At 39.4% G+C, this 288,358-nt stretch overlaps 5 protein-coding genes and 1 long non-coding RNA gene across 7 annotated transcripts in view; 3 read left to right on the forward strand and 3 right to left on the reverse strand.

Annotated features, from left to right (window-relative positions):
• The first annotated feature begins 1,476 nt into the window (after window positions 1-1,476).
• Window positions 1,477-2,560, forward strand: LOC146313544 (uncharacterized). Its single transcript, XR_014772114.1, has 2 exons — window positions 1,477-1,830; window positions 1,894-2,560. It is a non-coding gene; the product is annotated as an uncharacterized LOC146313544 (long non-coding RNA).
• A 26,734-nt stretch (window positions 2,561-29,294) lies between these two features.
• On the reverse strand, window positions 29,295-33,735 carry tnfrsf11b (tumor necrosis factor receptor superfamily, member 11b). The gene is made up of 3 exons (XM_084739523.1): window positions 33,186-33,735; window positions 30,983-31,165; window positions 29,295-29,924 (listed from the first exon to the last, which is right to left on the reverse strand). Exons 1-3 carry the CDS (start codon window positions 33,616-33,618, stop codon window positions 29,590-29,592), a joined length of 951 nt encoding a protein of 316 aa, XP_084595649.1. The 5' UTR covers window positions 33,619-33,735; the 3' UTR covers window positions 29,295-29,589.
• A 21,278-nt stretch (window positions 33,736-55,013) lies between these two features.
• LOC146313546 (venom phosphodiesterase CdcPDE) lies at window positions 55,014-114,684 on the reverse strand. The gene is made up of 25 exons (XM_084738493.1): window positions 114,541-114,684; window positions 110,129-110,198; window positions 105,040-105,180; window positions 104,153-104,278; window positions 103,061-103,121; window positions 102,358-102,455; window positions 101,377-101,456; window positions 99,223-99,342; window positions 98,312-98,421; window positions 95,274-95,339; window positions 95,037-95,109; window positions 83,206-83,314; window positions 79,789-79,911; window positions 75,343-75,374; window positions 75,115-75,242; window positions 73,455-73,524; window positions 72,976-73,063; window positions 69,398-69,570; window positions 65,568-65,613; window positions 64,667-64,821; window positions 62,971-63,106; window positions 58,757-58,834; window positions 58,533-58,665; window positions 56,531-56,687; window positions 55,014-55,505 (listed from the first exon to the last, which is right to left on the reverse strand). The coding sequence occupies exons 1-25, from the start codon at window positions 114,577-114,579 to the stop codon at window positions 55,332-55,334; spliced, it is 2,586 nt and encodes an 861-aa protein (XP_084594619.1). The 5' UTR covers window positions 114,580-114,684; the 3' UTR covers window positions 55,014-55,331.
• Window positions 114,685-121,838: 7,154 nt separating this feature from the next.
• On the reverse strand, window positions 121,839-177,157 carry enpp2l (ectonucleotide pyrophosphatase/phosphodiesterase 2-like). The gene is made up of 25 exons (XM_084739994.1): window positions 176,878-177,157; window positions 171,429-171,534; window positions 170,635-170,784; window positions 168,072-168,197; window positions 167,917-167,977; window positions 167,436-167,533; window positions 167,176-167,255; window positions 166,898-167,017; window positions 166,480-166,535; window positions 165,486-165,551; window positions 164,259-164,331; window positions 164,049-164,157; window positions 162,770-162,895; window positions 162,596-162,627; window positions 162,343-162,470; window positions 161,691-161,769; window positions 161,173-161,260; window positions 160,066-160,238; window positions 159,899-159,959; window positions 159,315-159,454; window positions 157,904-158,039; window positions 156,936-157,013; window positions 149,358-149,490; window positions 148,388-148,541; window positions 121,839-122,251 (listed from the first exon to the last, which is right to left on the reverse strand). Exons 1-25 carry the CDS (start codon window positions 176,893-176,895, stop codon window positions 122,081-122,083), a joined length of 2,562 nt encoding a protein of 853 aa, XP_084596120.1. The 5' UTR covers window positions 176,896-177,157; the 3' UTR covers window positions 121,839-122,080.
• A 14,242-nt stretch (window positions 177,158-191,399) lies between these two features.
• LOC146313548 (DEP domain-containing mTOR-interacting protein-like) lies at window positions 191,400-198,365 on the forward strand. Its single transcript, XM_084739073.1, has 5 exons — window positions 191,400-191,602; window positions 195,587-195,757; window positions 196,869-196,939; window positions 197,619-197,723; window positions 198,063-198,365. Exons 1-5 carry the CDS (start codon window positions 191,584-191,586, stop codon window positions 198,189-198,191), a joined length of 495 nt encoding a protein of 164 aa, XP_084595199.1. The 5' UTR covers window positions 191,400-191,583; the 3' UTR covers window positions 198,192-198,365.
• Window positions 198,366-214,427: 16,062 nt separating this feature from the next.
• Window positions 214,428-288,358, forward strand: part of col14a1b (collagen, type XIV, alpha 1b) — a 197,349-nt gene continuing 123,418 nt past the window's right edge. For both annotated transcript variants that reach the window (XM_084738506.1, XM_084738507.1), the window contains exons 1-12: window positions 214,428-214,538; window positions 221,637-221,753; window positions 233,344-233,487; window positions 236,903-236,986; window positions 274,455-274,613; window positions 275,247-275,366; window positions 276,779-276,943; window positions 278,209-278,370; window positions 279,243-279,412; window positions 281,158-281,284; window positions 283,388-283,533; window positions 287,597-287,726. In XM_084738506.1, the coding sequence (XP_084594632.1) occupies window positions 214,457-214,538; window positions 221,637-221,753; window positions 233,344-233,487; window positions 236,903-236,986; window positions 274,455-274,613; window positions 275,247-275,366; window positions 276,779-276,943; window positions 278,209-278,370; window positions 279,243-279,412; window positions 281,158-281,284; window positions 283,388-283,533; window positions 287,597-287,726 (1,606 nt within the window). In that variant the 5' untranslated portion in view covers window positions 214,428-214,456. The remainder of the gene's footprint in view (window positions 214,539-221,636; window positions 221,754-233,343; window positions 233,488-236,902; window positions 236,987-274,454; window positions 274,614-275,246; window positions 275,367-276,778; window positions 276,944-278,208; window positions 278,371-279,242; window positions 279,413-281,157; window positions 281,285-283,387; window positions 283,534-287,596; window positions 287,727-288,358) is intronic.

The raw sequence follows: 288,358 nt of genomic DNA on the forward strand, positions 1-288,358 counted from the left end.
GACAGTCTTGTCAGTGTAGCTTTGCTGTCAATGCCCAGTTCCATAGAAACACAGACTACTGACCTGCTTGTTGAGGAAACTCAGAAAAATAAGTTTTTACTTGTTAAGTGTACTTGATAAGTTTGTACTATTGTTAATTCAAACAAGCACTACAGTTTTCTGTAAGCTGCTCACTGTACATTATCTTGCATATTCCATGGCTTCTTACTAGAGAAAAACAAACATAATATTTTGCTAAAAAAAAAGATTTAGAAATGATTTTATTGCTTCTCCAGAGTCTATGATTGGAACTGTCTCCATAGCAACGGTCTGTTCTTCATAGCAACCATTCGTTATACAGGAATAACACCCCTTAGAATGTTGTAACTGACCAATCAGAGTGGAGTATTTAACAAAGCCATGTAATAAATTATCTAATTATTTAATATTAAATTTACATGATGAGGTGCCGTGTGTGCTTTGTTGCTCTTGTGTGTTACCAGCTGAGTCTTTTCAGGAAGCACATGGCGCGTGTGTAACGTGTGTGTGTGTGTGTGTGTGTGGCGCTGTTGGAGGAAGTGAGTCTGGTGTGACAGGGGTAGCACCACACAGCCACAGAGAAGTGCTTTATGCTGTTTGGGGTGGTTAAGTTCCTTTAGTCAACTGTAAAATAAGCTCAGGCTGCAGCGTATCAGTAACTGAAGGACTGTGTGTGTGCTGTGTTCAGTTAACAGAGATTAATCAGCCATCATTCTGTATAACATGCAGATTTCATCTCTTTGCTGGTCACTTGCACTTTTGACCCTTCATGACAAATCTGACTGCCCCGCTCTGAATTAAACTGAATGTTTTCACCAGACTTTGTCATTTATTCTGTCTCTGTGGGATCAAATGTTTTTGAGTTGATTATTTTGGGGTCCTACTGTGAATGCCAGAGTCAGTCTGGATTTTATGGTCTGTCTGGAGGACCGGACCAAATTATTTTCCCTGTGTGGGATAATAAAGTTTATCTTAATCTGAACCCAATCCATTAATGATTAACAATCTTTATACCATGGTCTGTTTAATGCACACGTGCATCACCGTTTGAAATTCATTCCCTAGCAAACTTGTAACCATAGCAACATTAAAGAACACATCTGTCAAAGCTTACTTGTTCATCTGCAGTGAGTGAGCCGAGTTATATTTGTGCCACAATCCTGAGTGAGCAATTGTAGATTTTGAGCACAGGAAGATATTTTGTGAGCGCAGAAAAACATGTTGTGAGCACAGGAAAATATTTTGTGAGCACAGGAAGATATTTTGTGAGCACAGGAAGATATTTTGTGAGCGCAGAAAAACATGTTGTGAGCACAGGAAAATATTTTGTGAGCACAGGAAGATATTTTGTGAGCACAGAAAAAAAATTGTGCAAGCACACAAATCAACTTTTGAGGACAAATTAAATGTGTGTCTTCTCACAAACTCGGTGCGCGAGCAGTCCAAATGATACTCGCTCAAGATGTATCTCTCTCTCCCTCTCGACCTGCCCTCGCTGTGCGCTCAACTTTCCCTGCTGTGCTCGCTCAAGTTGTCCTCCGGCGTTACAAATGTGCCACAATTATCAACCAATCAGAAAACTTGCGGGGGCAGGTAAACTCTGATTGGCTGCTTCGGCTGCAATGACCCAGACGTTTGCTATTCAGCTGGCACCACCAGAACTGAGAGTTGGTGGAGACGGGGAGAGGCTACCTCATGTCAGTCACGACTGGTCTTCAGGTAAGCTCACTTTAAGCAAATATACATAAAAATAGCTATTTTGTAAATATTGCATGCAGGGTTAGCAACATTAGTCGGGGTTTAGCAACATAAGTTGCTAAGCCCCGACCGGGTGTGCTAGCACAAGTGAAGAGCCCAGATTCCTACTCCTAACAGGCTAGCTAGCTAGCTTAGCAAACATTAGCTGCTTATAAGTCACAGACCCGAGCAGCAAACATATCAGCTAGCTAATATAATTTAGCCATTGCTAGGTAGCCATAAGTCTTTCCAGCACATGAACAATCTCAGTCTGGACAACAAATCAGTGTTGAATTCGGGAAACGTTAGTTAGCCTCAGCTGTTAGTAGCTGGTGGGCTTCTGCGTTTTTACAGCTGCGGAGCTAACTAACGGTTAACTGGCAGCTAATGAAGGGAAGCTCTGGCTCTGCTCCATTTGTAAACGTGGCTTGGCATAACAATTTCTCACAGTTCGGTACTGGTTATGGGCTGTTGTTGGTGTGTTTGCACTGAAAGTGAAGTTAATATCCACTTCACGTAGATGTGTCTGAGTTCAGTGCAGCGTCTCTGGAAAACACAACAGACTCCAGTTGTTTCTGTCATGTCCCTCCAGTGTGGTATAGTATTGTATAATATAAGTCAATTGAACAACCTGGGCTCATGTGTTTTGTCTTTTTTTCTCCCTCTTGCAGGCTCATAAGTCTGCCAGCAGTCCAGAACGTGCTGTCCATGTGCGTCTCCCGACCGGCCACCTGTATGTTTTTATCTGTTCTGTCTTGTTTATCTTTTGTTATGACTATGCAATAAATAAATGTATGATCATTAACTTGAATCGTACGTGTCTCTTTATTTTATTCACACACAAAATTAGGAAGCTATTTTGATGGTCAAGCATGTTGTTTTTTGTCATATTGTCATATTCCTGTCGCATTTTAAGTAAAAACATGTTAATTTCGACCATAGATAGTGAGATATTTGCTGAGGCCGTGATGTTTGATTCATCGTCCAAACATCCTCTGGAGAGCATTTTTGACCAAATGCCGATGTCTCGGGCATATCTTCCCAATGACCAAACGCTCTCCATATGATGTCTCACTGATGCAACTTTATTCATTGTGCCAACGTCGGCAAGACGTGTGTGTGTTATCTGGGGAGGTTGCTGCATCCCTTTGGCATTGTTGCTACCCACCAAAGGTCAAAAGGTAGGAAAATTTGACTGGATGAAAACACATTTTTGGTCACCTCCATGTATTTTCCTCAAAAGCTGATTTGTGTGCTTGCACAAATTTTTTTTCTGTGCTCACAAAATATTTTCCTGTGTTCACAACAAATTTTTATGTGCTCAAAATATTTCGCTGTGCTCACAAAATATTTTTCTGTGGTCACAAAATATTTTTCTGTGGTCACAAAATATTTTCCTGTGCTCAAAATCTACAATTGCTCACTCAGGATTGTGGCACAAATATAACTCCGTAAGTTATAACAATAAATTATGCTGTGTGCTGCAGAGAACTTGCAACTCGTAAATTTCCTGCAAGGACCTACCAGAAACACTTCAGTGGAACATCATTTGAAGACAGAGTTTATAGTTTTTAACTCTGCAACTTCATGAATAAGACATCATCTGGCGTCACACAAGAACAGCAGCACCTATTGAAGCCTAAAATAATAATATCATATGGTAAAACCTGTTCTGCGTGTAAATTGTTGTCTTAATCACCAGTGCTCTTAAGTGCTACAAAATAAAAAGACACTGCACAACGTCCTGACAGAAAGACGAGCATGTCTGATTATTTTTTAAACTTCTCATGGCTTCTATGATGTTGACCAATAAGAGCTCAGCTGACAGCGCTCTGCAGGAAGAGATGAATGTAAACATGGTGAAGGGAAAGAGGAGTGATGTTGGTGTCGCTAGGTGGAACTGTGGAACAGGAAAGGTTCCTTGAGCTGTGACTGTTAGCCAGTATTATCCACATGTTCACCGGGGGCGCCTCTCTTCTGGTGACACCTCCCATGTTATGATAAACTTTGCTCATGGAGCAACATGGAGTCTGTCATGTCTCTCGGCCATGACACAGCAAGACTTCATGACTCCATAATTCCCTAATCTGACATTGTGACCACTTTAAAAGACAAAAATATCTTGTAGTCTGACCTCAGCCTTACACACTGTGGACCTGGAAGATTTTGAAATTTCAAACTTTAAACGGAACTTTAGCAACAGGAAGGAAAACACACAGACTTGAACTTTTCTTTGCATCTGCCGCAGCAGAGGTGAGAGAAATGAAGAAGAAAAGTAAAAAAAAAAAACCCTGATAAATGGCTCAAGGAACCGACATCTGAGAAGCTTAAACCGATAGAAGAAGAGCAGGATGAAATTAATACCAAAAAGATACCAGAACCGCTTAATACACTGAAAGACCTTTTAAACAAAAAACAAAAGAAAACATTTGGAAACTTAAGCTGTGGTCACGGTGAGCACAGAAAGGCAAGTTTAATGAGCATTAAAGCCACTTAATGACAACAGTAAGCTCTTTGATTTTGAGCCAAAAAAAAAAAAAAAAAAAAAGACGCCGGTGTGTGTCTCGCCAAACTTTTATTGCTTCCTTTTTGCATAACATCTTCCTTCCTGTTGTGGTCCTTGAGCCACTAATGATACTAAATAAACAGCTGATAAATAAACAGCATTATCCAAAGTAAGCTTCGTTTTACAAAGTTTATTCCTTCAACCTCTTCCTTTAGGGTCTCACCCAAACACTGTGCTTCTTTTCTTCCATATGACCTTTGGGTTCAAACTGTGGTGCGTATAAGTTGATGATTCATGTCTGTGCTTGTTTTGATACAAGGCCATGTGATGGTTGGATTTCTCTTGGAATTTGCAAGAGCCAGATATCAGTGGGTCCAAGTCAGCTGCTAAATGACTTAGTATTCATGTGACATTTTGTCAGGGAAAAGAGTGTAAAATGAACAGAATGGTAGGAAGATGGTAAAATCTCCCCTGTAGTTGCAGCATGACTGAAATTATAAATGTGTTCTACCTCCGAAGGTCTTGTGATGGACTCATGACCTGTCAAGAAAACATCTTGACTCTCAACCTTTGTGCACTAGACAGGGCCTGGCAGATACAGCGGGAAAGTCTGTCATCATAGTGAACTTTCATACTTTCAATATGGATAATTATCGATCATGAAGGTCGTGACTGACGACATGTTGTGTTCTCCAGATGGTGGTAGCGGCTAAAAGCTGATAAAATAAGTTTGTTGTATTCCCGGTCTTGGTTGGGAAGGTATTCCTGCACAGTTTACACACAGTGGTGTTCTGATAGTTGTCTGTCCATTAATTTTCAGCTGGGTCGCAGTGGCAGTTGGCTGAGCAGGCGTCCCTCTCTTCAGCAACACTGTCCACTGTTATCTGACTTGTCCTTTTTCTATCAGAACTCATTTTGTGAGTGCAGATAAAATGCTGTTTCTATTGTTCTAATGTTTTTACACATTAACATGGTGACACAACACTTACAGCTATTTGAGGAAGTCTGACCTTTTCTACATGATACATTTCTTCCTGGTGGTTTCTCATCCAGCCACTTCACAGAAATCTGTGTGTGTGTGTGTGTGTGTGTGTGTGTGTGTGTGTGTGTGTGTGTGTGTGTGTGTGTGCATGTAATACAAACCTTTTCTTGGTATTAACATAATGCAGACAGTAATGCCAGGGTCTCTGTATTTGACTTTCCTGTCATGAATCATAAATAAAAAAAAAAAAATCACCTTTCTGGTTTTAGTTTATACCAGTAAATTTACCTCTAACCAAAAACAGGAAGAAAAAAAATAGAAGAAAGTTTACTTTTTCATTGATTGGATGGCAAACGTGTTCTGGGTATTTCTCATGAACTCACTGTCAGGATACAAGTGTTTCTGTGAAGGTTCATGACACTGTGATCATCCTAGAGGTCACTACAGGTCATCTCGTACAGAGAGGTTCAAAGTTTCAAATGATTCCACTATAATGAAATGACTGGAACTAAGATCACATCACATGAATGCAGCTGGGTTCATTGACTCCACAAGAGTCTCAGCTTTACAGACACAGTTCCAACACAGTTTATGGATCCTAGTATGCACTCAAATTTTTTAGGATAAGATATTTATTGTCATTATTATGATTATGAGAAGTCAAGGGATCCCTTTGAAAATGGCCAGATTAATTCTCACCAAAACTTCACTTAACTTTGAAGCATTATTTCACATGACAAGCTGGCACGACACAGCCAACAGATTCCTGTCTTATTTTTGTGTGTTTTACTTTTTCAAATTATTTAATTTATAGCTCCTTTTATGTTGAGCATTTGATATGACTTGTGCTGTATAGACTTTTTTAATCTTTGGGCTCAAGTCCGAGTGAAGTCCAACACAAGTTTTGAAAGTCCAAAAATTTGTGACACACACATGTGAGTCCACACCTCTGGCTGTAAGTATGGTGGGACAAACGCAGGAAATTGGTCTGTAAAGTGTGTTTGATATGCACAAAAAGTTTGTCTGCCTTCATATTTCTCTTTCAAATAAATTTTCAGTAATCAGGGAATTTGTTTACAACCTCCATGATCGTCTTATTGCAGGTTTTTGTTGCCCTGTTGAACACATCAGTGGAATATGAAGCAGATAAACCTTCTGTAAAAAAAATAATAATGATGATAATAACGATGAAAATAAATCTCACATTAGATTAGTTGTCACTACATTTGGGTTTGAACACAGATAATGAACACTTTTACTTTTGATACTCAGCAACTCCCTGTAAATACGTCTCTGTTCCTTCACCTCAGGTTTAAAGAAATGCTCGGCTGGACAGAAGACAGCGACAGCACAGCTGACAGCTATAATTTGGTGGAGCAGCTAAATCATTATGTGTACAGTGTGTATTTACAGCATGGGTGGATGACTTGGCAGTTGCTAATGGATATTTTTTCAGGTTGAGCAGCTTCAGCATGTTCAGCATGTCCCAGTCATTCTTGACACTCCAGTGTTTCTGGTAACTGTCAGTCAGTGCACTTGTGGACATTACTCCACTGGAAACCACGTTCCTGTAAGTGGCTGCTGGGTTGACAAGAACAGCTTCCTGTGATGTTGTGTCGACACGACACAAATTCAGGATTCGAAAGTTGAATAAATTGCATAAATAAAGGTAAGAAAAGGATGTCCGTGTCCAGCTTCATAAAACAAAACATAACGAGTTCTATGTATGTAATATATTCTATATGTGTGCACATTAAAATAAAATAAAATATGAATTGACACATTTATTTTACATTATTATTAAAGATTTTGTCAAAATCTTGTTGCTTTTTGGGAAATGAGGGACGTAAACATCTTGACATTGACATCTGATCTGATCACTTGTTTTAATGTAGCAGCCGCAGTAAACATGTTGGATTTGAGTATTTAATCAGAACGTAGAGGATTGTGTCTTTGGGTTTACAGCTGTGGAGTTAAAGACTTTTCTTCTGTTACAAGAACAAACACAAAAAGCCAAATATAACAAATAAATGGTCAAACAATATGGTCATATTGCACATACACCAGTTCACAAAAGAAAACAAACTTCTAAATTGGATATTTTGTTTTAATTTTTGTCATTCTCATCAGAACAAATTTCCTTTTGATTTTTTTAATGAATTTTGAGTTTTTTAGAAAAGCTGCTTTGAAATCAGGTATTTTAGGTCGTGCAACAATTCCCAAAAAAAGCTTGTAAATTTTGTCACCGGTACTTAAAAGGTTTGTCATTGTTATTGATATTTATCGATGTCCTGTGCACTTTTATGTTGCGTAATTTTGTGCTCGCTCTTTTGATTGAAGAAAAAAAAAAAATGCTGCTTATGCATTTCTGTATTTACAAATAAAGCATATTTCGTGAGAATTTTTTGTAATCCTGAGTCTGTTTGATAAGGTTACTTGGAACACTGCCAACAAACTGCCTATGACTTATAATGAATTTTAACCCCTCAATTTGACCCTATTTGTTTCTGCAATTTATTTGCAAAAATGCCTAAAACATTGCAACATACATCACTTTTTTTTTTTTTTTTAGAAAAGCTGCCTTAAAGTTTTAGGTCACAAAAATCCCCCAAAAGCTCGTATATAAGTATCCAGGCTGTTTAAGTTGTAATACACGTGACAGAAGACAGATGCGGAAGCTAATTCAGCCCAAAAACAACTTCAGCAGCCACTTCTTTCTGGAGGTGGTCCTGATAAAACAGGCCACTGTATATATGAATGATGTCCTACAGTCTCTGGTCTTCAAACTGCACAAAATATAAAAACCTGACATCAGTGCATCCGTGGCACGTTTCTTCATGCTCTCCCTGAAACAGAACTGGGTTGCGACTTCACAGTGCCAACCTACAGTAAGAAAAGGAAAGCCATTCCTATTCTTGGTCCTGCTGTGTTTATTTTATTTTGCAGCTCTGTACAAGTTTTATTCTGCTGCGTCTGCGGCCCTGCAGAGGCTAAACAATGTCAAGAGGAACGAGTAAAATATCAGCATCAGTTTAAGCGTACGTTGTATTTAGAATATTTTTACTCTTTGCCCTGCTGTCAGACAGACTTTTCTGACAGCAAACCGCTGTTAGAAACTGGGTCGCTGGTCTGACCTGCCTCAGTTGGTTTGTTCGTTTATGTTACTCTGTGACTTTGGTGTTTGTGCTGTTTTGTACATAAAGATTTTGCTTCTTTGTGGGATACCATCCAAGTGCACTTCTTCATTTGCAAAAAAAAAAAAAAAAAAAAAAACATCTAAATGAAGCATACATTTAAACTGATATAGGTTTTTCTTTGTCAGTGGATCCCATCCCAAGAGGAAAATCTGAGTTTATCAGATTTATCAGGAAGCTTGAAAGCAGCCACTCCTGGTATGGGAAGGGATCATGATGCTGACTTGAGTAAGGCAGTTTTAACCCATGTTGCTCAAGTGGGTTTTCACAATTATTATTATCTCCAAGGTGAATCTGTCTGGGTGTAAGAGGGTGTGTCAGAGTATCACTGGGCCTTCTGCTGTATCTCTGAAAAATATTAAAGCAGTTACTCTGTGGAAACAATCAAACAATTCATCATGAAGTCCTGTGACATCAACCAGTCAAAGACCTGATGGTCAAGCCCGTTTTATTTAGGTGGATGCTGTTAGCCAGTGTGGTTATTTACCTGTACAGCACAAGACAAACAGCCAGGTGTCCACAGGGTGACCAGATGGAAACAAATCTAATATGGGAGAAATGTCTGCTTGTGTGGGATGATGTGGGACTAAAATTCTAATTTCTATTCTGCCCCAGCCACATACTTTAAAAACAAAAAAAAAGTTGAACACAAAATTTCAAGGCAACTTACCTCAACTCCCCAACCCCAGGTTCACAGCTGTCCAATTTCTGAAATACAATTATGTCTGAATTTACAAAAACTCAGAGATCTAAAGGAGAAAAGTCTCCACTAAAGTTTGCAAACTTTTTTGTTGTTTGCTTGTTTCAAGAGTTTGAGTTGGGCTCAAAACTCAGAAATCTATTGCAGGAAGTTGCCTTTGCAGTTTTTTTTTTTTTGCAGCTGTATTTCCAGCACTGCAGCTGCATTTCCTTTTCTTTGTGACAGTTTTGCCTAAATCTGTACAGATGGTGACTTTGCAGTGACTCATAATGGTGACTCATAATTTTCTTGTAACACGTAACATGTAAATCATTGGGCTTGATTTATTACTTCAGATTATTTTTTCAATCCTAAATATTTTCTGGTCATTTCAAACTTATAAAACTGATACTTTTTATCTATTTATTTTTCATGACCTCTTTTTATCTATTTATTTTTCATGACCTCTTTTATACACACATATATATGATCTAGAGTTGGTTTTGCCTGGATATTTCAAAATGTGACCCATACATGATGAAATCTCTGTTTGATATATATTTTAACAGATCTTAACTCCAGTCTGGGAATACCTTAATACTTTGAAACTGTCACATATATTATGATTTATAGCCTTATGCAAGGGTGGAAGTAACTAATTACAAATACTCAAGTTACTGTAATTAAGTCGTTTTTTGGGGGTAGAAGTCTATACTTTTATTTGTACTTATTTATTGCACCTTGTAATTCAGTTACTTACTTTCAAAATTATATTGAGCATTGAGTACAACTTGAATTAATATCCAAATCTTCCATCTGGATTTTTGCAGCCAATGGGGTGATCTCGATCCCAAACAGGCCAAGCAAAACTAGGACGAAAAAACTAGACACTGCAGCAGGTTTGGAGTAAAGTAAAGATAGTGTTTATGATTAATCATTAATCAATTCATTCATTATTCATCAAAAATTTAACCAATTAAAATATTTAATCTATAGTCTAAAAATGGCTTTAATTGTTTTGTCCAGTGGAGCCATTTGTTGAATAAGAAAACTGAAATGTAAAATGAGAAACCAGTTAAGGAAAACCAAACATTTGTGACCCCAGTTTGTCGAGGTGAGTGTGACCACTGAGCAGAACAGAGAGGATGCTGGGAGGAATAATCGGATGTCTGTATTAAACATCAACGGTTTAAAAGTAACTACTACTCTGAGTAGTTTTTGAGATAATAATACTGTGAATGCAACACACGTAACATTTCTTTTGTAAACATATACTTAAAATTCGAAAAATTATTAACATATTAAATGTTAACTTCCATAAAGTGTAATACAGAATAAAACTTCATGACTAATAAGCATATGCAAGATTGGTCTTTGTGATATTATTTATAGAGAACCAACAATTACCACAATGAGCAAACACTTCCTTTAAAGCGACACCTCGAGCTTCAGGCAGCCAGCTGCCTCAGCCAGAGGATAACCTGTTTCAAAATATTTCCAAACACTCAACTCGAGACACAGAAATTAAGCAAGTCGCACACATGATGAGAAACTGCGGTTTAATATGGCTCGTATCCTTGAGATCTGAATGGGTTTTTTTTATTTAAACTCTTGACTGTTAAACCTTTTTACAGGCCGACCTCCTGGGTAAATGTAGACGTCAGCTCCGTTAGATGGAAAATCTGACATCTTATGGAGTCGATGTTCAGTTTTTTTCATTTCACAGCATCGTAGCCATGTTTTTTTTTTTTGTTTTTTTTTTTAAAGTATCTCAGAGTTCTCTTAATGTTAACCATAATTCTTATTTAGCTTTGATTCAGAACGGCTGCAGAGTTGACATGTTATGGTTGAGACACATCTGACAGCAATATTATTTAATGAATTTGTCTAAAAAAAAATTTTAACCAGTGACCCATGTTATCAGTAGGTATTATTAGTTTTAGATTATGATGGTTTAAAAAACTTTTTCAGGTGTTTGAAGTTGTGAATTTTTGTCTGAGACAGGGGTGTTCTCTGGCACGGAGCAAGATTAGAAATTAAAAGCAAACCAAAACATTTCACAAGTAGGATATATTTCACAGACATAAATACTTAAAAAGTTTTATTAATATGCCATAATTTATCCTAGTTCTCATTAATTCTATACTACCACTATATTTAGGTCTGACAGTTCTGTAATTTCTGTTTTTAGTACTGGCTCTATATTAACCCCCCTTATTTACATGCAAAACAATAAACAAAATAAAACAAAACATAGTGTGTGATATTATTGTCAGATACAGTCTGAGGCTGTAAGATTTTTTTCCATCATGACAAGTCAAATTTCCTTACATCATGTTGTCTAATGGATTCAAATGCCCACTTTCTGACAGTAAATGGAAACGCCCTCCATTACGTGGAACCTGTTTAATGTGCCAAAGAAAATCCCAAACTAACACTGGTGTCTGGGTGTTAACACTCGCATTGCAAAAGACGCATATCTGCCAACAGTTCAGTTTCAAAACAAAAGATCAGGGGAGCGGCTGGTGGGTGGATAGTAAAGTTAAAACATTCAAACCCTTTTGTGAGGCTGTTGGTTCGTTTCGTTTTTCCTCACAGATTCTGTAAAAGGCAGGGCCTCGATCCTGGTGACTGGCAGAGATAAACGGACAATTTAAAGTTGCAGGCATAGTTAACATTACAGTAATTTAGCTGCCCGCACACGCACTTGAATGGAGGTGTGGGTTGCCAGGATGGATAGAAGCTGTATGTGGATTGTGTGGGTAGACTGTGTGTCACAGACAAATGACAACTGGGGTGAGGTCAGACAAACTGAGCCTGTGGATCAGAGTGTGATGATTATTCATAATGAAGTTTCAGGGTCATACAAATGATGGGAAAACAACAGATCTTACAAAATGCATGACACACTCTCCTCAAAACTCCTGTCAGAAACAGAAATTCTTCTTAGGAGGCCTGGTTTGGTGTAGTAGACTTTTAGTGTTTAATGCTTATACAGCTGTACAGTGTCAGAACCAGGTTGTGATACTGAAAAAAGCTTGAAAATATGTCAGAAATGAGGAGAAATACAGCGGTGCTGTGACTCCAGGAGGAAACAGGGAGAGGGCAATGAAAAACACAAGTCTCCTGGAAAAATCGGTCCTGTGGTGAAAAGTAAAATGCACTGTCCCTAAATCAAAATGGGTCATGATTTGTCCTACATTTTTTGCACAGTCAAAGTCATACTCTACATGAGAAATAATGAGTAAGTGTATGAATAGGATAAAATAACAAAACAGGTATCATGAGACAGCAGAAACTTCTTAAATCTGAATGTCAGAGAGAATGACTGGCTGTTACACAAAGTCATACTTCCAGTGACTCAGATGTAGATTCATGCTCATGTTTTTCTGTCCTCCAGCTCAAATCTACCTGTAAAAGGTGGAGGGAGTGAGGACGGTAAAGTGCAAACTGATCTTTTTTAAAAGTTTTCCCAAATGTGGACTGTTGGACCTGAAGGAACATTCAGCACAAAGGCAGAAAAAATTAGAGCTGAGTTACTGTGACAGACACCTGTCTGTGTTTTTAATACAAAATATAATTAATCTAACTGTGCTTCACTCTTATTGACTCTTTATTCCCTTTATAGTCCTGTTGAGAGCAGAAATTGCTGCATAAAAAGTTCAAATTGGTGCTTACAAATTTTAAAAAGAATGCAGGAAAGTTTTTGACTCTCAAAGACTCATGGAAGGGGACGCCCAGACCCCCTGTTTGATTTGTGTCCTTGGCAGAGTGTCCCTTATTTTTCCACACTGAAGGATGACTCATCGATCTGCTCTCAGTTAAAAACAAGAGCTAAAACTTGTTTACCAGCCATTTGTTTCAGCTTCTGTCATCAGTAAACCACGGGCCAACACCATGCTGTCATGAAGATTTTTTTCATGCACCAGCTAATATGAAAATTTAATCGTGATTCCCCTCAATGTTCACCATGTGCATTTTTGTAAGTTTCCACCTCTCTGATCATGTTACTGTAATGCACACTGAATGCTGGAAGAAATGATTTGAATCTTTGACTCTCAGGGGACAGACCGCAAACGTACGTATGCTTAACATACATAAGATGAGGATATTGTTGCAGTATTTTCACTTCAATATTCAGTCTGACACTGAGTTCAGGGTAATTTTATCCTAAAAAAAAATCAGAGGACAGTGACACATTCGTCTCATCTGTGTAATTTTTAGTCGACGCAGAAGATGCAGGAGCAGTTACCGTACTGTTTCTGATGCTGCTTAAAGAAGAAACTCGCCATTTTCACCATTAATGCATTGCATTAATGCATGTAGTTTAGTGTTTCCTCTAGGAATTTCCACTTGAAAAACCTGGAAACAAACGCAGATGGAATCGCCCTTTAACTGAAAAAAACTGAAGAAAAAAGGACATACTGGCAGTGACTCAGAGTTTTGTACCCAGGCAGTGGAATAGCACGTCTGTTACAGAGATTGTTAAGGAAGATTTTACGGGCATTTTGGCCTCACTATACTTTTTTTATAATTCCATTGTAACGGGCAGCTCTATTTTTTGAGGTTTTTATATCATTCTGTAGCTTCTCAGTAGTTTTCTGTGTGAAAAACATTCAAATTTTGGTCAAGGTTCGTATATTTTTGAATATAAATGCCCCCCCCCCCCAAGCCCACATCAGTGCTCTACACAGCAATGACTCAGAGGTTTGAAACCAGGCTTTAGCTTCCCAGTAGGTCTTTATGCATTTAAATTTTGGTCAATATGTATTTTACATATTGAAAATGCTTTAACCTTTGTCACTGTGATTTGCTAATGGCTGGGAGTTTCCACTTGACAAACCAAGAAAAGGTCACAGATGGAGTCGCCCTTTAATCGAATTTCTTATAAAAGCATGCACTTATTTTGCAAGGACTGGAAGACTTAAAGGACATTTTGACCTCACTGTACTTTTTATAATTCCATTTTTGTGGGTTTTCATATCATTCTGTAGATTCCCAGGAGTTTTCTTTATGCAAAGAAGTTCTTCTTAAAACATTTTCCCTCCCTCACTGTTTTTCATCTTGTTACGTCTTTTATGTTGCTTTTCTTCTCGTCACATCTTTTTCGTCTTGTTGCTTTTTTCATCTTGTTTTGTAATTTTCACCTTGTTACGTCAATAATAATAATAATAACAATAATTATAATAATTCCACTTAAAATGTGGAAAATGTAAGGAGCAGAAAGATATTTGTTGGGAGTGAAAGTAAAAGTTGTCAGAAAAATTAATATACAGTAAAATACAGATACCTGAAAAATCTACTTAAGTACAGTGACAAAGCATTTGTACTTAGTTACATCCCACCTCTGTCTACGTCACTACTTTTTGCTGACAGCACCAGGAAAAGAACACAGACAGAGTCGCCCTTTGAAGACGGGATGTGTGCCGTAACTCAGAGGCGTGAAACGTGCGTGGAATGTTTTAACCCACAACAGTTTTTTTCTTTTGTGTGACTGTGTGAGTCATCTCTGGCTCATTGCCATGCAGGTTACTAATAATAGAGTTTGTTTACACTGTGCTTTTTATCAAAGAAAGGCTTCACTCAGTTGGGTAAATCTGTGCCCACTCCAGTCATGATGACCCAGATGTTTTCAAACATTTCCTGAAATCTGATCCTTCCTTGAGGATGAGCTGCGAGGCAGTGACACCGTACGCTCGCAGCATGACTCACCCGAACAGCAAAAACCGCTTACTCGCTGAGAAACCAGTTATTGTATTATATAATTTCTACACTTTTTTGCAAGCTCCCTACCACTTCCTGCCTGTCATCCGTGGTAATGAGAAACAGGAAGGGGGTAGTAATGGAGGATTCCCTCTCACCAAATAAGACAGGAAGCTGTTGTGTTTCGCAGGGGAAAAAAAGCAGATTTCGCTAAGCTCAGGGGTTCTTTCAGTAGTGTTGCAGAAAACCTCTTGGATTGTTTCCATAATGGACAAAATAGACAACAATTTTTCCTTTAAAGTTACACTGACAATAACACTGGTGTTACAGGAAGAAGACCACCACTAAAAGACTATTATTATAGTCTTCACTATTATATAAGTTGTGTAACAACATGCATATACTTCATATACTTCTGTATTTACACTTCCTGTTTTAAGTGCGTTCACACTGACATTTATGGCAAATCAAAATGCACTGCGAGAACTTGGATGTTGTACTAAAGATGCCCAAAAAGTTAAAACCAGCTCCACTTCGGTCTACAACTCTGCTGCTCAGAGATGACAATGAATCATCAGTATTAGTACGAAAACTGGGTTAAAAATAACCAAATCAATCTTTTAACCAGTTTGGGTGGTACAGTCTGCAGTGTAACCCTGCTAGTCCCACCTGACCCGCCTTTGGCGCGAGATCTCACTGATCTGCTGCAAGGTGGTGGGAGGAGGTTGACTCCAGTCAGAGAACAGAGTCATCAGTCGTATTTCAGCTCTTTACTGCAGATCTGTGACTTGTTGCTGAGAGGAACACTGACTAAAACATTTTAGGACTGTATGTTCACAGTAATACAGGGCAAAGGGCTAATCAGTTAGCTCATTGTTTGGCAAAACAAATTTCCATAGGCTTATTACTGAAGCAAGTCTTTACAGACATTAAACCAGTCCAATAAATACACTTAACATCAACTACCCCATGGGGAGTCCGGGACCCCCTTAGGGGTGCACCAGAAGTCACAGGGGGTCCCCAAGACTACAATCAAAGTTTCAGTGTTTGTACACCTGTTTTCAAGTATTTGCGAGGTACATTTTCAAGCTTTTCCAGCAACTTACAGCTGTGGTAAATGCTCTTCATCATTCTTGAGTGTGGAACACTGGAGACTTCTCGCCCTCAACGGTCGCCATCTTGTCTAAGCAGCTGAAGAGGTGGGGCTGCCAAACTTGGTGAATCATACAGATATAAACCATGCATGTATTTATAGTTGTACCACTATACTGCTGTTGGATTGAAGCCACCAATATGTTTATTTGGCTCAGATTGTGAAGATTTGGTCAACATTAAGGTGCGTTTTAATCGCCAATGGAGATTCTGGCGTAGTTTTTAACCTCCTGAGAAACAGAGGGCAAGCAGAAGCAAACAAAATTAAAAGAACATCCATGCTGAATGAGAAGAAATTGAACACAAATGAATGAATGAATGAGCCAGTGGATGTTTTGGTGGGTGGCTGCAAAGCTCTGCCCAGCTTCAGTTTACTAAGAACAGTCATCTGTGATCAGTATTCCTGGTAAGGACACAATGGCCGTTCTTGATTTGAGAGAAAAATACCCTGCTGAAACTCAATTACTGTGTGCAACGTGACCTACGTGACAGTATATCCAAACTGAGACACAGCAACAGACTGGCTCACTTGCAGGCTATTGGTATCTGTCCCTTAAGGCATTCCTGGAAAATGGAGCAACAGAATTCAGTAGTTCAGTTCAGGGCCAACACAGAGAAAATAGTTTTCCTCACAACTGGTAGGAGGCACACTGTCACCCTGAATAAAATACACATTTTGACCATTGTTCAACAAACTGAGTACACAACTCAGTGCTGAATATTATAGCTCATTGGTTGTTTTCTACATATAAATCTATTATTGGCCTGGTTCCTTTTTATTTGTCTACATAAATCTGTAGAAACCAAAATCAATCCGGTCCTGAGAGTGAGAACAGAACTCAGCACAAAGTCTTTTAAAAATGCCGCTCCTTTGTCCTGGAATAATTTACAGCAGGATCTGAAACAGGCAGAGCTGATCTCTGAGGGGGGATTCAAGTTGATTTAAAGGAAATAGCTGCCTTGGTTGACTTCACCTGCAATATGGTTGTTTTGTCCTCGACTGTGGTTTCACTCTTTTGTTTTGTGACAGTTGTGTATGTCTGTTTGTATTGTTGTAACTTGTAATAATGTTTTATGCTGGCCTCTTGGCCTGGTCACTCCTGAAAAAGATTTTTATTCTCACTGAGGCTCTTACTTTGTTAAATAAAGGATACAACTGTAGTGACTTCTTATATCTACTTATCTCTGCATAAAACCACATTTGTGTGGACGACATGAGAGTGTTCTACGGGTCGAGCCGGCTCAGTGGCAACGTTGATGGTAAGCCATCACTCCTTTATACACTCAAGAGAACCTTTCACAATAAAATTCCACTTCCTGTTCATTTATTACAGGTCAACAGAAACTGCACAGGATGACAAAAGGAAGCTCAGAGGTAAAAAATAAGCAGGAATAAAGTCATACAAACTATTCAACAATATTCCCTGACCTTGTATTTAAATATTCTTTCACTCTGCTCAACAAGTAACACAATTTAATGATAAAAGTAGTGAGAAACGGTGCACACAGCAACCTTAAAGTTGTCCTTCAAACTTAGTTTCACTCTTTGTTCCTCCCTGCTGAGGGCTTCACACTTCCCAGTTTAGAAACCGCTGCTTCAGCCTCAGTGGTTTCGTGGAACCAGTCATAGCTTCTTCATCCCTCACTCCTCCACCAAGGGAGTTGTTTTCTTCCTCCACATTTTTTAGTTGGTCACTGCTGATGTTGTTTTCTGAAAAACTGCACTCTGCGGCTTTGTTTTGCTCCTGGTCAAACGCTGTGTGGGTCTCAAATCAGATTCACCGATAAGAATCTATATACACACATCTGTTTTCAGCTAAAAACGATCTGGAGGTAAAATAGTTTCTCTGCAGTCCCAAGCCTCATAGTTTAAAAAAAAAAAAATGAGAGAGAACAGTGGGTCAATGCACTTCAGTTTGAAAAATCAGCTTGATTTAGGTGGAACAGATAAGAAGAAAATGTGAAACTACAAGCTAAGGATCTCTCTGTGCTGCAAAACAGCAGGAGTTCCAGGAATCATTCTGTGAAATGCTTCCTCCCCGACCGATTTGTTTGCGTCTGTAGTAATACAGGTTGAAGTTTCCTCTTTCCTAGAAGACCATTTGATAACCCCTCAGAGAAACAGTGTGAGGACTGACCAGAATGTTGTCTATTTCCTCCTTCCTACAGTTTTCTCCTTAAATGATCCCTTTTGAAAGTCTGAATGTCCTTTTATGTGTCATTTCAGGCCATTTAGTCTGCACTGACTTACAAAGTGAAGAGATGCTGTGTCATTTTTTTGTTCCAAATATTCTTATTGTGAAGAGTCGCATCATCATAAATGGCAACCAGAAAAACATATTTTCTCTTCCTTTTTATAACAAAACATTGTGAGCAACAACAGTGAGAAGTCCATGAGAGGCATTGCTGAGCTACCTGCAGTCTCCGGTCATTAGTACCGGGTCTGGTTCTAACCCCACCCCCAGCATCGAGAGAACGTTCTAAGTATCCCTGACAAAAAGTTATGTAGACTGGGAAATAAGGCATAGCTGTGTAATAAATTTGCATCTGGTGAGCCACATTTATCACACTGAGATGAAATGTCAGTAAATATTTTGTCTAATTTTGTCTTTCAATAATGCAATCTATGCAATACTTTGAATTGTATTAAACGATGTCGTGCATTAACCGAGCTGAGTGTATTCCAGGCTTTTATCCACCTGTTCGCCCAATTCTGCTTCCCATTCTGCTTTAATTGCGTTAGTTGCTGTTGGAGCTATACTCTGAAGTGTATTGTACAGGTAGGAAATTATTTTTTGAGACCCAGTAGAACATTTTGAACAGCTATCCAATTTGTCCGGCCCTGCACCCTCAAAGTTGTGAAGATGTGTTCTCACATAACTCCTAACCTTCTTTCTGGGTGTGATTGGATTCTCTCAGCAAGGGGCTTTATCACCAGCGCAAACAGTAAAGGGCTTAAAGTACAGCCCTGCCTAGTTACCCGGCACAACTTGAAATTAGGAGAAACTGTATGATTGGTCAAAATTTTGGCACAGGGGTTATTATATAATAGTTTTATCCATGAAATAAACCTATTGCCAGTTTCAAATTTATTAAGGACTACAAATAAGTCGGGCACTGTGTCATTTTTTTGTAATGTACATAGCCTTCGGTCATTGGTGAGGGACAGAACGGTTATTTCTCTGTTTTATAAGAAATATTTAATTGTTTAAGATACCAAATGTTCTACAATTGTCATGTAATACTGTTGCAAAATCAATTCCAAACTCAATTACAAGTAAAAGTATTTGTGTTAGAAAACTACTTAAGTAAAAGTACAAGGTTCTCGTCTTAAAAAAAATACTCAGAGTACTAGTTACTTTTTAACCACTGATACTAAAACATTATCAAAATTCAATCAAAGATGTTTCTGTTTCTTTGAATCTTCAGTCTAAATTTCTCCCAGCATCCTCTCTGTTCTGCTCAGTGGTCACACTCACTGCTCCAAAACAGGGTCACAAATGTTTGGTTTGTCACATTTAAGATGATTTATTGGCAGAAATAATGTAATTTTGTAATTTAATACTTAGCAGTATGTTTTCATTAGTGTATAATCACCTTAAAATAAGAATCTTTGTGTTCTTGTTATTTGGGAATGAGCTGCTACTGACTAATTAAGAAATTATTTGTATTTTAAAGTTGGGAAATTGAAAATCAAGACCACTTACCAAGTTTTATTGACAGAGACAATGATAGTTGCAAAGCAGCCAAGATGCATCTCCAGCTGCGCAAAAAGTACCGATATAACACTGGCAATTTCCATGAAGTCAATTTGACACCTGAGGCTGAAATGATTACATTTTCTTTGCCTTTTGTGCAATTTATATGTTTTAAAAAAAAACATTTAAATGAAAATACATTGTATTTTTTAATTCAACAAAGTTTGAAAATGGTCAGAATGATCTCCTTCTTGAGCTAAGATCCAAAAACATTTGGTTGGGGTTGGGAAATGACCAGGACGATAACTCTCATGAGATCTTTTGCAGGTCTGGTGTTACCTTCTGGACATGAACAGTGTGTTCAGGTCAGCGATGATGAATTCACAAAGTCCAGTTAGACTTGAGGTGACGGCTGCAGTTTGGTTAGGGAGCAAAACAATGTGGTTAAGTTTAAGTAAATAAGTGATTTGGGTTAAGATAACTACTTTCTAAAAATAACATTCAGTGTTGGTTATTGGTTTCACACAGCAAATAAAGTTATGTTTCACCCAGATCTTCTACCGACGCTGACTTTGTCCCTCGCACATCAACCTTAGTTTTACAGCCGTACTGCGTGTCACAAAAAAAATGAAAATCTGCGTGCTGGGCTGATAGTATACATGAACTGTGGTGGAAGTTTTTCCACAAGTCACCTATACCATACATCTATATTTCATCCGAGGATGAGGAACTAAGTGACTGTTGAGCCTCAAAGGTCACACAGGGTTTATAGTAGAGATCAAATACTCCCACGACTCTTTAGACATTACAGAGAAGTAGAGGACAATGGTTTTCGAACTAAGCAGTTAAAATACTGAAGTATTTTTCCTCAGTTTTATTGAGTGGACAACAGTTTTTAAAGGCCATTGAGACTGTTAGGGGACAATAAAGGTCTCCTGTGAAATGAGACACCATACCAGAAAAAAAAGGAAAAAAAAAAAACAACTTGTTTCAACCGACGTCTACATTTAGAGTCACAGGACGTGACATGATGTGATTGTTGTTCTATTAAAAGATAAGTGTGTACTTTCCAGTTTCAGATTTATGGGACTCAGAGAATTTATAGGCAGACAAAACAATCCTGTGTTTACTTTCTCACTGTACTGTGGGCTCACCCACATTTGAGTCCGTGAGATAACACTGAACATTCAGCCTGGGATGAATAATCGGTTTCTGTCTGTCTGAAAGTGATGTTTCCTCTTCATCTCACTGTGACACATTCTTTTGTCTATGTCAAAAAAAACAACCTCAAGTTAATCATTATGGTTAGAAAATAGCTATGTGGTTAATGTTGGGGGGGGCACTGCATTCATGGGTAAAAGAAAATATTTGTATTGTGAGGAGACAGGAGACGAACTGACTCATCCAGCAGCATCACAGATGCCCTCCTCAGCTGAGTCGTAGCTCCAACTCCGACCACAACTGCATGACTCTGCCTCCAAATGAAATCTATCTACAGCCTCACCGACTACACGAAGTCCAAACCACGATCTTCTCCTAAACCTACCCAAGTACTAAAATGATAAATGTAACTAAACTGTGATGATTTCGGGGGTACGTCCACATGATCTATTACAGGTGGGGCATGTAATCTTTGTTTGGGCTGCAGTGACCAGCTTCCTCCTTTGATGCCACCTTTCCTTCGCCTCAGTTCTCTTTTTATCAAAGCCCTGGAGTCCATCTTGGCACAGATCTCAAACTTTGTGTTGTGACTTTGCCCTGTTGGCCTCCTGCAGACTTTCAGCCATGGTGTAGTTGACCGTACAGAAGTTGCTGTGGAAGCCAGTCTTCTAGGTAGGTGGAGGAAATGTGGCCTCTATGCTCTTACTACCAGTTCTTGCCAGTTTGGCTGCATGCGGCACTGGATCCGGCCAGGTTAGCCCTTCTTGATCCATATCAAGAATATTTAACCTGCAACACACCCATCTGCAGGCTGTCAAAGCTGCTAAACTGACAGGAAAAAAAAAAAAAAGATGCATCATGCGCTAATCACAACAGGGTCCGATCTTAGTCAAATGCATCCTACCGAGCATGTCTGTAGTGTGCCAGATGCCCTACATTTCATGGACCTGCTCTTTTGACTCAGATGTGACGCCCTTGAGGACAGGGTGAGGTCAGAAATAATACATTACTGTAAATTGCAGGTGTGTGTGTGAGAGGCTGTGACGCTCATTAAATATCACATCCATGACTTTAATCCTCTATAAAAACAGGGCTGTCCATCATGCCGCATAGCAGTTTGAGAATCCTGTGGTGTTGTCTTCAAAGAATATGTATCATCTGTTAGGGGCAGAGCAGCTCAACTGACCTGCCCAGAAAAGATGGCAACTCTTTAGGTCGGTTCATTTTTCAGGACTAATAACAGGTGATTTTATTCGTCATCACAGTAATCCAAACAATCACCATCTGCAGTGGATTTCAGTTGAAAAGTTACTAATGATCAAAAATAATTGCGACACCGTGATCTTGATCCAGAAGTAAACAAACACCTTTGTTTCTAGGAACAAAAGCTGAATCCAAAATCAAAAAGTCCTCAGAGAACTGAGGATCTTGGGTGCATCTAAGGACGGATTCACGTCAGCCTTATTTAGTGCAGCTGGGTTAGGCTTAGTTGTGGCTGATGGTTGGATATAATGGATTGGTTGATGTGACTAAGAGCATTTCCACACCTGTAGTTTGTTTCACTTGGACCGGATCCAAAGAAAAAAAAGATGTTGCATTTTAGTCTTGATGCGCCTTGACTGTCTACAAACGAACCAAGAGCAGGAAACATGCAGTTTTTTCGATCTTATCAAGAAGTAACTGAAAGAATGCAAACACAGACACTGTGGAGTCTATAAATAGAGCATAATAGAGCTTCGCATACGACAAATTACATTTAGTCAACAGGGAAGTCTGACGTAGAACTATGAATAACATCCTACGTCGGAGGCTTCCAGGTCATATTCCATTACATACAAGCTTTAGAAATATGACGCACTAAGTCATTTCACTTTACTTTTGTAGTTCCATAAATTCCTTGTTCATGACACACCGACAATTAAATCATACGTGACGTTATAATGTCCTTCAATTGATGTATTGTTAAAACTGACATGTTAAAATCTGATGTATGACAGAGAAATTAAAAGTGTTGTATAGTCACATATGCATCAGTTAATTGTTTATATTGTGTTTCTTGTCCAGTTCCCTTTGTTTGGTGCCCCTGAGGCCAAGATCATTGAGACTGTGTGCTTAAAAAAGTGAATTGTTGCACCAACTTTAAAAAAATAACTTAAATGCAGCACTCATTCTTGAGAACTGGGACAAACCTGCATGTTGAGGGGGGTTTTGATTTTCACTCCTCTTCAATTATGCTGAAAAATATATTTTAAAAGATCAAAAGTCTTGGCTACCCTGTAACCTGCTGGTGATTCAATATTTTATTAAATGCAGACATCAGATGGAAAATCTGACGGAGCTGATGTTGCAGTTTCTTCATTTCACAGCAGTGGGCAGCCATTTTATTTTTTTAAGTTAATAATCAAAATACACATTTTTCAAACAGAATTCTTATTTAGCTTTGATTTAGAAGGACCACAGAGGTGACATGTGGTGGTTGAGACACATCCAAAAAATAGAAAGTCTTCTAAACCAGGAGGTGAGACAGGTCCTCAGGGTATGGCTGACTTTTTTTATGCCTGATTAAATGTCTTTTTTTTTTCCTTTTTGCAAAAATCTGACAGACCTGATGTGGAACACAACTTTAAAGTGCCAACAGTTTCATGAAAATGTATTTCAAAACAAAAATAATAGCACATGTTTACAGCTGTGTTATCAGTAGGTATTGTTGAGAATGAGAGACGTGCCCAAACAATAAACGCCTGTGTCAAAGAACTGACCGGCGTCTGTGCTTTTGTGAAGAGAGCGTCTTGTTATGACTGAGCTAATGAACCAAAGTGAGACACAGAGGAGCAGGACGCTGGAATTCGACTAAGAGAAGATTTTTTATTGCAGGGTTAATGGAGGGTAGATGTTAGCCAGACGGGAACAGCTGAGTGAATAAAACTGCAAAGGCTGAGACACAAAGCTGAAGCTGGCAGAGACGAGACTTGATCACTGATGAAGATGCAGCTGGTGAAGCTCTTTGTTACCTCTGACACACCTGTGTCCTCTCAGGCAATCACACACACACACACACACACACACACACACACACACACACACACACACACACACACACACACACACACACACACACACACACACACATATTTTCCCTCTTACCTCTGGTGCTGTTTACCCATCAGAATAATTATGATGTGAGTTACATAGTTTTGGAGAGTTTGCACTCACATTCATTTTATAGATAATCCAGACCCACCAACCATGTCTCTGCACAGTCTCAACACATGCACAAGCAGTTTCGGCAAAATATGTTTTTTTGTTTTGGGGTAAACTGTCCCTGACGAATCTCCTACTTGCTATATACCTTTGAGAAATGACATAACCAGTCAAAATAAAAAGGAAGAAGATCAGCCACATGTTTGGGATGTGGGTGTGACAGACAGAAAGACATATTAAATGTCTTAACAAGACTGTTAATCTTGGATGATCTTGGAAAATCTTTTCAACCATCTTAAAGGGACAGTTTGGATTTTTAGAAGTGTCAGTGTATTACCTACAGTAGACGGAGGTCAGCAGTGTGGAGAAGCAGCAGGAGTGCCGGTGGAAGAAGCTTAGCAATGTACTGCTGTGGACAGGGTCAGTAAGATATATTTCACCTTCCTGAAAAATTAGAACATTTTATCTTGCAGTCAGACAACCTTTTCTGCTGAGAACCACCATTATATAAGTCAAATAATGCTCTCTCCATTGGCAAAACTACAAACAAATTGTCATTTTAACCTCGCAGAGCACAGGAGTTGCTGGTCTTCTGCTGCCTCGATCTGTTAGTTTGTTTGTCTGATTGTTTGACTCCTTGGTTTTAAAAGGTTGGTTCAGATTCACCAAAGTTACACAATAACACGAACAAACCATAACGCTGAGGCAGCAGTGGACCAGCATCTTCTGTGTGCTGTGAGGCAAAATGCCCGATTTTGCCAATGGAGTTTGGTTGCAGTTGAGAGCGCAATGTTTCCCATCACAAGAGGCTGTCTGAAGTGAGGTGACTTAGTGTAACGAGTGAAAGTCTTTTTAAGTCGCGTAACTTACCCAAATTACATACGTAAGTTAGATATGTTACATAAGAGGTGTAAGTTACATAACATTACATGAAACACATAAGTTATGTTGTGTATGTGAACTTATGTAACCATGTTACTTATTTTACCGGAAACCATGATTGTTTCCTAAACTTATCCAGCTAGTATTTTTTCCTACACCTAAGTATACCAAGTTTTTCTGTTTTACAAACCTAATAAAGCAGTTTTTATGTAATTGTTTGTGTAATTTTATTTCATTAAGTCTGCCTGGATGTTGTGTACTTAAGTAAGTGTATCTGGTGGCTTGAGAGAGAGCGATCTTTGGCTTATATAATGGTTTCCCAGTGTATTTTAAACATAGTGTACACTTAAACTGATGTTTCTTTTAGATAAATAAACCCAACTATCAATTTAAAATAAGATATTTTGACGTTTTTTTTTTACCCATTACCAATTACCAATTACCCATTTTGCAGGCTGTAAAAATCACCCTACAACAAACTGTAAAGCACGTTATACTAACCAGTTTATTTGTAAATGTGTAAAACTTATTTCATGCTATTGAGATGTAACAACAAAACACCACAAACTTACTGTATGACAATTCTATGACATAAAGTCTGTGATACTATATGAATCACAATATTAAAAAACAAAGAATGATTTGAAAAAATGTCCTTTATTCATGTGTATAGCATTTTTTGCTCATATAAAATTTCTTTCCCATTTACCTGAAAGTGCATCTGCTTTCCTTCATTAATGAAATAAAATAAAAGTAGCAGCCATGTACCAAAATTGGCATAAAATGTCTTTGGCAATGAATGCAATTTTGTGTGTACATTTACAAAACAGTGCAGCAGTCAGTAGCAGGTATTGTTACAGTGCTTTTTTTATTTATTGTTCATGCCATTTCTCTTTGAACAAAACAATCAGAATGACCAGGTATGATAGACGTTTTTATAGTGCACCTTTTCTAAAACTGTGTCTGCCTCAGTAAGTCTTGGTTTTTCGGTGTCACCTCAAACCCCCTAATTCCATCCAACAGCAGCTCTTTGGCATTTAAGAGCTGCAGTCGTTTAACTTCCTCAGAGGAAACAAGAAGTATAATATTTACTGTCAGTGCAGGTTCTCTCTGTCTGCATTCAGGAGGAACTTCAGTCATATCAGAGACAAATGACATGCGATGACTAAATGTGACATTTACTAGTTATTTATCAACGCGCAGTGACTCGTCCTCGTGTTGCATTTTTGTGGGAATTAGGATTTGAGTTATGCACAGACATTTATCCTCAGACAGACACAAACAAATGTTTTCCTCCTACATCTCCACCACAACCCATTACTTATCTGCTCATGTGTAAGCAAATACTGCAAGAGAAACTCCCTCAAGTCACCACATACCATAATGATGAAGAAGCATTTTCAGTTTCAGTTTCACAGCTCAAACTGAATGTGGTAGGACATCATGAATACTTTAAATTATTGCCAAAATGCCAACTACTATAAAATTCACTGAGTTGGACACATAATATGAGTTTCCTGAGAATTATTTACAGATTTGAAATAATGCAAGAAACAACATTCCTGATGTTTGACCCTCTATCTGCTTGACATGAGGCACCCAATTCTAAGCATTAGATATCCATTTTATCTGAGAAAAACTTGGCATGAGGGCAAGGTAAGTTTATTTATGTATATCAAACTCAGTGTGCTTAACACAAAAGCATAAGAAAATCATTATAGAAGCAATCAAATATATATTAGGGAGAATTTAAGCATGTGAGGAGGATAATGATGAGTGTTTTACATTAAGTCAAAGGCTGTGGAAAGCATAAAACTTTCAATCCTGGTTGTGAAGGTTATCGATATCAGGGCGAGTTCTGCATGAATCCTGCATGAAACTCAAAATTTCTGCTGCTGAGACTGAAAACCAACTCAATGCTCACATTGCTAGTATCTTTGGAGGCTTATGGTTCTGTTTTGGATGTATTCTGCTGAACTCTTGGCCTAGTAGGCCTTAATGACCAACCACACCTCCTAAAGCTTCAAAAAACACCACCAAGGAGTGTGTCATCATGGCTCAAGTATGTGAATCGTTGGACCAGCAAAAGGATTTCTAAAGAGCTTTGCTTGAGCAACAGGAAAAGAGTTTCAAAACTTTTGTGGAGACCTTAGTCGACTCCTCAAACAAGTGGATCTGATCTGTCAGAGCAGGTCTATGATTTCAGGGTGAGTCCAGAAATGACTCAGAAGGAATTTGATGATTCCTCATGTAAAACTTGGACCAAGAATTGTGGTGAAATCACAAACTGATTTGGACACAATTTGCAAAACTTCAATCTCAATGTCAGACAAGACAGAATATCTTGAGGGCCAGTCAAGGCACCATAATATTGTTATAGATGGCATTGAAGAGTCTGGGAGAGTACAAAAAGTGAGAAGACTATTCAGTGAGAAACTACAACCGGATCATTTGAAAATAGAGTTGGACTGGGTTCTTCGGGCTGGAAAGCCAATGTCATCATCAGGAAGGCCTGCAGATTTCTGCAGATGAAGAACAAACTTGCTGTCTTGGATAAAGCAAAACTTACAGGGGTCAGACATCTTCATGAATGAGGACTTTCCTGAAGCTGTCCACCAAAGAAGGAAAGAACTGCAATGAAGGCAGCTCATGAGAGAGGTGATATTGCATACTTGAGACATGACAAACTCTCATCTCATCTCAACTAAGGAAGGCCAATGCTCAGTTTGGCTCAACTAAGAAGTCTTTCCAGCAACTTTGGATGGTTGGCAAATCTGAATATAATATCTGATGCCACTACAAGACTCATTGTGATAAAAAGTACAAGAACTTGCAGGTACAAGTGAGAAGATAAATGATTTTGGCAGGTGTGAAAAACAACAGTCTGTTTTCAGAGAGATCAGTAATACAGCAGCAAAAGCTAGCAAGCTAGCTACCTTGTTGCTAAAAACGCAGCATCAGCATCAAAGTCACACTTTGAGGATAAATTTGCGAGACCCAGAGACTGAGTCTCACGGTACTTTGTACTGCAGAGTGACAATAAAGTTGACCTATATTTTTTTCTGCAACAAAACTAATTTGTCTTAGAAAACTGGAATGCAAGTTTCAGCCAACTGACAGCCCAGACACACCGATGTCAGAAGAACAACTTTCCAACTCTGGAAATGGATCATCTGAGGAGCACATGAACATCCAATCACTTATTGGTCCAGTGTTCCTGCAGAGACAGTTAGGTGTCATCTGCATATTAGGATTAATGATTTGTCTAATTTGACCTAATAAAATAAGGTAAAAAATTAAAGAACCCTGAGGAGCGAGCCTTGGGGAACTCCATGTGACATGTTTGTCCAAAGTAGCTTCTGCCCTGTAGATAGAACTTGAAACACCCTTTGTAGCAACCATGTTGTTTCCACACTGCGACTTTAAAGCTCATGAAGACACCAGCGTTGGAAGAACGGTGTCACAATTTGCACGAAACTGCACAAAATTTCCCAAAGGTTTGGAAATAATGGCAGGAAAAAGACTAAATATCCTCCTTTTCTTTAAAAGATGATTATCTAAAAAGTCCAGCAAACCTGATTCATTGTTTGACCTCATATGTCCTGGTTGTTTCAGCTCAGAGTTTCTTATGATGAAATGATAAAAAAAAAAAGACTACCATTGATTGCATTTGTAGTCATTTTTATTTGAGTGTCATTCAATTCAGCCACACATGCACCAGCTACACTTAAATACAATTCTATTCATTCTCTATATATAAAAATAATGAATGGCAAACAGAAGAGCTCAACCACCCTGCTCCTCTCAAGTAACAAAAAAATTACCTCGTCCCTATAAATAAAATAAATTAAACCTCACCTCACATTGAGCCGTTACACAAGCCTTTGGAATTAACAGGACCGGTGCTACACAAAGGAAGAGGTAGATATTACTGTAGGCCAACACTTCTTATTCTTTAAAGGGTAATACCGGTATTTTAGTTTTATGTATCAATGGTGCACATTTTCCTGTTTTCACTCCCAAAAATAAAATATAGAATTTGATGTTTTGGATACTCAGGTGTGACATTCAGTTGAGCAAATTGTACTATAAAGACTACAACTGGATACCAAATGGTGCACATTCACATAAGTGTGTTGTGTTTGTATTTTTATCGGTACATCTATGAGAAATGTACTCCAGCAAACAAAAACAACATATTTATTAAACTGGCTTTCCTACTTTATAGCAATATAAGAGCTGCATTATTATTTACATTATATTATATTATTCCTCTCTATCACCTGACCTGACATAAAGTGACCTCCAAAAGGTTGCCTGGCATAGTTTAATATCACATTCATTACTTCATTATTATTCTTATTTATTTATTTTTTTAAAAAATGAGGTTGTACAGGACAACAAGTCATTTCAATTAAGGTGAAACAATCAAGTTTGGCTCTTTTGGTCCACTTTAGGAAAAAACAACAAAAAACTGAAATGCACTGAAAAAGAAGGGAATGCTAATTAGATAGATGCAGAAATCAGTAAATAAACTATCTAACTGTATTCCCCTTTAACTAATGCCTAAAAGTACTAAAGCCTGTCTTGATAGTGCATCTTAGCGCAGGGTAGCACTGTATTCCTGGAATATTGAAACTCTTTGGTACCTAGAACAAGCTATATTCTACCTCAGCCTACCCTAAATCTGCTTCCACCTCATTCCTGAAATGACACATCTCGCTGAGTTGAGAGTCGATTCTGCGCAGTTTGTTCTGTAGCCTCTCACCGGCGCCGTTCACTCCCGCTTTTATCAGCACGTCCGGAACCTGCCGAATCTGCACCGGTGTGGCACAGGCGACCCACGTGTTGATGCGTCGATGAAGCTCTGGGAGGTTCAGTCCCGACGTGTCTCCCTGTCGTCTGGCGTCCTCAGACAGGAGCCTGTGCACGATGCGACGCAGCCGCTTGATGGCAATTTTGTGGTGAACAAAGAAAGCTGGGAGGATTTGTTTGAGGTAGTCGGCTCCGTCTGCAAGGAAAGAAGAAGATAATCAGAAATTTGGCCTGAGAGCAAAGCAGTCTCTCAAATGACACTGTCAGCTTGGCATGGAGCAGAGCCACCCTGATGACCACATTTCTATTAGACTTTCAAATCTTGGATGTTGAACACAGCTTTGAAAATAGTCCGTATATGTAACTGCATTGCCACAGGGCAATAATGTAAATAAATAATGTAAATAAAGCTCTAAATGACATCCACCACATGATGTCAACGAATCTTTTTGAATGTGAACACAGACAAGTCATTGTATTGATAACCGCATCTCAGATTTCAGTCTGCAAACTTAAATTGATAGTGATTATTTTTTATTGTTGGAGTGGCATCTGCAATATGAATATTTTCACTGTTTTACCTTGCCATCAGACAGCCTTTTCTGAACTTGGGAGCTGCTGGCCTACTGCTGCTTTGATCAGATAGTTTGTTTGTGCTGTCCTGTCACTTTGTAAAAGTAACCTTTTAAAATGCTGAAGTTGCACACTATTACAAACTAACTGACAGCTGTAGACCAGCTACTCCCATGTTCTGTGAGGTAAAATGACTGATTTTGCCTATGGAGTTTGGTTGGTTTGAAGAGAGTGATATTTGGCTTATAGATCGGTGGTTTCCCTTTGGAAAAGACTGTTTGACAGCAAGGTAAAGCAGTGAAAATATTCTAAATATGGTGTATACTTAAACAGATTTTACAGCAGTGCATTGTTTAGTTTCCTACACCAGTACTCCTGCTGCTTCTCCAAACTGGGCGTGTGTTGACCTCCATCTACTGTAGGTAACACACTTAATATGGATTGTGCCTCAAACAACTCCACTTAAATAAATCTGGAGCGTCCCTTTAAATGTATAATATTAATCGATGACTTCTTTTAAGCTCGGAAATTGGCGTAAAAATTCATGTTGCTTTGGAAAACAGGTGTCAGTGATTTAAAGTGTGTTTGTTTTTGTAAATTGGACAAAAATGAACAACAAAATCACCACTGTAACCAACAACATGGCAACCTTCTCTGTCTTGTATAAAGCAGAGATCTCACCTTTTGATTGGCCGTCTATGCAGCTTGTGCACAAGCTGTCATGCCAGCTGGAGCCTCTCAGCACCAGCTTCAACCCTGCAGCGCTGCAGCTTTTGTGCTCCGTGCAGTTGTGGGTAGCAGAGGTGATGTCGGAGAAGGTGCCGTTGGGACAAGTGTAGCAGACCGTGTCTTGGTCTACAGTACCTGGAGGACACATGTGCATTTGTTTTAGAAACAGGATAAGGGCCACATGTGTTTTTTCGTAGTCTGATGAAAACAAAACCCTTCAAAGACTTTCTTTCTGTCCAAATGCATGAAATACATGTGTAAGACATTTACATGCTATTCAAAAGAACCAAAAACAGTAGTTCATGTTACTATCCTGCAGTGCATCAGACCCTTCTGAATCAAAGCCAAATGACCCCAAATTAAATTCCTGTCACATTAAAAATGCTCCCGCTGCATAATGGACTCATCATCATTCCTCTCAAGTTGTAAACACTGTAAAAATAACTGTAGTTGCTGCTGTTGGCCTCTGAGTGGCAGTCAACATCAGCCAAAGACATGTCAGAACTCATTCCTGTCACCCAGAGACATCCTGCTGCTGTAATGGACTGTGTTTACATCTGTTTCTCTCTAATGCTGTTCAACTCAACTCTGTGGCTCCTCAGAAATCACAACAGTGAACTGCACACACACACCAGGGTCTCTTATCGAGGTTTTTTCAGTTGAACTACTTTATGAAATAACATTTGCAGCAGCAAATGCACAGAGATGCAGAGAATATAGACTACCTCAAGGCAATGCGGGTATTATGGGATTCCTTGTCATTGTGATGACTCATATCTTTAACATACAGTTACGAAATGCCAAAATGTTTTGTTCTGACATGTCTGCAAGCCGCAGACTGCATGATCAGCTTTTTGAAGCTTGAGGAGGTCAGTAGGTCACTTCAAGTGTGGATACTTCAATATTTTTTCAATACCATGTGTTTAAAAGGATACACTGTCTGTTAATTATAGAAATGAAAGGACCAAAAGCATGAAAGATTATACAATTGCCCATTTTAGTTCAGTTTGAAATTTGGCTTGCAGCAAAACCAGACAGTGTTCACTGATTTCTTTCTTTCCTCTTCTGGCATTGTATCAAAGCAGAGACAGACAGATGGAGCTGTTGGCTGATATTATTGATACTGTTTGCACTTTTTCTTATTTTTACATTTTATAGGCAGTATTTCGTCAATTTAACTTGTTTTATTTGTGTTTTTTATTGACTGTGCTGATTATCAAAAACACAAGTGAAACTACTGCTTTCAGTGCCCTGATCTTATTATGAATATCACTGGATTGGCTGATATATCAATATCAGAATTTTTAACCCACAAATCCAGCATCAGTTGGACCCAATATTTAAGTTTAAAAGCCTCTAGAGCTCTACATCACTTCTGTAATATCAGAACTATTCTGTTTGTCCAGGTTAGAAGCATTTGTGTCAAAAATTGGGAAAAAAAATAAAGAAAGAAAGAAAGAAAGAAAACATTTTAAAAAAGCTACTCGTGATTTAGAGTTGGGTGACTTAAATCTTGCAGTAAAAAGCATCTTTCTAAGTGATGACATCACGGCAGTAAGAGAGGACACTGACATCACAGCGTCTCCGTCTCTCCCTCCCTCCAGCAGGGTTGTAAGTAAGTTACTATGGTTACAGGGACCCTCTGTGTCTGTCGGTCTGAAACTTTCCTATGACTATAAAATCATGAAAGCTGAAATGTAGTGATATAACACAATGACAGTTTTTGTTAACTCCATTTGTTGAGAGACAGACAGTCAATATGAGAACAACTACAGCTGCAAATCATGTCTGACCAAAGACGAAGCAGGGTTTTGATTGTTGTTGTTTAATGTTTTATTGTAGATCTCTGTATGTTTATTGTGGGTTTTAAATGTTCTACTTTTCTTTCTTCTTCTTTTTTTAAGTGATGTTTTTATGCCCAGGACCCTTTAAAGAATGGCCCCTGTTGAGCTATAAGAGATCCTAATTTAAAACAAATCAAATCATGACGTTTCACTGTGGACGTCATCATGTCAGCTCAGCAGACATCACTCAGTCCTGTTTTTAATACATCAAGCTGGGTAAAAGCATAACTCATAATGCCTACTGTGTAAAAACCAAGCTGACAGTGTGGTAATCTAGTCCCTGCTCTCCCCTACTTGACTGTCCAACCTACCTTGAGTGAGGACTCCCTGTCCGGGCTGACACTCGCTGTGTCGGAGGCACATCTCGTACGAATCCTCGTAGTAATATCCCTGTCTGCATTCGCACCGACAGTCGCTGTCTGCGGTGCACGGTGTCTTCACCACCTCGTTCTGTCCGCACACCCCGCAGCGGAGACACTTCCCGATGTAGTTCCACAGCTCCGTGAACGAGCCCGAGGGACACGGCTCGCACACGCTCCTCTGCGTCTCCGTGCAGCGTGCGCGCAGGTACGTGCCGGGGGGACAGCGGTCGCACTCCAGCGGCTTCCCGGTGATCGGGTCCCTGTCCGTGAAGGTGAGGGACGGCGAGGCGACGCCCTCGAGCTGCTCCGCGCGCAGAGTGAGCAGCAACACCGGAAAGAGAGATACCAACATCTGGAAGGAAGGACGGAGGAGAGAGAACATGAGGACAAGGAGGCGCAGCAAGGAAACATGGAGAAAACACAGGACAATACAAGGACAACGACAAGGAGGCGCGCACTGGATCAGGTTTGTCACAACTTAATCCAAAAAAAAAATAAAATAAATAAAAATAAAATATCTTATTGTTAAAAAATCAATCCATGCCTGAAAATCTCTGAAAGGTATTAAAAATTACTTTTCGATGTAAAAATAACTCTAAAATTAAAAAATAAATAACGATAAAATAGTCTTTAAAAATGACTTCAATAAATCAACCCGGCTGCCCTTCTGTAACCCTCAGCAGTCAGGTCATGTTACATGGACACCGCACCGCGCTCCACCTACCATGGTGATTATGTTGCGTGGCGGCTGTCTGTCTGTGCGTGTCCCACTGTGTGACAGGAGGATCTCTGCTGTCTCCCCTCCTCCCTGCTCTATTTATTAGTCTCCTGCTCTGGAAAAAAAAAAAAAAAACTTAATCAGGTGAAAAAAAATGTTCTTGGGAATACCGTTGCTGCATCATGACAGAGGTATTTCGAGACATCCCCCGTTACAAAAGAAGCGCATATATGACACCGTAGCCTGTATGTAATGATGAGGACACTCATTTCTCCCAAATTATAATAACATTTCTTATTAAAATGGGGACATTTTAGACCACAAATTAAATTTCAGTTAATGTGACTTTTTTTAAAAAATGTAAAAAGTGGAATGTAAAGTAGAATAAATTGAGAATTTCTAAAATGTGTTCATAATAATTTAAACATAATCTATAAATGATTTCTATCTACAGATACTGTTCGGGGCCTATATAACATTATTCTTATATGTCTTAGTGATGAAATTAACTGCATTTACTCAAGTACTGAAGGCTATTTAAGTACAGTTTTGAGGTACTTATATTTTACTATTTCCACTGTGTTCTACTTTATACTAAGGTTTTACTCAAGTCCTACTAATATAACATGATGTATTATTTTAGATTAATTTACTCATCAGTATATAAAGTGTCTGAGATCAGTACTTGATTGCATCACTAAGTATAAACCAGTAATATAATATTTATCATTGTGAAATGAGGCATTCTGCATGGTGATTTCCTTTACTTCTAATACTTCAAGTGTATTCTAATTTTAATACTTTGCTAGTGAAGTTTAGTGAAGTAAATCTCTTTCTAAATGAAGCTCAAAGAGCCTCAGATGATTTAATTGATCTGATGTGTGAATCAAATTGTTGCCACTAGAGGGGGACTTTCCCAAACATCTTCATTTCATTCATAAATCTGTCCGACATTCAGAGCTGCTCTCTGTGAGACTCAACAAATTAAAGGAAAAGTGTCTCTGCTGCCCACCTGTCATTCAGGATTTTAAACGTTATTGTGCTTCTTTCACTTTTGTAATGATGAACCTTTGCACACATGCCATTACACTGATTTTAAACATGACATTCTGGTAAAACTTGAAGCAGTGGGACTCAGCATGCTTTCATAATTACTAATAGTTTCATCTAAAGGGGGGATAATCTAATATACAGAGCTCTGACTGATAGCTAATAGGTCTGCAGTAGTAATTATTGTCTTATTATAACACATTTTGAATGGTAGGGTGTAGTCAAAATTAATAATTAGTTTGTGTCTCTTCTTCTGATATCATATCGTCTCTAAATTATCTCAGTGTCATATTTGTAAAGGAAGAAGCAAGTCAAATGGAAATATGTAGGCTACAAACAAAAATGTAAATGTTATTTTTATATTTTCAAATTGTATTCATTTTTTAAATATTTACTTACATTTATAAACTGATTTGAAATATCCTTTTTGTTTTTTTTACAGTACAAACTGCCATTGGTTTGATCAGTTTTGTCATGAACTCTAATCATTTCATATTTCTTTGACTTAAATGCGTAGCTTATGTTTTGAAAAGCGCTCTATAATTAAAGATAATTATTAACTTCCTCAGACTCAGACCTAAAAATAACATACCCAATGAATGTTTCCTGTGTTTGAATGCTTTTGAAACTATATATAATAATGTATTATATACTACATATAATAATGTGAAACTTTCTCAAAAAGTTCCTCATTATTTTGAGATAAGTAAGTCAATATTTTAACAAAGTTTCTCATTACATTGACTGATGATTAATGACTTACCTGGTCTTTTTTCTTTTCATCATGTTAGATGAGATGAAGGTTATCGTCTTCCAGTCACGATGAGGGTCTTGGTCTGCAGTCGTCTTCTTAAAGTCTTCTTTTAGCTTGAACTTGATCTCATCGTCAACATTGTCCACGCTGCCGGATCACCGCCGGTTACGCTCAGACACATCATCCATTTTCAAAGTGGCGATTCTGACACACAACACAAAATGCACCTTTTTTCTCACCTGTAAAAGACAAAACAAAACTTAATGGGACGGATCAACTTTTATAAGTATGGGCGTCAGCTGACAAGAGGTGGTGGGAAACTGAGGACAGCTGCTGGACAGGTTTAGACAAGGTGAGGTCAGTAACAGACTGCTACGGTATGTGAAGAATTTGAAAATATTAGACTATGACGACACCTAGTGGAAATATTAAAAAGATCACCCAATCTGGATTATTACAAACTAAAAGTGAAAAATGCTCTAATGCATATGTTTACCTCTGGGAGACAGTCACAGGATTGTCTCCCCAGGGTCTGTTTTTGCACCTGTTTCTGCAGACTGCAATGACACACACACCTGCACTTTAATGCACCACACATGCTACATAAGTCTAGTGGCGACATCTAGTGGACAAAAGACACCACTGTCTTTTTGTAGAGGTGTGTGATAAATTAAATTCATGTTAAAATAACTGTAATGAATTTGGTGTGAAACAGTTTCATGATCAGAGGGTGCCAGAGACCACATATTTACATATTTTGTATAATTTTGAAGAATTGTTAGAGTATATCTAATGGTGAGATTAAAGGTGGTCGATACCAGTGACTGGAGGGAGGGGTGCCTCTGAGGGGAAGATAAGTGACTGAGTGATGACCTTATAGAAGAAATGACTGTAGAGGAGAAGCTGTTCTATAACTCATTTTCCCTTGAAATTTATTTAAAATTAACTGCATGAGTCAGACATTAAAATGGTGACTTAATATAGCAAAACACACAGAAAACGCACATTTTCAAAGTAATGACTTATTTTCTGATGCTGAGTTATTACTTTGAGATGTTCACAATGGTGAAAAGGGGCTTTCATATTTTAAGGCGTTGAGGTTTATTAAATAAAGCAGCAACTGGGAGGGTGAAGCTTTGGTTGGAATTGACAAGTTTAAGTATTTTCATGCCACTAAGATAAAGAAACTTTAGTCTTTAAAGGTCCAGCGTGTGAGATTTAAGGGGACTTATTGTCAGAATATGGCAGAAGTTAAATATAACACTGATAAGTATGTTTTCACTAGTGTATTATCACCTGAAAATAAGAATCATTGTGCTTTCTTTACCTTAGAATGAGCACAGGGCGAGGTGAGGCAATCTGCAAGATCACTGCTAGATGACTCTAAATCCTACAAACTGAAGAAGAAGGCATACTATATTACTCCCCGAGGGGAAATTAGATTCTTTTCACTGTGTTATATTTTTGTACATACATACACAGGCATGAAATACCCACACATGCACAGACAGGACCTGCAGACATGCATCTGAGAGAGGTGCCAGGCGCCCCGAGCAGTTGGGGGTGAGGTTGCCTTGCTCAGGGGCGCCTCGGCAGTGCCCAGGAGGTGGACTTTCACCTCTCCAGCTACCAGTCCACATTCTGTACTTTGGTCCGCATGGGACTTGAACCGGTGACCCTTCGGTTCCCGAGCCAAGTCCTTACAGACTGAGGTACTGCCGCCCCACAAAATGAGGTCAGATCAAAACTGTCAGGTTTGGATCTCCAAAATCTTCTGAAAATATTAAATGGTGAGAAGTGCCCCTGCGGTAGATAAAACATGATAAAGAGCCCTGTAGGGTGCTGATCCTAAACGCCGACTAAGCTCCTCAGTATACAGTTCATTCTCATTTTTTCCCCCTTTATTCACCAATTAGTGCATAAACACACAAACCATAAGAAAGACTAACCTTTAAGCATATTGTAAATCACGTGGTCTTGACAGTAGACTTAAACCAATCACAGGTCTTCTCAGACCGGGCGTTCCCATTGGCTGTTCTGCTAGTGCAGCTGCGTCTATACATTCCTTCAGTGAGACCCTGCAGGAAATGTTGCTAAAAAACTGAATTATAAGAAAAAGAATCTTAAACAGAGTCCAGCTAATCAGCAACATGTGCAGCCCAGGAGTTTGGCAGCACTGACTTTCAACTTCATCTTCAGTTGTGTTCATTCAGATCTATCGCAGAGCTTCGCCAAGGACCGAGAGGACCAGGCAGAGCTGAGACACAGAGCTGACAGACAGCTGCTAAGAGCCAGTGAGCTCTGCGGGAAGGCTGGTGGCAGACTGCAGCTAGTGGAGAGTCACTCTGATGCTGAATCCTTAATTGGTAGAAGAGGAGCTCAAAGTGTAAGTTTCAAACATTTGGGATTGAATCACTCCTGCTTCTCAGACCTCTGCAGCAGCAATGAAGAAATCACGGAGCCACTGACGGCCAGAGGAGAGCTCAGCTTCTGTTTTTCAAACTTCTGGGATTAAAAAATGGATTTATCTTCATGTTTGCTTGTAAACCTTTGTGTAGAGCACCACGGAGGAGCAGACCACGCTGTTGTCAGTAAGATAATTAGCCTCACTGCTGACCAGAGGAGAAATGTATTTGAAAGTTGTGGAGTGAGAGTAAAGAAAGGAGGGATGTAAAATTCTTTGACTGGTGAGTAGTCTGCACTGTCACACAAATACACACACGGTGCTTCTGCACTGACACTTTGGTTACGCTGCGTCAAACTGTGTTGCCGCTGATTTGCATTTCCGTAACTGCTTTTATCGCATCCAAGATGGAGCGTCTCCAGAGTAGGGAACAAAACGAGCCCAACTTCCTTCCAAACGAGCTGAGGTCACATTGCACCAACCAATACCAAACTGTGTCAAATCTCTTTATGTTTAGCTCTCAGTACTTTTATGTCTTCACACTGAATCTTTTATGTTTTGTGCCATCAGGTATCTGTTTTATTACACACAGTTGATGTCTGTCGGTCTGTGCTCGCTCACGATTGCCTCCGTAAATGCTCATGAAGCGCGTGCTGCTCGTCTGATTGGAGGGTCTCATGACGGAGAAAATAAAACTTAACTCAGATGAGACTCAACAATCAACCATTTTTAGGCTTTCTACCTACTGCAGCTTTAACTCTTACACACACACACACACACACACACACACACACACACACACACACACACACACACACACACACACACACACTTTTTTCCTTTTCCTTCTTTGCCTTCCTTTTTCCTTTCTTTTTTCTCATTATCATCGACATTATCATGTGTGCTTTGAAATAAATGGTTAAATAGTTAGAAGTTTGATGTTTTTTTAATTACAGAGCTGCAGTAGTTCCACTCACAAACACTTTCAATCCTAATTAAAGCTGAGAGCAGCGATAATTGAGCCCTCACACCCTGCACACATCGGGGGGTGTTGCAGCTGGTTGCCAGACACCAACTGATCAACAGGGCTCTGAATTTTCACGTGTTTTGGACGCTACAGGAAGGAGTTCAGTGTCACTTCCTGTCTGTACTAGGTGGCACTACAGAACTAAGACCACACCATGAAAATTTCATGTCACTTCCCATTGCCAGCATTTGGCACTATGCTTTTAGTAACTTTTCTTCTCAAATGTTTCGCACAAATCACACACACACTGATTTTAAAGTCAGTTGGATCAATTGTCAGGGAGTAGTTTGTTATTATTTTTACTGAGCAGTTAAATTTCACACATATTCCACTTGTGCATTCAAGACTCATTTTCATGACAGTTACAACTGTGTTCATAACACTGGAGTCATTTGGAAATAAAATAAAGTAAAAAGCACAAAATGTAATATTTTAATAAGTTAAAAAAAAGTGCAAGAACATCTACTACTACTAGAAATAAAAATAGGATCCCTCGTCACTCTCAGGTCTACACTCACATATCCACCACACTAACCTTCCCCAATCTTAGAGTTAGGAACGGCTGCGGTCTTCCATTTAAAATTTATTGCTTTGCTGTTATGAGCCAATAAAAGAGGGAGTGCTGTCATCACATGTAGTTTTCTAAAGGTCTCAGATATCTTCTGGTTTCATCAGAATATTCATGATCTCATACGTATCGATCCAAAAAGACTGAACCTTTAGACATGAAGAAAAACTATGAAGGATTGCCACAGAAGTTTGGCATTTATCACACATGGGTGACACACCTGGGAAGGAGTAGCTGTCAAAGTGATCCATGTGCCTACTGATTTTTGTAGATGTAGATCATCATTTCACTATGTTGCCGGGGCAACACCGATCAACAAAAACTCACAGTCTTTACAAAAAGCATCATCGAGGTCTTATGACCATATTTGGTCTGACTGAATATTGTCATGTAGGCGTCTTCAGGCCGGAACTCATATCAGAAACATAAAGTCTGGGGCATTTACGCTAAAGTTACAACAACTTCCTGATTCATAACAAAAACAAAACATCAAAATTTGACAAAGCACCACGGCCACACCGCTCAAAGACAGCCGAATCTTTTAAATGCTTTTGACCATAAAGTAATCTAGATGGCAGACAGTCAATCTGATTAATTCCTTTTCTGCATCTGGACGTGACACGTGTGCCTAGTGATTTCCGTACAATGAGAAACGTGCCACAGGGGCTGCTTTTCAAGGGCTGTGACTAAGCCAGTTTTCAACCCATATTAGAAATTATTAAATTTCCACTACGTTTGAATTTTGAGCCGAACGTGTAGCCCCTTAAAAATGCCATTCATTACATGGAGGGCTCATTAGGGTTTGTCTGTTGCCCCATGAATGCATCATGACTGGTGCTCACACGTCAGTGAGATCGAGTTGTGTAATGCAGAGTAATTTAGTGTCTGTTCCAGTGTTTATACAATGATCATTCTTTTTTTCCCCAGCGGCTCCAACCAAGGTTACATTAGATCTTTCCAGAACACAGTCAGAGGAGTAAAAACTTATTTATCAGCTTAATAATACTATGAGGAATGAATAACTGTTACTGTTTCTAAGGGAGAAAATATCTTTGTTATGCAGGACGAGAGAACCCAAATGCAGTACACGGACCAGTGCAGGACTTTATTACAGTATGTAAGGAATGGAGAATGATGGGTGAGTGAAGCTGAGCAAAGAGAGAAGGCAAAGCAAGCTGGCAGGAATGCAGGTGAAGATCCTGGAGCCGAGTGCACCAGCCTGGTGTGTAACATTACGTCTGACTTAGAACAGAAAGTTACGACCAGTTTAAGGTTGAGATGAGTTCACCAGTTAAACTTAAGCCCTGTGTGTGTTCCACCTCGGTTAACTTTTACGCCTAGTGCGATGGAATCTCACACTTGTATCCACGGAAATTTTAATTGAATCACACAACCAGAAAAGAGAAACAAGGATAGCAGCGCATCTTGTTTACAGGATGATTTATGAGAGGGCATTCAGAAGAGAGAATCTCTGTACTCACATGGACATGCATTGTAAGACCAGGCGCAGCTACAACCGTTATCAGTCAGGCTTGATGCACTCGGTGTCAAGTCCAATCACAACATCAGACGTAGTTAAGTCTGGCGTAAGAGTTAAGACCTTCTTTTTTATGTCCAGCTGGTGCACTCGGCTCCTGAAGCACAGGGGAAACGAGCAGTAGCTGCACCAAGAACCAAACTTAGTACTGGTAACTCTAAGGAGGCTGAGAGAGCCGGGTACCAAACTGACTGAAGCACTGATCTGGGAGTGAGTACTTCTGGACTGATGAGCTGATGACTGTCAGGTGTGCAGGTAATCAGGCAGGTGTGCAGGTTTTTGGGTAGTCTGGCTGCCAGGAGTGAGAGGAGAGCCAGACTACCCTCTCTGAGGAGGAATGAGCGAGGATACACAAGAGCATCCTGGTGAAGAAGTGTAACACTTCTACTTTGCAGATTAATCTCTTTAAAACAGACGTGCACACGTGAAGGAGGCAAAACAGCAATGATATTCAATGCCTTTATGTTGCCACGGTGTTGTATCCTTTTATTTATCGGACCTTTATCGTTTTAGAGGTTGTTGAAGCAGGCGACATGTGGCTGCCACATGTCGCCCGCCTACTGTAATACAAATCAAACAGGAGGTCTGGAGATCCTCTCTCATGAGATTATGAGTGTCAAACATTTTATTTCCTGCATTCTGGTGAATTTCTAAGCACCAATATGTGCTTTAATGCATCAATTTCAAAGTCTAATGCTAATCTGAATATGAATGAAATAATGAATCTATAAAATAAAGTGCAGTTGAATCGGTTATACAGTATTAATATCAGACTACAGTCATTGGACAAAATGATCTGTCAGAATAACTCTGGCCCTCTGTCCTCGTACTTGGACAGTCAGACAGTCCACCATAGGTGACAGATAACACTGTAATACTGCACAGCTTGCTTGGACGGGTTCTTCGGGGACTTCTGGTCATCTTTCTGCAGTGGGGTCGCATTTTGCTGGAGCCAACTGTTGGTGATGAATCCATGATAATGGACCCTTAATTACATCCTGCAGGATGTATATTAGGGCCTGCATGACTTTATCCAGGCATTAAAATCGCTTCTGAATTTGGGGACAATCTGGAGCTACTGAGAGACGAGCCAACCATCTGAGTAACCTGTTGGTTCAAAGTGAATCAAATATGACTCACTAGATTTTTCCCACATGACTTGACAAAAGCAGACAAGGTGCCCAAATGAGTACACAGGAAGAGGAAATAATACAGTTTGGATAATACCACTGTGGATGCATCATCGACTAATGGGAGTTTCTTTTGAGTTTTATGATCAACAATTTAAGACCAAATTAAATGTTTTTAATAAGAAACTTACCCAATTCCAAAATATGATATATGATGAATAAATAATTTCTTTTCGACTTTAATTCAGTTGCTCACAGTACAAAGACAAGACATTTCATGCTCAAACTGACTGACTTTATTGTTTTTTGTAAATATACACTCATTCTGAATTTGATGCTTGCAAAATGTTTCAAACTAGTTGTGACAGGATCATGTTTACCGCTGTGATACATCATCTTTTTCAACGACAGTCAGCATTTGTGAACTGAGGACGCTACTTGTTGAACTTTTAAAGTGAAATTCTTTCTCATTCTTGTTTGACTCATTCTTGTGTCTTGGGTCTCTGTTGTTGTATTTTCTGCAGTTTGAACAATAAATTTCTTGTCTTTGTGCTGTATTCAATTTAATATAGGTTGAAATATATTTATTTTTTGCACATCATTGAGTCCTGTTTTTATTTATTTTCCGCACAATGTCCCAAAAAGGTTGTGCAAAACATTTTTTTTGCTATTTTTCATCCAATCAGTATAACTAAATTAAGGACTTCCATATGTCACTCAGTCCAAATGGCAACTTGAGAAACAAGAACAGACAACAGATGATAATTCAGCTCACTGGAATGGTCAGTAATCCCCAAACTATGAGAAACTTAATTGTTAAACCAACCCAAGCTAACTCTTCAAATTCCACAGTTTTGTCACCCCCTCTGCGTCTCATACTGAAGCACGAGATGCACTTTAGTGTATGAGATGCTGCCAGATATCATTTTGAGCTCCTGGTCTTTTTATAAACCAACTATCGTAGCTTCAGAGGCTAATGTTAGCTGTAGGAGGAAGAAAGTCATTTCTGATTATGTGTCTTCGGTCTGATACTTCAACAGTTTTGTGACAAACAGCAACTCTCTTGACTGGTAATCTGATCTTTTATTTTCTCCAAAGTAAGGTCCCATGGTGGCTCATCAGAAGGGGCGCAGAATGTCATGTATCTTACAACTTTTCTTTAATGTTTTTGTTTCAACCCCAGGTTGTCTCTGTCTTTACAGTGAAGGCACTCGACTGCCCGGTGTGTCTCTTTCTCTTTCTGCACTGTGGGCGTTTGTATTAGTTGATGAGGAGCAGTGACAGGGCATTTTTTGGAAGCTGGGAATGAAACCAGGCTAAGCAAAAACAAATAAACTGACTTTATACGCCTCATCCAACCTCAGGTTTCCTCACAGTTTACTCTGTATGAGATATTCAGGGATGATGACTTTGACTTTGGAAACTCTTTGACTTTCCTTCTTGTATTTTCCTGAACACCATGAACGTCTGGCCCAGTGATTCCTTCAGAGGTCATGAAAAGTAACGTTTTCAATTTTATAAATTCTAAATTACAATAAAATATTTATGACTCATTTCATAAAAAGTTGATCAGAATTAATGAAACAAAGCCATGGGATTTAAATTTTGTGTTGTTATTAATTAAATTTTTCACAGTATCATCTTATATCCAGTCACTAGTACAGTTAGTCCAGTGTGTTGATCAGAGTTGTGATTAACTCTTTACCCACCAGTGTTTTTTTTTTTTAAAGTTGCCAGCCAGCGCCAGCTTTTGTGACAAAATTCACAGATTTTTCAAAACGCACAGAATATTCAGTTCTATGAATATGTTAACATGAAACATATCAAAAGAAAGAACAGATCTTGTAGTTTCAGACAAAAAACATTTTGTTCTAGCTTCATTAATTCTTTTTTATAAGCAGCGCTGCAACGTGAGCAGCCTCACTCTGCGCTCGAGTCACGGATCTGCTGCTAAGTTTTCATGCTAGATAACACCATCTTCTTCTTCTGCTGCTCAATTCCAGCGGTTCTCTTCTTTTTTTTTCCAGAATATTTCCAGATTGGTCCATGACATTCTTAAGTCTGGGAATGGCTGCTCTAACCTTTCATCTAGCATGACCATCAGGTCAAAACCAGTAATATTTTGAGACCTGCAAAACTAATTTGAGACCTGCAAAACTAATTAAATTCCCATCAGCCTCAGCTATACTCTGTGTTTTATTCAATGTTGACAAATGGTAGCATGCTAACACGCCAAACTAAGATGGTAAAGATGATATCACTTAAACATCAGCATTAGCATTGCCAGCATGTCAGTATGCTGCAGAGTGCATACTCACAGTACAATAAACCTACAATTAAAGACAATTTGAATATATTTGGAGGAAAATAGCTCTGCTTCAGCCCTGCGATGAACTGGTGACTTGTCCTGGGTGTACCCCGCCTCTTGCCCAGTGTCAGCTGGGATAGCCCCCCTCCCCCATGACTCTTCAAGGATAAGTGGTTACGGACGATGAACGAATGAGCTCTGCTTCAGAGAATAAAACTTTTTGTTGGTGGTCTTACATCATTTATAGTGTCCTATAAGTTTTTTATTGAGGGTGAATAACTTTTACACATCTGTGCTGTCCCAGGGAGGTCCACTGTGTAATGACCTGTCGTCTGTTGTTGTTGCTATAGTAACAGCTGCATCTGTGTTGGGGGGGAACCACATAAACAATGACCATATATGTCTTCAAGGAAGAATTTTTTTTTGCAGTGCTGAGATTGCATGTTTTCACACTGAAGATGACCAGAGTATTTATTTAAACACTTGTTTATTTTCTCTGGCTGCCAGTTGCCGTGGTAACACCAATTCTCTACCAGTTCTGTTACTTCAGTGAAACAAAATTGATTTTGTTTTTCTTGCATGTAATTATGACAGTAGGTTGTTACTAAGAAACCCACAATTGTGGGTGATATATTCTTTCTTTCCTGGATCCTCTTTCGCACTTTCACTAATCCACTTTTATTTCTGTGCTCACTAGTGATTATACAGCTAAATCACTGGGCGTGTTACAGCACTGGTATGTTTACTGACACTGATGCTTTGTGGTTATTCAAAAGGTCAGAATAGGAAAAAAATAATTTCCTCCACTGGAAAAATTAGGCCACAAACTATAACTATATGGGCTGATTCAGGAGGGAGTCTCAGCTGGTTTATTCCCAAGTGACACAGGAGCACTCAGGACCTTTGAATCTCATGTCTGGTAAACAAACCAACCATCCATGGAGTTAGACGCTTTTCAGAAGACATGAATGTTCACAGGAATCCATTGTCATCCAACCTCCAGCTGGGCGCGAGAGGAAACTCTAGGTCTGTCAAATCATCCAATCACGTCAGTTACAGTCTAGTTTCCATATATTATCCTAAAGTAAAGATATTAAACAAACACATTGGAAATAATTCATAATATTTCATGAAATACTGCCTATAATCATGTAAATGTTGCGTTGACTGCAGCGCTCTGTGTTACTGTGACTGGACAGGCCTGCTGGTTTCTTTTTAACTCCAAACATAACTACAGTGTGGTGTTACAACCTCGCTGTCTGGCCTGGGAGTTTCTGCTATTGATTCAGGTTCTCACCGAAGGAACGTGCACACTAGCAGAACAGCTCAATAGGAGGGCCTGTTCTCTAGATGACCTGTGACTGGTTTAAGTCTACCGTTAAGAGGAGGCGCAGATCTTTAGTTCTCTCTCAGACCACTTGATTTACAGTATGCTGAAAGAATATTATAGTTATTGCTCATTGATGACTAAAATACGTTGCCTAACACATTTTTAACTGCTCCTAATGACAGTTGCAAGCCAGCTCTCAACCAAAATGTGCTGCCCTGACTGAAAGACACTTAGATATTTAATTTTTTTTGTTTTTCACTCAAGTTATGTGCACATGGTCTCCCAACAATGTAGAAATCCCACAAACCAACACACAAACAACACTGTATTATGCTCCATTTCTGCCATATTCTGCCAACAAATCACCCCTAAATCTCACACACTGGACCTTTAAATGAAGTCAAGTTTAGTTGTCTGTTTAGCTGTCTGACACTGCCATTCCCAGAGACATGTTGCAAGTACTATTCATTTTTTGTTATAAATCCTGCATTTAGAGCTAAATGCTTGGTTTCATTATAAAATACTGTTCTTCTTATGCGCAGATATGTGATGTGAGAGCACAGTTACAAAATCAGACATTTACTGACTTTATATTTGCACTTTTTTCTAAAAGTAGCTCAGACTTCATTTATCTGAGCCATTATCATTCCAGTTTACTGCAGCTGTACACATTAGTGCATTTGTGCTATAAAAAAGATCAGTTAAGGCTGGTGATTGCAAATAGAAATTCAAAGTAAACACCCTGGGGAAGGCCTGCTGTTGTCACTGAACGGTTTTTTTACGCAGTGGAAAATTATTTACAGTTGATATTACGAGGTTCTGTCGCTGACATCATCTCCAAATAAACACTGAGTGAGTGTAGCCTAAATGTAGATGAATGAAACAAATCACGACTTTCCAACAAATAACAGTTTATCTGTTTGCTACTCTTGCCATGTGTCCTACTGCACTTGACCTCACTGTGTAATCACAGATGGTGTGTGGTCAACATCACTTTAATCCTTTTATGATGTTGTGTCAGCAACCTGTGTGCGGCGACAGCCTGTGTGCGGCGACAGCCTGTGTGCGGCGGCGGCCTGACACAGTGCGATTACTGCGGCCTAAATTGTAGCAGTGACCTGCAGGTAATGACAGTCTCAGTGACGAGGAAAGCGTTCCTTTTTTCCTGGCAGGAGACGTTGACTAAATAAACAGATCAGTGAGTGAGGCAGAGCGGTGATCCGGAGAAAAGAGGAAAATCATGTTAAGTGTGACTGGAACTGAATCAGAGTGTCTGAGCTGATAGAAGAAGATGTGGCACATATGGAGACCCACAGGGAACAAACTGAACAAGTAATTAAGCAAGAAAGTAAACAAACAAACAGACAAATACATAAACAAACAAACAAATAAATAACTGCACGTTTAGCCAAATAATGATAAATAAATAACTGAATGGTAATAACTGAATAACTTGTTTTTTGTGTTGTTGTTTTTAAGTTTATAAGTAAGAAAAAAGTGAAATAAATAAGGAATTAAATAAATACAAAGATAATAATTAGGGAAAATATACAGAAGTAGATAAAATCAATAAACAAGGAATTGGGAAACAAAAAAATTAGAAATAGGCTGCACACTACAGCTGCAACAATTAATTTATTAGGGAATTGGTGGTTAAATTAATCAACAACTATTTTGATAATCACTTAATAAGATGTATTTTTTAGAGTATTTTTTTTATTATGAAAGAAATTAACTTATAGTGTAGAATTTCTCTTGTGTTAAAACTGCATTTCCTGAAGGCTCATGGGAAGATAATAATGAATGGATGACATCACTGTATATTTGGACTGCCAGGCACCTCTGCCTGTTTTCACAGAACTGTCTCATCTCCTATTTGTCTTGAAGAAGGGGGAATACCAGCCAGTCACTGACTGACTAAAATTACACAGATACGACTCAGCAGACCATGGTTTTCATTTTACTTGCTGTCTGATTCACACACCCACTGACTAACACAGATGTACGGTTGGAGACGACCATCTGGGGTGACCTAAAGAGGTGAGAGCAACATGAGACACTTGGCTCCATGTCCTGGTGTGGTTAGAGCTCCAACTTTGGGCATATTTGATGTTTGAGATTTATTTCAAATGAGCAGGTTCAGCTCCAGGCCTCTGAGTCACATGACGAGGGGAGAATGAAATGAATAAATAAATTCTCTCTCCTCGGGTGGACGGACAGAAAAATTTCCACTCCATTTATGAACAGTCAGCACTTACTGCAAACATCCAGTTAAATCGAGAAGGTAACACCATCCGTCCTCACACCTCGTCAAACTTACAGAGCCTGAAAAAATTACAGCTAATACAATAAGCTCTCATATCCTCCTCCTGCTTCTGGCTAATATACTGCTCACTGTAACGTTACCGGGAAAAACAAAAACGGCTCATTACTTGCTGTGAGCAGTTTCATGTTGGAACTAGTTCCAGTAGAACTACTTTCTTTTCTAGTAGAAAAGAAAGTAGTTCCAGTAGAACTACTTTGCTCACAGCAAAGTTTGTGGATTATCTTGAATGAACATGTCAGGATTTTTGGAAGGAGACATTTATTTATTTATTTATTTATTCATATGTTTTGGTGCTTTGAGCAGCAGTGACATTCAGCCCCATTATACTGAGAGACACAACTCTGCAGCCAATATGTCTAAAACTCTGCAATATTAAATTATCAAATTTCATAACCAGTTCAAAACTCTTTGTAGTAGCTTTAAATTAAATTGAAAAACAAACATCTTAGAGGTGATTTGTAGCTATGATGTGAGGTCATACATGTGGATTTTATTACCTGGGTGGATCTTCTTTTCCCTGGAACATGTGGATACATAAATAGGGTGTAAGTGTTACCAAACCGCCTTGTGTTCAGTCCACACACTGGCTCCAAGCTGCAGAACCAGCTGTTCTCACAGCTGCACAGCTCCAGTTGTGCTGAAAGGACAGCAGCTGAAAAGGCTGATGTCACTTGGCTGACAAATATCAGGAAATAAAACATTTTTTTTCTGCTTGGCTCTGTGTTTTTATTCATGTATTTACTGTCTCCTACAACTGTCTTCTAAGAGTTAATCTGATTTTCTGCAAACACCGCAGCTCTGTACAGCCAAAACTGAAACCAGGAAGTGAAAATGAAACTGGAAACGTTACTAAAAGAAAGTGTTACTAAAAGAATAATTACACAAGAATAGAGATTAATTCCAAACAATCATCTGTACTGTTTGGATTTGAGATAAATACGATATATGTTAAGGATTTTTTTTATATAATGTTTTATTTCTGTAGCCCTATTAAAACCCCAAATATCGCCGCAGGCAACGAACAGCGTCCAAACAGATTGCAAGTATTTGGATGCACAACACACTGTCCTGCAAATGTGGGACATGGACACACTTTGAATCTTTAACTTTTGGATCCACAGAGAAAGTGACTCACAGGTTTCTACACACCTCCTTACAAAATGGATAAACAAATTAATGTAATAACTTCCAGGAGAGAGGGTTGGTTGGTTTCTGGTGAATTTCAACAGCAAATTTCTTGAGTGCCTCTCAGCACTGGTTCAATGAACTGAGATGCTGGCTGTCAGGTTTTATTTAACCTTATTAAACATTTACTGGTCAGGGTGAGTGCAGTTTCAGTTTGAAAGTTCATGTGATGTGGAGCGATAGAGGAGGTTAGGAGGAACTGTTGGCTCTGGATGAATCATGCCGGGAAAAATACCAGGTTTGTTCAGACTATCTGTTCATAATCCCCCTCCACCTGCATCTTTTAATTTCTGGCACTGAGAGAAAGAAATTTCCTATGAGAAACGGTTTCCCAGTGCACCATTTAGGGCAGAAAATGTCTCTGTCATACCTGCTGCTGCCCTGCTCACCTAAAAGGTGAAGAAAACACAGGTATCTCCTGTTTGGAAGTTTTTTTATTAAATGGAAAAACTTAAGGAATCATAAGGAATCTGCTTTTGATCGATCGCTGCAGTTGATCTGATGGGCTGATGAAACAGGGCTGGGTACTGATACAGTTACTTTTTCATTAACACAATCCAAGTATCACAATATTAAAGTAATGTAACTTGATTACACTACTTTTCGATTACCTCGATATAAAACAGTGCATGTGTTACAGTGTAGAGTGTCTCAATTAGTTGTTTGATCCACAAAATGTCTGAAATTGGTGAAAAAAATTAATCAAAACTCAAGATGACGTCCTCAAATGTCTTGTTTTATCCACAACTCAAAGATATTCAGTTTACTGTCAGAGAGGAGGAAAAAAAACAGAAAATATTCACATTTAAGAAACTGAAATCAGAGAATTTGGACCTTTTTCAAAACAAGTGATTATTCAAATAGATATAAAATAAAGTCAAAAGTCAATTTATAATAGATTGAAGCTTTAAGTGTTTTATGTTCATTGTTAGTTTTGTTGTTGTTTTGTTGTGTGTAATTCAATCAATAAAAAAAAGCAATAAAAGAAATAAAGACAAAAAATGGTGAATTTTCCACTAGAGGCTGTGATAATGAATTGGCAGCTCTGTGTGCACAGTGCATGGTGGGATATCGTTCTTTGTTTTAAAATGGCAATCCCCATTTTTCATAAATGTATCTGTAATCTGATTAAGTCTATTTTATCTGTAACTGTACTGGAATACAGTTACCTTCTTTTGTATCCAGATTATGTAACGTTACATGTAATCCATTACTCCCCATCCCTGATGGTTGGGTTGCTTCATTTCGGTGCCACATGTCTGAGCTGTTGATTTAATCAGCCAACATCTGGTGCAGATGTTACAGACGCTTCACAAAACCACTTGTCAACATTGCTGTAACTCTCCCTGTACATGGCTCTGACAGCAGGTGACATGACGTTAGCCCTTTGTTAGCTAGCAGCTGCTGTGAAGCTGGTTAAAATGCTTAACAAATGAAAGTGTGGCTGTATTTCCCTCAAAACAAAAAACACCCAACCATACTGTAAGAGCAGTGGGCTTCTGTGGAAATCCCATTACTGCAAATGATTGATTGCACTTGAAGCATTTCAGCTGCCTTTTATTGCTGCTTCCTGTCTGCTTCTGGCCATGCATTATTAAAAATATAGGCATTACACATTGATAAGTCTATCCCATTTATGAGACAGTATCATGTTTAAATATGTTATATTAAGCTTAATTGTTTAATGCGCAGATGTCACATTGATTACTGATTTTCTACCAGTGTTATTTGCCGCAACACTCTTGTTTTTTGCTTATTACTTTTTAAATATTCTTAATAGTTCTCCATTATAAGGACTTGTTCTTCCTGACTAAAGTAGGCATCACATGATCGCTTCGCAAAAGTCAAATGACACATCAAATTTTTGCAACCCTATTGTGCACAGCGCCTGAAAAAGCCTGAGTTATCCAAGCAAGCTGATAACCATCATCATGATACCTGTTATCTCTGACTGGGGTTTTAGATTTGGTTGAGTCAGCTCATGCAGAGAAAGCCTGGCTGTGTTAAGCTTCCTTTGTAGTAAAGCCATCAGAGCACAGCCGCCACACTGGAGACAGTGATGTTGACAAAAGCAATGACACCACTTGCCTTGTCTGCAGTTGTGTGTTAAAGTGAACTGTTATGAACAACTTATAACAAGAGCTGGGCTGTTGTTACAGACTGGAGTGTAGTTGAAGGGGAATTTAGATGTTTTTTGTTTTATCTTGGTAATAATATCATAACCCTTCTAACCTCGTGGACAATAGCATAAAAAAAGCATAAAGGCATAAATGAACCATTAAGCACTAAAAGCAGTTCATATTAAGTCAGCAGTTGCCAGAGGAGCTCTGTTTCACGTTCCAGAGCTTAAAGGCTCAAATTGGTGGGAGAGAGGATGAGAGCGATCTGTCAGGATGCTCCTTGCCTTCTTCCTCGTTCTCCCTGTAAAAAGTTGGGTTAAAGTCTTCTGGGGTTTGCCAGTTATCTTACTCACCACCGACTCAATCTTAGAAAGTTTATTTTTACGGCTAAATTCCATCAGGCGTGGCTGCGTTGCATTACGTCTGCGTCACGTCAGCTGGAGCTGATTGCAGCCGATCTGCAACAATGCTTGTGATTCCACCAGTGGCGTCTCGGCACATCATTTTGATGGATGCCGTGTCAATTAGCACAGAGCAGACTGAACGGGCAGGAAGTCAGACAAAGAAAAGGCAGGGAGAATCTGTTTAATTTTCAAAATAAAAGACCCTGTGCAGACTCACGATCATAAAGACAAACAGAAAAGAAACTATTTAACCATGTGGCCTGTTTATCCATGGTAGAAGCACAAAATCATAACCAGGTAGGCAAAATGCTCCACTGTTGTAATGGTTCTGAAACGCTGCTGGTGAGGCTTGCAGCCCTGCGGAGGACAGATCAGACCAGGAGTCTAGAAATGTGTCACAGTATTTAAGGTTTTCCACTGTTTCAGCATGTTGACCATCAAATGGAACTGGTTCTGTTTACTATGTCAGGAACACTGACTTTGGGAACAAGTGGTTTTAGACACAAGACAAATTTAGCACTGTCTGCTGTCTGTCTGCTTTCAGCATGTCCATCCATCCATTGTCCTCCGCTTATCTGGGGCCGGGCCACGGGGGCAGCAATCCGAGCAGGGACGCCCAGACTTCCCTCTCCCCGGACACTTCCTCCAGGTCTTCCGGAAGGATCCCAAGGCATTCCCAGGCCAGCCGAGTGACATAGTCACTCCAGTGTGTCCTGGGTCTTCCCCGGGGCCTCGTCCCAGTGGGGCATGCCTGGAACACCGGGCGCCCAGGAGGCATCCGATATAGATGCCCGAGCCACCTCAGCTGACTCCTCTCGACATGGAGGAGCAGCGGCTCTACTCCGAGCTCCTCCCAGGTGACAGAGCTCCTCACCCTATCTCTAAGGGAGCGCCCCGCCACCCTGCGGAGGAAACTCATGAGATCTTATTCTTTCGGTCATGATCCAAAGTTCATGACCATAGGTGAGGGTAGGAACATAGATTGACCAGAAAATCGAGAGCTTCGCCTTGCGGCTCAGCTCCTTCTTTCCCACGACAGACCGGTGCAACGACCGCAATACTGCTGCCGCTGCCCCTATCCGTCTGTCAATCTCTAACTTCATCCTCCCCTCACTCGTGAACAAGACCCCAAGATACTTGAACTCCTTCACTTGAGGCAGGAACTCATGGCCTCTTTGAACTTCGAGGTGCTGATTCTCATGCTTTCAGCATGTCATTAAAAAGAAAGCCAAGATGACCCCCGAAACAAATCTAAAGTATAAAAAGCTTTTTGTTATTATTATTATGTTTTTATTCTATCAGGCTGTATTTGGAAGTGTGGTCAGATATGGCATGCCAGCATGATTTGGAAACCTACCGTACAACTAAAATCTAAGCTGGCCCGTCTGATACACACAGCCATGAAGGTGATAGGGAGAAACGAGTACCAGCCCCTCCAGTCAATCTATGAGCAGTCTGTTCTTCGGCAGGTTCAGAGGATATTATCCTGCATGTAGAATATGGGCTTTTGCCCTCTGGCAGACGATACTCCCCACTGTAAACTGATTTAAAAGTTCATTTGTTCCTACCCCCATTAAACTTTTTAAATAGTGCTGTTTGAGGCTGCAGGGATTGTGCAATAGTTTCACAGTGTTTTTTTCACAGGGTATGTGCAATATGTGTTATGTATTTGTATGTGCATTATCTTGAAATGTGCAATGTGGATTATGTGCAATTTATTTATAATGTTGTTTGTTTTATCACACTGTGGAGGCATGTTGCGTGCAGCATTTGAGTCCAAAACAAATTAAAATAAAGTATATCGTATCGTAAACAGGACATCTTGGTAGATTTTCAGCTGAAATTGCAATCAGCTGTGGTTGGAATTCTAATTAGTGCATTCATTTATCAATATGGTTTCTGCAGAGATGCGCAGAATTTTCCGCCCTTCTGTTCGACGACATGGCCTCCCTCAAAACTGCGACAGAAACTCTTTCAGCTGTTCTCACCTCATAAACATGTCACAACATTGAAAAATACACAAACCGGTAATGCCACAGTTTCATGTCTTCATGTCTTTTTATGTGAGACATCCTCCAGAGGGTTCAGTGTGTCCACAATCAACCAGAAACTGTTTAACTTCAATGCTGACATGTTTAAGTTCATCATTTCCAACATTCATGTTGAAAAGAAAAAGAAAAATTAAAGTAATCTGTTTGAAGTGATACTTAAGTGATTTGGTTTTGAATTCATGTCAATCACTGCCAACAGTTATATAGAGCCAGTTCATGCTGACTCATATACAAGTGGCATGGATAGCTCCGAATTTTTCTTTGTGTGTGTGTGTGTGTGTGTGTGGGTGGGGGGGACTTTCATGAGTAATAAATGTGAGATTTTCTGTTGTAACTCATGAGGTTCACCCCTTTGTCTTCACAAAATCCCTGCACTAAAAAAAATATATTTTTGGTTGAATCATACTTAAACTTTCCTTTCATGCAGTTTGTTAAGACTTTCTCTCATTCAGAACGTTTTGAGGACATTTATGTTGTGATTAGTGTGAGGTAAACTCAGACTTTTGTGGTAAAATGCGTGGACTACAAACCAAAAGGGGAAACCTGGATTTAATCAAATGCAGTGCACAGGCCTAGAAAATGTAATTTCTTAAGAAAGTGGCTGATTCAAAAAGCATAAGTAACGTTGGATACAGTACTACACACAATTACTAAACTATGCTGGCTTTCATTTAAATCCACCTTTTCTCTGTGTGTCTAATTTTTGTGTTTTTTACAATAAAAAAGACACAATGCAATTTTACTTATTAATATACATTATATTATTTAATATACAGGCAAAAAAAGCTGCAAAATTCCCCAATATTTCCCATATTGGAAAAAAGTGTGTGATCATCTCTTATTGTATTAAGTGTCCTGCAGAAAGTCCCATTTCATCTCATTTGAATTTTGTGTGAAACAACCCTTCAAATGCATTTTATAGAAAAATACTGATAATAAATCACGAGGGTACAAATCATGAAAATGGGTATGTAATAATACAAAAATAAAATTAACAGTTTAAAATTTGAAAGTAAATAAATAAAGAATGTGTTGTGGTCAGTGTTGACAAAGTGACACAACACGATTAAAGACTAGCTACTTACTCAATAACACTATAATTACTGAATATTAATTGTGGTGATTTCTTTTCGTTCTTTTTTTTTTTGTTTGTTTTGTTTGTTTGTTTTTGAAAGTTGAAGTTTCATTGTTTTCGTTGAATAGCAGCCGTGGGGCGGGTCTTCACCTTCAGCAGCTCCGGGAGTGGTCGACTGCTGCCCTGGTAAAAGTCCAATCCTGCGATCCACTCGACGTCTCTGACCCGCGACTGATGGAACCACATGTGATCTTCGACCCAGAGAGACTCAGCTTCTGTACTCTGTCCACACAAAACAATAAGAGACAAAAAATAGTTGAAAGAGCTGTATTTTTTTTTTTTTTTACCAGAAATCCCCTCATGTATGTCTCTTAGCATAATCTAACAAAGCCTTATTTTATTCTTCCACTTAGTTATCAAACAAGACAACAACACAAGAGAAATGTGTTAGAAAGATATTCAACATGTATGAACAGTATTTGCATCATGTCAGCACAGAATAGAGTGTGTTTCACTTTTAGTGTATACATAATTGTGATTTATGATTATCTTCTATGTACAATAAAATATAGAATATATAGAAAATATAAAACAGGCCAGACCAATAATAGGCTGAGCCCAGGGCTATAAAAATGTTAGAATAAATGCAGGCTATATTGAACCCTTCAGTAAAATAAATATCTAGATATTTTTTGATCTCATTATAATTTAAAGGAATTATTCTTTCACAATCCCTGTTGCCACAGATCCCTATTCGAGAACCACTGACTCAAAGGAGCAGTGTGTAGGATTTAGTGGCATCTAGAGGTGAGGGACCCCTCGTCTCACCCTCCCCTTCCAAGCGTGTAGGCTGGGCTACTGTAGAAACATGGCGGTTCAACATGGCGGCCTCTATGGAAGAGGACCTGCACCCTCTGAAGATATAAACGGCTCATTTTATGGTAACGAAAACACTGATTCTTATTTTTAGGTGTTTATACACAAATGTAAACACACTTATGAATATAATTCTGCATTTCTGTTAAATTCTGCCACTACATCGTACACGCTGACCTTTAAACAATTGCCTCTCTTCTATTACGTTCATGTGCCTCCTCCTGTGTTTCGGTAAATGGGAATGGCGTCACCATGCTACAATAAAACAGAAGAGTTTGCTGCTTTGTTCCCGGCCAGCAAGCATGACAGGCAGCCTCTGGGAGTGAGTTTCGTACAAAGCCATACAAAGAGTTTCAGTGTGTTTGTCTGGCTCAGTGTGAGGTGGTTCAAGGAAGAGGAGGCAGACAAACATCAACATTGCACTTCCTTACTTTACAGCTTTCCAAGTTGTCGGGCCTGTGAGGCAGGAGGAAGGACACAGTCTGCAGCTCGTCAACGCAGGCAGTCACCGCTACAGTTGAGTCCCTGCAGCTGGTCATCACCGCAAAGTAATGTGTGGGAATGGGGATGTTTGTGCCAGACACAAACCTGAGTCACACAAAGACACATAGAGGCATATTCAGCAACAAAGGTCAAGGCAAACTTTATATCACAAAGAGGGAAATTTAGATGATCAAGGTGCAGGAACACACAGAACAGTCATAAAGACCCCCCTTCTATCCCCCTAACATACATGACAAGCTACCGTTCGATGAAACGTCCACATTCCAGGCAAATGTGTGAGTTGAACATGTTTATTCTTTTAAGAAAATCCTTAATCTGTTGCAGCCTCCACTCTTCTGTTTTCAGTATTTCCACAGATGTTGGAACTGACTAGGGATTTCTTCCCACTCAAGTTTTTTTTTTCTATAAACATGCTGACTTGGCTTCACTCAGATCGACTTGATGCATTATCCCGACACGGCAGGGTTGTCGATTTAGGTCAGCAGATCAGAAAAAAAGGAGGCTTTGTACTAAAATATGACCAATTATTCAAATTCAGGATAATGTCAAGGATAAGATGATTACAAAATCAGCTTCCTATCACCGTAAGAATACATCTCTGATCTGCTGCAACATTATTGAACTAGACTAAAATGAAGAAAAGGATTGAAGGTCTGTGCAGTATTAAACTCTCACATGAATATTAGCAACAAACAGTTGTCAGTCTGATCTGAAGAAGAAGAAGAACTGCTGATGAAAACACTGACTTTTCTGACTTTTATTGTGAAGAATTTAAAAATGAAAAGACAAGTGTGCATCAGTTGAACAGACACTACCAAGTGGGTGCAGCGAGTCAAAGTGTGTCGAGACAGTCAGCATGTGTATAAAAACACCCTGGAAAGGGAACATTAGCATTAGCATGTCCACCTGGGTGTTAACGTCACTGCTGATCAGAGGTGGAGCTGGTAAAGACACATCATCTGACCGGGAAATGAATGACGATCGTCCCTTTCCCCCTGAGGACAAAAGCCAGATCTCAGTCAAAGGTGTGAGTTTTTTTGTCCAGTGTAAAAGGGGTTTTTTAGTCATGTCTTTTCATGTCTTTCATACAGCACTTTAAATTCCTTTGTTGTTGAAGGGACCAGGTCAAATAAAGTTTCCCTGTCTGCCTTTTCTGCCTACGCAAGGAACCCGGCACGAACGTCAAGCAGCTATAATCAGTTTATCTGTGCTCATGTCGTCTTCAATTGGGCTTTGTCTGGAGGAGCCAAAAAAAAAACAAAAAAAACATGTCATAGCATCAAAGTCCAGTTTTTAATGTCCTGCCAAGGGCTGGGACGGGCTGGGGTCTGGCCAGGCCTGCAACTGGTGAAAGCTGGGAACACTGTGGAGAAATCGTATAACCAATACATCCAGACAGGTGACAAATAAGAGGAAAACACAGCATAAAGAGTCTTTGTAAGGGATGGGTCAGCACAAGTCTCCGAACTAAAACATTTCTCGTTTTTTCCACTGTGTTGTATCATAATCCTCCAGATTTTACAAGGTAGTGGGGAGAGGCTTATATAATTCTCAGAAATGGGAACTTTTCTTTAACAGAATTATTGTGTCTTTAAAAAAAAAACCGTGGTAAAAAGATATGTTCCAAGCACAACATAACATATTATATTTGCGTAAGAACAGCTCATGCACACAAGCTGATGATGAAGCTGAAGATGATGAGTTCCTGAAAGAACTCTTATCTTGTGGTTAGATTTTAAGTAATGGGAGAAAGCACATGAGAGAAAGCACGTCTCTTATTTAAATTAGATTTTCTCGTAAAATAAAGCAGAAATTAAAAAAAAAAAAGAAATCCTTTGGCGTGAAACCTCAGAGATATGCAGAAACCAAAGCTATTTGTCTTGGAAAAGAAAAGGTTAGTATAACCCTTTACCAGAAAGTTAAACTTACTGCTGAATTTGGTCTGGAGTGTCATACTGGCCGTCATAGTTGTAATCGAACACTGGCCCTGTGATTACGTTAATCCCATTGTAAGTAGAAGCATATTTCTTTAATAGGGTGGAGTGGAAGTAGTCCCAGATCTCTAAAAGGGGAGAGGAGAGAAGACGGAATTAAAGGTGAAAAGGTGAGTTGTGCAGTTTAGTTTTTCGAAGTGATATTAACCAGAAACTTACTCTTGAACTCTGGGTACATTGGCACCACGTTACTCATTAGCAGTGCATCATACTGTTGGTCTACTGTCACATTCAGATCTGCAAGAACATAAAAAGAGACATTATTGGATGAACTTCACTCAACTTGTAAAAATAAAATGTGGAACTGCCTCATGATGCTATAAAGGATCCTCGTGAAGTCTGTTGACTTTTATGTGAGTTATTTTCTCTCTAAATAGATCTTATGTTTCAAACTTAGTTCTGACTACAAGACTGGCCCAATCTACTCTAAACTTGCCACAGCTGAATCATATCTGAAATATCTGACAGACTATCTGACTGTGCGACGCTGTTTTCCTGTCAAACTCCAGCAGTGTTTTGTGGACTGAAAAAACTAAATCTGACCTTCAGTCAGCATGAGGGTGAGTAGATAATGAAGGAATTCTCAGTTTTGGGTGAACTATCCCTTTAATGCAAAAGCCAGTCTCCTCAAAATCAAGTCATTTCTGTTTAAAAGATCTTGAGAACAGATCTACCCCCTCCACTGACTTTCTGTTTAAGTCCTGGCTCAAAACTCACTCAGTGATGTTTATGTCAGTGTTTCTTTTATTTCTTTTATTTATTTGTGGCTTTATGGACCTGCTCTGGTGTGTACAGCACTGCGATCAGCGTGCGCTGTTTTTAACGTGCTTCATAAATAAATCTGACATGACTTGACTCATCAAAGTATTTTACAGATGTGCAGAGTTAATCCTTAATGTCACTCTGCTGCATCCTCTCACTGGGCTTGAGAACAGACCAGTATGACCACCTTTAGGCCTACAAGTATTAAAATATATTATCTATTAAAAAACCTTAAAGCATCCTGAAAAATGATGCCTCTATGTTCACCAAAAATGACTCACAATGCACATCCTCTATGAAAGAATTCAACACCTCTGGCACATGAAGTAGACATTCCCTCTTTTATCTGTAGTGCAGTGCAGTGGGCTGGCTGAGATTATGAAAACTGATTTATTACAGATATAAAAAAGGCCTGTTTCAATCATTCTGACCTGCTGCGTCGTGTTCTAACGGTCACATGAGGACAAATAAGATTTTGCAAAAAGCCTCAGTTCTGTGCAGCTAATCAGATGCAATACGTAATCAGAGGGGACTTCATGTGGTGTTCAGTGGAATCTTATCAGCAAATGTTATCACTTAGCATTGTTTCAGCCTAGCATGTTTCCGTAACCGCTGATATATCATGGTCATTTATGATCAGTTATCATAAATAAAGTACAGATTGAAAAATTTATCAGCAAGCTTCATTTGAAAGTTGATTATTGTTAATTTGAGCATGAAGCCCTGCGTGTAGTCATCACAGTTGGAAGCGGGGGCCCACTGGCCCAGCTGCTGTATCTGATGTTTCTACTGGAACCTGCAGCAAAGGAACTGCATCCTAAAAAAGTAAAAGTAACAGTTATATGTTGAAGTGAGTGTATTTTCAGAGCAGGATAACCTGACACGTCAGAGGTTTGTCACAAAGAAGCATCTGGTAAGTCATTCTCAGAAACAGTTTGGAAAAGGGCAGGCACTTTAAAAATCTGGCAGGTGTTCGGGCTGAATTCTTGCTGAAGCTGGGGAAGGGCAAAAACATCTTTGCTCTTAGAAATACTCCCCAGTTCTGATATGACTGATGCATCAAACTTTTGATAAACTTTAAATTCTAGTTTTGTGAATCAAGATTTTCTGCTCAGCTTTGGCTAAAAGTAACCAGGTCAATGGTTTTGCATGCATTTTCTCATTTTTTCAGACATAGCAGCAAGGAAACATTTGGTTTTATTGGAAAACTGAATACGGGAAAGGATACAAGAACTCCTGCTAATATTCAAATATGCGTTGGCTGTGTCATTTGTTTTATAAAATGTGGGATATCCAGCCTGCTCTTATCAAAAGGCATATGACTAGCCAACTTGCATGTTAGAACAACACCTTTTTTTCATCCCATTTAATCAGTATTGACTCATGCAGATAGTCAAACAGCAAAAAACCCCCCAAAAAACAGGTGATGCAGTTTAAACAGCAACAAACTCTGGGGGGTCATGATTTTTGGAAAAAAAAACACTGGTGTTGGTTTGTGGGGCTCCGAGTCCCAAAACAAAAAACAAACAAACAAAAAAAAGAGTACCATTATGTCCCATTATATTGTAGAGAAGGCAGACATCTCAACAGCTGACTGACACCAAACTATCTAGATGGATAAATAGCACTACAGGCCAGAGGATAAATGTATGTTTTTGATTTGGGAGTCCCTTTAAAATGTGTAGACACAACACACAAAATGTCCTTAAAAGTGGCGTGCTCTTAATACGGGGCGTTACTAAATTTGTGTCCAACAAAACCACAGACACCGGAGACCATGGAAGGACAATACATCCGTTCAGACAGCAGTGTTTCTGAAGGCCTCCTGGGATATCCAGCCTGGCCTCAGCAAAAGTAAAATGACTAACACGCCAATGTCATTCCAAATGTTGTTACAACACATGCCATTTAGTCTGTGTTGAGTCATGCAGTCAGTCAGTCAAAACTGCCAGGTGATGCAGCATAAACAGCAACAAAGTCGAGGTCAAACAAAAACATGAGAAGACCGCAGTTTGTTTTCCATCTAAAACTAATGTTAGTGTTTATTTTACACATAGTTAACTTCACAGTCAGGTTTATTGCCATCTAGATTTACACCAGTGGCACTCAACTTTTCAGCCCTGGGCCCAAATCTGGCCCCTAGTAGGGTGCCAGGTGGCCCCCAGCCATTTTATTCCCAAGAAGGAGAGACAGATATGCCAATGTTGTATGATGGGATAGATTAGGCTTTTAGTAACGGAGGGAGACGGGCCTTTCTGCAAATTCTCCTCCATGTATGTGTGGGTTCTCTCCCATGCAGTGCAATAGATTAACTGGTGGTTGTCTGTCTCTATTGTGTCAGCCCTGTGATGACCTGGCGACTTGCCAGGGTGTAACCTGCCTTTCCCCCAGTGTCAGCTGGGATAAGCTCCAGCACCCCTGAGATCCTTCAAGGATAAATGGTTACGGTTGGTGAATGAATGACTCATTCCAACATTTCTGTGTTCTGTTCTGTGTGTGTTGGATAAACTCTTTCAAATGTTTCCAAAGAATTGAGTATCCCTTGTTTCCACACACAAGGAATTTGCCTGGATAATATATCTGGACACAAACCGTAACTTTTTTGATAAAGGTTAATCAAGTGGCTCTGTCATCTAAACCACATCAAATTATGACTGTTTCACAAAGTTAACCGTGACAAACATCACCAGGTCATTTGGCTCCAAAACTCTTTCTATCCATCTACCAATCTATCCATCAAATGTCACAGGGCCTTTGGTGCTGAAAGAGCCACAAAAATTAATTTGAAAAATTCAGCAGGAAGTGGTCTTGCCAGAGATCATGACCCAGTTCTTCAAGATAATTCACAGACCTTTCTAACAGGAAGGAAAGTAGTTCTGGTAGATTCTACTGCAGAAACAAAACGGTTTCACTCCACTAAATGATGTGGTTAGTGTTGTCATCACCCAGCAAATAGGTCCTGGTTTGTAATAGATGAGAGCAGCCATACGTCATGTCCCACAACCACGCCCACCTTTGGCTGAAAACAAACACTGCATAAGCATCAAGCCAGTTTGTGCATCTGTGGCAAATACGTCACAACTTACACAGTTAATGATGTTACTGAGGAAATGACATGAGCCAATTGTGTCTGTATATCAGTGGGAATCAGAAAATAGTTTTAGTTATACTGGAACTAAAGTTTTTACTGTGAAAAATATGCCCCTACCATAAAGCACCTGTTTTTACATTATATGAAAAGTGGCAATGAAATATTGCTTGAGAATTCAGTGTGGTAGTTGTATATCAGGTTCATCGATGCAGGCAGACTGAAAGGACCCTTGTTCCAAAAATAAGCAGGACCAGTGAATCATCATCTTAATGATCCATGACAGTAAATAGTCTGTTTACTGCAAGCGTGTGTCTCCAGTGTGAGCTGGGAAAGGCATTAATGCCAAGTGAGCCTGCTCACCAAGAAAAATCAGATATTGAAGACGGTGTGTCTGAACCATCACATCCGGCTCTTCTTCTCTCCTACATGAAAGGGCTTCAGCTGCTGAGTTTCAGGGAAATGTGTTGTGTTGATGTGTTTGATAAACACGTTGCGATATCGGGTGGGGACTAAAACGTACTGGGTGGGTACAAGAAGGCGTGGATCACATTCCCGGCTGCGTCATACTGGTTACACCTGGGACTCTGGGATGCTGGAAGTCTGACATCAGCCCTCAAACAGTCTGATGTCACCGGTGGCAGTGGGTCGAGGTTTAGCTTAAAGGACAGGAAAATTTCATATCAGCTCCAGACACAGTTCCAGATCAACAGTCGAGCCCCTACTTCATTCACAGCACATTTTCTTTTGATATTTGAAATTTTATGCAGATAGCTTTGATTTTACTTTTCAAGGTTTTGAGATAGTTGTAATTAAAAACTGTATGAGAGTTTTTGAGTGTGATTCGAGGGAATTGACTGTTAATGCGTAATGATTTGTAATATGCAGTAGAGAAGAGTCAGTAGAGCGGACCGACCGGGTCGAGAATTTTCCATGTATAACTAAAAACACAACTCACTGCCATACTAATCTTGTTCTAATGTAGCGTTGTGGGGTAAAGTGAGTGACATTTCTCTTTTATTTTGAAAGCCTGGTGTTATCCAGTGAAGTATCTGTTGTCTGACTCTAAATATTGACTCAGGAAGCAAACAGAGAGAAATGCCACAGATCACGTTTGTTATAAATTTGACCTGAAGTTAATTCCTCTTTCTTTTAAGCAGGCTGAGATTAATTAACTCTTAACAATTTACAGCAGTTTTTGTGCTAGTTATGGTGTTTTTCTTTTTGTTTTTTCAAAATCAAGTCAATGTTGAAGCTAAACCGCCACACATGCCACATATGTGGTATCAAATTAAAAAAGAAATTTCTTGTGCTTTTTCAAATGAAAACAGCATGTGTGTCAAATTGTTTTTCAGACAGGGCTGTTTGTTCGGATCGAGAAGGAAAATGCTCATTTAAGTGCAGATTCTCAGTGAACTACAGCTACATTCTCTGCTGGGATCTAAAAGGGTTCGCAACACAGTCGAGTGTAGAGTAACCCGGTCATGATTTCGAGAAAGAGACACAAATTTTGAGTATCAAGTTATGCAACATGCATTAGTTTGCATAAATAATTAGTCTCTTAATCACAGTACTAAAATTGACGAAACACTGATGGACACCACAGGTCATATTTTGTTTTAAGTTTATCAAATTTTTATACTATTTAGTTCATCTTTCCACTGTTCTAGGAATCACCAGCTCTGGTTTGGTCAAAATAAGATGTGAAAATATACTGAATATGTCAACATGACCTACATGTTCCAGTCCAGTATGTTTTCTATGTTAGTCACATATTGAAGAATTACTGCTGCAATTTACTCAGAAAGTCCTGCTCCCTGCCCTGGAGGAGCTGATTGTTTCTGAAATGGTAAATCAGTTAATAAGAATCAGCGCAGGCGGCTCCTGAAGACATTTTATACCATTTCTAGTTTTTTGAAAAACACCTTTTCTCACAGACACTCCAAAAGAGAGGTATGTGTTGCTGTTTTGTGTTTTAATTCCATGCTGTTGTCCTGTATTTGGAAAAACTCTTCAGTGTAACCTGTTTCACATAAACTGACAGTTTTGAATGCATTGTGTAACTGCAAACTGATTTAGAAGACACATGCAAGTCCTGACTTTGCACCTCAAACATCAACATGGTATCACCATGTGTATGCTCATAGGATTCAGATTTAACACATTTCTAGTATGAAACTCACACATTTGAATCTTTTTTTCATTACTGGCACACTCACTGGCTTGTCGATGGTGAAGGAGCTCCACAGAGGCATCAGGGCGTTGTGGCTGTAGGCGCTGATGAACCCCTCCTGGTGGAGGATACAGTAACTCTGGTTGCGCTGCAACATCCGAGGACGACCAAACAACATGTGCCTCTTCTCTGCGGCGGACTCTGAAAGACAAAAGGTGCAGTTCACTCAGAATCTGTGTCATTATGATGCATCACAGCTAATGTTGTGGCGACACTGACACACAAGTCAAAGATTTTTGAAAAAGGTCACACACTGATCAAGGCAGTCAGTTTCCTCAAGGTGTATTAGCTTGTGATATTGCATGCAATGGAAAAAAATAATGACAACATTTTACAGAAGCAGTATGTAGCCATTGCAAGTGCAGAAATGAGAAATGCAGGCCTGTTTAACACACAATCTGTGGTTGAAGTGAAGTAAAACTGACACTAACAAGCAATGAGTCCTCAACTGTAAATCGATCACGTGAAAATACACACTCTGGATGATGAATTCAGTGACTGTCTGTCTCACTGCCTGCCAAACTCCATTAACATTTTGCTCAGTTTAATAGTTCGAAACATCTACACCTTCTACAAGATTATTCATGATTTCTTACAACTCATAAAAAGACACTTACTCATATTGCAAAAATTCGGCATTAATCTGAACTCTCATTAACGTGAAATGGACATACAAAACAGTGAAGAATGGACATTTCATTGGGGAAAACTGTCGATACTGTGTTGTTTCTGTCAAGTTTGAAAGAAGTGTGTTTTACGATAATTTAACGTATTTGTCAGTGGAGTCTGATGGGCTGACATGCCTGTTTGTTTTGGTCTGACAACCTTAAGAAGAAAGTCTTTGGTCATGATCTGAAAACCTTTAAGGAACAATGGAACCTCCTCACCTTCCTCTGCTGTCAGATTCAGACGGCTGTTGATCGCATTTCCAGGCTAAAGAGAGAAAAAAGGAAACAAAACATAAGCTGTTAATGGAAATTATTGGAAGTTTTTGCTTTTTAAAATCCTCTTTAAGACATCAAGGTGTTTATTTTAATTGAAACACTTGCACTATCTGTGCTTTTCTTGAATATGTTGACATGTTTGTCCCTGCTCAGCTTCCATCCTTCATGAAAAGTATCTGGAACTATGCTGTTGCCCTTGGAGGAAGAAGCGTATCTAACTGTAGGTCAGGAGATGGTGGTTGTCTTTGGGGAGGCAAGGAGAATAGATCTTGTGTTGAGTTTTGAAAAGTTTAATCACACTTCAAACTTCTCACAGTAATTATAAATACTGTAATCACTCCCACACTCCGTGAGAAATCAAAGGAAGTCATGGTATCTCATGCAACATGATCAAAAGTGTGTGAAGGTTTTTCCAAGTCTGCTGCAGATATCAGAGGTTACTTTCACAAGGGCAAGATGTTGGCCTTGGCTTGCAATAGCACTTTTTCTTGAACAGCACCAATTTGGCATTTAATTTTGTGTTGCAGGAGGTTATTTGTAAAACTGTACCATAGCAACAGCAGCCTGTAAAAACAGTTGCATAATATCTCCCCTGTCTCTGAAAGGGGTTTGTCTGGAATAAACCCTGCTGGTAACGTCATGCAGGGACACCTTGGCATCACGCCACGCTGCGTGTGAAAAGTTTGAAAAGGCCACACAAGGAGGGCCCGGTGAAAAAGCAGCATTAAAGGAGGTTTAGGATTTGGAGCTTGGCCCATACTACTGCGAGGTTTCCCAACACTGAAAAAAGAAAATGCTGTAAATGAGGCCAGTCGGTGCCTGCTGGCATCACAGATTGTTACCTTGGAAATGGTGCTCATGGGATGGGCCCTTTCATTGTGAAACTGGTTCCACTTCTGTTATTCTTGTTATATATTTTTAGGATGTGAGAGGGCTGATCTCGTCACTGGCTGAGTTAAGGATGAGGTCAGAGTCTGTGACAGGAGCCAGACGTTTGTCATAAAAGCTAATCTCAATATCAGAGAGCCTCTGTGGGAATAATCCCCTGAACTGTAGAAAGCATCCATGAATCAAGGTTGGAATTGGTGGTGAAGGTGTTCATATGACTCACTCATATGACTATAAATACAAACGCACTTCAAACGTCACTTAAAAACTATGTGCAGTTTTTGTTTATGTTAAAGGGTAACTTTAGCATTTTTCATCTTGGATCTTATTTTCCTGTTTTTGTGTCTACGTGCTAATGGGGACAACGATCTTTGAAACTAGGAGAGAGTACTGCCTTCTTATTTTTGCCTCCCTACAGAAATAGCTGATTTTGTTGAAGTCTAAGCTCCTTTTTGTTTGATTAGATACAGCTATTTTGTCTCGCCACTGTTTCAGCTGACGGCTGCTGTACTGAACCCACATTAGGTCACTTAGACATGCGGTCCAGGGGCCTCATTACATAAAGATTTCCTGACTGCTTAGCTTAAGTTTCAGAGATAGGACAAATTCTCTTACCAGCTGTCTTCGCTCGTCATTGGCTAGTTTGTTTGTTGTGATGAAAAAGAACTCATGGGATTTAATTTTAGCTTCAGTGAGTCAGATGTATTAGTCATGTTTGTGGAGGAAGGGAATCCCCATCTTTTTGGGGAGTTTTATTCCCAATTTTCAGTCAATTATTATAACTTTTATGATATAGTTTAAAAAAAATCTTGTATCTTCAACATGTACACAATGAGAACCTCTTTGAGTATATAAGGATATGTTAGCAGTGGATTTAATTAGGACTGCATCTAAAAATTATTTTCATTAACTGATTAAAGTCAGAAAATATGGAAAAAAATGTTGATCTGTTTCCTAAAGTCCAAGATGATGTCCTCAAATGTTTTTGCACCACACAAAAACATCCACTTTATTGTCAGACAGGAGTAAAGAAACCAGAAAACATTCACATTTAAGAAGCTGAAGTCAGAGAATTTCTTTTAAAAAAATGAGAATAACGATTTATTGTGGAACATAATGATACATCTGACCTTTATGTCTTGTAAAATATGAGTTCAAAAGTTTTGTTGAACAGTTGCGTGAGTTGATGCTTGTTGCTAGTTGATGTTTAATTACCAGCACTTTCAGGTGACTCACAGTTTCGGTACAACAAATCTGTCTAATTAAAAATACTGATAAAAACTATTATATGATATTAAACCTAATTTAACACATTTTATGTTTGTTTTGATGCTTTTGAGTTTAGCAGTGAACAACTAGAAGACAAAAGACTTTCATTTCTGCTACCAGGTGGCTGCTGAAAGCCCTGTTTTTCTACATCGATCTTGCAGAAGAGAAGAAAAGGACCGTTTTCTGAAGGTAATCAGTGATTTATCCTCTTCATCCAGAGAGGCAGTAATGGAGGGATGATAGAGGGAGGAGAGACAGAAAGAAAACACTGCCCTGCACAGATGTAGACAATAAAACTAGTGATATGATGTTGATAGACGAGCCTCCGAATCTCTTGATGAAATGTGGCTGCAGTCATGGCTGTGCGGATGCTCTGACCTGTTAATATGGGTACCGAAATATAAACCAGCTGGTAATGCAACGCACACACACTGCCAAGGCACGTCATGTGAACAAGCTGTAAGAACATCTTGTATCTTTAGCGTGGGTGATGTTTTAGCTAAAATGTGAAATCTTCGTAATAAAGCTGAGAGATCGGACGACAAGGAGCGAACACTCTGACACCAGTTTCAGGTTCAGAGCCTGAGCTGATTGTCCTGTTGTCCTGATACATAAAACATCTACATAACACTCTATTTAATATTGTTAAAACTGAGCTGTTTATCACTGTTGCTAGGAAACAAGATAGGCAGCCTTTTTGACATAGATTCAAACAAAGTCAGTTGGTGTGAATTCAATCCTCATATCTGCTCTTGAATCTGATGCTTTTAATGATTGCATGCTCATTTACTTAGAAGTGCATCTTCAAGCTGTCAGAACTTGTCTGCAACGATTTCCTTTTAGATTGTGTGACTGATACACACCTCCTATGAGGTGTCTTCAATATGATACCTCATAGGACGTGTGCATCGTACAGCAGCTGCACCTTGTCCGTGCATGTAGGACAAGCGTCAGATTTCCTGTTGAGAATCTGTGCACATCTTTTCTGTATTATAATATAAAACACAACAAGCCTCAATGAGTTCATCCCTATATTTGCTGTGGCAAATCTGTTATTCTCTAATGAAGTCATGTGTCTGATTTCCCATGGGAATTAATTTAGTACTCTTGTCTTATCTTTGTGGAGACACGACTGTTAAGACAGATTTGGACTATGGGTAAAAAAGTCAGTGTTCAGGACTAAATTCTTTTGGTTCATGGTCAGTTCAAGGTAAAGCATCCACCTACACTTGTGTATTTTCATTTGTTTATACCTTATGTCACTATTTTTGGCACACTGACTAGTTCTGTGTTCTCTAACGGGCCAGGTGAATGATGTAATCCCACAAGCTTTTCACTATCACACAACTCAGTTTATTTGTTATTATGACTGGTTGCCTGGATCATGTATCTAATTTATTCACACTTAAGGCTGCATCAAGATAAAAGCATATTCAGCATCTGTGCATTTGTCATAAATCAGATGTAGAATTTTCTTTTTGCCTTATTCAATTTTTACAAACAAATTTAAGCGAAAAATAAGAAAACTTTTGTGAATGAAGCTGCTGTTCCACAAAATTTTCTTCTTCAGTTTAATGTGACTCAACTCTGAAATATATAAAGTTGACAATACTTACCATGGCAGGACAGGAACATCCCAGGTTGTCTGCAGGGTCGAGGCTAGTCAGCGGACACTGACCAGGTGTGCTCTGCTCTGCAGGGGACGTTGGCGCGTAGAAGGGTTGCCGAAGGATGTGGTTCATACTGCCATGGGTCCCGTTGTTGTCGGTGGGAGAGATCTGCAGCACATCTGTATGGAAAAGAGACTGCTTAGTCTTCACATCAGTGCATGTCTGTTGGCTACAGATTGTGTGTATTTTACAGCCAACAATTTGAAAAAATATATGCAGAGATTGATATCTTGCATGACTGCATTGGCAGGGTAATTTGCAATTGCATGTTAGTCTGAAACATCTCAATTCATTTTGGATTTCCAGGGGGTGTTATCACCAGGCACAAACCAAAATGTCTCTGGGTATCACTGGGTGTTTGCACTGTCATAGTTTGGTCACTAACCCATTTCAGAGATTCTGGGATGTAAACAACTTGCATTCAAGTCAAGCCGACTTGAGGATGTCAAAACCACAGAAGAGTTCAGGAGAACATGCGGAAGATGCAAAAACTTACAGAGCAGGGAAAGATAGGGCTGAGATATTGGGCAGCAAGGAAGGCTGAGGTATTTTCAGAAACTGAAGTTAACGGGTGGTGAAGATCTGCACACAGCATACAAGCTCAGAAAGACGTTTGGTAATGACCTTTATTGAAACACAGGCTGAACAGGAGCTTGAACAGTTGAAGCAACACAGGTAACAGTTCGTAACTCGGGCAATGAGTTGAACGGTGAGCGGTGATGTGAGGCCACAGACCCGAACAGTTCTGCTCAACGGCAGGCGACAGACGGTACCGGGAGGGAGGAGGCAGGAGATGAGGTCGATGAGGCGGTGGACTGGGAAAGTCGTGCGCACGATACATGAACTGAGACCTTTTAGATCAGTTATGAAGTCGTGAATATCAGAAGAGGGGGTCGTTCATGTTAACTCTTCTTGTGAACGCTGTGAACGCGACCCCATTTAAGGGAGAAAATAATCAGAAACAGTGGCGAGTTCTGATGCGCTGTACATGGTCAGTAACGCCAGCATGGCCGGCCTCTGGCTTTACGATGTGCTGTGAAAGCAGCCAGTGAGAGCGATGAAATGTGTGATACAGCCCTGAACAATACATGCAAGTTGATGTGGTACAAGGACCATTTGAGAAAACTGTCTTTCACACTTCTATTGTTGTTTCTTTATTGTGCAAACTCTGTTTCCTAATATGAAAATGCTGTGGTTGAGATCTGGGGAGGCTAAAGTGTATTTCAAACCAGAATCACACTGCAGTGGTGTGAACTTCTCGGCTTGACTCAAACCAGCTGATGGCATCAAACAGCCCGTTAGTAAACAGTCAGTGATATCAGAGTTTTGGACGGAGGAAAGAGAAGATCAGCCCATCAACTGACACAGGGCTTTGGGACATTTTTAGACAGAATAAGACATATGTGCTACCGGCCAGCAACGGCACTAAGCTGTGTCTCTTGGTTGTGTCGAGAAGGGATCTTAAAATGTTCTTTTTTGTGCAACAGGTGGGAGGACAGCCAGCATACGCAGGAGTCATGTGTGAGACAGCGAGGGAAGCAGAGCTCAGCACACACACTGCAAACGCAGGCTGCTGCAGGAGAGAGTGAGATACACTTCATGGGAAAGCAGAGGGGTGAACGCACACTTCAAGAGATCCAGGACGGGCAGAAATGAGTCTGAACAAAAAAGTGATTACATATTTAGCAGAGCAAAGGAAACATGAGCTCATAGTTTGGTCTGCGCTGGTTGCCAGGTGATTTTTTGACATAATGCAAACAGAAACTCTTCAGCCACAACATATTATTCTTTGCACAGTGTTAGCACTTTGTTTGACCTTGGTTTTCTGACAACTGTTTATGTTTTTCAGCACCCTTGGATCCCTGTTCCCAGTGACTCACAGCCAGAGGTGATAAGTAACAAGTGGAAATAGTGCTTAAATAGAATAATCAGGTATCTGTACTTAACCTAAGTATTTATTTTTTCTGGCCACATTTTACTTTTACTTCCTACATTTTAACACAAATATCTGTACTTTCTACTTCTTACATTTTGAAAACATTTAGTTTTAATGCATCTGAGGGGAATTATTGATCATCTTTATTTTGCATCACTGTGCACCTTCCCAACACCAAGACTGATTTCAGCCTAAATGGATGGGAAAACAACACACAGGAAAGACGATTCCTGGTGTATCCGTCAGTGCATAACACATAGGATAGATGTAACAAGTTTAAAAAGAAGACAAAAAAACAATGTAAGAGACTTAACAATATGTAAAAAGACAAAAAACAGTGTAACAAGACAAAAAATACATAAAAGATGTAACAAGTTGCGATGAGACAAAAAATGTAAACAAGACACAAAGGATATAAAAGATGAAAAGATGAAAAACAACATAAAAGATGTTACATGCCGAAAAAGATAATAATAAAATAATTTCATAATAACCTTTCAATATATTGTAAATCAAGTGGTCTTAGACAGAGCTAGACTTCTGCACCTCCTCCTTCAGCCTTTAGGGAATCTGGTAGGGGTGTAACGATGCAGTCATGCATCCGATGCATCGGACTTTAATGTGTTAGATACGAGTGCATTGGTTCAGACAGCCTGTATCGGTAAAAAGCTGAACATGAATTGGAAACAACTCAATGCAGCACTTGCGTATCGATACGTCTTATTAGGACGTGCATACGTTTCATATTTGGCGTCAGGGAGCTGCCGCTGTAACTTTCTTCTGTTTTCTCTCTCTTCTTGCCTCTGCCTGCACCGCTCTCATTGGACGCCTGCTGCAAATCATTTATGCAAAACATGTCTGACAGCGGAGTACAGAGACAAAAGTCTGACCCACAGAGACGTCATATCACTGTAAGAGCAGGTAACACTTCACTGTTCCTCCACACTAATCCAAACTACAGCACTCTTCATATGAAACAGAGCAGCACATCATCTTACTGCAGAAATACTAATATTTTAAACAGTTTTAAAGTTTGCTCACAGTTTCTCATTCAGGCTACAGGATCTCATTTACACGAGACTCATAATAAGATGTTAACACCACTGTAATGTCTCCTTCGCTCTGTCTCTACTGTTACTGGATTTAGTAAAACTATCAGGATGTCTTTTTGCAGCTAACAGCACTCTACAAACGTAGCATTAGTGAATCAAAATGTAAAGATTCACACATTGCATTGTCTTGTATTGCATTATATCGTATCGTATCATGACAGAGCTGAATCGTATCGAACCGAATTGTTGGCCATTTAAAAATTTTAAGATATATCATATCGTTGAACATTTATACGAAGAAATCGCAGACCTGCAGACTGGCCAGATGAGAGCTTGTTTGTTGATTTGTTTATTTAAATGTTTGAGATTAAAAACCAAATTTATTTTTACTCCTACTTGTCAACCTCTGCATCAGCGATCCACAGAGAAATCATGGAAACGAAACGTAACTCGGATGAGATTCAACAATCAACCCTTTTTAGGCTTCCTACCTCCTGCAGCTTAGATTATTTGTCAAGAAAGACTCACAAACTTACCACACATGAGATTGTACAGCTCGATGTTGGAAAAAGGTTCGATTTCTGTCTTGTAAAGAAATTTGGGTCCATAACTGAGAAACATGGCCTGCAAGAGAAGAGGAAGTAATACATTTGAAAACACTGGAAAAAGAAAAGATCAAGGTAGTAAAAAACCTATTCAAACTTAAACATGCAGTTTCGGTAGTTCAGGTAGATTTTAGTGCAGAAATAATGCCATTTAAATAAGAAGTGGTACAATGCCATTTGATCTCATAATACTGGAGAGAAAACAGTCATCTCTACAGTTGATATCTCCAAAACTCTGCAACTCACACCAAAAAAAAAAAAAAAAGAAAGAAAACAGGGGGCAGGGGGAAAAATATATATATACATATATATTTGATTTTGGGATGGTTTGTCCTATTTAATTACACACAGTTAATTAGATTAGACATAATTGTTGACAAATAGAACAGAACAGTATAGGAATCGCTCACATGCATGCTCTCAGCATCATTGTCATAGCCGTGCGTGCCACCAGAGCAGAAGGTGAGAGACCCTGGATATCTGTGGGCAAATCCAGAACAGTTTACAGTTTCAACATAAAATGAATCAGAGGAGCTTCTGCAGAAAACTGAAATGTGTGTGTGTGTGTGTGTGTGTGTGTGTGTGTGCGTGTGTGTACAGTCTCTGGTTTCAGTCAGTTCTTGGGAAACCCCCAGCAGAGAATGACATCATGGTAATGACATAGGGTGAACTGCATGTTCAACCACTTCAAAGAATTAATAACCTGTATTTTCTTCTTCACGACAAATTCACTGTCAGTACCTTTAATGTGGTTCCTAAATGGTATGAGACATACAGCTAATATCCACATCTGTCCGGCCTCATTTATCAGCTGTAATGAAAACTCTGAAGGAATTTAATATGCAACATATCGCTATCTTTACCTGTAACTTTGAAGGAACTTAATAAAAGAGATTAAGTGTTTGCTTTTCTTTTCTTTTCTTTTTTTTTTTTTGCAAAATGGAAGTTCTCACTATTCATGTCTGATTCCAGTGAATAATTTCCAGTGAGAAATGTGCTGTCTACACCTGGAGAGTATTTCTACAGAGGAGGACAGAGGACTGATAAAAATTTTAATTAAAATATTATGACATCACAGTGAAGTTGATTTTTGAGCTTTTGGATGTAAAACAAAAAAAAAAGTCAATTTTATTTTATCTAGATATTCGTGTGTGAATCAGAATTAGCATATAAACTCTTGACTTATGACCAAAAACTCTCTCAAGGCATTCAGACATCCTTTAGCATACAGTCATGAATATGCACAAAAAAAAAAAAAAAAATAGGCTGATGGGTCCAGTGGTATTTGAGACTGGCTGTGGAAAAGCTGGACGGACACGGACAACTCACACTCACACAAAAGCATCTGCGTGATACTTCCACCTGGCCGAGGATGACAAATGTAGCTACAGGGGAGCTTGTTTAAACCAGGGCTCAAGTTTCCCATGTGATTATGTTTACATGACTAATGGATTAAGTTTTGAAACTGATCCAGCTTTGAAACAGGGCGCAGCAGACATCAGCCGCAAAATGGGCGGCTATGTAATTGTGCAATTTCCTCCTTGATGGGCTTCGACTGTTGTTCCAAATGTCTGGCAACATTATGAAAGCGACCCTGCCAAAGCCACCGGATTCAGTTTACCGAAACTGCAATTTTATCATCAGAAAACACTCTGAGCCAACCTCCCTCTTGTGCCTCTACCAATAATTCCACATCTAATTTGGTGAATGCCAAACCAGAGTTGGTGACCTTTCTGTTTTTGCTGAGTTTTATTTTGTGTCTGTCAAGTTTGAATGTGGTGCGTTTTATGATGATAAAATTACTTTTTCTGTAAATGACGTCTGGTGGCTTTAAGGAGAGAGAGAAAGCGCCTGTTTCTGGTTTAACACAAAGGATCTTATTCTGAAAAAACTATTTTGCTGTTGACCGCTGCAGCACTACATTAGACCAGTTTAAAAAAGTCTTGTCTCCATTAGTCACATTCACTCACCGATGACAAAATATGACCTAGGTTGAGAAATCCCTTAGTTACCTTTTAAAAACAGCGACAACACCAACAAAAACAATGGAGGGCGCACAAACTTGGATACCTCTCAAACAGCCACTTTGTCTCGACCAGGACGCTAACGTCTTCAATGCGGCGGCTGTTGGCAAAGTGGAGGCGCTTTGGCAGGTTGGCCTTCAGGTACGGCTTGATCTTTTGGTCCGGTTTCTTACACTGAACTCACCAAAAACACAGACAGTCCCACTTCAGAATAAACTCTACTTCACTTGCAGTGAATAGCTGTAACATGTCGGCGAGAACAGTGAATACTTACAGTCATGTTAGCAACAAGTCCAGCTGCGTCCCCTGTCAAAAGGGATCAAAACAATTAAGTCAACATTTCTGTAACTACAGCAACTGCAACACCTAAACTTTTGCTGATGCATACCTGACATGATGTCTTAACCGTGACAATAAACACATTGAATCAGCTCTGAGTTATTTTTAGAATTAAAGATGAAAAGGTGATCTGGAATGGAATGAAACCAAGATGTTGATTCCAACTTCATTTTATTATGCATTTGATGGTTCTGTCTGATAATCTAGTAGCAGACAGGCAAATTCTGTGTGGCGTAGGCTTTTTCTTGAAATGTCTGATGATTGTCCTGATTTCTTTTCTACGTCTGATGGATGCAGACTTCTACACGTGTTTACAGACAAAGTGTTTCTCCTTGACATCAACAGCACACAAGGCCACTTCATATTTGACGTGTTAAAAGACACAGTGATGTGCCTCAGATATGCCCACGGTATGCTGACATAATATCTAAGAAGCAGGTTTGGGTTTCTGTATTTGGTTTGTCGTGTACAGTATGTGTGTGTACTTGTTTGCCCCTGTTCTGTTTTGTTTCTGTTTGTAGTATCCTGTAAGCCTGTGCGGGGCAGGAACCCTTTGGTGCATGACACTTTGAAAAAATAAATGATTACCATACCGATATGAAATGCTGATGCTATTGTGAATTTTCTACAACACCCAATTATACACTCACTGTGTATTTTATGCACCTGCACTAATCTAATCTAAAAGATGTTTGAAATGCTGATGTTTCAACACAGCATTCAAACTTGGGGTGTGTGTGTTGCTGGAGACACAAATAAGATGAAATTTGGACATAGGACATGTTCAATATTAATAAGTTTTAAATAAACTGGTGAACAGTGCAGTGTGCAGCAGCAGGGGCGGGGCTTCAGGGCTCTGTGAAACTTTATTGCTTATTTTGTACTTTCATACCTTATATAGCTTATTCTTTTTGTACTTTATTTACTTCTGTACCTTCATATTTTGTTGCTTATTTTTGTATTTTAATTGCTATTGTCCTTTATTATACTCTTATTGTTAACTGAATCTTTATGTTCTATTGCCTATGCACTTTCTGCAACTGATATCACTAATATCTTTTATTTCTGTCTATTAATTCTTTGTAAATATGTGTGACTACAAGCACTGTTTCAGGATGACGCAACTGCAATTTCATTGTGCCTGCACAATAACAATAAAGTTCTTAAATCTTGAACATGCAGATTGTCATAGTTTGGGATTTTCACTTCCTGTCTTATGTTGGTATATTGTCCCTCGTGTGTCTCTGTTGTCTTTACTTCTTTATCTTTGTCTATTTTCCCACCTTTTTTTTTTTTATGTGTGAGTGTTTCTACCTGCCCCTGGTCACCTCCCCAGTGTATTTAGCCCCGTGTCTGTTCCCTCTTCATTTTTGTGGTCTAGACTCCAGTTAAACTCTGGATCTCACCTCAGATTGTTGCATGTCTGCATTTGGGTCCATTCTGCTTTTAACCTGCTTGACTGCGTGACAGTAATTATGTTGGATTCCACTGTGATCAGAGGAGAAAGTGACCACGCTATGGTCAGATGACTTAAAAACTGTGCAGTGTTTACCACGGATTGTTTGCTTTGATTCTACCAGAATTAGATATTTTGTGTCTGTGCTGACAACAGCATTATGGCACAAAGTTTTCAAGTTGTCCATCCGTCTGTGTGTACATACATGCCAGAACACAATATCTTAAAAATTTCTTCAAACTCGAAGATGAACTACTTAAGTTTTGTTGGTCAGGTCTCTCTCATTGTCGTGAACACGATCTGTCAGGAACACAGTGTAAAAATTCCTTTAAATCTGGTACAAACCTTTAAATCTGTTACAAACATCCTTTTGCATGCTTTGTGCCATTCTTATGTCTTTTCCTACGTCAATTCAGGCAACCGTGTCAGCAGCAACACAGCCGTGGCCGTGCACATCTGCACGTATGAGATTTGGGTTGAGAGGCTGGACCAAAACAGCACTCAACACATAAGCTTACATATTATTTTATATCACTCTACCATGCAGATTTATGTCCACCTCTCTGTCACTGTGATGACTCAGCCCTCTGTTATTTTGTTTTGGGGGGGTGCCTTTATTTTCATACAGCTGAAGATATGACACAACAGGAAAGGAGGTAAAGAGAGGTGATGACACGCAGCAGGTGGGCGTCAAACTGGCGGCGACTGCTGCAGAGGACCACCTGCCTCAGCACATGTGGTCCATGCTCCACCAATTGAGCTACAAGGGCGCCCCCATCTTATTGTGTGTCATCCAAAGTTTATACAACACACACACATTCTCCTGCTCTAAATAATGTATCATATCTCAGATCTTCAAACTCGACTGGAGTCTGATGCAGAGCTGTGATTTGTTTGACTGATAAGCTGTAGGTCCAGAACGTTAATTCAGGAACGTCGCTCTATCGTGACATCATTTGTTACACTGGATGCTAAAGTACAGAGACCTGCATTTTATGGCAGTGAAAGCATGGTGTTATGAGGACACCTCAACAATCAGGTGGAATCTTTCATGTTTTTGCTTGCATGTTCCAAGAAACCGCAGGACTTTTGAATGGCTTGATAAAACCTTGATGCTTTGAGATGAAACCCATTCACAAGCAGATTTATGTCAGTTTTTCCTGTGTGAGAAGAAACAGCTCACATGTTATGCCCCTGTACCACATTCTTTTTAAAGGACCAACATGTAGCCATTACAGATGCAGCGATGAGCGCAGTGACCCAAATAGGGAGTTTGAGCCATAGATGGTGTTTTAAATAGGTTGTAACCCTGTTTAATATACAATCTATGGTTAAGCTCTGGTAATCTATAGTTGAAGCTCCACAGGGACACAGGATGCCTCCCAACCTCATAAACTGACAATAACACATGACGACGATGTAAGTGGATCAGCACTTCCTAACCCTTGGTGTAAAGTGAGCTGATCCAAAAACTGCAAATCTGGACTCTGTTGTCCTGATCTTCTGATATCTAAATGTATCTAAATGAACATTCTTTGAAAATACAAGACAGAACCTACAAGATCAGTTTTATGTGGGACAGCAACAAGGGATTAAAACATCTGGATAATTCTGATATACATTTACCTTCTTTTTCTTTCTTTTTTTTTCTCCTGGTTTTTCAAAGGATTTTAAGATCTGACCATTCTGATTGTGGCCATTTCTAGTTTTTTGGGGGTCCTATGCAAAATGATTTTTTCAGAGCCTCTATTTTTTGAAATTTTAGTGGGGGGAATGAAAACTCTCTGAAGTGGTTCATGGTCATGCATTTAACATTTAATACATTGCATCTGGTGCACTGTGAATGGAAAGGAGGACAGATCTGTGAAGACACTGATGTTCTCTCAAATTCAAATCACAATTCACAAGTTGATCACAGCAATTTAAAGCTATAGAGAACAATAATAAATGGGAATCATAATCTGCATTATAACATTTGAGACAGGTGCTGCATTTATGGAAAATTATTATTTTAAATGTTAGGAACAAATTTGTAATAAATAATACTAAACTTATTAAATAAACAAATATAAAGATACACAGTGTGCTCAGATGAGTGACTAAGTAAAGCTTCCCCTCTGCTCTCTGGACAGTCTTACTTTGAATAGCAGTGGAGATGCTGAATGGCAGATCTGCTACTGAACACAGATCATCACCACATCACACTGTCTGGGGGCCCCCTGGTGGCTTTGGGGGCCACATGCAACCACATATTCTCCAAATGGCAAGAAACGACCATGATTCTGATCCAGGTACCACAAGATCAGGATTATAGAATCTACTAGTCTTTGGACGGGCCTCCATCTGATCAAAGTTTCAAAGTTTTGTTATTTCATTAACAAAGAGCTGTGAAAATATTGCTGTTTGCATATTATTCATATTCACTTGGGAACTGAGTTGCACTTTGCACTCTTGTTTTTGCACCAAGCTGGAGGGTGTTTTTCTTTTGTTTTTTGGGGTTGTATTTTTAATTGAAAAACAAAGGCAAGCATTTAATAAAAGAGTGATTAACTGTGTGCCCTACATGTCTCCATACCAGCCTTGAGTCAACCCTTCTAGTAAAATCAGGATTATTCAGATTTCAGAACTATCCTAATTTCCACCCTAGTGTTCTGAAATACCCCAAAACAATATTTGATCTGGATTACCAAATTCTTATCCCAGATTTGTAAGATTAGGACGACATCTCCTGGCGTTTTTTCGTATTTGCCCAGCTGGCTTTGCTGTGACAGGAACTGGTAACTCACTCGTTCATCTGACGTTTCCAGTCTATCTAATGCTACAAACACACAACAGACACACTCCTTCTGAAACTATTCTGATGCCTGTGGGCAGCGTGGCTCATAAAGCAGGATCACAACAGGTTTCTTCAGTGTGCTTACTCACAGACTGTGTCTTTGTTTCGGGCTCTGACACGTCCAAATGGTCCTTCAGTAACCCAGTAGTTGCTGACGTCTCCCACCAGCTCCTGCAGCACCTCCTTCCTTTTGCAGCTTGTTTCCTCCATACCTGCGAAGGCAGTCAGGTGTTACGTCAATGTCATATGTATTATAACAAACAAAAAGGAGGAGACCAATAGTTTCTGCTATGTTATGTATTTCACACTTCCATGACACTACAGGCCGTTAGACTGATTTCTACCCAGGAATTTGACTGTTTCATTGGACTATTACAATATACAATTTGCAGCCACTTAGAACTTGCTTCAGACATGCAATCCACCAAGTGTTTATACAATCATAACCAGGGACGGATCAAACTTGTATTCATGGAAAATCAGACACGCAAGATTTGAGAGTCACGATATTTGATTTCAGGACAAAAAATGTTGAAGCATTTTTTCAACACAAGCCATGATAATGAATTGGCAGCTGTCTCTGTGCCCTGTGCATCATAGTATATCGTTCTTTATTTTAAAATTGTAAATAATCCCCATTTTTGGTAAATGTATCTCTTTCTTATCTGTAACTCTAATGGAATACTCTTACCTTTCTTATTTATTTTAATAATTTCTAAGCAGATTGCACACAGAAAGCCATAGTTTTAACCTGTTAGAGGGCTGCATAGCTGTATATAGAAAAAAAAATACACCAGCAGTGTAAAAATTAGATTTCCCTAGTCGACAAGTTACAAACTTCTCAACCGCTCCAGTCAGAGTCCTCTACATCACCTCTGGAATGGTTCTGCATTTCCAGTTGTCAAACTGGTCTCCGTCTACCCTGCAGGCTGCGTCCCAATCTGATAAGACTAGTAACAGAGCTAACAGTTAGCAGCAGTGTGCCTGTGATTTAAGTGTTACAAGAGAAATGATCTGTGATGCAACAATCCCCCGGGTCAAACATCAAGGCTTCAAAAGACTGAAGTGGGTTTTTTTTAGGTTGGAGGTCAATGATCGACTTTGTAGTCGTGTCAGCTGACCTTTGGCCGTGTGTCTTGGACACTCGGGTGAAGAGAGGGGCTGAGCTGTCAACTGATCACCACCTGGTGGTGAGTTGGATCCGCTGGCAGGGGAGGAAGCTGGACAGACTTGGCAGACCCAAACGTATTGTGAGGGTCTGTTGGGAACGTCTGGTGGAACGCTCTATCAGAGGGGTTTTCAACTCCCACCTCTGGGACCAGATCCCGGGGGAGGTTGGAGACATTGAGTCCGAATGGACCATGTTCTCCACCTCCAATGTTGACGCGGGCGTTCGGAGCTGTGGCTGTAAGGTCTCCAGTGCCTGCCGTGGCGTCAATCCCCGAACCCGGTGGTGGACACTGGAGGTAAGGGATGCCGTCAGGGTGAAGGAGTCTTATGGAACTTGGTTGGCTCATGGGACTCCTGAGACAGCCGATAGGTACCGGCAGGCCAAGCGTGCTGCGGCCCTGGCGGTTGCAGAAGCAGAAACCCAGGTATGGGAAAAGTTCGGGGAGGCCATGGAGGAGGACTACCAGTTGGCCTTGAAGAGATTCTGTCAAACCATCCGGCGCCTCAGAAGGGGGAAGCAGTACCCTGCCAACACTGTTTACAGTGGTGGTGGGGAGCTGTTGACTTCGACTTGGGATATTGTTGGACGGTGGAAGGAATACTTTGAAGATCTCCTCAATCCTGCTGACACGCCTCCGTAGAGGAAGCAGAGGCTGGGGACCCAGAGGTTGACTCATTCATCACCCAAGCTGAAGTCACTGAGGTAGTTTGGAAGCTCCTCGGTGGCAAGGCACTGGGGGTGGATGAGATCCGCCCTGAGTACCTCAAGTCTCTGGATGTTGTAGGGCTGTCTTGGTTGACACGCCTCTGCAACATTGCGTGGCAATTGGGGACAGTGCCTCTGGACTGGCAGACCGGGGTGGTGGTCCCTCTATTTAAGAAGGAGGACCAGAGGGTGTGCTCTAACTATAGGGGGATCACACTCCTCAGCCTCCCTCCAGGGTACTGGAGAGAAGAATTTGGCTTGGTTCGCATTGCCGGCAATAAGTTAGACCTGTTCCCAGTGCATGTTGGACTCTGGCAGGGCTGCCCTTTGTCACCGGTTCTGTTCATTATTTTTATGGACAGAATTTCTAGGCGCAGCCAGGGGCCGGAGGGAGTGCTATTGGCTCCTTCGAACCAGGACCTTCAGCATGTACTGGGGTGGTTTGCAGCCGAGTGCGAAGCGGCTGGGATGAGAATCAGCACCTCCAAGTCTGAGGCCATGGTTCTCGACCGGAAAAAGGTGGCTTGCTCCCTCTGGGTCGGAGGAGAGTTCCTGCCTCAAGTGGAGGAGTTCAAGTATGTTGGGGTCTTGTTTACCAGTGAGGGGAGGATGGAGTGATTGACAGACGGATTGGTGCGGTGGCAGCAGTATTGCGGTCGTTGCACCGGTCTGTCGTGGGAAAGACAATATGATTACAGTAGCATGATTAATAGTGTAGTGATAGTGTGTGTACTAGAATGCTGCTTTAAGTATGAAACTGTCAGCAGTGCATCACAAATCTTAGCTCTAAAGCTGTGAATATTCTCTGCCCGGCCAAAAAAAAAGTCACCACCTGGAGTTAACTAGTCAAATAAGTAAGAGTCTTAAATTGGATAATTACTGCAGTGATTAATATGTTTCAGCTGTCAACAAATTATTGAACTCTAACTGATGCAGTGAGCAGCTTCTCATTTCTTCAACAACCATGTCGGAAGACATATCCTGTGGTCGGGGAAAAGATATTACTCTGTTTCAGAAGAGCCCAATTATTGGCCTGCATCAAGCAAAGCCTAAAAATATCAACAGATTATTTATAATAAGCCTTATCGTCCAGCCGCTGACTCTTAAGTGTCTGATGGCAGTGCTTCCTGAATGCACCACATGAATTTTTCACTGGTGTTTTGCTGCCCAGAGCTGCATAACAACGTGATGCCTTTGTGTCTTTGAGAAATATAAAAGAAGACAGTCAGGCATCGTCACTGTCATTGATTTCCAATGTAAAACATGTTTCAAATCTCTGCAGGTTTATTTTCAGAGCTGTTGACATGTACACCTGCGTGAAGGTAAAGGACGCTATAGCTGTGTTCAGGTGACTCAGATGACTCAGTAGCTGGCTGCAGCTTAATGCACGTTAGCAGGGGATTTTACAATGATATTATTACACAATGATAAGAAACAGGATCCGTCACATGATGGCTGATAGCTATTTTATAGGCCAGTATCTGCCCTGATACCGATCTGGCGTATCAGTACATCTCTACTGCAACCCACATAAAACACTGCTAAATTGATTTGACCCGTGATATTATTAGTTGGAATAAATGTTAACAAAGAGAAAATATTTCCAAGGTTGTGTCATGTTGTGTGTTACCATGGTCTGCCAAGATGATGATGTTGACACAGCGATGCAAGCCAATCTGTTTCAGGCCATTCATGAGCTGACCAATGATCTTATCAACGCCTTGGATTGCTTGAATCAGCTGCAGGGAACAGACAAAGTCAGACACATTCAACATCTTGAGACAATATTGTTTGAATCTAATCAAGCACTGCATTAATCATCATCACATCACAGAGGTCACACATGCCTGGGGAAGGCAACATAGCAAAATCCTGAGATCATGCAAGAATCCATCGTCCCACGGATCAAGCTGTGTGTTTGTGTCGTGTCCATAAGATTCTGCTTGACAAACAAGGAAACTTGGTGGGATTTTCTATAACTGTGCTAAATTACTTCAAATCTTAGTTACGACACAGAGATTACTTTGTGTCACAGAGATTACTTTGTGTCAGATGTAACTATGTTCCATTCTCAGACCTCTTCTACTTCTCGTCCACTTCTACATGCTCCCCCTTGCTCATATTATGAAATAGTATTATTATGGTATTAATTATAACATCCCTTATCACCTTTTGCAAAGATAAGTCAGTGGTCACCTTAAATCCATGACATTAAAACCTACAAATCAAGCCAGAAATCTTGGTGTGGTGATGGACCTGAACTTAAATTTCAGCAGTCCCATAAAGACGATTACTAAATCAGTCTACTGCCACCATAAAAACATAGCAAGAATTTAAGGATTTCTGTCCAAAAAATAACTTCAATCAGGGAGCTGCAGCTCATTGAGAACGCTGCCGCCCTCTCTATCCCAGATCCAAATTACACTATCTGGAGTTAAGTGACTGCCTGCCAGAAACCTTTAACATATTGCTCAATTTAAACATCTACACATTCTACAAGATTATTCCTGATTTTTTAGGACTCATAAACAGACGCTAACTTATTCAGCAAAACATTCAGCATTAATTTGAAATAATTACCAGTTAATAAAAACAGTTTTCCGGCCACACAGACACATTTCAAAGGAGAGCGAGTAGCAAGTATTAAAACTTGGCATGTTACCTTGATATCTGATGACATGTTATGTCATTTGTTATAATACATATATTTCTCCTTTAAGTGAAAAAAGAGGCAAGGAGCAGGATTCACTGCAAAGCCTCTAAAGGTAGTTTCCTGTGTCTCCTGACACTGGTGTGAAAACAGCCTCACAGCTTTTCTGGCTCCTCAGTAAACTGCTGGGCCTTTGTTATAGAACATGTCAAACATTTTAAAGTCCAGTGTTTTTGATGGGAGAGCAGATTTGGTATTTCTATCTATCAATAGGTTTGCACAATGTTTCATCGCTGTAAACTCTTATAAAGACTTCATCAGCCCTTATGGAGGATGCCCCAGGAAAACCCAATGTTGATGTTTCCACAGCTGGAAACATCATCAAAGAGAACCAGTAATGTTTTTTGTTTTTTTCTGAGATGCAGGGTTTTTTTCATTGTTTGGTCACAGTTTGTGTATAAAAATAATGCAACCTGAGACAAGACAATTGAAAAGAGAACATACTGTCCTGTGGTGAGAGGTCCAAATAAAGGACACTGAGCAGAGCTGGTCCTGACCTCAATGGGGCCCTAAGCAAAATTCTACTATGGGGCCCTCCTAACTGACCCGAGAGCCATGTAAACCATTTGCCACACAGTCTCACCTGACAGCTCAGAGCTTCCACTACAGTCCTCCCTCCCCAGTTTGCTCCATCCGTCAGTCAAATAATACGATCTAAGAATAAGATCTATAAAGAACAATACTTCACTCCCCAGAGGCAAATACTATACTTTATAATCCAAGTCCAAGCCATCCATCCTTTAGCAAACATGAGCATGCCCAGGGCAGAGTTACCTCTGCCAGACAGTTTCAGTATGACAATAAGACAACCTGAGACATGGCCTCTGAAAAGGGGCTTCCCCTGCCATACAATGGAACCAGCTATTTAGAAAACGGAGACATTTACTCATGGAAGGTTCATTGAAAAGCCAGTCTCTGGACTCAGTGTCCTGAGACTGGCTTTTCAATGAAGAAGCAGATGACAGATGACACAGATACAGATGATCTGAAGGTGGAAACTGAGGGTGGTTTCAGGTATTTTACCACACCTTTATCATTATGAGATTGGCATGATAGACATGGCTTAATTTTGACACAGGTGTTTTAGCTGGAACCCACATCCAGACAGTTCACTGGAAATCTGGGCAGGGCAGCTGGGTCATTCATTAATGATAAGACTGTTGGGTTTATCTTGGCTTACTCCTGTAAACATGTTGAGGTACTCTAAAGCAAGACACACTGAACTGATCCTTGTGGTTAAGCTGATAACTTGCTATTGGTGTGGGTTTGAGTGTGCAAGTGGCTGGTCTTTGATCCTTCTTTCCAGGTCATGTATTGCCGTTGACCAGCTGCCTGGTGTGTGCGACAGTCGCCCGAGTGTCCCACCTGAGCGCTTGGCCCACAGAGGATACAGCTCTCACCTCCTGCATGAAGGATTTATTTATTTATTATTAATTTTAATTAATTTTTTTTTTTATTGAAGATTTTCTTTTGTTTTTTTTTTCACCTTATATCTTTTGTCTTTTTGTCTGGTTTGATTCAGAATCTATTTTTGATTGAATGAATAGAAAATGAGATACAATCTTTAGTCTCTTGCTACAATTTCCCTGAAATACAATGTGAAACATAACTGGCATTTAAATGGTCTGCAGCCTTAATGAATCAATCAATTTGAAATTTTAAATAATCCTACAGTCCCCTGACTGTACAACAATAGAAAAAAAAAAAAAAAAAAAAAGGGGCGGGGGTGCCGTGTTTTGGTGTGTGTGGTGTTATTCACGTTATGTCTCCTTGGTGTCCAACATGCAGAGCAGATACAGAGTTTCTCAGGTGGAACAGACTGAGCAGAGAGTTATTTTCTTTATCGCAGAGTTGGTCAAAGTTGTTATATGCGGTGGTGTGTGTCGCTCAGCCACTGTCATTGTTACAGCTGATCGCTGCTCCACTCTGTGAACATCTTAATGTCTCTGTGTGATGGTAAAAAGTATTTATGTTCGTGTCACAAATTCAATTATAGAGACACTAAATCAAAACATGACTGCACCCACTGCCTTTTGAGAAGATGACGCCTGATGCCTGTTAACTGCTGATAAATCTCGCTGTAGACCGTCCGGGTGCTGGGCTGCCCTCACAGCTGAGTTCTGCCCTTTTTGCTCCGCCAACTTTATGTTAATTGTCATTTAGAAAATCGATTTGTACACATTTATGAATCGATTCAGAATCTTCCAGGTCCGCACTGCGATACATCAAGTATTTCACCCAACTTTTCATTTTGCGCTTGCAGTCATTCTGCTCTCTGTCCAAACTCCCCCATGGCAGAAACCAGTAACACACCCAAAACCCTCATTTAAATAAGTGTATGAAAATAAGGCACCTGTATGGGGACTGATGGTTGCCCATCAGTTGCAGGGTTGGTAGTTTCATCTTTGATTTCTCCCGTCAACATGTTGAGCTGCCCTCAGGCAAGACACTGAACACCAGATTGCTCTAAGCTGCTAAGCTATGACTTTGCACAGCAACTAAGAGCCACTGGTGTGAGTCTGAGTGCGTCTGAGTGACTGAATGAGAAGCACTTCATAAAGCACTATGTAAATACAGCCAATCTACCAATTGTAGCCCTGATCTGAATCAGCTGAGGACTTAAACTTGGTTCGGTTTCTTTTCACACAGCCAACTCATCCCAAAGCATCGCAACAAACCAAATGAGAATGTTGACTCTGCTAGGTACAGTGCACAGGGCTGCCTTCAGGTACATGCTAACATTGTTGCCATGATAGTGCTATTTGAACAGTTCTGAGAAATTCAGCAAAAAAAAAAAGTTTGGAAGAAAAAATAAGGTTCCTAGAAATCAGGAACCAAAAAGCAGCATGTTTTCATTGGGAAGAAAAGTGGGTTTGTCATATCATACAGGTTGTTGTCTCTGTTAATGGCATCCTTGGTTGCAATGTTTACACTCAAAACTGGTGAAGCTGTGTGCTGGTTCACTACATAGCACCAAGATTTCAAGAATCAAAAGTAGAACCAGAGCTAGTTTGGTGAACAGTGGCTTAAAAAGATGCAGAGGTGTTTTGTTTATTGTTTGGTATAAAGGGTTTCCAGATAAGACAGGATGAGAATGATCTTGCAGCACCCACTCATGGTTTTAGGTTTTGTTTGTGCCAAAGAGATGGCATGGAGATTGTGGAATGGAAGTTTGTGTAGTTTGTTTATGAAAATAAGGCAACTTGAGACAAGACAATTGAAAAGAGAGTTTTTGTGCCATTCATCAAAGCAGCTACTTACAAAAAGGAGATACTGTCTTCTGAAAACCTCATATTTGATGAGAGGTACAAATACAGAATACCGAGTCCTGCCAAAGATTGGAGACACTGATGGATGACAGCGATGCAGAGGACTATAATCTGGAAACTGAGGGTGGTTTCACATCTATTACCACACCTACATCATCTTTGATTAACATGATAGACATGCCTGACTTTGTGGATTAGGCATTTTAGCAAGCGCCCATATACACAAAAGGCTCAGCAGGCAATTCATTAATCACAGGTTGGCACTTACGCTTCCAATTACTTCTGTCAACTAGTTGAAGTGCCTTTGAGCAAAACACCAAATTGCTCCTAATGGTTGAGTTGCTACAGCCGACCACTATGTGTGAGTGACACTCTGTAAAGCACCATAAAAATGCAGTCTATTTATCAACAGCAGCCCACATCATTGTACATTGCTTTTTGGGGCTACTGATGTCAGACCTCGAGTTTAGCATCATGGCTGTCACCATCTTGATTTTTTGGAGGCAGAAGTGAATTTGGATGAGACCATGGAGCTGGGGAGGATACACATTTCTACACCACCATCCTGATTGTCACACCCAAATGAGCATCATGCTGTATTGTAGAAGACTTAAAAGTAACAGTTGAAACCATAAAATCATTAGGAAACTGTTGACTGAAAAGACTGACCTGCTGGTGGCGGTAGCAGAAGGGAATGTGTTTTCTCTCTGTTTATGCTCCTGCCACTCTAACATGCCTCGCTACCAAGCTAAACAAAGATGAAATAATTAGATATCCCCCTATGGTAGGTAAAATGTGATAAAGTGCCCTCTAGAGCGCCCTTCCAGTGGACAAAATACAATAGTTCCCTCTCAGGAGCTCCTCAGGCAGCGTTTCCCAGTCCTGGTCCTCAGGTCTCACTGTCCTGCATGATTTAGGGCGTTTTCACAACTACCTCTTGTGGTCTGGACCAAAATTACAGGTGTGAAAAGTCCTCCAGACCAAAAGGCTGGACTCTGGACTGATGAAAAGAGGTGATCTTGGTCTGGGATGAAGCTGAACCATGTTTGCGTTTGTTTCTAGGGAGATGGTTCAGGCTGTACTGACGGGAAACAGGAAATTATAACAGGATGTCATTAGACAATAACCCACCAAAACAAAATGAGCCACAGGAGCAGATGGGGACACTTTTAAGTTGTTGTTTCACTTTGAAACTGTTTGTAGTAGTGCCATAATAATAATATTATGTTCACGATGACGTGAGTCTTCGTTCGTCTCTCTCCATAAATGGCAACTGAAGTCAGGCAGCCAAATTGTAAACTTTGAGATGTGAAAGCATCCTTTGATGTTTACTTGCTCCAACAAACTTGATTCAGATGATCAGCTTGTTGTCAAGCCTCTGCAGAAGCCTGAAAAAGACCTGTTCATTTGAATCAGGTGTGTCGGAGCAGAGAAACACCTAAAACATGCAGAGCAGTGAGCCCCGAGGACCAGGACTGGGAAAACCTGCTCTATAGGGTGCCCTTCCAGTGGACAAAAGTTGGTAAAGTACTCTCTTGGGTTCTCTTCTAGTGGACAAAACATGATTAAGTGCCATATTGGGTCCCCTTCCAGGAAAATGTGATTAGGTGCCCTCTAAGGTGCCCTTCCAGAGAATAAAATGGGGTAAAGTCCCCTCTCAGATGCTCTTCCAGGAGACAAAATATGATCAAGTGCCCCAGTGTGCCCTTCTGGTGTGTGTGTGTGTGTGTGTGTGTGTGTGTGTGTGTGTGTGTGTGTGTGTCTCATCATGGTGGCCAAATGAAGTCCTGGAGACACAGACTGTACCAGGATCAGAAGTTTTTTGTATTTTGTTCCCTCTTCTTATGGAAACGCCTGGTTTATTTAACATTACAGGCACCTGAGATTGGCTCTGTTCAGGTTTGCTTTTGTTTTTTTTTTTGTTTTTTTTAATGAATCAATGAATCATACCACACCATGCTCCCACACTCATCAAGTCTAACTCACAGCTGAAATTAGATGAGACAGATGATAGTTGGCAAGAAACGTGATTTCAGTTTCGTAACTTGTGCTGAGGTAGAGACTTGTTCCTGAAATGTTGCTTTTCATCATTTTTTTATTTGGGTGCATGTAGACCATATTTAATAGACGCTCCCTTACAACTCCTGACGATTAAAGGAATACTTCAGTGTAAACATACAAGCTACAAGAGTATTAAACACAACCTGTGGGGTATTTTTTCTTTTGCATCATTGCTCTTCACCTTCCCGACAACGAGACTGATTTCTCAGGACATTAGGACATAGAAAATATGATTTTTTGGTGTATGCATCAGTGCATATCACATATGACAGTCGCAGCAGGCAGACAGGGACTTTTTACTTTCATACTTTGAGTAAATTTCAGAGCCTGTATTTTTTTCAGTTTTACTTGAGAACTTTTACCAGAGTTGTTTTTTATGCGAGTGTCTGTACTTGTATACTTTTGCTTCCACCGCCTCTCTCAAAAGTTGCATATTCATTGTGTTCACAGGCTTTTCTAAGTGCACTTTGACTGTCTGCAGTTCCTCCAAAGCTACATTCATACTTGCAATAGAACCTCATGACCTGAACAAGAAATGATCTCACTGCTAGTCTGAAGGGTCAGTTATAGAATAAGTTAGCCAGTACAACTGACAGTACAGTCAGTTTACAGTCAGCTCTTTCTTCCTAATCTCTGAATCAGCCATCACCACACACTTATGGTTTGCGTCCTCTTGTCTGTATTTGTGTGGAAACATCTTTTCCATGTAAACATTTAATCCTTAGTCCTTAAGCTTAAATGCCTCATTGAGGTTCCACTTCACTAAGACTGGAAAATCACGCTAATTTTATCATCAAAAACACTCAGCTAGACCTTTGTCATTTTAACCTGTGATTAGACTTCCCTTTGAGATTAAATTGGTCAGAGCTATGCTGGGAATTACATGAGTTCACAAGAACACAAACAACAGTTTTGTTGCACCTGTGAGACTGGCGGAACAGAGAAGTGTGAGTCAAGAAAGGTCAGTATGAGCCCAGAGCCCACATAGTCCTGAGAGGAGGTTTAATAAGACAATGTACAGCACTGTGCAAAAGTGTTACGCAGGTGAGAAGAAATGCTGTAAAGTAAGAATGGTTTCAAAAATTGAAAGTTTAATTCTTTATTTTTTATCAATTTGCAAATTGCAAAACAGCCTTTGCCTTCAAAACAGCATCAACTCTTCTAGGTAAGCTTGCACAAAGTCAGGGATTTTGTAGGATCACAGTCAGGTTTATGATTAACCAATTATACCAAACACGTGCTAATGATCATCAGTTTCATATGTAGGCTGAGACACAGTCATTAACTGAAACAGAAACGGCAGTGTAGGAGGCTTTAAACTGGGTGAGGAGCAGCCAAACTCTGCAACCGAGGTGAGGCTGTGGAGGACAGTTTGATGTCACAGGTCAGACGCCATGACAAGACTGAGCACAGCAACAAGACACAAGGTGGCTCTACTGTATCAGCAAGGTCTCTCCCAGACAAAGATTTCAAAGCAGACTGGGGTTTCAAGATGTCCTGTTCAAGCTCTTTTGAAGAAGCACAAAGAAACTGGCAACACTGAGGACGAGGTCGGCTAAGGAAACTTGCAGTGCAGCAGATGGGAGACACATTATGCTCACTTCCGTTCAAAATCAGAAGATGTCCAGCAGTGCTATCAGCTCAGAACTAGCAGAAACCGGTGGGACCCAGGTACATCCATCTACTGTCCGAAGAGAGAGTTCTGGCCAGAAGTGGTCTTCATGGAAGAATTGCGGCCAAAAAGCCACACCTCCAACATAGAAGCAAGGCCAAGTGACTCAACTATGCATGAAAACAGAGGAACCAGGGCGCAGAAAAATGGCAGCAGGTGCTCTGGACTGATGAGTCAAAACTTGAAATATTTCACTGAAGAAGAAGGCAGTTTGTTCACTGAAGGGCTGGAGAGCAGTACAATAATGAATGTCTGCAGGCAACAGTGGAGGTTGGAGGTTGGTGGAGTTTTCTTGCAAGTTTGGGGCTGCATTTCTGTAAATTGAGTTTGAGATTTGGTCAGGATTAATGGTGTCCTCAGTGCTGAGAAATACAGGCAGATACTTGTCCATCATCAGTACCGTCAGGGAGGTGTCTGATTGGCCCCAATTTTTTTCTGCAGCAGGACAGCAACCCCAAATATACAGGCAGTGTCATTAAGAACCATCTTCCGTGTAAAGAGCAACTAGGAGTGATGGTTTGACCCCCACAGAGCCCTGATCTCAACATCATGGAGTTTGTCTGGGATTAAATGATGCTAATAGCAGATAATGTAACCTTTAACAACAAGATACTGTTTAAATTAGCTGGATTACATTGCAGTCTTGGCTGCTAGTAAGGTCTGCTATGTTAGCTTTGACTCCTCGCATCTCATATACATATATTTAACAAAATAAACACATTTTTTAAATGTAGTTTAAATACACAATTAATACGTTTGGGAAGGACCCACAATAAATATAGAAAAGGTGAACATTGCCTTTTTGTCTTTTCTTGATCTTGAGGGTCACCTTAGTGTCGGGGGGTTTGGCTTTGAAAAAAACTATAAAAACTATTATACTGCTATAAATTTGTTCAGCGTAACAGTGGGCACACAGAAGTCTGGGACCGGTGTGTTTAGATGAAAAAATCATTTATGAAATATTTTATGAAATTATTTCAGTTGGAATTGATGTCATTTTTGTAATTGAATTAACTAATTTTACAGCTCTGAACACTGAGACCACAGTTTTGGACACGAACAAAAGTATTTGGACCCATAAAATGCTTCAGAATGTTAGTAAATCACATTATTTATTAATTATTGTTCATGTTAAGACATGTAATAACACTGTATCTATATTTGCCAAGAATCATATGACAGATTTTACCATAAATCCAGGCTTTCACTGCTGAGACTGAAATACGCCCGCAGTATGTAATCAGTGGAGAGTGCAAGCAACAGGCAAGCCAGACCTCAAGTATATTATGTAAGTCATGTTTTTAACATGAAACAGTGGCAGTTCTTTCCTGAGGCCAACAGGAATGCCACCTATTTACACCCTGCTACACACGCCTGCAGCACGACAAGGTGCTGAGTGTTCTTCCATGCTGGCTGCTGACAGTCTGGCTTTTAATTTCTTTTTCTGGTTGAAAGATGTTCAGTTGTGCATAAAAAGCTGCACTTGTCTGTGTCACACTTCTGTGTCTCCCTCAGCTGGGCTCTGTTTAGCCTCAGCTCTTGAATCCAATCAATCAATCACTCTATCAAACTTTATTTATAAAGCTCTTTTCATGCAAACAGAATGCAACACAAAGTGCTTCACACAATAAAAACAAACACACACACACACACACACACACACACACACACACACACACACACACACACACACACACACAGCAAAGTCTAAGAGCAGCACTCATGAAAAAAAGGCAGGAACTGAGGAAATGCTATCCTAAGTGAGGAAGCTAGGAAACAGATGAATAAAAGTAAATGAATAGATAAATATACAATAATAAGAAGAAATACAAAATAAATAAAGAGATAAAGTTCAATTAAAAGCCAGGCTGAAAAGGTCGGTCTTGAGTTTGCTTTTAAAACATTAACACCCTCTGCAGCCCTCAGGTCTTCAGGTTGTTCCACAGACGTGGACCACAGTGATGAAATGATGCCGCTACCTCAAGACCTGAGGGTTCTAAAGGGTTCATATGACAAAAGCAAATCTGATAAATAAGAAGGACGAAGACCATTAAGAACTTTTTAAGCCAATAGCAGGATCTTTAAATCAATACTGAAGCAGACAGGAAGCCGATGTAGAGACTTTAAAATTGGTGACATGTGTGCTTTCTTTCTGGTCCTCGGCAGTAGTAATTGTAACTGAACAATGTTTTTCTTAGGAAGACCAGAAAGTAGAGCATTACAGTAAAATCCAGTTTTTGTTATACTTCTAATATGTGGTTTGAAACTAAGATTTGAATCACTGATAACAATTCTCTGTCCGAGAGATAAGATTCAAACAATTCAATCATTCAACTGATTAAAAACAAGCTTCTCTAAAATTTTACTTAAAAATGTCAGATTGGATGCTGGTCTGTAGTTGCTAAGTACCAAGGCATCTAAATTATTTTGCTTCAGAAGAGGATTAACCATGGTAGTCTTAAAAGCAGCAGGGAAAATACCCATCTGAAGCGAATAATTTACAATGTTAAGAATGTCTTCATCTAAAAAGCTATAAACTGTTTTAAAAAATAGACATGGGAGTGGGCAGGTTGCTGGTTTTAATTGAGAACTTACTTTATCAAGCATTTCAGCATCAACCAGGACAAACTTCTCTAGTGTTTCCTCACATAAAAACAAAGGTTCTCGGGTGCTAAAATTCATACGGTGGGTTTGACATAACTTAGATCTAATATTTTCTATTTTACTACTGAAGCGGACTGCAAATTCCTCACATTTTGAATTGGTTGACATACTGCTGGATTTAATAAGAACAGGATAAATTAAGCAGTCGGTGGTTGAAAAAAGAATTTTAGGGTTGTTCTGGTTGTCAATGATGGCTTTCTCTGAGATGTTTCCACATCCAGTCTCATGAACTCACAGACCTGCGGGTCCACCCTCACTTCCTCAGAGCCTCAGCCCCCCCTTTATCCAGAACAGGTCCACAGTTAGTATTCTATGCTGACATTTTTGCATTGGAAAAGGTGGCCTTGTAGCTCAGTTGGGAGTGTGTTTGCCCCGTGTACTGAGGCTGCTGTGGGTTCAACTCAAAACTATCTGGGAAATTAGGTACTGGGAAACATAAATTCACCTTCACTCCAACGGATATTCCATCTCATAGCAAACAAAGATGCAACCAGCCGTCGTTCTACCAGCCGTTGGTCACTGTGATCTTTGACCTTTGACCACCAAAACCTAATCAGTTCATCCTTTAGACCAAGTGGTCATTTGTGCAAAGTTTGAACACATTTCCTCAAGGTGTTCTTGAGATGTCATGTTCACAAGAACAGGCTGACCTGAACACACGCCTGTCGCCGGCATGGAGCCGTAAAATAAGGGTTGTCTCTTCAGGCTTTTTCAGAGGTGGTCCTTCAGCATACGGTCATGGACGTGCACACAAAAACATGAAGCTGATCTGTCGGGTAGTATTTGAGATTCATCCTCCTGGGTGAAAGTCTTGTGTTCGTTTGACCCAAATATCCAGATAATGTGTCCATAAAAACATGCTAATTGGTGTGATTAATGCATCGGTTTAGACAATGTTGCAATGTCCGAGCTGTTCATTCATCAAGGCTCATAAAGAGTCCGACTCTGCTGATGTGATTCTATTTGTTTAATTAGCATTCAACATTTATGGAGATCTTTTATGTGTGTTCTATTGCAGGACTTCAGACTTGTAACTGTGCTATAACAAGCCCTATCTGTGATTATTTATGGTCAGGTGAACTCACCCCTCCGCTGACGGGACCGTAACTGTGTCCAGATTTATCCGGTTCCTCCAGATACAACGTGTAGAAGTCTGGTCTGGAGAAAAAGGTTCATTTTTACTGACACTTAAATTAAAACAAACACTGGCACGGATGCAACACAGTGCAACTGCTGAATGAAGTTAATGAATGAAGTCCTGATTTCACAATACTGAGCACTTTATTGACCTCACTGCTTTTATGAAAACAGGAACAACCAACCTTTCATTGTCTGGCAGCTGTAACCACTTCAGCACAGTGAATACTCTTTCTTCAAATGGCACTTTACTAAAATAAAAAGGAGGAAAGGAGACAGAGAAGGCAGTAGTGAATATTAGTTGTAACTAAACTAAAATTTTACTAATCTCAACTACACAGACTAAAAAAAAACCTTCTGCTTATAAGAAAAACGTATTTACTTGTGTTCCTGTAGTCTATTTTAAAACAGTTGTCATTTTCTCTCTCATGTCCCACGTTGTGTAACTAGCAAATGTACTTGTGTCCATCTGTGCGCCTGTGGGTGTGTTGGTCTTGAAATTAGGTGTGGTGAGGCGCACTGAGGCAGCAGAAAACAACTGATCCACTGAACTACATAGGAGGGTTCATTAAAATTAACAATTAAATTAACAGATGATTGCAGGTGCATGAAATAATATGAAGCTGTGTGCGCTTTTACACACAGCAGCTCCACCTGCAAGTCTTGCATGGATGACATTCTGAACACCCAAAACACATCTGTGACCAGTTATGAGACTAAACCTCTTAGATTGTCTAAATAGGGCCTGGAGTATGTGACATGTTTGGAAACTTTGAGATCTCCAGCAAAAGTTAAAATAGTTTAAAATAATGTGAAGAATGTTTGGAGAAGCAAAATGAGTTCATACTGTAATAACCAGTGAGCAGCTGCTACTGTCTTAGTAATGTGGGCACTTAATGTTTTATTTGGCATTTTTTCAAACCATTAACATTTCTGAGGAAGGCTGTAGAGGTGATTCAGGCAAGACAACGGACAAGACAAGACAGTCGAGGAAAAAGCTCCCTAAGCATAAAGGGATGAACTCCAACAGAGCAGTTAATGTGCAAAACAGCAAAGCAGGTTTTGCAAATGTTTAGTCCTGCAATATATCTAAACGTCTGAGATTTACCTCATCTAACTCATACACCACCCCAAACAAAAACTACAGCACCACATGCGGATTAATCCGCTGTTGAAAATAGTCCCTAAAAAATGCACTATATCCTCCTGTTTAAGTAACACTTGTTAACCCTCTAACCAAAGTCAATCATCATCCACAGTTTTAGGGAAAAAAAATATTGTTAATTGTTTTGGACAAACGTGAGAAACAATGAGAACAAACAACAACAAAACAAAGAATAAAAAGTCTCAGACAAAAAGTAAAATTAAACTTGTTGCATGAGTTGTGTTGGGCCAGCATGAAAAGGCTGATTAAAAAAGCAATAATTAAAATAAGTGTTTGTAATGTTAAAAACACAACATAACATGTACAGATAGAAAACAAAATCTTTCACTTGGGTTACTTTTAAACCACGTTTTGCATCAGAAGGTTGAAAACTATTTTATTTTAGGAAATAAGAGATGCAACTTCTCAGAAAAGATTTACACTAAGGAACCATTTGGCTCGGAGCTGAGGGCCACAGGGAGGGATGTGTGTCTCAAAACGTTTTTCCTTGGAAGGTGTGTTAGCCATAAAGTTCAGTAACATCTGTACACTGAAACCAACGTGTACCATCTACTACTATCATCCCACGCAGGGATGAAGGAAAAAAAAAACAACACTCCCTCTGACTGTGTTGTAAAATCAGATAAGTACAGAATTTTATCAACACAGGTCCTTTTCATAGCTGCTTTATTGCACATAATCACTTTAATAGGACGATATGCAACATGATGGTATCATTAACCAGGCCTGAGTCTGTACTGAAGCATTATACTTTTATTGATATTGATTCAGAGGGCTCAATATGTCCCTCAGAGCAAAGACTAGATGGAAGTGTAAAATGTTGTCTGGGGAAAAACCAGTTCCAGGTGGTGGAAAGAGTCTTTAATATCTGTACTCAAGTACAAGTAAAGTTAAAGTACTGGTGTTATAAAAAGACTTAATTAAAGTACAAAGTATTCCTTATTCAACAAATGAGGTGAAATTACTGACATCCAAAGACTATTGATTAAATATCAACCAATACATTTTTTAATTCCTACCGGTGATTAACTGGTTAATGATTTATCGTCCCTCCTCCAGACCTGCTGCCTGCTTCAGCATTTTTTGTTTTTGTTTTGTCTTGTTTTTTTCTGTCTGTCCTGCAGATAAAAGGTTCTTATATTAATTTACACTGTACCAAAGTAGCTTCAATAATTATGAGTAAAAGTACAAACTTCTCATCTAATTATAAAAGTACAAATACTCAAAACATCTACTTAGTAACAGTAGCTTGAGTATTTGTAATAAGTTACTTGCACCCCTGGTAATAAGTGCTCAGCAACCACTGTAGCTTATCTGCATTTACTTCTTCTCACTCCTCACTTCCCTTGTGGGCGGTTACACCTTACAGGGCAGGAGTGGATTTACTTCCAAGTGAAGTGAAGCAAACAGTCAAACATGCCCACATCAAAGCAGGAATTTTTGATTGGTCAACAGTACACCTGGATTTCAGCCGGTTGCGCAAAAGTTCCAAGAGCAGAGGAGAAATCTGAGTGCAGACATTTCATGAGTTCACAGAAACAGCCTCAGGCTGAAGAGGAGAGCAGAAGCTGGAGTGCAGGACACCTGGGCAAGCAGTGATTTATCTGAGTGTAGGCAGAAGCAGATAGGGGTGTGTGATACTGCAAAATTTGGTATTGATCCAGTACCAAGTAAATACAGGGCCAGTATTGCCGATACTGATATTTTTACTTAGAAAAGCATCTACTTTTGTGTAGGGGAGAGCAGTGCGTCATAGTTTATGAAGTGAATGCATCATCAATGTGCAAATTTGAATGAAAATTGAAAATTGAAAAATTTGAATTCAATTTTTTTTAAATGTGAATAAAAAACATCTCATGGTGAATCAACACATTTGGAATCATGTTTGGTTTGGACAGAGGAGGACAGATGCTGTCTTCATTTCAATTTTGGTGCTCTGTTCCCTGTGGAATGTTGCATAACCAATAAAGCCAAACACCAGGAGGTGTTGGAGGATGTGATACTTCACAGCTTTCCTGCTGGTTTCCTGGAAATGTTTTTGAAAGCAGAAAGTCTTACCCATTGTAAGGTTTGTAGATGTTGGGAAAACCTCCGTTGATTTTGACATCCGAGCCTGGCCAGAAGAAAGTGCCAGACTTCAGCCCCTGGTGCTTCGCCGTGTGCCAGATCTACAAAAGACAGAGAAGACAGCTTGTCTTCACCGAAATGTGAACCGACACAGGCCGGGCTGTCAGATTACACAATCTGACTCAGAGACTTGCAACAGCAAAATGCCGCTTTATTTGGTTGTTACAGAAAATCAAATTAAATAAACGCGATGACCTTCTTCTCCAAAAACCCAGACTGGTCTCATCAAACTTGAACTCACTGAAAACGCACAACTCTGAGCTAAAATTCTGTCCATTTCAGATGCATCTGCTGTTCTTCTATCTTCTTCTATCCACTTGCTCCCAGGAGTAACTAATACAGATACTCAAATCATCTTTTCTTTTAACAACACTCAGTCAGCGTTTGTGAACTGTGGACATTAAATGCTGAAGTTCTGAAAGTGAAATTCTTCATAGGTCATTGACCTGAAAGGGCATTCTAGCAATTAATCAGTCACTTGTATTTTCCCTTCTCCCTGTCTGGTCACAGCCTACAAGTGTATGAATAAGAGAACAGTGCATCCCCCAGATCCTCTCCCTCAGGCCCCAAGGTCATAGCTTATCTAGTAGGCAAACTGTCTCCACACTCTACAACAGAGCGCAGTGTGACACCAAGGGTGACGGACACTATGATTTAAAGCAACAAGGTCAGCATTGTTCCTTGTTTTTAGTATATGTCCAATAGAATTTGTGCACGCAGTGTCATATAATTTCACTTTGACTTCAGTGTTCCTCTCACCCACTCCCAAAACCAATCACACATCCTGTGAATTACTCATCAAATTCATTTAGTTTCAATGAATCAAACCCAACAAGACTCACAGGCTGGCCGAGGTACCAATCAGGGTTATCTTTCTCTGAATTGGACAGACTGAAGGTGGCGTCAAACACCGGGTCGTACATGACGTTGTCGATCAATCCGTTGGACTCTGGGTAGAGACCCTGAGAGGATGACAGGAGAGGAAAGTGTGCTTGGATGTTTTGAATGACAATCGGTCTGTCTGTAAAACACAGCTGCACAAGTACAAGTACAAAATTAGTCATTGTTGATTTGTGGCATGGTGCAGTCACAATCTTTATGAATGAGGTTGTTACTTTATGCGTCAGAGTACGTAAACAAATACGCTGACAGCACGTGGTTCACAGTTGTAGTAAACATTATTCATAGCTGGTGTGGCCTGGGCTCATTTCCAGGGACTGTCTGATGAGTTCCTGGAAAAATGTTGCAGGAATTACACACAGCTGTAGTTTGACCTGTAAAAGCATGTGCACATGTCTGTGTCATCACATGTGCATGCACATTTTTATATTAACCCTCCATTTGGTGGGTTCAAGTTAATAATGTTTCACATACATCAGGTTTTTTTCAGCCTCTAGAGGAGCATCCTGGGACACCTCCTCCATAAGTTAATTGATGTAAAGGCCCCTTTACAGTGCATTTTTTTTCACCATCCACTGAAATTTATTAGGCAAAGCTGCCTGGAACCATTAGGGCTGAGGTGTTGAAACATACTGTTAATTAATCACAGAGCTTCTCCTGAATTTCTAATACTGCATACTCCGTTGGTTCAGAACATGCTGTGACTGGCTTACTGTGTTTCATCCACAGTGTTCTCACTCCTAATGAGCCAAATACGGCAGCTCGCTCAGTGGCCCACAGGATTTTCCCTGGATGTTTTTGGGACAAAGATGGCAAAGGCTGGAGAACATGGCTAGCATGCACAATGTACACAGTGGGCTTAAAGCGGCAGTTTACCCCAAAATCAAGAAATACATATTGTTCCTCTAGCCTGCACTGCTATTAGACATCTGCCCTCCTCTCTCCCATCTCCAAAACTCTGAAACTCACATCAAAGAAATCTAGATGGATAATCAGCACCACAGGCCAGTGGGGATTATGGGGTGAACTGTCCCTTTAAGTGACAAGTCTGTCTTCTGCACATTTCACTCTCCTGGGTCTATTTTTTGATAAAAGACAAGACGAAAATACTGAAGGAAAAGAATTTTATAATTTAACCCATGTATTTTTTTGTCCAGTGTTGCAGGCCTGATCATGTTTGCAATTGATTTGGAGTCACTGGGTCACAAGCTATTGAAAAAAAAATCTTTTCTATTCTATATTTGTGTAAAGCAAATTAAATACACATTTGCAATCAAAGTAGGTGTGCTAAGTGAGATCCATTTAGCATAATTGTTTAAATAATAAATTTCACTCATAGGGACTTCCAAATGTGTTGCATTCTTTTAAAGCAGAGACTGTTTATTGACGGGGTCGAAACTCCAGCAGGAACACTGCAGCCAGGAAACATTATAGACTGACAATAACAAGTGAGTGAGTGAGTCCTGCACTGTAAGATGATCGGCTGGTATAACCGTCAACTTAAATGATCCTGAATATAAAAGCTTGCTGTGAAAACACACACGCTGGAGTTCATTAAGAGCTAAACTTCTAAACATCTACTTCTTGTAAAAGATGACGAATGATTCATTTCTTTACGACATGAACAGAGACTTACTCAGAGAACATTCTGCATTAACTTCAACTCTAATTTATGTGAGACGGGAGAACGAAAACAGTTATGGAATAGACATTTCAAAGGACACCACAGCTAGCTACCAGAGAAGACGTTTTTCAGCTCAAGATGTGTCCTTGATTGCTGACATACCGTGGTCATATTTTGATTTGTTACAGTAAATATGTTAAAGATTTATCCTTTATAAAAAAGGGTGATAGCATCATCTAGAAACATAACTATTCTGAGTTTAATATACATCCTCATCAACAGTGCAATCCACTTTAGACTTATTCAAGAGCTAGGCAGACATTTCACAATTTCATGATTATATGTGACAATGATATTAATAATATGTTGTTTGTTTGTTTTGATTTAAGTGTTCAGTGTGGTCAGTTTGTGCACGTGTTTAATTGCTTGCATGTGTGCACAGCTCCATATGAAGCAGCGTGAGTGTTTTTACCGTAACGATGGTATAGTGATTGGGGAACGTCTTGCTGGGAAATGCAGCCTGCATGTATGGTGTCGAGGTTCCACACGTCTCTGTGACGTACAGAGCAGGAGAGAAGACACGTTAGCTGCTACATGAGCATCGTGTTGAGGTGGGAGTGTTGTTCTGGAGAAAAGTGAATGCACTGATTTTTCATGAAAATGGGCCATGTGTCACTTCCCAACAGAGGGAGTAGATAATTTCATTTTGCTGGACATTTACAGTAAACTGTTCAGAGAAATGATGATTGCTGGGAGATGAAAGCAGCCAAATATGTAAAAAAAAAAAAAGAAAAACTCCTTGTTATTTGTATTAAAATGGTCTTGAGTTGACTCACTTTGTTTTTGTTGTAAGTACACAGCTGAACTTGTAGGTTTGTTCTCTAAAATAATCAGTTGGTTTCAACAAAGATTCATAGACTTCTTCAGAAGTCAAACATCCTCTGGTGCAAATAGCAAGATTAGCTACCTTTTTCCTTTTGTTTGTAAAACAATTCCAATGTCCTGAATCACTGGGAATCTTAACAGTCACTGAACATTTCAAAACTGCTTTTCCTCCATCTGAATCACCACACGAACAAGTAAGGCAGTATAAGTACTTCCTGTGATGGACTGCCTGTCGGGCAACTTTAAACGTCTTAGTTCATTTTAATTTTGTACAGAAAAGAACTGAAACCAAAGGCTGTCTGAAAGGAGGGGAGTCTAAAAAAATAAATATTAAATATTGGACAAATACTCCAAAATACAAATGAATTATAAGGAGAATGCATGCAGTGTTACTGTCATTCCTCACTAAAAATGCTTGTTCCTACAACCCCAAACACAAAAATGGGCTGGGATGTTGTGTAAAATGTAAATAAAGACATCTTGGTCTATGTACAACTATATTAGTTTTATATAAGGCATCTTCTTTTGCTCTCAGGACACGCAGGAACATAATGTGGTCAACACTAACTGAGTTTGTCCAGAACAGGAATGAGAGTGCTCCACGTCTGCAGATACTCAGCACGTAGTCCATCCAGCGAGACGAGGAGCAGAGGCTGGCGATTAAAGCTATTAGAGGGGAAAAATTCAATCAGGAAAAGAAAGGATAAGATTAAAAACAGGCATAAACATACAGTAATGAGATACAGACTGGAGCTGAGGAGTTGATTACATGCAGGAAAAGATTACACCCACACTTAATTATGTGACCAAAAAAGTTTCGTTTTCATCATGTCGTCATATTAAAAGGCCAATCAGCCAGCACACACTGAGGTAACTACTGTCTGTGTTACATTCATGGCAGCCTGGGGAATTATTTTTCATGTTTTAAGTAAATGGTATAACAAGTTACTTGGTTGTCGGCTTAAACTAAGGAACAGTATCTTAGAGCAACGTTTTATCATTTCTACTTTAAATAACAGCTTCAAAATCATTTTGATGTCATTCCCACTCTGCGCCCTGATTACGATTTACATTTAAAAACTGGTCACCAGTCCCCTTAAATTGTTTGGGAGATTCATCAGCGCTGTTTTCCTGTGAAACTCAGCAGCAGTGTTTTGTGGGCTAAAAAGCTAAATTCGACCTTCAGTTGGCATGAGAGTGAGAAGATAATGACTGAATTTTCATTTTTGAGTGAACTAATCCTTTCCTATCCTAATCCTAGCGATCCTTACCCTTCTGGGCATTTGGGAGTCGACAGGTCCTCACACTGGTCCTCCACCCAGGCTTTCTCTCCTACAGCAGGGTGGAAAAAATACATAACAATAGTGAGAATATAAATCTATCCATCTACATTAAAGTAACATCTGTTGGTTAAACAGACGAACACAGTCAAGTCTGAAGATCTGATAAAAAAAAAAAAAAAAAACATCTGAATCTCCAGCATTAACAAAATACAAAGATTAAATGAAGTGCTCGACCACTTGTTGTTGCACGAGTTGTGCAAAAGTGACTCTGCTTGCATCACAAATAGAGCAAACAAAAGATACAAAACAAGTATCATCAATTAACCCGGCTTTAAATATACAATGACAGAATCCTTTACTCATCCCTGTTCTGCACGAGAGAGACCCGATCTTAAAAAGGCATCTTTCAAGTATAAACTGTGGTTTGTGATCGCAAGAAAACATAATGCAATTTCTTTGTAATTTTTTTTTAGTTTAGTTTAGTTTACTGGCAGCATTTAGTGCATATTTGGTAATAGGGATGATAATGATTAATCCATGATCAATTAATCGGCTGTTAAGAATTTGGTGTCTACATGTATCAGCAAGTTAAATCTAAGACTTTTTAATGCCAGTGTTCAACTAAATTCAAAACAAAACTTCAGATGTGAAAATGAAGGCATCATCTTCCGAGCAAAGACATATTTTCATGTCCAAATTGTAAGTAAAGCAAGTAAATGACAATAACTGGTTGAGTTAAAGAACATTCATGCACACACGTTTTTGTTTTTTTGTTTTTTTAGCAAAAACCTGTATGCATTTGGAGAGAATTTTAGACTATCAAAGCATTCAATCAATAAATATTTAATTCAGTTTGATCTTATTGTATAGTGCATAATCATAACAAATATATCTCAGGGCATTGTTGTGACTGTGGCAAAGAAAACAATCAAGACTATTTAATTCAAAGGCTTTTTATTCATCAATGTGAATTTAATTTAATTTAATTTTAAGGGTCTCGTTTTATGAATATTTGGGAAGGATGACTCAGAACTATTGCAATGGACTGCAGCATTTCATGTCCTCTCCTCCGACACTCACCGTGGCAGACATGTTTGTAGTTCGTGCAGCAGTCTCCCGCGGCCAGGCAGTCATCGGAGCAGTGGCATTTGCTCTGCGTTAGCCTCTTCTCGCCACAGCGTAGCCTCGTGCACTCCCACTGCTCGGCTGTGGTGAACAATCGTGGGGTCAGAAAAGCTACTACACTGCAGTCTGTTCAACCGATGATGAAAAGACGCAGATGGAATAATTGTTTCTGTTAAAGGGATATTACCCACAATAGATGGGAGTCTGTACGCCGCCTGCAGCAGGAGTACCAGTGTAGGAAGCTAAGCAATGAACTGACAGGGTCAGCAGCAAAATATAATTTAGCCACCAAAAATATATCTTTGTTTCCAAAGCCACCAAACTCAGAACATGGGAGCTCTGCTAACAAACCGATCGTTCAAGGCAGCTGTAGAGCAGCGACTCCCGTGTTCTGCAGGTAAAACTATCTGAGGAGTCTGGTGGCTTTGGAGAGAGTAATGTTTGGCTTGAATCACAGTGGTTTCCTGTCAAACAAAAAAAGGCTGTTCGATGACAAGGGAAAGTAAAATATTGTAAATATACCCTGCCCTTAACTGGGGGCATGTTGACCACCATCTACTGTAGGTAAGATACTGACTATAAGTACTTTATACAATCACACTTCAAAAAAACTAAATTATTATTGTAGATCTGAATTATCCCTTTAAAGCTGCAATATATGTTCATAAATCTGTGCTTTAAACAGGATTAACTGCAGCTGATCAAGATGACAGACGGGTGTCAAACTCAGCTGGCTAAGAGGGAGTGAGGGCGGTGCTGCTGACACTGCACCTCTTGTTTCTGAGAGAAAAAGCTCCAGGTTGTTACAGGAACAGAATTAAAGGTCAGAAACAGCGTCTTACTGGGGACGGTGCAGACGTCGTAGTAGTCAAAGCAGCAGCTGTCAGTGACGTTACAGCTCTGATCGCATCTGCAGCCGGGAACATCGCCGTCATATGGCTCATAACAACGATTCCTGCAGGACGTGTGAGGGACAACCGGATCTGAAAGACAACACAATACCCTTTCAATATTTTTTATAGTTTCTGTCTTCAACAAATCATTCACAGTTGGGTGATGACCGCAGATTCAAAATAACATATCAGCTGCACAACAGCGAGGAAAAACATGAAGAGGGCGAAGCGAAGATGAAGATGAAAAAAGGAAGAGAAGAAAAACAAATTAGAAAAAAAGAGTTTCCATCAACATACCATAATGATATAAAAAACTGTTATATTAAAGAACCTGCCAAGAGACAAATCATAGATGGCTTCTTCCTGTGACTCAGGCCTGTGTTTCCCCAATCCTGGTCCTGGGGGCAAACAGCTGTGCCTGATTTAGGCGTTCCCCTCTTCCGCCACACCTGATTAAAATAATCAGCTCATCATCTGTTCATCTAACCATGTGGCCCAATGTCTGAGAATTCATTTTCATTTTTATTCTGCCTCACCCCTGGCTGAATCCACAACCTTTGTCCGGAGATATATATATGAAAACAAAAAAAAATAAAAATAAAAATAAAAAACAAAGACAAAATTATTTTGGGATATTTTATTTATTGCGGTAAAGAATGAGAGGGTGGAGGAGGGGATTTCCACTTAAATGGACTCAGGCACTTATCTGACTTATTCTAACATGACTTCAAAGACTGGTCATTTATTTTCACGAACACTGGAGATTAATTTAGGAAGAATTTGCAGTAGTTGTTTAAAGTAAAGATTTTAATGCACTGTGGGCTCAATATTTGATAAATTAGAAAAGAGTCTGAAGATGCAGTGAAATTGGTGTCAACTGAGCAAACACTGTGGGAGGAGATGCGTTTAAGTGACAGGTGGGTGAGTCTGAGAAATGACTTCGTGATTCCTGCCAGCTTGAAGAATATTAACATTTCTGCTCGACTGGAGCTACATTTTGGCACAAAGTTGCACAGTGGTAGTTTTTTCGGCAGAAATGTCAAAGTTGTAAACATGAAGACAGATGCTGTAGATCCACCATCAGGACCATCTTACGATACCTGTTAAGGACATTTAGCACAGGACTGAAACTGTGTGCCACCTTATAAAAGTAGCTGTGGTCAGATATAATTTTTTTCATACATATATAAGAACAATAATCTCTGTTACACATTTCAAACAGGCACATAAACACTATCTGACCACCAATTTAACCCACGATATCTGCCCTCTCCTCTGTGAACGTCTGTCTCGCTGTTTATTTCTTTTTGTTGTAGTTTCTTGTTGACTGTCTCCATTTTGTGATATGATTTTGTTTATGTGCTGCAGAAACAAGAACTCTCTGTGAACCAGTTTTAACTGAGTCAGGCCTGTTTCATTTATAACTGACTTGATTATGCTAGTTTTAATCTTTTCCTGTATGACAATAAATGAAATAGAGTGATGAAAGCAAACAGTGTGGAATTTAATATTCACTTCTGGCAGAAAGCTGTGGTAGCCAGTATTGTTTAACCTCTCAGTATATTGTAAATTAAGTGGTCCGTGAGAAAACTACACTTCTGCACCTCCTCTTTGCTCTGTTCTCAGCCTTTAGGAAATCTGGACTGTGATGGTAAACTTAAACCAATCACATTAAAGACCAGACATTCCTGTCAGCTGTCCTAATAGTGTGGTTGCACATGCACATTCCTTCAGTGAAACCCTGAATCAATGCCAGAAACTCCTGAAGGAAAAGTTGCTATGAAACAGAACACACAAAAACAGCTGATGTCTGCTGGTCTGTGCTCGCTTGCTGCGACTGCCTCGGTTACCTGCTGCATGCATGAAGCGTGCCACTTATCCGGCAGGACTGGCTCAGGACGGGGAAAACAAAACCTCATGTCCTCGAGATGAGACTCGACAAACAACTTTTTTCTAGGCTTTCTATCTTTCTGAAGCTTTAATGTGAAACATAAACTGTTCATATTCTGATTAGAAAAAAGTTTACGGTTCATTTATCAGCTTGGTCAAGATGAACAGATGTTTGAACAACATAGTTTCCTTGTATTTTTTGTTATTGCAAATAAACCCTGCAAAACCAACAATGTGTTAGTCCGTCTCTCAGTACTTTCTTACTTGTCTGTGGCTCTGAGCCCTGAGGTTCTTAATCTAGATGTAAAGTAAAAAAAAAAGTCCAAAAAGACCAAATTTTGAAATACAATTTTTTTTGACTCTCTACAACTCAAAGATTCAAGTTTATCTAAAAAAAAAGATCAGTAAACTATCTCAACTAAAGATTATAGGTTGGCAAAACTTTTTAAAAGTTCATTTCAAAACACAAGAGTTGGCTCGAAACTCAAAAATCCATTGCTGTATGTTGCCTTGAAACTTTGGGTTGTCTCAGCCGTTGTTTTTACAGTTTAAAATCAGTCTTACATTTGCCAGCTGTAAAATTACATAGCCTATACACCAAATTAAAAAAATTAATTTAATATATTTAATTTAATTTAATTAATTTAATATTTCATCAACTAAAATGTGCATCATCGCCTACATTTATGGCTTGGTGCCTTTTCGTCAAAATTTTGACGGTGGCTCGTCTTCTTGTGTTTGCATAAGCTCGCTGTGGATGCCAAATAAAAGTCTTCATGGAAAAAGAGAATTAATAGTTGCTGCTCCAGACAGATTTTTTTTTCTGTTGACCCCTGAACTCACCCAACATCACTCATGCGTCACATTTTGAGTCACACAACCCTCATGTGATGTCACATGAGATTGACACGCGACACTAAGGTGCTGATCACCTGCAGACTTACACTGGAAAACTCTGAACAGTCAGCAGTACTGAGATAACCCAGCGGGAAAGTATGATGTACTCATACAAAGCAGGTCCTGTGACTTATGAATCTCTTCTACCAGACATTACATTTTCAAGAAATAGGAAGTTTAAGTTCCACAAAATTTTAAGGACAACTGAAATGAAACACATAGTAATAAAACCCATGCAGACTCAGAGCTGCTGACGCAAAACGCAACATGGCCAAGAAAAAAGTTATAAACTGGTTACAGACCGAACAGGCGCAAAAACAAGTCAGGCAACATGTCCATAGTAAAGGGAGGACAAGCCTCAAGATCGGGTGATTGGAGAAGTTTCAATACTACTTGGTACTGGGTAACTTTCAAACGACATGTTAAAGGTATTAAGTACTGAAAACTAAAATGTAAAGTTCTCAAATGTAAATCAGTGCCACGATCATCATAACTGAAAATGTCCCTAAAGTGTGACACGGTGTTATTCCAAATGAAATCATACGCCCTTTTACTCACACAAAGCGCAATGACTGGAGGTCTGGATGGATCAAAAGCTTCTTGTAATTCCCAAATGTTTAATACATCATGGTGAGTCACGTTCAAAGGGATTTGTGAGGACAGTGTGATCTGTCTTTACTGCCCGTTCCACACCTACAATCATGACCTGTGGCAAATTTACGTATGTTAACGTACAATGTTGCACCAATCCCTCACTGAACTGGATTGGACTGCATGTTTTTTATTGCTCTTTGAGTCTCAACAGTTTCATTACGATTGGCTCCCTCATCTACAGGCTGTACCTGTACTCATCCACATGTTCCACTGAACATTGGAAAACTTGCTCAGCTTTGACTCAGGACATAGATATGTATGCACGTAAGGAGAAGAGAAACATGGATCTATAATCAATTAAAAATCAATACAACAGTGTGACTCCTGCAAGTTTAGTCATTAGGAAACGTTCTACATTTCAGGGCCAAAAACTCCGGCCCTGTGTGGAAACAGTATGACTGTTCCTCGTATGAGTCATGAGCACTTCCTCTGAGCTGTTAGAGGCAACAGCTGATTTAAAACGGACAGACTGAACTGATCACGGAATATAAATGTTGAGCTCAGCTTTTAGACTCCCATCTAAATGCATTCTTCCTCGCTGTGCGCCATTCAGATGATTCACACGTGCCTTTCAGGGTCAACAGATTTCAGCACATGCATGGTTGATGAGCAAGAAGACCTCGTCACCTCTCTCAGATCTGGTTGGCATAAAGAAAAATGAGATGTTTCTAACTGCAAATGGATGCAGAAGCACAAAGGCCACTTTAATATATAACGTACTGATAAAGATATATTTCCAGAAATGATTACCTGGTTACTCAAGATCACAGATCTTGATGTGAGCAGTTTCATGTAGGAGCTACTTTCTTTCTAGTAGAAGAAAGTAGTTAACAGAAGCCCCGGCCTCCTGGCTAAAAGTTCTCTGTTTGTCTGACCACTGCAACCACCTCCCCTATATGCAAACATTCTTACTTGTTATACTACGTCACCTGACATTTGTTCAATGCAAAGGATTGGCATATCACCTGCACGCAAAACTGGACTTGGTGTTTGCACTGCACTCAATTTCAAAATCTAAAGTTGTGTTATTTGTATATATATATATATATATATATATATATAAATATATATATATATATACATTACTTTTGACAAAAGTATGTTAGCAATAGAAAAAAAGATTTGATCGTTATTATTATTTATTATTTTTATTTATTTTTTTCCCAACATCAAGACTGATTTCAAGCCAAACAGATGGGATAATACCATTTTTATACTTTGAGTCAAGAAGTTGAATCAGTACTTCTGCTTTTACCAGAGTCTTTTTTTTCACACAGGTATTTCTACTTGAGTGTGTGGACTTTTGCCTCCTCTGATTAAATCTGGCTGGCAGCAGACAGATAAACATGTGTCATATCATTTTATAAGACCTCCATGGTGGTACCTTTTCCGTCCTGACATGAAAGTGTTCATCTGAGTCATCACAATTAATATCTCTTGAGTTCAGAGTTAAGAGGCCATTAAATATTAGTATGATTCAGCGGGCAGGTATGAAAAGGAGGAGCAGAAGAAAAATAATGTGGCTGTGAGTGTGTGTGTGTGTGTATGTATGTGTGTGTGTGTGTGTGTGTGTGTGTGTGTGTGTAAGAAACAGCACCGTTGTCCAGTCCAAGACCAAGCCCAAGACCGAGGATCAGAACCACGATCGATACAGCCAGGACACCTATCTGTGACACACAAACAGAGAAGAGACACACAAATAAATGTCCTTAGGGTGTGTGCTGACAGTACTGATGACCAAAAACAAACAAACAACAACAACAAAAAAAAAACAGTTCTATCTTTGCTGCACAACCAATTACAGCCAAACAAGGTCAGTCTCTCGCCAGTAGAAACTGAGTATTAAATTAATCACCAACTATTTTGATAATTGATTAATCATTTTGAGTTAAGAAGTACATGTGAAATGTTCGCACCAAATGATGCAAAACACTTTTATAAATGTCTTTTCAACCGAAAAACACCAACTGGGATTTGGTGAAAGGTGGCCAAAGTAGTTCAAACAAGAAAACACAACAGCAATATTCTCATTTGATCACATTATGAAACACCATCGGTTGTATTTCTGTGACTTGTTTCTTTGAAGCTCTTATAACCGAAAATCATTTTAAAGCTGCTGAAGTGGATGTTTTGATTCGGTCATTTGATCAAGGCAGTTACTGTTACTGCATTTACTGCAAACTTCAGGGAACTTTCATATAATTTTGATTGCAGAGGCTGCCTTGGACAACAAAAACAGCAGCGTTTTGTCTAATAACCACAAAATATAATGTCAACAGTGAAATTATCTGATTAAAATCTCTCCTGCTTCTTTAGAAATGGTTAACATTACTTCACATGTATGTCCTCAAATGAATTATTATCAGCTCTTTGTTCAGTACTTGAGACCAGTCATTTTAGTGATGATCATCAGTCATTTATCAGACTCTTGATACGTGATTTCAAGTTAAACTGGCTTCAGTTATTCACCTTTAATGAATCACAGGGCAGTGTGGTAATGATGTGAGTTTCAAGGAAATGTTTACTCAAGCAAATTTAAAATCATTGCCAATTAAATCTAGATTCAGCGTTTCCATCAGCATAAATAGAAGCAGACTGTTTACACATGCGTGTTATCAAGATGGTTTATACAAGAATATTTCAAAAGAAAATAAATTCACTGGACTGTGCCCATCAGATTGTTGATCCGATATTTGTGCGTCAAGTTCAACATCATTATGTTAGATTTTCCTTGAAATCACTGTGTAGTTGAAGTCCAGTTTAGCATACTTCTAAGAAATGTTTCATGTGCACTGCACTGCAAAGCCTGCTGATTGGTTCAACACCTGTGGCACACGCACCAAACACGAGAAAACATACGTCAAAAACCAATGTTCACCATTCTGAGGAACGGTGAGCACTGTGACCCCAGAACATGACGCAGAAAAATGTGTGTGTTGGTTGAATATGCAAGCAGCTTAAATGGATCAGGCATAACATTATGAACACCTGAGTAATACTGTGTTGGTTCCCATTTTGCTGTCAAAACAGCCCTGACCTGTCAAGGCATGGACTCCACTAGACCCCTGAAGGTGTGCTGTGGTATCTGGCAACAAAGTGTTAGCAGCGGATCCTTTAAGTCCTGTAATTTGCGAGGTGGGGGCTCCATGGATCGGACCTGTTTGTCCAGCACATCCCACAGATGATCGACTGGATTGGGGAATGAGCCTGAGCCGCTCATGACCCCGTCGCCGGTTCACCACTGTTCCTTCCTTGGACCACTTTTGATAGATACTGACCACTGCAGACCGGGAAACACCCCACAAGAGCCACAGTTTTGGAGATGCTTTGACCCAGTCGATTTAGCCGTTGTCAAACTCACTCAAATCTTCACGCTCACCCATTTTTCCTGCTTCTAACACATCAACTTTGAGGACAAAATGTTCACTTGCTGCCTAATATATCCCACCCAGTAACAGGAAGAGATAATCAGTGTTATTCACTCCACCTGTCATTGATCATAATGTTATGCCTGATCGGTGTATTCCGACTGATGTGTGAGTTTACTGTGAGGTGCTGCCCACTAGTGGACACTGTAACTATGACAAGAGAAGAATAAGAGGCGACGAATTACTCAGTTTCAGGAGGTGGGCTGGATGGATGGCTCGAACAAGCACAAGGACTTTCACCCAGGAGACTAGGGTTCATGTATTTCTGTGATAAATCCTAACCAAACTGCAACCATTTAACTATGTAATTCATGTATGTAATGTCATGTGACTTACGTACTGCTGTTAAAGTCCAGTTAGCCTGTCACTGCCGGTAACTGACCACTGACTAGTCTTCCATAGCCTGACCTCTCCCCACAGCACTCAGTGCTGAAGAAAAATCTGTCTCCACACTCTGATATTGTACTAAAAAGGAAAAAACACCCTGTCTTGTTTGTTTATCTTAAAATCTTTTTGGGCAGAGTTAAGCCAAGATACTGTGTTTGGTTTCCCTGCAAAATACCAGAGAGCAAGGCAGGGAAACTTTTTTGGTGGAGCATTCGCAGGCGGGGAGGCAAGCCTTTGTATTATTATTTCTTAATCCTCACAAAAGAAAAAGTAACAGCTACTAGCTTGTTTACATTTGTGCCCAATTTTCCATTTTCAGCGTGTAGGATGCCATCTCGGAGGTTGTTGTTATTGACAGTTCTTCTTGATTCTGTCGCATCAATTTGAGGATGTGTTGTATTTCATCAATTTTCCAGAGGATTCACAATAGCAAAATGTGCTGTATTCATTTTACAATATTAAATCACATGAAGCATGAAGCAGATAATCAAGCCAAGACAGTTTTTCTAATCCTGGTGTGTTCTTCACTGGGTGAGTCACTCTGCCTCTGGGTGTAATAAAGTGATAGCTGATATGATGATATTGTCGGTAATATTCATCACTATCTTTAGTGCATTACTGTAAGAGTGCACAAATGCATAGTCATTCATAATCTGATAATTTGTAATCACATAAAATGGTTTGTGAGAAGTATTAACTTTAAGCTCTTTTATTATGTGTTAGGTAACTGTATTCTCTGCATTGGTCTTATGTGTTTTTCCAAAGAATGGTCTATTGCAGTCACTCTGCCTGGGTTCTGGGGTCCAGTGTGAGACCACAATATCACTTTTTGCATATCTGTGATTATTTGTTATATGAGGAACCTATCCATAGTCTGTGCATCAACTACAGTAGATGACGGTCTGATTCAGGGGTCAGAAACCTGCTGCTCCAGAGCCTCTAGTGGCTCCCTGTGCCCCTGACAAATTCTAAAGTTATTCTTACATTAACCAACTGCAAAACTGTGCAGCCTATAAACTGAATGATAAAAAATGTTTCAGAGGTTTAGCCTACGTCTGTGCCTTGGCACCCTTTGCCAGTGGCTAGTCTTGAGTCTCCCTTGATTAGCTGACACCAAATCTCAAATCTTAGAGAATTTAATAGTTGTGGCTTCACAGAGTTTTTAAATTTTTTTTTTTTTTTTTTTGTCGTAAAAAGTGGAGCAGTAGTGACGGTAAAATTTGCAGACCCCTTGTCTGATCTGTAAAGAACCGTCTGCACAACCAGTGGCTCATTTGTGAAACAGGCCAACTTGTTTTCTCTATTGAAAAACTTAAACTGGTTTATGCCGACAGAGACATGTAGGTAGTTTGCCTGAAGATATTTAATATATGTAGGTAAAAAAACATCTGAGTAAGAGTAAAAAGTAAATGACTCTAATGCTGTGAACAGAGTCTGCAGCAAAATACATTTTAGTCACCTAAAAAAATTAATATCATATTAAATGTTCACCACTTTACCTTGCTGTCACTCAGCCTACTTTGACAGGAAACTGCTATTATACAAAACAAATACATTTGTCTCCAAAGTAACAAGACTCAAAAACAGTGATTTTACCTCAACAATACACAGGAGTTGCTGGTCTACCACTGCTCCAGTCGGTTTGTTTGTTTGGGTTTGGGTGTGACACTTCTGTGTTTTAAAGGACTAGTTTGGATTCACTGAAATCACACAACAACACGAAGAAACTGACCAATCAGAGAAGAGTAGACAAGCAACTGTTTTTGCCAAAGGAGTCTGGTTGCTTTGTAGAGAGTGATATTTAGCTTATATAACAACAGTTTTCCATCAGAATAGTCTGTCTGACGGCAGTGAAAACACTCTAAATATAGTGGACGCTTAAACCGATATAGATTTTTTTATGTTTGTCAGACAACCCTGTCAACAGCAGTACATTGCTTAACCTCCTACACCGGTACTTCAGCTGCTTCTCCAAACTGGGGGTGTGTCGACCTCCATCTACTGCAGGTAATACACTTACTGTGAGTCTAGTATGAAGAGGTTTAAAAACTAAACCTACACCAAAAACATCTTGCAATTTATTGAATTCTTAAACTTGTATTTAGTATGAAAAACTAATTAACGTAAAAGGTATGTGCCTGAGCATCATGGCTTTCAGCATTACTGTCAAATCAGAACCAAAGCTGATACTCACAATGATCTTCTTCTTCGGTGACTCCTTCACAAAACCCATGGCTAGAATGTGCGTGGCAGCCACAAACTCTCACAGCACTCTGACAGAGAGACAGAAGACAGGCAGACAGGCAGACAGGCAGACAGACAGATAGAAGGAGGCAAACGAGTTCCTTTACTTGAAGTAAGAGTCATCCCAGCAGTGACCTCTGGACTAAGGTATGAGGAATATATAAGTAACTGATTGTCAGAGCATGGAGATAACCTCACGTTTCTGTGTTTTCAGTCTGTCAAACCGCAGATGACGATGTTTTTGACACCTTTTAAGTCCAGAAACTCACCTGATGCACGTAACATGAAAAGGTGAAGTATGGATAATAATTAACTAAGACCTGGAATTCACTGAACAGCACTTCAAACTGACTGACATCTGATTGCTGTGAATATCAATAACAGCTGATAACTTGGAAATATTTATTGGTTTATTTGACAGGCATCAAGATTAGCTACAGCAACTGTAGCCAATAATTGATTATTAATGATGCTGAGATGATGTGAAATGTTGATTGATGTTCTGCTGCCGGTAACTGAGAATTTGCTGAAACCTTGAGCTTGGAACGATGACAATTAGCCTCACTTGATAAGCTCTAGTTATATTTTGAATCATGAAGAATCAGGACCTTTGCACTGAAAGACATCGTCTGATTGGCACTGCAATAAAGTGGAGCACTATAGACTGCCTGTCGTATTTGTCATGCATGTAGCTGCCATATTAGTGTAACACAGTTTTCAGGATGGCAATGTTTGGTGACTGTCAGACCCACACTGTGGCCCAGAATGAAATATCTGGACAGATATTAGGGTTTTAAACAAATCTGTGTACATAAATGAGTAATTCATAGTCTCAGATCAATCATTCATATCTTTGTTCTCAAATCAGAAATTTACTGCCCTTGAATTACTTAATTAGTGCCCACAATTAAGCTAAAGTCTAACACTTAAAATACTGTCAACATGTTAACACGTGTTTAAAGAATGTCAACGATGTAAGGTTGTTAACAGGTGTATCTTTGTGTTATTTCACTTTAGTGGCTCAATTTTTCTGTTTTGCGAGATAAAATTCAATGCTCACAACAAGCTAACTAAAAGAATATTAACATGCTAGTCTTAGCATGTTAACTTATCACTCCATGCATTGTATTAAGTTACAGCTAATGTTAGCATGTTAACGGACAACCATAAATGCTGTTTTGAAATGGGATTTCTGGCATGGAAAGTCCATCCATCCATCCATCCATCCATTATCTTCCGCTTATCCGGGGCCGGGTCGCGGGGGCAGCAGTCTGAGCAGGGACACCCAGACTTCCCTCTCCCTGGACACTTCCTCCAGGTGTTCCGGCGGGACCCCAAGGCGTTCCCAGGCCAGCCGAGTGACATAGTCGCTCCAGCGTGTCCTGGGTCTTCCCCGGGCCTCCTCCCAGTGGGGCATGCCCGGAACACCTCCCCAGGGAGGCGTCCAGGAGGCATCCGATATAGATGCCCAAGCCACCTCAGCTGACTCCTCTCAACGTGGAGGAGCAGCGGCTCTACTCCGAGCTCCTCCCAGGTGACAGAGCTCCTCACCCTATCTCTAAGGGAGCGCCCCACCGCCCTGCAGAGGAAACTCATTTCAGCCGCTTGTATCCGAGAGCTTGTTCTTTCGGTCATGACCCAAAGTTCATGACCATAGGTGAGGGTAGGAACGTCATGTACACAATAGGGCTTTTCACACTGCACTTAGCCCCAGACTAAGGGAGCTGTTAGCCCCAGGCTAAGACAGCTTTCACACTGGCACAGTCCTGAAACATTGCAAAGTGGGTTAGCCCCAACTTTAGCCTGAGGTTTGGGGTTATCCCCTGAAAACCGACTAAACCCAGGGCTAAAACGTGTCAGTGTGAAACAGGGCTAAAAGAGCTGAGTGGTCACTTATCATTCTTAAATACTCACATCAGTTAGTGTGCCAACAGACATATAGCCCAGGGCCAGTAGAAGCACAGTATGAATCGTATAGCCCTGTGCTTACCTCAACCCTGGCTGAGCAATATGTGTGTGAAAAGGGGCTAAGTTAGCCCCTAGCCTAAGTTAGAGTAAATCTTAGCCCAGGACTAAGAATAAGCAGTGTGAACATCTTCATCACAACACTGCTGGTGAGCAACAGCAACGTTCGAACACTAACAGTAGGCTTGAAGAACAGTAGGCTTAAAGAAGCAAAACCCTACATGACTAAAATTACAAAATTAGAACGTACCATTTAACAAAAAATGAATGACATTTCTGAAACGCAAACTGTCATTTGTCAAACTGTCATCAACTGTTCTGGGCATTTGGTCTTAATTACAGTTGATTTTCCATGTAACTTGCTGAATCGTGTTTACCAAAGCTTTTAACAACTGAGAAATATATATAAAAAACTTTTTGTTCTCTTGAAAAACAACTGGCAAATAAATACACCTCTCTCCTTTACAAGCCATGTGGTTTGAATCATTATACATCCTGCTGTAAATAACAGATAAGTAGTGTATTTAGTGCATTATTTCTTGGCCCTTGTTCTATAGTTGTTAAATGGTCTCATAAGTTACACTGAATGTCTGGGTCTCTTTTATTCATACCAAATTAATTCCCTTAAAAAGAGGCTGCTTGTGAGGGTTTTACTGAAAAAAAAACTTTCCCACTGGTCTAGCCTGGAATAGAAATTTTAGAGGATACTGCAGCTGCAGTATTGTTCTCAGAGAGGTAAGTATTTCAGTTTACCATGTTTTCTTAATCCCTGACAGCATATCATGATCATTTTGTGATTTATCACAGCAAACATGTTACAGATTTACAGAAATGCCATCTTTTTAAAACACATTTGGCATTTCTGTGATGCATCACCCACAGCTGTCAGAAAGACAGCTCATTGCCTGTGGCAAGAATTCGTTAAGTCACTGTTTTAGCTATGTTTTATGTTACAATACCATTATAGCATTTTAATATCATTGTTTAATGATATTATTGTTTATTGTTAATGGTATTATTGTTTATGGGTTATTGTTAAAATTTCATTTTGATCACAAGTTATCCATTTTCAGTGCAGAACTGTGAAACAAGCTGTATTTTTGTATTTTTGTTCAAGGTCGTGGACTGTTCACATGGGAATTATTGCAGGTCAAATATAGGTCACATTTAAAAACTAACGTGAACCACCAAACAAAAAAATCGCATCTGTGTAAAAAATCGTAATTGAGCATCAAGATCTGCCGTGTGAACTAAGGCTTTGTCTCTGTTTGATCAGTTTGGCACTGCATCTCATTCAGTTTAATAATCTCCATGAAAATTCTGTTGCCTCAGCTTCTCTTTCAAAACTAGTTATGTTCTGTGAAATTAACTGTTAAATTGTGTAGCATGAGACTTTGATTATTTTTAAGTTGCATCAAAATTATGTTTCATGCAATTTGCGACCTGCAACTAGTTGCGTCAAAGTTTCACAGTGTAAAGCAAGCCTAAGGGGAGGGTATTCAGTTGTTTACAATCAGTGTTGTTTTTGTAATTTCACAAAAAACATCTTTGTTTTTCTCCACATTTCTTCACACACTATAACCTGGAAATCATCTGTCTTGTTGTTAAGCGCCCGTCATTGTTTTTGCTCAGTCCCTGCAGGCCAGAGAAGTTCCTCCAAGTCAAACTGGGAAAGTTGTGTCACAAAATTGGAAGGAGATTACTGTCTGAAACATCACTGTGTGCCAAGCTCAGAGCCATTCACCAGGCTGACACGCAACTCAGTGTCATTCATGCTTTGTTATGGAGCTCCTTAACATGTAACACCAAAAAGAGATTAAATCTTTCCATACAGATTAATCATGTTTTGTGACACAGTGAGCTCAGATTTTTAACTGGTTAGCTTTCTATTGATGGAGGAAAAAATGACAGCCAGGTTGTGTTTCAGGTCTTAAATTGACCTTATTTATGCACAGAAGCTTTTGACTGTCATCACACAATCTGCACATAAAAACTGGATTTGCTGCATAAGTGTTGCTTCCTCTCATGTGGTGCTGTTAAACAGAATGAGAGACGTGGCTGATTTTGCCCCCTGATTGTGTGTGTGGTTGGCAGTGTTTAAATATGACCATGTTGTTGAATAGAAATGTCACAATCTGCAAAGTAAAAACTTATTATGTTACTTACAGAGACCCAACAATTCCCAGCAAGCACAAGCATGCTGCACATCCTTCAGACTTTGCCGCTTTTCTCTTTTAAGCTGTATTTTCTTTTTTTCTTTTTTGAAACATGTATCACCTATGGCAGAAACACACCGCAGACACATTGGAAAATGAAGCGTGAGGTTTGGATTAAAGAGCAGCAGACCTTGAGACAATTGACAGTGTAGTTGGCATCTTTCAACCATGCAGTCAGATAAGCTGGACCCACTGCCGTGGACCACCCCAGGAGGCGAGCAGTGGTAAGAGCCGTGCTACAGCTGGGACTCGATGTCCGATCAGGAATAGGAAATGTATGATACAGGACTCAGGCTGGACGAGCACAAGGGAGCCAGAGACTGGTATGCCCTCACAGAGAGACCTGCTCTACCACAACATCGCAGATCAAGGTGGTCTACTTGACTGGCAGATTGCAGATCATACTCTGAAACATGCAGGTCGAGGCCCGGCAGGTTGAGGGTCGGACAACTGTGTTTACATGATGCTTCATGCAGAAATACATGATGGATATTGGGCCTCATGCAAGAACAAGATGAAAAATACATGCCATAATAGGTACATATTGCAGCAGAGGATGTCCCCCTGGACAGAGACTTGCATGAAGCTGCAAACCATTGTTTGTTTGAGATGAGTCATTTCCATGGTTGCTTCTTGCTGAAGCACACCTAAAACACACCCGTAGCTGCCAGTGGTCCCTCCAAGGACACTGATTGGCTCGTGCCACCTCTGGTGCGGACACAAACGCATAACTTGGAGCCTGGCAAGATGGATTCTCGTGAATAAATAATATAATTCAAAACACAGAGTCAAACAGGAGGATGTAAACATAATTATGAGGTGAATTTTAGTGATGAAATAAGTGATGTGAAAGCTTGCTGATGGAGAAATGCTTCATTATACACACAGAAACCGACAATTTGCTTTAAACAAAGATGTTGAGGTTGAGCAACCATACAAACTCTGCAGATGTTGAAGGAAAAAACACACGGATCAGATTTCTTACAGTAAATCAGCAGCCATTCAAAAACAGAAGCAGAAAATTGGACGAAATGAAGAAATCAGTTCCAGTTCTCTATGGCTTTTATTTGAAAGACTACAGGAATATACATGGCTTCAGCTACAGTTTGGCAAGCTCTTAAGTCATTTTATTGATTATTTAATCTGTTCTACTGATTACCTCGATAGCTAGCTATATTAACTTATCAGTGTAATGTTACGAAATACTAAACATGAAAAAATACAGGTTCTGACTGCTTTCATTTGTGTAGAGTTAAAAGTGTGAATGCAGGAAGTCAAATGAGTCGACTGTGGTATCAAACTGAAAATGAGACCAGTGTTGTTGGGCCGCTGATGCTGAATTAAAGGAAAACCACGCTGGACAGCCTGATTCTACTTGTAGCTTTAGCTGTCTTCAGTCACTTTGCAAAGACACTGGGAGCCAACAATTCTGCAGGACACAGGTGGCTCAGCATGAAGGTGGATGTCTAATATTGAATTGAATGCCATAATGTCTATTATATTCTTTTTGACCCACCAAACTTATGGTGTGTGTCCACAGGATCAGTCATCTGCACATTTCCCATTCACAAGCAATTGTGCAGTGCATGCTGGTAGCACCACAGATTTAAATGTGGACACTGAAGTACAGACGTCTTCTTTTTAAATAAAAAAATTATAATTTTCCTTTAAGGCAGCATCAGTCTTTTCACCTCTTTGAAATTAAGCACTATGTCACCTATGTTACATATTTCTATCTTATTACAGTAAACGGGGACAGATCTGATACACTAGATTAATACTGTAACACTAGGTGCTGTTATTATTAGATTCTGCATAATAAATATGAAAAATTGTATAAAAATATACACCTAGATGATCAGCTGAGACAGAGTGAGGGAAAGAGAGATGGAGGAGGATGTGAAAACAGACAGAAAATTATTGCCTTTGGCGTGTGTGTGTGTGTGTGTGTGTGTGTGTGTGTGTGTGTGTGTGTGTGTTTAATATTTATGGACATGTTGATGTGCACCGGGGCTCAAAAATTTAATTATTTCATTTTCTTGTTTTTTTTTTTTCCTGTCCGTTCCAGAGGAAATTTCTTTCATCTTGTATGTTGGCAGGACCACCTTCCAACTGTACTGCTTATGATTGATGAAAACTGTCAGCAGACCTTAAAAAGCAGGAAGGAGCTGTGCCAGCCTTGATCATTTTTTTCCACCATATTGCTACAATTACTGTACTGCACTGACATTTTGTTCCATTTGCAGGCCACAACACATCATTTTTTCATGATGTTTAACTTGCTCAGTCACACATAAAACAACTGTTACAGATTTATGTGAAAAACACCATTAATAATGATGAAAATGGTTTGGGTTTTTCTTCTCATGTATTTAAAGCCACATTAATTTTTGAATACTTCCTGACCCCGGTGTACACAGGACAAGTCCTCTGTGTGTGTACGAGCATCTGTTACATGTTTATATGTATATTGCATCTCGTTTTAAAGGACTAGTTTGACATTTTGGGACATAATGTGTTATTTCGTGAACTTTAGGTGGATTTCCTTACTTTTGGTCAGTAGTACAGGCTAGCTGTATTTTGGTTTCATGTCCTAATGCTAAGATAAGCTAAGCTAACTCGCTATGGACTATGACAGTGGCATCAATCTTTGCATTCAACTCTCAACATGAAAGAGAATAAATGTCAAACTATTCCTTTAAAGAATCATACCAGCCCAGTCTTAGCCCACTATTATATTATTTTGCAAACCATGCTGCAGATATTGTATTTTTCCAACTTTTCAGTTTGCTATGAGACTTTGACAAAACAGACCTGTGATTTCTATGGGTAACAAAATACACCAAGAATACAAATTATTTATAGTTAAAGGGCTAAAACAGCAGCATTGTCCTTTATGTTGGCATGAGGATGCATGGATGGATTTATGAAATATGTATTGGCAGCTGTCGATAAAATCCCACAACCTGCATCATTCCTGTGCTAGTTTATTCATTCTCAGAGTTATTGGATAGTGTTCAATATTCCTGTTCTAATCTTCCAGACTTCTACTTGCCAAACCATTCTTAAAAACATGTTCCCTTTTTCCAAGCACTTCTCGAGCAGTTCCTCAGGAGTGGAACAATGATGCGTCGGCTGTCCAGCAAACGTGTGGTGAAAATGCAGAATTTTTGCAAAGGGCTACATCCTGTATGTGTGTGTGTGTGTGTGTGTGTGTGTGTTTGTGTGTGTGTGTGTGTGTGTGTGTGTGTGTGTGTGTGTGTGTGTGTGTGTGTGTGTGTGTGAGTGTGTGTCTGTCTCTCGGCGCGTCTAGTCGTCGCTCTCGAAGGTGTGCAGGTAGGTTTTTAGGCTCAGGACACTGGTGTACGTGAGGTTGGTAGACCGGTAGAGGTCCAAGCCTGTCAGGATCTCCACATCTCTGACTCGGGCGGTATGGAGGTTCAGCAGGTCTTCGACCCACTGCGACTCATCCTCGGCATTCTGCAGAGACACAGATGGGGAGGGAATATTCTGATTTTGCTCATTAAAACTCAAGCTTCAGTAGTTTTCTTGCAGCAATAACCATGAATAAGGATCGAAAGTGGGGATAAAAATACTGCAGTAATGCAGATCATACTGTTTTATATTGTGCAGCTGATTCTGTCCAATTAGCCTTCAAGAAATTGCAACTCTCCATTGGCGTTTCATGAAAATCAAACCAATTTAATTTTGCTATTCTTCAGAATCAGAAACATACACTTTAGCATGCATATCGTCACTTAACTGGGTTTAATCATGCAACATTTTAGCAACTACATTTTTATCACAAGTTTAAATTTGTTTCTGTTGTTCTACTAAATCATTAAATGAGACATCAGATGTTCACAAGTGAGAATGTTCTGCAGGAATGCTTTGTAACTTTTCTTTGTCTCTAAAACACATTTCCTTTTGTTTAGACAGAAAGACGACTCGCACCAAATAGAAACAACACAGGCAGATTTATTGATTGCAAATGCTGGGACTGCTAAAATTTTATTTTCAACATATCTGCAACTCCCCCATGAATCATAGCCCAAACAGATGTATCCACTTTAAAAAAAAAAGTATTTTGTGAAAGGAGCATTTAAACCTATTTCACGGTGACTGTTAATTTATTATTACTGAGAAAAAACAATAATTTAACGTGATCCTCTCTCAGTGATAAATGCTGGTAGTTGGACATATATTGATAATAATACTGCTGAATTTTTTGGGAAGTCTGTCCAAAAATGAGGCACTGAACCTCCAAGTCTTTAAGGTAAAATGTGAGAAATGTTGTGGTTTATGCTGTTAAATATATTTTATTAATAACTACTGACAACTAACAATAATAAAGTTTATTTGTACAGCACACTACAGGCAGATGACAAATGTTATTGCAGCTATAAGCTGGTAGCCAAAGAGCCTCAGGTGTTGACAGCAGCTGACACTCAGATCTGCTGCTGCCAGCCGAAGCGGCCTCTGAAACCAATGCTGCATGCTGTGGAGCTTCAGTTAGCAATGAAAAAAATGATCCAGGGAGTCCAGTTTGAGGAACAGAATAATGCATTTAAAGGCTGAACAGATGGTTTAGAATTACATAAGGAAAAAAATCACAACTGAAGAAAGAGTTGACCAACTTTTCATCAAAGGCTAATAAAGAAGGGAAGGAAATGCAACACCTATTTTATCCACAAGCAGTGTTCACACGTTTGATTAACCACAGCGGCGCCCTGCGGAATGACGCTCATCGCACCAAAAGTTTAACCTAGTTCAACTTTTTTGCCGGAGGCCCCTGTGCACAGCAATGAGAGGTTGAAACTGACATTAACACATATAAAAACATAAACACTAAACGCTGCATTACACTGTGTCCAAGGAAGAAAGGATTCCCACAATGGGTGAGGTTTACTGGTCTGTCGAAAACCTGTTTTAATGGGGAACAATCTTTTATACAGGTCTGCAGGCTTTCAAGGTGAGTGTGGGAATTTGATATTTAAAGCGCAGTTAACTGAAGACAGGAGGTATGTTGATCTGCAGGATTACGCAATTGCACATGGCTCACACACTGTAAACAGTGTTTAAATGTCATGCAACTTCTTTCTAAATATCAGACTGGGTGTTTATAATGTGAGCGGTGGAAATAATCACAAACACAGATGAATTAAATAAGGAAAGAATGAATTATTTTGCAACAGTGGCATGTCATGCCTTCTGCTTCCTCTTAGCAGAGTCTCTATCTCTCTCTCCCTGCCTCTGTGTGATTGATTACAGAGTGGGATCAGATGTGCAGGCCAAGCTGCAAATTTTTCTGCTCTATAAATCAGACCTCAACTCCACCACGCTGCCAAATCGCAGATTCAGCTGTATGTGTTTAAGCTGTATTACTAACTGCTGTCTCCTGTGCCTCAGTCACCCGGCCTGATTCCTGCCTCCATCTCACTCCTGCAACACACTCTGGATCTTGTCAAACTCTGGACTCTCACACTGGAACTCTGGACTCACCCTGCCTCCCTTGCTCAATCCTCTGACTCAGGACTCACCCCCTGTCCTCCCACCTTGTAAAGATTAATTCATTAAGTACTAAGTAAAATAGTAAAATAAAAAATTCCTTTTGTCGTACCATTTCCCCGCATCAGTGTTCTGTGTTTGCATTTGGCTTCATATTCAGTAGTCCTATGTAACATGACAGAGTAATAAACAGCTCATCACCTTGTAGCATAGTCTTTACAATGTCTTGCACTCCTGCAGTGTTCCTGCAGCCTGCCTGAGCTTCTTTGTGTCTGGAGAGGAAGGGACAGGAAACAACTCCCTTCAACTACAGATCCCATATTAAATAAAGATTCAGTTGATTTATATACCATCTATGTCTGCAACTCGTGATTTGGACTCATTTTTGCACATACAGTTGCTACATATTGTTCCTTTAATTGTCAAATAATGATGCAAATTCTTTGTTGGTTCCAGCAACAATTAGTCTGATTAATCAATCAGGTTGATTAGTTGATACAAAATTAATTAGTTAACATATTTGTTGGTCTCAGCCTCTCTAGTGTGAGGATTTACAACTTCTCAACATCTCAGTCTCTCATAACTCCTTTTGAATTCTTGAACAGTTTTTTTTTTTAAATGAAATAATCAGTTGGAAGACGACACATCGAGCCTGTGATGAGCATTTGTCCCTGTTTACTCAGATACTGTGACTGAACGATGACTTGAGCAAAAATGCTGCATGAATCAACAATGAATTGTTAGTTACAGCCTTAAATTGTTGTTTCAAGACATTTAAGATGATCTCATTTTACAGAGTAAATGTCGGACTAATTTATTGAAAATGATTTTCCTTTAATTCAGCCCTAAACTCAAAGTTGAATCATTTCGTGCTGACATGAATGACTGAACTCCTGCCAGGAATGCAACATACATAAAGGTCCGGATTTATGCAGGTAATTAATTGTAACTGAATGAAGAAACATTTCCAGATTAAGTCTATAGATAATTCCATATAGTAATAATTTCCAAAAACACCAAGCATCTGATAATCTGGCCTATGACTGACGGACCCCAGCACATCCTGTGGTGAATGAGTGTGTTTTGTATTCCTTCTTAACCAATTATGTTTCCTTTCAAATCGTTCTGTAATGTGTATGAATATGTTCCAACGTTACCAAAGATGATGAATCAGTGTTTGTGTTGTGGTTTCATGAAAAGGATTAACACCCACAGGTAATGACTGTCAAATTATGCTCCGTGACACATGACTTGACACACATTCATCAAAGTAACAGTTGGAATATGTGAGAAGTTGCACACTGATCAGCAGTTGAAGCGTCTCCCTGGATCTGGTTTTTCAAGAGCAGGTTTGAAAAAGTGTTTGTATTCCCAAAATCTGAGGTAAACCAACACCAGACTCTGACTAAACTGGCAGTGTGAAAGGTCCCTGAAGTACAACACACGCACCGAACACAAACTTCACATGGAGCAATGCTGTTTGTGCATAAATGTGGTTAAATTGATCCCTTCCAGGGTCATCAACGTTCATCACTGCTGGGAAACAGGATCATCCTTATGCGTCATACATGTGGCACCTGTTATTAATATGCTGTAATTTACACAAATGTACAAAATAGGCCTAATTTAAAGCCACCCTGCCCTCGGGTTTTTTGAAATAATCAGTGATACTTGGCTGGGAGCTGTTGGGGAGTGCACAGTATTTATAGCTGTTGAATGACTAACTGAGCTGAACTGAACTTCTCAGGTAAAGCATTTAAAAATGTGTCACAGACCTAACAAGATACATGCTGGCACAAGCACAGGTCAGAGGTTTGAGGCCATATTCAGTCTTAATTTACTCAGAATACCGTGGAGACGAGAGTCACAGCCTGGACAACTTTGTGCGACTAATGAACTTGATTTCTCAAGTTTGTTCTTTATTGTTTGTTTGTACTTGATCCAACCTAATCTTATCCAGTTCAAAATGTAGCTTAAGGGAAAGTTTTAGAAGTGTGGATTTCATCACTTTTGAACAGAACCAGGCAGGCGGTTTCCCTGTTACCGGTCTTAATGCTCAGCTAGGCCAACTGGCTGCTTGCTGTAGCTTCATACAGGACAGCAAATAGGCATCTTTTCCAAAATGCTGAACAGGGGAAGCATGTTTTGGGTTATTTATGTACTTTGTCTTTGATTTCTAGTTGCCAAATCCACATTGTATCAATTGTTTAGATGCAGACAGATGAGCCAGTGTTTTGCTCAATTACATCAAGGTGATGGCAGATTAAAAACTTAACAAAATGAGACAATTATTCCACACCAAAGGCCAAAACCAGCACAATCATGACATCCAGGAAATCTCGTCAGTCTGTGCTTCATTTTTTAATGCACCAGAGATGGACGTGTGAAACAAAACTTCATGGTTCCTTACTACAGATCAAACAGAACAAATGTTGGCATAAACAAAACAAACGCATGCCAAAATAACACAAATGATCTCCCGGCACTCTGTTAATATTTGTTCATGTCTCTGTGTCTTCGTCATTAACTGACATGTGCTCCAGACTAAAGGCATCAACTCCTGTAAACACTGTCAACGTCAATAACCAGGAATGAGGAAAAACAGAGAGATCCAACCAGATAGTGTGACACAGCATTTATTCATCAAACCACACTGGAGAGTTTAAATCCTCTCATTACTTTCCCTTACTTTTGGATAACCTCAATAACTTCAACATTTATACATTAAAAAGTTATTCTGTCTAGTATATTTTTTTCCTGTACAGACGGTGAGCGTATGCACAGAACCAGGGTTTGCGTCCTGTTTCCCCGTGTATAGTTCACGACCTCAGCTGTGGTTGGGAAATGATTGATTTGGTCAAAATTATGGAAAGTGTTTAAAACATTTGAAACTAAATGCCAGGTTAAATGACTTAAAATTACAGACAAAAAGCTTAAAATGCACAGACATGGCATGCGAAATTCTCATTAGAAGCAATGTGCTATTTATACGCCATCTCATGAGATCATGTTGGTTAAAGAACAGCTAGTGAACACAGTGGAACATTTACATACAGCAGCTGAAGAACCACATATTGTTCTGAGGAGACCGAACCAGAGCTAAAAGGAAAGTGACTGTTAGACGCACAAAAAAAAACTCTCTCAAAAAAAAATGGTGATGTGTCTCTGATGTACCTGCTGGATGTGTCACAATAATAGAACACAGTGGTTAAATGTCAGGTCTTCATTTGGTGTCCTTCTGACTCCTAGTGGTCAGAAATAGACTAATGCAGCTTTGAGGATCATTTTTCATTTATGTAGGATCATTTCAAGAGAGAACTTGAGGGTTGAGGGTTTTCTTTTGTTTGTTTGTTTGTCAGAGTTTTCTTAAAGCAACTTCTAGACCAGTCACTCCCAAAGTCTGGGTCAGGAGATTTTATTTGGGCCCACTAAAAAATAAAAGACTATGGAGGAAATTCTGCAAATGTGAGGTTTATATCTGCAGTAAACCTTTCATATAAAGCATGTAAAATATGTGTATTTTTTAACTGATGAGAGTAAAAAACAAAACATGCACTCATTTTGTCTCATTTATGAAGTAGGCTAAAATGTTCTGCACTGGAAAAATGAAAAAGTTGAGAAAATTCAAACTTCAAACTCTTTTTTTGTTTTGTCAAGATAATTAACTTTTTTTCTTTAGATAAACTTGAATCTTTGAGTTTTAGAAACACCCAAAAATTGTTTTTTCAGAAACTGAATTGTCGCCGTTGAAATTTTGAGTCATGTCAACTTTTTCTTAGGTTTGTTTTCATTCCTAAATGCATTTTTTTTTAATTAGAAAGTATTTTAATCAAATGTATATATGCACACGTTAAGATAATATATGGCGATGTGGGAACGTTCAGGAACATTCAATAATGCACAAATCAACTCCCACTGGGTCTGTTGTGAACTGGGTCATGATGGTTTGTCATTTTTAAAAAGCAGCTCCCCAGAAAAAAAAAAAAAGGTTTGGGAAACACTGATCTGGACTAATTCTGTTATCTATATTTACATTCTGTTTATTATTTAAAGCAACTGTCCTCATGTCCAGGTGTTACGCAACTTTAATTGATGAATAAATAAATGACTAAGGACTAACAAGCATCAGTGATGAGATGATGAGTCAGGCCTATATGGTTGTGAGACCAAAAGGTCACGGTCTTTAGTGAACAATAAACAGTCACAAGATCAATAATGTGAGGTGATTAGTTTCAGGTGGGAGTTCTTTGGGAAATAATACTTGTGACTTGACACTTTCTGGCTTGTTTTCTTTTGCTGTGGTTAAAAGATGACTGACGTGTGAAGAGCACACACTTTAGTTATTACTCTAATGGAGAGTGATGACTAAAACAACACTTGATGTGTTTGAACATTCCCTACTTGAAGTTTCCTCTTCTGTACTTCTGTTTTTCAGTTTTAGCAAGGTGAAAAAATATTATATATATATATATATATAAACAAAAAAATATTATATATATATATATAAACATTCTTTTCTTATTTTTGGATCATATCTTTATAAAAATGTGTATATAATGATTGGCAGTGGAACTGGACAAATGTGTGTTGTGTGTTGCGTGTTGTGCAATTTGTCTGTTCAGAAACATGTGACTCTTGAGATCATTTCTGTTATTATTAGGCTGCATTACCATCATGGCTGTATGTGGAAAAATGGTTTGACCATCAGATACAGTCCACCACTGCTGGACTCAAGTGCCCCTGTTAGAGGAAACGCCCTCTTAGATGCCCCATTAACGGACAAAACATGATAAAGTGTCCTCTAAAGTACCCTTCTAGTGGACAAAATGAGATGACGTGCATCACGACTCTGGACGTGTTGGTTCCCCACGGAAAACAATTGGTGCCCTTTTTATTTATTTATTTATTTATTTTACAACCTGATTCCACCCCAGACCTCTGCAGACACCGAGCCACAATGTTATTTTCAGCATCTGCACCAGATTTGGTGATTAATGATAATAGCTCTAAGCAACACTTTTAAAAATGTTGTAATGTAAACTTTAGCTGATTGAGAATAAATGTTCACATCAGGAGCATCAGACAAAAGCTCCCATTAAGCCAAATACCAGGTTTAAAAGCCTTTGTACTTGCATATAACTGCCACATGCTGTTAACACCACAGTGAAAATGGATACAGCACTTAGCACGATTGTTAGATTGCAGTTAAATTTTTGATGCTGATGTTTTTGGGGTTTTTTTCTTGTTGTCAACAACCACATGAAAAGACCCAAACCATGAACGTCTCTATCAACAAGATTTTTGTGAGTAGCAATTAATAAAGTAGTAGGAAAAAGAAGAACAGGGAAACTGAGACAAATGCACAAACAAGTTTTTTTTTTCATAAACAAATTAAAGTGAAAAGTTAATGCTTCATGATGACAATGGAACATTAACTTAAAATCATAAGTCATGACAGACACGATGAGGAAGACACTAACCGATCAAACTAATTAACACCCACCCTTCCTCTGATTTTTTTAAGAATAAAAGTCAAATTATCTGATTTCAGATCATTCAGACGTCTCACTGGCCCTGTCTTGCTCTAGTCTCCCTGCTTTGAAGCTGCAGACCAGATTAGAGATTGACTACAGGTGCTGCCAATCCCTGCAGGAGGAGGAGGAGGAGGAGGAGGAGGAGGAGGAGGAGGAGGAGGAGTACCTGGTGCAGAGAGCACAGCAAGGACCGACCACACACACACACACACACACACACACACACACACACACACACACACACACACACACACAATGGCACATAACAGAATGAACAGTTTTTCAAATGTATTTTTTCTTTTTGGTGCTTTGAGCACCAGAAGCCAAGTGCTATTTATTTCCACAGCAGACAACTCTACAGCTGATTTCTCCAAAACTCAGCAACTCTCACCAAAACTACCCAGATGGTTGTATTTTTGATCTGGGGGCGAACTATCCCTTTAAAGCAGTGTTTCCCAACCCTGGTCCTCAAGGCACACTGCCCTGCATGTTTTAGATGTTTCAACTTACGACGCATGTAGCGCTACGAAGGCTCTGGGAAACGGGGCCCAGGTTGTTTTCAGGCTTCTGCAGAGGCTTGATGATGAGCTGATCATTTGAATCAGGTGTGTTGGAGCAGGGAAACATCTAAAACATGCAGGGCAGTGTGCTTTGAGGACCAGGGTTGGGAAGCACTGCTTTAGAGTAATGTATTATCTACCATTTTATCATTCGGTGGTCAGGGTGCAACGCCTGGTTTGGGTTGACCCTCAGGCTCACACAGCAACTGTGTTTGCACAGTTTGTCCAGGCTTTAATTCGTTGGGGACGTCAACCTAAACATCGCTCCACTAAAACTGGCTTCATCACTGCCAGCGTCACCTTTAAAAACAACTCATGGAGTCCTTGTAACTTAACTAGGTAAACAAGGATAACTCAGTTATCTTTACTGCCCCCTCAAGAAAATTTGTTGTGCAGCGAGGGTTCACATGAAAAACACAACAGAAAAGGGCAACATCATAAATAAATAAATAAATAAATAAAAACAATAGATGAAAACCACAAGTTCAAACATGCAGGAATGCAAATGCCAATGCCAAAGTGCAAGTGTGCAAAATGTGCATGGACTGCAGTCAAGGTGCTAGTTGCTACTGAGCATATTTATGGCACTTAGGTCTTTTAGTCCTCCGAACAGGCGCCCTGAAACAGTGAGGACAGAAGCTCAAACTCCCTCTGGAGTGGGTGGACCAGTGCAGCATTAACCCTCCTGATTACCTGCCTGTTATAAATGCTCAAAAGCTTCATCTGATTCCTCGCTGAGACTTTACTGGCAGTTTTAACAAAATGAACGAGTTGATTCCTACAGGACAGATTAAGGTTCCCAACCCAAGCAATAACGCAAAAAGTTAAAACAGATTCTATGAAACTTCTGTAAAAGTGGGTCATTGTTTTTGTCAAGAAATAATGTCAGCAGGTGAAAAAGTCAAATTGTTACTGAGAACACCTGAATATTTATACATCTAAGCTACATCGACATCCATACTTTTTGCAACAAAACACTTTTTTGGCAGTGGCCTGGCGGTGACCTCCAGAAATCAGTTATTGTGTTTTTCATTTTAGACCGAGACCTCTCTCTATTGTCACCAGGAAGGAGGAGCAGGAACGCAGGAACAACTCCTGGAAACACCCACTCACACATATTATTTTTCCAAAGAGTCATCCAATGTTTTTTCAGCTGTCAGGGGTGATTTGTAATGATCTTGAAGTGACATCTGAATGCACCTGCTGCACATATTACTACACTTCCTTGAACTGAAAGATAATTTCAGTTCCGTGAAAAATTTGGTCCACCAAGTCCACCTGGTAGACGCTAAAGTCTTTGCTGTTGTATCCCATCCAACCCCGACCACCAGAGAGATGGTTTCTTGGCATGGTTGTTTACAACGTCCCCCGACAAAGCTGTGTAGCCCCGTCAATCCTCTTGTGTGGGAGTAAGTTTCTACTTGACTCTGTAGTGTCTCTAATTTCATTCAGTTTATTCAAATCAATCAGTGAGCTCGCTCTTACTAAATCATTAATGTTTTGGTTGTAAGCAGATTGCTATCAGAGATATTAAACTTATTGGTGAATCCAAACTTCATGAAAGATAATAGTCACACAATAACACAAGCAAACTGACAAGGCGAGTTTGAATGGAATTAGAAAGTGTGATATTTAGCTTACGTAATATTTCCTGTCAGAAAAGGTAAAGTGGTGAAAATATTCTTAATATTGCTGACACTTAGTTTGGACACATTTTCCTCAATTGTTTTCTTTATTGGAGACACCACAAATATGAAATTATGACTCATGTAAAAACTGTGAAAACAAGGCATAATATGTTATATTTTAGATTCTTAAACAGCAAAAAGACTCTTGCACACTGTTGTTTGTGCTCGCAAAGAAAGTCTTTGATTGGAGTGTGCAAGGCCTTTTACTTTTTATTGTCAGCCCATGGTCTTCTCCAACACACCTGTCGACCTACAAATGTGCAAAACATTCTTGTTCTTTAATATTAGATACACTATAGAAGACAGCTTTGGACACCGTTGGTATAATCTGAGCCATTTCTGATAAAAAAAGAAAAGAAAAAGAAAAAGAAAAAACAGTGAATGAGGAGTCTAAATATATTCCTACAATTTGTTTTGGTATCGTACCTGATGTTGGTTTCTCCATTTAGAAGATAAAGACACAAACGACAAAGGGACGGGAGAGCACAAAGGATAAATGTGCAAATAAAAAAGGAGAAAAAAATCTATGGGCCTGATTGAGCTATTCTCCACAGCATGCAGGCTCAATCAGCTTCTCCGGACGGAAAATCTGATACAGTTGAAATGTCAGGTTTATGATGATGTGCATCTAAAAGCCACAGCTGTAATCAGATCTTTCCCAGTCTCCTCTTCATCCTACGTACTACAGCTCAGTGGGTTTGACAATGAAAAGAAAAAAAAATCACAGTCGCGCTGCTGAAATCACTTGTTCACCCACGCACAAGTTTTAGCCTGATTTTCCACGGTGACAAGGTAACAAAAGAGGTGAAATGCCATGAGACCAGCTCAATCTGGTACAGAATGGGAAAAAAAAACCCACAAACAACTGGGCCAAAACCCGAGCACAATGCAACACTACCAGCGACACACAAACATACATCAGATTTTACATCAGTCTTTCATCAAAGAATTCTACAAGAAAACTGAGCCAACAAAAGACTGCGTGAAAAAAAATGTATGTTTCATCTTAAATAAGGAAACTACTTAATTTTTTCTCCAATATAATCAACAAGTCCCTCTAAATAAATGACAAAATAGGTTGTGAGTGTCTTAAGTAAAACAGCTTCAACAACAGTTTACGTGATCTGCCTCTGCGGTTAATGTGAGTGCTCAGTTTGAGGTTATTTGTGGTCTTGTTTGAAAGGAAATAGTGCCGTCTGCTAGGAAGCAGGATTTGAACTCTGATGTGGGATTGGGCACCAGAGACACAAGTATATTCTTTCACCACGGCTTTTTGTGTTTTGACATCAGGGCTTTGTCACGGTGTTAACAGGATGCAAAACAGAGGAGGAACTGGAGCCAAACGGAGTAGTAGGCCACATAATCAAGCTACAAAGGTCCTCTTTCTGTGTAGAATCAAAGTCGTCCATAAGTGCATAACAGGCTCCAATGCCAGTAAAAAAAAAAAACAAAGACGTCTGTGATTAAATGCAATAAGACGAATAAGCAAAACGTGAAGAAAGAAAATATTCTCACACTTGTTTTCCTTATTAAACAGAAAAATAGAGCCAATCACCTTCAAGTTTCTCACTTATACTTCACTAAGACAAGCTTTTATGACCTCATTAACTAAAATTCACTCATCAAAACTGAATTATTCAGTCTTTCACCAACTCTAAATTCACCGTGTTAGCATGTCACTCTGCAGAGCATTAAATCAGCAAACTAAAATGACAAAATCAGCCCCCAAAAAATTGTTTTGTTAAGAAACAAGCCAACAAAACTTGCTAGCTAATGTTAGCTAACATTTTTAGGGATTTCTTTTGCCCACAAAAAATGTCTACCAATAGAAAAGGATTGTATAAGAATGTTGCATTACATGTGACATCTGACAAGGATGTAGCCTACATATTTAAAAAAACGAATAAAAAATCTAAATAATTATAATAATATATAATATAATAATTATCATTAAACAATACCCACTGGGTTCAGAGATTTCCACCTCTTTTTCTCTTCACACAGACTGAATATGATTGGTCAAAACTACTCAGACTACAGACATAAACCAAATCGCTTCAGATACCAGAGTCTCGTCCTCCGCCTACAGATTCTGCCTTCACATGCAGATGTCTGTGTGTGGAGAATATTGTTTACCATTGTCATCATCATAGATGGCTGATCAGACAGAACGCAACGGGAATTTTAGACATTTGCACAATTACATTCAAAGTCAATGGAAAGACGTGTCTGGGAGCCATTCGCATTTTGGCAATTTCATCCATTGGTGCTGGCTGGAAATGTTTTAAATTAAAATTTTAAATTAAAACCTGAGGAAACACAGACACACTTCACTCATGGTTCGTGCATGTGATCCAAGCCGACTTAGACCCTGTTCAGACCTGGTATTAACATGTGCCCTTGGCGATCTGATCACAAATGGAGAGCTCTGAGTAAATCACAATGCACCTCCAGATGTGACCACTTGTGATATGACCTCATTTCCCCGCTCTGTATGCAAATAAACGCTGAAGCTGTTTTGTCAGTTTGATGTCCGATTACAGTAAATCTCCTGCATCAGCCCTCCGCCAGCCAATCAGCGCTGTCAGCAGCCTGGCAGGTCAGCTCAGCTGGGCACTGCGATTTTATAACTGAACTACGGTCAGGATGATGCACTACTTTTTCTGACTGTGTGTCACAGTCAGACACCACACAGCCTCTGTCCTGTATGTTCTATACAGCAAAACAATGTTATTCACAAGGGGGAAAAAACGTTATGTTTTGCATTTAATGCCAAATTTACAAGAAGGCACAACTGATTAAGAATTTCCAGAATCTTTTTCACTTTCTCACTCTGTATGTGAATCACAGAATTTGCAAAATGCACCACGTCTTACTGGCAGCCCACTGGGCCCACAGCCCAATGTGTTTCCAACAAAGAAATAAATAAGTTAATTGATAAGGACGGCCAAATAGATAAGAATTTGTCATAGAAGACTTTTCACAAAGTTTGTAAAGTTTCTCCTCACTCAGTAACTCACAAAATAGCATGATTTTCCAAAGGAGTCTGGTGTTGTTCACAAACATTTGCCACAGGTAAGAGAAACCAAACACATAATTTGCATTACAATGAAACAAATAATGCAGGATGTCACTTAACTAGATTTCAATGTGGCTCAGGACAAATTTGCATTCGCACTGCGGGAAGTATGTGGTCACATGCAGCCCAGACCACCTCTGAATACGGTCAGAGGTGTTCACACCTGTCCACTCTGAACAGGGCTGTACAGCTAACATACAGCTGGTACACTGGCTGTTATGTACCAGATTTTGTATTATGACATCTCTACGGCTGCACAGCTGCCTTGGCTAAAACCAGAAAACAGTGTCTTATCTCTTATCTCTCCAGCTAACTGCAGCCTTAATTATAATACTCTGCAATGACGCTAGTTCCAGGACAAAAGACAATGTTATTTGCAGAGGCACAGGAGGAGTCAGGGCTCTTTCCTGTCCAAAAGGAAGTCTGCAGTGTGTTCTGGACTTCTGGGTTTTTCAACCTTTCATCATGACAATAAAATGAATAACATAATGATTTCATTTTCACAGGATTCCTAGACAGTGATTCCTTTTATCTGGAAATTTTCAGCATGGGAAAATAACATCTAGGTTTGTCTGACCTATTTTAAAAAAGCATATACTCCACTTTTATTTTTTGGTTTCAGGCGGGTTTAATTAATCCAGTTAAAAACTGCACATCAGAACACTCATCTGATTTGATGCTAAGCAATCTGGAATATTTTTTCCAAACACTTTTTCATGAACTGTCATATTTTAAATTAAGTTATTTATTTACCACACAGGATGATGAAGACCTAATTATCTATGAGATTTCACAAAACTGAGAAATATTGAGTATTTTTTTGACTTTACGATCATCAAATACTGATACTTTGTCACGTCCCTCTGCCTCGCAAGGCCCCCTTTAGCGCCTGAAGTGCTTTCAGAAGTTAGCGTGTGCATTAGCCAAAGCTCATCACAGGTTAGTTAATGATGTTACTGAGTCAATGATGTGTCCCGATTGTGTCTGTAGATCCAAGTAAATCAGAAAAGACTCTCAGTGATGGTGCAACTAAAGTTTTTATTGTGAAAAAATGTCTACCATAAAACGCCTGCTTTTAGAGTGGAGTTTGGTTCAACGGTCTGTAAACTTGAAAGACTGCTAGGAACATTGATTATAATGAACACAGACAGCAGGTCCAGGGTTGAATTTCACTTGTGGACTTTTGTTCTCAGGGGGCCCACTGTTTAAAAGTGACAAACCACCGTGACCTGGTTCACGACAGACCTGATCAATAATTTGTGCAAAACGAACATTTCTGACCATTTCTACCGTAGTTTCCGCATCATCATCGACAAAGGACTTTCCCCACCTGAAGCTAATCGCCTCACATTATTGATCTTATGACTGTTAATTGTTCACTAATCACCGTGAACTTTTGATCACTGTGTGAACTGTACAAACAGTCATGACTCATCACCTCCTCATCTGATGCTTCGTTTATTTGGGGACACAAATAAAATCGACCCAGTCTTTGGGAATGGCTGATGCACGTAGATGTCAAAGGTTACAATCAGCGTGAGATGCAGAGGGGAATACGTGACAGAGCAGTGTGCCTGAAATGAGAGCTTGCTGATGAGACAGAAAACTTCCATGACACGCATGTTTTGTTTTGTTTTATTTGTTCTGCTTTGTTTGTGTTGGATTTCCTCATCCCATTCCATCTGATGCTGCAGGCAAATCACATCATATCCTGAGTCACCGTGACCTATGACTTCACCTTCAAAACAAAAGGTTGTAGAGCTTTAAACAAAAGCCAGTGAAGGTCAAAGAACACAATGACATCTTAAGTGTTTTTCCAAGACATGTACTTCAACACCTACACAGTAAGTGTGTCAATGTGTGTGACTGACTGCATGGACACGCCTACACACAGAACGGGGATTACTGTAACCTGTGATGGCATTTAATGTGGGATGGGACAGCTTTGTTTTGACTTTAGTTATATGAAGTTTCACTCTGAGCCGCATGTTCAGTGTCCCACAACAACTGCCCTGCTGTGCTGCAGCTGTTCTGAACATTTAAACAATTATGACAGACAATTATGTCTGAAAGAAAGCCAGACTTTCGGTATTAGTGTCAGACATGAAAAAAAAAAGCAGAGGAGGAAAGTTGGCTTTTTATTATTTTACATGTTGAGAATAAAATTGAAACTTTATTCTCAACATTTCAAGTACTCTTAACATTTTGGTTTTATTCTCAAGATTTTACCCTCATTTATGGACATTTCAGTTTCATTCTGAACATTTCAACCTCATTAACATTTCAACTTTATTCTCAGAATTTCAACTTTACGCTCAACATTTCGAATTTGTTCTCATTATTTCAACTTCATACTCAATCTGCAAAATAAAAGCAAATCTTCCTTCTCATTTCCCTTTCTTTTTTTTTATTAAAGTGGCTCTATACGTTGTAGTTCGACGTAATAACTTTAGTAAAAGCCCACAGTTGAGACATTAAAACAAACGAGTTCCCATCCATTTTAAATGTGGACATAAAGGTTATAGTGCATCCACAGTCTTGATCCTGGTGTAATTCTTACTGAAAGGTTGCATCATGTGGAGCTTTGTGGTGTTTCAGCAGCTGTTTGTTTTTGATTCGCTGAATCGCCCCGGGGGTCGACACCACTTCTTTTATTTGTCTAAGAAATGTTCCAGCAGCAACATGTGAGCTGTCAAAACATTATGCTTCCTGTTGATTCTGTCATTGTGTCTTTCTCAGCAGTGATGACTGGCTGGAATGACTGACTTGTGCCAGATGTCTTTTTAATGACAGACTATAATAGAATTTAGCAAGAATCCTACATTCATCTCTCCTGTGGTGATAAATGATAAATGATCAGGCTGTTCAGTTTATGTGGGACTGCAAACATCCTGGCACTGTAACTCATGACTGGCTAACCCTTTGTACATTTTTTTTTCATTCCACTGTAGGTGAAATATTTTGCTCTGACACTCCTCTTTTCCCACTATGGCAGAGTTTCCATTTCTGACGCCAACACCACCAGGATGAACCTTTATTCCACCACCATCAGTGTCTAGACTCCACGGATCTTGTTCTATCTCTCATCGTCATGCGCCGACACAACACACTTTTCATGAACGCAGTCCAATTCATTTCATTTCTAAGGACGACAAAGGCGCAACAAACCATCTGGTGTGTGAGGTTAGCAGGTTAGGTTGCAAAATTAGACCCATGCTCATTCAATTTAACTTCGTTCAATAGGGTGCCAGATTTCCATGGAGCCTTCCAGGCGAAAACCAGGCTAAAACACACCGTAAACAGGCCTTAATATGTAACGGAAAAAACACCCAATCTGGCAACACCAGCTACTACAGTGTTGCACCGCCGCATGCGTCATCAAAACACAAAGCAGCATGGAGGCGACAACAACAGCAACATGTAGCAGCAGCACTACCTCAGACTCTTCGTATGATCATTGAAAACAGTTTTATTAGAAGGTCGGTGAGGATTCCAATGAGAAAAATCTTACGTTTTTGTGTAAACTTTGCCCGCTGGGTTTCAAAAAGCAACTCCGCACATCAGTTACAATGTAACAGTTAAACTGTTACATCAACAGCAAACCTGAAACGGCACATTGAACTCGAGCACTCAGGTAGCCTTTCAAGGTATGTGCAAGCGAATAAAAAATCAAGACACTCCAACGTTAAAACTGATAAAATAATTGCTGTCTGTGGTTCTATATGGGCTGTGGCAATAATTTTGAAAAATAAGAGCACGCAGCAACATACTGAAAAAAAAAAGAACTATGAACTAGTTCATTTTTGGAACTGTGAACTTTGTTCAAAATTTTGAATTATGAACTATGAACTGAACTAGTTCATTTTAAAATTTGTGAACTGAACTTTGAACTAGTTCATGTAGGAAGTGAACTTTCCCAACACTGCATGCAGGATTCTGTCCATTATTTCACTGAATACATTTAAATTAAATTAATTTGGGATAATGTAAGTATACAACTTTGTCACCTTTGAACATTTTAACACAGAAATGTTACATATTACAGTTTTAACTACTTCTATTTTCATCGCATTAAAATCTTTAAAATTATTTTTTTTTATCTTACTAATAGGTGTGTCAGTATTTCATTCATTTTAATATTAGATCCCACACATGATCTCACATGCTGTGTTAAGGTTACAAACCCTTACACACACTTTGCACATTATTTTTTCTAGCTCATGATATGGAATACTCCCAGTTTACTCAAGTGTTAAACATAATGTCAATTACACATCAGTAAAAAATAATACTGAGCTTCACAGTAATTTTTATAGAAGAACGGATGACTAAATATGACTCAGATCAACACATTCACTCCTCACACCAGACTGCAACCAAGAGAGAGTGATGTTCAACAGAATAATAGAAACAAATTGCCATTACATGTAATGTACAAATCAGAACAGTTTATTGCTTTTGCCAATTTTATTGGTTTGTTACCAAGAGATTCTTTGGGTCGACTGCAGTTCTGTGAGACTGAGCATGTCTGCCAAAATGCTGGAGATAAGGGATTTAACATCTACTCGTGCACTCATGAATTATTTATGATGTAGTAAAGTGCTGATCCTCATAATGTGTTTCCTCTGCTGGTGGGTGAAACCTGCTCCTGTGGAAACACGTGTCCAACTTGTTCCAATAATGTTCCCTGAGTTCTTCAAAAAGCCGATGTTGTAAACAGAGGGATCCCTGCAGGGATATTACAGTGCATGCAGTTGTGCACTGGCAGGAAATTAGCAGCGTTATCTACCCGCCCTGCATTCATGGATCTGGCAGGTTCCCGGATTTTCCATCAGGCCCTGTGGGCTTCCTGGCACTGCAGCTGGTGCAACACATTAACTTCCAAGACACAACTTAATGGACATCAGGGCAGCTTCCAGTTGAGGGGAACACAGCAGGAAAACAGTGTTCCCCTGTGGGGGGTTGTTAATGACTGGATTATTTAACAAGATGTCAGAAATTCAGCTCATTTAGGGAAGGATGTAACTTCTCTCCTGAAAAGGGGGGACAGAGAGCTCCGGATAAATGTGGCCCCTTCTCTCCAGTTACTTCTCTCTCTCACTTCCTTCCAAAAAACTCAACTTGCTGCTTCTACAGTTTCTCACAAAAGTGAGTACACCCCTTACATTTCTGCAAATATTCAATTATATCTATTCATGGGACAACACTGAAGAAATGACACTTTGATACAATGTAAAGTAGTCAGTGTACAGCTTGTATAACAGTGTAAATTTACTGTCCCCTCAAAATAACTCAACACACAGCCATTAATGTCTAAACCGGTGAATTTTCTGAGGCAGGCAGCGGCTCCATGATTTCTTCATTGTTGCTGCAGCAGGTTGACACAGGAGTGAAGATAAATCCTCTTTTTAATCCCAAAAGTTTGAAACATACACTCTGAAATCCTCTCCTGCCAGCAAAGTAGCCATCATCACAGAGACTCTGTGTTTTTTTTCCTCCAGAAGCACGAGTCAGACCAACCCTTCACTGCAGAGCTCCCCGCCTCTGAGCAGCTGTCTGTTGGCTCTGTGTCTCAGCTCCGCCCGGTCCTCTCGACACTCAGCAAAGCTCCATGATACACGTGAATGAACACGACTGAAGGTGAACTCAGAAGTTCTGAGTTGAGCATGTTGCTCATTAGACTCTTTCCTCTTTATCATAATGCCGTTTTAGAGTGACTTTTCCTGCAGTAGTTTCCATCATTGATTCAAAGTCTCACCAAAGGAACATGCAGCTGCACTAACAGGAGGAGTCCCCAGGTTCCTAAAAGACTTGTGATTGGTTTAAGTCTACCGTCACGGCACAGATTCTCTGAATGCTGCAAACGGAGCCACAGAGGAGGTGCAGGAGTGTAGCTCTGTTTCAGAACACCTGATTTACAATATGCTGAAAGGTTTTTATGAAATTATTTCTCAATTATACCAAAACAATGTTGCCTACTGGAGCTTTAACAGAAGCAAAGAATACGTTTTCCCTAAGATAAAACAGTTGTTCATGAAATGTCAGAAAATGATGAAAGTTTAAACTGAATTTAATGCACTAAAAACCTCTGCATGCTACACATGTAAGGAACTTGTGACAGCTATATCTGACAGCTTTAGTTACTAGTTACTGCTTGCTTTTAATTACGTAATACTTTCTATGCATGACTTTTACTTGTGGTGGAGTATTCCTACTTTAACTAAAGTAAAAGACTCTTGAAACTCTTAATTATAATTGAGAATTTATTAGTTTAGGGTTAGGGTAAGTTTCATTAGGATTCAATCTTATAACTGTACATGTTTTCTATGACTTGTGATTTGTGCGGCTGCATTAATTCAGACATAATTGAAACCCAGTGCGACTCCTCTCATTCTGAACTCTTTGACCTTAAGCACCAGTTAAACCAGTTTAACTTACAGTGACCTCTAGTGGCATTGAGGTGACATCTGCATGACAAAACAGCTGCGTTTACACTAAATCACAGACACATTTAAGCTTTAAAAAAGGTGGGGAAAGAATTTTTGTGATAATCTTAAGTCCGATCAGATTTTTAATCCTTCCTCTGTTTTATCTGAATGATGTCTTTCAGTAATATATTTAGTGATATTTTTAGCTAAACTGAAAAAAAAAGAAGTCTGAAAGCTGAGACTAATTATGATTTATCAAGAAAAATTAACGGACAGAAATACAGTGCAAAGTTCCTTTGAGTCACCTGCGTGGAGTGAATCACCTCATAAAGGAAACTTTCACCCACAAGCACAAATCCACACACAAGATAGAATATAATATGACACTGAGTCATGTTTAACACCAAGTGTTTATGTGGTGCGTGCCTCTGCCTGCGGTCACACTCTGACAGCAGAGAGGAGATTCCTTAATCTGGCTTGTTGTTACAACAACAGGAGACGGGGGCAACAGATCCAAACACTACTACGACTTCACTATTTTATGCAATAAAGGTTTTAACTAAAAATACAGAAAGTTTTTATTATTATCATTATTATTATTATTATTATTATTATAATTATTATTATTATTGTTGTTGTTGTTGTTGTTGTTATTATTATTATCAGTAGTAGTAGTAGTGGTAGTATTGCTGTTGTTGTCATGTCATGTGAGTTTTCCCAAATCTCTCATATAAAATACTGAAGAACTACATGTGGGTGATTGATTTGGAAGGCAAGGACAAACATACTTTATCATTAAGGCTTGAAGAAATTTGTCAAAAAGACTGATCGTCCAGACAGCCTAATGGGTTTGCTGAAAAACATTACAGACACATGCATTTGATTCAAACTATGATGAATAATTCCTCTGATCAATCTGATAGTATGACCAGTATGACTCAGAGGGTGGTTTATGGAGAGATCACACAAATCCATCCTCTGTTCAAGGTCAGTTAATTTCATGGACTCATGACATTTCCCAGAAATGTATCTAATCATTATGGATGAGTAACACCAGTCAGACTACGTACATCCAGCTTTGTCTTTTTGTCAGGTTAAAAGTGGAAATACATCAGACGAGATACACTCTCTCAGTCTATATTTGTGGATTTGTGATTCTTGATCTCTTACGAAACAGATCTCTCAACCTAAAATAAGGAGTTCCACATCCAACCAATCACAAGTCATCAGTGAGATCAGCACCTCAAGATTCATTCAACCAAACAACAAAGAGAGAGGAACACGAATTCCCCTCCAAAGATTCCCCTCAGAAGGCGAGACTGCACAAGTTTCCTCCAGTCTGCAAACAAAGTGTGATGATGACATCTTAAACACGATCACTGTTGCACAACAGCATGTTTATAGTCTGCAGGGTACAGTCTTCAGTGGTCTGATGTAGGCTTGGGTGGTATTATGGTATACCAGGGTATTAAGAAATCCAGACGGTGTGATTTTCAGTACCATCATAAATACAGATGACCAAAGTGGAGTGTGTGTGTGTGCACGTGTGTGTGCGTTATTTCCCAGCAGCGTGAATGGTGCCGCAATGACAAACAGCTCCGCCTACGTTGTGGGATCAGTAATTATACCATTTTGCACAAGTTTTACAAAAATACTGCCTAATTAAATGTCAGGAGGGTATGAAGGTATGAAAAAATGGATTCCACTCCAGCCTAGTCTGATATGACTAAAGAAATATATACCAAGACACACAAAGAAGAGATCAGTTCCCGTTTCTTTCTTCTGCATTTGACTGTTTTTATCTCATCAAAGGTCAGAACCGTCTGTGCAAACACTGTTCAGTTGTTCGTGTGCTCTTTACTCCTCCACTGCTGTGCGTGTCTGTGTGTATTCAACACCACACGCTGCAAACAAACGCAGGGCACTGCGAAATGAATTTTTGTTTCGCATGTCACAGATTCTTGGATTTCATTTCACACCTTGCTTACTCTTGCACAAGACCAGAAGGAATGCATACGTGAGTCACACTTCACACATCGATCAGAGGAATATGGATAAAAAGTCAAAATTATAATAAAAAGTCAAAATGATGAGATAAACAGTCAAAATTATGCAATAAAACATCATAGTGATGATAAAATGTCATAATTACAAAATAAGTTATAATTTGACGTTTAAAAAGTTGAAATTATGACATTCAGAAAAGAAATTATGAAACAAAAACTCACAATGAGTCACTAGATAAAGGTTTGACTTTTTTTCCAATAGTTTTTAACTCATAATTTCAACTTTTTAGCTCATAATTTTAACTTTTTGTCTCTCATCTCTGGTGGACAGTATCCAACAGAAAATAGAACAGACAATGAAGTTCCATGTTTCAAAATGTGTCACCTCTCTGGAAGTAGACTTATGGTGACTATAACCTGGTCGAGTCGATTTAAAACAACCACTTGACTAATAACTTCAGCCTCAGTAAAATCTATACAACTTTCCTGCTGGCTAATGATGGCCCTAAAGTGTAACCTTAAGCTAACTGAGAGTTGCCTGTTACAGTTTATCCCGCACACAACAATTTCAAGCACTTTATCCAAAATCTAAACACTTTTCAAACTTTGAAAAAAATGCCCCATTCTAGGTTTTCCAGCACCTGTATGAGTCCTGTTCACTGTAGTTTATTTTGACTCGATCCAACACACCGTCCTGCTGCCCCCATAGTCCCCAACAAATGTGCAAATGCTGTTTGATAAATCTAACAGCTGTTTTAGGAAATTACTAAAAAATGAAACTATATATTTGTTGTTTTTATAGATTAACACCCACAGTAAGAAAAAATGAAAGGAATGAAGGATTTCCCAAATGCTGAAACCTTTCAGGTGATTTTCTCTGTCAAACAGGCATAAAGAAAATACCAAAACGATACTGATATTGTGCTGAAAAAAAAAAGGTTTTGTAAGGGCCAGTACCTATAAAAAGACAATATAATTCAATATAAATGACTCAACAGAGTTAAAGCAGCAGAGCGTGCGTATGGTGGCTGTTTAGGTTCAAATAATTAATCTTGTGGTGACACATTTACACTGTGAAGGCTTCTCTGGTAATGACTCTGCCTTAAAATAGAGCTACAGTTTAATCTCTACTGTGTACATATTTGCAGTGAGAGTAAACCATGTACAGAATGTTTATCGTCGTGCAGCAGAAGCTCTTGCAGAGCCGCATGGACACTTGTGCAGAAAGAAACTGACGTCTTTACAGTTTTTACTTTCTATAAACAACAGAAAAGATCTCCGCATTCTCCTCTCTTCCTGTTGCCAAACTAAACGTCTGTAAACAATTGAGGACTAAATCTCACGACACCTCTGAGTCATGCAAGGAAGCAAAGTGTCCAAGAAAGACACAAAATGATTCTCCTCACCCATCTGAAGCATTTTGTACTCTTGATTCCATCTTTGTTTCAACTTGAAGTATATTTCAATTACATTTTGGGAAGTCAATCTAAATTTACAAATGTATTTATTCACACACTTTGTTTGCAGTATGCATATATTTCTTATGTGATACAAGTGTATTTTATCTGAAAAGTGGATTAAATGTGCATACAGTGGAGTACACTCAAAAGGACACTTAAATGGACAAATGATATACGATTTTTTTTATGATGATGAGTGAACAGGGTTCAGCTCCCTCTCAGTACAGACAGAGCCTGTGTATCGAGCTTGCAGTGAATTATTAGAAAAACGAAAAATGTAAAGAGCTTCTTTTTTTATTTTTACAAAAATGCAAAAACATCTAATAGAATCCAGAGAGGCTGGGTTAACCTCATAATTTTCGTCGACATCAACGTGATCCTCATTGATGAGGTCTGCGCTTGATCCAATAATAGGCCAACGAGTGCTTAAAATAAACGTCTTGATGTCTGGGACCTGTAGGAAACCTTCTCTGACTCAGTGGAACCACCTCAGTCGTCAGTGATTAACAGTCAGGCATCTGGTATTATATACGTCCTTTACATGCGTCATCTTAAACTGACGTCCAAGGAGTCATATGAACACATCACACATAAACTGATTTCCCCATGTTGTTTTGTCAGCGTGAATAATGAATATGACAACTTTTGAAATCGGTCCAGTATCGGGCAAAAGCGCTGCTGCTGACTGATGAAAGACTGAGCTGCAGAGTAATTCCTCAACAAATTTCATTCTTTTAAACTGAAGCAGCTGTTTTATTGCTCTTGCCAAACCTAAACAAAACAATTTAGAAGTAGTTAAGTAATTTTCTTTGCTGTAAAAAATTCAAATCGTCTGAATATTAAAATTGATGAAGTTGACACAACACAACACATGCGTACTGGAAAGCCCTCATTTAACCCCTCTGAACATACCGAGCCCCCCAGAAGAAAACAGGAGATCTACAGTTTCTTTTGTGCAAGTTCTCGGCATCCAGCTGATCCTGAACTGTGTGGTGGTTTTAAAATGAGCCTCAAAAACCACCACTGACCACAAAAACTGTAAGCTGTTCACTCTGAATTTCAACAGCCTACCTGGGAACACCACAAACTGAAGTCAACCAGAGAAAAAAATGTCAAGTGATGTAGCAGAAATGACAGTCTGCGTAGGCAGAAGGATGAGTCAAACAAACAGGGAATTCCCCCAAGAGATGACAGTTCCTGCCCACAGAGAAACCAAAAGTCAACGTCTACTTAATTGAACTTCAGTATGTAACTCAACTTCCATATCTAGTGTACTTATTTTAAAGGTGCCATTCTCATACAGGACACATTTTGTCAAATTCAGCAAATATTGCCTCACAGTCTGTTGTCTCCGTCTGTAAATGGGCCTGCACACAGTACGAGGAGGAAGAGAAAGGGGAGCGAAAAGGACAGTAAATCATCTGAAGGATTACTGAGGGAGGATTTATTTGGCTCTTGAGTTATATAAACAATCTTTGTCCAGAATCACATTCCCCACCTTTAACCCAAACCACAACCTTTTCCTAAATCTAAGCAAACAGTTTTATTGCCTAAACCAACCAAAGAAAAACAACCTTTTGACGCAGACAAACATCACCATGAAAATGAATTTGGACTAATAATTGTCCTATGTCCAAATCTCATAAAAAAAATGCCTGATTAAACTGCATTGAATGACAAGAACAAGTTTCAAATGTGAACACACGACACACAAAATGCCCCCCAACGTAGACAGGAGGTTAATAAGTGGAAGGAGCCACAATGACGTCACCCAGTGGTTTGTGGACAGTCATTTTGAAGCCTCGAGTTCGGCATGACGTGGGCTGCCATCTTGGTTTTTTGCACACCGAGCATGCTCAGCATCGACAAGAGCGTGGAACTGGTGGGTAACATACTGCGAGGTGGGCGGTGCCTGTCCGGCAGAAATAATGGCGACCTGCCTGGTCACGATCTGTCACTAAAACACGTTTCCGAAAACATTTTAACCAAGAAATAAGTAAAGTGTAACCGAGTTCCTGAAAATTAGTTACCAGTTACAGTTCCTAGTTACTGCTCTCAGAAAGTAACTGAATTACTAACAGAATTACTGCATTATAAAAGTAACTAGTTACTAGGAAAAAACACAATCTTTTGCTTCAATACTTGTGTTGATGCACACATTATTCTAGTGTTGCTGAAGCATAGTATGAGACAAAACAACTCAAGTTTCATGTTTCCATTGTAGCCTTTATCACTATGGTGAAAAGTAAGTCATGGAACAATAAAACACAATAGATATGTTTTAAAACAATGTTGGTACATTTGTTGTAGCCCCAACAGGCTTTCAAATCAAGTATTAGTATTAGTAAAACCTGCCTAGCTTAGCAATTTAGCTAATTTTAGCTAAATGATTCAGATCGTTTTACACATGGGCAGATCGCCAACATGTATAAAACACATTTTGGGTCAACTTACCCAGGGATTCATCTTACCCCACTCTCCCCTCTCTAAAAAAATTCAAACCAGGTGGTGTTAGTAGCATCAAATTTAAACAGGTTCTTGCAGTGTCCAGCCACAGCGTCTTCAATAATGATGCATGACAGAACCTCATATGTGCTCCAGTCATGCAGAACAGTAGAACATCTAATATTCTCCATGAGGGGATGAAGGCTGGGAACAAATAAAGCCGACTGCGCTGACGAAGTGCAGATGAAGGTTATGCACTGTAACAAGCCAGGAATGACCAGAATAGGAAAAACACAGCTCTCCATGTGCTTACAGAAAGGAGGGAGAGCAGACAACCACCTGACATGAATCACAAAACACTCAGTGCAGATTGAGGCCAAAAGAACTGAGACGTCCTACAGAGGAGAACGAGAGGCCAACATTGTTACTGCATGCCAAACTAGAGGAAGGGAGATTCCCTCCTAAGACACTTCCAGTGTAAGAAATGGGAAAGAACCGCACTAAAAATACAGTGACTCTGGAAGATACCCACCTCCATCATTTACCTGAAGCCTCACAATGGCTTCAGGTAAAGTTATATATAAATTATTAATCAGTTAGTAAAATAGCTGCTGAATATTTTTCAGACTCATTAAGCTAAAATTTCATGTACAGTTGTACTGCTGATTTAATAATTTGCATCATATGCTCATATGTTCTGTTTGTTAAAATCTTAATGTGTAAAGCAGCTGTCAGATAAATGTGGTGCCAATAAAAAGTGCAAGATTTGTCTCTCAAAGTGTCACGAAATGGAAACGCTTGAGTAAATCTGTACTGTGTCTCCTCTGTCTTATTCGATAACCGCCCACTCTGAGCTGCAGTGACAGCTGGGACAGCGCTGCCCCCTGCTGGAGACTGTTTGAACTCACACTGCAGGTCTCACTGTTGTCCAGTCTGTGTGGCAGCAGGAAAGAGAAGACGCTGAGCGGCCCGTCACACTCCTCCACCGTCTGGTTCAGCTCCTGGCAGCTCGTCACCACCGTATAGTAGTGGGTGGGGACGGGTGGACCATCAGCCAAGAACCTGGACAGAGGACGAGAGGTCAAACTCAACAACAACAACAACAACAAAAACACAATACGTTTTAACATTAATTTGCTTTGCTAAATGTCACATTTACACTGGTTGTTTTGAATCCAGTGATACCCAACATTTGATGCACCTCCATGTAGTTTTTGGGACACAGCCTTTTCTGTTGCACACTATTTTTATTTTTAGGATTATGTTCATATGTTCAAAAACATTTATGCACTTAATGACCAGATAGACTCAAATAAGAATTAATCATTAAAGAAATATTTCCCCGATGCACTTTTAGGGAGAAACGATGTCTCTAGTTTGTGGTTGTGAAGTTTGATGAGGCAGTGGAGTCATTTAAAAATGGTCTCACTGCAGTGAAACAGCTACTACAGGAACTAACACCATCACACACGAATACAGCAATTTATGATATTCAATGCTGTTTCTGGACCCCAGCATGCAGTAGTATTTTAACAGAATTACACATTTGAATTCCATGAAAAAAAAACAAAAAACTGTTTTTCACAAATTTTGGGGCGTTATTTAACCAACTCCCTGACAAACTGACATGACATGGTTGGTACAAATGGATTCTTTATGTCTCTAGTTTTTTTTTTCTTCTAGTTTTGATATATGGCATCTTCTAGCTTTAAAACTGAGCACATTACCGACACTTAATGACAATAATGTCGGCTGCTGATGGGGACGTCCCAAATAGGTTGAATCCCTATTTTATATATGATGTTTGAAGCAGGTTGTTTCTGCCCTCCTCTTTAGACTTGAAGCTCAGGCGGGTTGCCTGCAGGCTGCAGGACTTACTCTTTTATCTTCTCTGTGGTGTCTCGGAGGCCGTCATAGTTGTTGTCAAAAATGGGTCCGACGAGGACGTTGATGCCGTTGCTTTCCTCTGCATAACGCCTCAGCAGCGTCCCCTGCAGGTAATTCCAGATCCCTGCAGACAGAAGAAGAGATGAGAGGTGAGACGCAGCTATACAAAGAAGATACTGATAAATATCAGATGTAAGTCAGTGTCATCGGCCTCGGATTTGATGGATGCTCCTTCCTAAACTCGTATCCAACTTGGTACCCAAGTTTGAAGAAATTCACTCAAAGGGGGTCTTGTTTTATCACCTTCACAAGAGTGGGATGACTTGAAAATGTAATGCCTGTGACCGCAGCTGTCGCCGGCGTGCAAACATAAAAAAAGGGGTTTTCAAAAATTCACAAAAGGTGCAGCAGTTTTCAAGATCAGATGTGGACAAGTCATGCACCCACACACACAAACGCACACATGCACAAGCAACTGCATGATTTTCTCCGGGGATACACCTGGTGGAGAAACTACCAAACGGCAGACCAGCAGCTCCTGTGCTCCGTGAGGTAAAATTACAGATTCTGCCAAAGGACTCTGATTGGTTTGGAGAGAGATATTCGTATTTTAGCTTCCCAGAAAAAGCTGTCTGACAGCAAGGTGATGAAGTGGTGAAAATATTCTAAATTAAGCGTACACTTCTCTGATAACTGATATTGTTTGTTTTAGGTGTCTAAAATATACATTTAGTTGCTGACCCTGTCCACAGCTGGTACTCCTGCTGCTTCTCCAAACTGGGTCCACATTTACCATCATTTACTGTGAGGAACTACCTCAAACACACACACTTCAAATAATCCAAACTATCCCTTTAATTTCTAAACATGCAGTTAGTTGTGAAAAGTTACAGTAGTCCAGAGATCATAAAAATCTGTTGACCCTTCATCACCGCATCATCTTCAAATAGCATGAAAGGAAAAAACTTAAATTGTACTCAGGCAGTAACGGACAGACTATTTTCATTATTGATTAATCTGTCTGTTTTGTCTAATCTATGGTGAAAAATGTTGATCAGAGTTTCCAGAAGCCCAAAGTGACATCTCAAATATCTTGTTTTGTCCAAAATAAACCAGTTCACTGCCATAAATGATTAAAGAAACCAGAAAATATTCACATTTAAGAAGCTGAAATCAGACAATCTGGATATTTTTTTCTCAAACAATGACTCAAAGTGATTAATTGACTATTATAAAATAGTTGGTGATTACTTTAATAGTCAACTAATAATGTATTAATCTATTTATTGTTGCAGCTCTAAAGTTCAGTACATGAGTAAATGTATTTAGATGGAAAACTGCACAGCAGCAGTATGATGAGTTTACTATCACAGACAGTGTTCACAGATGTTCTTACAGACAAAACTGTGCACTGATTAAAAAAACCTGCATGTTTTCATGATTTTATTTTTCTGCTTGTGATTTCAATAAATAAAATAATTTGTAGCTCGCTTTGAAAATAATCTCAAGGGTAAAAAATAACAAAAATGTCTCCTCTCTAAATGATTCCCCTGACAAGTTATTTTTTTCTCGAATGCAATAACTTTCCTTTAAAAACTCTGCATAATAACGGCACATTGGTTTTCAAGCAATCCATTACATGAAATTCATTGATTAATTCCACTAATTGCTTTATTTTGCTGCTTCCGGCTTTCTTAGTGTGTAGACGCTCTGCTGCTTGCGCTCCGCTTTGCTTACATTCTTTTGCAGATATACTTGTTTTTTCCTGCTAAAAGCTACAGAAAGTAGATCCTGGATACTTATAAATCACTGGGTTTTTAATTTGTGATAGATACAGAGGACTACTACCATATTTTTTGCCACTTTTTTCAAGTGTACGAACAGGGCTGAGGCACAGTGCAAGCCTTTTGCTGTGTCTGTGACTGGAGCCTGTGATTAAGACAAGGACAACATGGCAAAATCTGTGAGCTGCACAGAGTGTGAGCGACTAACCGAGACGATAAGGCAGCTTCAAAAGAAGAATGAAACACTACAACAAATTCGTGAGAGTGAGCAGTTCATTGACTCTGTGGCAGCTACTATACAAGGTGCTGATGGACAGACTTCTATATACGGAAATACATCAAATGTGGAGCATACCACTGCTGACCTGGCTGACACAATCCCATGGATATGTCCTAACACCACTGGATCAGCTGCAGAGGCTCCCAAACTGGCCTTTCCTAACGACTCTTCCTACTGGCACAGGACTGGTGCTCGACCAAAAGCATCAACTCCGGCTAGATCTTGGGCTGATGTTGTTAGACCCACAGGCAAATCCAGCAGGCAATCAGTCAGGAGAGCCCCAACGCTCACCCCTCCACTCGAACTGTCTCTACAAAACAGGTACGATGCACTGGCTCCAAATGAAATGTGTGATAATACTAACTACACGAATCCCAGGGAAGCCAATCACACTCGTGGTATTAAGGCTATCCAAAATCCAAACAATAGCCCAAAAAACAATGCTAGACGAAGGGCCAGAAAAAACCTTGCTAACTCCACACCTGAGAAGCCAAGGGCAAAGAGAAATATCCTCAACCCCACATCTGATCAGCCAGACACCATCCTGATCGGGGACTCAATAACTAAGCATGTAAGAATGGCAAAGACTGAAAATCTAACAGTGTCTGGCACATCTGTCAGGGAGCTAACAGAGCTGTTGCCAGTGATCCTCTCTACACACCCAAGTAACATGAGGATCATTATCCACGCTGGGTCTTTTGATATTCTCCGAAGGAAAACTGGCTCTGAGACCCTAAAAAAGGACTTTTCCCTGCTCCTGGAGAAACTGACTGATTGTCAGTCACAAAATGTGTTCATTTCTGGCCCCATTCCAACTCTGGGAAAAGGAATTGAGTCTTTCACCAGACTCCTTGCCCTGAATACATGGTTGACATCGGCGTGCTTCACTCATGGGATAAAGTTTATTGACAATTTTAACATCTTTTGGAACTGTAAGGACCGCTTTCAGCGAGATGGGATTCATCCAAACATCACTGGATCCAGACTACTCGGGGCCAACCTACGTCATGCTCTTGGAAGGCTAAACCAAAACAAGAATGGACAGATAAGAGCCAAGGACAAACACGGGGCACAGAGACAGACAACCTGCATCTCTCCCCCTTCACCTGACCCTCTGCTCCACATCACCCAAGGCATTCAGAGGATGTCCCTGTCCCAGTCAAGGATCCAACAACCCCCCTCCTGCCCTCCACCACAACCACCACAGAGCCAGCGTCAATCTTCCCCACCACCACCGCAACCACCATGGAACCAGCATCAACCTTCCCCTCCTCCACCACGCTCACCAATCAAGCTCACGCTGAAGCTTAGTCAAACTGACAAACTCTTAAATAGCAGCCCCAGACCCAATCACCCAGCTGTTTGTCAGAGATGAGACAGACCCCATGCCGCTTCCTTAAACATACCGGCAATCTTAAATAGCCGGTGGCATGGTCAAACACATCTTGAGATTGAAAAGTATCAGCCAGAGGCGTCTCCAAGGTCTGTCATTCCTGTTTTGACTAGCATCAGGAAAAACAATGTGTATTCAAAACGCACAGCTACGTTACCTAATCTGACTCCAGTTATGCGTCAGCCACAGACTGTGTCAGATAACAGCATTAGTACACTAAACTTTGCTTTATTAAATGTCAGGTCTCTGGTTGGCAAGTCACTATTAATTAATGATTTTATTATCAACAAAAACCTTGATTTTATGTTTTTAACTGAAACTTGGTTAAATGAAAACAATAGCGCAGCAGTTCTTATTGAATCAGCCCCCCCAAACTTCCATTTTATCAGCTCAGTTAGACAACTTAGGAAAGGAGGTGGAGTAGCCACTTTATTCAAGGATGTTTACCAGTGCAAACAGTTATCATATGGGAAGTTTGAGTCTTTTGAATATGTAGCACTGCAGTTGAGATCCTCCTGTCGAGCAGTATTAGTAACCATTTACAGGCCACCAAAATATAATGCACACTTTGTTGATGACTTTTCTAGACTATTGTCTGTTGTGTGTATTGATTTCAACTGTGTTGTTATAGTGGGTGATTTTAATATTCATATTGATAATCCCAAAGATGGCAGTGCAAAAGAACTTTTCTACATCCTGGACAACTTTGGACTTTCCCAGCATGTAACAGATCCAACACACAATAAGGGACATATTTTAGATCTAATTATTTCCAAAGGGCTCAACATTTCTGAGGTTGTGGTGACTGATGTTGCCTTTTCTGATCATTACTGTGTTTTCTTTAAAATGGCCATCTCCGCTAACACCAGTAAAATTACAACAGAGGTGATCAGAAAACGCTATATCAACGAAAACACCTGTACACTATTCACCCAGGATTTTACACCTACACCAGCTCTGCCCTCAGTCTCTGTCGATGATCTGGTTCATAGTTTCAGCTCTAAAGCTATGAATATTATGGACACTGTTGCTCCTATGAAGGTCAAAGTTGTCTCTGGTAAGAAAAAAGCACCATGGAGGAATGCCGCACTGATAAAAGCTCAAAAAAGAGAATGTAGAAAAGCAGAACGCAGGTGGCGAAAAAACAAACTCCAGGTTCATTATGACATCTATAAGGAAAGTCTGCGCATCTATAACTTGGAGCTAAAAAGGGCAAGGCAGTCCTTTTTCTCTGAGATTATCAACAAAAATAACAACAATGCACGGACCTTATTCACTGTTGTTGACAGACTGACAAACCCCTCAGCATCAGTCCCTCCTGAACTGCTGTCCACCAAGGGATGCAATGACTTTGCCTCTTTTCTTACAGACAAGATTTTAAAGATAAGACAGACAGTCAACACAGTGGCTATTTCACCTATTTCACCTGTGCCTCATAACACTGCTCCAGTTAATTTAGCACTTTTTCACCCCTTAGATTATGCAACTTTGACGGACATAGTCAGAAATCTTAGGTCCACTACCTGCTGCCTCGACACTCTGCCTACAAGCTTTTTTAAGGATGTTTTTAACTGCATAGCATCAGATATACTTCAGATAGTAAACAGTTCTCTTCAGTCAGGCCTTTTTCCAACGGCCCTGAAGACCGCAGTCATTAAACCTCTTTTAAAAAAGCCTAACCTGGATGCCTCAGTAATAAACAATTACAGGCCCATATCAAACCTACCTTTTTTAGGAAAGATCATTGAAAAGGTTGTTTTTCAGCAACTTAATGCCTTCTTGGTGCAAAACAATTTCTTTAATGTCTATCAGTCTGGATTTCGAGCACATCACAGCACTGAGACTGCACTTGTAAAAGTTCTGAATGACATTCATCTGAGCAGTGATGCATCAAAGATTTCAGTTCTGGTATTACTGGACCTCAGTGCTGCATTCGACACAGTCGACCATAAGACTCTGCTCGACAGACTTGAAAAGTGGGTGGGACTTTCTGGTACTGTGTTAAATTGGTTTAAATCTTATTTACAAGACAGGGATTTCTTTGTGTCACTTGGCAATTATGAATCTGTGCGAACAAAAATGACATGTGGAGTTCCTCAAGGGTCCATTCTTGGGCCTCTTCTGTTCAACATCTATATGCTCCCTCTTGCTCAGATTATGGAATATCACAACATCTCCTACCATACCTATGCAGATGACACACAACTCTATATTACAGTGTCACCAGATGACTACAGTCCCCTACATCTGTTAAATAAGTGCATTGATGAAATCAATACATGGATGTGCCAGAATTTCCTACAACTAAACACAGACAAAACTGAGATAGTTGTTTTTGGCCCTGAAGAACAAAGATCAAAAGTGAGTGCTCACCTTGAATCCATGATGCTAAAACCTAAAAATCAAGCCAGAAATCTTGGTGTCATTCTGGACTCAGACCTAAATTTCACCAGTCACATAAAGACAATTACTAAATCAGCCTACTACCACCTTAAAAACATAGCGAGAATTAAAGGATTTCTGTCTAGGGAAGATACAGAAAAACTTGTTCATGCTTTCATTTTCAGCAGGCTGGACTATTGTAACGGCGTCTTCACAGGTCTGAGTAAAAAATCAATCAGACAACTGCAGCTCGTCCAGAACGCTGCTGCCAGAATCCTCACCAACACCAAGAGAGTGGAGCACATTACACCAGTGCTTAAATCATTGCACTGGCTTCCCGTGTGTCAAAGGATAGACTTTAAAATCTTGTTACTAGTTTACAAAGCATTAAATGGTCTCGGGCCTAAATATATCTGTGATTTGCTTATACGTTATGAAGCACCAAGACCCCTCAGATCATCTGGAACAGGTTTACTCAGTGTTCCCAGGATCAGAACCAAACAAGGTGAAGCAGCCTTTAGTTTCTGTGCTCCCCACCTGTGGAACAAACTTCCAGAACACCTGAGGTCAGCTGAAACTGTCGGTTTATTTAAATCAGGTCTTAAAACATTACTGTTTACTGCAGCCTACCAGTGAAGTGGATACGTTACATATTTTTAGGATAATCTGTAGCTATTGTTTTTATATTTGTCTACTGCCGCTTTTGTTTTATGTTTGCTTCTCTCTTTATATGCATTTCTGTAATGTTTTAAACTATTTATTGTCCTGCTTTTAGCTTTTGTTTTTAATTATCTCAAATGCAATTTTAATGCTCTTTTATTGTTTCTAATTTAATGCATTTTCAAGTTCTGTAAAGCACCTTGAATTGCCTTGTGTATGAATGGTGCTATATAAATAAAATTGCCTTGCCTTGCCTTATGAGCATGGTTTTCTTTCACAACAGAAAAGTGAAATCATCAAATTACAGTTTACTGGAGCTGTTAAACATCCTGAAATGGGCTGGAACATAAAACTGTCTTCATAATCTTTATTACTCATCAGTCAGAAGTACTTTGGGTTCTTAAAAGCGGGACAGCGGTCGATGTTTGAACTCAGTCATAATGTGATGTGGGAAGTGAAGCTCATTCTGCATCCTCTCTGATCACAGAGAAAGTCATCGTAGCTGTTTCCCTTCACTCCTGATGTAACTCATCCACTTTACACCCTCAAGAAAGAAACCACTAAATCCGAGCTGACGACAACGATGAATGACGCGTATCTGCATGAGACAGCGATTCAGAGACACAGTGCGTGTTTTGTCCTGATAAGTCCTCTCCCTCTGCAGAGACAATGGGTATCAGGCCGTCCTCGCTCAGACCTGACATCACTACGTTTCTGTCCTTTGTCTCATGTTATACGACTGGCGTACAGGAAGAGAGAAGGGACACACAAATCTGATGATGACAGGCAGCTGAATGACGCAGAAATAACTTACAATACTTAACAAAAGCCCTGCAGAAAATACGATTTTCTTTTTTTTAAATTCGGACGTCAGCAGCATTGATTCAGCTTGATTCATTGATTCAGTTGAGGTTTAGCTTGTCTTTTTCAGTCACAATCCTCTGGGTTTAATCTCCCCTGTACGACTTTTGGGTTTAACGTATTGTGCTTCTTACGTGCCACCTTTTCCCACAGTTTGTGGTTCCATCATTTGTATTCTGAGTGTAAGCGAGGCGAAGCGTGTGACTCACTCTTGAAGGCCGGGTACATGGGAACGATGTTGGTGATGAGCGAAGCGTCATATCTGGACTCTGAGGACGTCGCCAGCTCTGTCAACAAAATCGCACAGTTATCATGTTAGTCATGAAAACATGTCAGAGGGGTGGTGAGAGAAAGTCAAAGCTGTATTTTTGCTTGGTTGACCACTGCATAATCAACATAGTGACATCTGAATCACCATGACAGTTTCACAATATCTGGTTCTAACCTGTAAATCTTTCATAAAATGCATCACTCTTTTGTTGTGTTGCTCTCTACACTATTACAGTAATTACTTTTACATATAAATGAACGTCCACATCAATGAATGACGGCAGTGTTTGTGTAATTACTCTTACTACCAGAAGGTGGAGACAAAGGTTAGACACTGCAGGTTTTATACAATGATACATCCTGCTTAGTAGGTTCAAAAAAACATCACATTTTAATATAACCACCTGTTATTACTTCATAACTGCCGTACAGCCCTGGTTTCATGAGAAATCTGAACATATATTATAAAAAATTCTACAATGTTTTTGTCTGATACAGTAGATCACTGATTATTAACAGTTAAGGCAGCAAAATTAACCCAAACTCCAACCAAACCTTTGCTAAAATAACTTCACCTTAAAGCAAAGACAGAATATAATCTGACATTAGTGCTGTGTCACCATGGCAACAATGACACAGGGTCCGGATTCAAGTCGTGTTGGACTCGTTCTGATTTTGCCCAAAGATCAGTCTATTGCAGGTTAGACCGTTTCTCAAAGATAAATCCTGACTATCTATAAGCCGAAAAACTTACCTTAACCACCTTAACCGCAGGCTGACTCAGACTCAGGACCCATGTTACCGTGGTAACAATCAGTGCCACCAACTGATCAGTAGCACCCAACAATAAAAAATAGGAAAACATGGCTGATAATTTGCAGTTTGCTCACACTGTTTACAGGTTTACCTGGAGGGAAGAGGAAGCCGTAGGTGAGGTGGTTGTTCTGGCTGTAGATGGTGCAGCTCTGACTGTGATCAGCTGACACTCTGGGGTCGGCCCGGACACACGGGGGGGACACCTCCGGGACGGGAGTCATGTCCTCCTGAGACACAAAGACACCATTTTCATACAGAGTCTAATGTGACGGAGCTCAGACAATCTGCCGCTGTCCTCGTTAATCCTTCCTGCGTGAGGAGGTTGGATTAAGATGCCAGGTGAAAATCAAAAAACGGGGATGATGTGGATGAAAGAGAGGGAATAAAATTATAGAGGAGAACACATGAAAGTGAAATTTAAAATAAATTTAAATGAGCTGCAACAGCAAACAAAAACAAAATGTGTTTCTGGTGCCGTGTTCACACACATGCTTGCTGTGTTTGTGTGCAGGTGTTGACGTACGCTGGTGTGTGTTTGTGTGTTTGTGTGTGTGTCTCATGTGTGAGCAGCTGCACCTCGTAAACCTGCAGCGTGTTCAGTAAACATCTGGGAAACGTGCGTTTAGCGTCGGACAGATGCAGTCTGTGTGTTTACTGCCGTGTGTCGGACATGTTTGCGTTTATGTTTGCATGTTTGCGGGGCTCCGTCGTGTTCGGCCACGACACAAACATGACATCACCTGCTATAAACAGCCGTTGTGTGTTTTGTGTGTAATGAACATGGCCTGTGTCAGAAACACCCAGCTGCACCACATGAAGGACGGGGAGTCAGGAGCTGATGGAGTTCAGGGAAAGTCTGAAAACTGTCTGATGTTGATGAAGCCAGCAGGAGAGAGTCTGCTGCACACTGCACATTCTGCATTTTATCTCTGTTCTTCAGAAATTTCTGGGCTCACAGAGCAGCGTACAAGAATTTAAAATTACATTCCTCTGCTTATATTTGCAATATATTTTACTTTATTTCAGTTCACTATTAAAAAAATCTGTTTTGGACAGAATTTCTCGTAGTAAGATTTTATTTTTATAGTGTCTGTTACAAAGCGGCGCACAGGATACAGATACAGAAAAACAATCAGCATACATCACAGACAGAAACTGCACGTTCCCAGAACGTCCCTGCTGGTGTCAAGGACATCAGAACGTTCCTGGACTCTCATGATGTGGAATTCTTTGAATGTCAGAGGAACGTTATTCGTTCTACTTTCAGGGAACATTGGAACATGCTGAGAACCGTCCCAGATAGAAACTGCACATTCTAAGAACGTCCCTGCTGGTGTAAAGGACGCTGACATGTAACGTTCCCAGAACATTCCCAGATGGTTACGATACGGAGTTGAGGGAAGGGGGAGGTTATTTGGTGGACTTTTACGAAACATGTGTGTGTGTGTGTGTGTGTGTGTGTGTGTGTGTGTGTGTGTGTGTGTGTGTGTGTGTGTGTGTACCTGTCGTGGCAGTGTGTATGCTGTCCACAGAGGCATGGCCAGCTCTTTGCTGTACCCACTGATGAACTCCACATGATGAAGCAAACTGTACTGAGTGTCAAACATCACAGCTGGACGACCAAATGGGAGGTGGGTACTGTCTGCGCACGCACACACACACACACACACACACACACACACACAAGAAACAAATTTACTGCTGACAATTTTATTTTAACTTCATCCTGTTTTTTCATACTTTCTTTAGATTTGAATGTACTCTGGGTAGCTCTTTATTTTAATAAAGTGTCGATCTTGACTGAATATATATTTATATTATTTATATTTTGTTACAAAAACATAATAAACAAATAATGTTTCCAAGATGTCCCCTGTTGGGGGAGACTCAGCACTGAATTACAGTGATGTGTGCTGGATAATTATGGTTTAAAAATACCTGACAAAAAGATTTTCACATCTATTTCAGTGGATACTTGCTGATTCTTTTGCAGTGTGGAATAATATGGACAAGCTGCTGCACACTTACAGCCCTTCTAGACAGTAATTTCTCTTTAAAAAGAGGCTGAAGTGAAGGAGAAACCTACTGTAAGTGTAGATTCCATCTGGTGCAGGACTGAAGGCTTCAACGACCTCCTCCACTTTGTTCTGTAACACAAAAACACACATGACGAGATGCTTTTCTGCCCCTAATGGATGAACGATGCAGTTTAGTCAGTTTTGCTCCATGTCAGAAACGCTGTCCTCCTCTGACCTCATCGTCGCAGCTGCAGCCCAGGTAGTGGGTCACCTTGGCATCGGGCTCGGACGCCGGTGACGGCGCTGTCACCTCCTCCGGCATGGTGGGGTGGTACTGCGGCTCTTTCAGCATATCGTTCAAGCTGCCGTAAGTCCCGTTGTTCGGGGCCGGCTTCAACCCTAACAAGTCTGAGACAGGAAGAGAAGCAAAGAGACAGAGACAGGAGAGTCTGACTGTTTATTTAAAAAAATCATGTGTGTCTGAACACGTACACTCAAACAGGTTGTTTTACAGTTTGTCATGCAGATACAAAAAAGCTCTCTGTAGCTCTTTTAACACATTACACATGAAAATATGGCCTGTTAAATTACTAACCAATAAAATATAGTTTTTTTCTTATATTAAAGGGATAGTTCAGAGTTTTGAGTCAATGTTTTATACCATCTTGAAAGCTAAGGTTCGCTAGCAAAACATGTTTCAGACATGTATTCATTTCCGTGTACACAATATTTAGAATATTTTCACCACCAGACTGCCTTCACCAACAGGAAACTGCTGTCATGTAAGTCAAACCCCGTGCTCGCCAAACTAACCAAACTCCATTAGTGAAATCAGTAATTTTACCTCACAGAAGACTGGAGATGCTGGTCTGCAGCTGCCATCACTGGTTAGTTTGTCCGTGCTACTGTGTGACTACGGTGAAGCCGAACAAACCTTTTACAACACCAAAGCAATACAATAAAATACACAAGCTAACAAATCGAGGCAGCGGCAGACCAGCAACTCTCATGTTCTGTGAGGTAAAATTATTGTTTTAGTCAGTGGAGTCTGGTTGAGCTCAAGTGAGCAATTTGTGGCTTCTGAAACTGCAGTTTCCTGTCAGAAAAGTCTGTCTGACAGAAAGGTAAAGTGATGAAAACATTCTAAATATAGGGTACGCTTAAACTGATATTGATTTTCTTATATAATAAAGTAAGATTTGCTCAGCTTCCTACACCTCTATTCCAACCTGAGGGCGTGTCGACCACCATCTACTCTAAACTGACTATGGATAATACCTCACTCAACCACTCTTCAAATAATCCAAATCATCCCTTTAAAGATAAATAAAAATATTCTCACCACACATGACGTTGTATAATTCTATATTTTCAAATTCTGGAACTCTTTTCTGGAACTTGAAGCTCGGTCCATGACCCATGAATATGGTCTGCATGCAGAAAATAAGACGCATTAAACACAGACAATGACAGCTCTCTTCTAAAATCAATGAATAGCATCTGAATCACATCTACAGCTCTTAAAAAGGAGCTGAACAAAGTGGTTGCTACATGCAGATTGTATGTGATGTGTCTTCACATGATGTGATGTGAGCTTCACAAAAAATGTTATCAGTCAGTTGGACTGGGTTAAAAGAAATCTGTATATTTTGGGGGTGAAGTTGGTGAATTCAATCTGAGAGTTTATCTTAAAGAGGCTCCTTATCAGGCATCAGGGACAATAATAGCATACATTACAATATATATTATAATAAATAATAATAAATACAATATATCACATCACAGTCTGCATCACAGGAGAAAAAAAGACAATAGAGATAAAATTAAAGAAAACTGTCATTCTTTTCAAATTCACAGTACCCTCATGCTGGTTATCTTGTTGTCAAAGCCGTGGTCACCAAAGAAACCACATCGAGTCCTCAATTTCTCCGGCATTTTCCTGAAGCAAATATGAATAAATAATGTTTTTCAACAATCAAATGTTTCTGCACCCTTTAATAAAAATAATTAAAAAGAAAGAAAACTTGAGAAAATGTGAGAACATATTGCAAAAGTGTCTAAAAGCTCCATGTCTAAAATATGAAGTTTTCAGGTTTTTTTTAATGACAGTTTTTACTTTATTCCAATATGTCAGCAAGTTTCTATTTACCTCGAAGAGGAGCCAAAATCCTTCAACTCAACTCAAAACATGAACATTACTAGACATGCCTGACGTTAGAAAAATGATCAGAGGGCTCTTAAAATATGTCTGTTTGTACAATTAAAGAACAAAATGCCACTTCTTTTTTTAATTTCACTTAGAAGAAATTTGGTTTAATCACATTTCTTAACAGGAAACAAAGAAGTCTATATTGGTAACTGTTCACTGTTTTTGTAAAGTCAATAAAACGTTGTCTTCTCTCATGAATTCAAAGTAAATTGTATCACTTCTTTATGCTAATTGAACTAATTTCTCAGGATTGATAAGATGATATCATCTTCAGCAGAACTGAATCAGTGAGTCACGGGTTACCTGGCGATGTGCCACTTCCTCTCCATCAGCAGGTGGACGTCCTCAATCCTGCGGTTGTTGGCGTAGTGAAGCCTCTTGGGTAAATGCTGCTTCAGGTACGGCTTGAAGTGCTGAGTCGCCATTTTACACTGAAACAACAAACGCGAACGTGAACGACCGACGTCTGTTTCTCTCAGACGGACACAGGAAATACAGGACAGTTTGATCGATCACAGGAACAACAGTTTGTTTGTGGTTTCGTTGTCGTACTCACTGTGAGGTTTGCAACCACAACTTTTGGGTCATCTGGAGGAAACGCAAAAATATAATGTCAAATGAAGCCTGTTGTATCATTTTTGTTCTTTTCTTTTTGGTAAAACCAGTCTCTCTCTCTCTCTCTCTCTCTCTCTCTCTCTCTCTCTCTCCCTCTCTCTCTCTCTCGTCTTACATGTGGTGGATTTGGGGTCGCGGGGTCGTATTCTGCCCAGCGAGCCGGGGATCAGCATGATCTCGTCGATGTTGAGCGGGTAGTTGCTGAGAAACTCTGTCCGATCACAGTGGGCCTCCTCCATACCTGAGAGACACGAGAGACACCAAAGGGTTCTGTTACTGTTATTAAAGGGTCAGTTCACTTAAAAGTAACACGTTATATTAAAGATAAACAAATTTATTCACCTTCCTCTCTGTTCATATTCACACATCTGTCTCTGCTGCTGAAAAAAACACTTTGTGCTCCTCGAAAGACTGAACAAATTAAAGGGTAATTCAGATATTTTTACACCTGGGCCCTGTTGTTACTTTTTTTTTAGGTCTAACTGACTAAAAGTTGCAAAAAGTTTTAACATGTTGGTTTGGTTAAAACCTGTCTGGCATTGTGCATGGTGATGTGAGGCTTACATGCAGCTGATTGTCCATTAAAATGTGCAGTTCATGTGCTAATGTTGCTTCCAGAGGTGATTTTTTTACATGCTATGTACTTCAGCCACAGAGGTTCACATTTCTTTTTAAATGCTGAACCTTAATAGCAAAATGCTTCAGCTGGCTGCACATTTCCATCTTTTCTAGTTCACTTTATTTTGTCCCCTTTTTACCTTTTATTTTCTTCTGTTTATACTTGCTTGTGTGTCTTGAGATAGTTTGTGGTAAATGTTTAGGTTTTTTTTTAGTCTGTGCAGATTGCTGGTTCTGTATATTTTTTCTGCCCAGTGTTATTTTTTTAAGGAAGGGTTCTCCTGCAAACCAACTACTGTCCGGTCTAGTTGTTGCAGATTGTGCATTTTCATTGTGCAAATTAAATAAACTGAACCACTCTAGAATTTGTAGGAAAAAAAGCATGAGTTGAAAATATTCAGTGAAAATGTGAAGTTTTTCTCAGGGCTTTGCAGAGTGTGTGAGGAGGACCGTGAAGAGCAGAGGGACGGAGCTGCGGCTCGCCCACAGACAGCTGCTCCTCAGTTACAAGGTTCCAAGAGAGCTGAGCCGAAACTAAACGGTCACATGGAAACACTGCAGAGCACTGATTGGCTGTGCGTCACAAACCCAACATTTTTAAATAGTTACCCTCTATAGCAACCACAGTTAGTGCCATACTTTTTGATGGATTTTGTGCAGCTGTTAGTGTGGCTTTTCTCTGTAAGTCACCTGTGTACTCACCTACAAATAAGGTTGAACTGAAGATACGAAATATAACTAAACAAAACGTCCAGAGGATTATCTGGTGGTCTCACCGTGGTCTCCTACGATGATGACGTTGACGCAGCGATGCAGTTTCATCTGCTTCAGACCGTTCATCAGCTGACCGATGATGTTATCGATCTCCCTCAGAGGGTTATCCAGCTACAGGGATGAGAAACAGGATAAGAAATAAATGAAAATTTAATGATGAAATGAAGCACGACTCCCGCCTCAAACGACACCCTCAGACCTCACACACTCACCTCACTGCTCAGCGGCCCCAGTCGATGTCCGAAGGTGTCGGGCTGCTCTGAGTGGACGGCATAAACATACGGCCTGAGGACACAAAACACACACAGTTTAATCAGGATATGTGTTTTAACAAATCTGACAGTTCAGCTCTCCATTGTTCACTCCACACTAACATTAATCAGATGAGATCTTTCAGCTTATCTTACTGTAGAGAAAAGGTTACATCTGTTGTTGCTGAATGTATTCCCTGTTTAACCTTTTTGTAAACCCCAGGAAGATTAATTGGTCAGCCTCGGTTGTTTTTAATGTGCTTTATAAACTTGACTTAATAACCCTTAAAAATCTGTCAGGTGTGAAATCATTTTGACTGAGCCTGTTGTTTCTGGTACTGAGCATCTCAAAGAACTGAGAAACCTGAAAACATCTTAAAGTCGCTGCCTCGCTGCACTAAAACAACACTTATCAGCTCGTGACCCCTTCACTGACCCTGTGTCTGCTCCGCACTAAAAACAGCCTTTATCTTCAAGACTTCACGAGACACTCACCAACCCACTGACTAAATATAAAACACACAGCACTTCTTTTATAAACCTGTGCAAGAGTGACACAAAAATCTGAGATCTTTGATTTATGATGGAAGTTTTATTTCAAACTGTGTCTGCGTGTGTATTACCTCATCAACAATTAGAGAAAAGTGCACGTTTTCAGTAAAAGTTGCATAAGATCACAACTTGTTCATGCAGCTGCAAACACATCAGCACTCCACTGTCTCTTATCCTTACAAGCACGAGCAGTCGAGGGAAAAACAAGACCCTGACAGTTAAATATGTACTGACATGGTACATCTGGGGAAAATTACATCAAGAAAACTTCTGTCAAGACTTTATTATCACACATCATCTGTTATAATAAACTTCATCTTTATTTCATTCAGTTGTCTCTCCTGTTCTGCTGTAACCAAGAGGAATAGTGGTCAACTGTGCAGTGCTGTAACTAATAACATTAATAATGGCTTCATTCAACTCAGGTGGCCCAGTTCCAGGTTCCTGGTGTTGTGAATATTGTGTTGGCTCGCTGCCGCAGCTTATTGAGATGCTTCACTGAACCTGAGCCAACATTAATGTTATTAGTTCCACCTGTGCTTTTTCTACTACTGCAAGTCAAAGTTTCTGCCATGAGAATGACCCACGTTCACAAGAACCCAGTGAAAAAAGATCATAGAGGGAGACATACTGTACCTCTCGTTATCAGGCAGATGCAGCCAGCGCAGGATGGTCAAAATCCTCCTCTCCAGAGGAATCACCCTGGAAACAAAACACGGTGACAGACAGAGTGGATTCACTGCATGATTCAAGGGGAAAAAGTGGGTGGTGATCCGTCTATAATGACATCTGCGTGCAACAAGTCCTCTGGAAAATCATTTAGACCAAAGAATACCAGCCTCAGTCACCGTCACTAAGAAAAAGGTCGGATGTTTTACTAACTTTTTTTTTTGTGAATCAAACAATTTTTGCTCAGTGCTTCAACAAGCCGGTGTTTCAGCTGCTTTGAGTCTTCAATGTCCTCTGTTGTGACTGACAGTGTACTGTGGGACTATTGTCCCGTCGTGTCTGTGTGTCATTGTCAGTCAGTCTCAGGATGTGATGAGCGCTCAGCCTCTCTCGCCATCGTGATCATTATGTCATCGATATTCAGATGTTTTCTGAAACTAATCCGTCTGTGCTGTCAAATAAAAAGAGAGGCATCTGAACTCTAAATGGGAATATATCATCCACTTTAAACAATGAATTTTACATATTTTGAGGGACAATCGCTTTTTAAATGCCAATAATCAGCCACATTGTGTGATTTAAAGAACTCTTCTACTTTTTGACGTTCAGATTTCACAAAACAGACAGACAGCAGATGCAAAAGTGGACTGAAAACTGCAACATGCACACTGAGATTTTAGGTTTCATGAGATTTTGTGACACCGTTGTTAATAATCACCAATAAGACAACCGAGCAGGGTCTAAGATGACAGCTGCATCGGTCGCACATTTGAACTTATCAAAATTAAAACCAAAGAGCACTGTATGATTCATAAATAATGTAGTACTACATATTTATCCATACCTTCTAAACTCCCCTTTATGCTCTTGACTCTGTCTTTACGATTTTGTAAGTTACCAGTACGGTGGTGCGTTCAGTGTCTGAAGCTATTGAAAAATATTCCAGTACTAACTTAAGTACCAAGGCCAGAAGAAAGTCCCTGCTTTCACTCCTTGTTCCTCAGCTGTGATCCAGATCTGTAAAACACATAAAAAATTAATAAAATTAATAAAATTCAGCTTTTCATAACCCTTTTTTACGCTGAATCAAGTGACAAGCATGACATGTAAAACACCAGCGTTGGTGTCTAATTTTCGTGCCTTTCATACAGAATGGTGAGGCAGAATAACGTCACAACATCGTCGCCTTAAACAGACATTATAAAAGGGGATATAGGATGGGATATGAAGCCAGACTGTGAGCTTTGTGACTAAAAGTTTTAGTCGTGGCTAAAATCACCTGAACAGTAACATGCAGTAACCAGTGGAAGAAGAGTTTCTGTCTGTCAGTCTGAAATGACTCCAGTCCAAACTCAAGCTGGTACGCAGAGTTTACTCACAGGCTGTCCGCCCCACCAGCGGTGGTTCAGTTTCTCTCTGGTCCGCAGGCTGAAGGTGGCGTTAAACACGGGGTCGTGCATGGTGTTTCCCACAATCCCGTGCGACTCTGGATACAGACCCTGCAGAGAAAGCAATGTCACTGAATCAGACCTGCAGCAGCGTCACAACATGAACAGGCTGTAAGACCTTCTGAAACATGTGTATTGACTCAGCCTGACACTGTCTCTTCTGGTGTAACATGTTAAAGACATGAACCATCATTAACCTGGTCACTTACTGTGGCGAGGGTGTATAAATTTGGGAAGGTCTTTGATGGGTAGACGGGCCGCATGTAGGGTGCTGACGTCCCACACGCGCCTAAAACAAAAGAAAAACAAAACTTTTTCAACTCAAAAAAACACTAAAACAAGCAAAACCTGCAATTAGATGATTATTTGCAATACAAGAGCTGCTCTAATATTCACACAGCTGGATCAGACAGATCAGAACTTTTAAAATCACAAAAACTGCATTTATTAAGTAAAAGTAAAGACGTACTGAGTTTGTGTATGTTGGGGGTGACAGATTTGCCCTTCTTCAGGTAGGAGGCTCTGAACCCGTCGACAGACAGCATGATGAGGGGAGGACGGATGAAGCTGAACACAACACAGAGGAAAAAACAAAATTCACAAACTTTTCAGTCAAACGAAGGAAGGATAAATGATGAAAACAGCCTTGATCAGCCATTATCATAAGAAAACATTTTTGATTGTTGCAGTTATGTCACCAGTTCAATTAAAGCCTATTATAATGACAAAATCAGCAACATCACTGAGGCCATGCAGCTTTTCTGTGAGACTTGCAGGCCTGTCCCTCTGTGCACTTTATCAACAAATTTATGGCATTTTCTTGTTATAAATTATCATGTTATCACGAGAAAACAAGCTTTTTTTTATCTTGACAAAAATATTAACTTCTAATTTCGATATAACAGCATTAATAAAAAATTTGCACACACAGACGTCAGTTTGAGACTCACCCTGCAGGACATTCAGCAGTCTTGATCTCCTCACAGTCTCCTTGCACCCATGAAGTCTCACCTCACAAGGGAACAACAGCACAGAGTTTTTATTTCCTTCCATATATATTATATATATAATGTCCTATATAGAGGAAGTATCTCCTGATAGGTACCTGTGCAGAGTGACTTGTAGTTGGAGCAGCAGTCTCCTCTCTCCAGACAGTCCTCTGAGCAGTGGCAGGCGTGTTCGTCATTTCTCTCCTCCCCACAGCGATCCAGAGTGCACTCAAAACCTCCCTCTGACACACAACATATAGATAAATACAGGATGCATCAGTATTAATATCTGAAACATCTGAAAAACACCACAGTCTGTGACGACTTTGATCTCCCCGCACCGATCATCTGTTAGAAATTATCTGATCACAAGCAAAAGCAGCCCTTTTAAAGGAAACACTAACAAGTAGCTCATGTTTGTAGAATCCATGAGCTACGATCATCAGATTGTTTTGTTTTGGAAAACTTTGCTTAATGTTTTCAAGATGAATCTGCGATTTCACTCTGTTCAGCAGGCCACGGGCTAAATTAGCATCAGATGAAATTTAGCAGTCTGGCTAAAAGCAACAGCAGAAAACACTTAGCATGTTGTCTTCATGCAACCTTCTTTGTACTGGAGCTACTGCAGTACTGTGTGTACTATTCTTAATAAATTTAGTAGTAAATAGCAACTCTGCTTAGTGTTACTGATATTATCAAGAGTAGCAGCATCAGTACATCAGTACATGAGTGTTTAAATGTGTGCATAAATAAACTTTCCTGACCATTTTTACTGCCATTTCCTCATTATCTTATATTATCATGACAAGTGTTACTGAAAAAATAAACACATGTAGGCAAATCTTAAATCTGCAGAATTTCATCCACAGTCATAGTTTTATTTATCTGGTGACCCAAATAAAATCTCCAGTGATCAACCTGTGGGTCACAAGCCAGTCTTTGGGTATGACTGCACCAGAGGACCAAGTATGTATGAATCCGCTGCTGAAAGTAGAGCAACAAAGGCACTATTCTCCTCCGGTTTTGTTAAACATCAGTGCTCAAAGTGAGCCCGTACTCACTGGTACACAGTACTCTGGGTGATTTAGTAATAACTCTACATAAACTGTTATTATGTGACCCTCACTGGTTCCCATCCTCTACTTTATCTAATTTCTACATCTGTATATAAATACAGGATCTGAAGACAAATTTTAAAATTGGAAGTTCTGGACAAGCAAGCTTTGATTGAATGCAGGTAAACAGTCTGTGTGAAGAGCAAAAGAGGCAGAGAGCACTTTCCAAAATACAATATCAGAAACCTTCAGCTAATGTCTGATGACTGACTTTTATATTCACTTTTCAATATTTTATCACATGCAAATATCTGTTTGTCCTCCATCACGGCTCAAGATGCTCATCAGACTGTAACAATGATCAGGAGAGAGGAAGTTTTGGCCCAGATATTTGTTATTCTGAGATCCACTGGATATTCTGGAAGCCCAGTAACACTGGCTGAAGAGACTAAATAGCCGATGGGTTCTGAGATTGGCTTTTCTTGTCAAATCCTGCCCAACAAGTATGAACTGCAGGAGCAGCAAGCTAACATTAGATAGTCTGAGAGACATAAAGAAGTTGGTGATGAGGAGATAATTATTTTATGTGACACAGTAAAAATAGAGAGAAGAGAAAGTATCCAGGGATTTCTCCATCCCGGCCCGAGGGCTTCATTGCGCAAAACATTAAAGCTTGTGCACAGAGTCAGTTTTTTTTAGTAATGTTAAAGACATAACAAGATGAAAAACCACATAAAAGACGTAACAAGTCAAAGAAGACACGATGAGAACAAAAACAACATTACAGATGTAACAAGATGAAAAACTAACAAGATGACAGAGACGTAACAACGCTAAAAACTACGTAAAGGAGGGATCAAGACAGGAGGGGGAGACTCGACCACGGAGAAAAGGTGACTTTTCCCTGAGCACTACAACTAAAAGTCAGAGGTGTTTTGGGGTGAACTGTCCCTTTAAAATTACAGTGAAGTACTTAATAAAAAGAAACTATATATTTGTGAGGCTTTTTAAAGATTTAAAACTTGTGTAGGAGCCACTGGGCTCGAGTCTGAGTCACTAACATGAGGTACGTCAGAAAGTATTGAGAGACGACTATCATACTGTTGGTTTTGATCTTTTCATGCTGACGAGAAAAATACGCTGCAGAATAATCTCAGCCTTGTCCTCGAAGATACAAGTAGGTACACACAGTACCCGCTTTCTCTCTGTCTATTGATAATGTTAAACCACTGAACTACAAAAACAACTAAATACACAAACTAGGTTCAAACCTAAAGCCAAACAGAAGGAATGAAATGGGATAAAAGTTTGACAAAGTTTGACTGAATTGAAGTCATGGGGGAAAAGTGGCAGATTGGTTTTATTTAAGAGGTGCAGTCATTCTTGGTGGGAAAGCAAACAGGTATAAAAAATCCAGACGTCACAACTTTCCAAAAATTCTTTAAATCCTTCTTTGATCTGAACAAAAACTTAATCCCTGGCTTCTTGGCCAAAAGCCTGGTGCACCAAAGCCGTCTTTGTGATAACCTGCTAATCTATCAAACGGCCTCCCTGTCAGAGAATAACATGTTCCACAAGATAAAAACCAGGAGGAGTGTTTACGTCAGGGCGTCATCACACTGACCTGTTTTCAGGCAGTGCTCGTCGAAGTCGGAGCAGCAGCTGTAGTAGGTTTTACACAGATTGTCACACCTGCATCCTGGAGGTTTGGCCTCCTCCAGCTCAAAGCACCTCCCCTTGCAGGAGCCCGCTGAGCTGACCCACACTGAGTCGACTGGAGGGAGGAGAGGGCCGCAGTGAGACACAACTGCTGCAAACACACTGCATTCATCTGCAAAACTCAGACTCACACATAAACCAGATACAATACACCACTTTGTTCTTACTTGAAAAGAACTTTGATAACATCTTTAAAGAAGGATTCTGCAGGCAGCTTGGGTTTCTGTTCATTTCAATGCACAATGAACAAAACAAAGATTTAAATCTTTCTGTTTTGTCAAGGTTCCCTTAGACCGGGCTGCCAAACAGTTATGTTTTCATTTAATGCATGAAACAACTTCACATGATCCTTTATTCCACATCCAGGTTTGCTTTTTGGTGGTCCTCTGGATTGGACTTCTTTCAGATTTTCAGATTCAGTATCTTTTCTGCAACATACTATTAATTCTGAGATGTCCGTAGATCCATAAATGCACCAAAATGGTTGCTGCTCACAAGTGTATTGTCACATGATGATAAAATATTCAAATATAACAAATGTCACTGATTGTTCTAGGTCTTTACACAGGTTACAGCATGTTAACAGCGAAGGCAGGCTGTCAGGAAATCCAGTGGACTGTCTGCTTTTGAAAATGGTTAACAATAATGTCAAGTATAAAATAAAAACAGTCCTGAATCAAACATGAAGGCTGATCTCACCTTTCGTGTGAACTGGCGGGTTGTCTCCAACCTCTGAAGGTCTACTGGCTTGAAAAACATAAGCTCTGCTGACATCAGAACCCCACAGACAGAACACAACCACTACCTGCAACCAAGACCACAAAGCACACGTTACAAAAACATGCATTATGTTGGCTGAGCAGAGTTGGAATTTATTGTAAAACACTTCATACCACATTAGGCCTGCGTCAGTATTCCTGCACCAAACATTTCACATTGTCGGATTTTGTTAGGAATTTTGATTTATAGCTGTTTTCCATAGGGAGGAAGTCGTTTTCCATGCTGCTTTTGCGCCCTGGGAGCCTTGCGTTTTATGCAGTCAGAGCATTTTTGCAGGTAGTTACCGTGATTTGAACTTGAGATTTCAGGGAGGTTGTTTTCACTCTTTCAAACTACACTAACTTCTGGTTTGAGTTAAGATAACATTAGCACACTTTCAACATCTCCCTGTGCAGGTTGCAAGCTGCTTGTGATTTCTCATCTTTCTGCGGGTGTCATGTAGCCACACGGATCTCACTTTCCCAAGCACTTTTTGAACAGAGATGTCAAAATTGTGCAATGAAGGCTCACCTCGACGCCGCCTGTGTTTTTACAAACAGCACAAGCACAAAGCCGCATCAGTGTGTCATTTAATACGGCGAGGCCGCTTTGCAGAATCAAAGAAAACATGATATAACATAACAGCGCACCGGTCAATGAGTGACTCTGCTAGTCTGCTCTTTTCTAATCCCAGGTAGAACTGATCACCTCATGAGTTAACAACATAAAGCTTCTGCCTCCGTACGTTTTATACAGACAGCAAGGAGAAAAAAAAGGCCGCCTTGCAGAGGCTGTGTAAAAGCGACCAGCACAGTGTTCAGAAACAGCCTCTCACCTTCCATCAGAGCCAGACACAGTCTTCTTCATCTGTTCATTTTTCTCTTTTCTAAAAAGTGAACCACTTCTCGCTGTCCAAAATAAAAGGGGGTGTTGTCATGCTGTTCTAAAATCACTGTAAACTCTGGCCTCTTATTGTTTAATTAAATTGTTATTTATTGGCTCTACTAAGGGACATCTTGGTCCACTTTCCACTTATGGAGGTCAAAGGTCAGGCTCAGCAGCAGCTCTGGGACAAAAAGAGCCACAGGGCCCTATCTTACATCTGGCGCACAGCGGAGGTTACGGGTGAAGGAAGTGGCATTGCTATCTTACATCCGGCGCAGTTGTCATTTTCTCCATGTTTGCAAGATAGCAAATTATCTTGTGCCTTGTCTGTGCGGCCATGGAAGTTGTGGTCAGGTGCGTTTGGTATCTTGAGCACGGCTCATTAGAGTCGGAACCACCTGTGCCACAGAGCTGTTAGACCAGCTGAGGCAGCTGTAGTGTCTGCGTGTTTATCAGGATCCAGAAAAACAAGGATTAAACAATTATGATCTATAACGTACCAAATGAGAAAGATGTTATATCAGACCATGAGACTCCGGCTCAACCCAGGGAGAAAAAAGTTGGTTGGATATGCCCGTTAGATAACATGAGCATAATTACGCTTCACTTCCCTTAAACTTCAGACGCACATTCTGATTCTGTTTCCTCTACCCACAGCAGTGTTAGCAGGAATCGCAGCCAACAACCTCGTCCAAAAAGTCACGAGCCAACGCTTTCACTCCAGGTGCACAACTTCTTAAAGGTGATGAGAGCTGACTGTCTGATTGGTTTATTGCATGTTACACGCAAAACACACCCATGAATTAATCAAGACACTTGCATACAGATGATAAGGTGTTTCCCTGTATATCCTTGTGCACCTGTGGTGCAAGATGGCAAAGGTGGCGAGAGTCAGGCCCTCTGTGTTTTGTTCAAGGATACTTAATGAGGATGCTAACCAAAATAAGGTCTGCAGAGATGGCTTTTTTGCCCTCACTTGGAGTTTGTTTTCTTCTCCTCTGAAACATGTTCATGTTCACATCTCACCAAAGGGGTCAGAGGTCAACGTGCAGCCAGGAACGGCAACGCTGGAAAAGTTGAGTGTTGTGTGAAGAGACCAGGATCACCCTCTACAGATAAAGGTTCAGGTCTCACCAAATCTACACAACATGCTGCACAGAGCTGATTAAGAGGTTCAGTCGGCTTGGATCTTGAATCTAAACTGCTCTACAGAGACAAACCACAGGTGCTCAGCTTAAAAAACATGAGCAAGGTTCAGACGTCTTGTATGAAGTCAAAAAAGAATAGAAAAATCTTGATTTCCTAGAAAACAGTCACATGAGGCAGTTCATGATGAGAGCTTCACAAAATAATGCCCTATTTATTTAATCATAAACTCTCAGATTCAACCACTGAATCGAAATCTCTCCTCAAATTTATGGACACAAACAAAAAGAAAAGACAGATGATATCTGGTGATAATTCAACAGTTGACCAACAGTCGGCTGCAGCTGAGCTCACACTGACTCAGTCCAGTCAGAGTTTGTCGCAGGTTAACTTGTACACTTTGCTCGCTTGTTGGACACATGACAGCTGGGCTGCAACTTCTGGCTGTTTTAATCATTTATAGATTTGTTTTAGAGTCAGTCGTTCAGACTATTTAATATCCCATGACAAAATGTCCAAGCTTTGAATTGGATTATTGGAGTTTAAAAGCCAATTTACATTTATATAAAACAGAGAAATGCAGCAAATCATGTTTTAGAAGCTGTAAGCGGCAAATGTTTGACTTTTATTCTTGATAAATGATTTAATCGATTAGTCCATTTGCAAAATAGTTAGCAATTAAATGAATATTTTTGTTTTGAACATAAAGAGGGACACATCATGCCTCTTCTGGGACGTAACTGAGTCGAGGAGGAGTTTGAGAGGAAGCAGTGACCTGCAAAATGACTCTGTGTTTGCAGTGTTGTTCAGCTCAGAGAGGGACACAGTCACAGCTCAGGTTAACTGAAATGGTGCAGATGTTTTCCTGCTGTTCACTTTTTTTTAACTTGAACTAATATTCTTAAGAAACCTCCATGAAACCTGCCAAGGAGTCCTGGAGCTCCACTGAACACATCTGAGAATCAGAGCCACTGAATTACCAGTGTCTATGGAAAAGTATATTTATTTCTTTTCCATTTTTCATGTGAAATACTGAATAGTTTTACCTTTTCAGGCGCTTAAATGAATTAAAATTAAACCACATGATCACAGCTCACAGACATTTCAGGGCTTGACTTTTTAAAGGGACACAAGGGTTTGGATCTAGTGATCTTAACGTCTCAGTGAGACACATCCTGACCTGAACAGTAATATGCAGAGTTTGCATTTTAACATCGACTCAGTGACATTCTTCAGATGTTTTATGTTATACAATATGGCACAATGCCACAGCTCAGTGGACAATCAGCAGCTATTTGATTAAAATCAGCTGTAGTTTGTGACTGGCACTGCAACGCTAATCGAACAATTGATTATTAATCAATTATTACAAAAACTGCAAACTATTTTGATAAGTTTGAGTATTTTCTTAAGAAAAAAATCTCTCTCTTAAATGTGGATAATCAATAAAATGCTGTATGTGCTCCACTTATTTGGACGTGTTTTACAGTTTTACAAGATTGTGACAGAACTGATTGTGAAAATAATCAGCAGATTAATTGACGATAAAAATAATCGTTAGTTGCAGCTCTAGACGTCTGCGATCGAACATCAAGAATTTACCTATAAATGTATAATTTTCCTGATTCCACCTCGACAACTGTTCACTCCTTAAAACACACCCTCGTGCTGCGTCAGTGAGGACTGGGCTGTCCTCGTCTCTAAATCAAACACACCTACACTCAGTCTACCTCTGAGTAAAATCTGAGATTTCTGACTCAGATAATGATGTGATTATTTGCGATGTAGTTTGGATGTAGTCAAACTTTTTGGAAGTTGTTGTGAAGTGGCTAATAGTTTAGTAAACTATAGTTTTTAATTGGTTTCTAAAACATTGGACATTATAAGAGATTTTTCATTATTAAGACATTTAGCTGACTGACCTAATTAATCACAAATAGCAAACATGCCTTTGTGTCTTTTAGACAATTTTATTGCCAGTGATGATGTCAAACCTGTTCTCACAGTGTAAACAATAACATACAGCTTTGCTTACCTTTACCTCCCCCAGGTAAACAAATCTGTGTGTCACTGTTGACACTGAGCTGTTCCAGGGGGTCATCATCATCATCATCATCATCACCATCACTAAAATCCTACATCTTGAGGTAAGGGTGTCACAATTTCAATATTGAATCGATAGATGAGCATTCAGTTTTAATAATCAAAATCAAAGCCTGAATTGACAGTTCAGTATTTGTGTCTGTCTTCTTGGACGACGACGCACAGTAAGACGTGGTAGTCCAACAATGGTGTAACCGTTAGTACAGTATAAAAAGATCAAATCATGGATTTTGAAAAATCATGACACCCCTAGTGTGAGTACTCCAGTCATGAGTGGGTTTTCATAGTATCTGGAGCGTGATAAATGTGTTGTGCATGTTTCCAAACTTATTATCCAGGTTTCTGAAACTTGGATAACCTCCTGTTCCAACCTGGAGAAACCTGGAGTGCATTTAAAATGCATTAGTACTCCTGTTTTGGGCTTTTTTTTTCATATCCAGGTTAGGGCTGAACGATTTTGAAGAAATATCTAATTGCAATTATTTTGACTGAAATTCCAATGCCATATACTTCACAACATTAGAGGACAGGATAATGTTTGCATCGTTATTCTTATTTTCATTGAAAAACACATTGAAATGATTATGCTGTGTTATTTTTTACAGGGATTTGTTCTAAACAAAGATGTTTTCTGAAGTTCAGAGAATGATGTGTTGGTCAGGACACCTCTGCAGCACCACGATATTTAATGTCACACATTTCATACATACTCTGAGTATTGTTTGAGAAGAATACTTTGTACTTTTACTTAAGTCTCTTTGAATTGAGTAATATTTTAGTAAGGTAACAGTACTTGTACTTGAGGACAGATTCTCAGCACTGAACAAAGTGACTGAGAAACAGCTGCACACAGATGATCAGAAACATCCAGTATTCAGAGATATGAATAACCAGGTTTATCATGTTCCATGTGAACATCATATCCTGAATAAGATCCAAACCAGGACACTGATGTGAATGTAGACACACCAAGTCAGACCAAAATAACAGCAGACAGTCATAGCTGCTCCATAATTCATATTCCTCCTCAGAGTTATGTAATTTCCTCCCTCTTAAGGTAAAACTTCCAAATTTCAAGGCTCGCATTGATGTGAGTCAAAGTGCAGTTCTCTCACCCACAGGTCGATGCATCTATTCTGCAGGAGGGGGATGAGGAGGAGGGGGAGCTGGGAAACACTTCAGCCGCCCGAATGAACGCTAAAACAACGCGACACGAAGGGAAACACACGACAGAACCGCCACGGTCTTACCGTACCAAATTTCCCAGTCGCATGGTCCAAGCAGTGAATCCACTTCTGGCATTCCCTCTTAAAAAACCGAAAGCGCAAAAAATGTGGCCAACGTCCGACTGAGCGTCCCGTGTGCGCCTCTGCGGATCGATGGAGCAGCAGAGCGCAGGGGTTGTCCGCTTGTTTGCCTTTGCTTTGCCTCTGCCTCTCTCGGTCTGGGGCCAATAAGCATGAAGTAATGGTGACAGCTGCGCTCTGGTACAAGAGTGCGTCAGGTCGGGGTGACGCTCCGGAGTCCAACACAGTCAGCAGCTCTGAACTCATCACCCAGAGAGAGAGAGAGAGAGAGAGAGGGAGGCACTCAGAGGGACGACAGGGGTTGTATAATGTGCAGAACATGGAGGTGTAACCACTGAAAACACACATCAAAATCATCCATATGTTCCTGGCTGATGTTGGGGTTCAGGCTCAAACTGGACAGGCTACATGGAGTGAAGATACAGACACTACAGGACCTCTGAGGAAAAGATCGTAGAGGTTTCTGTTTAAAAAATGAAAAATCAGTCATTATCTACTCACCCTCATGCTGACTGAAGGTCAGATTTACTTTTTTTTAGTCACAAAACACTGCTAGAGTTTCACAGGAAAACAGCGCTGCAGAAGTTCCCAAACAATGGAAGTGAATGGTGACCAGTTTTCAAAGAGCAAAACAAACAAACAAAAAAACTCAAATGCTTCCATACTGCTCATCTGGGATCCTAAAGCACCAACATGCCGCTCACTTGCACCCGCACACCGTCACACCACACACATCCAGCTCAGACAGCGTGCAAACACACGTGAACATGGCTCTAAGCTAAGGATCTACGGTGAAGATTTATGTAAAGACATGGTGTAAATGACGTCTTTCAAGTCAACTTGGCATGTCGGGGCTTTAGAAGACCTGGGTTAAACCAGACGAGCAGTATGGAGGCATTTTATCTTTTTATTCTGTTGTTTGAAAACTGGTCACCATTCACTTCTGTTGTTTGGGAGATTTTTAATATGAAGCATAAACAATAGAATAGTACCCACACTAACTGTGAGAAATATTTCTGGCATGATGCATTATTATGGGTTACATGATTGCCCTGACTCCTTTTGCAAAATTACATTGATAGACGTAAACGGTTGCTACTACTGAGTGCAGCATTGCAGCCCAATGAAAGTTTTATGTTGTTCTTCTTCTACTTTTGCTGCTGCTTTCATTGCAACCTGTCTGCAGCATGCATGCATGGACATTGCCAACAAAATATTAGCCCACAATTCAGAAAGGTGACTAGTGGTAGAAGTGTTCTATATAGATTATATAGAACAGATTTGGCCATTATTAGGATCTTATATCATTTGTGTCTGTACTCAGGTGAATGACTTCCCACATGATCCACATCTGGAAAGAAACGGCCCTTCTTATAAATATGGATGCAGTTTCCCAACTTTAAGAGACTTGTAGTAGGCTGAGTGAAGCAGTCAGGACAGAGATTGTTGACTTGTGTTTACTCAAAATTGTGACAGGAAGTTAAGAGACAAAAAAGGAACTGGAACATATAAAGAAATGCATGAGCTGCATAATGTTAGACTCGAAATCACAAGATACACCACATTACTTCTGTGAGGTGATACAACACCTGAAAGATACCTGCAGCCTGCTGTGAGCTGAGCTGTGAGAGAGACAAGTGAACATTTCACTGTTTTCCTCTGTAAACAAAGAGACAAAGACACCATGCTGTGAGGAGAGCTCTCCTGTTGAAAGGTGTCTCTACAGCAGATAAATACCTCTGCCAGCGCTCCCTGCAAGACGCCTATCAGCCCTCATATTATGTTTGTGGTTTTGAAAGAATACCACAGAAAGCCGTAGCATTACGCTTCTTTTCATAGCGCTGCTATCCAAACACATCAGGGCTTTTTGAAAGGCTCTGCTGTCACTGACAGGCCGCACTCTGCCGGGAACATTTTGTTCATGGAGGGGGGAACAAATCTCTGAGCTTTGAAAGTGATCTGTACATCCATCACCTCGGGGGAAACATCCTCATCTTACAAAGACCACACACAGACATAAAGATTCACATATGTACGGGCACGCACACACGCAGAGGACGGGCCGCACGCGGAGCGCACACACGCAAAGATATTCAAAGACATGAACTGAAAGGAACAAAACATTTTGAGAGATCTGAAACGATGATTCACAGTTGTTTCTGAGGCCTGCTGTGTGTGTTTGTGTGTGTTGAGGGTGAATGACAAAGAACCAACACTCAGACACACACTCTGGCCCCTGGCGCAGATTACCTTCCATAAGCCACAAAACAATCCGATTGGCCGATGTGTCCCCATCACCTGAGGCCATGATTAGCTGACTGATCCTGGCAGGAAGTCTGGCAGCAGCTTGAGTTTCAGTGCACCTGGACTCAAACTATCAGCAGGTTGTGGACAGGTACGGTCCAGCACCCATTCAACAACATCCACACCCTTAAAGAAAAAAGCCTGAAAATCTTTGACCTTCTTTTTCTCTGTCTTTTTAAAGTGAATTTTAAGGATATTGTGAATAGAATATTGTCCTCTTGCAGCACGTGCAGTATTTTATAGCACTCGTTCTTGAGAATTGGGATGAAACCGTATTTTCACAGGGTTTTTACTCTTCAATTATGCCGGAAAATATTTCTTGAAAGATTAAGCTTCATTGATTTTCACAGCATGGTCATAATGAGCAGCCACTTTGCTCAGAGCTCTCTTAAAACAAAGATGATTGTAATAGAACATACATTACAATATGAAGGTATTGTTAGTTCCCAGTTCTACACATTTTTTTAGTTTTGTATTTCTAGTCTCCTCCTCTGGGTAGCGAGGACACGCTAGATGAGTGTTTTTGTCACCAAAAGCTATGTTTTGGCCAACAAAGCTATACCTACAGGCTAAGGTGGTGATACACAGCAACATCAGAAACTGACTCGCAGGTAAACTGGGTAAATGTTGGCCTTTAATCTCTAAAGAGACAAAACTTTTTGGAGCTATAAGTATTCAGTTCTCAAGTCTTACTGCCAGCACTGCAGAAAAAAAGCTTTCTTGGTCAGTATAGCAGCACTGAGGAAGTTATTGCTTCAGTTGATGTAATTTACAATGAATTCTGGCTAGACACCCACATGAAAAGTGGTGAATTTTCCCTTTAATTTTTCAGATCCACTTTGTTTGAACCAATCCGACAGCTTCCAGTCAAGTTGCAGGACTGAACCACGACAGACTAACTAGGGTGGCGACGGACGGTGCCAGTGTCCATCCTGATGGCTGACAGTCATCGACCGCTGAGCTCTACTCTGTGATTTAAAATCCTTCTGTGTTTGAGGTAGTTTGTCCCATCAGAACTGCTGTAGAACGATTTGTATTTTTCACCATCTGCACTTGAAAAAGCATAATAATGGTTCAAGTAAAGCTTCTCACAGGTGCAAGAGGTCACATTTTGTTGCTTTGTTCGCACTCTGTTGTGATCAAAGCACTGAGGAGATACGGCGCCTGAGGAGGAGCTTACACCGACGTTAAGCTGCTCCCTCAGTCACCTGCAGACCAGACAGCAGCTGGGTTAAAGTTAGGGAAATCGGATTTTAGAAATAATAATGCAACCATCTGATTGGTTGCTGGAATCAACATGTACTTTTTCCCAAATGTAGTTTTACTGGTGTATAGGACATCCTTCACCCAGTGTCTGTGCACTTTCCAAAGTTTTTCTCCAAACCTGAGATGGTGAGACAGCAATTAGACCACATGAGCTCACTGAAGAAGTCGGGTTCGGCACTCAAACTAACACATCTCCAACACTGAATCACTCATCAGTGTCTCTGACAAAATCACAAAAACAGTTTGTGACTGAAAGTCCCTCTGTCAGCTCAACAAAAAGTGTGTAATGTTCTGGTTAAATCTGAAAGAAGAAAAGCAGAAGCAGCCATGATGCAATAGTAACAGACAGACAGATGCTGAGTTATTAACAGTATTTAAATATGAGCAACTTTATGATGAATCAGCAACAGACAGAACTTACTTGGAATCTGAGATGGAAGTTAAAGACAGTAAATAAAACATGATGTGGTCAGTGACAAGAAATCTCTATGAACTGATTCTCTGTCTCAAAATAGGGCAAGAAGGAAGAGAAGAAGAAGTTAGCAAAGTTGGAAGAATGATTTATTTTGTGCATGCAGCATTTTAGACATATGATTCCTGTTTATTTTTCATATAGACGCTGTAACTTGAAGGCAGCTCTCAAAGCTTGAATTGACATGAAACTAATTCAAACACAACTGAAGTATTGGCACAAAAAGTGTTGAAAATAAGTTTTGGTTCTCAGATAAAATGCAAAGCTTATAAAAAACTGTAAAAACTGCATCCAGTGACATCACAGTGAAGTCACTGATGTTAAGGAAGAGCTACAGGCTCTTCTAGTCTTTGCCTCATGGGGGCAGCACCGCTATGTTCATGCTAACAAAGTAATAGCTAGAGGCAGCAAATCAGACTTACCTCTTTTTATGGCTCTGCTCAAAACCTAGAGTGCATTGTACAAATCCATGTTCAAGAGGGAAAAGAAGACGCTGCATCTTGATTGTGATTAGCCAAAAGACTTGTGACACCTTGCCAAAGGTATTTTATTGTGAAAAAGGTTGTGACATGACAACAGCAACCAAACAGTCTTTGGTCTCACTCCAGTCTGTGGAAAATTGTGCAGGCCACTGGTCCCCGTCACGCCTCTTTGGATCAACACATCTCACATGAATGACATGTTTTGATTCTGCAAGTTTTGCCAAAAATTGGCTAGTTTGTAGGAAAGTGCGCGATTAGGTTTAGGCACAAAAATTACTCGGGTAGATTTAGAAGAACAATGACAGTTTATGGTTACTGTAAAGAGCCGAGCAATGTCTGCAGACGGGTTGAGAAGCAAGAGTGAAGGAAAATCTGCTTTTTAATCCCAAAAGTATAAAAAACAAACTGAGCTGTCTTGTGACTGGTAAACAGGTCCGCGACTCCTCCATAGGTCACCGCTGTAGGCAGGTTAAGAAGTAAGATTAAAGATAAATCTGCATTTTAATCCTAGAAGTTTAAATAACAAACGCTGAGCTGTCCTGTGGCCAGTAAACAGGTCTGCAATTCCTCCGTGGGTGGCTGCTGCAGACAGATTGAGAAGCAGGAGTGAAGATAAATCCGCTTTTTAATCCCAAAATCTTAAAAAACAAACTGTGAGCTCTCAGATTACCTATAGGGCCATTTTTCTAGTGAGGACAGGTTGGAAAAGAGGCTGACTTGATGAAGCTAGAATCAACTTTTTTATCAATTAAAAACCCACATTAATTGCTTTGTTGGCCTCCTGGGGGATGAAACCTCCTTACACACATACTGACGTACTGTAATAGGGCCTTATAAGGTCGTGTTGACAAATGTGCTACTAAAAAGTTGCTTTTTTACACATCCAGTCAACATAAATCAACCTCAGCGTCCCGTTTCTAATGAATGTGTGTCCGTTCTTCACTCTTCTTTTAGCTGGTGTTTGGACTCAGGACACGTCGTCCTCACCAGTAAACTGTGGTCAGAGTGTCACACACACACATCCTGATAAATGTGTGATTCTGCAGTGTTGGACCAGATGAGATGATCCAGACTTTACTGTATGTTCCTGCACAGAGTTTGAAGTTCAGAGTGGGACAGCACTCAAATACATCGTAATTCAGGAACCATAATGTACTTTGGACAAAGTTAATATTTGCCCCACTATGCTCAAACACACACCCACACTCACACACACACACTGACTCACACACACACACACACACACACACACTGCCTGTTCCAATGTTCACATGTCCCAATTAACATACAGTAAATGTGCCACACAGTGCAACATTTGTGTACATAGAGAGCATTTCTGGTTTTCAGTATGAGATGGTTTGTTGTGATTTGTGTTTTATGGAAAATATAGACACTCATCATTTTTATAATTATCACATATACATATTTATAATCTCTTATCTTTGATTTTTTTTCCCCTGTATATTTCTATTTCTGATCCTTACTTTTAATCATATTATTTTTAATTTATTTCAGATAATCCTTGAAATATAGCCTGAAAAAGAGAGAGAGAGAGAGAGAGAGAGAGAGAGAGAGAGAGAGAAAGCAAGTCAATCAGGAAAAGCTGCTTTATTTATTTATTCATCACATTTCACATTTAGAGAAGAATCAGAGTAGACAAGCAAAGAAAATTAAATTAGATTTTAAATGTCAGTAAAAGTTATGAGCAATATAAATACAGTTGAAAGACAGTTAATCAGACAGATTGTTGTGTGCCGTCATTGTTTTGACTCCTCTTGTGTCTGGTTCTTCACAGAGGGAACAGATTGGTGACGCCAACGCAGGACGTCAAACTGGTTGGAGATAAATGGTTTTAGGGAGGAAGGAGTGAATCCTGGTATCTCATGACTTCCAATTTAATCTGTTTAACCCACAAAATTCAAAAACTTGTTAGATAAAACATTTATCTCTGTACTTCCAGTGAACAATCAGTTGATGACCTCATTGTTTCAAAGACAGAAAGTACAGTTGTTTTGTTCCTCTTCCAGAAATGACATTGATATATTTTTTTCATTTTTTATTAAGTATTGATGTAATTTTTTCCAGGGTACAAAAAAGCTGTTTTTCTGCCTCATCACTGGCGCCCCCTGTTGGTAAACATAAGTACTAAAGTTTCATCAGACAATGCACTGACACAGTGTGTAAGACTAATAATCAGTGATGGATTGATATCTGGATCACATCATCTCTGGGCTGCTCAGAAGGGGTCATCATTACATCATAAAAATAATAATAGTCAAATTTTGTTTCTGAGGATTTTGGTTCAAGAAGTTATTTTACGCATGTAGCCCAAAATATTTTAGATTGGTGTAATTTTGCCTTTTAATAAACACTCCCACTGACTTACAATTTAATGTGTCGGGCTTTAGACATGAAAAGAGAGAAGCTAGAAAAATACTTACTGAAAAGCAAGAAGACAAAAAGAAAAAAGAAAAGGCAACAGGTGAGGTGAGAAAGGTTGAACCTGAATGTGTTGGAAGCTTTTCTCCAGCAGAGGGCAGCATTATCTCTGCTACAGGAAACAGGAGGCGAGAGATGGAGAAATGAGGAGAAACATACGAGAGTCTATGTTGGCTGAGTCAGTGATCTATTTTAAATTCCTTCTGAAAACTTACTTTTATTGGAGAGTCTTTCCTGATTTTACCTGTTTTTATTTCTTTAAATGTTTTTATTTTCCTATTCCTGCCATTTTACACTGAATTATTTTGTTTGTTATCTGTTTTTATGTGACTTTCCAACTTTACTTGTGTACTTGCAGCTACTTCAGCACTACTTTGATAATGGTAATAATAATATTTATTTATAGAGCACTTTTCAAAATTAACTTTACAAAGTGCTTCTCAAAGGGCAGCAAAATAAAACAAATATCCTCAACATGAATCATAACATATCAATTTAAAAACAACCCGACCAGACAGCAGCTGATTCAGAACGCTGCCACTCGTGTCTTCAGAAAAACCAAAAAAAAAAAAACAAAAAAAAAACAGAAAATGGATCACAGGTCTTCACACTGACTTCTTTCTGCCAAAGAACGGATTTTAAAATGCTGCTGTTTGGTTCATAAAGTGTGATTCCTGTGGTTTCTGACTAAAACTTTTTCACATCAAGGACCCCTAAACTGACACAAATTTTGTCCCTGGGTTCCCCATCTGATAAAACTTTCACTTTTAGATGTTTTGTTACAGAAAGCGTATGAAACCCATGAAATAAATGGTCATATATTTATCATTGTCCTGCTCATGTTTGGAAACCAGGAGCAGCTGTACTTTTTAAATGCCACTATCTCCCGATCACAAGTTAATTTATTTTTTGTCTTTCATCTTCTTTTCTCATGATACCAGGTTAATTATTTAATCATCTCAAAATAACAAAGCTAATTTTTTGTGATAAAGAGTTAATTTATTTTGTTATCTTTTTAGTCAAAATTAAACATGCAGCTTTTACTTTTTAATGCACCACATATCTGGAACAAATTCCCATAAAACTGCAGATCTGCTGTAATTAATCTTATTTTTTATTTTCTTCATGCATTATATTTTTTACCCGATGCACTTTGATAATTCCTTATTATTGAAATGTTCTATATGAATAACCGTGCCTTGCCTGTATGTGAATATCATCATTTTGCAGAAACGTGTAGTTCTATATGTTTGTGTACCCAGTTATGTGAGGATCAAATTCATAATCTATGTGATTCTTCGTATGTGAGAACTTCAGCACTGTAAACCTGCGTGTGTAATAAACACACAGACTGAATCGATGGTTGAAGATATAGACGTCATGTTGAAGGTTCTGTTAAACACACTCTGTATATTGACTGTGCTGTTCTCCGTCCTGCAGCCTGTGAGCTCATTGATCCACGAGATCAATAAGATGCTGCGGCATTAGATCATCAATCTGCTGAGTTTATGAGAACAATGTTACATCATCAGTGATTATAATGTTGCAGCAGATCCTCAACATCTTTCATTTTAGTTAAAAGCAATTCTTCAGTTATCAAACTGAGCTCAAGATGCACTGTTTTGGAAATATTATGATGAGAGCTAAAGGACACTGAGGGAGCTAAAGAGAAAGTGAGAGTTTAGTGACTGACTCTGGATCAATCAGTTTATCCGTGTTATTGAATGACCACCATTAAACATTAGCATCAGTCCAATTACCTGCTGCTAGAGAGGAAAAATCAACCAGGAAAAACACTCACTAATATACATCGACTCTTTCAAAATAATATAAACTATATGTCTAACATAAATAAATTTTAAAAATCCTTACACAACTATATTCTGACCACCGTCTCAGGAGAATGATAGAAAACTTGTTTATTGTCAAGGCAAATTAATCAAGTTTACAGATTAATCGATGATGAAAATAATCAGTAGTTGCAGCAAAACTCGTCACACACTGATGTTTAGTCTCCGCCCCTCGGTGTCTCATACCGACGCCTTTTTAACATGTGGTTAACGTTGTGAAATGGTTGCAGTTTGGGAAAGTGTGGACCGTGTTTGGGGCTACAATAACTACACTGTCCCTGCTAACACACAGTGGTTGTAGGAATGAGGAATGACACTTCTAAATTAGCAAAATAGTTTTTTGGTACCAACTCAAACAGTTGTCGTGCTCATATATCTGTGGGTCTTTTACACAAGACTTTTCTGGTCCTGGTCTGTTCAGCCAACAGACTGAACCAAAAACAACCTGCAGACTCTTCACCTTTGACACAGTGACCCCAGAGCCGTGGAGCTCTCGTGATAACACGCCGCGTCACTTCATTTATCTGTTTATTTACCTCTTAGAAGCAATTCAGCTCAATCAAGAGAAGCAGCTATAAACTGTTATAAACTGTATGACTTTATAACAGGCCAGGGCTCAGGTGAGACCATCCCATAAACTAAACGTTTTACTGTCAGTGGTTCATACCTTTCCTGCTTGGACTTGGGTTATTTTAATTGGACACCTCTGGTGCTCACATATTTTTGTTTCTCACATATATAAAACTTATAAACTATATAAATAGCTCATCTTTTCTTTTGTGTCAAGAGCAAAAAGCTGACCAAAGTCAGTGACCTACACAAACTGTCCTTCTGTGCAGCTATCCTGCATCACCTACTACCAAAGCTCAGACGGTTCAAGAAACAGAGTGATGATCAAAGTGAAGAAGTGCAGCAGGTTGAGGTGTTTAATGGTTGGATAAATGTCAGCTATCAGTGACAGGATGTTCAGTGGCAGACTCAGGCTGACTGAGGGAAAGAAAAAATAAAGACAAAGGGCACCTGCAAAGAGAGTATGGAGCAATCGATGCTTATTTTCAGAAGAGCAGAAGAACAGTCTTCTGAACTAATGCTGATGTCAGCATACTATCAGCAGAATGAGAGTCAGAAATACATATAAAACATTAGAGCACATAAATAGCTTGAAAACAATAATGCTGAAGATGGGGGATAAGCGTGTTTAGATGTAGGTATTATAAATAAGAGTTTAGTATATTGCACACAGTATTAAAAACATGAATTATTGCACAAATAACCATAATGTTAGACCAGTACTGCACATAGATATAAATGACTTATGATTAATAAGTAAGACGCTTCTGACAGTGATGAAATAAATCCAGGTGTAACACTGATGTTAGAGGATTTATCTTCTGGTTGCCATGACTACCTGTACAAAATTCATCATAATCCATCCAATAGTCATCAAGACATTATGATCTGGACCAAAGGACCGACACTGCCATCTGTGGAGACGTGCCTCAAGCATGGCTAAATATTATTTATCACATCAGTATTATTACTTTCTCTTGCTCCAGACTCCTTTGGCAAAATTAGTCATTACTGTTTTTATCAAAAGAGTCTAGAGGAAGAGCAAAATGTAATATTCTCCTGTCAGAGAAGGCTTTCTGAAAGCACAGCAAACCAGAAAAAATATTCTAAATACAGCATACACTCAGGCTGATTGATTTTTTTAGGTGTATTGATTAAGTTTTGCTGCTGATCCTGTCCACAGCAGTGCAGTGCTCAGCTTCCTACACCCAGTCTTCCTGGGGACGTGCCAAAAGCCGTCTGCTGTAGGTAATACACTGACCAGGGCTAAGTATCTCATATAACCAGACTTCAAATAATCCAAAATATCCCTTTAAATGACCGATAACCTCATGTGGGACAAAGTTACGCAGCTTGGTCCACAGTTTCTCTGTTAGCAGGATGTCTATCTATGACTTGTACAAAACTGAGTGAAAACAAAGAAGTGTATTTAAACCACCCTGGATTGATTTTTGTGTTTTTGCGTCTTTGTCTCCCTGCGCTGTTATCTTCAGTTTAACAAGTCATGTTGGCTGCATGACTCTGACCCAGCAGCAGCACTGATTGATCGCTGATCAGCTGTGATCTAAACCGTCAGGAATGTTCCTCCTGCAAACAGAACAGAATGTGGGTTTATCAGCGGCATGTTTACTCTGTCTGCAACATGTTGTTGTTGATGGCGATGTCGGCGGCATATTTCTTCATTGTTGTCATTCTCAGCCACGTTGTCCACATGACTCAGCTGACAGGTTCAGACATGTTTAATAAGTGCTGGAGGAAGTCATTTTTCTGCATCAAGGTGCTGTTTGTCATATCTGTTTCAATATATCTACATTTATTAAAAAATAAATGGACAAATAGACCTGTGGTTGCATTTTACTCAACACTCTTTTCTCATTTGAAAATAACCTTTGAAAGTAACCTCTCTGATAAAACATTATCTGAGGCTTTTAAAAAACGTGAGTCTGCGCCGTATCGACTGATGGAAATCTTTCGCCTTTGTCCTGACTGTCCTGCGTCCATCAGAGCAGAAATTATTTCTGTTTCCTTCGGCTGCAGCCTCCTACAGTCTGCATGGCAACCAGGCTGGAGCTCAGCTACATTTATAAACCGGAGAATTTACACGTCCACCTGGTTTTCAAACACTTTGTTTGCTCAGACTCTCTTTATATAAAAGCGTTTTCTGAAGTTGCTCAATACAAGATTTTTATGGAGAAATCTACCCTCTTATCAGTCGGAGTCACAAACTGTGGCCTGCAGAGACAGATGGAGCAAAAGGTTAAACACAGATATTATTGATATTATTCAGCCTCTCAGGAACACTCAGTTCTGATTCACATATTAAAAATAGAAACCACACATGCTCAAACACACGTCTCCTTGCCTTGGAAACGATGAGGAAACGATTTTGCAAGTTTGTGTGTTGAGTCAACCAGCAACCTGAAAGACTGCTTCCACTCAAGGTCTTTATTACGCAGTTTTTGCAGGCAGTTTCATTTAAATATTATTTCTGCTACGATGCACTGAAGCTGTCAGTGTTTCTTTTTTTTGTAATGAGATGAGACAGAACAGGTTGAGAGAAGAGAAGACAGACATGAATACAATGAGTGACATGACAGACAGTATAATACTTAGTGGACTTTGCCTCAGCGACATCACCCACTGTGAAGCTCAGTGTGGTGCTTCTGGCCGCCGCCATCTTGGCAGTGCCTGACACGGTTAACTAATCCAAAAAGAGTGAAGAGGCGGAGCTGAGGCGGCAGAATGAAGCGGCTACCTATCAGCTAGCCACCTGCGACCTGCACCCACTTGTCATTCAGAGCCAGCACAGCCTTAATTATGCATAAGTTCAAGCAATAACAGAATTTAAACAGGTGATTTATATAAAAAGTCTCCCCCATACAGTTATCATGAACAGCAAAAGTAACTATCCCAAATACAATGCAGGAATGTAGCAGCAACATGATGTTTTTTTAAATGAGATATTGGGCCACCTACCAAGTGAAAGTTTCCACCACTTTTTGGAGATGTTGTGATGACACTTTGTATCATCAGGATGTCGTCCCTAAGACAGGGTTGTTGCCAGAACGTTGCTGAAATATAATGCTTCAATATAATAAATAATAATCACAATAACTTTATTTATATAGTACCTTTAAAAACAGGGTTTACACACAGTTTTGACAGCCCAAAGCAAAAAAGGAGGACACCCAGGAGGGAACAAATTAAGCTAAAATTGAAGTAAAACTAAAACTCAAGAAAAAGAAACTAAAACATGGCAAAAATAAGACAGCAATAAAAGAGACAGAGACAGAAAAAAAAGAAAAATATTTCAATAAGAATAAATGAAAATGGAGGGAGGTGAATGCAGAGACATTACACCCAAAAAAAATAGTTTACCCAGAGACTTTTACTTGTATTTAATGACGTGAAATTTTCCATGTTATTTCATTACATAAGCTTAATGTAAAAGGCTACATTTAATACAATGTTTTTCTGTCATGTTGAATTAGTGTGAATAAATTAAATATCTCAAGTCAGATATTTTGATGAAGTTAATGCAAACTTTTGCATAAGGTGTGTTCAAGTGTGACGCACAGCCTCCTTGTGTGATCTAGTAAATAAAGTTTACCTGATCAGTTTTATATTTCAATTACATTTTACTGAAAAATATTGCTTCATGTATATTATAGCCAATAATCTCTTTTTTGAGTGTACATAGTGAGTATAAATAAAAGGAATAAAGATTAGAATATATTAAAAATAGACAACAAAAGCAAGTCTTGAAAATGTTGCAGTGTTGGAGGAAAGTTGCTGCAACATTTCAAGTGTGATGTTGCAGAAATGAATCAACGCCACAATCGCAGCGTCGCAGACACGTACTGTGTTTCAGGGACACACAGTAAATTGTTACGTTTAAGGAATGTTACCCCAATGTCATTATAGAAATTACAGAAAACAACTTACAACTTCTTACATTGTAACATCTGAACAAAGTAGCAGCAACATAACTAATGGTAACATTTTAACTGTAATGTTGCAGTAACATTGTTACAGATGAAACATCACAATCACAGTGTCGCAGGGACGCGCAGCGCTGTGACTGTTGGCCAGAGACCAAAACTATTTTTGGCACCAGGATGTTGATTTCTGCTGTAAAGTTTGACATTTTAATATGGGGCTCTATGGGGGAAGTGCTCATCTGAGAAATTACAGTTTTTGGAGGTTGGAGGTTGTTGCTTGGTTACCGTTGTATCAGAGAAGGTGCAGGGCGGTCTGTTGTGTGGGATTCCTGTTTGTGTGTAGTTGTTCGTGTGTATGCAGGTGTAGAGGAGAAACGGGGGACATCGGTGTTGGAAGATTGAAAAAATCTATGAGTAAGAAGAGAAAAGAAAAAGGACCAAAGGAAGGAACAGAATATTTAAAATACTGTAAATGTAAAAAAAAAAGAAAAAGAAAAAAAGCAAATAAAATATGATATGATGTTTCATTTGTGTCTGTTGTTTTGTCTTTGTCATTCCTTTCTTAATTTTCCCTTTTCTTCCAAATATTTCTCATGGTTCGTGTCCCCTAACACCCTCCAGACTTAATGGGAGAGAGTCTGTTCATGTATAAGCTCTCGATTTTGTTAAGCTTTTTGTAATTTCATGGAGTCTGTTTCCACTTATGCACAGCAAATTAAAACAATTCTTCTGTGTCATGCAGGAAAAATCACTGTTATAAAGTTTAAAGCCTGTATCAAGTCAAACAAATGATTCTTTCCAGGAAAAACTTCACAGCAGCAGCTTCAGAAGTGACTGTGGAAACGAAAGGTGGTTCTTTTGTTTTAAAAAAGTTCTTTCGTCATGTCTTAAAAAATGTTCCTTTGATTGATGTACACAAGACAGGAGCTTTGAAACGTTTGTTAATATTACTTTATTATTTCAGAGAGGAATAATTCTGTGTGAAATGTGTCTCCTCCTCCTCCTCCTCCTCCTCCTCCCTCCTGCTGATTGTTTGTTCAAGGGTTTAATATTTAGCTCACACAGTTTTTTTTTTTTTTTTTTTCTGAGCGGATGACTGCCCTCGCTTTCAGATCTGTAAACACACACAGACAGATTTAACTGATCAAGAAAACTTAAGCAGCTGACTCTCACCAAGCCTGTGCAGAGACTTTTTTAACTGTTACTGACTGAAGTTCTGACTGATCGGGTGTCCGTCCACGTGTCCATCTGTCTTCTTGCCTGTTTATATGAGCAGCTAAAGATCTTCCTCCTCTGGATTCACCCTCTTCTTCTGAGTGACTGAGGAGAGATGGGACCTCGAACAGCAGGTAAGAACTGCTTCAGTTCACATCCTGAACTCTACAAATGTCTCAACATCACTGAGGTCAGCACTCTGAGTCTTTCTGTCCTCAACAAATATTCAAATATGTATGTGATTTGAAGGCACTTACTCATTTGTTTGAATCAAGAAACTGGGATCAGATTTTTATTGGTTAACTGACAGTTAACTTTAAACTTTAAATGAATTTATAAATGAAATACGGAGGTGAAGTCTCTCCTCTTCCAGTGGACCACCACCAGACCTTGATTCCAGGGTTGGGGGGGGGTGTTACTTTAAATGATACTTTAATGTAATCCAAATAACACAATATTAAAGTAGTTGATTACTTTCTGTTACTTTTGGATTAGCTCAAAATGATTAAATGATTAATTAATCCTGTCACAATCTTGTCACTAGAAAAATAGGAACTTTTTTCAAGTCCTTCCTGTAATCTTTTTATTATTATTATTATTTATTAATCTGTTGATCATTTTCTCAATTAATTTATCTGTTGTTTGGTCCATAAAATGTCACAAAAAGAAAATGATGAAAAAAGCCAAAGGTGAGGTCCTCAAATGTCTTGGCCACATTGAAGAATATTAAAAGATAATTAAAATGATTGATCAAGCTGGATGCAAGTTCATTTAATAGTCGATTAATAGTAAATTAATCATTGCAGCTTTACAGTTTGCAACTTGCAATGACCTTTTTGTGACAAACATCAGATGTGTAATTTATGGCACCATTCAGAAGTGATAAAAAAAAACAAAAAACTAAATGGAACTCGTCCTGCACAGCCAGTGTAAGTGAGCAGGTGCTGGCTGGTCACAGGAACATCTCAGGCAAAACATCAAACCTGAAGAAGCCACAAGCAAAACGCGTTCTTCACTCTTAATAAAGTCACAGTAAAGTCAGTTGAGTGTGTCGCCATCGTACGCATGTTTTCTGTGATCATCTCTTTGTGATGATGACAGTCAGAAGTGTGAGAGTGTGAATGATTTTAATAATAATGTCAGTGATGTATTATTGTATATGTGCGGTGGAACGAATCACTGACTAACCACAGCCGAACGTTGTTCCAAAAAGTCAACTCTAAACTTCTGATTTGACATTTCCTTTTACACTTCTATTGCATGAATAGAGAGCTTAAAGTGGCGTCTCAAATATTTCAGGCCTGGTTTGACCTTTTGACTGATGATAACAGCAAGTTCAGTTTAATGCTACAAATCCCAGAATCAAGGCAGCAAAGCAAACTGACATTTTAATGAAGAAGTCAGGTCGTAATACCTTTTGCCTCTCTCTTCCCATCATTCTGTGAGCAGCCATGATCTGACCTGATGCTGCACGCGGTAGGTCACAGTGAAAGGAAGAGGTTACCTCAGTGAGGAGGCTGTCACCTGCAGCTCTTCATGTAACAGCTCACTGCTCCATTACACCCCGACATCTTTCAAACTGATCTGCTGTCATAAAAAAATGATGAAAATGGCCGCTGTCTTGTTTTGTAGATGCTTTTTTTTGATGGACAATAGCTGTAAGGTAAGGTACAGTAACCATGTCTACGAGAGGAAGCAGTGAGTTAAATATTATCCTGAAGAGGAATTCTTGTTGTTGTGATGAGACAAAGGCCTTGACACGTTTCATCAAACAGTTAACAAATGCACTTTATTATTTTATGATCATTTTATTATCTGGGTGTATGAGTTCTTCTTTTCTGAGTCACTGTGGTCATCCTGTCACAACATTACCCAATAAAAATGAGTGCGTAAAGAGAGCGAGAGATAAGATTCATGCAATGTGTCCACTGCATAAATATAGATGTTTTTTCATTCAATATTTTCAAATTTGTAAATCTTTGCCACAGAAGTAAAAGAGCTCATGTAGACTGATTGTGAACAGATGAGATGAGCGCTCTGCAGTGATGTTATTGGCTGATACAGAACAGGATACAGGAAACATCAGCTGTTCAAGACACATAGACCTGATTGTTGGAAGTTGAATTGAGGAAGTTAAACACAAAACTGGGTCAGTTTTGATTAAAATGGGATTTTTTTCAGCTCTCTAAACATCTGACGTATTTCATTACCAATTAAATCTCTTAACCAAAGTTCTTCTCTTTGTTCTTAGTAAATTGTTAACACAGTTACTAGCTTTGTGTGTCGATGCTATCTTCTTTTATATTCCCTAATCAAACTGGTTTCATCAAAAACATATATGCCACCTCATTCACATTAAATACTTCAGGGACAAATAAGCAGTTACCAGAGATGGTAATAAGCAGAGAAGAGGAAGTAACTGATTACAAATACTCAAATACTAAAACATTACATACTAACATACTAAAACAATTAAAAGATGTAATCTGCTTAGATATCTTTAAAATCATAGTTGAATACTGAGTACAATTTTAATTAATATCCAAAACCCTCCTCTGCATTTTAACAGCCAATCAGGTGATCTGATCATAAACAATGGCACCTGAAAACAAAAACACACAGACGAAAAACAAAACACTGCAGTGGATGCTTATGACTAATCACTGATTGATTAATTGCCATTAAGAATTTAACCAATAAAAAATGTATTCATAGATATTTAATCAATAGTCATGGCAGTAACTGCACCTCATTTGAAATTATTTTGTCTGGTGGAACCGTTTGTTCAATGAGGAAAATTAAACTCAGACTTGGAATTAGAAAAGAAAAGACAAAAACAAAAACAGAAAAAAATGAAAATGAGGAAAAATATGTTTTGCATCTTATAAATTATTGATGATTAATCCGTTGTTAACATTTTCAACTATTGGTTCAGGAAAATGCACAAAATTTACAGTTCTAGTTTGGAGAGGTGACTGTGACATCAACAGATAAAAGTAACTAATACTCTGAGTAGTTTTTATGACAAATACTTCATACTTTTACTTAAGCACATCAGTACTTTTACTTGTAATTGAGTAATATTTTAGCAGTACAGAAGCAGGTGTACTTGAAATTTTCAGTACTCTTCATATATGTAGAAAAAGCATTTCAGTTCGCTAATCCACCTTGACATCTGAAAGTAACCCAACGATGCTTTACTTGCCACAAGCAAATATTCCATGGTTTAAAAAAATTGGGAAACTTGTGCAAAATGTCTGTATGCTTCAGCTGCAGCTTTATAACATTTCACTGAAACACAGCTAACAAGGAGGTGCTGCTTCTTTCTGCAGCGCTGCAGAGTGAGGGATGACAAGAGCTGCTTTTCATTTCTCAGAAGCAGCTGTGGTGTTGACATTTTCTTATGTTGAAATCAAATTTAATCATCTTATCCTCGATCATTTCTGTGTTTACCACCAGCTCTGTGGCGATTCAGGTGTGTGTGTGTGTGTGTGTGTGTGTGTGTGTGTGTGTGTGTGTGTGTGTGTGTGTGTGTGTGTGTGTCTGTGTGTGTTAGGGCTGCATGATATGGCAAATAAAAATCATATTGTGATTATTTGGACAGATATTATATTTATCATTCACTACCGGTGGGAATGGTTGTTTTTGCATCACAACTTTCATTTAAACTGAAAAAAATATTGACATGATGATGATGTGACACTTGTTGAGTTCTGTACCAAACAAAGATGTTTTCTCACCTCTCTGCAGCACTACAACCAAAAAGAAAACAATACAAATTTAATTTTTAAAAAAATAACAAACAAACCACAAAGCAAACAAACCGGAGCACTTCTTAATCTTCAGACCAATAGTAGAGTGTTTAAACCAGTCAGAGGGGCAGTGGACTCACATCTACCTGCCTCGGAGTAAAACAGGTGTTGGTCAGACCCTCCCAGCCAACTCTGTGGCCTCTGTGTCTTTTTTTTTTAATCTCTGATATTTAAGGAGGCGCCGGCTGTTATCACGGCGTGCTTGAACAGAAACAGAAGTGCTGGGAAGTTGAATTGAGGAAGTCAAACTGGGTCAGTTTTGTTTCCGAGCTCTCCTCCTCATCACTTCTCTTCCCTCTCCATCAGTGGCTCCTTCTAAGGAGATGAAGGCGCTCGCAGGAGGAGGATGCGCAGGTCAGGGAGGAGCCCGGCTGAGGAGCAAGAGTGACGGCAGCAGATACAGCAGGAGAGGAGTCTGGGATCTACCCAACAACTCTTCCTCCTCCTCCTCACCAGTGCTCTCCAACCCCAAATCAGGTAAAAACAACAAAAAAATATATATCTGTACAGACTGAGGGAGCTAGTTAAAGGAGGAATCTGTGATATATTTACTGTAATGAATCAGAAAATAACAATGACATGTCATCAGATTATTGAAATACTCACTCACAGAGCTGCAGTGAAATTTCTGTTCTGGTTAGTAACTTGTGTTTTTGTTTGTTTGTTGTTTTTATTATAGTGAGATCGTGTTTATGAGTTGGAAGAAATCATTAATCATCTTTTAGGAGGAGTAGATGTTTATTACAGTTGAATTAGGCAATATGTTAATGGTGTTTGGCAGGCAGTGAGACAGGCAGTGAGACAGGCAGTGAGACAGGCAGTGAGACAGGCAGTGAGACAGGCAGTGAAACAGGCAGTGAGACAGGCAGTGAGACAGGCAGTGAGACAGGCAGTTCCCTGCAGTTTTCCTGCAGCCTGTCTGAGCTTCCTCAAGCCTGGGGAAGACAAGGTGGGAGAAAACATCTGACTGAAACCATAAATCACTTATTAAATGGGATTTTAACCTATTTAATAAACAACCCATATCTCCAACCCATTAACCTGTCACTAGACAGTACTGATCAAATATGGATGAAGAACTTGAATGCTTATTTTTGTGCACTGTTTAGATGTAATACAAGAAAGTTTGTGACCAGGCTGCCATTTTTTCCAGCTTGAAAACTGAAGTGCTAAAACCAAGCACCAACTAATTTTAATCTTCACACATTTTCTTCATATCTAATCAATGGTACGCCATAAAAAAGAACCAATAACAATTTGATTGAAAGTTAATCCCACAGACCCCAGTTTTCCCTGGTCATGTGACACAAATTTCAAAATAACTGTTTTCTTTCTGCTGCATAGACAGCACAATTTTATGAAAAGACCATCCTCTTTAAGATGAGATCTTTTTGTTCCGATTTTAAAATAAAACAGTCTTTGAGTTATGTAGGTTTGTGGTTGTTTAGGTAGAGAGATTGTAAAAACTTTTTTGTTCCATTTTCTGCCTGCTTTGTGATTTGCCATGGTCAAAATAAATAAATAAATAAATAAATAAATAGTGTATAGTATATTATTTTTGACATTTTTAATTTTGTTTCATTTTCAGTCTTAAAGAGACCAGTGAGCACAGAGGAGCTGCAGAGACCAGGAGGACCATACATCAAGAAGTCATTTACAGTACGTTAACAACTGAGCTTCTTAGTTAACAGCCAACAGAGCAGGAAAAAAAAACTTTTGTTTTGGAGATTTCGTCCTTCTCTCCAATACAATGCAAGTAAATGTCACTAATTCTGTTGTGCTCAAAGCACCAAAGAATACATTTGAAAAGTAGTTTCATGTAGGAAGTACTTTCTTTCTACCGAACCACACCCAGCAGCCGTATCTGCTCGTGGACGAGAGGTTTGTCCTCATGACAGCGCGGGAAGTAAACATTGATGCCTTGTATGTGGTGATACCGCTGGCGGTTGTAGTTCAATAGAAAGAAAATAGTTCCAACATAAAACTGCAGGTAAGAAGAAAACTGTATTTTTAATTTTGGGGTGAACTGTCTCTTTAAGATGCTCCCATACTGCTGTACAAATGTAGTGGGTAAAAAAGTACTATATTGGCCTCTGAGATGTGGCGGTATAAAGTTTCAAAAAATTAGTAAAAAGTAGGCTATAAGTGCCTTGAATTTGAACCTTTTAGCTCTTTTTCTTTTGCAAAATTGTATCACTATCACATTCTATCTATTGTTTGCATTTAATTCACAGTTTTCTTGCTGTTGTCAGTAGAACAGGTGTACGGAAGGTCTCTCCCTCGTGCCGTCTCTCCTACAGGTGAATCCTGTCTGACTGACGTCTCTGTGTGTTTCCAGATTGTCGGCGATGCCGTGGGTTGGGGGTTTGTGGTGAGGGGGAACAGGCCGTGTCACATCCAGGCTGTGGAGCCCTGCGGTCCAGCTGCTGCTGCTGGGATGAAGGTAGGCATCATCAGAAATGCAGTCAGCGAAAATGGTTATTCTACTGATATATCTGAAAGGAGTGAAAATATATACAGAGGCTCCAGATTTTGTACACAGGAATGAGCTGAATTTGTCAGAGAAGTTGTTTTTTTCCACTAATTTCAATAGAGTATGTAGTGAGACATCTAGTGGCCAATAGAGGAGCTGCAGATTAGTGATTTATTCATTTTTTAAGCAGAATATCCTGCATAATTTGAATCTAAAAGCAGCATATGAAACAGACCTCGTACACTGAAGTCTACCTGTGAATTTGTCTGTCACTCGCTCATTCATTTTCTTCTCACTTCTTACCTCCAGGTTTGTCAGTTTGTGGTTTCAGTCAATGGGATCAACGTTCTCAACCTGGACTACCGGACCGTCAGCCACCTGATCCTAACGGGACCCAGAACCGTGGTGATGGAGGTGATGGAGGAGACGGACCACTGAGCGATGAAGGAAACGCTGATGGATGGACAGCACAGTGGAAGCTGAGAATGCCACGAGTTCAGGCTTTTATTGAACCGTTAATAATAAGTCTGAGGTTTTCAACACAATAATGAAGCAGGACACAACCTTGTTAGGAAGTACATGGGGAAAAAAATCAGTTTTTAAATTATTGTCAAGCTGATGGAGGGCATTTGTTTTGCTGGCTGAATATTTAAGATCAACACTTGTGCAGAGTGGCAGCCGCGTCCTCTGAAAAACAAACTTGTTAAGTTTTGAATGACGTCATAAAGTTGCCCCCAAAGAATCATTTTGAAATCCAGCAGGAAAGGATTCTGAGAGGAGAATCTGTCAATACTGTGAAGTCAAACAATGATTTTATTGTTTGTGATATTGAAGTGGTGCACTGGGATTTCTGTTTCCTGAAACGTGCAACACTGTGAAACACAGCAGCAAAATATAGGAGCCGATGTTAAGATAAACACTGGATGAAATACAGGGCTGCCCAGACTAGTCTATTTGTAGATGTTGTTGCATGCTTGCAATGTTAATTTAACTATTTAAATTTATATTTGGGGGAAAAAAGTGAGCTGTCTGTTAGAGGCTAACAGCAACAGTGCGAATGATTCAGAATGTGTTGGAACAAGCAGCAGGAGACTGAGCATTTCGTTAATTCAACACAACAAATCATCTCACGAAGTTACAAACTCGCTCCTCAACTGCTGTGTCTTCATCGTCCTCGGGGTCAGAGTCCTCGGTAACGTTGCCGTATTTCACATCATAAAACTGTCCTCCATCCATGGCCGCTTCTCTGTCCCAGGTTAATGGGATCGCTGCAGTTAGCAGCAGTGCGCCGGTGACTACAGTGTCCGGTGTAATGAATAAATGAAATCACGGACAACTAAGACTCTCCACACCAACTATCGGTTTAGTCCACTAGCAGAGATCTGCCCTAATGATACGTATCCAAACACAATGCACCAAAAAGCTTTCCACCTTCATGCCACATGTCTTTGTCAAGCTGAACCAGCGGCTGTAGCTCAGTTTCCATATGATTAATTCAAGCAAATTAGATATGAATGTTTGAAATTTTGCAAAAAAGATAAAAGAAAATGCACATTAGGCATGTTTCCATCAGCTGGTTTGGAGCGAATACACCACACTGCACAAAGCATAGTTTCATAAGAAGTTGGTGCTGGCTACGTGAATAAACAGAGTAGAAGAAGTACAGGTTGTGAAATGGACTGGCAATAAACTTAAAAGAAGAAGAAGAAAAAAGCCACTTGCCTACAACATACGAGAGAAAAACCGAGGGGTCTTCAGGATTGGTCTTCCTCTTTGTCTTCTTCGTCTTCTTCTTCCTCATCCTCCTCCCCTCCTAGAAACAGCTGATTAGTCATGTGACTTAAATCTCTGCTATATTAAAACTTGTGTCTCCATCTCACGAGGCACATGAACTCTTGTTCAAAAAACAGCAAAAACCACCTCAAGTGAGCATTAAAAAAAAGCATCTTAATATAGATTTCTTTTAATATAGCTCAATAAAGCCTCTTCCTTTTATTTATTCCAAGCAAACTTTATTTTAAACTTTATTTTAAATAAAGCACCAAATGCTTGTGGCAGAAAAGAGAAAACTTTCCTCCTTAAATGATCATAGACACGGGAAGATGTACATATATTTATTTTTTAAAGTGTTTTGAGATACACCTGTGCTGCACTGTGTTGTCTTAGAAACCGACCCTGCAGGTAATTACACTCCGACAGTTGGTGTTTCCTTCACTGGGGCAGTTTGGACTTTTAACCCAACACACAAACACATCACCTGCAGGTATCACAGCTGCATTTAGACACACTCCTGCACACACACACACACACACACACACACACACACACACGCACGCACGCACGCACACACACGCACACACACACACACACACACACACACACACACATACACATACACACACACACACGACTGGAAACGCGCCCCTTCCTCGGCTGTGTTTACTTTTCCATCCACTCCCTCCCGACATCTGATTCGTAGAAAGGAAGTGAGGAGTGTGAAGATGGCGTGAGGTAGATCAACAGCTTTGAGAGGAAGCAGCCTTCACCTGAAGTGCTTTGTTTTGAAGTCTCTCTTACTGCTTTATTTTTTATACCTTTGCACTGTATCTGTTTTTATTATGTCTTTTGTGTTCTTTTCTAAATCGATAAAACTGAAGTATTTGTCAGCGTTTTACTACCTGCAGGGTGATTGTGGAGACTAAGTAAGTCTTTCTGCTCCTCCTGCATCTTTAATGGTGTTTTTCCATGGAGGCAGTTTGTAGGATTATGGTTGGATATGCCTTTAAAATACCAGGTACTGAGGATTTTATTAAGAAACTAAATATTGCTATTAGAAATTGGTCTCACTTGTGCAATACAGAATTACAAGCAGCATATGCCATCAAAAGCTTATCACTGTCTAACAGGGATGTGCACGGTTAGTCAACTTAACAATTACACAAAGCTGCCCTCGCTAGTTGGCATCAGAAATATAGTCATTTAAACAAATTATTGATCATTTATTCATGTGCAACAACACCAGTTAACTGTTTAAGATGACATGCAGCCCTTCACACGCTGCACTAATTCACATCTGCACTAATTCACATCTGGCCCGATAATCAGCAAAGTGGGACAGAGAAACTCCTGTCAGTATTTTGATCTTGAAAACGAAAATAAGGTTATGTTTATGTCATGCCAGAATAAACTGGCATCTAACCACTCGACCGGAGCAATGTGTGTAACCACGTTCAGCACAGGCATGTGGACGCTAACCTGCAAAGAGAGCACGCTGCTCAGGCTAGTACTGCTAACGTTAGCCACACCGTGTGGCAGCTACATTTACCTGCAGATGCTGTGATCCTGCTCGGTCTGAAAAGAAAACGCATCCAGTGAGTCAATGTCATGTTATGTTCATAATGCACAGCAAAAAGTGCCACACATCTCAGCAGTATTTAAAATATGATTTGATTATTGAAAAATATGATAAAAGTGTTTTGTTGCTTTAAAACAAGTCAACTGGTCTAAATTAAACATTTTCATTTAATTGACAGGGAAAATCCTTAACTATCTAAAATGCAAAAATAGTTATTACTCTTTTGTACTGCACATTTAATTGCTTTCTTTATGTCATTTCATTCTGTCTTTTATTTATTCACTTGCAATTATTTAAATTTGTTCAATTTGAATTGTAAAACTATTTTACACTGCATTTCTCATGTGAAAAATAAATTAAATATTAACAAAAACTGAACTGACCGATTGATTGACTGACATTCTCCTCTATCTATTCAGGAAATCCTCCAAGTTATCACTCAGGTTGTAAAAAAAAGATAAAAGTTGACAGAGTCAGAAGAACATGTGTGAGGTTCTGAAACATAAACTGCTGCAGCAGGAGGACGGATGGAGGGTTACAGTTTACTTAGGAGGCAGTTTGCAGTTTCACCAGCAGGGGGCAGCACATGTGTATGTGTTATAACGTGAGACAGCTGGACAGGTTCACGTCTCTGCTGTGCTCGTTTTGTTTATCAGGTATAAAGCATCTTTTTTTTTCATTACATTAGTGCATTTCTTTTCTGTCTCTGTACTTTTTAATCACTTCCCAGACAGACAATCCAGACAGCTGTTAGTTACAGGTCCTCTGTGCCTGATTATTATTTGATTGGAGCGTGTTTTAAAATATTTCGATGAATTATGTTTAGCAGAAAAATAAACAGCTTGGACGGCTGTACTCATTTTGGTGTCCCTCATATTCCAAGTGTGCTTTTTTAGTGTCATTATTTTAGTATTTTATAGGCACTTTCATGTACTTTCATCTGCTCAAAAGAGTAAATAAAAGAGTTTTATTTGAATCTTCCTTATATGAACTTAATTAATCCATCCAAGTTTTACTTTGATGTTTGAACTTATTTCTTCCATTTTGCGCTTACAGGCCTACAGTAAATATATTGCAGATTTCTAGATTTCTATAAGTGAATAAAATAAACAGGGAAGTGAACTAAAAGGTTTGAAAAGGCATTTCTTTATTTCATTATCATTTAATGCATGAAAACGGTACCTTTAAATCTACAGGAAGCTGTTCCTACAGAAACACACCACACTGTGAGAATGTCAGGAGCAAAATGATAGAAAGAACGCCAGAGCTGACATCAGAGGATGTTTGTGTTGTGAAATCATTCAGGACATACAGACATCACTGAGATATGAATTGTTTCCTCTGCCAAACATAATATCGCGTTGAGAAACCTCTGGGTCAGTGCTGCACTGTTTAATTTGGCTCCCATGACTTTCAGTTTAAAGAAAATCACTGTCATTACTGACATTCTCTCTTGTCAACTTGTCCTATGGTCTCGGTGATTGGTGGTTATTACCAAGTTCATAAAAAGGTCAAAGTTCACTGAGTCAGGAGGTCACTGTGAGGTTCAAGAACATAAACCGCTGAAGCTGAAGGATGAGGGGTTACAGGAGGTCAAGTTCACACTCAGGTTATCATACTGAAAGTACTCATCACTGAAAACTGCCGGTACAGGGAGTTTAAAAAAGTTTGATCCCGTCCAGCTTTATTTTTTTCACCTTTTTTCACCTTTTTTCACCACCTTTTTCACCTTCAGCGTCAACTTGCTCATGAGCTGAGGGAGGGTTCACTCGTAACCAATCCCAGCTCACGCTCTCTGTCTTCATCACGTCCTCTCCTACAGTCTCAGTGATAAGTAGGACGGGATGACGTTCCTGAAAAAATTCCAGAGGATTTTACAGAATTCCAGGTGAGTGGCTTTTGACTCCGAGCCTGTAGAGACACATTCCACGCAAACACAGAAGTAGACCAACTGTGGTAGGGCTCACAGTGCAACTGAGCATTTTACTTCTATGTTGCACATCTCCCAGCAACATCATGCTCCATGTCAGAGGTTGATAATAGCATTAGTTACAAAAATAATGTCTATATGTTTTGGCTTTTAAAGAAACCAAACAAAACAGAAGGCGACCTGAGAAGACTGCTGTAAATATCACAAGGACACCATGGACCAACTGGAAACTCAGGCTGCAGCCTCTTGATGTAGCCAAACAAATTCAAAATAATGACAGAGAGAGGCCTACTTTCACTTTCCATCAGTTTCCATCCTTCGTTGAGTATTTTGGCTAACAGCTGACGTGACCCGTCCTGACCTGCTGCTCTTACACGTCATCATAAGTAACATAAATATCATCAGTATCTCAGTGTTACTTCAAATAGTGATTGTAATCCCTCCCTGCTGCAGCCTGTGATGAAACTGTGAGAAACAAAGACAAAACACCACAATTTAGAGACCAGTGTATCTCATAATGGAAACCATTAAAAAACTATAACAGCTTGCAAATGCATCTTGAAAAAGAAACCACTATAAGGTCCTGCAGACCAGCAGAAACAAATGCAGCTCATAACGTGAAGAGGTTATGATAATTTCTCATGTTTTAAACCAATGGAGAATTTTTCTAGCTGTTCCTGGGAAGGTCAAAAGCTTTGATCTATTATTAATTTAACTTATTAAATTCACTGTCATAATGAAGAGAAAATGCAAATCAAAGGACGGGGGAAGGTTAAAGGAGGATTTTTAAGCCTCAACATGGATCATCATGCAAATCAGATGCATTTAAAAACCGCCATGATTCTTTAACCAAATATCTTTGACTTATGGGTCGTCTCTTCGGTGGTCAGGGCGAGTAATGATGTCAAAATTAGATTAGATTAGATTTCAACACACCACAGGGATTAAATTAAGGTAGAAAATGTTTAATAAAATGAAAAGAATAAGACGCCTATGGTTTATGTATCCCAGAAAACAAATTTAACATTCATAGTGTTGCTTACAGGACATTCTGTGCAGCAGCACAAACTGCTCACATCGTGGCAGAGGTGTTGACAGCTCTCGATGACAGAGATGAAATGGTGCATGGCAGTGCAGTCGCAGCTGCAACACTGAGTTTCAAGAACGATTTTGGTCGCTCTGACATCAGCGCCAACATCAACTCGCCGTGCGGTGATTGTGGTGGACGGCTCGATAAATGGAATGTAAACAAGTGGCTGCTGCAGCGAGTGTGTTGAATCCCAAAAACCAGAAGGGACGATCTGTTGTCAAAGAACAAGAGCCCACAAAAACTCTCTGGAGATGCCCTTAAGCAGGACTGTGGTTGAGCTGGGCCGGTTAGGAAGTTTCTGAAAAATGGCTGTTTACCCTCGACTCTCTGCCTCCTTTTTAATCTGACGTTTAGCTGTTGACATCTGCAATAGAAGTAATATTTCCTTTTATATATTATTATATGCATAAATCAGGGTTGGAATTACACAGAGGCTTTTGGGTGCACACCATTACAAAACATGTCACATGCATGCAAGTATACGTAATACTGTCATTAACGTTTCATAGAGGCTAAATAGCAACAACGTAAGGCTTCTGTTTCAAAATCAAATGATAGACTTATTGATCGAGAGTAAAACAACAAGAATCAAACACAACAAACAGAGCAAGCAGCAGTGGGTTAATTAGTAAAGATAAATGTTCAGAAATTGTGATGTAAAGACCAAATAAACAAAAGGTTGGTATATTTTTGCCATTATCTCAGGAACATTGTGTTTTAAAGGTCTCCCTAAATTTCTCAAAGTAGGTTTGTCCTTTTCAAGGGAGCTCCATAATTAAAAAAAACAACAACTTTGGCATCAATTAAGATAAACAACATACACTCAAAATGTAATCCTGCACAGCCTTCTTGTGAAGAAACCTTCGAAGAACCTTCCAGTGTATTCTAACAGACTCACCACAGTGAAACTCACAATAATTAAGAAGAGATCTCAAACAATATCAACCACAATGGTAGTAATAACAGCATACAGCTGTCAAAATACATCCAATTTTATGATGCAAATTTACTTTAGGAACAAAATAAAACTCAGAATCTAAACTTATTTCATCAGTGATGGTGAAAAACCGTTGTTATAAAACCAACACTGCAAAAGTACAGGCAGTATGAAAGTGACAGCTTGCAGGTGTACTTTAAGAGTTTTGAGAGACGGTTCATGAAACACGGAGAGGCAGCATTCAGTTTTTAAGCACCAGATATCTGGAACAAATTCCCAGAAACCCGCAGGTCTGCTGCAACTCTGAGTTCTTTTAAATCAAGGCTGAAAACTTTTCTGTCTGCCTTTTATTAAACAAGACAAGACTCTAACTTTTACTTTCCTGGTTTATCTTACTTTCATTTTTTGCCATTTCCATCAACCTTATCAAGAAATCAATCATCATCAAGATCATTTATTATCATTATACTCACATATATTGTACTATACCTGGGGTGGTCTGCGGCGGTGCGTCCAACTGATCTGGCCGCGTGTTCGAAAGATGACAACTACACTGTTGCATTGTCTCAGGGTCACTGCTCTTTAATCCAAACCCGACGCTGACTTTTCTAATGTTTGCAAAACAGTAGTGAAATTTAAAGGACCTATCAGTCGCTGCATCTGCATCTAACTTTATATCAAGCAAGACTTCCTGGGTTGTGTTGTCTTAATATCATTAGGAATCATGTTTCAGCTTAACCACTTACCAAGACACAACTGCAGAGGTCACAGGCTGTTCTCTTATATGTCTTGTTAATTTATTTATTTATTTATTTTTTATCAAAGACTGATTATCTGAGTTCCTGACAGTTTGTGAAGCTGAGAAGTCAAAGCTGCAGAATCCACTAATCACCTCTCTTGTACTGCCTCCTACTGGTGAGACCAAGGAACACCTATTTATGTGTGAATATCTGCTTATAAAATCTTTGTAGCAGGGCTCTGTTTTGTCACAAATATTGCCAAGAGGAAATTAAATGTGCAAAATAATTAAATAAATGCTTTATGAGGAGCACTTGAAGGCAGCGTACAACATTTTTAGTCATTTTAAATGAATTTATCTCATGACCAGCCAAATCTTCATTAAGCTGAGGGTTGTAAAGCTGCAGTAAAGTGTTGACAGCAGCATAAACCTGTAAAACGCAATAAAGATGGAAAAGAGAATGCTGTGAATTTAACTGAAGTCAGTAGAGCAGTATCTCTTTCTGGCAGAATGCCCAATCTTACCTTCAACAGTGAGGAAGATTAACACTACAGCACAATTTACTTTTATACGTATATGATCCATTTCACATTGAGCATTTTTTATGCAACAATTTGAGAGATTTATGGAGAGAATATTCTTTGGTTTGATCATGTAAGACGACTTTATAGTTAAAAAGATGATTCTTAAAAAATCCCATGAAATATATTCTTATTTATATTAGCCGTCTAAAATATGTAATAAGATTTGGCATACAGTTTGAGATATTCACTTCTCATATGGAGAGACTTTCATCTTCAGGTTTTTTATATTCTGCTCGATGCGACCATCTCTTCTATTTGTTGTTGCACACACACATCATTATTTTCCTCTCAGTCACAATCAAGGCGTGTTGTGTGAGTGTATGAGATTCTCTGCAGGTGAACAGGGTCATATTTTTGGTTTCGGCAGGAACAGAAACAGAATTTGAGTTCATCATCCAGTTCAGTCAGTGTATTCATGCCAGCCCTCTCAGATAATGAAGCCTCAGCTCTCTGGTTTATTAATATGGGTGAAAAGAGTTTGTTTGTATTTGCAAAACATGGATGTATCCACTGTCAGACAGAAAATGTTGCCATGTGAAATCAGTCAGTATTTCCAGAAGCACAGTTAATTTCTCCTTTTGAAGAATAGCAAACCTGTTTTGCAAGCAGAGAATCTGGGATGAGTCATAACTTTTAACAGCAGTAAATAATACATCATTTGCTTTCATGCTGGCTGAGCGAGGTGTTTTTTTTTTAAAGTCCCCCAAGCTTTTTTGTATGTTTGTTTTACCAGTGCTTTTGATTTTCAGTGATAATTTTTCACCACGAACACACTTTATCAAATTTAAAAAAGTTTTATGCAAACAGTTATGATTTCTTTCAGCATCTGCAGCCACCTCTGGAGGCGCCCTCAGGCCACATACATACGCTACATCACGTTATGTCCAACACGAAGGCCGGGCTCAGTTCTTCACTCTACAATCTTTCAGATCTCTTCTCTTTCACATCAGCTGATACAAAGAAGGCGCTGTTTTTGTTTGTTATGTCAATGAAACAGGCAGGGTTATTAGTAATGTAAATAATTTTGTTAATAATTATATTTCAATCCCTGTATGAAGACATTTATCTGTCTATATATCTGTCTTTAAGTTATCAATTTGAGCTAATTTGCTTAAGATAAATTTGCAATGTTTGGAATGAACTATTTACAATTTGATGATCACAGCAGCAGCTTTAAAAACAGTTCAAATAATCTGCTAGGTTCTCACACATTTACCTCACTCTACTGAAGTCCTTCTAGCTTCTGATTGGTCAGTTCAGTAACATGTGAGTCTGTAACCAGGGAGTGTTGTTCTGAAGTCCACCACTGATCTCGGTTATATTCTGCCAATTAATCTTGGACACTGGACCTTTAGCTCCTGTTGGAGAAAACTCAGGATGACAAACTGTTTATTGAAGCTGCACTCAAAGTCTGAAGAATAATAAATCAGATTTTACTGTTTAATATTCATGACAACACAAGAGACTTCAGTGACCTCCAATTCTACGGTTAGCTAAAGGCTAAAGGCTGTTCAGCAAACAAACCTGGAATAACTGAGGTACAGAGAAACTGAGCACCTCACCTTCAGCAGACAGAACACATTATTCAGTCGAGGCTCTGTGCCTTGTCAAAGATAAGAACACCTGCACGTCCAAAGCTGCAGCTGTGTGGGAATGTTCCTATGTTGCTCAAGAACATCTCAAGGATTTCAAGGCCCGTTATACAATAGCAATTCCAAAAAAGTAGGGACACTGTGCAAAATTTATATCAAAACAGAATGCAATGATTTGCAAATATTTTTTTCGATTAGCATGTAATTGAATACAGTGCAAAGAAAAGGTTATTTAATGTTCAAACTGGTAATTTTTTATTGTTTATGGTAAATATACACTCATTCTGAATTTGATGCTTGCAAAATGTTCTCTGCACGCAAGGATCAAGACTGAAAACCAACACTGAATATCCGTGACCTTTGACCCCTCAGGCTGAAAAGTGTGCTGTGGTCTGACGAGTCCACATTTCAGATTGTTTTCACAAATCATGGACGTCGTGTCCTCCGAGCTAAAGAAGAGAAGGACCATCCAGATTGTTACCAGCGCTAACTTCAAAAGACAGCAGCTGTGATGGTATGGGGGTGCGTTAGTGCCTATGGCATCATGGGTAACTGTCACATCTGTGAAGGCTCCATTTATGCTGAAAGGTTCATGCAGGTTTTGGAGCGACACGTGCTGCCATCCAGACAATGTCTTTTTCAGAGACGTCCCTGCTTATTTCAGCGAGACGATGCCGGACACACTGTGCACGTGTTCCAACAGTGCGTCGTCGTAGACTGACCTGCCTGCAGTCCAGACCTGTCCCCCACTGGTGCATTATGAAGCACTAAATACGACAACGGAGACCCTGGAGTGTTGAGCAGCTGAAGTCGTATATCAAGAAAGAATGAGAAAGAATTTTACTTTCAAAACTTCAACAATTAGTGTCCTCAGTTCACAAACACTGACTGAGTGTTGTTCAAAGAAAAGATGATGTATCACAGAGGGAAACAGGCTGCTGTCACACCTTCTTTGGAACGTGTTGCAGGCATCAAATGAAGGATGAGTGTATATTTACAAAAAGTGTTTTCAAATCATTGCATTCTGTTGTATTATGCCTGTGAAACAAACATTTTGTAAGTAATGGCAAATTATGTAACAAGGATTGCACTCTGATTCTGAAGTGTTTTTTTTCCCACCTCTGTTGTGGCCTTGTATAACCCACACATGGACTTGAGGGAAAGTTGTCATTCTAGCAATTATATGTTAAGAGTATTTCCATTCTTCCTCCATGATCTTCACTTTTAGTTTTTACAGCGAGCCACCTGCCCAGAACAGAGAGAGAAGTCTATTAAAATGATGCCTGGGGAGTCATACAGCATATAGCCAGGGGTCACAGAAATACACATTTTGTCCCCACAGCCGCAGCTCAGCCTGCCTGCTGCTCAAACACATATTTCTGCTGCCTCGCCTCACATTAAACCAGGTAAAAGGAATGAATAGCTGCAGGGGTGGATGGTGAATGAGGCGGGAAACACCCATCACTTCTCTGCAAGTCTCAACTGAGTGGAGACCCATCAGCACCGTCAAGCTGGGCAGAGACAGCTGCAGGGAGACAGGAAGTCAAACAGTGTTGTCTTCAAATTAAAAGAAAAAAACTGTTAAACTGCTATAATAATTCAAATTTATGAACATTTAAGTTAAAACATCTGATTGACAGCTTAATTAATTAAAATGTGTTTCAATTTAGGTGCAAATCTTTTAATTGTATTAATTTTTCAATTTTCTATTATTTTAACTAGCAGAAATATAACAATATAGTATATTGCGATGTTCTACACTGTCATGTGCCAGTTTGGCAGACATTTGGAGTATTAGAGTCACATTAAGAAGAAAAAAGAAGGAGGACAATTTTTAAAAAATTTTACATTTTCAGAATAAGGTTGAATTGTGGAAAATAAAGTCCCTCAAGTTTCATTTCTACTTTATTCTCAACATTTTGACTCTAATTGTTATAATGCAAAATGTATAAAAAAAAAAATCCACCTGCTTTATTTTTTCTTATGCTAAGAACTACTGAAAGTACTTTATTCTTGATATTCTGACTTGACTTTGCAAATGCAAAATGAAAAACAAAAAACAAAAACCAGGGACGTCTGGGACGGGTGGAAAGAAGATCTGTACATAAAAAATTTGTTTAGGTATGAAGTCTTTTGTATAAATAAATACTTAGTCAATTAATTAACTGCTAAATAAATAATTAAATAAATAAATAAATGTTCTTTTTAGATCGTGATTGTGGAAAAATCTGAAAATTTTTCACGGACATGGATGTTGGAACTATTTTGCAGAGAAAATTTCACTGGTGCCGAGACCATTTCAGCACCTGTCTAACAGTATCGGTAGTTTATTGATAATTTTCAAACCCTGAATCAGCACCACAAAGCTGCACTTCCTGTATTACTGATAATCTTGATAACTGCTTGACATCGACTGTATCCTTAAAAGGTCATATCTTCCCGTTAGAATGCAGAAATGATCTGATTGGTTGAGGGAAACCGCAGTGGGAGGAGCTAACTACAACGGTTGATTCAAAATTAAATTGCAGTTAAATTGCAGTAGCCAGATGTGGCCAATAAACGGCCAAAATGGTGCAAACTTTGGAAAATGGGAATTTTGTTCAAGAATACTTTAAACAGCTACGACTGTTTTCCTTCAGCCTCGAAGAAATTTATGATGTTTGAAGGTCAGAAGGCTAATAAGGTTAAGATTAGCCTAGATAACGTTGGCTAAATGGCTAGTAAGAAAGCTAAGTAATAGCTAGCTAGCTAGTTAGAACAGTTAGACTGTTTGTTTAAGCTAGCAGTAGAACACTAGTGTTAGCTTGCTAATCTCACCAAAACTTTTCTACAGCTATGAAAAATGTTTTCTTTATCAACCAGGAAAGCAAAAAAGGCAGTACAAATGGAAAGCTGCATTAGGCTACTTGATATGGAAAGAGACTTCAGCCTTAGTGACAATTAGGTTATAATGATATTATATTAACACAGTTTGTTAGCTAGGTCAAATACAAAAGATGTTGCTGAGAATCTGTAAACTTTTGACTGTAACAGGTTGGGCAGCAGAATTGATGAAATGGCATCGATAAGAAAATACTAATCAACGCTGTTAGTCATTTTCCTCATTTGCCCATTGCTGTGTTTTATGAAACGTGGTAGTCGTTATCAGGGATTTTATTTTGAAATTTCTGACCGGTAGTCTCGGATATGGTTGGGTTTAACTTGTCTCCTGTCGACAGGGAGTGGAGAGTTGGTGAACAGAGTGGCTCAGAGTCGCTTTGAGGACTGTGGTGAGCTTCTCATTCAGCTGCCAGGAGGAGAGCTGCGGAGTCAGGAAACATATGATCTGAGAAGGTAAACTGCTCTTTATTCACACACTGCACAAAAGCTGCAAAACCAGCTTTTAGTTTCATCTGCGAAGGTTTTTCTCTTCGCCTCACGTCGGTCCGTACGTAGTTGATTTATCACCGTGCAGATCTCACCTGTGCTCATTTCAATTAAGGAAAACTTCCTGTCTTTGTGTTTACAGTAAACTAAAAGTGGTTTGGGAATGATTTCATATCTGATAGGATTTTTCTCAAGAGCTTGTAACAACCGATGCTTGCCACTGAATGTACAGTGAGATTGATTGATCCGGTAGATGCAAAGACATGACTCTAGAAAGATGTTTAGTGATGGCATAAGCATGCAACAATATAAAAGTGAGGATGTAAACTATATTGAAGTTGATATTTAAAACGTTTATTGTAGGAGCTGCACATTAAATAGCCAGGTGTTTTCATGATGCCATAAAGTCATTACAGTGATCTACAGTCATGCTCCAAGTCCCTGAGGGAATATTTCAGGGATATTGTAGTGATTTTTCTCCAGGTAGTCAGAGGCAGTGCTGCTCTCAACAGACCAATAATTCTAACTCTGTTTTTATTACCACAGGCATAGCTTGCCTTAACACTGACATGGTGAAAATGCCAAGTTTTAATAGTCAGTCATAACAGTAAATTATTGTAAATTGCCTGAAATTAAAAGTTGGCTGCAGCAGTAGTTGGAAACAAAAGGGGGAATTTTTCGACATCTTACAGATGCGCAGTCTTTTCTGAGACACGTTTCGTGCAGGTGTTCCAGTTATTGTGCCTGCAGGTGTTAAAAACATATCTTTTAGTGTTTATAAATATCGCAGTTTAATAAAAAAAGAGCAGGTGACAGCTGTGAGACTCACTGCACCTTCAGATTCTGCAGCAAGTATGTCTTACGTTTGATGCAGCCAGGAAGACTTGGATGTGTTTGACAGTGATAATACTCTTTCTTTTTTATTTTGACAAGAAATTACGGCTACAACTAAATATTATTTTTATATCAATTATTAATATCAATTAGGCTACTCTGCAGATCAATTTCACAATTAATTGTTCAGTCATAATATCCAAAGTGAATATTTAAATTGCTTCTTTTGTTCAACCAACAGTCCAAAACCCCAGATCTCTTCATTTACTTTAATCAATGATGAAAAAAGCAGAAAAACCTACATTTAAATGAGAAATCTGTAATATATATATCGTAATTAATCATAAAATGACGATGATATGTCACTTTTGACGGCAGCATTACAGCCATAGTTTCTTCCTTTGAAATTGATATTCCGGGCTGGAATAACTGGTTTCGTTTTCCTGTTTCACATTAATTAAAGTTCAGATGAATGCCAAATGTTTGCTGAATGAGTAAGTGTATGTTTGTGAGTTGTAAGTAATCATTAATATTATTTTAGATCATATATTGGGGTTAAATAGGGATTCAAGGTAATGCATATGGCCCCAACTTACTATTTAGACTGCAATGCCTTTTTTTTTGGATGCACACTTGTTATATATTGCTCCTTTAAGAAGCTGGATTTGGCAAATGTTTGACAATTTGGGTTGAAAAATGACGAACAATGAATTGATTATCAAAATACTTTGCATTTGATTTTCTTTCTATCAAATAATAATAGTGAAGCTCTGCAAAAAATCTATACTTGATTCTGCATTCAAGGGGAGGTTTTTTAGAGAAGAAGCAAAAGGGACTTTAATTTGTAAGATACTCATTTTGCAGCTCAGAAGAGATTTGATGAGGGGCAGGAGGCTGGGCTGTGATGTAAGTGAACCCGTGTAAGCTTTCTTACTAGACATGAATGTCTATTCACATAACTATTTACCTTTTTAAAAAATAAATAAATTTATACCTGCATACTTTAGGATACTACATAGAATTTTTAACTGGTTATGAAATGAAAGTTCCTTGTGGTAGCTTTAATGAAATCATATGCTTTTTTGAGCTATGAAATTATGGGGTACTGCACAAACATAAACAAAAGGGATTCAAGTGCCTTAATATTGTACTACAGTCTATGATAACATGCTTACAAATTGCCAAATGGAGAATTTAAGTTGCAGTGTTTCCCCTAGCTTTTTTTGCTTTGGGAGGGGGGGTGCCTGGACTGGAATGAGCATCGGTGGTCCGTCGTTGGGGTCCTGAATAAACAGTTAAGACTGATTTGTGTTCACTTTTTTTTTATTTTAGCAGTGGAACACTGTTTTTATTCATTTTTCATTTATTTATTTTTGCATTCATCCATCCATCCATCAGGTGCAGTGTTATGGGTGGGCCTAACTGGCCTGGGCCCACCCACTTATATGACTGGTCCAACTTAAAAGACTGGGAGAACATATATTTTCTTAACTTTAATTTTTAATTATTAAAATCAGGATTTTAATACACCCTTAAGACAAAAAAGTTTCCATTTGACAACCTCCATTTACAATTTTTGTTTGTTTGTTGCTGTTGTTGCTTTTTACCGTAACGATAGGAAGCTCTCTCTCCTCCGCTCTCTGAGTGTGGGTGGGTGTGTCTGTACCGGTTCATGGGTGTCTTCTGTGACAGAGGAGCGAGGGGGGAGACCCGCCCATCGCAGAGGAGAGGAGAAATACATTGTAATGAATGTAATGAAACGAAAGCAACGCATTTGACTCTGAAATTGCACAAATTAGAGTTAGTTTTTTTATTTGATAAAAAGAACACGTTATAGTCCCTTTTAAAAGATAAATTAAATAATGGAATTAAAAAAAATTCTACAATTTGAATTTCTGTGTGGGCATCCTGTTGTCAGGGTGGAGGCGTCTGTTGGGGGGGGGGGGGCACCCTGCCAAATAAACTATAGGGGAAACACTGAGTTGTCTTTCAGACTGTTTAAATCATTCATCTCCTCCCTTCTCTTCCTTTCTTTCACACTCCTCTCACACTTCTTCCCCTCTTCCCCCTCTCTGTCCTCCTCTCCCTACTCCTCCGACCTCCCTCAATTCTTCGCTCTCTTCTTGTCTCCTTCCAACTCCCTCCTTCCTCCTGTTCTTTCATTCTGTCTTCCACCTACCTTTCACGTCCATCTGCCCCCACCTCCCTCATCTATGTCCTCTGTTTCCTCTTTCCTTCTTCAGGTGTGTTGTGTCCTCCTATCTGCTGGTACCAGGATGCAGTTCTCAGTCAGACTGAGCCTCTGCCTGCTGGGCTTCATTCTCGTCTCTCTGTTCCCTCAGCCAGCGCGGGGCCAAGGTAAGTACCTCATCCAACCTTTCCACTCAAGGGCCAGCAGGGTCAATTAGGTCAATAGGGAGTTTACAACCCAGCTACATGGGACCAAACATGGTCAAGCAGGGCATTTTATAGAAAAAGACAGGGTTAAGCATGGTGTTTTTTAAAGGTACCCTGCAGAGCAAGCCTTAGATTTCAGACCCAGTGCAAGTGTTTCTACAGTGACACCCTGTGAAGCTAGAAGCTAGGCTAGCTAGTTCTGTCCCCAAACAAAGATAATGGGTGTTTTTCATCATATGGTTATGTAAGGCTTTCTTCCTTGGTGCCAAATACCAAATAGGATGCCAGGAATTCCCAGAACGTCCAGTAGTTTCCTGGTTGAAGCAGAGGTTGCATTACACTTTTTTCTTGTGATGGACATAGTCATGAAAATTCATAGTCATGAACTATTAATACTAGAGCCTGACTGATAGTAATTTTAGAGGGTAAAAGTTTACAGATTACATATATTTATATGTGTTTATGTAACATGACTGAATTATGCAGAGACAAAGACTGTGTGGCCACTGTTCACAACAGCATCACGCAAAGCAATTTTTTTTTTGACAGCAGAGGGCAATAAAGCACAGAAGCCATTTTGCCTAAACAGGCTAATATGACAGAATAAATGTGGATGACTTTATGAACGTGGGATTTCCGGGTCCTGTAAGAACTTCACTGGAATGAAATCCCTGCCATTTCAAATTGTGGGGAGATTTTCAAAATAAAACTTGTTGAAATGGTTTTGTATCACTACTTTTTGAATATTTTTTCAGCACATTTTAACATAACAGCGATAGTAATGATAACTTTGGTCACTACAATTTTTTCATCTCTACCCACATGCTACAAGGGGAGTCTCTTTTTGATAGAGTTAGTTACCTGTGTGATATACACTGACAGCGTTGTGTGTGGATTACTTAGCATTGCGGTAGGTGGCCTTAAGTGTTTAAATCTGTAAAAATAATGAAGGGCCTTCAGGGGGTTACTGTAAAAAAAATCTAATCAATTAAGGGAGATATTTGTTTAATGCAACCTCTGCATTGAAGCCCAAGTTTTAGTGGCTGCTCAGAAATGAATTGGTTGTGTCCACAGTGTTGCCAAACAGGGCGAGAAAGTGTTCACCATTTATCTGCTTTCAACATTAAAGATTATAAGCTCATTGCTGGCTCTGTAAACCTCAGTGTGGCCTTGTTGTGGAAATGCAGGTATCCTCCTTTTTACTCACTGTTTTATTCAGCAGGTAAATTCAGAATTTCATTATGTTGCAATCTTGATGTGCAGCTTCGCTGGAAAGAATTTGCTTTTTATTTTTAAGTGTTCATTTTTATGTAATTCACCCTTTAAATGTGCCTTTGCCCACATTTGTCTGTGTCAAAGGGAAAAGCCAAAATTATACAGAGAAAATATGATTCACTGTTTACAAGAGAAACTGGTTTGGCATGTTTTGTCACCTCTGTAATTAATCTGGACATGTGTCTAACTTATTCATTTATTGATCTGGTGCAGTGTTCTAAGGGCATTCTAAAACAGATTGTTCTATAACTGAGGTTACAGACTTAAAATCTCCACTAGTCCCTAATCATATTTCCTAAGTTAGAGAACCTTTGTGCCAAATGTGTAATTAAGTTACTACTTTTGCATAAAGCAGTTTTTTGATAAACTTGTATTTTGCTCTTAAACATCTGTCAACTTCACTGCATCTGTGTTTCACCATAGTGCCTCACTGTCTATAAGACAAGAGCTCTTCATATAATTATGTTTTCTTTGACATCATCTCTCACCCTGTTTAACTCATGTAACTTATTCAGCAGTTGACACATAACCTCACTCATTACCTCATTAAGATAGAGATGACTCTCCTTAACACCATTATCATCATTAACAATCTTATACACTCTTTTTTTTTCCAAGTAGACTTTCTCTGTAGAAATGCAAATGAAGGATTGATATTCATGATGTGTCTTTAATTAGCTTAGCTGAGTGAATCTTTCTTTACTGTACAGAGGACCTGACCATGGATCTGAGATATGGTTTTGTATCTGTTTTTGTGTGTTGGGTGTCACATCTAGTATGAACATGCAGGAAGTACACTAAAGACTGATGTTTTGTTTTGAGTACAGTTAGGTTACTTATTCTGCACCCAAACACATTTAACATCTGCCAACTTTAAAAGGTTGTTGGCAGTATTGAACTTGAAACAGGACTAAACCTGTTCAGTACTGCGGTGGAGAAAACTGCTGACATAATGCCATAACCAGTAGTAAGTCAGTAGACGGGCTGATACTGGGCCATACCATAATAGCAGATTAGGGGTTTGAAAGGTTGGCTTGGAGGCTAATTAGCTAACCTGGAAGACCATGTCATGTGTAGCTTTCAGACAGTGGGGAGTTAACTCTGTGTGTGTCTGCCAAGAAAAACCTAAACAATTGATTAACCCATTGTTTTGTTTGTTTACCAGTCAGAGAGCTTGACACTTGTACAACAGAATAAGTCACGATAAGGACACTTGTTAGGTTTTGGCCAGAGTGTGAGTAAACTGAAGCAACCACAGCATTCCTCAGTGAAGAGGCCATAGTGTTCTAGCCTCGGCTACACCAGTGACCCTGGAAGAGCTGAGGAGTTATGATCAGCTTGGAGAGCTTCCACTGAGAAACTCCTCAGCTCTGTGGCTCTCTTGTCAGATAAACAGACTTCCGCTGACCCCTGTGCACAACCCAAAGTCGAGTCCAAAGATACAAAACAACCAAACTTTTTTGTTTACCAAATGTCCTTGTGCCATATAGGAAAATGAGTTTGCACTGTTATTAAGTAATTCACCCTCTAACCCAACACCTGTTGTGAAATGATGATTTCAGTGGCTTAGCTCCAGGTTTGTGGATGCCTCTCATGTTTTCCTTGCCTGCAGAAATAATGAAAGAAGGATCTTCAGGTTTGTGTACCTGGAGGGGAAACAGGCGAGGGGAATGTGGTTAAATGTTGGTGTTCTGTGGTACCTTTTCAAGGTGACAAGTTTGTGAAGTAATTAAGTAAATATACTGCTGTCTGAAATATCATGTGATCGTGATTGGGCCTGACACTAATTATCATTTTCTATTATTATTATTATTATTATTATTATCAATAATTATTATTTTCAGAAATAATGAAATTATTGACAACAGATGTTGAAATATGTCCATTCCCAGAGCCCAAAGTGACATCCTCAGATTGCTACTTTTGTCCAACCAACAGTCCAAAACTCAGAGACATTAGCTGTCATAAAGGACAAAGAAAAGTCTCACGGTGAAAAAGCTGGAACCAGCAAACATTTTAAATTTTTGCTTTAAAATGACAAATGATCAATTATTAGAGTAACATGTAACAGCTAATTTTCTTTCAATCACTGATTGATTAATGGTGTGTTGCATCTCTAATAGAGATTACTACTGGCAATAACAACATGGGTCCAGGAGTCTTCTTTTATAAAAGTGATGTTGGCAAACTAAAAGCTTCCTGCTAACTGATGAGAGTTGTACCGTTTTATATACTTAGCTCAGCACTGTCCCTTCGTGTAGTAATCTCCCTGGATTTTCTGCTCTCACGGATAATTTAAAATGCACTCAGAGGTTTGCGTATCTTGCTGCACAGCTCCTGGAGGGTGTGACGGACATCTCTCCATCCCTTGGTAGCAGTCGGCTCTGCTGTTTGTGCAAGATTCTCCATGAAAAATAGATGAGAATTAAGTTCCCATATCTACAGGCGGGGCCTTTTGTCTTCACCAGGCTGTTTGCTTAGCATCCAATACTTGTCTCTGCGTGAGAATACAATCTCACAGAGAGGATTCATGGCTTTATGTGAGTGTGTGTGTGTGTGTGTGTGTGTGTTGCTGCAAAGGAACCAGCAGGTTCTCTTAAGAGGTGTGAGGAAAAAACTACTGCCAAAGCTACATGAAATAAAATTCCTTTACATTTTTATGTGCTTGCACCAGAATACACTTGCCTCCAGTTGCGGACAAACATACATAATTCATGCATATACTCACACAGGTACACACAAGACATACAAACATACAATCACCACATTTCAACTACACTACAAACAAAGAGGTGCGAAATCTACTTCTCGAATCATTTGGGATTTGAGCAGCTCTCTCCAGACGAGAGAATGTCTTTTGTTTCCGAAGCAGAGAGCTAAACCCTGAGCTGAAATCCCATGCAGCCCTCATTCTCATCCCCAGGTTGGTGAGATAATTGGTACAGTATTCCTTATATGTGTTTGTATATAAATATATTTGCCTGCTGTTGAATGCGCCGGCTTCACATTCTCTCCATTGAAATCAGGATTATCCTTCCTGTGCTGAACTCAAGTTTCTTTGCATACCTACATGAGTAGTTCTCTGCAGATAATGACATGCATAAAGAGGCGGTTCACCCAAAAACGCTGCAGAGGTGTTTGATGATAGGTCTTATCAGCCTGACTAAATCATGTATTGTGGAGAAAGCTGCAGGGAAGTAGATAAATCAATTCAGAAAAGCTAAAGAAAACAGCCACTCTCTCTTCAAATTTGTGCTATTGTCAACAAAACTGTCCTTTTGCCACGGGCAATACATTACAAAAAACTAATCTGTTTATGTTAAGACATCCATACATACAGTTATTACTATGTGTCATATAGAGACATCATATACACATTTGTCCCAAACAGACACACAGCAATTAAAATTCCCTTTAAAAGATCCATTTTCCAAATTCAGTATGTTTTTTCTCATTTTTTGTTTTGGGTGAACCATCCCTTTAAGCCTCTTGTTTATTGCGCGCCAGTGCATCAGAGCTCTACCAGGCGTCAATCACAGTGTAGGTATTTAAAGAAGTCGGCGACAGCAGATGGTTCACCTCGTAATGAGGACACAAACACATGAACGAGTTTGTGGCTTTCATATTTTATTTTCCACCCGCTGGCTTTTCTTTTTTTTTTTTTCCCCCATAGTTAACCAAATTAGGCTGGGGAATGTGTTCCTTCTAGATACATATTTATTATATGGGATTTGGCTCTGATGGTGTGAAAATGATGGGGTGATGTGGTTGTTGACCCTGGAAATGTGGTTTTTGGCATTGGAGTGCTTTACAGTGGCCTTGTTCCAGTGTTTTAACTTGCATCTTAATGTGAAAACACAACAACACTGTGTAGGAAATGAAATATGATCATACTGTTGTGTACTATGAAAAAAAAGTCAGTGTTGTTTACTTTTCTGATGGTTTATACACAGGTCAAGGCCATTGTAAAGTGTATTTGGATATTGTGCAGCTCAGTGGATCTAGTCACTCTGTGTTGTACTTTTAAACACTCCTGCTTAGGACAGGAGAGGAATAGTAAACAGATGCTATTCCAGTGCCTTTCCCTTTGGTGCTCTTTGTTCTTTTTCTCCTTGCAGTTAAAAGCAAGTCACATTCACCTTTTTCTCATCCTCGTCTTACTCCTGACGACAATTTCAAAGCGCAGAGATGCAGAAAGAAAAGAAAAGAACGAAAATGAGATCAGGACTGGGTGGGATCAGATAGAAAGGGAAAGACAGAGGGACAGATGTGGAGCTGGAGACAGAGAGAGAATGTAAGCTTGAGAAAATGAATATAAGGGAAGTATACAGAGAGAAAAGTGGGGGTAGGCCTCTAGGCGGCTGACAGGGCCAACAACTAATCAGGATGAGAGGCAGGGGCGTCGCTTTGATGCTGATGGTAAGTGGAACACAGAAGAAAACCTGTCGTATTCCCACAGAGACAAGCACAATGCGGGCTCGTCAATACATGAGGAAGATGAGGATGAGGAGGAGAAGGAGAATGGGACTTTGCTTTTTAATGTGACATCTGTGCAAGCTAATCTCTCTGATGTGTATCCTCCCGCTTGGATGAGATACAATTTATCCTTCTTTATTTTTTTTCCCGTCCTTTCCTAACTGTTAAAAAACACAGATGGAGCAAACGCCTCTATGCCGCCATAACTCTGGAGGGAGTTCAATCTAACGTAACTCAGTCACAGTTGTGTTTTGTGCTTAGCGGATGAACAGCCCTGCAGAAGGAAAACAGAAGGAGAACAGATTCTGTGAAACCTGCAGTTCTGTTAAACATCCTGAGCAGTGATGCTACTAGTGACAAGTTAAGGATAAAGTGACATTTAAAAAATGTTTAATCTGTTAATAGCAGCAATTTGACACAACCTATCATGTTATTAAAGGAATAGTTCAGCCTATATGAAGTGTGGTTGTATAAAGCCCATATCCATAGTCAGAGTATTGCCTGCAGTAGATGGCACTCAACATGCCCCAGTCTGGAGAAGCAGCAGGAGTACCGGTGTAGGAAGCTAAGCAGTACTGCTGCGGACATGGTCAGCCACAAACGATATTTTAGTCACGTTTGCTCTCTCCAAAGCAAACAGATAATTTTACCTCACAGAACAGAGGAATTGCTGGTCTATCACTGCATTGATTGGTTAGTTTGTTTATTGTTATTGTGTGACACCAATAACACAAGCAAATTAACCAATCAAGGCACCCGTAGACCAGCTACTCCTGTGTTCTGTGAGGTAAAATTGTTGCAAATTGCTGATAAAGCTGTTTGGAAAAGTGATAAAAATATTCAAAATGTAGTGTACACTTAAACTTATATTGATTTTTTTAGGTGGTATAATTATGTTTTGCTACTGACCCTGTCCACAGCAGACACCACTGCTGCTCCTCTAAACTAACTGGTGATGGAGAAATATCTCATACAGCCACGCTCCAGAAAACCTGAACTAATCTTTAATACATGTGGAGTTGAAAAGAAGACACATATCTGAAAATTATCTATCCTTTACATAAACTTTGTGTTTTTATGATCAACTATTGACTGAACAAAATTGAACTCTGTCCATTGTTATGGATATTACCCACTAATACACACTGATGTCAGCAGTTTTTCTAAAATTCAGATAAAAATCCAGGATGTATGGACGATGCATGACAGGGATTGATTATTCATTCATTTTTCATTCAAATATTTACAGTATGTTTCAGACTGACAGTTATCATGTAAAGCTGTTTATTTTCTTGTTTCTCTGTCCAGTTCCATCGCCACGGCGATTTCGTGCCAAAATCCTGAGCCCCACCAAGCTGCAAGTGTCATGGAAAGAGCCAAAAGGAGAGTTTGAAAGCTACAAGGTCATTTACACCACACTGCCAGGTAAGATGCAGCACTGATCATGAGAAGTGGTCTTAAACGGAAAGTTCATCCCAAAATTATTCCATTCCTTCTACCTTTAGTGTTGTTTATCTGTCTAGATAGTTTTGGTTTGAGTTGCAGAGTTTTGGAGAAATTAGTCACAGAGATGTCTGCATTCACTCCAGTATAATGGAACTAGATCACACTTGGCTTGTAGTGCTCAGAGCAGCAAGAAAAAAAAAAAATTGAGAAACTCAATAGTCATGTCTCTTTCCAGAAATCGTGACTGGGTTACTCAAGATAATCCACAGACCTTGCTGTGAGCAGTTTAATGTAGGAACTATTTTAATATTTCTCCAATTTTGCGAGTATGACTGACATGTCTGTGCAGTCTGTGAGTCTTTACAGCAAACTAAGCAAGAGTGAACATCATGTTTCATATCCTCATCAATGATTTATTAGTTATAAACAAGCTGCAAAAGATCAGAAGACGAGAAAATTAAACCCAAACGACATAACTTTGGTTGGAGACCTCAGCTTTGCCAGTTGGAGGATTGTTCAGAGGTGATGGAGCTTTACTCTCTGCAGAAACCTTCTAGTTTAAACTTGATGCATCCAGGGAAATCTGACAAGGAATTCGCCCTCTTCTCCTGTACAGTCGTGTCGAGCGTTCACAGGGTTACCTACATTCACACCTGAAAGCTGGAGAGCGGTGCAATCTCTGTGATAGATTGGTTGTCTAGTGCCTTACTGAAGAGCTCCACAGCAGTAATTGCCATGGGCGTGATGCACCATTAAAGAAGAGCTTGAAGTTAAAAGTTGTGCATTGATGTGGCACCCAGATGACATGAAGAGATTTGTTGTAAAATGACAAAACAGAATGCAGGTTAATGCAGTTTTTGTCCATTCACAAATCATTTTAACAGTGTGGCGTTTGTCTTTTGCTGGTGGGACAAAAATTCTAGTTATGCACAGAGGAGCACAGTAGTTGGACCTCTTACCCCGAGGGAGAACAAATCAACCTTTTTATGTGGGTGTCACCTGCATGCTGCTGGTTCATAATTCACTCTTCAGAGAACGAGACATGTAATCACACATAGGATCTGATATAACCGATACCAGGGCTGTTCAGATGCCCACTGACTGTCAGAACCTGCGGTTGACTCTAGCGGATACATTTGGATTTATCAATGAAGGCTCAAACAAGCTTGCTGTGAAAATACTTCACCCAATGAACACCTCAATATGTCAATGTGGAGCTGAGCTTGTGAGTAGAGTGTCATTAATGGTCATAGAAGAAATTTTGCAAGTGAAAATATTCACTTCAGGTGTTGTTTTCAATGAGAGATTTCTGATATAATTTATTTCTTCCCAATACTGATTCCTATTCGTATACTTTGTGTATTGGTGATACAGAGTACCAGTATGATACAAGATATAGTATGTATGATGTGGTATGGTTGCAGTCATAGATGTATGGCCTGGCTCAGGTTAATCCCTTTATAAAACTTGAACAGATACATAGAGAGAATGAATGTCATAGAGCATGTCTTCACCATTATGGGAAAAAAAACGGTTTACAGGACACTGCATCGATGTAGCAGGGCCCCCTTTCCTTATTGTCTTTTTCTTTGTTATTTGGTATTTTCTGCCTGGTGCTAGCACACTTGCCTTGGGAATTTCAAAATAAAGGCCCATCTTAAAGATGATATGGACCATCGTTCATTTTACATCAGTGACATTGGATTGTTGACCAATGAACTGATACATGGATCCTGATTGATGGGCTGTTACACCGTAGTTCAAGCAAATTTAAGCAAAATAAGTTTCAACAAATATTCGACATTATGACCTTCTTGATGGTAGGATTTATTTAAAGGGTCAGTCTGTGTGAGCCAGGAGAATGTAATAACCCGGTGACTGGACGTAAACTGAATTCATCCATGTAGAAACTGGTTTTAATGTAGTGTTTTTGTCAGTTTTTTTACCACACAACAAACATTACGTTGGTTTTATTGGTCTAAGGTATTAATTCATAGATTGTCTGTAATCATAGTTGTAAAAAGAGCCTGCAGTATGCAGTTCACAAGCTGCTCCATGATTATAATAATAAAAAGATTTATTCAGTTTGAAAACTGTGGTCAGGTTTTTTTTTATTGCAGTGAGTGAAAACAGGTGCACTGCAGTCATATTTACTGTTTATGTCTGTGAAGCAAAGCCATAAGCCTTCAGTTTGTGTTGTATTGTAATTATAGTGTGATTAATTTATAAAATGCATCATGTGACGTCAGGGGAGCTATAACTGAATGTTGTGTGGAGCACGCTGCTATGTTGAGAGTAAACACAACATTGTAATTATATCTCTTTCCTGTATGACCTTTTCACGTCTGTTAGAGTGTAATTAGAGCACTTAACTTCTACCAGTTCAAATTGTTGGTTTTCGGTTTTAAGAAGAGAATAACCTTCACAGTCAGTGAGTCTTCCAATATGGTATCTCGGTCACCAACACAAACTGCTATAAATCTTTAACATATGCGATTGACTAGCTCAATGAAAACTACAACCTGTTTAGAAAGACATAAAAATTTAGTCCTAGACAGGTAGCTTCTGAAGAAGGATGCTGATGCTGTATATATTTTTAGTGTTGGTGTAGGTTGTTCTACTAACAACTGTTGAGCATAAAAATGTTCTGTGGGCTGTGACAGGCATTCATTTATAGTTGGTTAGTAGTTAATAATGGTAATGTTTTCCATAAAATCACTGGATTTCAAAGCTAATGTGGATTAACACTGCTCAGTTTCACCTCTGCACTGGCAGGTAGATGGAAACACTTCGTCATGATAAAGTTCATTTTAGGTGTTCTTCATTTGCATGTAAAAGTTAAAAATGGATACAGAGAGACGAATTAGAGGAGATGAGACACAAAAGATACAGACAGTGTTGTCTAGCACAGTCAGGTTTTTATTGCAGTCATAGAAAATAGATGCACAGGCATCAATTGCTGTTTTATTGTTAGGGTGAAATGTTTCAAATATTCAGTTTGCCTTACATGAAAACTGTAGATTACTTACTTCAGTTCTTTCCTTTCTGTTCTGGTCATTTTTACTACTGTGGAAGACATCAGTGCAGTGAGATATTTTATTGCCGTGGGAAAAGGTGCAGCTGCATATGTTCTGCTGTAAAACTGTCCTTTACTCCTGTTACTGTTGTGACGGAAAGCTTCAAGAATTCATTCTGTTAAGCACTTGTAATTATAGCTCAGCTAAAGAGATTCCCACTGTTAAGTTGTGAGACTCAGCAGTAGTCCATTAGAGGGTTTACATTTACAAATTTTACTTATTTCACACAGTATAACTCAAGGAATATTAAGACTTTTTTGATGGGTTACCATATAGTTCAGAAATTCCTCACTGAAACAGAAAGGGAAAAGTCCTAACCTAACCCTCCTGCCACCTTCTGTCGGCATGCATTATTAGAATGTAGTTGTTCTGTCATCTGTATGTTCCACCCCCCACAGTTTGACATGGATGTGAACTGTGGATTAATTGCAAAATGCATCCATTCCAGTGTGAAATACAGTTTTACTGTGCTGTTGCTTTAATCTCCATTGAGTGAAATCCTGTGGGCTTTGACTTCAGGCATTTTCAGCTGTGCCACTCACTCACCAGAACAGCTTGCTATTGCACAGCCTTTAGGGTTCATAGGCCATTACTTGTGAGGTGTGCCGTGGGTTTTGTGATCCACTGCACCCCTACACCACAGTGAGATACGGGAATGAATTAAACTTCAAGTGATGGTCGTTGTCTTTTTTGTTAATCTGTAGCTCTCAGCTGGCTGTGTTACAGAACTAACAGTTTGTAAAGTTGTTCAGGATTTAACAGACTGTTGTTCTTAACTCTATTGTTTGGGTGCTTCAGGGTTGTGGATGCACATCCCAGCAATATGATCAGGTGTGTAGGCAGAAAGACAAAAACTGTTTCAAGAGAAAAATGCATCTGCACACTGAATAGATGCTCCCAAAAACTGATGATTTGAAGTGATTAAAGTTCAATAATGATGTTTGGACATCAGGTAATCAGGTATGTTTTTATCAGGTAATATTCAGCAAGTCGAGCCCAACATGCACATCAACATGCACACAACAAATACTCAAACACAAGATGAAACCGTCACTGGGGTGCAATCAAATGATGAACCTTCTAAAAGTAACAACGTCTGAATATAGTAATGTAGCTGGTAAAAACAATTAATATAATAGACTCGATCTCACTAAGACAATTGCGATAGACCTGTTCACACAACAAGAAGACCCATCACTGTTCCTGCCTCAGAATTAAATGTGTAGGCATTGATGTAATTGATTGGCTCGACCCAGGAGTCACACCTGGCTTGATTCAGATGAAATATATTTTACATATTCTTATTTGACTTAATAAATTATCTATTCAGTGTGTTGGCACCATTCTCTCTTCAGACTGTTTTATCAGAGATGCAGGCTTGCCAGGTTTTACTGTCCTTATTTTTTTATTTACCTGTTCACTGCTTGATGCACCAATCCATAGTGGCCTGAAGTCTGAAGGTGAAGTCAACCTCTGCCACTCGTGCTGCTTTCAGCCGACGGCAGAGTAAACCTGTAGCTTTTGCAATGGCTTGGCTGTCTGTTTGATCACAGTAATGGAGAAAATGTCAGATAAGATGCAGTAAGCACGGGCAACTATCCCCTGACACCACGAGGGAGAGTCTAATGGATAGAGGGAATGACACAGGAATATAGAAAGAAGGAGATGCTGGAGGGCAGGATGAAAGATGGTGCTGGAGAGGCATGGAGAGAGAGTAAATGGAAAGAAGGATGTTGGATATAGATAAATAAAAGTGACAGATCCAGACAAAATCTGATTATCTGCAGCTTCTGTCAGAGAATAAAAACATGTTGCTCTGGTTTAAAGTTAAAGGTTTGCTTCTGTACAGGGCTTACATTTTTTGGTACTGTAAGTTGACTACCACAGGGAGTTTCTTTTAACCATTTGGAAGCGTTTCTCTTTTGTCACATGATGTAAATGCTTTTCAGTTTAATAGTAACTAGCGCTGTAGCCTCACATAGAAAGCTTTACTGCCTTTTTTGTATTCTCACAGATATTTAAATTGGCTTGACATTTTCACCAAAGCACGATGGCCTCATTTCTGAGACATGCCCACACAGCTCACTCTGCAACATGTTGCCTTTGGGTAGTGCTTAGTTTTGAAGACAAGAAGAGGGGGGAAAAAAATCAGATTTTAAGAAGTAGCTGGAAGTGCAGGGATGGCTACGTGCCTCCTGGGCGGTGTAAGGAAAGTGAATGACGGGGATGATCATCTTCTTGCTGTGGGCCGCTGGTATCAGCACGAGTGTAATGAAGGTGGAACTGCAGTGACGGAACGGTAGTTAATTTTCTTTAACAGTGGGGAGGTTTTGTACAGCTCTGCTGGATGGTTTTATTGAGCTTGGCTTTTTTCTGGTTCAAGTCATGACTCATACTCCATCATAGTTTGAAACATGTAACATACAGAACATTTGCATTAATTCATAGTGTATTACTTAGGGTTGGGTGATATATTGATTGTATTTGTTATATTTGAGTATGAACTAATGTGCCATATACCAAATGACCATATCATCATATTCAAGTTCTGAGTGTTTCTGCTGATCACCACTGAGGGTGGTTATGTTACTTTAGTCAACCACAAAGTGTGTAGATGAGTTTAAGCTGCAGTATGATAATTAACGTGTGTGTTACATTTTTACTCCTTCAGATGTTTAAGGTTGACCTCATTTTAACTAAATTATATTGTTGGGTAGTTTAAATCTACAGCAGTGCATCATATTCTGCAAAATCATTTGTACTATTTGAGAATTTATGATATGTTATTTTAGGGATTGTAACACCAATCCTATTAATGAATTAAAAGGGAAAATGTACAAAATAAGGTATATATTGTACATCGTGAAACAGCCTAAAAATATCAAGATGAGCTGAGTCTATTGCCGATTGCTTTTTTTTTTTGACAATTTTTAGGACAATATTTGTCATTTTATTTAGCTAATGTAATAGCCTGCAGAGTGACAGCCTCTGCTCTGCACTACGCTCTCATCCAGCAGCACAGTACACCCACTGAGCCGACCATGAGGGAGCTGAGCTGGGTGACGAGTGAGAGGAAAACAGCCTGCAAAGTCAGACTCCTTACACTTTTGGCATGCGATGAATTAAGGATTTTTGTTTTTCTGTCAAGTTTGAGGCAAGTCTGAGGCATTAACAAGCTAATTAAGGTCGTCTTAGTTCAGTAAAAGAGAGAAACTTGAATTCAGAAGGTGTACAGTTGTATTTATTTGTTTAAAATGAAAAATAAGTGTGAGAACATGTAATTTCTACACATTCTGTGAGTTTGTTTTGTCTATTATTGGTATGGGCTCTCTGACAGCTGGGTAACATGGTGAAATTATTCTAAATATAACATATAAGCACAGATTGACCGGCCAGAGACCGGAACCAGCAGGTTTTCAGCGTGACCGGGCGTGACCGGCCCTGACCGGTGACCGGCCGGTCATCATCACTTATCAGATTCTGTGCCCGTAACTGTCACACGTGTTCTGCACGATGGTCACGTCATGCATGCAACAGACAAACAGACTGTGATGTCACACCCACCACGGCGCTGATCACAGCCACACACACTCAGAGACATGCTTGCATGAAGTTGGTTTCAGTGACAGATTCCATGAACCGGATAAAGAGAAGACAGACAGTCTGCAACGAGACAGAGCAGCTGACAATGTCACAGAATAACCGTAAACTTTGTAGCTCTTCAGGCTAATGTTAGCCAGCAGCAGACTGCTGTTCATTCTGTTCTGTTCTTCTGCATCTGTTTGTCTCATGGCAAAGTTTTACTGCAGCAAACTCCGGTTTGTTTACATCTAATTCCACAGGAGATCACGTGAAATCGCATCCCGCGAAATCCTTCGAGATTCCATGATCTCACAAGATCGTGTTCCCCTATTCATAATATTATTATAAAAATATAATAAAGCCTGGCTGTAACCTGGAGGACTTTGGAGAAAATGTCATTTTTACAAGAAAAGTTGCGAAAATGTTTGTGAATGCTGTCAATTATAGTTCTTAGACAGACTCAAAATTGGAATCGGCCAAAATCGTAATCAGCAGATCAGACCCCTAAAAAATTTGAAATCAGAATCGGCCAAGAAAATTCAAATCGGTGCATCTTTAGTTCTCGGTGTCTAAAATATGTTGTGCTGCTGACCGTGTAAACAGAAGTACATTTCTGGGGGCAGCTGACTGCCATCTACAAGAGGTGGGAATTTCTTGGCACTTAACAATTCACCTCATGATCATGGGCCTATGATGTGATTATGAAATGATTATTGATGCACCCTGATGCATCAGAATTATAAACTTTAGAATTATGCCTGTGTTTCACCATCCAGTTGGTTCAGCCATAAGGAACATACAGGCAGTCTTATGAAATGAAGAGAGAAACACGATGCATCTAAAAATAGATAATTTCTCTCACCCCTACGGTCCACTATAGGTAATACAGTGACTATGAATAATAACCTCACACAACCCCACTTCAGATAACCTGAACTATTCCTTTAAGATCTGCACTTTAAGAATGTGCTGACAACCTGATTATTATTTAATTTAGCTGTACTTCATAAACATTTTTGGAAAATAAGAGTCAAGAGAGGAATTCCTGCTATAAAAATATGATAGTGTGTTGTGCTGACAGGCAGCAGTAGATGGTGGAAAGTCATTTTTACTTAAAGAAATTGACTTTGATAACTGACTGTGTAAGAAGATTTATTTTTCCCAAGTGGAACATTAATTTATTCTGTAGCAGCAGCAAAAGTAAAAGAACTGAGCAGGAGGCAAAATGACAAATTGAATTTAATCACACACACACACACACACACACACACATAAAAAAAAAAAAAAAATATATACCAGAAATTAAACTTTTCTTTCATCATAAACTAATTTGCATGTGATGATCTTGGACTTCTTAGTCAATATATGTGAACATGAGAGACTCTGTCAAAGCCAGGAAACAGAAACCTACGCTTCCCAGTCAATCTGTAAACTGCTGACTTCTGCCAAACCTTCTGCTGCTACAGCAGCAAAACACATTTGGCAGGATTAGATGCTGAATATATATCATTTATTGATTGATTTATTTGATCTTTATTTTTACTGCTTATTACATTTTTGTTCATACTTTTGCTTTCATACTTGTGCTTTACACCTTTTCCTGTTTGTTCTTATTTGTTTCCCCTCTGGTCTTTGCTGCTGTGATGAGCTGTCGTCACCTCAGGCATTAATAAAGTTAATCTTTCCTCTCCTCAGTCTGCGATGCCAGAGGGCTTCTAAATGTTCGCTCTCTTTTCTGGGCAGTTCAAGCCATCATATTTGGAAATAGCTTGAGGCTATTTGAGAGCACAAAAAGGTGTGTAGTGTGTGTTAAGTTCACATGCATAATGAATGGTTTCAGAGACTTGTTCAATAACTGATGGTCATTAATGGCATTCTCTATCACAGGTGTCTTCATCAGCAGCCATTTGTTCTGAGCTGTCCTTGAACAAGATATTGAGCCCCATCTTTACTTAAATATCAAGGATATAATCAGAATCTATACAGATTAGCCTCACAAAACTAATGTCACTCAAAGGAGCAATATCTAGCAATTGTGTGTCCAAAAAATGCGTGGTCTGTGGTGAAGATAGTGAGTTGGATACATAGTCTGTATATTAAATATCTTGAATCCCCCTTTAATATACAATCTATGCTTGAAGCAAGTTGTTTACCCCGACCCCTCCTCTTGAGACACAAAGAAGCTCAGGCAGGCTGCATGACAACTGCAGGAGTACAAGACGAGTGTAACATTGTACACTATAAGTTGATCAGCTGTTTATATGCGTCAGCTGCTTGTGAATGTAAAGCTGATATAGCTCTACACCTTGCCTTCATTTTGTATTCAAGAATCATGAATATGCAAATACTCCCTTACTGCTTGTTTCTCTCCTGGTGTGTCATGTAACACATGAAAAACTTCACATGGACATTTTAACAAGGTTAAAAACATGATTTCAATGGAGTTTAAAGTCAAATATGTCAAACAGTACTTTGTCGCAGTAATTTATTGTGTTGCAGCCTCCTGTCCATAAGTGTCCTCTAGCGAGTTGATTGAGAAGCAATTCGTGAAGTGTTTTGGATAAAAGCACCATATAAATGCAGTCACTTCAATTTCATAGTATTGCTAACTGATACAGCAAGTTTTTAGCCACTGACTAACGGGCTAACACCAGTCCTTTGGTTGTTAAAGAGCAGTTCACTGACCTGAGCTGTAAAAGCATTGACAGAAGCCTTTTAGTAGTTGGTTGCAGTTCAGTTAGCGTACAGAAGGCAATGATTCATGCACACTCTGCTGATGTATATCTGATCTCAGTGTGAGTCAGACGCCAAACTGTCTTTATGACCAAAAGGAACACAAGTGCTTCAAGAAATACACGGTACTGCAGGGCGAACCTTCTCCACATCCAGAAAATTTCATGTCAGGCACAAGCACATTTGGAAAAACTTGTCAGGTCTGTGAATGAGGAAATAGCTGAACCTTTGTTAACGAAAAAATGTTCTAGTTAGTTTAAAAAAAAAAAAAAAAAAAAAATCATGTGACGTGATGATCATTGGACAAATTACTAATTTTAAACAAAATATCTAAAATTAATGTGATTTTTCTGCCACTAAAATGTTAAAGATGTCTGCCTTCTCTTCATTTCATTTCTTCATTATTTTTCACTTCTTTCTTTTACTTTTTTGAGCTCTTATACAACTGGTCTACCACCTTAAAGTCTGTCTGTCACTTTGTTTTTTTTCTACCTATTGAGTGTTGTGTTGTTGTTCTAGGCCAGCAGAGTGCAGTTCAGGCCTTAAACAGACTTCTTCCCAAAATGTTAAGTCTACGGTTCACTGTGTGGATGTCTCTCAAATTGATATTTAAGTATAACACAGGACGGTAACATTTGACATGCAGTGGGCAAAGGCCTTTGTCTTCGTCTTCGTCTTCATCGTCATCGTCAGAAAAAGGACAAAAGGAGTCTAGTCTCCTGGTTTAATTGTTCCTTAAGGAATAAAAAAAGTTTTGCTGTTCCAAGTTTGAAATTCTTTGCCTGCAGTCTGTAGATCTTTATGCTGCTGAAACAGCTGTTGCAACTGCCTGTATTGAATTTATGTGAACATGATTACACGGATATTACTGAAGTTGTAATCCCTGCAAAGTGATTGTAACATTTAAAACAACACCAGACAATTTAAATTATCCTGAAGCAGCTATTATAATTGCAGGGAGAAGGGTAAAATGGATCTAGGATAAAAGAAAATGAGAAATTTCTACTATGGAATAAAATGTTATTGCACAAGTCTTGTGTTAATACATTTCCAAAGAGCAACAATAAACGTATCCTTCTAACATCCTTCTGTCACCCTAAAGCTCAATTGTTGTACAAAAAGTTCCAGCAAAAACAAGTGAAAAAAGTCAAACTTTTGCAATGAGTGACACATTACCTTGTTACAGTCAGTTAGCAGGATGAATTCATTGTGAGTTTGGTCTCTTGAGGGTTTTTGTTGATACTGAAAAGAAAAAGGAAAGCAATCTTCAACCTTTAAAAGTAACCTAACACCAGGCTGAAAAGCAGTGTTCTACTGTTCTCTGTGGTTGAAAGTTACTAACCTGGGTGTGGTCCAAAGTGTGCTCTATTACTATCAGACACTACTGGACCGACAAGCCTAATTTTTTGTGTGCATCCATGACTTTGTGCTGGAGGACCTCAGTGATTTACGATTTTTGAAAAACCTTTTTTTAATGCCTGTATGTACAAGTGACCAGTTGGACTCTGCGATGAACTGATTAGATTTCGATGGTCAGTGGTGTGGACTCAGGTCCATCCCAGTCTCATGAACGTGATTTATCAGGGGGAATTTTTTTACAAACTGGTCAAAGGTCACTGTGACCTCACTAAACACATTTTTGGCTGTAACTCAAGAACTCATATACTAATTATAAGAACATTTCAGTCAGATGTCTGATATGATTCTGGTAATGTTGGAGAGTAACTAGTACATGCAGCTTGTAATTAAATTACAAAATAAATGTAATTGTAGTCTGTTACAGTCACTGAAAAAATAGGTAATCAGTTACAGTAGAAAATGTTGGTGATTACAAAGAGGTTACATCCCCGTATTTTGGTTTGCCTGTTGGAGATTTGCACTCTGGTTAACTTCCTCTAGACCAGGTGTATTATTAGATATATTATATAATATGTGTTTCAATGGACGTCTTCACAGTATTTGACGACACATTGTCTGTTACCTGTTTGTGGTCAGCTCTGTGTGTTGTAAACAGACCAACTAGCCCACAGTTTGCAAGACTGAGGTTGAGAATCAGTCCCAAAAGAAAAGCCCACCTTTCTGGTCTGAATCTCACAATGCCTTACAAAGTGATCCACTTCATGTCTCTAATCGTTAGACTTCAACTGATTGTTTGCTCTTCTCTTACACTGGAACAGGTGGACAGCAGAAGGAGATTCAGGTATCGAAGCAAGACGCAAAGCTGCTCATCGAAGACTTTGACCCCTCTAAAGAATACAACTTTAAGATAATTGCAGTCAGTGGAAGGCAGCAGAGCAAACCACTTCTGGCCAAACATGAAGGTAAGAGACTTTCACTCAGGGAAATCTTCAAACCTCAATAGACTGACTCCCCTGATGAGTGATTGTGAAGGCTGATGTTAGCGGTTTTGGATTCATGCTGCCAGTTGTTCCAGAAATACTCTCTGACTTTAGACAGGAAGTTTCCAGAAGTAGCACCATACAATTAAAAGTTGCAGTGACCATAAGACATTCTGATGAAAAAGGTGGCAATCACAGTGAACAACACATGACAGGAACCTGCTGCTGAACTGATCTCTATGTGACATCAAGCTGTACTTGTGGTTGTGGCTCCAATCAGTGATATCACTGCGGGTGTTTTTCATCAGCTGTGATTGGCACAATACCTGCTGTGACATCACTGATTGGGGTGTGGCCACAAGAGCAATAGACTTGAAAGTTTGAAGAGAGCAACAGTAAGTTTATTAATAATACTAAATAGAGTTGTGATGATACCAGAATTTTATAGAAATAGCTTAAATACTTAATACTGCAATATCACAAAAAAAGCCTAAGGCACACTTTTTTTTTTTTAATGAACAACCTTCACACATTGCTGGTTAAGAAAAGGTCACAGAGCAATGTCTGATTCTGCTGTTTCAAACGGGACAATAAAGACTGAGCTGAACTAAGGTCTTGATTGATTGATGTGGTATTGAAAAAATATCGATTCCTCAATACTTTTGACAACCTTAGTACTGTGTAAGTGTAAGTACTCAAGGCCCTGCTTACAGTTGAGGACAAAATTATTTTTTTATTTGAGCTGTCACTTGAGAAAGCATCATACCACAAACAAAAGAAATCAGTTTAGACTTGAGAAAAAAAATTGTTGATGCTCATAAAGCAGTAGAAGGATGTACAAAGTTATCACAGTGTCGAGAACTGAAGTGAGAAGTATCATCAAGAAATTTAAAGAGAGTCACAGGTTCTGAATGGCTTAGTCAAGTCGGGAATTGTAGTCTCAGAGAAGACAATCACTAGGGCCCTGCACAGGAATGGACTGAGAGGTTGCAGATCAAGAAAAACTCCACTTCTGCAGAAGAGACACCTTCAAGCCAGAATGAAGTATGCGAAGGACAACCTGGAGAACGATTATGCATACTGGAAGCGTGTGCTTTGGTCAGATGAGACAAAACTAGAGCTCTTTGGCCACAGAGACGTTGCTTATGTTTGGAGAAGGGAGAGGCGTATAACCCAAAGAACACCGTCCCCACAGTGAAACACAGGGGTGGGAGTATTATGCTGTGGGGATGCTTCAGTGCATCTGGGACTGGAAATCTTGTTAAGGTGGAAGAAATCATGAAGAAAGAAGGGTATGTGTAGATTTTGAAAGAAAATCTCAAGCAGTCAGCAGCAAAACTTGGTCTGGGTCGTCGTTTTGTCTTCCAACAACGACTCAAAATATATGTCACTCCTTGTGAAGAACTACCTCCAGAGTGAACGTTACTGACTGGCCTGCACAAAGTCCTGACTTTAATCCCATTGAAAATCTATGGGGTGAACTGAAGACCAAGGTCCATGCCAGAAGACCATCAAATCTGGAGGAGTTTGAGAGCTTCAGCAAAGAAGAATGGGCTGGGATTCCTCAGGAGACGTGTCTTAGACTTGATAAAAACTACAACAAATGATTGCAGGCTTCCTATGTAGGTGTATCTTAACATCTGAATTTTTCATCCTTTAAATAGCAGGAAAATACTGAAACTTAGGACTACATTTTTGTTTGTCAATGGCACAACTGTTTTCTGCTACTTTAAGATTATAATGCTTGAGTAATGCACGTAACCACGCCTTATTTTGAGGCCAGCACACCCATGTCTGCACAGATAGGTGCAAGTACACCACGTGGGTGCTGGGTGAGAAAATGACAGTAGCGTTGGTCAGAAAATAGCAATGACAGCAGCGCTTTGCACCACTCTGCACCAAGCAGAAGATAGATCTCTGTGTGTGCAGGTTCTGCCTTAATGTTCACCTCCGTTGTTCAGTGACACCTCTGCTGTTTATTTGGCTCATGTTGTTTAAGCTGTGTTTTGTTGATGATGCAGTGCAAGACAAGTTGAGCAAAGCAGAATCGAATTCCAACAACAACAACACCACAAACAGCAACAAGAACAGCACGCCTCAGCTCAAGCTGTGGTTGTGAATGCAAAAATATGCCAAGTGAGTTGTTTACTTTGTTTCAGTCATTGACATTCAGCAACCTGCTGATATTTACTTGTCATCCTCTGCTTCAGGAAAAAAAGAGGTACTACACATAGACCTTTTCAACAGAATGTTTAATACAGAAATCCACAGGTGTGTTGTTTCCTCCTGACATTTCTTCATGTCAGGGTGGAAAAGCCCTTTGACTCAGCATTAAGAATATCATGCTGCTCTTCAGAAATAAAGAAAAATATTACAGTGTCCTCACCTTGCATGATCCTCCTATACTGACAAATATTCTGTTGTTGTTGCAGCACTGAATAAAAAACACTGTACAGCAAGCAGCGCTCTAGATCTAAATGTGGGTGATGTTTGGCATTTAAACAACTACAGTCACTGTTGCTGTTTGTGAAGCATTGGATACCAAGAAACTCAGGGTTGGCCTCAAGTCAAGGTGGGACTGGTTTCAGGCCCACCTTGACTTGACTTGAGTTTTTAGAATCATAACGTCACCTGTGCCACTTTGGTGGGGGACAGTATTAAGTGGCTGATTTTTAATTTCTAGCAAAACCTCAGTTTTGGATTGATCAGTCAGCAAATGAATGTCTCCTACAACAAGGGTTCAACAATTGAAAAGTATTTTTCTTCAAGATTCTCTCTGATCAAAGTGATTGATTGATTATATCAAACAAATAGTAAGGTACCAAAATAGAATAATAAGCCGACTTAAAACAGAAACCATCAGTGTAGATTCACTGAGATCCTCAGGCTCATCAGACCTTCATCACTCTGTGCCTAATCGATCAAAGTAAGTTAGGGTTTGATGTTTCATTTGCTGCCACTTGGCTTCTTTCTTACATAAAAGCTTAAATCAGCTCAGATTTTCTAATTTGTTATTCAGGTTTAAGGTATCTTTACTGGTCCATTGTATTATTGTGATTTTAGCAAGATTCTGTTTTGTTTTTTTGCCTCCATCTAAATACTTATAACTTCATGCATGTCTTTGGTGTGTTATGTTTTCTTCTCTTGGTTGATTCATTAATTGAAATCGATTGCTACAGAGCTGCAATGATTAGTTGATTAACCAAGTATTCAACTGAAAGAAAATTAATGACGACCTATTTTGGTAATTGATTAATTCATGAAAATAATTGGCAGATTGATAATCAAAGTAATTGTCAGTTGTAGCCCTAAATTAATATCATTGCCAAGTTACTTCTGTTTTCTTCTCCTTTCAATTCCTTAATGTAGATTCTTGCATTGTGTGTTTTATCCACAGCTCAGCGATCGGATGTTGAGATGGTTCAGTCCCAGAGGACAGGAGACAGCCGTGTCACAGAGGAGAACAATGAGATCTCAGAAGGTAAGATCCATGACAGGGAAACAGGAGGCAAACCAGGTGAACAGGAACACTGAAACAGAAAAGATCGACGCCACTGTCTGTTGTGAGTCTCTGGCCGTGTGGATTCAAGACCCCTTCTGTGTAACAAGAGCAAAGGAAGAATTTTTTGAATTGCCATGACAGGAAGACAACCTGTCATTCTTCAAGAATAATGTCAAAAGGGAAAGAAAGAAAAGTGTCCTGTAACCAAGAACAAGTTTTTTACAAATCGAAGAAGACAGTGCTGCCAACTTCTCTGTTTGGAGCGCTGTTCTCCAGAGTGCAGACACCTTTTTTTGTGAAGAAAATGTTTTAAAAGGATTGCTTCAACTCTGACACATGAAGCCATCATTTTTAATACCCTGACCCTTTTCATACTGATACTGTGACTGAGAACAAAAGAACAATGGCACAACAAAAACAGGTGGAAGCTGAGGAGGCCTCCAAGATTTGCCACAAATGGCTGCATTCATTGTTGACGCGGAACGAATTTGATCAACCCTGTAAATCACCTGTCTTTTTTGGAAACAAAGCCATTTAATGATGCTTTATTATTACCCGTCTCACACATTTGAAGAAGGAAGAAGGTCTGTGAATGTAATATTCCTGCCCTTATGCAGCGATTATAATTGAGCTTCATTCCCGAGAAAATTGAAGGAAAGGAAATGAAATGGTGCGAAAAACGGAGTTAAAGCAAGAGCCTGCAACAATCAGGAAATGAGTTGAGGGACGAGCGTGGTAAACAGGCCTATTATAATTTTGAAAGTGATTGTAAACACCCATGCTGAGGTGCGCAATCAGATACCACAAGGAAAACATAGGACACAACGAGGTAAGCCAACTTCTCTCCACAGTGTGCCTTTCTTTCTAATCGTAAGCCACAGTAGCATTGGGCTGCACAATTAAATGTGTTACAGTTGTGGTTTAGATGAAATTCCTCAAAGCTTTACAAAAGGTAGGATTTCAAATGGTGTGTTTGAATTGGTGGGCTGATTTATTGAAAAGCCTTTCCTGTGTTTTGTTCCTCAATGAATGCACACAGTTTTGGACAAATTATTGGAAACACTTTTGAATAGCAGCCATGATCATATTTTCTTTTGTGTTTCTGTCTCCTTCAAAACCAAAAAGAACTCAATAAACATTTTGTTGAAAAGATCCTGCAGCGTAAGAGCAAGATGTTTACCTCACCGTGTTTTGTTGACAGAAACCTGATGTTGTGCCATGTTCCTTTGCAGCTTTTGAAAGCGTGATGTGTCCCTTTGTGTGAGTGGTGTTGTGTTTTGAAGCCTTGAAATGGAGGAATAGTGTTAATGATGGTACAGATGAGACTTCTGGCAGACGGTTAGCCGCCGTCTCAAACCCAAATTACAGTGTCTGCCCTGAAAATCGTCACGATGGAAAATATAGTTAGTAGTTAAAATCTTTTTCTTTGGTATCTAAATCTAATCGGCCTAATCCCGTTTATTATGTCTTTATCTGTCTGAAGTCACATTTGCAGCGTGGTTAGATTTCCTTTTGATGAAATTGTCCACTTCAGTTTCTGTTTTGGTCTGTGGTACAGAATGAGAAAGAGAGAAAAAAATTCTCAACATTTTTAACAGAACTTGAGCTTTCTCCTCACTGCAAATCTTATTTCACTCCATCACCTCAGCACTTCCCATGTAATTACAGCCTGAATCCTCTAAATGGGGATTTTATTCTTCTCTCAGCAGCACCAGACCTTTCCAGGAGAGGTTTGGTGATTGGTGATTTTTTTTTTTTTCCTCCGGACAGCAGAAACTTTACAAAACCGTCAGAAATTTTCTCTGCTTCTACTTTAAATTACTTAGCCTACAGTATGTTAAGTCAACACTGATGTCCCAGGGTCATTTTAATCCTGTCTGAGGTTTCATGCAATTACTGATTTTCTTGTGTGGCATCTGAGCTATATAATGCAGTATTGGAGTGTGGTAGTATCAGACTTGAGATTAGATGAAACCTTACTGCTCTTATTGGGGAAGTGAAGGGGTTGCAACAACAAATGAAAGAAGATTAAAGATGTGCTTTTGTTGTCTCATGGTGCAAGAATGAGACTGGACACTTCAAGATATTTACTTCATGACATTTTTTTTAAAAAAAAGCTCAACACAAAGAGATGCCACAGAACCAAATGTCGTGCATTATTCAGGTTTTCATCCAGTCTCTGACTCTTTAGATGTTATATGTAGATTAATGCTCAGTTCAACTTGTTAAATCTGCTGTCTGGGTGCTGTGGAGCTGTGGTGGTGGTGGCTGAGTTCCACAGTCAGAAAATGTTAACTCGCTCTACACATGGTCGATTTGTATTTACGTTCCCTCTGACAATTGCGGGATATTTATGAATGTTGGATCCCCCAGTCAGAGCTGGCTAATGTAGCTGGGGAACGGGATGTCTGTTACCTCCACAACTCGATTTTGGATAAGAGGTTGAAGATGGATGGATGGAAAAGACATGGGAATCATGGTTTGGATTAAAATAACTTGTTTTTTCTGCTGTTTCCGTAAATCTTGATGCAAAGATGCAGTGAATAGACGAGACTGATGTGTGCTGTGTTTCCCTGAAGCATGAGGGGAAAAAAGGAAGAGCGACTCATAAAAACTGTCACTTTTCGCCTCCATCGACAACACTTCTGTAGGCTGTGACTTCGAGCATTGAGTGGGAAGCTGGGCATGCTTGTCATCATCATAGAAACTGTTGCCCACATAGAAAGATTGTGATGTTTTTATTTGGTGATGCCACTGCCTTCCCTGCTCACACAGCTCCGCTGGCTCACCGGAGCAGATCTGTCTCTTATCTGTCTGTGACACAGCCTCCAGTGTTAGTTGGGGCTGTGTTAATTTATTACTTGTGACGTCTAACCAATCAAATACTGCTATGGTTTTTCAAAACCGTGATATGGTCACTACTACTAGATCACATACGTAGCCTTACTAAGCTCTCAGGTACCATGTGCTTGGCAATTAAATAGAACCTGATAATTTGATGGATGTTAGTGGGAATCCAGTAAATGGTGTGGCATCTATGCTTGTTTGCAGCAGTCTTGGAAAAAAAAAAGTTTTCAAATTCAATAGCTGGGATTAAACCCCTCTAAAAAGTTAATTGGAAAAAAGTCTTTATTAAACATCCAATCTTAATCTTAATCATATGTACAGAATGGAAACAGCTTCTTTGGTGCATCAACACTTTACTGATGTTCAAGATGTTCCAGTGATGCTTCTGCAAAAGTGACAGATCTGTTGTCAGCCATTTCTCTGTGAGAACATTTATGGCTTGACAGATGTTTTAAGATGGGTGCTAGACTTCACCGGCTGTGTTTGCACTTGCTGCGCAAGACGAGTGAAAGCAGAGGGAGCGATGTCAGACCAGAGGGAAGGAGGAAGGAGGGTGGAGGCGAAGAGCGAGTCCAAAAAGGATCTGATCCAAAACGCTGAGATAATTACAGCTACGACTTCCACAAAAGTCCTTTTTTTGACTCATTACTGCTGCCTGGGTGTTGCAAGATTGCTACTCTTCTCCAGTCTTCTTCTCTTTCTTCTCTCTGTGTCTGTCACTTTGTGTCAGACGTGTCAGTCTAATAACTATATTTTTACAAAGGTTTATTACCACATTGTGGTAATATAAATTTTCTAAAGACAGCACTCTCACCATTTGAAATAAACTATCAACACTAACATCCAACTCAGTAAATTTTAATTTTAGAAGTTGTGTTCATGTGTATAATTGAAGGTTTTGACATCTACATTAAAAATCTGCATTTACTCCTTAATTCTAAATGAAAATATAGGCCTGTTTTATGCAGATGTAAGCAAACAGTAATGTGAACACAAATCTTACACATCAGAGTGGCAGTAACTTTGATCTAGTTATTGTTATTCTGCATTTGAAGAAAAAAGTACATTTGTACAAAAGTACATTGATTGATAATTATTTGTTTTAACTAAAGCATTGATGATCATTTGGCTTAAAAACATGACATCCATAAAATGATATAATAACTAATATTTATTGTCATTCATAGAAGTTCCAACATGTAGACCCTGTTATATGATGCAGTCAGAAGTCAGTGTTAACTCTAGTGTGAAAATCACCTCCCTGTGTGTTTGTTTGTTCTCTCACCTTCCTGTTTTTTGCCTCCCTCTTGCCTCCAGTCACTCTCTTTCTCAGGCCATCTCCTCCATTTTACCAGAGTTGCCTATAAATATAAAGGAGTCCAGCAGTAGAGCCTGTCACTGGAGGAGGCAGGCCATTAGTGGAAGAGTGAGAGCGAGGTCTGACTGGGACCAACATAGTAACAGTTGGTGATGTTTGTCAAAGATCCCGTGGTGTGTCATGTCGCATGGCCTGGCAGTGAGAGTCGCCATTTGGCCAAAATGTCAGGAAATGTTCAAAACATTCAGAGGGAGTAAAGAAAGAAGGGAGAAAGGAAAAGAGGGAGAACGTCCAGTTTAAATGAAGAGCCCAGAATGATGTATGAGAACATTTTTGTTTCCTGAATAACAATCAAATAACTAAAGTGTCTCCAATTTACATGAATATGAAACAGACAAATGCAATACATTCTCAAAGCTGAGACCAGCAAATATATTTTTACTTTCCAAATTACATTATTAAACAAATTATCTCAACTGCATCAGTTAATAGTTTGTCAGTAGTAGTCAGCTGTCAGAATAAACAGTCCATTAGCTGGTGTTTGTATTAATTAGTGCAGCCTGTTGTTCCCAACTTGCACACATTAACACAAACACTAATGAGAAGGACTATGCAGGTATTTGTCTTCATATTTCTTCAAAGTTAATTAGATACACATGCTAAAGATAATGCTGATGCTCTGTTTCTTACTTGGAGTGGAAGTGAAGCACTCCACAATTCAAGGTTTCACCCAGACGATGATTAGCAGAAATTATTAAAAGTGTTTGATTTTAACAGCTGTAAGTGGGATTGTTGACACCACTTGTGAGCTGGAGAAATAATTAAAGGTCTGTCTGAAAACATGGGCAAATTTTCAAATAGCGCTGCACTGTGTTACAAGTGAAAAGTATTTAACCTTGAAATTCATAAGGTTTTAGTTTGGAGCCACTAGCTGTGTTTGCACAGGCCCTGATGGTCCTCTAATTATCTCAGTAATAACTTTATCAGAATAAAAATGCCTCATGTAACCACCTCAATCAGAGGAGACTGGCCTGATCTGAGGGACCTTCTAATCTGGCTCACAGCGCTGGTGTAATGACACTGAGGGTTATGAATTGTGCCTGTATTTATGTGGGTTGTATGATAATGACATGGAAGCTCCGTCGTCTGGACCAAGTCGGCACACTTGGTTATTTCCGACACTGTCAATAGCAGCACATTATAGACCCATTTCCTCTGATTTCTACCTTGAATAATAATTGCTCTAGACGCTGCGTAACTGCTTATCAGAGAGAACTTAAATTCACTCAGAGAAATTCACTTAAAGGCTCCTCAGTAAAATAGCTACTTACAGTAATGTTAGATGTCATCTCTGTCTTCTATTCTGGCACATTAGAGGATTCACAGTGGGTCAAACCACTGTGGGCGTGTCAAAGTTAAATTCTGATTAAATGCTTTGGGTCATGAAAATGCCCATTTATCAGATCACTTAATTTAGCGTCAATGTAAACAGAGCTGAGCAATATATTGACTATATTTGTTATATCCGAGTATTGATTAATGTGTGACATAGCTGATGATCTTGTTTATCTAACTTTACTACAATGTTTTCCTGTACTTCCTGTACACTTTGTGAGAAAAGCTAAATAATCTACTTAGCAGCTGCAAGTAATTATGATTTTATTTTATTTTTTTTGCTGTGGTGGGAAAAAACACGAGAAAAATATCCATCGCTTCTAGCTTTGAAATGCATCTGGAGGACGTCCGATTTTCAGCTATTTTAACTGTCTTTAATCTCTCCACTCATGGCAGCTAACTAGTTAGCTCACATCAATTCCCTCTAGACCTCCATCACATAGGTTACCCACAAGCCCACCTTCCTTAAAGGGGAAGGCTCGGCCAGTAACACACAGGTGCAGTTGGTGTGTATTTCAAGTCCATTACTTTATTCCTCATGTCAGATTCTCCCGTACAAGTAAAAGTTCTGTGTTCTAGATAAAGGATAAAGGTGTGTAAGTATTAAAGCAGCATTTACTGAATGTGTCAAAAGTAAATGTAGCATTACACAATGAGCTGTAAAATGGTTGCTGTCAGTGTTTTACTATTATATCTGTTTTTGGATTAATGTTACTGCTACATTATTATGTGTGTTGTATTTTACTGTTGTAGATGTTTAACTAATTAATATACTGTTGGGTAGTTTAATCTACATCAGTGCATCATATTCAAGATGTTATTTTGAAGCTATACCGCCCAGCCTTTATCTCTGATCAGATTTCAGTTGTGTTATTATTCTCATCTTTACATCTTACTGAAGTCTTTCTTCTTTTTGGTTTGGTACTGTCTCATTCATTAGCCAGTTTGATCGTGCAGTTTGTAGATTTTTTAGTGATGTGACTATTTAAACTCTAAACTGTTGTCTGTATTCTCAGTTCAACACGTTCACCTTTCTGATCTCTCTGATCTGATGGTTGCTACATGTGGATCTTTTGATGCTTTTGATTTTGTGATTTTTTTTTTAAAATCTGCTTGTGGTCACAGTGATATAAGATACTGTTGACTTGGCTTCTTTTACAGCTGATAAAATGCTGTTTATTTTGTTATATCAAGCTGCAGAATGCTGTTTGACACCAACATAGAAGATAATGTATGTATGTACAAAACATACAGGGTGTGTGTTTGTGTCTGTGTGTGAAAGTCTGTGTGCCTGTCAGGTGAGTCATATAATTAATCCTTTGACTTAATGTGCATGAGTAGAATGTACTTCATCCACATGCATTCACTTTGCATAATTAATGGGTTAATTATGTGTGTGTGTGTGTGTGTGTGTGTGTGTGTGTGTGCGCGCGCAATACACCTGCCATTTGTCCAAACTGCTCTAACTTGCTGCAGGCAGGGGACAGATGGAGGAGAGAGGAGCCAAATAAAACGGAGCCTGATAAAAAGCTTTGCTTTTTTTTTTTTCCTTTTTATACTCACCCCACCACCTCATTCTTTGCTTGTCATATTGACCCCCCCTACCCCACACACACACACACACACACACACACACACACACACACACACACACACACACACACACACACACACCCCTTTCTTTTTTCATCAACTTTCTGCTTTCCTCTCTTGAGTGCTACCTGTGTTTGACCAGATTTTATTCTCCATCACTCTTCCTCATTTCTCATCTTCGATCTTTGGTCTTTGACACTACTTTGCTTTATTTTTCATTCTGCCAGTCTTACCTTTCTTTTCTCCCCTAATAAAACTTTATTACATATATGTATACAATAATTTTACAACTTAAATAGTCAGATATAAGATATAAGAGATATTTTTCTCATCCCTGTTGTTTTCTTTTGTTGATACCTGAAGTATGAATTCTGCACCAGTCTTATTTAATAACATCTAATATTGAAAACAACCCTCCCTATCCCTATCAGGATATGAAAACAAAAAAATACTTACTGTTATTTATCTGTTTTTCTCCACTGTAGAAGAAGAATAGATCATTTATCTGTCTTCTTTCTCCTTATCCTGTCTGCTGTAATAGATACTGTGCAGATACATGTGCTTTCTGGAGATGATGAGAATATAAATTGTAGACCATATTTGCTGAAAGTATGGAACTTTTTTCAATTAAAGTATTACATTCAATTTTACACGCTCCCCTCAAAGGTGCATATAAATGTTGGTTATCATGATAAGACTATCAGCTGTCCCAATTTTTCCTTCTATTTCTCTCCCTTCTCTTTGTATCTCTCTTAATTTTCACTTTCAGTCCTGTCTCAGCACCATTTTTGCACTTTCCTTCCACCTCTTTCTGTCTCCTTTCTTACAGCTTCACCTCTCTCCGTCTGCTTTTCTGTGCTCATAGCTGACAGTCTGCTCCTTGCCCACACTTGCTGAATACCACAGCTATAGCCTCACAGGCCTGTTCTTGGGCTGCTGCCTTGCTGCTGATCAGACTTTTAACAGCTGCCTGCCTGCCTGCATGGCTGTCAGTCTAAAGATTTGGCTGCTTGTTTGTCTGCCGGTGTTGTGCTCGTCTCTGCAGGTCACCTAGATACTCTCAGGGTACAACAAAATAGGTAGGAAGGCAACCAGCTCTACAATTTATGTCTTTGTGGAATCCTCATACTCGAATATTAAATACGCGTGCCCTGTAGGCGTGAAAAGAAGCTTTGAGAAGTTTGGAGATTGCTCCTTCACAGTAGATGACAGCAGTAATTAGTTTGGATTCACGGCAGCTACAGTGGGTTCCAAAAATGACCCAATTATTTGGTGTTATCAAACAGCTCCTGGAGCACAATCCACTTCTACATTGTCTATCCATATACTCGTAATACTTAGGGCCGTATCTTATGCTGATCTAAAGCGCAAAGAGAAAGTGTGAGGTGCAGTGGATTTAATTTATTCAAGGTGTGTCTAAATCCACAGGGGCACCAGTGATATTTTGCTCTGCTCCGCCCTTTGCGCTACCAGCGCAAAGCAGGATGCACCTATCAGGTGTACCCAAGTGCCCTCATTAATTCACAGGCGAGTTTAGGCCGAACATGCAATAAACCAATCAGAAAGTCAGCTCTCATCACCTTTAAGAGGCAGGTGCACCAAGAGGAGGGAGCATGACGGCGGATTTACCAGGAGGAAACAAAGAGAAAAGAGGAGACAGATCTCCTGTTTCATGGAGTGAAACCAATACAATAAATGAACCGCAAATGTCAAGCAGATATGTAACTGGTTATGTTTTAACCTGAAGCACCTTGAAATTGTGTTGTATTTTATAATTGTTATCATCATTATTATGTAGCTCTGCTGGCTGAGGAGCCGGGGAGAGGGATGGTGGCCCACTTGAGCCGGGTGGAGGAACAGTTATGCAGCGGTCCGTGCTCCTCCTTCTTCTCCTCTCTCACGTAATCCTCATATCCTCCTCCCATCCTCGCTCCTCTGACCAGCTATGAAACAATCAGAGAGAGTTTCTGAAGTTTGAAGTGCGCAAAATTATGCATGGATGTATCCAACCAGCTCTGACAGAAGCACACATAACGTTTTCTCTTCGGGTTGGGCCGGACTGATGCAGTCAAATACAGTGTCTTGTACATTTTGTATGTTATCGATCATAATTGATTAATCCTTGTTTTTCTGGATCCCAATAAACACGCAGACACAAACAGCTGCTCCAGCTGTCATGCTGACTCATCTGATAAATACAGCTGTGAACCCGGCCCGTGCGCACTTTGCAGGTCTGTTTAGATAGATAGATAATAATTTCTTCTTTTTTATAAGTGAGTTTATCTTTAGAGACACGTGCGCACGGCTGTTTAACATGAATGAAAAGTGGTCTGTGATTGTGAAGATGTGTGTGTGTTTCAGCCAAACATGCCAGGTGCTATCTTGTGCTGAAACACCACAGACCTTGCAGTTCAACCACGTTTTAGCTGGTCTAAAGCACAAGTGGTTTTTATGCCAATGCGTTGAGTGCAAGATAGCAAATGCGCCGGCCACGCCTCCGTCACATCAGTCATTGATGACATGCATAGCATTTTCTAGAGGATTTAATGGGAGGTTTTAATGGGAATGTTACATTTGGATGTTATAATGATAATGAATAGGATTTTATTTATTTATTTTTTTCCAGTTTCTAATATTACATGAGGTGCTCAGGAGCTACTACTCTCCTGCTAATGTGGCTTTTAAAGAGTACACAGTCTTTATTCCTGAGTTTATTTTTGCCTGCAATGAATTGTTGCAGCTCAAGGTGTTAAAATCCTTTTATATCTGAGGTTTTCAGAGTGGGAGGCAGATCTCCCTGGGGGGGAGCTCCAAGCAGCTACAGGGGAGGCTCAGTGAATGGAAGTGAAAAAACATTACATTAGTTATCACCAGGAGACAACATAGAATAGCTTAAATGTGTGTGATTTGGTTAAAGAACTAGATCAGAGATACAGAGAGAGTTACTGTTTTTTCCATTTTTACCAGAGTCAGAAACTAATAAATTACCTTTTTTTATTCATTTGGTTTAGTCTGAAGTGAAGTCTGACAGAAACATTAGACTCTCTAAATGATCAGATCACATAATGATCTGATAGACATCCAAGAATTGAGTGAAACTAAGCAAGTAACCTAAAGGGGGCTGAATTTTCCTGTGTTTGTTTGAGTGGTTGAATGTCTCAGACTTTGAATTCCCCTGCTTTAGATCTTAATGATAACAAGTCAGAAAGGAGATATCGACTGCTTCAGAAGTGGCCTGTCTGGTTTTGACAATGTTAAAGTTTTGTCGAGCAGGGCACGGACACCTGACCGCGTATCCTTTCTATCACTGTACTGGTTTAAAAATGGAACATGCGCTAAAGTAATGGAGTTTGTATTTCTGTGGCACCTGCACCTCCTTGTCTTCCTGCTCATCAGACAAACTATTTGTCTGTCGAATTCTCTTGCCGTCTGTCCTCCGCTGTATGATGAATGTGAAGTGTAATCTGACATGAGAGCACTATAACTCATCTTAGCTCTCGCTTAGCTCTCAGAGCACCCAGGTGGCATGCACAGGTGTCCCTGCAGGTCAGCACATACACCCGTCTGTCCTCCCGTCTAACCTCCTGTTTGCCCTCCTGTCTGCCCTCCTGTCTGCCTGTTCTGTTGTGGGTCACAGTGTTCTCGTTTGGATTGTTAACAGTAGAAAGAGATGAAGGAAAGTATGCAGCACATTAAGAACTTCTGGAAACGCAGCTGTATTCTAGTACCTTCTTATTGTTAATAAAGCAAAAGTTCATCCACTATATGTGATGAAGGCAGTTATAGATGATTTTATTTTTGAGTGCTAATTTACCTGCACACAAATGTCTTGTGTTCTGTGTGGACAGATGGTCCCCGCCGTCACATCTTTACATTTACTTTCTATTAAGTGTGAAAATATTTTATTTAAATTGTTCATTAATTCAACTCCCAAGAATTGTTGGAAAGGTCTTACTCGTTTTCAGGTTTTCTTTCTTGGGCCTACAGATGCTGTTTTTGTTCCTTTACAACCTTTTGCTCCCTATAAAGAACATTCTTGTAAAGCTGTTTGTGTTGTTGGAGACACTTTGTAGTTGCACTTGTAGTGATTGGATTTTGAATGAAAGAAATGTTTAACAAACCGTGAAGTTAGAGCTGTGTGTGCAGGAGCCAGAGGATAAACCTGTATGCACAAACTTTCCAACGCACAGCTGCCATTTAACTACTACTACTATCTATGAGAAGGGCTATTAGTAGTAATATCGGTACTCAACACCGAGCCTTCTACCATCATGACATTGTGATTTAAAAGCCTTCTGTACTTGAGGTGGTGTGTCTCTTCGGGGTTGGTGTGAGGCAGGAGTTTTCCGTTTTTGTCTTGTAGGAGAGGAAAACAAAGAAGCTGCTGCTGCTGGTCATCATCATCATTCTCTTATTAAAGCTGACCAGTTTGATGAACCCAAGATGTGTTAGTATGTTTCCTTTAACCGTTCCACTGAAGCTTAGCTTCTTCAGCATAGCCAGTCAGCTAACTTTGTTTCAAGCTTAACACAATCAAGTTATAGACATGTGGTGCAAACGTGAAGCCCCTTTAAACACGGCACAGGGATGCATGTTGGATGCTCACTGCGTGCTTCCTTCACTGAAGAGTTTACTAAGCTGGTGAGACAGTTGTTAGAATGACAGTGGGAAATAGTGGCAAGTCTACTTTTCTGTTATGGAACAGCTAATGCTCCCTCTCTCCCCTTGAAAAACAACAATGCAATGTTTCACTGCGGGCATGGCCATATGCCAATTTGGTACACATCGCCCAACCCTACTCGATGCCTTTTAGTATAATGACTGAAATAACCCAGTACTAAGTAGCATTGAATCTTCTCCAGTCAAACGATGCCTGCATTTAATCCTTTTTGTACCCAGATTTGTATGGCCTCGCTCGCTGTCAATCACCGCAAGTGATGTAATGTGATGTCTGGTTGGTCCACTGCTGCAGCAGATACAATCTATACAGTCTGTGGAGAAATGAAGTGCAGTGTGTTTGAAACAACTGGCAGAGGTCAGCGTGCTGAGATGCCACCAAAACAAATGTATGGCTGTACTGCTGTATATTCTTATTGCATCTGATAAAAATAAATGCATAAAATGTTGGATTATTGCAGGAATTCTTCCATTCACATGATGGGTATTGAATGTAGTAGGTTATCTATTGGTATTGGTATTGATATGATTTGGTATTGATGTATAGTATGACCCAGCCCTATCTATCAGTAGCTGTTTTTGGTAGAACCTCTTGTTGACCCTTCAGGATATATTTATGCTGTGAAACATCTGTAATGGGATGTTCCCTCCTGAGAAGTCTGATGACACACCACACCTCTAATTCTCCTGTAACCGCCAGGCCAGACTTTTATGTTGAGGCTTGTCCCCTCAGAAAATAGCAGGAGGGAGAGTTACATCAGATGCTGTGTTGTAGTAAAAAAAACACCACTCTCCTTTCATCTGACTCCACACAGATAAATAAAAACTTTATAGGATTGTGTGTTGAAAACAGTCAGTCCAACGCACTGGTCACCAATATTCACAAAGCCAAAGACAAAAGTGTTTGTAACGTAGAATTTTAATAAGGGCTGGGGTACTATAGTTACATCCCGATTCAATGCTATCATGATACTTGGGTCAGGCTTGATATGCATTGTGATTCATGAGCATTGCGATTGTGCCAGTTTTGCTTTCAGATATAACAGTCTGTTGTGATTTCTGTTTGTTTTTGCTTATGTAAAATTACACCATTCAAAAAAGTTGAATCCTACATTTCTACAGACTGTATATCATAATTCATATTTCCAAAAATAATGATTATCACACGTCAGTCTTTCTGAGTTTTATTTCAACAGCATCACTGCTTTACGGCATATGAAAGTAGTAAAAAGAATACAATTTGAAGTAATTTGTTATTTAGCTGTTCCTGCTAATCAAATAGTGCCATATACAAAAATAATGAGTAGAATAAGATGTCGTGCCATGATTAAGAGCCCCTGAAAAACCCTGGGCTTGACTACATGTAAAAATGGTAAATAAAAGGTACAATACAATACATTTTCATGGTTGATGTTTTTTTTTCAATTGCCTGGTTAGCTATTATTAAATCACAACAAAGATAAAAATTAATAGTCATGCTCATGTCATGACGGTCTGGACAACATCTTCACAATTCAAGAAAGTAGTGAAAAATTTCAACTCCAGTTTTTCAGAGTCCAAGTTGATGTCCTGATATGTCTTTTGATTGTCTGTCTACAACCCAAAGATATTTAGTTTAATAATAATTTAATGGTTTAATTCGTTTTTTTTACTACTTGCTTGATCGGGCGAGTGAGAGTGCCAGATTTACGCGCCAGACAGAAGTGTTTTACTCGCCTCGGTCAAGTGGGCGTTCCCTATTGTAGAGCCCTGACTGGGAATTTTGAGTTTGAGTTTTGACTCTTTGAGGTTGCTGTAGCTCTAGTAGTAGTGGTAGTGCAGTGTGAAATTTTGAAGCCTAGTTGAACAGTGAATTAGCAATGTGAAGTCAGCAGCTACTAGTTTGTTTCAGAGACCAGAGAAATCACCTGCCTTTATGTAAGTATGTTTTATTTTAATCATGTGAGGTAAAATGGACCCGTTTGTTAAGATAAGATTATGACAATCGCGATACTGATTTACTCATCAGTTGGAATTCCCATTGTGTATTATCATTGAGCTAATGGACTAAGCACAAGTTAAGTGTAAAAAATTTATTTGACAATCCAAAAATTTATTCAGGAATCATAAAATGAAAAAAATTACAACACATAAGGGAATTAAGGTTTTTTTTCCTCCTACCCTGAATTTGAATGTCAATTTAGTTTCATCTGTGGCACTGTGCACATTTGTAGTAGTTTTGTATTTAGAAATCTGCTTGTAATAGTCCTCAAACTACCCCCAACTCTAACTCTCTGTATTCCCAGAGTGAGTGTCTGTGTCTTTAACCTATGTTATGTGTGTCTGTATGTGTGTGTATGTATGTCATTTTATCACTGTAACAATGGACACACTGTTTATAGTCTTTGATAGTGTGTCAATCCTTGAGACTTTTTACTTTACTCAATTTTACAGATTTGAGGTTTTCAATAACTGCACTTGACCTAAACATCTGAAAATTGAAAGATGTCATAGATGAATAATAGCTTTATTTTTGTTTTTTGTGCACTCAGTGCAGACTACACACACACACACACACACACACACACACACACACAGGTACTGACTCAAATAAAGATAATTTGCATTGATGGATGAACAGGGAGAAGCACACCGGTTGCCATGGCAACATTTATTGTGTAAAGGGACATGGATTTGTTGATGGTTGTTGGGTGTCTGAGTTTTGACTAAAGCTTGACAGACACATTATTCTGGGATGGAAACAGTTCGTTCCTTGTTTAATTTTACTCCTTAAAGGAACAGTGTGTAGGTTTTAGTGTGGTTGCAAACAGTTCACCTTCACCTCCCCCTCCAGGCGTATTGAACCTGCGGTGACTGTGATTGTGTAAAATGTGAAACGTCAGATCTACAGCTAAATCAAGGTTCTGAAAACAGGATACTAATCTTGGTGAAGAATCATTTTCATAATTTACTCATGTCGTTTAGTGTGCCATTACCGCTTTGCTCAAATAAGACACTGCAGGAAGATTTTAAAACACACACGCTGTGCATTGATCTTTTTCAGGATTTTACAATCTTGCAGTTCTGCTTAGTGTTACATTTCAGGGCATCGTTTTGGCAGCAGAGCAGCAGGGAGGCAGGTGTGGGCTTGCTTGTGTAACATTACAGTTATATGAAGACATACTGAGCTTTGTCTTTTATTGTATCACTGTTATATCCTGATACACTGCCTTACCCAATTGGAATTCAAATCATTCAAAGGCACGGTTCAGTGATCCATCTAAATTAGCACACGCCGTTTGTATTTGTCTCAAGGCTGTCGGTCTGAGTTAGATCAGAGTGTCTGTCTACTCACAGAATCGACACTGGAAAGTATGCGTGTGTGTTCTTACATTCCTGAACCTTTGTATGTGGAGCAAATGTCTTCAAAAGGACATCAAAGTGAGGTTAGCTGAAGGTGAAACTGCCGTATACGTTTTTCTTTTGGTATAAATCGCATGCAGTCCTCAGTAATGCTTACCTGACCTGATATCACTTTTTAGATTTTATTATGTTTTCTTGCATGCAGGCACCCATTACATCTGCTCATTTCACTGCATTTTGAAAATCAACTTGCATAGACTTGAAGCGTTCTGCAGCGAAGTAATCCATCACAGCGAGCATGTGATACCTTCTCTTTTGTCAAAAGTTACATAATTGTTGTGGAGTAATGTGGCTGTGAGCGGGGACAGTTCTGAGATTTATGAGTGTTTAGAGTTGTCACCGGACAGCAACCCTTAAATTCAAGTAATGAAGAAATTATTTTCTTCATAACACAAATGTTGACCCGTTGCCTTCAGGGTTTCTTTTTCTGACAAAACACAGAAGCTGATTCCTGCTCCCATCTTTAAATCCTTTGAGCTTTCTGCACACACCAGCAAAAAGGCTTTTAAAAACAGCGCATGTTCCAAGGGGCTGGTCCATGCAACGTAAATGCACCTGTGTTGCCATTCAACTGTTTTAATGGGTAACTTTTAGAAGAAGAACCTGGGCCTCATTACAGATTCTTCCAAAATATCTTAGTTTAGGATGACATTCAGGGTTTTTGGTATTACTGAAACATGTTTCCTAACTTAGAAGTCTTATTCCCATCTTGTTTAAGGATAGGAATTTAACAAAAGAATCATCCTAACCGAAAAACATCCTATGTTATGTGGGAGCAGAAATTGCACTAGACTTTTTCGTTGTCTGTCATTTCGACTGACAAGGTCATAAAAATCCCATAATAATCTATTTTTACTTGTCACTTTAATTTTTAATATGATAATAATGACATATTCAATAGCATTTAATTTTAATTCATTTTTAATTAATATTCAGTCTGAACAAGCTGAACAGAGAATCCACACTGTGCCATCACACATCAAGCAGATGAATGTAAACGAATGAATGAATGAATGAATGAATGAAAACCTCCTTGCTGCCGCTTGCTCACTCCGTAGTTGCCGAGGGCTGATTACTTGTTTGTCCTTCATCTTCCACTGCATCAGTCCCTCTTTTTTCACCTCTTTTATCAACACCATCATGGTTATTGGGCTTTTTGAAGAAACTTAGGACACTCAGCTGCCGTGACATTTTTCCGAGTGAAGCCAATGAGGTCATGCATCAAGAGAGACAATAGCTAATTAATTTGCTCACTCGCCACCAAGTGGTCAGGGGTGTGAATTGCAATCTGTCAAAATGACAGATGACCTTCAGATTTTTCTGTCACGGTCAAGGAGGGAAAATATTCGGTTAACGTGACCCCTGTGTAGGAGATTCCAATAACTTTGCCAAACGTTATCATTTAGAAATAGGTGTGTAATTATTAAGGTTATCTGTTCCACCACCTTTATGTAAAGGTGTTATATAAGCGATCTTCCAAACCTGGGCTGTGCTGTTTAAAACTGAAAGGTTAAACATATGTGTAATCAAAAGATTTGTCCACTGAGACTTCTTTCAGAACAGTACAAGTAAGACAAGCTCTTGAATAAATGGCCACACCTCCTCCTCTAGTGTTTCTGTCTATTCTGAACAGGTTGTAATCATCCAAGGCCACCTCAGAATCACTTACAGCGCATCTTAGCCAAGTTTCAGATAAAACCACAATATCAGGATCTGTATGTGCCATTAAAATTTTCAGCTGATCCAGCTTTTCATGCTGAGTAATGCTCCTAATATTGAAGTGAATTAAACTCAGCCCTCTCCATAATAACAAGCCTTATTTACATAGCAGCTTTCATATAAGAAATGCAACCCAAAGTGCCTTACAATGAAGAATTTGGATGCATCAAGTCCTTCACATAAAAAACAAATTAACATAAAAACTGGAACATAAAGATGAAGATGAAAAATCAAGTTCATATGATAAGAATAAGAATAGAATGAACACATCTTCACATGGGTGATAATTATAGTAAAAGTAAGAAAATAATTCAAATTAAAGATAAGGATACAAGTAAATTGCATTGAGTGCATAACATAAGATGGAAAATAAAACCCACTGAGATGATAATACTATTCTAAAGACATGACAAAGACAGAAACATACAGGCATGATAGGATGAATGATGACTGAACAATCAAGTTTAGAGTCTAGTGAGGATTTCTCAAGATAAAATACAAGGTCTGAGTTTGAAGAGGCTGCAACTATGACTTAAGAATTGCTTCTGCAATAGAAAGATGGGATTTTTCCTCTCTTTGAAAGTTGAGATAGGACCAGCTGTTAGTTCAACTGAATGTAACATATTCAGTTGAATATAACTGAATGTAAGTTAATATAACTACTTGTTTAGATATAAAAATGAAAGTTAACACACAGAAGTGTGTCCAGTTGCTCCTGATCCAAAGTAGCGTTTACAATTTAATATTCTTTGTCTTGTTCCCATCCAGATAGGTGGTCTGACTGTTGATGTTACTTGCTGTGATGGAGTGTGTGTACTGAGTGGAGTTTTTATTTCTACAAATAACCTGCTGACTAAAATCTCCTCTTCGACCATAGGAATGACAAAAGGTAGTTGAAAAGTTCAATTGTAAAATCGCAATTTTCCTTTCAGCCTGACACTCAGTGCCTTGGTCAAAGTTTCGGTCTCTGAGAATGTCAACTTGTGACCTTTCAATTGCAGACACACTCACTCTGAGCACAAGACCAATCTGTGTGTGTGTGTGTGTGTGTGTGTGTGTGTGTGTGTGTTGGACTGACATGACCCATTTATTGAGGTCTAATTCTTAGTCCATTTGTTCAGGCCACAATAATTGGACCGTGTCAGCAGAGGACAGGCAGGAATAATGAAATCACAGCTTGAACCTCATGTTCCACTCATCGGGTGTGTGTGTGTGTGTGTGTGTGTGTGTGTGTGTGTGTGTGTGTGTGTGTGTGTGTGTGTGCTTGAGAGAAAAGGACAAAATACAACGTGTGACAAAGGATTGAGTCACAGACGCACAGTTAATTTAAGCTTCCCCACAACTATCTGGAGAATGAATTGTGTACTTTTCTAACCTGTATTTATCCAGAATTAGTTTTCTCCTCTGTGTTTGTTCTGGATGACTCTACTTTACATTCCTGTGTTTATAATCAGGGTGTGCTGTGTGGTCTGAATTTGCCCAAAAATGTGGTAATATGAAAGCCTTTTCTAAATCTGGGCTTGAGTTAAAAAAAAAAGAGAAGTCTGCCTCAATGAAATGGGTTGGGATTGGTTCCAGTCAGACTGTGGTACAGTAAAATCATGCTCATCAAGATGTTCATCAAAATGCGTCTGTCAAGATACAGACACTGTATAAAACCCCACATTTGTAGCTGTTCTTTCCTGTGGTCACTCGTAGTTACTTGTTTTCTTTCTGCTGTGATTTTAGAAGGTTGATCTGGACGATTATGCTATTTTGATAAAAATATGACACCATGTAAAATTGATGCATCCTTTGTTGGCTTTTTGTAGGTTTTTTTTTTTATCATCTTAAGTCTCGCTGCAAAACCCATTGTCCTTCGAGGACAAAAAAAGTTGAAAGTGAAGAAGTGAAATAATAAGTGGAAAAGAATCCACACACTCCAATCTGTGCAATATTAAATTATTGATGCATTTTTCATTCAGACCTTCTTAAATACCTCAGTAGGGCTGTGTAGATGCTTTTCCTCTTATCAGGTAGATTCGGAAACCAGCAGCAGCTTAAATACCCAAAGTCCCAATGTAAATCAGGTATTAAAGGTTAAAATTAACCATGCATGTTAGTGGTTTAGAAATGAAGCCTCAAAAACCCTGTGAACATTTTGGAATAACTTTTAATGTCCAAGGGTTTCACCAATAATAAGCACATAGGAAGACATCTCTTCTCTTGTATGAAGAAATACCAAGTTGTGGCAAGTTTTCACATGATTCGTCTGCTCTTTTTTTCTTTTTTACTTGGACAGTTCATTTCGAGCGAGGATGAATGTACATTGAGACAGTTGGTGAGGAAAGAAAGTCAGGCTTGGGTAAACTTGTCAGCAGGAACAGTGTGTCAACTGCAGCGACGTGCAGCTGCACAAGGACAGTCAAGACGTGGATTTGCACTGCTGCACATGTCAATACTTGGGCATGTTGATATGGATTTGTTCATGTATTTTTTCTTGTGTACGCAATATGGTGCTTTACACATGGTGGGAGGACACAGGATTTATTTGGTTTATTGCTTATTCAGCCAAATGTTGATGTGTAGTCAGGGAATGTTGTTTGTTTACTGTGAATATCTGTCATATGAAGATAACTTAGATGTGTGATTCTATGCATGCTTGTTTTGTCATGATTTAACTTTTTTTTTCTCAAAAACATTCAGGCTGTTCAGCCTTCTACTGCAAAATCAATTTCATCTGAAAACAAAATGTACCAGATGTCTCATTGCATCAACCTCTAATGTTTCCTCAACACAGTCAGAATCAGACAGAGATCAATCAATTAATGGTCATCGGACAGAATTTGTTTCTGAATGTGTTTGTTCTGATTAGGGACTTTATCTAAACAAGCAGGTAGGAGGGGTAAGAACAAAAGGGATGTAAGGAGTCCTGTGTGATGAGTGTGAGTTTCTTCTCTAACTAACCATGTGCTGAGATTAGATAGTTGGGACTGGGTGGTGCCTGTTGTTTTATTTGCATAGTACATGAACTTTGTCAAAATAAATACAGTTCCAAATTTTGCATTTCTTGATTAGTTAAGAAAATATTTGGCCTAAGAAAATGTAAAGGTTTGATGCCAACTTTTCAGATGTGCCTACACAATCTTAATGTGGTTAGATATTAAAGTTAGGGGAAAATGTGGTAGAATATGAAAGGATGTACTGTGAACATAATGTGCATGAATTAACTAGTTGTTCCCAAAACTAGGGATGCCACAGTGAGGAAATTTTCCCACCAGTTAATAAACTTATGACAACACCAGGGTTACTGATTACAATGGATACATAACAAGAAAAGACATTAGCTGGCGATGCTCAACATCTGTAGAGCTCTTACTTTTATCTTTAATGGTAGATTTTTGGATCTTCCCCTTATTTTGAACAAAACAAATACAAAAGGTTGATTTTTAAGTTGCAGGTCTATCAAACATCCCCCACACTGACCAACAACTGTACGTAGCTGGCATCCACAGATAAGCTGTAAATGCTGACATTGAGTATACATTGTATTGTTAACTCCTTGTCAAGACAAGCTTGATTTAGCCAAGTTAGCATTGGTTTAGACAAGTGAGCACCAGCTAATGCGTTCATGCTAATGTATTGAAAAACAGATATTCACTTTAAAGTCTATCACTTCCAGCGCATTCAAGTCTGTACAACCATATCCAGTTATTGACCAGCTTCATGCTCCTCCATGCATCCTGCTGCTGCTGCTGCTGCTGTACAGACCAGACACTGTTGTAAAGCTTTTATATGTGATATTACCCATGAACAAGGCTTGAATTAGAGGCTTACAACACACACACCAGCATTTTACTCACACTGTCCTTCAACAGGCCGCAGATTAAGAAGAGGGACACATCAGCAACTCAGTGTGATGCCAATCTGCTAGGCCACAAATAAAGATGAATGATGAACCAATAAATCATCTGTGCGCTGCACTGGGAAGGCCAGAGATGGGACGAGATGTTGATTTAGTGAAATCTGAAAGACAGCGAGGCAGAGAGGGGGTCGGTAATGCAGGTGGGATGGAGGGTTTTCAGTGTAGCTCAAATGCCATCACCTTCTATTTGACACTGTGACAACCTCGTTTAGATCTGAGAAATGAAAGGATGTGGGGAGACGGATGGGAGAACAGGGAGAAAGACCAGGGGACAGTATGGAGCCAGATGTTCAATGCTGTGTCTGTGTTTGACAGCTGGTCATCAGATAGTTTGTTCAGGTTTGCACACTGCACAATGTACAGGAAAGTTCAATAAAATGTTACTGGTATAGCACAAAATCATGACAAAATTACCTCAGGGCACTTTTCAAATAGAACAGGTCCAGACGGTACTCTTTATAAGCCAATTATTCCCACCAGGACAAAGCAAAGGAGATATTTTGGAATAAGTATATAATCAGCAGTCAGTCAATTCACTAAAGGTGTGTTTTCACTGCAGGAACTTTTCCCAGAGTCTAGAGAGCATTAGAGGAGGCGGAATTCATTCTGGTTCATAAACCTAAATTTGTAGGTTAGCATTTTCACCAGAAATAAATCTGTTTGGAATTCAAAACGTTGGATTAGATTGGCTAGAATATGACATATCTAAGGATGTTATGTAATGTGGTGTGTGCCACCAGTTTTCTCAACAAGCCAAGAAGTCTAGCTGTAACAGTGTGTTCAGCACATGTGTTGTGATTCATGGGGAAAGTGGACAACCTGTGCTGCAAGAAAGGTTATGTTAAGCTGAGCTAAATTGCCTTTTTTGTATCATATACAGAGTTTACATTTGGGCCACAAAAGATGTACTTTCCCCAAAGGTGCTTCGGGCTCAGTGCTTAAAAATATTAGGATGGTGGTCTTAATTAATTTCCAGGGACATTATTTTACGCCACAGATAGTCCCTGTTTGGGGGTTGTGCTTCACAAAATTACATGAACTTTGGTGGTGGGGCCTGCAGTGCTGAACATTTCCAAATGGCAGAGCAGCATAATATATTTAAAAAATTGCAGCCGCAAACCAGTTTGTTCAAGATGGAGTTATAGAAGTAAGCACACAACAGATCAACTGACGATCACTGTTGTATAGTTGTATGCTCCTTTTTTCTTCTGTCTTGTTTTGTTTTCTGACTGGTTTTCTTCATTGACAAGGCCTGTCACTCTTTTAGTTTCTTCTCCCCTCTCATTTGACTGGCAGCCGAGTTGTGTTTGTCATTGCACATTTGTTCTCCTGGCTCCATCACTTTATCAATGTCTGCTTCCTTTCCCATTATACCTCAGTTCACAAACCAGCTACCTACATTACATAACAGGCAGCTAATTTCCGTTTGTCAGGACTGTGATGACGGTGGTCCAGTTACTTGCTTGTTTTTGCTTTTTTACGTCTTTTATTGGTATACTCAGAAAACATGACTAATCAGAGTTTGATGATAATAATTGAGGCTCTCTATCGGTCAACCTCTTTAAGGCTACAGCCTCCTGTTGCGTTAGTCAATACAACGTCAGTCGGTTCTAAATAAAGGGATGGTCAAAGAAGACACGAAGACAAAGATATTGATTGAACAAGCTCTTAGTGCAGTTTACATGAACCTGCAACACGTCTTCTTGTCTGCTTTTTGTTGTATGAAAGCTCTGAGGCTGCGTCATGGGATCTTCTCCTCCAAAGCAAATGCATTTCTGACCATTAATTGATGGTCATACAATAATTGGTGGTTAACCACAAAACCACTAGGGTCACTGTGGTTACATCCATATCATCACAGCTCCATTGGTGTTATTTCACATCTTATACTTATTAGATTTAACTGCAGAGCTCCCATCATATGCTTAGTGTGTGACAATCAGCTTTATTGGCCAAGTATATGAAGGAATTTGACGTAGGTTTGAAGTTGTTCTTAATGTTACACATTGTTCCAATAAAAACAAGGTCTTCAAATCTCAACAAAGATAAAATAAGATAAGATATAAGAAATAAGAGAAGATAAAATTAAAGCTACTACAATGAGTGGTTATTAAACAGTCTTGGTGACGATGGTCTACATAGACAAAAAGACCATCACTGAGAAAACTGTCTGTCTCAATGTAGTTGTTCTTAATGCCTGTTACTTGGTTGGATCCTCGGTGGAAAGAGATTAAACAAGCTTGAGTTTATATTTTTCCAGGCCAAGTTACAGTGGGTAGTATGTTAACCAGTTAAAAAGAAGCAAGAGGAACTTTTTATTCTGACAATTGTAGTTTTGACATTATATTTTGTGGTTGTTAAAGGAAACACTATTGCTTTTGGGTCTCCAAAATCAATAAAATATGAAGTTGCCTGTAGTTACTATAAGTATTATATAAGTATTGTTATACTTCTTGACTATTATATATTTAGATTAAAACTACCTGTGTGACATTTTTGTTTGTAGCTCGTCTGTAGTAAAAGAGCTGTGTGGTCAGAATGAGCTGTGAAAGCCACAGTGACTGAACACTGTTTCTCTCCTCACACTTTGTGGGCTCTATGTTATGCTGATCTAAAGCACAAGTGGAAAGTGTGAGGTGCAGTAGTTTTAATTTATTCAAGGTGTGTCCAAATCCACCTTTGCCATTCTGTTCCAGGGGCCCCGGTGATATTTTGCCCTGCCCCACCCTTTGCACAACCAGCACAAAGCAGGATGCACCTATCAGGTGTGTCCAAGTGCCCTCATTAATTCACAGGCGAGTTTAGGCTGAACATGCAATAAACCAATCAGAAAGTCTGCTCTCATCACCTTTAAGAGGCAGGTGCGCCAAGAGGAGGGAGCATGACGGTGGATTTACCAGGAGGAAACAAAAAGAAAAGATTTTCAAAGCGAGGAGACAGATCTCCTGGTGTGCAATATATGGAGACAGCAGGACGTCTCCAAAATAGCTTCATGTGTAAATAATTTATTTTACATTAACGACTGCAAAAACCAATACAATAAATGAACCGCAAAAATGTCAAATATGTAACTGGTTATATTTTAACCTGAAGCACCTTGAAATTGTGTTGTATTTAATAATTAATTATTATTATTATCATCATCTAGCAAACATGCCCGGCTCCACTGGTCAGCCTGAGCCAGGAGGAGGAGGGGCAGTTAGGCAGCGGTCTGAGCTCCTATGAAACAATCAGAAAGAGTTTCTGAAGTTTGAAGTGAAGTGTTATAGATCATAATCAATTAATCCTGTAATACTGTACTTTGTGTGTGTGTGTGTGTGTGTGTGTGTGTGTGTGTGTGTGTGTGTGTGTGTGTGTGTGTGTGTGTGTGTGTGCTCACAGATGTATAAGACGTCCTGTGGTTTTAGTTCCCCTATTCGCATTCCTCTGAGAGTTCTCATTAAAGAATATGAAAGATTTTTTTCTCTTCGCTCTCCATCTTTGTCTCTCTCTCTCTCTCTCTCTCTCTCTCACTCTTGCTCTCACTCTGTCTCTCTCGCTTTCATGCTCTCGCTCTCACTCTCAGTGCCTCTTCTCAGTTCTGTGTAGAAAACAGTGTGATCTCAGTACCCAGAGGTGGCGACGTACCTGTGATAATAATGTCAACAAGAACAGCAGCAGCGCGCTGGTGACAGGTGTGTCGTCGCTGGTACGAACTGTGGGGTTGGTTTAATGTCATCTCATGACAAAGTCACATCATCAGTTTTTCCTAAACACCACTGTACCTCATCCTCAGCCAGAGTCCAAAATTAGCTCATCTGATTCAGCTGACATAGTGATACTGCCAAGAAATCCATAATAATCGATGTACTCTAATTTTGTCTCTAATCTATCACGTGGTCAAATACTGTATATTATGAAGGCAGATTTACTGTTTATACAAATAGTTGATTTGTACAACTTTATTTAACTAAATGTTGTGCTTCAAATCTGCTAAATGTGGAAGTACAGCTTTAGTTAATTATTGAACTGAGTGATAGAATTTAAGTAGTAGTAGTAGTAGTAATGAAATGAGCAGTACTATTTGTAGCAGTAGCAGTGATATTAATTGTAGTAGTACTGACACTACCAGTATATTAGTAATTGAGTTTTACTCATTTGAATGATTTTGTTTCACACACAATGAGAAAAAAAGAGTTTAGTTAAAAAAAAATGCAAGATACAATATTAAGTACTATTATTTCATAAAATGCTCGCCGAGGAACTGCCGCTGCAATCACAAGCAGACTGATCATGATATTATATTTTTCATAAGTAATATTTAGCTGGTCTGAAGATGATGCTCCAGTGTCTCCTAATGTGCTGTTTCCTTTGTAAAACAGTTTGTCTTCATGCCTGCTGACACCACAAAGTTTTTAAATCACTCATTATTATGTCAAAACTCACATGATGTAAAATCATCTTCAGTCATGTGGCGTGATCCATGAAATTAACGTTTACATGCTAACAAGTCTTATTGAACTCTAAATATTTAGCTGTCATGTTTCTTTGTCGTTCAACACTCATTGCTGTGGTTTCTGCACTGCACTCCAGTCACTCAACACCGTCAGGCACACTGTGTTGGCAGGAGTGTGGTGTCTTCTCTACATTTTCTATAAATGAACTTTAAGTTTCTGTAGGTGAAACTCTTTTTTTCTACTGTGTACTTAGCATTTTGCAAAGTGCAGCAAATTTGAGAGTGAAAAACAGAAGGAACTTTCATGAACTGTACACAGATCGTGACCATGTTAAACTTGAGTTTAACGTTTTGAAATGACCAGTTTGGTTAGATTTAGGCACCAAAACTACTTGGTAAGATTTTGGCAAAGAATCATGGGTTAGGTTGAAATACCTGTAAGGTATTGACTCTGATAACCCAGAACCAGAGTATCAACACTTCTTCAGTCAAATGACACCTGCATTTGATCCTTTTTGTACCTGGATCTAGAAAAAAATGTTATGTTTGTGATTTTGCTTTTAGCCAATCACTGCAAGTGTTGTTCAGTTTAATGTGATATGTGATAGTGATTGGCCCACTAACTAAAAGGATTATTTCAGGAATGCTTCCATTGACATGATGAGTAGCAAATGAAATAGTAATATAGGACGGCAAATGAAGTATTCTGTTGGTATTAGTATCACTTTAAGAGTACTGAATATTGTAACTTTTTAAAGGATATACAGTCCTGCTTATAATAAGCTGCTCGCACAACCTATATGACCATTGATCTGCTGAGGACGGGCTGCTGATGGCACAAAATGGAAAGAGGCCACTGTTCTATCAGACCAACAAAGCTGACACTTTCAGAGTTTCTGATTTGTTTGAGTAATTTTGTTTTATTTTTGAAAGACTGATGGATTCACACACACTCAACAAATATATTTATTCTCCTCAAAGAGGAGGGCGTGGCGTAAGCACCAACATTATCGCTGGTATGAATCCAAGATAAACCATCTAGTCTGCAATGTGCTGATTTTTTAAGAATACTCATGAAAGGAAGCGTTAATAATTTGGGAATTATTTGTAAGAAGAACCTCAAATCAGAACCATATGAATGTAGATATGTTATGTAGGAAGATAATGTTGGTTATATTAACACTTCTATTTACCTCATTATGATTCAGATGATTTTACTAAATATATGAGGTGTCAGAAAACATCAACAGGTCATCTGCTCTTTTTCTCTGTTGTAGTTTTACTAAAAAGATTTCCCAGCGCTGTGTGGAGTGATGAAACAGATGAAAAGTCACATTTCCATCCCTACATGTGTCACAATCACAGCTCATCTATTCCGTGGTAACCCTGCTGCTTCAACGGCGTTCTCAATGCCCAGTGCTTCATGGGAGCAATCAGATCGCTTGCATGTCGTACTGAGTCATTATGGATTCATTTAGAGCATTCTTTTATACATAATCGTCTCATTACAGCAGGTTTCCATACGTCTTGGTGTGATTCCCGTTACACACTGATTACACTTTGACCAGGCTGGCTGTGTGTGTTTTACAGTCTGATCTTCTGATTTTACAAGCTGGAAATGGAGGCTTACAAAACCATGCAGTGTATGTTGGTATAGTAATGAAAATATTTCTCATTTTGATCAAATCTGAAGTGGAAACGTCTTACCAGCCAGATGGTGATACAAGAAAATTATCTGACAAACAGTAAGTGACTTTTCACACCTGAAAGTTCAAAATAAATGTCTAAGCTCGGACATGGAAAAAAAACTGTTGAATACAAGCACTCGAAAGCAGGATTCATTTTTTAAATTCTGACCACTTTTAAAGTAAGAAGTGTGGCCAACTGAGATGCTCAACTCCGTACTCTCCAGTGGTAATTTTCTGCCTTCTTGAAAACTTTGAAAACCTAAACTTTTACTTAACACTTATCTAATGTTAAGTTGGATTTGGAGGGTGAAAATAGTTTCTCTGATCAAAATTACATTAAATTAGGGTGTCTGAAAATGTACTCTTACTCATTCAGGTTTTCTTGCTTTTCTGACATTTATACCTGAATTATTTACTCCCATACAAGATTCAACAAAAAACTGAAACCCGAATGCAGCTTTTTCAATCACACTCTCCAGGTTGACACTAATAGTGGTAATAGCATCAGTAAGTGGGAGTAGCAGTAAAGATGCCATCGTAGCAGAGCGGGAGCACAGACGGTTGAAACTCACAGAATGCCTCGGAGATATAAAGAGTTGAACATTTAAGAAAATTTTACAGCTTAATGGAGACAAATCATGAGTAGTAGTCTGGCCTCAGTCTTACCATAAATTAGATTTCAAAGGAATTTGGCACCATCCTTTAGAGACTTGACAGTCATCTTCAGTGCTGACCTGAGAAACACCTCCGATATAGAGCTGTATTTCTTCTTCTGCGCTCCAGAACCATTTAATTCTAGAGCCATTCATTTCTCACTCTAAGACAAGGCTGCAATGAGCTGTGATTCACGAGGCTTCCTGTCCTTGTTTAGATTTATTTTGACAGTGATGAGGCGCATTAATCTACTGTAACTGAGGTTCATCCAGCCAGATCATTTCTGCATGTTGCAGAGGAACAGCTGCAGACTTTCTTTCCAGAGGCTGAACTGGCTCAACAACAACAACAACAACAAACAACAAGAGGATTAATTTGTATCCTATGGAGATCTCTGTGTGAAAAAAATTATCTAGCTTCATACTGTTGACAGTTCAAAGGAACTAGTTTTAGATTTGTAGCATTGCAGCACTTTCTTTTTGCAAACTCTGCATATGACAGTGGATTTACTATTTGTAACCTTTATTTTCCCAGGGACACTCTTTGTGCTGAACGTGCTTGTTTACAGCACCACCCTGCTTCCATTTATATTGTCAGACATTCTTGCACCTGGGAGCAGCGCATGAACACTCGCCGAGTCTCTGAGAAGCTTCATTGGTGCAATTTGGAGCTCGGTGTCTTGCTTAAGGGCTCACCCTTGACAGCTAATAAGACAGGGTGTCTGCTAGTAATTCTCCCTTTTCCTGTTCACATTTCAATTGTTTTGCTGCCTGAAGTATGTGAAACTTCTTATACTTGCAGTGTGATAAACCCCAGCCAGTATCTTAAGGCCCCCATATCCTGAACACAGGTTACAACAAACACTTTGAAGAATTTGCCAGTGGTGTTTGAATCAGGTTTAGAGATGTCATGTGACTTGGGTGACGGTAGACACGAGAGCTTAGAAAAGCTCAGAGAAATCTGCAGCTGCATCCTAACCAGTTTGCTCCTCTTTCATGTTTCAGAGAGAAATTAGGAGCACGCTGTTATTAGCTTGAGGTGCCGGTTGCCCTCTTTCTCATTATGTCGAAGTGTAGAAAACCCTGGATTTGCCGTCAAGGAGTCACAGGATTTACAATGTGTTCTTTTTGTCTGTGTGAAGCTGTTTAAAACATCTGTGATACTGTCTTGAGCAGCTGTAATGCAAAAACCTAGAGTGATTTTAAACCTTAACATGACAACATTTCGATAAATAAACCAACACTAGCATAACTCTGCATGTTTTTAGAGATCTTTCGCCTGATAAATACATAATGGTGGAACAGAAAATAATTCAGTGTATTGTTATAGCCATTTAACTTTACATGTTGCTAAAGGACATTCACAGAGGATAAATTCAATTAACCATATATATTTTTTGGCTTTGCCTGTACATCTGTTTTAACTGTATGATTTTTTTTACATTTTACGTTTTAGTCTGTTAGAACTGAGCCAAGCTATTTTTACCTTTGTCAAGGAGATTATGCTTTCATTGCCATTTGTTTGTCAGTTTATGACAATGATTATGAAAAAACTAATGGCCTGATTGCACATATAATTTCTTTTTCACTTTTGTTAACATTGCAAGATAGGAATTTGGCCTTTACTGTGGAAGTAAACAAACTAACAAACAACAACTCACCACATATAGAAACATTTGTCACTTTGAAGTCAACTATTATTTGATTTTTTTATCCAAAGAATGTAATTATTCCTAATTACTACTTTCAAAATAATTTCAGAATATGCAATTTTGACTTCAGGTCCTGTTATTAAAATGTTGCATTACAGTTATTTAACCATCCACTGAGCTTTCATTAAACTCATCAAATAACATTTGAAGACAACAACTTACTAGCTTACCTGCATGTTCCTCACTATGTGCTCAGAAAGTAAATCCTTCCTTCTTGGAAGTTACATAAATTAGTAGAACTTGTATGGTGCTTCTAAGAGTTGTATGATTGAAAGGTAAATGACTTTGAGGACCAGTGTGTAGGACTTAACTGGTGTTCAACAGTGAGCAAAAAACATGGCGGTGCCACATCGCGGCCCCCCTGGCAGAGGACCCATACTCTCTGTAGATATAAATGGCTCATTTTAAGGTAAAAACACAACAGTTCTTATTTTCAGGTGTTTATGCACAAGTGAAAACATACTTAGGAATATTATATTCCATTTCTTCCAATAAATCCCTGTAAATATTCTGCATATGAAAAACCAGCCTACTGTCTACTGTACATCCCAGACTTTCAACATGAGCAGGACATGCAGTTTGTTTCACAAGCTGTCGTGCCGTTGTGGAGTGGTGGAATCAGAGGCAGCTGGCCTTTTGACTTCTGGCGTGTAAATTAGCCAAGCGTAGATAAATCTATCCCATGAAGCCCTCAGGTGCGATAACTCGCCTTTGACACCGCAGGTATTGGCCTTGCAGTTGCAGCTCTTACGCCATCGCCTCAAGCTGGTAGCTTAGCCCTGACCTCGCTTTGACCGGAGACGTTTGGAAGAGCAGAGATGTTGGAGACGTTCTGCTTGTGTCTTTATAACTTGTTGTAAGGTTGGCTAGCTTGTCTCATTTGTCTCAACAAAACTGAGGAGAGGAGTTTGGTCTTTAATTTACAATTCTGGTCCACCTGCAGTTGTTCACCGCTAAATGTATAGATTCAGGGTGCCCACATACTTTAGAATTTTTTTCAAAAAATACTATCTCTGCATTTTGTGCAGGTAGCAGTTGAAATAATCCCGACTGAGTTAGTGCCTTGCTCTATATATTTAAGGTCTCATGATCGTGGCTGAGCACAGCCTGGATCAACCTGTGGGCTCTGCTTGCAGTCATGAATATGTATAAGAATGTCAGTAAACAGAAAGGATTCATTATAATATTGTTTACTTTCAGCCAACTTGGGTCACATCCTCCGCTCGATAGTCTTGACCCTCGCTGTCTTGGGATGTGCCTCAGACCTGCGCCATTTTGACTTTTCGACCCGTGGAGAAACACTTTTCCTGAGGGGCCTCTCGGCTAATGGTTATTTGGTTGAAGAATCTGTCAACAAACCCCTCTTTTGTAAATTTCTGTTCCCTCCCTCCCTTTCTCTCTGTTTCTCTTACTTTGTTGTTGTCCTCACCCACTTTCCATCCTTCATGTTTTAAGACTGTAAACCTTCAGAGAGCAGTTTGTACTGATTAAAGGGTTGCGTCAGGCAGGTAAACTGTTGTGTAGGGATTCAACTAAAAATTATTTTCACTGTCAATTCATCTGTGGATTATTTTCTTGATTGATCAGTTAGTTGTTTGGTCTATAAAATATCAGAAAATGATTTTTTTTCTTAAAAACACAAACTGATTAAGGGGTTATCAAAATAGTTGGTGATTAATTTAATAATCGATTAATAATCTATTTATTGTTGGTGTGATTTTTTTTTTTTTGGTCACATCATTCAGTCATGGCTGAGACTCTAGACTCCGCTGTCCTAGTTTGTCAAAGCAGGGTCACATCAGGACGTTTCAGATAATCTCAGATCAGATCTTATCACAGAAGACTTCAGAAACACAACAGCCAGCAGCAACAAGCAGGTTCCCAGAGTCCTCCAACGGCCTCACCTCCACTTCCTCTTTATCTTTATCTCTGTCCAGACCTTCAAATGTTCTATGCTTTTTTAATAATGAAATTTTATTGCTTTTCCACTATAATAACAATGATTTTGTTACGTGAGCACTGTGAAATGATAAATTCAATAAATTAATAAAACAGAAAAAAGACCACTTTTCTCTGTTAATTATCGCATTAAAGTGAATATCTTTGTGTTTCAAATTGACTAAAAGAGACTTTTAAAGACATCACCTTGAAGTGGACATTTTTAACTATGTCACATTTTATAAAGTTGCAGTCTTAGACCAAATGGGACCATTAACTATTCTTTGTCATTTAATAACCACTAATAAAACAATTTTTACGGGGGCCAAAAAAAATTTCTGACCCTCTTGGCCGACCAGACAAGTGAAGAAAAACATTAACATTGAACCATGATACACTCATGAAGCTACTTTCATTTCCTTAAGTTTAGCCACTGAGTACATTACATGAAGATGTCTATCTAGGAAATAGATTTATGTAGCAGCTTAGATTTTTGAGCGTGGAAGATTCCTTCTTTGGATGGCAGCCCCAGTGAAAACTGACTGGGATCTTCCTTTGCAGAAGTCGTGTCAGATCACAACATGGACATTAAAATATACAAAGATTATAGGGATCATTTCTTTGAGCTGTGCCATTGTTTTCTTTTTCAACCACACCCTTTGCTTTTGCTCACTGCTGTACTGAGCTGAGTTCCTTTTTCTCTCTTTTACTGTCTTTCCAACTTTGCTGTGCCATTATCTTTTATTCTTTCTCATTATCCTATTTACTTTAACTCGTTCTTTCCTCTTGTATAATTAGTTTGTGTAGCTTTTAAGTGAAAATGCATACACACGTATTGCAATTACAGCATAAATAAATAATAAAAGAGAACAGTGCTGATGGTAATGTAAAAGCAAAAGAATCGGCACAGCAAACTCACAGATAATGAAATATAAAAGTAAAAAAAGGCCATGGGAAAGGTTAGTAAATCAAACAGAGAAACACAACATTTGTATTCGCAGCAGACTCAGTTGTGTAACTTCCTCCTTTAATATGCATCTGTTACTGCTTTTTCCATTGCTTCTTCTTCTCTCCCTCTCTGTCCTTTTTCCGTTTTCGCCATCTGTCCAGGTGCTGGTATTTTCCCTGACGTGCTATTAAAAGGAAGCTGGTTCTCCTTCACTCGCTGCTCAAAGGCACTGTTTTGCCCTTCAGTTTCACTTCCTGTATTGACTGAGAAACATCCTTCCTCTCCCTCCTCAGATCCGTTTAAACTCAAAATCCATTATTCAGGGTTTGTCACCTGTATCTCCAGCTTTCAAGGAATTTGTAGTAAAGCCATGAATACAGATGCCAATCGATAAGTGTATACTACAAAATGTCTGCAGGTTAACACATTCCACAATCCACCAACAAAACAAAGGTTCAGGAGCTTGTCATTGTACAGTTCTCTACTGCAAATATTGAATCTTTAAATATATTAGTTTATTTTCAAAAGTGGTGAATTAATCACTTCATTTCCTGGTAAGTTATTTTAAGAAGCACCAGTACAGCACATTTGCAGACGAAAGCCTGTTGAATGTGAGGATTTGCTGCTTTTTTCCGTTTCATATAAATGTAAATTGAATACCTTTTAGATTTCTTCACTGACAAATCACACCATTTTACACTTTGCTCTCATAATGTGTGGGGAATTCCTCATTATGTTTTGACATTTCAGAAATTATTAGAAAACATAATTATAGCCTTTCCACTAGGGCGACTCCTTTTTGGGGGGGAGAGGATTGTGTGCTTCGGTCAGAGAACAGAGTCCTCAGTTAGATTTCAGCTCTTAACTGCAGATCTGTGACTTGTCACTGATATCCAGCATTAACTGAACTGTAAAATTAGATGATCATATTCTCTCTGTGTGTCCCTGCCAATGCTAAAAAGTAACCACGTTAATTTTGTATTCTCTGGGCAAGCTAGCTGGACTGCTAATTTTCAACCAGGCTAATAACCACATCCACAAAAACATCGACACAACAGTTCAACATCATGAAATACAGAGTTGAGTCATTGTGCTACATGAACCTGACAGCACATTCTTCTTGACTTTGCAGCAGAACCGTAGCAGAGAATGAGCAGGAAGACAAACACATCATTTCTAAATTAACTTTCAAAATAAAAGCCACTGAACAAAACATCTGAACTTCTAGACTTCTCGACATAAATGTAAGTTTTTCCTTTCTTTCGGTGGGCAGGGGGACCTGTTGGGAGGGTGGGCCGCTCCCCCAAGGAAATGGTAGAAAAAAAATGAATTATTAGTAGAATTAATTAATTATGAAAGTACATACCATGACCATACCAATACATACCATGTAGAAAAAGTAGCCTAATCAGTTTTGATGTGAATGTGTCAGTTAAAGTCTGTCTTGTGAAACCTCTCAGGATCAGTCAAACACATTGCAAAGTCTTTCATAAAAGGTCACATTAAAATAGAAATTTTAAGTAGTTAATGGGTTTTTGTTATAAGTGCATCACTGTTAGGACCATAAGGCTCTCTTTAGACTGTAGGCAAATCAGATTTGTTTCTCAAATCAGATTTTTAAGACGGCCGGTCTGCACTGTTATGTTCAAGTGATTTGTCCAGTCTGTCCATGTGGGTTGCTGTGGTAACAACATGGGTGTCATTAACTACATACACTGGTGATGCAACTTTCCACTGTGGAAACATGAGACAATGAGAAGAAATGTTGTGTGGCAGCAGACAGTTTATTTCCACAGACTACATTTCATGTGTTTCTTTTTTTGCTGACCAGACTGTCTAAAATCAATTTGGATATGTGAAAAAAACAGATTTGAGCCGGCGGTGTGAACGAGGCCTAAGAAGAGATCAAAGGATGCCTGCTGTTTAAGATTTTGACCTTGATTTATCACGTTTGTCTTCCTGATAATAAATCTGTCACCCAACAGCTAGTGTTCTCTAGTTTCCTTTTGTAAATCACAGCTCACTTAAGCCCATAATCAAGCACATCAAGACTCTTCCTCCAGCTGTCTGCAAAAGTGACACATTTTATTGCTTTCAGTTGCTGCTCTCTTCTTGCCTGGTAAGAATAGGTATTGTAAAGACATTTACAGGAACACCCCAATACACCAACATGCTGATAGTACACAAATATTTTACTTCTGCTGTGTTTTTGTCTTGTGAAGCCGACAGTGACTTGCAGCGACATCCCAAGAATTAGCTTAAATTTCTGTATCGCTCACCAACCGATAATCAATGCCGAGCTCAAGCCTCATTCTTTACAGAGCAGTGAAGTAATTGTGTGTTTAATGTGTCACCGCATTCATCTGCCCGCCGTACTGGATCGTGGCACAGAGACTCCTCTGGTAGACCGAGGAGGAGGTTTAAATTCCGACACTGTAGAGACTTGTAAGGAGTGATACACTTCTTAGTTCCTGTCAATGATGGATGAAATGACTGCTGAAGAATGCCCTCGCCACCCCTCAAATCGCGCGCGTGCACACACACACACACACACACACACACACACACACACACACACACACACACACACACACACACACACACACAACCCGCTGTGATGTTAAAAACATGCTGCAACCTGAAGCAAATGTTCTTTTTCTTATACTGGAGGATAAGAAATTGTGTGCTCGCAGCTGCAGATATACAGTGTTGGTGTCATATGTCCAGAGTATGGCAGCACCGAGCCAAGTATGTGTCGGATTTATACTTAAATAAAAGCTTAATGCAAATCTCTCTACTACTAAAGTGGTTATTCTAACAGTTTTTAGTTAATCCAGTGTGAAGGTAAACCATCAGGGTTTTCTTTTTATTGTTTTTATCTCTGCCTCATGGCTGCATGACTGAATTTGTGTGTGTGTGTTTTTTTAGCTATGTTTATTCAAGGAAGGGTTGCTGGGCATGGAGCGCTCTTACTCAGCACTGCCTTCCTTAATGTTCTTTTCTTTCTTCTGCTGGCTTTTTTTTTTTTTTTTTTTGAGCGCTTTAATGTTTGGTTTGTTGTGTAAGTGCATATTGGTGGTAAAGGTAATTTAAATAAGATACTATCTGTCTATGAGAATCATTGCCATGGTATTTGCAGTTAGCTTAATCTGCTGTAAAACCAAAACAACAAGCTGAGAGTGGATAAAAGGGCTCCACATTTGGCAGGGATTGAATTATACTTTTTTCACCATTGTCCCAAACAGTCTCAAAATACAGTTTGAACCATCCTGAAGGAAAATGCTGGCAGTCGCTGTTGAACACTAACAATTACTTCAGTAAAATTATTTCTGTAATAAAAGAAAAGTGATGCATGGCATAAATAAAATAGCATAGAAAAGATGATGACTCCCCCAACTCACAATTATCATCAATAATAAACACTAATTGTGGAAGCAACTGATAAAACTTTCCATCATAGTTTTGATGTAAATGCGTCAGTTAAAGATGTTTAAAAGTCCATTTTATGAAAACTCTCAGGATCATTCACTTCTATTTAGAACTCAAACAAGTTCTCTCATATAAGGTTGCATTAAAATAGTACATTTTAAGGAGTTTGTTATGACTGTATCACTGTTAGGACCATAAGTCTCTCTTTAGACTGTAGGCAAATCAGATTGTTAAGACGGCCGGTCTGCACTGTTATCACGAGGGGCGAGACACTGAACCCTGGCCAGTGACAATTGCAGAATCCAAATTGCCGGTCCAAAGCCCAGATAAATGTGGAGGGCTGCGTCAGGAGGGTCATCAGGTGTAAAATGCCTATGCTTAATCAGATATGTGAATCCATGCTGGGATGCTGGGAACCGCATCAGCCGAAAGACAAAGAAAATACACATTCATTTATTTATTCATATCACATTCATTCAGTGTGTGTGAGAAGGCCATCTGTTTTTCGTGCTCGAATGTGAGGAGGTTATGCAACCTTAGAATAATTCACACTTTCTTTTACCAGTGTTGCTCCTGGTAACACAACAACCCACAAAAAAAGCTACACTGCTGTGAGATCTCACTTTTTATCTTCTCGCTACATGACAGTGTTTTTTTTTTTTTTTATAACAGCAGCATCACAGTTGTGTTTTTTCTTTCCAGCTTTTGTCTCACGGCCGTCCAAAAACACATATTTTGTCTTCCCTGTCCCGTGGGATGATGGACACATTTATGTTGATAATTATTTATTGCTTTTATTGCCATGAGTGACCCCTTTCACATCACACAGTCAGAATCTCATCAAGACCAATGCCAAAGCTACGCGGTTAGTTTTTACTTAACAAGTCAACAACTAACAAAAAAATATTGCCACAATACGAAAACGATGAGCAACTATAGTTGAATCATAAGACCAGCAGGCTTAAACTTCGTGGCACTTGACAGAAATGTTCTAGTTGTTTTTGTTTAAATCTGGATATGAAAGAAAGAATTTGGAAACAAATAATGATCACAGAGAATTTAACATGAGCACTGAAGTGACTGATACACAATTACACCTCAATAAAGTGCGTGAAAGCAGATTAGTGGTGGTGCGTTTAAGTGCCTTGCTCAACTGCATTTCGGCAGCGTTTATTCTTTCTGATTATCGTGTCTAATGGGATTAAAACCAGCACCCTTGATGATTCCATTGTTTTCCCACAGAGACCCAAGCTTACAGAGATTCCTGAGCTCTGTGTGAAAGATAATTGGCTGATAGAAATATGGCTGTTTCCTAATTTGGTTGGCCTTTGCCTCACTGTGTGCTGGACTGGCTTTTGTAAATGAACTGCTGTTGCCTCATTAGAGTCTGGTCTGTTTTTATCACCCAGTAAACTGTTGAGACACAACAACAGAGTGGGCTGTTATTTTTCATCTGCTAAAACTAAGTACCTCGCTCCTCCAGGGTTTAATTATACTGTGTTGAACTGAATTAGAATTAATGAAACACTTTGTAATACTTTGGGACAGAAGCTGCACATCAAATTGTCCTACTTTTACCACTGCAGATTTTTTGTGCGTGTGTGTGCTGTAGGCCACTATGTGTATGTTTTACACACTTTTTTATCTGGTTCATACTGTACATTGTGGAGGTTCATTTAACACGAGATAGTTTTATGATGTTTTTGACCGTCACCAGTTCAGGAAACTTTGATGCACGAACCATTTTGGTTTGTTAAATTTGTGTTTTGTCTGTTCTTTCATCTTAAGCTGAAGAGGGGTTTATGTGCAAGACTCCGGCCATCGCTGACATCGTTATTCTGGTGGACGGCTCCTGGAGCATCGGCCGCATCAACTTCAGGCTGGTCAGAACGTTCCTGGAGAACCTGGTCAAAGCCTTCACTGTGGAGTTTGACAAGACCAGGATCGGTGAGGAGGTTTTGATTTCTGGATTCCAGATGTTTGATTGTAAAACATATATTCATGCCTTGTAGAGGATGTTTTCATTTAAAGCACCTTATTTAAGCCCTAGCCAGACTCAAATCTGTTATCTGACCACAGTTTTAACCCAAAGAATTAAATATTATATTATGATTTGTAGTTAAGACCTTAAAGTTTGCAAAGACAATATGATGTAAATCAAATGAATGAAATGAAGAATATTTCTTAGATTGTAATATAGGGCTCGTTCACACAGTTTCAATATCGGTATCTGTAGTGATACCATGACTTCAATACTGGTTCCTGAATGATGTGTTTTTTGATACCAATTTAACAATTTTAACAAAATAAAAATTACATCACACATAACTGAGCAAATCTTTAGTTTAATTTTCCACCTGTTTTTTTTTTTTTTTACACACTCAACACAGTCTTAAAGCAAAGCAATTTTACACACTACAACATAAAAACAAGCCACAGCTTTGATAATTACTCCTAAGTTGTTCACCTATGGCTGGTCAGCTGGTCATTTGGTCTGTGCCATAAAAGTATTAAAGTTCTGTACTCAGCTCTGGTGTAAAAGCCATGTGAATATTCACCTCAGTGTGACTCTGTGTGCAGGCCTGGCTCAGTACAGCGGAGACCCCCGAATCGAGTGGCATCTTAACGCTCACACCACCAAAGAGGCCGTGATCGACGCTGTGAAGAACCTGCCGTATAAAGGAGGAAACACACTGACAGGTACAGCACGCTGCTGGCCGACCCCCCCACCCCCCGGCCTCCCCTCGGTTATTATGTTCCTCCATTCTCATCACAGTTAACAGATAACGCTTAAAGGTTGACTTGGATCAGAGCCAGTCCTCTTCTGCAGCTTATTAAATACACTTCAGTGCAGCTCATTTCAGTTTGGTGTTAAGATGTTTGTGACCTCACAGTCTTAAGCTGATAAGGCTGTGAGTCAGAAGGTCATTCAAAGTTTAACACTACCTTCACTGATCAGAAGTATTACCATAAGTGTTCTTACTTCTATTTCAGTTTTTAGTTTTGCTTTAAACTATCATCGTTGTCCTATCCTCATCCTCATCATCATCATCATCATCATCATAAGGTTCAGGTCTTAGAAGCAACAGATAATGTACAGTATTCCTGTAGTACCAGCTGATTGCTCAGTAACATAAACACAATAGCTTACTCATCTACTGAGAGCAACATTTTGTTGCTTTATATCAGTTCATCCAAATCACAAAAAACATATTTTGTCATTTTTTTTTTTAATGTGGCACCAGTGCAGGTGCACGCTTTGGATCTCTGTATCTTATTGATTTGAACGTTTGAATTGCACGGTGAGAGTTGGTCAACAAGCTGAATTAATGTTCAAAGAGCCAGCAAGTTAAAACAGCCTGTAAGGAGTTGAGGAACATGTCAGTAATGTCATTAAGGGACCCAACAGAACTTAGCTGCTCATTATGTTAACACACTCATTAGACTAAAAACCTGTCTAGCAAATAATGACACTTTAAACCATCTTTTTCATTAAGTCTTTGAGCCGAGACGTCACAGTCATTTCAGCTGTCCTCACTACACCTCAGAGGAAAATTGTAGGTGCAATCATACTGTCAGGCAGGACTTAACTCACTATTACAACTATTCTTTAAGAAGTACTGTAAGTGGCTCAAATTTTCTGCCGTCAGTCACATTTAAACAGTAGATGTACAACAAATGATGAATACAGCTTGTCAAAACAAGGATAAGGAAAATGTTTTAAAAAAAGTATTTTCCGGGATACTGCACTTTGTGATGGATTTAAAAGATTTAAAACATGGCATGAGGTTTCACACCTGCAAACCTGATACCTGCTGAAGGCAACAACTCAACCACAACTCATTTAAAATGTTGATGTATCAGCAAGCAACTGTGCAAATCAAGTCTTTCAAATTAGCTTTTTTAGAAGTTCATTATTTCTTGGCCTTGTTTTGCTCAGGGTTTTCTTGTGTTTCTTTTCAATTTTTCCTGCCCTCTAAAAGCCAAAGTGTTAATTTACCTCTATTGTTTAAGTTTTGCCAAACATACAGGACCCCGAGGGCTCGTTTTAGTGTCGTAATAGTGTCTGTGTCGTGCTGTACTCACTGCATCCTGTCTTTGTGTCTGTCCAGGTCTGGCTCTGACCTTCATCCTGGAGAACAGCTTCAAGCCAGAGTCTGGATCCAGGCCTGGTGTTCCCAAGATAGGAATCCTCATCACTGACGGGAAGTCACAGGATGATGTGATTCCCCCCGCACAGAGCCTGAGGGAAGCTGGCATAGAACTGTTTGCCATTGGTACGTCCCACCAACACTAAGACTAACAATCCAGATGAATGACATTAGGAGCAGATATTTTTCTTGATAGTGTCGACATGAGAACGGTGGTGCTTGAAAAATGTGATCAGAAAAATTATACAAGACATTTTTAATCCAAAAACACCAAAGTCCTGTCATCCGACTGCACATTGTGTATTGAAAATAACTTCTGTATTTAATTTTTCTTTGAGCTACTGTCTTTACAGATTGATGCTTTAAATCACAAAGAGCAAAAAATCTTGATTATAATTAAATGTTTTATCATGTGACAGCTCTGTTGAGCTCTCTAGGCAGCACAGCCATCACAGTGGAACATGTTGTTTCTTTTCCTTTGTAGCTGCAGTAATTTCAGGGCTTTCAAAACAGTCTCTGCTCTTGTTATGTAACGGTTTATTAATCAGTCAACAGAAATCATCAGACAGAATACCAAACAGCCTCTCACATTTGCTGCTGTTTAATATAATTGTAAATTGAATATCTTTGGTTTGGGTCCATTGATGAGACAAAACAAGTAATTTGAAGATGTCATTTGGGCTGCGGAAAGATGTGACAGGAGAACTTTTTCAATACAGAGAGCTTAATTAACAATAAAAACAATAATTATAAAAACTTGAAGGTGAATAAATGTTAATCATTTTCATATTACACTGAAATGAACTGGTGCTTGGAAGGAAGGAAATCAATCTTAAATCTTATGGCGTGTTTTGGAAAATGGTCAGCAGGGAAAATAAACTGGTTTTGGAGTTATTGGGCCAAAACTTGGAAAAACTTTTAACACGTCTCAGCTTGTAATCCTTCATTAGAGTCATTTCTTAGCTTTTCAACCTTTCTTGGAAGTCAGCTGATTATTTTTGGCAGAATACGCAGCCCAGCAAAGGCACTGTGAGGCGGCCTGAAAGATGATTTTCAATCATTTTCAGCACTCAGGTCAACTTAATATGACACATTCATTTGAAAATTACATTTAAAAAGACAAGTTTGGTGTTTAACATTTGTTCTCCAGTAAGGAATTATTTTGGAGGGAGCACATTTCAGTTTGTCCAAAAATTTTTCCTCTTAATTGAAGACTGTATTCATTGACTTGTTGCATCATAAAAACCTGATTTCAGACAGCTGTTCTGTAACCACTTCCTGCCAGTCTGATTGCTCAGTCTTTTTCTCTCTGTCTGTCTGTCTCTCTCTCTCTCTCTCTCTCTCCCTCTCTCTCTCTCTCTCTCTCTCTCTCCTCTCCTCTCCTCTCCCAGGTGTGAAAAACGCTGATGAGAACGAGCTGAAGGCCATCGCCTCTCCTCCAGAGGAAACTCACGTCTACAACGTGGCAGACTTCAGCGTAATGAGCGACATCGTGGAAGGACTCACCAAGACTGTCTGCGACCGAGTGGAGAAGCTCGATAAGCAGATCAAAGGTTTGAAGAGCAGCTTGTTTCAGCTGACAGACAGCTTGTACGGCCCGGTCTCACCAAATGGCACATAATGAATAATATGCCAATGTGTTAAGTCATTTCACATGGTTTTACAGTGGCTTTTTTGCTTTTCGCATGTTATTGGATGCCATGTAGTCTGTACAAAATTATGGTTTCATTTCACTGGGTGCAAGAGCTGATTGTGGCCATTCTACACAGTGCTTCTGATTCCAGCAGACATGCTGCAGTGCGTCCCAGAGGTGGCTCGCCAAACGCTCCGCTTACACACCAAGACATGCCGAGTTGATTTTTGACAGAAGCCGCATCAAGCTGCACAGAGCAGATCGAGCTGAGCAGGAAGTCAGACAAAGAAATGGCGTGGAGAATCTGGTCATTTTTGAAAAGAAAAAACCTGTGGTCATTAGACAGAAAAAAAGAGATTAATTTACTATGTAGTCTTCTGACTAGAGCTGTGCATCTTTACTGATCTCACGATTACGATTATCCTGTCATTGTTTCAGTTTGGTTTCACGATGCATTGTGATCTGTTTTATCCTCGATTTTCTATATTTCTGCACGACTACTTTTTCATCAATGAATACAAGCAGTCAGATAAATATGAACTCCCTTTTTTATTGTTTAGAAAGTGCTTCAGAAATCAATAACATAAAAGTCTTAACATTGAATTGTAAATAAATAAATAAATAAAGTGTGTAGGTCTAGCCTCCCTCTATTTGTGTGAAATTTTGATTTTGCAAAATAATTTTGAAGTTTGCACATGAAATGTGATTATTTCAGGTCTTGGATTAAAAAAAAATCTAACATGTAATGGATGGGATGTGCTTTCTTTTTCTTTCTCTGTATTTCTTATCCAGGTGGAGGAGAACCTGCCCCTCCGCCCACCTCCGTGGCTCCACCCCGCGACCTGGTGACATCCGAGATCACAGCTCGCAGTTTCCGGGTGACGTGGACCCACGCACCAGGCCAGGTGGAGAAATACCGCGTGGTCTACTATCCAGCCAGCGGGGGACAGCCGGATGAAAAAGTATCTGCATTATTTAATTATTTGATCATAAATACATGAAACTGACTTCCATCATCATATTTTCCCTCACTGACTCCAGCTGTCAACACTTCAGTACTAATGAGCTTGTATTGTAATAGCTTGTCTTATAGCTTTTCTGCCACAATGAATAAAGCGTCCAGTTAATGCTGGAATTCAAGCTTTTATTGGAATTGTCTGACAATATTTAAAGAATCCATCTGGCTAGTTATTAGGTAGTTAATCTGTTGATGGGTTTTCCTTTAGTCACCTTAAAAGTTTTTTTTTATTTCCGAGCAGAGGGCAGACAAAATGCTGAGATACTGATGTAATGGCAGCATTTTAATTAAGGCTACTCAGCTAATCCTTTTATGGTTATTTCCATAAGTTAAATTAATTTGGCAAAGTGGTTTGCATCAAATATGACTCAAATTCTGTTGGTGATCATAAAACCAAACATCTCTTTAGTTAGTTCAGTCATGTAGTTTTATTGTCTACAGTAGGTGGCGGTCGACTCACTTCATGTCAGAGAAGCAGCAGGTGTACTGGTGTAGGTGTAGAGAAAAATCAGTATCAGCTTGTTTGACAGCCTTTTCTGATGGGAGACCCCTGATATATAACCCAGGTATTGCTATCTTCAAATCTACCAGACTCCGTTGGCAAAAAGGGTCGTTTTACCACGTAGAACACAGAAGATGCAGGTCTACCGCAGCCTTGATCTGTTAGTTTGTCTGTGTTATTGTGCTACTTGAGAGAGCGATATTTGTTTTATACAGTGACTAATGTACTGTTTGTAACACACTGACTGTGCATAAGAAGCTCAGTCAACCTCACAAAAAACCCTGAACCTTCACTTTAAGTAAACAGCCAGTGGTAAAACCTAAAGATACAAAAAATGAATCTAAAACAAATCTGCATCTACAGTTTGTGGTGCAGAAACTCCTCCCTCTAATGATACAATTCAACAGTGAACATTGTAATTTCCGTGGAGGGAGGATTTATTGCAGGACTGTTGTATTAGATGAGTGCATTAGTTTTAGCTTGGTCGGCCACACTGTAGGTGTTTCCCCAGGTGACACAACTGCAAAATATCTTCAGCCATGTGACAACTTGTGCAGTAGACTAATTTAAACTTTGTTGGAAGTCTGCCTACCTTTCTAACTGCACTTGCATGCAGTGCTGTAATTTTCTGAGTTGATATTTATGTTTATACATTTCCATCTTATTTTTATCCAGTTTCTCTTTGATGTTTATTACAACTTGCAGCTGGAACGGCCCAGTTTCCCCACAAGGAAAACTGAGGTTTCATCAAAGCTAATCTGATCTAGTTACACTCAATTTAAATCTCTTTGGAGAAGAGCTCAATGCCTACAGCAACATGTGGTGCACTTTCAACTGTGCAATATGGGGATGCCTAATAAACAGAGGCTTTTGGATATTTTTAAGCTTTTTGACATACAAAGTGCTGCTGTCTGTTATAATGTGACTAAGAGCAGAAAATCAGAGCTAATTAAAGTTATTTTTGAATAATAATGGTATCAGGGATGAAGCTCCCTGAGCGCACTGCGGAAATGACTTCAGACAAATCAACATGACAAACAAATGTCGTCAGTTGGTTGATTTTTGTAGAAGCCTGAGCTGACTGACGTTTTATTCCAGCATTATATTGTAAAAGGATTAAATAAGATGTTGAATGTAATGCAATACTTAAGCATCCAGGCTGACACCCGGTGTGACGTGTCTTAAAGGTGGTCCAGGGGACAGAGAACAGTGTGGAGCTGAACTACTTGAACTCTCTGACGGAGTACCAGGTGGCCGTTTTTGCCATCTACCGCAGCTCTGCCAGCGAGGCCCTGAGAGGAAGTGCCACCACATGTAAGTCTATATGTTTCTAAGAATACAATGAGGACGTGGAAGTGTTGTTGGAGGGAATGTGGGTGGTGTTGAACAGACAGTGAGGTGTAGATTTGAGATTTTGCAAAATTCAATGTCCTTCTCACCCCCAAGGAAACTGAATTAGAACTAATGTTCTGCTTGGTGCCAGTCTTTGGTACCGGTTCTATTGAGACCTATGGGAGATGCATGGAAAAGCAGACTAGAACCCAACATATCCATATTGTATGACCTTTGATGAAGAAAAAAATGAACACATTTCAGAGTATAGCAAACTGACTCATTTTTCCAAACTTGAGCTTTGGCCCTTTCACACGTGCACTGCAACTCTGCGCCTACTTGGAGTAGCTGTATGTGAGAACACAAATGTCCAAATCAGCTGCACCGAACACTACGTTATGAATCCCACTACTCCTGAGTCCATTGAGGAGAAGATTTCACATCTAGAGAGTGGGCATGTTGATGACACTGCACCGTGTGTAGCTGCTTTACTCTCTTTTTCTGCTTTGCTCGTTTGCTTCCCACTCTTCAGATCGTCGTTTTGTTTTCATACAGACTATCAGCTGACATGAGTCCCATTTTTTTACCTCACATTTTAATGACTTTCTTCATTATTTGTGATGTGAAAACATCAGATTGCCACACACTGAGAGAACGTGTGCGTCCTGCTCATACTTCAGTCATACAACCCCAGTGCTCCCCCTCCCATACTGCTCTCTGTTTCTGTCACCCCTCTCCGATTCTGCCGCAGTTAGTTTTGTGGTAATTTTGTGACTCACTTACTTAATAATACATTTTAATGACCTTTCAAAAATCCCAAGAGGGCAGGATGTCCTGGAGTTATTTTCACTAAGCTGCTAAATTTCTGCTTTGCATTCTTGTCCTTATTCTGCTCCTGTTGATGAGTAAGTGTATTTACTGTCAGTATTTTAGATTCCTGAAACATTTTCAACCATCAGATTCTGCTGGAGCTGCAGCAAGTATCTGAACATGACATCATGACCAGGTATCAAGAGGACAACGACAAATACGTAAAACTACTAAACTGCAGTATGTTATGCAGTAAAAAAGACTCTTAACTCCAGAAGATAATTAATTAATTTATTTAGGTTTTGCACAAAGTTGCATTTTATTTTACTCTGACGGAAATGAAAGGATTGAAAGCAACAGCATATAGTCTGGATTTGCACGGCTGGTTCATTACTGTTGAGGTACAGAATATTTGATAGAAACACTGATCTACCAGCAGATACGTGTCGTACTACAACAGAAGACACTGAATTCGGGCCATAAAAGCTACACAGGTGTTCCATTATGCATTCGAGCCCTGATCCTCCACCTCTGACAGGACGCCTGTGGTGAGCTCTAATTCTGGTTGTGTTGCCTGAGGCCCCCGTCACGATGTCTGAAACTCTGAACCAGAGCGTGGCAGGATTCTTCGGCCTCTTTCAGCCACGCGCTTGCTGATGAATGACGGGGAATTCCTCCCTGTCGGTGGAGGATGAATGCTAAATTGAGAGTCGACCTTGCACCAAAGTTAATGGGGTTTGGCTGCTGCTATTAGCTGCCACTGCTTGTTGAGCTCGACTGTCCTGCCAAGGCAACAAATGAAACGTGACAGTGGATTTAAAACAGAATAAGAAATTATATTAATGGAATAAGTGAAGAGTTGACTAATATTGGGATTTGAAGATATTTTGGACCACTGTTTATATAGTAGAATTTTTAGGACCTTAAACCCACAAATTTTTCCTGCTTCAGTTAAGGCGTTAAGTACATTTTTCTGTTTGTTGAATGAAAATGTATCAAAAATATACCTTAAAAAAAGCTACATTAGCAAGTAAAATGTAGAAGAAAATAACATGTAATTGCAGATTTTACTCTTTTTCTGTTGCTGTGAAATCAGAGATTAACCTGATGACACTGACTGGCTGAAACACAGTGGACTGAATGAAACTTGACTTTTAGCCAAATAATATTTCAACGTATTGAAACTGAAAACTGTGAAAAGTCTCAGAGAAGCTGCAGGCTTTGTGTTGTTGAATTCAAAGCTTCTGATCAAAACACTGTATTTGTATCGTGCAGTGGCCCTGCCCATGGTGAACGACCTGGAGCTGTTTGATATCACTCACAGCACCATGAGGGTCCGATGGAAGACTGCCGCCGGGGCTTCTGGGTACATGATCCTGTATGCCCCGCTGACTGAGGGAGACCCTGCAGATGAGAAGGAGGTGAGGAGTGTGTGTGTGTTGGTTGCTGTATGAATCAGATTGCAGTTTTCGATCATACTGCATTGCAGAGGTGGTTGAACCCATCAACACATCCGACGCCCAGTTTATCCTTGTGGTGGCCTTTTTTAGAACATCTCACCGTTTTCTGACTCTGACTCTGTCCAGATCACATCTCTGCCATTTCATTTGTTTACATCCTGATAAAGAGCAAGTAGGTGGGGTGGTGGGATGGGTCAGACTAACTCAAGTCTTTCAAGCAGCTGGCCAAAACCAAACTGCAACTGTTTAATAACTTTAACCACATATTAAAAGACATTCGAGCAACGTCTCACTCACAGGCTAAAACGTACCAGGGATTATTAGACAACCTGGAATGAAAACAGGTTGGCTCAACATAAGGATGCCCTGTTCTATACAGGCCCACTTCAGGTTTAATACCTCGTCCACCATAAATAATGTCTACGTCATGTACTACTTTATGTAGACACCAGATCTCATTATCCTGAACACAATTCAACAGAAAAAAACATAATTAAGAATGAGCTTACACTGGAAGTCAATATTCTGTCAGTGTAGTGATGCACTGAACAGGAAGAAAAGTACACTATCAGAGTTTATTAGAGGCACATCATTTCAGTCTTTGTCATTTGTGTCATGATTTCATTTTCCTACACACCACACCACACAGTATCACTGCGTCTAAACACTGGACCTCTCTGGACATCCCAGCAGCTGTGTCCCCGTGGTTTTACTGCTTCCACTTTCTTTTTTGATGTGGAAGAAGAGAGCTGTCATGAAGGGAAATGTCTTTTACTATTTTAGAAATATCTGAAAAAATATTAAGGAACTGTGAGTGGGCCGGTTTCTGATCCAACACTTTGATAAACAGTCTTTGCTCTGAGTGAATGAGGAACAAAAAATCTGAACATTTACTCAAAAACTTTTGTATACTGTGCAAAGACGTGTGTGAGCTGAAGAAAACCTTGCAGAACACAGTTGGGCTGGATGTGAGATCGGCTTCGCTGGAACATCCAGTTAGAGCTCACAGTCATCCAGGATCATACAGGATTGAGTTTTGAGACATTTGCATAACAGAAGCATTTTTAGACACTTTTGATGTTTTGTCAGTAGTGAGACAACAGCCATTTGAGTGTCTCCCTTTCTTAACTGCAGAGTTTGACCTTTTGAATGTCTGGTGCCACTTTTCTCCCTTTTTCAGGCCTCTGCACCAGCGACAGCTGTGACTGGAGGCATCATGTTTTCAGGTTGTCCGTTCACCTGTCCATCCCATTCTAGTGAATGTGGTATCTCAAGAACGCCAAGGATGCATTGATTAGCATTTGGAGGTCAAAGGTCACTGGGGCCCTAATGTCCACCCCGTTCTAACGACTTTGTTTCTCAGAAACACCACAACATCATTTCTTCAAATTGGTGCTAATGTTCATTTGTACTTAAGGATGAACTGATTACAAAACATGTTTTGGTCCATTGCACACAAAAATTCATACACTACACACAGAAATATCTAATAAGATGCTCGAGCAAAATGATGACATTTTATATCCAAAAAGTTAAAGGTCAACTTCACTCTCAAGTGCAGAAAGCATGTTTCTCACTGAAATTATTCACTGGAATCACACGGCAGTAATTCTAGTTTGTCTTCAGTTTGTTAGGTTTAGTGTTTTTGGTCTTTGGCCTGATGGCTGTTATATCAACCACCTGAAGTTGAGACGATGTCCGTCAGAGTCGGCGCAGACTGCTAATGGGCGTTTAACTTTATAAAACTGACCTACACAGAGATCTTTGTAATTGTACTTGAGTTGTTGTGGTTTTTCTGTTATTTTCCACTACTCTCTGTATATCCAGGACACCACTCTCTGTCTTATCTGCCTTACTAAGAATGAAAAAAGGTACAGAGGGAGAGGACAGAGTGAAAGAAAGGACAAAACAGCTAAAGAAGTAATGCAGTTGATCAGTGTTGAAGATCAAAGCAAAAACATACTGAGACAAGCATCAACAGGTAAAAAACATCAAAACCAAGCTGCAAATAAAGATTAAAAAATGCACGTCCTTGACAGGTAAAAATCAGCCGTCAAGGAAGATGAGACGGACGAGGTAGAGGAGGAGAGGTGTGAAGGGCACAGCCAGCCATTTGTATCCGTCTCTTTCCCAATGGACCTCATTACGCCTGCCGTCACGTTCCCCTCCAGGCAGAAAGCAATAAAAACAATTTAGGGAGGAATTCAGAATCAGTATGGATTCTTTCCAGCAGGATGTAGTGAGGATGAGCCTGGCTCTGAGGCACTACTGTCAGAGCCCGGGCTTGGCTGGCTTCTGCTCGTATGGCTTCCACTCGTGGGCCATGTGGGGACTCAACTGGGACAGAGCCAGAGTCAAATCCAGTCCAGTTTGACTGAGAAAAGCGCTTTCATCCGCTCTGGTCCAGAGCAAAACTCTTTACCGAGCAACAGTGGGCTTCAATACAGAATGAACCCAAGAGAGACACAAATTGAAAAATATGAACAGTAATAGAGATTTTATGTCAGGGTTTTGACTAAAATGGACTTTGAAAATGTACTTCTCTAAATTTTCCTGAAAACAAAAAACAAAAGTGACAGTGACTCAGTGTGTGTGTGACAAAGTGAACTTCTGCGTCTCCAACCTGATCTCTTCAATCAACATACAAAAACACAAACTTTGACTTTGAAATTTTGTGTGGTCCAATTTGTGTGCAGCAGTTCTTCCCATTTACCTCTGTGGAGAGCAGATCCATCAGGTGGTCTTTGTTGTCATGGTGACAAAAGTAAACTTAAATGTTGTTCAGCGGTTGCAGTTTGGTTAGGTTTAGGCAACAGCTACTTGCTTAGGTTTATTAAAAGATCATAGTTTGGGTTAAAATGAGAACATTAGGTTACGTCCATTATCGAACCTGCTTATCGGACGATGCTTTATTGATTCCTTTATTGGATTCTGATCAGTTTTCTGTGTGGGGAAAAACACGGTATGGAAACGTCTCAGTAACAGCTGTGCTGCTCGGCTCAGTGGCACTCATGCATAGAGCGTTCGTGTTGTGTAGAAAGATGTTTCAGTATAGTAATGGTGTCTCCACCCTTACTTGAAATCATATTTTTACAATTACAACTATCACTGAAGCCATGCTTTTCTTCCTCCATGACTCCTTCTTGTTTCAGGTTTCCAGCAGTGTAGGCGCATGAGTTTAAAGTTATGGTTTTGCAGTGAGCATCTATTAGAAAAACATGCTTGGAGGCATACGATTCCCATGAATTGGACAGTTTGGCTTTAATTCAGGCTCAATCAGTGATAGAGTACCCCTGGAACGTGAAATGGCTATATTTCGGCAGCATATTCTAAGTCAGTACCCAGATCACTGTCTACCGATTTTGCATCAGTTATGAAGTATGACTCGTAAAATTTGGCAGTACATCTTATTTTTCTCAGGCTCCAAAATAAAATGAATTTATTAATGGGATAGAGCAGATGGACAAACATTTGTTTGTGCCTCCATTCTGCCAGATTTATTTAGTTTTTACCATCCGTATTGTCTTTGGCAGAAGGTGAATGGTTAAGTTCAGGGTTTGTGGCCATGATGTGGTATCAGCTGTAGTGTAACTGTTAATCATCCTGCTGAAAACACAAAGCTCACAGAACTCTGACTTAGCTGCTGTATGTGTCGCAGCTCAGAGCATGAGCCACATAGTTTGAGGAGTCCGATGGGTTCCACCTGCTGACAGTAAGAGGAAGAAGAAATCGTCTTATGCAATCACAGCTTGATCCCCCTGCCTGTCTGGACAGGACTGTGGGTTGATGGAGAGATGATAGATATAGAGCAGATATGCAGAGACGTAGATGATATAATAGATGTGGGCATGATAAGATGAGCAGCGAGAGAGATAAAGATATCTGCTTGACATTCTGCATCCTCTCTCTGCTAAAGGCACATACCTTCATGCTGTGTGTGTGTGTGTGTGTGTGTGTGTGTGTGTGTGTGTGTGTGTGTGTGTGTGTGTGTGTGTGTGTGTGTGTGTGTGTGTGTGTGTTGCAGGTGAAGGTGGCAGACTCGGTGAATGAGGTGGAGCTAGAGGGACTGACTCCGGCCACAGAGTACACAGTGACGGTGTACGCCATGTATGGAGAGGAGGCCAGTGACCCCATGACCAGCCAGCAGACCACATGTGAGTCTCACACACACAAGTCAATTATTTTATAAAATCATTAACAGAAGAATAATAACCTGTTAACTAAAAATATAATTTCACCCTTAAATGACCCCCAAATGCTGAATTCATCCCCTTAGTTTAACTGAAAGTGAGGTCACAGATGGTTGTGGCTCATTGGGTCATTTTTGGGAGGAACATCCTGAGTGTTAGCAGCAGCTGTGTCACAATATACTGCAAATTAACAGTGTGGTGAGCAAATCCAAAGATAGATCTGTCCTCCAGTTTCTGCTTTTGCTCCACACTAAGCAACATTCATGTTCAGTGTTCATCAATGTCCATTTGTCCATGTTCTGTCAACACCCGTCTTGGATCTGATACAGATTTTGTGCTGATTTTGGATGTGGATTCACTTCCCATTTTGGCTGTAAAACACACTCCTCTTCTTTCACAACATCCCATAAATTTGTTGTAGAAATTATGAATCATATCATCATCAACATATGATAATAATGTGACCATCATCCAGGTCATAAAAACATCATAGTTCAGGAGGAAACAGAGCTACGTGTGTAAGTCATTCAAGCAAACAGTGTCAAGCATTTGAGGTTACATTTATCACAATCTTGATCGATGTCAGCTCTCAGTTT

Source organism: Lutjanus erythropterus, chromosome 16, assembly GCF_056507025.1.
Source record: "Lutjanus erythropterus isolate fLutEry1 chromosome 16, fLutEry1.hap2, whole genome shotgun sequence".
In the NCBI taxonomy this organism is placed as follows: domain Eukaryota; kingdom Metazoa; phylum Chordata; class Actinopteri; order Lutjaniformes; family Lutjanidae; genus Lutjanus; species Lutjanus erythropterus.

Bases quoted from the DNA above. Each gene is read 5' to 3' on its own strand.
- enpp2l (XM_084739994.1), bottom strand. The intron at 158,040-159,314 runs GTACACACACAC...TTTGTGTCTCAG, and splicing joins CATACACACTGCCACGACAG to GAGGACATGACTCCCGTCCC. The intron at 157,014-157,903 runs GTAAACCTGTAA...TTTTGTTGACAG, and splicing joins CGGCTTCCTCTTCCCTCCAG to AGCTGGCGACGTCCTCAGAG.
- LOC146313548 (XM_084739073.1), top strand. The intron at 195,758-196,868 runs GTAAAAACAACA...TTTCATTTTCAG, and splicing joins GCTCTCCAACCCCAAATCAG to TCTTAAAGAGACCAGTGAGC. The intron at 196,940-197,618 runs GTACGTTAACAA...GTGTGTTTCCAG, and splicing joins ACATCAAGAAGTCATTTACA to ATTGTCGGCGATGCCGTGGG.
- tnfrsf11b (XM_084739523.1), bottom strand. From the start codon at position 33,618: ATGTTCTCTCTCCTCCGTCCTTCCTTCCAGATGTTGGTATCTCTCTTT. The intron at 31,166-33,185 runs GTAGGTTGGACA...TGTGTCCTCCAG, and splicing joins ACAGGGAGTCCTCACTCAAG to GTACTGTAGACCAAGACACG. The intron at 29,925-30,982 runs GTGAGATCTCTG...CTTTCCTTGCAG, and splicing joins CATAGACGGCCAATCAAAAG to ACGGAGCCGACTACCTCAAA.
- LOC146313546 (XM_084738493.1), bottom strand. From the start codon at position 114,579: ATGGGTTTTGTGAAGGAGTCACCGAAGAAGAAGATCATT. The intron at 83,315-95,036 runs GTGAGTTCACCT...TGTTCCCTGCAG, and splicing joins ACGGTCCCGTCAGCGGAGGG to CTGATTCAAGCAATCCAAGG. The intron at 79,912-83,205 runs GTAACACACAAC...CTGCCTTCGCAG, and splicing joins CATCATCTTGGCAGACCATG to GTATGGAGGAAACAAGCTGC.